Source organism: Neovison vison, chromosome 14, assembly GCF_020171115.1.
Source record: "Neovison vison isolate M4711 chromosome 14, ASM_NN_V1, whole genome shotgun sequence".
Classification (NCBI taxonomy): domain Eukaryota; kingdom Metazoa; phylum Chordata; class Mammalia; order Carnivora; family Mustelidae; genus Neogale; species Neogale vison.
Genome location: NC_058104.1, coordinates 34,970,330 through 35,216,046, shown reverse-complemented (window position 1 = coordinate 35,216,046; position 245,717 = coordinate 34,970,330). Strand labels below are relative to the sequence as shown.

General features: G+C 43.9%; 4 protein-coding genes and 1 long non-coding RNA gene across 7 annotated transcripts; 2 read left to right on the top strand and 3 right to left on the bottom strand.

Moving 5' to 3' along the window:
• Window positions 1-13,122: 13,122 nt before the first annotated feature.
• Window positions 13,123-39,847, bottom strand: CDR2 (cerebellar degeneration related protein 2). 2 transcript variants are annotated; one of them, XM_044232737.1, is made up of 5 exons: window positions 39,516-39,847; window positions 30,749-30,861; window positions 16,878-17,026; window positions 16,459-16,620; window positions 13,123-15,009 (listed from the first exon to the last, which is right to left on the bottom strand). In XM_044232737.1, the coding sequence occupies exons 1-5, from the start codon at window positions 39,592-39,594 to the stop codon at window positions 14,145-14,147; spliced, it is 1,368 nt and encodes a 455-aa protein (XP_044088672.1). In that variant the 5' UTR covers window positions 39,595-39,847; the 3' UTR covers window positions 13,123-14,144. The 2 variants fall into 2 exon arrangements, with proteins under 2 accessions (XP_044088672.1, XP_044088671.1); XM_044232736.1 differs by lacking the exons at window positions 30,749-30,861; window positions 39,516-39,847 and adding an exon at window positions 23,306-23,380.
• Window positions 39,848-98,641: 58,794 nt separating this feature from the next.
• Window positions 98,642-101,580, bottom strand: LOC122895763. The gene is made up of 3 exons (XR_006382269.1): window positions 101,432-101,580; window positions 100,628-100,748; window positions 98,642-99,987 (listed from the first exon to the last, which is right to left on the bottom strand). It is a non-coding gene; the product is annotated as an uncharacterized LOC122895763 (long non-coding RNA).
• A 197-nt stretch (window positions 101,581-101,777) lies between these two features.
• Window positions 101,778-149,552, top strand: METTL9 (methyltransferase like 9). 2 transcript variants are annotated; one of them, XM_044233977.1, is made up of 5 exons: window positions 101,778-102,085; window positions 114,677-114,867; window positions 119,610-119,819; window positions 126,683-126,867; window positions 148,850-149,552. In XM_044233977.1, the coding sequence occupies exons 1-5, from the start codon at window positions 101,918-101,920 to the stop codon at window positions 149,050-149,052; spliced, it is 957 nt and encodes a 318-aa protein (XP_044089912.1). In that variant the 5' UTR covers window positions 101,778-101,917; the 3' UTR covers window positions 149,053-149,552. The 2 variants fall into 2 exon arrangements, with proteins under 2 accessions (XP_044089912.1, XP_044089911.1); XM_044233976.1 differs by having other exon boundaries at window positions 101,781-102,085; window positions 148,847-149,552.
• IGSF6 (immunoglobulin superfamily member 6) lies at window positions 136,378-146,650 on the bottom strand. The gene is made up of 6 exons (XM_044233975.1): window positions 146,573-146,650; window positions 142,410-142,769; window positions 139,654-139,766; window positions 138,931-138,978; window positions 138,483-138,563; window positions 136,378-136,466 (listed from the first exon to the last, which is right to left on the bottom strand). The coding sequence occupies exons 1-6, from the start codon at window positions 146,637-146,639 to the stop codon at window positions 136,410-136,412; spliced, it is 726 nt and encodes a 241-aa protein (XP_044089910.1). The 5' UTR covers window positions 146,640-146,650; the 3' UTR covers window positions 136,378-136,409.
• Window positions 149,553-163,306: 13,754 nt separating the features above from the next.
• Window positions 163,307-232,129, top strand: OTOA (otoancorin). The gene is made up of 29 exons (XM_044232906.1): window positions 163,307-163,320; window positions 164,909-165,003; window positions 165,359-165,387; window positions 165,480-165,510; window positions 165,628-165,655; window positions 168,110-168,197; window positions 171,666-171,797; window positions 174,955-175,190; window positions 178,446-178,567; window positions 182,467-182,567; window positions 185,420-185,559; window positions 187,724-187,847; window positions 190,711-190,926; window positions 192,926-193,093; window positions 194,297-194,437; window positions 197,332-197,390; window positions 197,580-197,697; window positions 201,310-201,383; window positions 204,298-204,433; window positions 205,228-205,418; window positions 206,591-206,684; window positions 210,666-210,795; window positions 213,736-213,923; window positions 215,962-216,117; window positions 223,535-223,677; window positions 223,901-224,037; window positions 224,583-224,680; window positions 228,354-228,549; window positions 232,062-232,129. Exons 2-29 carry the CDS (start codon window positions 164,913-164,915, stop codon window positions 232,127-232,129), a joined length of 3,435 nt encoding a protein of 1,144 aa, XP_044088841.1. The 5' UTR covers window positions 163,307-163,320; window positions 164,909-164,912.
• Window positions 232,130-245,717: the final 13,588 nt, after the last annotated feature.

Sequence of the window (245,717 nt, the reverse complement as noted above, 5' to 3'; positions counted from 1 at the left end):
AGGGGGGAGCAGAGGAAGCTGGGGTGGGCAAGATATGAAATTCTGCTACCTAAATGGTAGGGCATGGCTTTGGGCACTAGAGCCACTATCTGACATTTAGGTGATGGTCTGTGTATGCCCCTGTAGTCTAACAGGATGGTGGTAAATTATGTTCTTGGTACTAATTGTTAACAAACATAATCCTGGAAAGAGTAAAAAACTTTGCAAAGTTGACAGAATATGTCCAGCTCTTGCACTTCTAATGGTGTACAACAGAGATGGAAAGTAACCAAGCGATGGGGCTCGTGGGGAGTCCTAGCCTGAAACACGCTGGTAAGGATGGAGGAGTTAAACACTGAATTCAAGGGGCGCCTGGGTGACTCAGTGGGTTAAAACCTCTGCCTTCAGCTCAGGTCATGATCCCAGGGTGCTGGGATTGAACCCCGCATCGGGCTCTCTGCTCAGCAGGGAGCCTGCTTCCTCCTCTCTCTCTGCCTGCCTCTCTGCCTACTTGTGATCTCTGTCTGTCAAATAAATAAATAAAATCTTAAAAAGAAAAAAAATCCTATCTTTAAAATAAATAAACACTGAATTCAAATAGGAAAGTAAATAAACATAAGGAATATGGAAATATTTTTTTAAAAGATGTAAAAATCAATGTAAGGTATACCAACCGATGAAAGAAAATGGCATAAGCCTTAAAACTGGTTGGAAAGAAAATTACAACAGACCACTTATTAGGAAGAGGAAAAGATCCAGGTATTTTCATGGTTGAACTATGATCACATCTTTGTGACAAACCCAAGGGTTTGTCAGCATATGATGAGCCTCAAATACTCCTGAAGTAGTAATTTAAAACCTAAGTAGTAAATTGCAGTAGCGTGTTAAAAAAATAAGCAACTTTGTCTTGCAAAGGGTGAGGATCCTGGGAAGGATTACTGCCACAGAAATGCGAGGGTCGTATGAGGACATGTACAATAAAGCTCATGCCATGAAGAAACCAAAGGAGAAAAAAAAAAATCGTCTCAGGGACTGAGATCTACAGCTCATTCCAGATATAAGTTCTTAAAATAGGAGTAGATGGATTCTCATTAACCTAATTAAAAAGTTAACCCGCTGCATCAAACACCCCACATACTCCTTAGGATGGAGATCCAGGGTTACTCACCATAGTTAAGATCCTGGGTATACAACCTAGAGAAATTAGATGAAGGACTGCATTAAAATTAAAAATTTAGACAAATGAGTTTTATCTAACAAAGACAAAAAGGAGTCAAAACGTCTTTTCGGGGTACCTGGCTGGTGTGGTAGAGCATGCGATTCAGTCTTGGGGTTGTGAATTCAAGCCCTATGTTGGGTGTGGAGGTTAAACTTTTGAATCGACTAAAAGCTGCTCTGAAAAACATTCAACAAAGTAACTGGAATCAATAGCTTTCCTATATGCAACTAAGTAAGAAAATAAAACAGAAGTAGGGTGGCCTGGCTGGCTCAGTCGGAGGAACATTCGACTCCTTGATCCTGGGGTCTTGAGCTCAAGCCCCACAGTGGGTACAGAGATTACTTACGTAAAAATAAAACAGTACAGGGGCACCTGGGTGGCTCCGTTGGTTAGGCGTCTACCTTCTGCTTAGGTCATGACCTAGGGTCCTGGGGTGAGTCCAAGTTGGGCTCCTTGCTCAGTGCAGAGTGCCTCTCCCTCTCCCCCCGCCTTTCCCGCTGCTTATGTGTGTGCGCTCTCAAATAATAATGAAACACATACATACACAGATACATACCTTTGTTTTAACAGAAAAGATAATATTCAGGAGGTGTGTGAACCTTCTAAAATCTGTAGCACCTAACTGATAAAAATTTGGGAAACAGACACAAAGACCCCTGGAACAACCAGAAAGCATACACCCAATGTTTTTGGATTGAAGTCTCTGTGTTCTAGTCTGTACTTAATTTAACCAATTTTTAAACTTGATCCCAATAACCATTTCCCGGCAAGAACCAGATAAGCTAACTTTAAACGGGGAAAAACGGGGGAAAAGGGAAATTCTGAAGGAGCAGAGAGGCAATACTCTCTTAACAGGAAAATACCAAGCTATAAAAGCGATTAAAAACTGCCATAGAGGGCATGAAAGCAAATCCTAGAACAGAAGCAGGTTCAAATTCATATTCACGTAGACCTTTAGTACCGATTCAAGTGATTTAAACTGATGGGGAATAGGTGAAGTTTAGGAAGATTCTGGAAAGACGGTAGTGTGAGAAGCACCAGCCATCTCTCCTGAGTCACCGATTGCACAGGCAGAATTTGTCTGATGCAATGATTTTAGCACAGAGCCTAAATAAAGGCTTGTAACTTCCAGGGAGAACCAGGACTGTCAGTTGCCGACAGTTTGGGTCAACTTTGGCTCCTAGTACAGTAGCAACCACCCCGCCGCTAGCCATACTCACGGAGCAGCTGGCAACAGCTCACAGGAACCTGCGTGGGCAGAAAGCGCTTTCGAGTGTCAGCAGTCTGCCCTGACGGCTGCTTCCGGCCAGAGGTGCAGAGGTGGCCGCCGCTGTCACTCCGCCCCCGTTGTTGCAAGTCTGCAGCGGAGGCTGAAGTGACTGCCGGGGGTCTAAAGGACTGGCGTGCTCCCTACCCCACCCTCTTCATTTTTCACTTTTCCCCTTTGCGGAGACATTAAAAACTAGGATATTTAAAAAATGATCACATACACAGAGAAAACTAGAAAGTGACTATGCATGCCCAGGGAAAGGCTCAGAAAAGGCCTGAGAAGACCTCAGGCTGATCCTCGGCACAGACACGGCCTACAACAATCTGAAGAAACAAAACAATAACCAAGAAAACCAGCAGAACCTGGGAGAGGGTGAGAATCTGAATCTTGGGAGTTACCACATTATCAGATTCAAATGTCTGGTGTTCGAAAAATCATGAGGCATACAAAACCAGGAAAATAGAAGGCACTCAGAGGAAAAAATAAATCGACAGAAACTGTCCCTGAAAGACCCAATGGCAGATATAGTAGACAAAGACTTTAAGACAAATGTGTTTTAAAGACCTCAAAAGAACAAGACGACAGTCAAGAAAATGTATGAACGAGGGGCGCCTGGGTGGCTCAGTGGGTTAAGCCGCTTCTTCGGCTCGGGTCATGATCTCAGGATCCTGGGATCGAGTCCCGCATCGGGCTCTCTGCTCAGCAGGGAGCCTGTTCCCTCTCTCTCTCTCTCTCTCTCTCTCTGCCTGCCTCTCTGTCTACTTGTGATTTCTCTCTGTCAAGTAAATAAATCTTTAAAAAGAAAATGTGTGAACGAAATGGAAATGATGGAACTAAAGAGAAAAAATAATTCTGGGGCTGAAAAACAATGGAAATGAAAAATTCACTACAGGGATTCAAAGGCAGATTTGAGCAGGTAGAAGAATCAGCAAACTTCTGTGATGGAATTTATTGCATCTGAGAAATAAAAACAACTGTGAAGGAAAGTGAGCAGAACCTAAGGGACCTGTGTGACACCACCAAAAAGACCAATATATATATTGTGGGAGTCCCAGAAGGATAGAGAAAGGAGCAGAGAATGTATGAAGAAATAATGGCTGAGAACTTCTCAAACTTGATGAAAATGCATGAAGATAAACATTCAAGCAGCTCTGTAAACTCCAGGTAACAAACTCAGACCCACTGAGACACATTGTAATCAAACTTGGCAAAAGCCAGAGAGAATTCTGAAAAGCCACAGAAAAGCAAATCCTCACACACACGGGATTCTCAATAAGATAATCAAAAGATACCTCGTTAGAAACTTTGGGGCCCAGAACACAGTGGGTCAATAGATACAAAGTGCTTCACAAACAGTAAAACAAAAACTGTCAACCAAGAACCCCATGTCTGGTAAAACTGTCCCTCCAAAGTGAGGGAGAAGTTAAGACGTTCCCAGGTAACCAAAGTTGAGGGAGTTCATGACCACTAGATGTATCCTGCAAGGTGAAACGAAAGGGCACCTGACACCCTAATGAGAAAGATTTCAATAAAGGTGAATAAATGTCTAGACAGTTACAAAAGCCAATCTAACCATAACACTGGTTTGTAATAGTACTTTTTGTTTTCTACAGGACTTAAGAGACTAATGCAGGGATGCCTGGGTGGCTCGGTGGGTTAAAGCCTCTGCCTTCGGCTCGGGTCATGGTCCCGGCGTCCTGAGATCGAGCCTCACATAGCTCTCTGCTCAGCGGGGAGCCTGCTTCCCCCTCTCTCTGCCTGACTCTCTGCCTACTTGTGATCTCTCTGTCAAATAAATAAAATCTTAAAAAAAAAAGACTAATGCATTTGGGGCATCTGGGCTGGCTCCGTCGATAGAGCATGTGACTCTTGACTTTGGGGTTGTGAGTTCACACCCCACACTGGGCATAGAGCTTACTTTAAAAAAGAAAAGAAACTAATACATTTAAAGAAAAAAAAATCAGTGTGAAAGTAGTATTACTGCAACCTTGTTTTTTTAAAGATTTTTTTGGAAAGATTTTATTTATTTGACAGAGGAAGACAGTGAGAAAGGGAGCACAAGCAGGGGGAGTGGGAGAGGGAGAAGCAGGCTTCCTGCTGAGCAGGGAGCCCGATGCGGGGCTCAATCCAAGAACCCTGGGATCATGACCTGAGCAGACACTTAACAATTGAACCACCCAGGCGTCCCTGTTTTCTTAAGATTTATTCATTTTAGAGAGTAAGCAAGTGAGCGAGAGCACGGGTGAGGGAGGGGCAGGAGGAGAGGGTGAGGGACAGAGAGAATCTCAGGAGACTCTGTGCTGAGTGCAGAGCCCAGTGTTGGGCCCAATCTCATGACCCTGAGGTCACTACCTGACCCCAAACCAAGAGTCGGACGCTCAAGCGACTGAGCCACCCAGGTCCCCCTGTAACTTTGATTTGTAAATCCAAATCTGGTCCTCTACGTAATTTTGAGACTGACACGCTGCCTACTGCGCTATGGAGGCACCTTCTGGTCTTCTATGTAATTTAAAAGACTAATACGTTAAAAAATATATTAATTTATGTTTTGGGGTATACAGCACCTATAAGGGATGGGGTTGGAGGTGTAAAGAAACAGAGTTTTGTTTTGTTGTTTTTTGTTGTGGAAGAAAAGCTGGTATAAATTCAAATTCTGTTTTAACTTTAGGTTGTTAAATGTATTCCCCATGCCAATCAGGAATAAAGTAGCTGTAGAATATACACAAAAGGAAATAAGGATTTTTTTTTTTTTTTTTTTTTTTGACAGCCAGAGATCACAAGTAGGCAGAGAGGCAGGCAGAGAGAGAGAGGAAGAGAAGCAGGCTTCCCGCTGAGCAGAGAGCCTGATGCGGAGCTCAATCCCAGGACTTGGGATCATGACCTGAGCCGAAGGCAGAGGCTTAACCCACTGAGCCACCCAGGGGCCCAGGAAATAAGGAATTTAAACATCTCATTACACACACACACACACACACACACACAAAAATCATCAACTAAACCCAAAAGACTATAGGAGTGCAGGAAATGAAGGACAAAAATGTTGTAAGGCATATAGAAAACAAATAGCACAAGGAGAGAATTTCCTCATCAAAATTACTTTAAATGTAAATGGTTAAACCTCTCCAATCAGAAGACAGATATGGGCAGAATAGATAAAAACACATCCTTCAACATGTATGGACCTAGAGGGCATTATGCTAAGTGAAATAAGCTAAAGAAAGACAAATATCATTATTTCACTCATATATAGAGTTTAAGAAACAAATGAATAAAGAAATCAGTCTAAAATACAGCAAACAAATTGGTGATTGCCAGAGGGGAAGGAAGTGGGAATGGGTGAAAAAGATAAAGGGAATCAAGAGTACACTTACCTTGGGGCGCCTGGGTGGCTCAGTGGGTTAAGCCGCTGCCTTCGGCTCAGGTCATGATCTCAGGGTCCTGGGATCGAGTCCCGCATCAGGCTCTCTGCTCAGCAGGGAGCCTGCTTCCTCCTCTCTCTCTGCCTGCCTCTCTGCCTACTTGTAATCTCTCTCTGTCAAATAAATAAATAAAATCTTTAAAAAAAAAAAAAAAAAAAAAGAGTACACTTACCTTGAGCACTAAGTAATGCACAGAACTGCTGAATCATATTGTACATCTGATACTAATAACACTATGCTATGCTTCAATTCACACACACTCACGATCCAACTAGATGCTGTCTTCAAGAGACTCACTTGAGATCCAATGACACAGGGCACCTGGGTAGCTCAGTGGTTTTAAGCGTCTGCCTTCAGCTCAGGTCATGATTGCAGGGTATTGGGATCGAGCCCCGCATCGGGCTCTCTGCTCATCTCTCTCTCTCTTTCTCTGCTACTCCCCCTGCTTGTGCTCTCAAATAAGCAAATAAACAAATATATCTATATCTATTTATATCTATAGGAAGAGAGAGAGAGAGAGAGATCCAACACCACAAACAGGTTGAAATTGAAATGATGGAAAAAAGATATTCTAGGGAAATTAGGAGACTTTAATACCCCATTCACAATAATGGAGAGAAAAACTGGACAAAAGATAACTAAGGAAACAGGATTTAACACAATAAGGCAACATATAAGGCACACTCTACGCAACAGAATACACATTCTTCTCAAGTGCACATAGGACGTTTTTAAGGAGAAACCATAATCCACAAATTAACTTTCATCAGATATTAAAAGATATCATACAAACTACCTTCCTTGATCACAAGATGAATTTAAAAATCAGTAATAAAAAGTTGGAAAAGCTATCAAATTATGAACATACTTTTATTTAAGATTTTTATTTATTTATTTGAGAGAGGGAGACGTAGAAGCAGACTCCCCACTCAGCAGGGAGCCTGCTGTGGGGCTCGATCCCAGGCCCCAAGATCCTGACCTGAGCCGAAGGCAGACGCTTAACCCACTGAGCCACCCAGGCGCCCCAAGAACAACATACTTTTAAACTACCAATAGATCAGAGAAATCAAAAGGAAATTAGAAAATAATTAAGAGATGAATAAACATGAAAATACAACATCCCGTAACTTACAGAACACAGCAAAATTAGTGTTAAGGGGAAATTTTGTGTTATAAATGTTTACCTTAAAAAATAAGAAAGAAGGGCATCTGGCTGGCGCAGTTGGGGGAATGTGTGACTCTTGATCTTGGGGTTGTGGGTTTGAGCCCCATGTTGGGTATAGTGATTACTCCAAGAAAATCTTAAAAAAAAAAAAAAAGATATTAAATCTACAACTCAATTTACACTAAAGAAGTTTAAAAAAAAAGTATTAAATCCAAAGTGAGGGGAATAACAATGATTATGATAGATATCAATGAATTACAGAATATAAAAACAATAGGGCGCTGGGGTGGCTCAGTTGTTTAAGTGTCTGCCATTGGCTCAGGTCACAATCCCAGCCTCCTGGGATCGAGCCCCACATCAGGGTCTCTGCTCAGCAGGGAGCCTGCTTCTCCCTCTCCCACTGCCTTGCTGCTCTGCCTGCCTGTGTGCTGTCTCCTGCATGCTCTATTAAATAAATTTTCTAAAAAAAATCTTTTCTCCGAAAAGATTAAACACAATTGAAAAACCTTTAGCTAGATAGACTAAAAAGACTCAAATTACTAAAATCAGAAATGAAAGTGGAGATTTATAGAAATATAAAGGACTGTAAGTACAGTAGGCACTGATATACAGAATTGTCAAATTAATATGTTGTACACCTGAAACTAACATTTTATGTCAGTTACACTTTAATTAAATTTATGTCAATTATATCAATTACACTCCAATTTAAAAAAACAACTGTAGGGGCGCCTGGGTGGCTCAGTGAGTTAAAGCCTCTGCCTTCGGCTCAGGTCATGATCCCAGAGTCCTTGGATCGAGCCCCGCATTGGGCTCTCTCCTCCACAGGGAGCCTGCTTCCTCCTCTCCCTCTGCCTGCCTCTCTGCCTACTTGTGATCTCTGTCTGTCAAATAAATAAAATCTCTAAAAACAAAACAAAACAAAACAAAACAAAAAAACCCCCCAACTGTATTGGGTCACCGGGCTGGCTGAGTCAGTAGAACAATCAACTCTCTGTCTCAGAGTTGTGAGTCTGAACCCTTCACTGGGTGTAGAGATTAATTTAAAAAAATAAAAAATTTCTCAAAAATTAAACAAAATAAAAAACCACTATAGACATTGCTACGAGAGCATGTGTGAGAGAGTGAACTGTGAATAATTGTATGCCAACAAGTTAGATAACCTAGGAGAAGGGACAAATTCCTAGAAACAAAAAACCTACCAAGACTAAATCACAAAGACAAAATCTGAATAGACCTATATGTAATAATGAGCTGATCAGTTTTGAAGAAAAATAAATAAATAAATAAAAGCTCCTCTGGACCAAATGGCTTCGCTGTGGATTTGACCAATCCTTCTCAACCTTTAATAAAAACAAAAACAGAAACAAAACACTGAGGGAGGAACACTTCTAATTCAGTCTATGAAGCCAGTATTACTCTGATATAAAGCCAAAGACACTACAAGGAAAATACTTATGAATAATATCCCTTATGAACACTGATGCAAAAAAATCCTCAACAAACTACCAGTAAATAGAATTCAACAGCACATTAAAAGGATTACACATCACGACAATGTGGAGTTTATTCCTGGAATGCAAAGATGGTACAACATATAAAAATTGATCAACAAGGATACCTGTGTGGGTCAGTTGGTTGGGTGTCTGCCTTTAGGGTCATGATCCCAGGGTCCTGGGACTGAGTCCCACGTTGAATTCCTTGCTCAGTAGGAAGCCTGCTTCTTCCTCTGCCTGCTCTGCCTGCCACTCCCCCTGCTTGTGTTCTCTCTTTCTGGCAAATAAGTAAAATAAAAAACAAATAAAAACAAAAAATTGATCAATACAATATGCCACATCAACAGAATGAAGGAAAAACTCCTACCTCATCATCTCAAATAATGCAGAGAAAGCAAATAGCAAAATACTACATCTTCTCATGGTTAAAGAAAAAAACAAGTCAATGAATTAGGAAGATAACTACTTCAACACAATAAAAGCCACATATGAAAGATCCACAGTGAATATCATACTCAATATTGAAAAAATGAAAGAATCTACTCACGGTTCAGGAACAAGGCAAAGATACCTGCTTTAATGATTTTTAACAGTACTGAAAGTTCTAGCCAAAGCAATTAGGCAAGAAAAACAAATAGAAGTCAGATTGGGAAAGAAGAAGTAAAATTTTCTACTTGCAGATGATATGATCTTTTATGTAGAAAACTTTAAAGACTCCACAAAAGAAAACCTGTGAGCACAAATGAATTCAGCAGTGTAGCTGCATACAAAGTCAACACACAAAAAAGAATTGCATTTCTATACATTAGCAATGAACAATCCAAAAGGAAATTAAAAAAAAAATCTCCATTTAAAATGACATCAGAAGAAATACTAAGTTTTTAAAAGTTTATTTATTAAGTAGGCTCTACACCCAACATGGGGCTTGAACTCACAACCCCAAGGTCAAGAGTCACACCCCTCCAAATGAGCCATCCAAGCATCCTGAAGTACCTTGTCATTAATTCAATCAAAGAGGTGAAAGATTCAAACAACAAAAATAAAACACTGCTTAAAAAAATTAAGACATAAATAAGTGGAAACACATCTCATTCTCATAGACTGGAGCAGTTAATATTGCTAAAATGTCAATATTATTCAGTGATCTACAGATGTGACACAATCTCTATCCAAATCACAATGACAGTTCTTGCAGAAACTATCTTAAAATTCATATGGAATCTCAAGGGACACTGAATAGCCAAAACAATCTTGAAAAAAAAAAAAGTATAAAACTGGAGGACTCACACTTCCTGATTTCAATACTTAAACTACAAAGCTACCATAATCAAATCAGTGCGGTACTGGCATAATGAGACACACATGGAGAGCAATGGAATACAGAGAGTCTAAAAACAAACTCTCACTCAGATGGTCAAATGATTTTTGACAAGGGTTCCAAGACCATTAATGGGGGAAGGACAATCTATTCAGCAAACGGTGCTGGGAAAACTGGATATCCACAGGCTAAAGAATGAAGCTAGACCCTTCAGTTAACACCATATTGCAAAAGCTTCATAATATTGGATTTGGCAATGATCTCTTGGTATGACATCAAAAGTACAGGTAACAAAAGAAAAAACAAATTAGACTTCATGAAAATTTAAAAACATTATGTATCAATCAACAGAGTAAAAAGGTGGGGTTCCTGGGGGCTCAGTCGGTTAGCTGTCTGCCTTTGGCTTGGGTCATGGTCCCAGGGTCCTGGGATCAACCCCTGCTTTGGACTCTCTGCTCAGTGGGGAGCCTTTTCCTTCTCCTACTCCCCCTGCTTGTGCTTGCGTTCGCTCTCCTTTCCTCTGTGACAAATAAGTAAAATCTTAAAAAAAAAAAAAGACAACAGTAAAAAGGCACCTCAGAATGGGGGAAAAATTTGCAAATCATTATCTGATAATGGATGAATATCTAGAATGAATATATATATTCATTATTCATTGATACATATATACACATTGATATATATATATCAAGATATCTACATCTATATCTATAGATATCTATATATATATATATATCAAGAGAAAAAAACAAATTCAAACATGGGCAAAGGATTTGAACCGGTATTTATCCAAAGAAGATACACAAATGGCCAAGCACATCAAAAGTTGTATCATTAATCAGAGCAGTACAAATCAAAACTGTAAGATACCACCTCACACCCATTAGGGTGGCTTCTATCAACAAACCAGAAAGCACATTTAGCAAGGCTGGGGAGAAATCGGAAACTTTGTGCCCTGTAATAGGAATGCAAAATGGTAACAGCCACTGTGGAAAATAGTATGATGAAGTTTCCTCAAAACATTAAAAACAGAGGGACGCCTGGGTGGCTCAGCTGCTTAAACATCTGCCTTCAGCTCAGTTTAGGATCCCAGGGTCCTCGGATGGAGTCCCGCGCCGAGCTCCTTGCTCACTGGGGAGTCTGCTTCTCCCTCTGCCTACCACTCTCCCTGCTTGGACGTGCACTCTCTCAAATAAATAAAATCTTAAAAAAATATATTAAAAACAGAATTACAATATGATCCAGCAATTCCACTTGAGTATATATCCAAAAGAATGGAAAGCAGGATTTCAAAGACGTATTTGTGCCTACATGTTCATAGCAGCATTAGTCACAACAGCTAAAACATGTAAACAACCCAAGTGTCCACTGATGGGTGGATTAAAAAAAAAATGTGGCACATACATAGAGAATAGTATTCAGCCCTAAAAAATAATTCAGTATGCTACAACATGAATGAAACTTGAGGTCACTATGCTCAGTGAAATAAGCCTATCACAAAAAGACAAATTCCATGATTCCACTTCTGTGAAGTACTTAGACAAAATCATAAAGACAGAGAAGTAAAATGGTAGTAGCCACAGATGGGAGGGGAGAATGGGAGAATGGGGAGTTAAAGGGGCCTAGTTTCATGTTTAAAAATGAAGAGAATTGGAGCACCTGGGTGGCTCAGTGGGTAAGCGTCTGCCTTCGGCTCGCGTCATGATCCTGGGGTCCTGGGATCGAGTTCCACATCGGGCTCCCTGCTCAGCAGAAAGCCTGTTTCTCCCTCTCTGACTCCCTCTGCTTGTGTTCCCTATCTGGCTGTCTCTCTCTCTCTCTGTCAAACAAATACATGAATGAATGAATGAAGAGAGTCATGAGGGTGAATGTAGTGATGGTCGCATAAGGAGGTGAATTTAATAACATTTTACTATTCACTCAAAAATGATTAAGATGGTGATTGTTTTATGTGTATTTTTACCACAATAAAAAGAAAAAAATGAAGTTCAGGTGGATCAAATACCTGTTAAGCACAAAAATGTATTAAAGGATTAATAGAACCACAAAAATTTTGCTTGGCAAAATGCCAGTAAGGCAAAATTAAGATAAATATTTGTAATTCCTAATTACAAAACGAATTCCCTCAATGCTAGAGCTCTTAAATAAGAAAAATAGGTAGAAGACCATACACCTGGCCCTTTTAACAGATTATAAGATATTCAACCTTAATAAATGAAATTTAAACAACAAGGAAACACCACTTTTCTTCCATTCATTTCACAAGGGTCAGAAAGTTTACTGGCACAGGTGGGAGCAACTGGGTGTCCTCAGGCTGGGAGCTGGGGGCTCAGTAACCTGGAAGATGGTCATAGCAAAATACAATCTTTTAACTTGACTTATATATGGATATATATACCGTTATGTATGTGTGTGATATGTCACACACACACATCAGCGCGCCAAACAGAGGGCAGTCTGTCGTGGGATTTCAGGAGGAGCTCAAACAGAACTGGATTATAGCACTGACACCAGCAGCCACTTTCTTTCCTCAGCGATATCCACTGATTAAAGGTACGTGTGGAGTTTCTATCCACAGATGTGATACCGCCGCACTATCATAAAGACTGTAGGAGGCCAATGATCCAGATACACACGGTTCAGTGAAAATGGTAGTTACAGTGACAGCAGCTGGTGCTGTATACGCTTTTAAGAATATGGGCTGATAGAAACACTCATGTACTAACGTATGTAGAGAATATTTTGGAAGAAAATACAAGAGACTAAAAAAAAAAAGAAAGAAAGAAAGAAATGAAAATAAAAATACAAGAAACTGGTAACTAGTTGATTAGTTGATCCTGGGGAGGAGCTGGCTGGTCAGGGACAAGAACATCACTTTCCTTAACAAACTATTCGTACGGTTTCTCAAAATGAAAACAAAACTTAGATTCAGGGCTCATTTTAATGTTTAAATATTGTGAAGTGTCTTTCCTACAATTGAATGGTAAAATGTTTTGAGCCAAATGCTATTAATTCAGAACCAGGTCTGACGTTTCTAAAACAGTGAACATTTATATAGAGAGTATATACATTTGAAAGTATTTTTCAATCATATAGTTATTCTAATGAACATATTAACATGAGAATCCCAAATGGGGGAAAAATGGAAATAAATTATGGTCAAATCTCAGAGCTATCTGTTGGAAGAAAAAATATAGAAAGTTGGTTAGAACAGTAAAAAGGCTTCAGCTTAAAATAAGTAAGTGACCCATTGTTCATTTTCATAGATAGTTTTATTTGGTTTTTAGAAAAATAATATACAATAACTGGAACTTCAGTTCTTTTAAATAGTTTTAAATTAAAAGTACACAAGTGAGAAGAGGAGTGGATTCCCACAGGACAATACTGTTTAGTAAAGTAGCAGACAGGAATTTCTGCAGCAAGTCAAAAACATTTCTAGGAACCACAGGAACTGAGCAAGGGCGGCTTATAGCCACAAGTCAGCTTCCCCACCTTGGACAACACAGGAGTGAGGGGTTTCCTCTTGCTTCCTTAGTTTGACTTTGAGAATGACTTACATAATTGCCTATGCTACCCACTACAGCTTTGAGTAAAAACATCTGAATGGAGGGAAGGAGGCCCTCTAGGGCCTGTGCGAACAAGCGCGCTTTGGTCAAACCAGAGCTTGCCCTTCAGTTTGGTTTGGTTTCAGTTGGATTTAGATGCGTTATGATTACTTGTCAGTCACAGCTCAACTGGTAGCAGACGTAACACAACTCAAGGCTTGGAGTATTTGTTAATGCCATTTATTTTGGATTAGGCCCCTGCTTTCTCCTGGACATTCTTCTTAATGAGTTCACAGTATCCAACAGTGTTTGTGAAAGCTACTTCGGTTTGGCAGCCATCTGACTTTGAGTTTTGAGAAGGAGGCAGTAGGAGTTGCCTTAGTTTTGTTTGGCCCCTATATACCCCACACCAGCTTCTATGCCGCAGTAACTCCAGGCCTGCTTCCCTTAGGAGCATGGCTCTCTGTCCACTGGTTCTGGGACTTTTCAAGGAATCACAGCCTCATCAGCGCGCCGGCCAGAGGCCAGTGTGTCGTGGGGTTTCCTGAGGAGCGTAAATGGAACCGGACTGTCGAGTGGACACTGGCAGCCGCCTTCTTCCCCCGCTGCTGTTCCAGCTGCTAAATAAGGAAAGCGGCGAGGCCAACGTCACAGCAGTATCCAACACTTGTCGGGTCGGGAGAGAGAGAGGTCAAAGGAAGGGGACAAATTAGTAGCAGAGCTGGAGGCTGAATTAGGAATGAGAGGAAAGAGTTCGGTATTTTGTTCTCTGTTCATCTATTTCCTGCTTAGTTTTCTTGATGCAACTAAAGATCTGCTTAAAGAGCGCTTTGTACTCCGGAGGGGCCGTGGTGGTGGGGGAACTGCCGCGCTCTGGGGTGGCAGAGGCCGGCTCCCAGCCGCTGGCGCCGGGCTCGGGCTGGGCGTTGGTCCCGGCCAGGTCTCTGGCCAGAGCCCTGGAGGTCTGCACCGCCTTGTGGGACAGGGAGTCCTCCTCCTGCTGGCACTTCTTCAGCAGCTCGTCGTACTTCACCTTCAGGGCGCTGTACTGAGTGTCCACCTCGTGCAGAAGGGAGATGCCCCTCTGCTTCACGGCCCTGGCCCTCCGGATGCAGGTCTCCTCATGGCCCCGCGCGATGTCCCCGCCCGCCAGGCTGCTGAGCACCGTCTCACTGCTGCTGCGCTTGAGGGGCCTTCTGGGCGCCTCCGGCCCAGGCAGGAGCATCTCCTCCAGCAGGCTCTGGCCGTGTTCTCTGAGAGGGATGAACAGAGAGTCTGGCACCAGCTTCTCGACTCCATTCACGAAAGGACGCTCCGACTGCAGCATCTGCCGCATCTCGGCCACCTCGGCCTCCAGCTCCAGGGCCCGCGCTCGGTAGGCGTCCGCGGCGCCCAGCTGCTGTTCCAGCTCGCTGTTCTCCTTGAGCACGAGCCCGTACTCCTCCTCCATGGCCGCCCGCTTCTGCCGCTCCACGCTCAGCTGGGCCTGCAGCATCGTCACGGTTTTCTTCAAATGCTCATTTTCTTCTTCGTCAGGGCTTTGCTGACTTTGCAAGGAAGTGATCTTCTCGGCAAACACGTGGTCATACACAAAGTGTCTGAGAGAAAAATGTTGAAAGAATGTATTACCAAAAAAAAGGTGTATATGTTACACAGGTCAACTGGGAATGAAAAGAGGGAGATTAGTTTTTTTTTCAACTCAGTATTTTTGAGGAACTGTGACAGTGATCAATTTTCTGCCTTTTCTGCACAAGAGCAATGGTTAAAATGTAACTGTGCAAGGCTAGCAAATAATTTCTTACACATGTAAGAAAACATAATTTTTGTGAATCTTTTTTTTAACCATTGAAAGTACTATAGAGGGACACCTGGGTGGCTCAGTGGGTTAAGCGTCTGCCTTCAGCTCAGGTCATGATCCCAGGGTCCTGGGATCGAGCCCCACATCGGGCTCTCTGCTCAGCAGGGAGCCTGCTTCTTTCCTGCCTGCTGCGCCCCCTGCTTGTGCTGACAAATAAGTAAAATCTTTAAAAAGAAACAAATAAATATTAGAAGTACTACAGAACACCTATTCTCAAAGACCAGAGGTATGACTGATACTTGTCAAGGAAACTAGAATGACCCAGTGGTTCTCAACCTTGCCCGCACATCGGAATCTCCAGAGCAGCTTTTCAGCGGCACCGAGAGATCCTGATTTAGGCCTGAGGGACTCATTGGTATTGCTGTTTGAAAAAGTCCAAAGTGACCTGATGAACAGTCAAGGTCGAGAGCCAGAAGCCAGTAGCTCTCCTGTGCAGAGTTGTTGGTAATTTTAACTGTGCTTATTTGTGTGATGGTCTGTGTCTGCGTCTCACAGAGACTGGAAGCATGAGGGCAGGGACTGTATTTTGCTCACTGCCCCTCCTGTCTGGCACAGCACGTGCCATATACCAGGTGTTCAAGGAGCAGTTCTTAAATATGCCGTCTCTTAACTCTACATTATAAAGGCATTTCTGTAGGCAAAAAGCTGGTCTCATTGAAATTTCCAATTTTTTCCACTCTATGAAACACAACTCCCAAACCTGTAGTCTCTCAGAAGCACTGCACCTTAGTTTAGCTAAGACTTAACAGGAAAAGCACTGAAATGAATACTCCCAAGACCGCCAAAAATAAGTTTTTGCAGAATTACTAATACCTAAGAACTCTACCAGCTGTAGGTCTAAGTGGCTTTGCTCAAAACACTTGTAGTCTAATTGCCAAGTGGCATTTTTTTTTTTTAAAGATCTTATTTATTTATTTGACAGACAGAGATCACAAGTAGGCAGAGAGGCAGGAAGAGAGAGGAAGGAAGGCAGGCTCCTTGCTGAGCAGAGAGCCCGATGTGGGGCTCGATCCCAGGGCCCTGGGACCATGTCCCGAGCCGAAGGCAGAGGCTTAACCCACTGAGTCACCCAGGCGCCCGTCAAGTGGCATTTCTTAAAAGGGTCCTTTCAATCTACTGAAGTCCAGCATGTGTCGCGGACACAAGATACTCCCCTGCTCATCGATGCCATAAAAGGGCAGGCTCTTACTGGCGGAGGTCGTACAGCTCTTTCAGACACGAGAAGCTGGGTGCCGATTTCTGGTCACATTTCCCCTGGCTCCTTCTCCCTTGGCCAGATGACTTCAACTCCTCCACTTGGCTCTGGAGGTGATCAATGTTGTTTTGTAGGCATTCGATTGTTTCGGTCAGACTGTGAGGAACAGACAGAAGCCATTTGCTGCTTGTCATGTTAAATTAAGGGCATTAGCAGTGAGGAGAGATTAGTTGCCAGCCATTCAAACTGGGCTTTCTTAATTGGAAAAGACTTCTATTTAATCTCTACTCTCCATAAAGAATTAAATTAAACCGTACCCCATATTGACCGAAACCCACTACAGCCACATTCTATTCTAGTTTATACTAAATGACTTCCCCCTCGGGCTCACTCAATGGGTCTAGAAAATTTACCTCAGAATCTTTTGCTGTGAGGCCTTGCTGTCAGCAACTAGCTTTTGATTTGTTTCTTCCAGTTCCCTTGCTGTGACATCTAATTGCTCATAAACCTTTGCATGCTGTTCATTCATCTGCCGTAGAAGCTCCACCTGCTTGGTCAGATACTGTAAGAGAAAAGGACTGCGACCAGGTTACACATTAAACAGACAAAATACCTACAGGGCTCTAATACGGACTCTTTGATTCTCTGACACCAACTGGGTATCCTACAATTACATTCTGATACTCCCGGCCTGCAGTCACCCCACTAGAAGGGCTCGTTAGAAGGGCTCGGTCCCATGTCACTGTCCCAGCACAGAAACCAGGTGCAAGACCCAGAAGCCACCTGTACTTCTGACCAATCAGCTGCAAAACTGAAGGTCCCCACACTCTCCCCTCAAGTTCAATAATTCACTGCATTAACTTACAGAACTCATGACATCACTTTATTTACACTGACTGCTTTATTAAAAAGGTTAACTACATGGAAGAGAAGCACAGGGCCAAGGACAGGCGTGGAGAGGCGCACCGAGCCTCCAGGTCCTCTCCAGACGCCCCACCCTTCCAGCACATCCATGGGCTCCTTGTTTCAGGGGCTACTGAAGCTTCACTGCATAGGCACGTGTGACTAAAGTCAATCTCCAGCCCTGGTCCCCCCACCCCAGAGGCTAGGGGTTGGACTGATGGTCTAATCCTCTAATAACATGGTTGTGTTCCTTCTGGCAACCAATTCCCATTCTATCACTTAGGGAATTCCAAGTTTTTTAGAAGCTCTGTGCCAGGAGCTAGAGATGAAGATCAAATACATGATTTTCATTATGCCACAATGCCACAGGTTTATCTTATGTAAAGAAAAACTTTAAATCCCAGTTAAAGTACTTGTCTAATAGGAAATAAGTACAGGCCATCCTTTACATGTTTACTTACCTTTTTTTTTTTTTTTAAAGATTTTATTTATTTATTTGACAGAGAGAGAGATCACAAGTAGGCAGAGAGTCAGGCAGAGAGAGAGAGAGAGAGAGAAACAGGCTCCCCGCTGAGCAAAGAGCCTGATGCGGGGCTTGATCCCAGGACACTGAGATCATGACCTGAGCCGAAGGCAGTGGCTCAATCCATTGAGCCACCCAGGCGCCCCACATGTTTATTTACCTTAATGCTTACCAACATCCTACGTATCATGAGGCTAGTCTACTCTTACAAAGCACAATACATGCATAAAACTAATATTCAACAAGAAAATCTAAAGAGACTGACAATCCCTCAAGAGAAAAAGCAATGGAACATGATTAATGTTTAAGCAAAAATATCATGTTTTACAGAATTAAGAAAGCCTAAAGTAGAGAATTTTAGGGGACTTTTTGTCTGCGGGAAAAAAAATCCAATTTTTTTTCTCCTAGGGAGCCATTCTGGAGCCAAAAATGGGGGAAAATAACATTAATTTAAGCAGAAAGAGATATTTAGCTTACTATGATTCAAAGATTCTTATTTTTAATACTGTGAGAGTGTTATCACTAGAATCCTCCTGATCCATGAGAAATATGCCAGATTATTTATTCTGATAATGCTAAGATTCCTTTCTAAATAGCCAAGGATAAAGGGAAATAATCACAGTCTTCATGCTTCAGTGTTAAATTACATTGGCTCCCTCTCCTACTCAACTCTACCAGAAGACAATGAAACACAGTATTTATTTCAAATGAAATATTCATAATATTTCTCTGGAGCGCGACTATAAAGAGGAAAAAAAACGTAGGTTCGAAGCGTCACCAATGATCAAATGGCAACAGAACAATGACATGGCTTTAAATTCATTCTTTCCATCCACCCATCCATCCATAAATCCATCCAGGCTTTATGCCCAGATTGGAGCCCAATGCGGGGTTTGAACTCACAACCCTAAGATCAAGACCTCAAAAGTCAGACATTAAACTGACTGACCCAACCAGGTGCCCGAAGACATGGCTTTTATTTATTTATTTATAAAGATTATTTATTTTATTTATTTGACGGAGAGAGAGAGACAGTGAGAGCAGGAACACGAGCAGGGGGAGTGGGAGAGGGAGAAGCAGGCTTCCCGCTGAGCAGGGAGCCTGATGTGGGGCTTGATCCCAGCATCCTGGGATCACGACCAGAGCCAAAGACAGATGCCTAACAACTGAGCCACCCAGATGCCCCAACATGACTTTTATTTTTTAAAGATTGATTTATTTGAGAGAGAGAGCACACGCACGTGAACATAGAGGAGGGCTAGAGGGAGAGAGGGTCTTAAGCAGACTCTGTGCTGAAGGTGGATCCCAATCTCATGACCCTTAAATCATGACCCGAGCCCAAACCAAGAGTCAGACACTTAACGGACTGGGCCACCCAGCTGCCCCAAGAAAAGTGTTTTTAAAGTCATGTCTTGGGTACCTGGGTGGCCCAGTCCATTAAGTGTCTGACCCTTGGTTTCAGCTCAGGTCATCACCTCAGGGTCATGAGACTGGGCCCTGCAGTGGGCTCCATGCTCAGCAGAGTCTGCTTGGGATTCTCTTTTCTCTGTCCTTCCCACTTGCTCTCTCTAATAAATCTTAAAAACAACAACAACAACATCTTTCTTGGAGCTTTTTATACAACTATACCATTGATTCTTGAACAATGTGGGGTTAAGGGCACCAACTCCCACAGAGTCAAAAATCCTTGTATAACTTTCAACTCCTCCAAGACTTTAATAGCCTCCTAATGACTGGAAATCGATAACATAAACAGTTGATTAACACATTTTATATGTTTATATGAACTAGATACCATATTCTTATAATAAAGTAAGCTAGAGAAAAGAAAATGTTAAGAAAATCATGAAGAGGGGCGCCTGGGTGGCTCAGTGGGTTAAGCCGCTGCCTTCGGCTCAGGTCATGATCTCAGGGTCCTGGGATCGAGTCCCACATCGGGCTCTCTGCTCAGCAGGGAGCCTGCTTCCCTCTCTCTCTCTCTCTGCCTGCCTCTCCATCTACTTGTGATTTCTCTCTGTCAAATAAATAAATAAAATTAAAAAAAAAAAAATCATGAAGAGGGACACCTGGGTGGCTTAGTTGGTTAAGGGTCTGCCTTTGGCTCCGGTCATTATCCCAGGCTCCTGGGATGGAGCTGCCCCCACCCCCCTTAAGGCTCCCTGCTCAGTGGGGAGTCTGCTTCTCCCTCTCCCACTGCCCGTCTCCCTGCTACTGCTCGCTTGCTCTCTCTTACATAATAAATCTTTAAAAAAAAATCACGAGGAAGACAAAATACATTTACACTACTGTTCTTCCCACCCCCCCCTTTTTAAATTAACATACTAGTATTATTTGTCCCAGGGGTGCAGGTCTGTGAATCATCAGTCTTACACAATTCACAGCACTCACCATAGCACATACCCTGCCCAGTGTCCATAACCCAGCCACCCTATACCTACCTCTCACGCCCCAGTAACCTCCCCCAAGTTTGTTTTGTGAGATTAAGAGGAATTTGAGAGGGGGGGGATCGTTGGGGGTTGGGAGGGAAAAAAATGAAATAAGATGGGATCGGGAGGGAGACAAACCATAAGAGACTCTTACATTACTGTTCTATATCAGAAAAAAAAAAAATCCTTGGGTAAGTGGACCCACACAGTTCAAACCTGTGTTGTCAAGGGTCAACTGTACAACTGTATTTGCAAAGCTAATAGACTTCCTTCAAAGAATGTGCTAAATGATTTTCAGTGGGCTCTTTAAAACACAATGTAGCAAAACCTTATAGGACCTTTTAAAATAATCTAGTTATCTAACTTGGTAGCAACGTGTTGAGAAAACACAACTCTTGTAACTTCAACTTTCTCATCTGAAACTCTTGGGGCCAAAAAGGTCTTTGGAAAATTCTTTAAATTTTAGAAAGACAACATGGCACATACACCATACACTTTAAAACATCCTCACAGTGAGGTAAGGGCAGCACCCTGTAATTGACATTAATATTTCTGCACTGAAAAGTATGAATAAGGATTATAAACAGGTTCAGGTTAGGGTTTGCTGCTAAATGAATCTGCTGCAAGCTTAAGAAAAAAGTAATCTTGTTTTACATGCCTTTTGTGTTCAGAATTGAAAATAAGGGGTTGTGGTTCAATGACTAACCTATCTTATAAGACTTAAAGTATTAAATAAGGGAAGTGAGCACACACCAACCACAGTTCCTGTAAAAGCTTGTGCGTGTGTGTTCTTCTCCCCAGTACCCACCAGCTTCTCCTAGGAGGAGGTCCTTAATCCTGTCCTCTGGTTAGCAATGTCATAGCAGATTCCTGTCACTAATGGGAAGGTGTTCAATCTCTTAGGAACAAAGGTTTAGAGTACAGGGATACATACAATAAGTTCAGAAATTTCACAAACTACTTTTATATCAAGTATAGGTCTCAAGTATTCTTTGGAACGGATTCACAACAATTGAAAAAAGGCTAACGCATAGACCAGACACTAATTATTAATTTACGACAGGAGCTGTCTCTGCCCAGTGATTAGAATATTCACATCCTCTTAGGACACATCCACCTCGTAGAATGCAGATGAGAGGTCAGTTCCCAGAGAAAACTTTTGGAGGGCAGAGGATCAGAGAAAAGAGCCCGGTGGGAGGCAGCAATAGCTAAGCGCATAGGCTCTGGGGTGAGAATTTGAAGTTCTGCTTCACCACTTCTAACCAGGTAACCTTTGGCAAGTAGCTTAATTTTTCTCACGCAAGATTTCCCCATCATCTACCGCACAAGGGTTGCTGTAAGGTTCAACTGTGTGAAGGGTTCAGCATGGCGCGGGCATGTGGTAAAACTGTTCAGTAAGACGCAGCTATTGTCATCTTACCTATAGTTACAGTTTGAAAACTTAGTGTGCTAAGATTCATTTGGGGGCTTTATTAAGCTCATAGGAATTTGGGCCCCTTTCTCCTAAAATTCTGAGTCAGTGGGACTGGAATAGAGCCAACACTCTGCATTTTCAGCAAAAACCCCAGGTGATGTCAGTACAAATGGTCCACGGATCACACTTATTAGAGAAATGCTGATCTTGGACCTGGAAAATCCTGGGTGTCTCCCCTTCCCCAAACCAATGCCTCTTTCTCTTGGGTCCAGGAGGCCATCAGCATTCATTTGGATCAATAATGATTCTTAAGCTTAATGTTTACTCTTTCCCTCCTTAGGGCTTAGTTTGGCTGTAGCTCTTCACTAAGATGAAGCGATGTTACAAATGCCCCGGCAGCTTTCTTCACAAGCTTCAACTTCGTACGTTCCTAGTTACACATCCCTGCAATAACACCTTGTGTGCGGCTTCCTCAGTCTACCTAAGTATGGACTCTTTACAGATGGCTAATTTTAATCTACTAAAAACTAAAGTTTTTAGAATTATTATGGATAATTCCTAACACCTAAATGGGGAAAAAAATGGTTTAACGGACCCTCACGTATCCATCATCCAGTCTCAACAATTATCAACCTTGTTGCATCTCTACTTTTCTTCTCCCCTCATATCCAGTCATTTTAAAGCAAAACCAAGACATCTTAAGTCAAATATACATATTCATTCATTTCTGAGAAAAGACTTTTCATTTTAACTATATTTTAATCATACCTAAAAGAACCCCAATAATGCCTTACTATCATCTACTTGTGTTTCAGAGTAAATTAATATTTTCCCAACTGTCTCTTAGGTGGCTCTTCCAGCTTCACAAGGCAGCTATTAATTCATCTTTATTTTACACTCGGTGTACCTTTATCTTTAAACTGTGGAGTTGCCTCACTCTAAGCAAGCCCCCCTTCCTTTCGGGGATGTGTTTTTCCCGGCTGGCTCCATCTAACCAGCAGTTCTCAACCTGCGGTCCACACAGAACTGAGAGCATCTATGAATTTGGATGAGGGAGAAGTTACATCTTCATTTTTCTCTGGTTTCTGACATTTAGCACTTCCTTTGATTTTGAATGGAGGCAACAAGCCATCAGTAGTATAATGGGGTACCTAGGACTTCATTGCCAACAGAAATCACAGGTTATTTTCATATAATTTGATAGTGGTGGCAGAAATCTTGATTTATTGGTTACATTCATGACTAATTGACATTAGTTTTTAGACTGACAATTACATCTGGGTATTTAATATATTAATAACAAAACACATTACCGTATCACACACTTATTTTTTCAATATTTTGATAGGCATTTCAATATAACAGATTCCCTTTTATTCTACGTATTTTAAGGCGATTATCACAGACCTCACTAGGCAACCAAAGGGATCTATGACACAAAAATGGTTAAGAACTGATTGTCCTTTAGGCCTCTGTTCAAGCGTAACCTCTTCAAAAGCCTTTCCAAACCACCCAAGCAGCACCTTATTCATTTCCTTCAAAACAGTTAGCACAATAAACCACCAAAATGCTTACCTGTCAGTGTCCAGTCTTTCTAATCCTCCTTGAAAAAGGAAGCCTCTTTTCTCTTTAGTCCATTTAGCACAATTCCTAACACATAGTAGGGATTCAAAATAACATTGGCTAAATGGCAGTTTCTTTAAGTAGGCTCCACCCCCAATGTGGGGCTTGAACGCATGACCCTGAGATTAACAGTCACATACTCGACCGACTGAGCCAGCCAAGCGCCCCAAAATGGCAATTTCTACACCTCTATTCACAACAGCTTATCATGCTCTCTACCACAACTAAGACGGCTGAAATATTCAGACTTAATTGAAAGATTCTAAGAAGGGCTTTGGTTATAACCCTCTTGGGACAATGTCCTAATAGTCACAAATTCCCTCCCCTCTTGCCCCAGTTATAGACTTCTCTGTATTTATTCCCATGGCACAGATACTTCCCAGTAATCTGAAAGACATTTATAACTCCTACCAGCTATTATGTGGACCCCAAACTGTTGCCCCCTTTTATTATTTATTTTTTTAAAAAGATTTTATGTATTTGATAGCGACAGAGAACAAGCAGGCGGAGTGGCAGTCAGAGAGAGAGTGAGAAGCAGGCCCCCCACTGAGCAGGGAGCCCAATGCGGGACTCCATCTCAGGACTCTCGGATCATGACATGAGCCAAAGACAGGCGCTTAACCAACTGAGCTATCCAGGCGACCCACTGTTCTCTTTTAAAGATATAATGTTCAAGTTAGAGTTGTAGCCAATATAAAGGAAAGAAGTAAATATTCAAATAAAGTACAAAGAGGCTAGAGCAGTCCCCCCTTATCCACTGAGGATACATTCCAAGACCCCTAGGAGGTGGCTAAAACTGTGGATAGCACTGAACCCTAAATATACAACTATGTTTTTTCCCCTATACATACATATACACCTATGATAAAGTTTAACTTATAAATTTGCCACAGCAAGAAAGTAATAAAATAGAACAATTATAGCAATATGCTGTAATACGAGTTATGTGAATGTGGTCTCTCTCAAAGGATCTCATTGTGCCGTATGGCACTTCTTGTGATGCTGTGAGATGATAAAATAGCATGTGACGAGATAAGGTGAGTGAGGCAGGCATTGTGACACAGCGTGAAGCCACCATGGATCTTCCGACCATGTGACGGAAGGAGAATCATCTGCTTCTGGATGGGGGCTGCCCACAAAACTGAAACTGCGGAAAGTGCAACCACAATCTGGGGAGGTGAGGAGGACTAATGTATTCAAAAAACAAAACAAAACTACAGTCAAGTACCCCTCGTTTGATATATAAACCTGTAATAAAAACACAATGAAACTATCTACAAAGAGCTTGTGATGTTTTGGTCTTAGAGGACCTGGCTTTAAGGACAGGCAGGTTGTTTTCACATGGTAGGAGTTTAATCTTATTAAATCAAAACGAATCAGAAAAGCCCTTTAGTCCTCCAAGAATCTGTAATAGGTTACCTAACACAGAAGTCTGACTAAGTTGGTCAGCAACTTAAAAGAAAAATTACTAGCTCTCTTAACAAGTGTTGATATAGGGCCAGAGAATCAGAACTCCGTGTCGGCAGACACTGCTTTAAAGCTTGTCTTCCAAAGTTTTAAATCAGTATTTACCACATTCTTCCTGAATCTAGAAGAAAATGGGTTCGCTGATTTTCTACCCTTCATTTAAAGGCACAGATAGGGACGCCTGGGTGGCTCAGTTGGTTAATCTACCGCCTTCCGCTCAGGTCATGATCCCAGGGTCCTGGGATCGAGTCCCACATGGGTCTCCTTGCTTGGCAGGGAGCCTGCTTCTCTCGCTGCTCTGCCTGCCTCTCTGCCTGCTTGTGTGTTCTCTCTCTCTGGCAAATAAATAAAATCTTAATAAATAAATAAATAAAGGCACAGATAAACTTCTAATGTTCTGGTTTTCTCCATTTAGAATCTTTGATACATGGCCTCAAATGAATCTGACAGGACTGCCAAGATCCCAAAATGCAAGTGCCAAAAACTGCTCAAGTACCAAAACATGTGTCATAGTAAATAGCAGAAAGGGAGACATTTGAACAAAACATGGGGAGGGGAATATGAGAGCAGCAAAAACACAGGCAAAAGTGTCAATGTTATAGGCAAGAGTATCAAAGTTTAAGTTCCATGAGTTACACACACGTGTCTTGGAATTTGCATGGAGTGCCACCTTGACTAGGAGTACAAGGTTCAGGTTATGCACAAAAGCTATAAATAGGTCACCTTAACAACTGAGACAAACCTTTAAAAAAGAGAGGCCAGCAAGATTATATTAGCAACTACTTGTACCTGCAGAACCCTGACCAGGAATGCAAGAAAAGAGAGACACAGCACAGCTAAAAACACATAAGGAATAGAATGGAAATTTGGCTTTTAGGCAGTATTGGGATTATCCTTATATTAGGGATTACCACCCAAATCCTCTAAATTTAGTATCAAAATGACCTTCTACAATACTCAAGAAATATTTCCTATTACCTTTGAAAAACCTCTTTTCCCTGGTTAAAATATTTCCCCTGTAGGAAATTTAAGGGGGAAAAAAGGGCATGAATATGAATATAATATAATTATAATATAATATAATATAATATAATATATATAATATAATCTCACTATTCAAAGCTTGGCTTGTTTTTTAAGATCGTTTTCCCAGTAACTGAAAAGATTTATTTTTTTCTGAATTAAGATTCTTTCATTACTAGAATTCTTATAACATGGATCAGCTGTGCACTTACATAACCCCATCCTCTCAGAACAACCCTGTGCCAAAGTAGCGCAAGCATTCTTACCACCATTACACAGCAGAGCAAACACGGTTTTAAGAGGTAATTTACATGCTAACATCTCCAGCTATTTGCCATAGAATCGAGGGCTTAAACTTGAATCCCCTAATGCTGAAGCCAAAGCTCCTTCCATCACTTTAAAAAATGTCCAAAGGTACAAACCCAGAGTTTAGGGATCATTCAAAGTGCTTTGCAAATTGCTCATCTGTTCCTCTCTTAAGATACAGACTTTAGGGGTTACCTGGCTGGCTACATGTGACTCTCACATCTCAGGGTCATGAGATCAAGTCCCATGTTGGGCAGAGTGCCTACTTAAGAAAAACACAACAAAACAAAAAACAACGGATACTGATTTCAACAAGTATTTACTGATGATCTACTATGTGTGAAAGACCATGGATAAACACAGCAACAGCCTTCAACACTGCAATGGGAAATGGGTGGAGGGGCTGGAACGGATCAATAAATATACAGTAGAATATTGATAAATGCAGTAAAGGAAGCACAAAATGCTTTAAAACTTCCAAGGAAGACATAAGCTCTCTTGAAACCAGGGAGGTCCTGAGGCCAGCAGTGAATAATGTCACACAGGCTATAGGCATCTCTGAAGCCAATCATTACTTTCAATAGTTTAAATTTTTTTACACTGAAAGCAATTACTAAGGGGCGCCTGAGTGGCTCAGTCTGTTAAGCGTCTGCCTTTGGCTTGGGTCATGATTTCAGGGTCCTGGGATTGAGGAGCCCCACAGCAGGCTCCCTGCTCAGTGGGGAGTCTGCTTCTTTTTCTCCCTTTGTCCCTCCCCTGGTTTGCGCTCGCTCTCTCTCAAATAAATAAAATCTTTAAAACAAAATGGAACTGGGGCTACTGTGTAGCTCAGTCAGTTAAGCATCTGCGTTCGGCTGGGGACATGGTTCCAGGGTCCTGGGATCAAGCCCCAAATCAGGCTCCCTGCTCAGCGGGGAGCCTGCTTCTCCCTCTCTCTGTGCATGTGCACTCTCTCTTTCCCTCTCAAATAAATCAAATCTTAAAAAAAAAACAACACTAAGAAAAAATACTGATCAATGTTTATGAGGATTATTTGAAACCCACTCAGTCTTTGAAAGCATATTTGTAGTTCTACTTACAAAATACCCTTGACAGTTTCCTGGTTGTCTATTTCTATAATGTCACAGTTTGGGGGATTTTATCCTAGTATTTTCACCAGTTCTGCACAATTCTTTATCCATTCTCAGTAGTTTGTTCCAGTAGCATTCTTCTGGATTGTCTCATTTCAAATTTTTCTGGGTGGCTGGATAAGGACTGACCTTCTGATTTTCAATTGTTATCTTTTCCTAACTTTAAAAAATGATCATGTATTACTTTTCTAGTAAGAAAAAGTCCCAATAAACAATCTGAAAAGTTAGTTTAAACTTGTACAAGTGGCAAAGTTCAAACAGGCTAAATCTAGATGTTAGAATACTGGTTAGTGGGAGTGACAGACAGACAGAGCTGATAAAGTTCTCATTTCTTATCTGGGCATCGGTTGCATCAGTACACTTTATGAAAACTCATTCAACTATAGATTTAGAATTTCTGTTTTTCTGTATGCATATTTCAATATAAACTTTACTTATAAAAGAAAAAAAAACTGACATAAGGTTTGAATTAAAGAAAGAGCCCTTATAAAGCTTAGAGGGTTCCTGAAGTTCGCAATGATAAGAAACACATAATGCAAGGGTCACCTTTTAGTAGGGAATTAGGCTCTGTGGGTACCTGCTTCCTTTTATAAGAGCATCAAGTTTTTCCTTGCTTTAGACTACTGGAAGTTTATGTTGTGACTTGTAAGTCTGCACAGGAAAAGCTGTGACCTGAGCAGGCGATAAGGCCAGTTTGATAGTGGTGGTGATGGGGTGTGGGGATCCCTCCAGCTGGTAAGCACGTTTAACCGGCACTGCCATTTCATCTCCCCATTTTGTCCCATCCCCACTGACTTTCATAAAGTAATTCATAAAAATAAAGAAGAAAGCCAACAGCAATGGCAGAGAAGAAATCTATGAAGGTGCTGTTCTCAATCAAAACACAGCTTTGGATTAAGAGTAAAATGTTGAGGGGCGCCTGGGTGGCTCAGTGGGTTAAAGCCTCTGCCTTCGGCTCAGGTCATGATCCCAGGGTCCTGGGATCGAGCCCCGCATTAGGTTCTCTGCTCAGCAGGAAGCCTGCTTCCTCATCTGCCTCTCTGCCTACTTGTGATCTCTGTCTATCAAATAAATAAATAAAATATTAAAAAACACACACACACACACACAGCTTTGGATTAAGAGTAAAATGTTGAGGGGTGCCTGGGTGGCTCAGTGGGTTAAGCTGCTGCCTTCGGCTCAGGTCATGATCGCAGGGTCCTGAGATCGAGCCCCGCATCGGGCTCTCTGCTCAGCAGGGAGCCTGCTTCCTCCTCTCTCTCTCTGCCTGCCTCTCTGCCTACTTGTGATCTCTGTCAAATAAATAAATAAAATCTTAGGGAAAAAAAAAAGAGTAAAATGTTGAATGCCACAATGATCTATGAACTAGAGGACGGCAGCTCTATTATGGAAACAAGAGATTCAAGAAAATGGTGCCAGAATATTCCAGGCTGAATTTATTTGAATGGCTTATACATATATTTAACTTAAATTTATATTTAATCATTAATATCTGAACCGGATACCACATTTCCATTATACTTTGCAACATCTTATAGAAGACAATAGATGGTATTGTTATTTGTATATTTATTTTTAAAAGATTTTATTTCTTTATTTGAGAGAGCGAGTGAGCGAGCAAGCACGAGAAGAGGGTCAGAGGGAGAGGGAGGAGTAGACTCTCTGCACCCCACCCCCCGCCCCGAATGGGGAGCCCATTGCGGGGCTCCATTCCAGGACTCCAGGATCATGACCTGAGCCGTAGGCAGATGCTTAACTGACTGAGCTACCCAGGCGCCCCTGGTACTTGTAGATTTAGAGAATATCAAAGATCTGTTGATTTTTTCCCAATGTCAACAATCTGTCTTAACTGTTTAATCATCCTCAATACCATGGGGTGGGGGAGTTAGGAAATAAGTAACTTAGATCATAAAGGAATTGTATTCGTGATTTCCTGTGGTAACAAATAGGCACCTTTGTTTTACATATGCAAATATTTGTGCTTTTTTCACTTATACTTGGGAGATACTCTAAAATAAGTATCAGTTATAGTGATTTAAGGTGCTTTGACAGAAAACACTAATACAGTGTATTAAGACTATGTTTCTACCCAAAAACAAATAGATGTATCTCACAGTATGCGACAGTCTTCATGTATATGCCCTAGGATTGCTCTACGAAATCTGTATGTCTATGACATTAAGCAGGGATGAATTCCTTAACAACATGACACTTGGTTAGTTTTAACAGCTTTAAAAATGCCTGGTTTTTCTGCATTTTTAGGTTTCTGACCAACTGTACATTCAATTATGGGTAGGTATGTTCTATGCTCTTTTGATATAGAATATGCTAAAAATCATAGCTGATAACTTTAATATCATTATAAGATACAACTTTCTAGAATTATGAGTCTATTTCCCACAGAGCCAGTCACATCACTGGCTATATTCATAGATCCTGATGGAGAGGATCTACTGTACACACATATCTTAAATATGGCTCTTATGTAAAATTAAGGATATTGAGATTATGAATTTGCCTTATTTTTTTAAATTTTTATTGTTTTTAAGGGTGGATGGGGAAGGACAGAGGGAGAGAGAATCTTACGTAGGCTCCATGCCCACCACAGAGCCCAATGTGGGGCTTGATCTCACAATCCTGATATCATAACCTGAGCCAAAATGAAGAGTCGGAAACTTAAGAATGAGCCACCCAGGTGCCCCACATCTTGCATTTTAATGCCTTAATCTAGTATCTTTCATTTTAGTTTGTTAAACTAGGGGTAAAAGTACTCTTTTAATTTAAAAAAATCTACCAAAAATGTAAATAAATTAAGATCATAGCAAGGACAAAGAGATATCCATTTTATGATTTTTTTTTTAAATAAATTCTACCATATTACAGGACTTGAACTTAAGACCCTAAGATCAAGAGTTGCATGCTCTACTCACCAAGCCTGCCAGGCATCCCTGATTAATTCTCTGAATGGCACAAGAAGTTTAAACACATTATGAAACCAGGTACTACAACTTAAAAAAATTTTTCCTTCTAAACCCAAATTTAGGATGGTGTTTGGCAGTGGTTGGAGAAGAAAGTGAAAATAAGGAGGGGCCTCAACAGTGCCGGTTGAGTGTTTCTTAAGCTGGGTGGTGGGTGCACAGGTGTTCACTGTATTATTTCCTTATCCCACTTGGCATATCTGAAATATTACATAATTCATTTAAATGAAAAAAATGAAGCATAATATTCACAACTTTATTGTTTTTACATACTGGTAAATACTGGACCATTTGCTTCTAGTATACTTCACCAAGGTGAAGAGAAAAATTTCTTTCATCAGGCATATATTGTGAAAGCATAAAGAAAATATAAATCAAATGCCCCACCCTCTCCAATGGTTTTTGGAAAGTGCTATCTTAGCAGAACATGATTGGTCAACAGCGGCAACATGCCACAACTCCCAGTGTAATGCTCTTAATGAGTAAATTACCTCAATTTCCTGTAACTGCTCCTGATTGGTTGTGTACATCTGCTGAAGAGAATCCTCCAACTCTGTGTTCCGATCCAGTAACGTCTTCCCCAGTTCAGCAGCAAGTTGGAGATCTAGCACAACAAGTGAATTTTAGGATAATGCAAATGATCTCGCTTCAACATTTTATATAACCCAGTCCTTAAAATAAGAATGAATCAAGACCTAACCCAACACAAAGTTTAAGTCAGATCCCAGCGGAAGGTGGAACAGCACAGAAAGAAAGTGGAGTTCTACTCAGAATTCTGTTGAACTGGGTCTCTCTACTAGGTAATGCGTGCTCTTATGGACCCTTACTTGTAAGACTGAAGAATAGTGATCTACTTTACAGAGAAGTATACATTAGTTCGGAAATGATCATTCATCATGGTAATGTCTAACATCATAATTATTTGCTCATGGATTGGACTTAATTCATACCCTCATTGTCTACTTTTTTCCTGGAGACCTTTGAGCCAAAATATAGGTAGATCTTTCAATAGTCTCTGAAGTTCCCATGAAATCTGGCTGCTATGAATTCAACTATCAAAGTAAAGTTTGTGTTATGGATCCTGGCCTCCTAAGGAGACTAAAAATTAAGGCAAAAAAAGGGAAAAATACACCAGTAATAAGAACACAGCCCCAGGTCTCTCATTTTTTTCCCCTACTTCTCTTCATGTCCTTCTCCAAAATGAGCAAACCAGATAAACAGCGCAGTGACAGTTTTTAAGGTAATTACATGTCAGTAGCTTATACTTTGATTTAGTACAAAACCATATTTCTATTTTGAACCTCATTTTTCAACTCTCTCTCATCTTAGGCATATATGTACACAAGACAGGATTTGTCTATACCCTGGAAATAAAAATTTAATGATACAAACAAGGACACTAGTATAATAATACAGGTAACTGAAACACTTGCTTGCGTAGCAAGTTGCATGGTAGGCCCTTTAACGGAGTGAGAAATGCACTGAACTGAGGAGCAAGGCCTGAGCTCGAGTTCTGACTACGGTTTACCAGGTGAACACTTTCAGTATGGTGACTTTAAAGGTCCCTACACTTAGTATTTTTGTCTAGAGAGAAGACAGCCCTGTCAGTGTAAGATTGTGAACATCAAATGAAATTATAAAGGAGGACTTCAGAAACTATGCTGCATGCAAAGTCCAAGTATTATTAGTATGCACTGACACACAAACTAATGTTTTTTTTTTTTTTAAGATTTTATTTATTTATTTGACAGAGAGAAATCACAAGTAGATGGAGAGGCAGGCAGAGAGAGAGAGAAGCAGGCTCCCTGCTGAGCAGACAGCCCGATGCGGGACTCGATCCCAGGACCCTGAGATCACGACCTGAGCTGAAGGCAGCGGCTTAACCCACTGAGCCACCCAGGCGCCCCAAACTAATGTTTTTATTGCTAGGCACTATGCTACTAAGCTTTAGCTGTAGAACCATGCATAAAATGGATGAAGTTCCTGTCATCTAGACACTTCCAGAGACTAATGGGAGAAACCAGAGAGCAAATAAAGAAATAAATTTGCCAATGGGATAGAACACTTTTCGTTCATAAGTGCATGCATACATTCATTATTAATACCAGACACTGTTCTAGGCACTAGGTATACAAGTGTCAACTTAGCTAAAAAATTCCCTGTCCTCATGAAGCTTCTATTCTATTGGGAGAAACAACATGATAGGATATCAGACAGACAGTGTAAGTGCTAACAGGGGGATATGAAGAATGTGGATGTGGAAGGCTGAACTTTAAGAACATGAGACAAGGGTGACATTTGAATCAAGTAAATGACCCCATAGATCAATCGAAAGAACCAGCATTCCAGGCAGAGATACAGCAAGTACAAAGGCTCTAGGAGGCGGCGTGGCTGGAGCTAATAAGGAGGCCGATGAGGTGGAAACAAAGTGCATATGGGGAGGGGGCAGAGATGGTGACAAGTCAGAGGGGCTCTAAGGTTCCCCAGCCAGCTTGTGTAAGGCCTACGAAGGTCAAGATTTTGGGTTTTACTCTGAGTGAAAGGGAACCCAGAGAAAGCTTTTTTTTTTAAAGATTTTTATTTATTTATTTGACAGAGATCACAAGTAGGCAGAGAAGCAGGCAAAGAGAGGGGCAGGGAAGCAGGCCTCCTGCTGAGCAGAGAGCCCGATGCGGGACTCGATCCCAGGACCCTGAAATCACAACCTGAGCTGAAGGCAGCGGCTTAACCCACTGAGCCACCCAGGCGCCCCAGAGAAAGCTTTTGACAGGATGAGTGGCCACTGTAAACACGCTGCAAGAGACAAAGACAGAAGCAGGGAGGAGGCTGCAGTCGTCTGGGTGAGATGCTGGTGGCGTGGACTACACTGGCAGAGATGGAGAGAAGAGGCAGGAATCCATATAGTGTTTAAAGCAGAGCTAAAAAGAATTATCGACCAATTAAATGTGATGTGTGAGAAAGAAAAATAGATTTGGTGATAATGAATAAAGGATCTATTTTAGAAAGGAAGGTCACAAGGAAAATCTGAGGGGACATTTTAGCTGAGGAATGAGGCTCTCGCCATATAAAAAAGCCAGCGGAGGCACTGAAACAGGGAAGAACTTAGCAGAGTCTATGACCTGACCAAAAGCCGGTGTGACAGAACCATGAAGGGGAGAGTGGGAAGAGAGGAAGCTGGAGGGTAGGCAGCAATCAGAACATGCAGGATTTTAGCCCATGGTAAAGAATGTTTAAATTTTATTCTAAGTATGATGGAAAGTCATTTTACTTCATGTCATAAAAAGTAATATGAAAAAATATTATGAAAAGAGGGAACCTCACTACATATGCTCTTTAAACTTAATTTTTATAGGTTGACAAATGAGGTTTTGTGTTTACTCATTACTACCGACATTAAAACATAACCTAGAGAAAGTAGTAAAAGAAAAGCCACAACTTTTATTACCCGGTCCTGTCCATTAGAGTGCATAATTAGTATTCTACTTGGTTAGTTTTCCCTCACTGGGAAAAAAATGAAGCATCAACACCTACCACATACTACTTCAGCTCATTTTAAAACAGCTTACACCCATTTATAATTAATCAGTCTGTATGCCGGTAGACAAGTGTTAAAATACATTCTCTCATGATTTAAATATTAACAACATCTATTAATGCGGGTAAGACCTCAGATAACAAGTCTATGAAATAACATCTTCTATTCACAAGGCATAGAACCTTTACAAACAGCTCAAAGCATTAAAAGACATTACTTTTTCTATCTTTTCAAGGCACTTAGCCTGGATTTTCAGTGAGGCAATTTGAAGCACAAAGATGCTAACTGACCTGACCAAATCAACATGATGAGTCACAGCGAAACAGAAACCTCTGTCAACAGGTTCTAACTTCACAGTCCTCATACTGGGAGTACACCACAGGGAGGTCCACACACCTCTTTGTTTTAGGTCGGGAATACATTTCTCCTTGAGGTACTTAACCTTTTCACTTGTTTTTGGAGATAGCAATGAGAAATCAGAGTTGAGCTACTTGGCTTTTATTGCCTGCTCTGCCAGGGAAAGCATACACAATCCCAGGCAAGCTAAATTCCCATTTTCATTAAATGCAAAAGGAACTATGCTGATGCTCCAGAAATAATTATTCTGTTCTCACAGGACATGTAATGTGTATACACAGCCCCACACAGAGCCACTGTGCTTATTTAAGACAAAGCATATAAACATTACCCAAACATTACTTCAGGCTCTCCTGGCCTGTTGTAAGATGGTAATTCCTCACTGGGAAGGACTAGAGACTCACCAAAGGTGTTCTTAACTAATGATCAAAACCTGAGCCAAACCCTCTTCCAGACTCAAGACTAACTTGAGACCGTCTTCTACTATTTTGATTCAGTTAAGAAACCATCTACTCTTTAATACACAGCCAGGAGTGGCTTTCCTGCTCTGGCTGCTGCAGAAAGAGATGCCAAGCACAGCACTGTGCCAGTAAACAGCAAGCAGAAAAGAATTTGAGACTTGTCCTTATCTCAATCCTTATTTCCAGTTAAACAAAGCCCCAACCTGGTTCAGTAACCTGAGGTCTCAATCTCCTAAATATTTCATAGGAGTTTAGGGTAGAATTCTGGCAAAACAAGTCTCAACTACAAGTAAGTGTCTGTGAAGTCACACTGCATAATAGGATATTACTTCATCTGTTAGTTTAAAGACAAGGGTCTTTTTTTGGTCTTAAAAAAAAAAAAAAACCTCATTTCCTGTTGTGTAGCATCTGGCTTCCATAACCAAAAGGAGCCAAAAGCTGGCAGTAAGCCCAAGAAGTGTTTCTAAATAATTAGTGGGGGGAATGGGAGAATGCTCAATGTCCTTTATATTTTTAATTAAGGCACAAAAGGAAAGGTAACAATATAGTTTTGAAGCCTTATGTACCCGATCATCTCTATTTCTCAACAAGAATTTTCATTAAGAGGCTGTCTTTTCTAAATCCTATTGAACTGAGCTAGGCAGCCACTAAAAATACCACACATTTACTGCTGGCTTGAGAATTACAATCTATCAATACCTTCCTAGGTTTAATATTTTCACTAATTAATCTTTGCAAGTAATAATCTACCTTAACAGTGTAAAATGTAAGCTCTAAGAAGGTACTCTACCCAGCCCTATGCCAAAGCAAAAGATTAGCTCTGGCAGCTGAGTGATTTTTTTTTTAAAGGATCTTTCTTCCGGAATTCTGAAACTTTTAAATTCCCCTGCTATTATATTTTTATTTTACTTCAGTTTTCACAAACTGTGAGGAAAACATATTCCCATGTTAGCTGTAGGCTGTAGCTGTAATTCAACAACATTAGGGCTGACAGCTTTTCCTATTACAAAATCAAATGCGTCATTTGGTGATGCTTCTGTGTAACTCCTGTTGCCAATGTTAACGTTACTATAATTGGGAAAGCAAAAACCTGAATATAAACATCAGAAAAATGATGGTGCCAGGGGCACCTGAGTGGCTCAGTGGGTTAAAGCCTCTGCCTTCGGCTCTGGTCATGATCCCAGGGTCCTGGCATCGAGCCCCACATCAGGCTCTCTGCTCAGCAGGGAGCCTGTTCCCTCCCCGCCCCGCCCCCGCCCCCCCCCCCCCCCGCCTGCTTGTCATCTCTGTCAAATAAATAAATAAAATCTTAAAAAAAAAATGATGGGGCGCCTGGTTGGCTCAGTGGGTTAAAACCTCTGCCTTCGGCTCAGGCCATGATCCCAGGGTCCTAGGATCGAGCCCCGCATCGGGCTCTCTGCTCAGCAGGGAGCCTGCTTTCTCCTCTCTCTCTCTGCCTGCCTCTCTGCCCACTTGTGATTTCTGTCTGTCAAATAAATATATTAAAATCTTAAAAAAAAAAATTTTAAAAAATGATGGTGCCAGTTTTAATGACCCTTCAACAATGATTCAGCAAATTAGTTGTACACATGGAAAGTGTACTCATCATGAAAAGGAGGAGAAATATGAGGGTTCCTTTAAACTAAGATCTAATTTGCTGATCACCTAGTAGGAACTTGAAACCTTATTCCAAGCTTGCACAGCTCACCAAATGACAATTATAATAGCAGCTGGACTAAAAGAAAACTCCGTCTCTGAAGTCTTTCCACCTTGTTCTCGGGGCACATTTCAAAGCAAGCACCATCATTACCTGCACAGAAGGCTCCTGCTGTCCCAGAAAGGATCTTACCCATAGAGATCATTGTCAGTATTCTTACTGTGCCAACTCAGCCCTCTGACAAAAGAGTCTCTTTATCAAAGTGTTCTGTAAAAGCAGAGGATTTTCTCCTTCTGCCTGCACAAGCTTTACATGTTTCTAACAAGGTATAGATGGTGGACCACATCCTTCCGAGGTTAGAATTTTTCCGCAATTTTAATTTAAAAAAGAATTCCCCAGCAAATTTGATGTGGTCGATTTACTTAAATTATGTTTCTATTGCTAAAGGAAACAAGTTTATAGTTTAATGACTTTGAAACATTTTTAGCAGCTCTCTCCAAACAAGGCTTGCTCAGTAAACTTCATAGTGAGGACGTTTGAAAAAAGAAAAAAAAGAAACAGATGTCTGCATTTGATAAAATCCCATTAGATGTGCTTATCAATCTGTTTAACAGGACAGACTTGTTTCCAAACTGTATGCAGCATCAAATACCTACTGAGGGCCTCCCATGTGCCAGGCACTATAGCTGGGCACATAGCAGAAGGCACTATCACTAGGCTCCACTAGTAAACAGATTCCTAGACTGTCAATTCCAGGAGTAGGACCCTATCTATTCTATCTTGTGGATAGGCACTGTGACCCCGGTGCCTAGATGAATTCCTGGCACAGACTCAATAATAAATTCTTCAGAAATTAACACACTTAAAAATTCGTTAGAAGTTTAGATGTTCTGTATATGTATACGTGTTAATTTTTTTTTTTAAAGATTTTATTTATTTATTTGACAGAGAGAGATTACAAGTAGGCAGAGAGGCAGGCAGAGAGAGAGAGAGAGGAGGAAGCAGGCTCCCTGCTGAGCAGAGAGCCCGATGCGGGACTCGATCCCAGGACCCTGAGATCATGACCTGAGCCGAAGGCAGCGGTTTAACCCACTGAGCCACCCAGGCGCCCCTACATGTTAATTTTTAAAAGTTGGGACAAAGATATCCTTTTTCACCGTACAGACTTCCTTCTTCTATAGGCCATATTCACAAGTTATGATTGTTGGAATTTCACATCTATTCCTACCCCACGCACTTGGGTTTTGACATACAGGGTTAGATGTAAAAATCTTTTGAAAAGCAGCAAACAAATCCCAAATGCAAACTGACATTAAGGAGGTTTGGACCTGCGCTCATTACGGTTTCATTAAACTTGAACATCTGATGGCTCTGCTTTGATCAGAGGTTAAAGAGTTCCACATGTCATGGCAACAGGTTGCATCTGTTTCCCATAGACTGAAATCTTACAACTGGTCGCTCCTAACAACTTCCCACAGGGTAGAAGTGCACTGTGGACTAAAGCACCCGATGGAAGGGAGCCATGAAAACAGTAATCCTGTTTTAATATTTGTTGACTCAGGTCAACAAATATTAAGACTGAGCCTCTATTATATGCTTAAGTTTGTTAGATTAAAAAAAGGGGGGGAGAAGCTTCACAGATCTATGCTTGTTAAAGAAAAATATTTAGCTTTGATTATACAAACTGCTTCATTTATTGTAGAGATATGCTGCAACTGTGCAGTGGTTGCCTCATTAATCCTGGAGAAAGTATCTAACTAGGCCATCAATCCTTATGGGGAATTTTGAAAACAGGTTTGTTAAAGCCGAAGACAAATCTGCCTTGTGGACACTGAGAACATATGATGGCAAATACTGCACTGCAGTCACTTAACAGCTTGGGCTATTTCAGTGAAACGGTGAACCACTTTGGTTCAAGTGACTGTCCACGACATATCAAAAATCACCTTTCCCCCAAAGAGCTTGCTTGTATTCAGAAAAGGCAAACAAAACGAGTCAATCAAGCCTGCATCTCCCCCGCCCCCCACTCCCTGTTCCCACCAAGTTCAACGATTACCATGAACCAACATCATGGTTATTTCATATTCAACTAAAGGAGATGTTAATTCTCAGTGCAAATTTAAAGCTGAAAAAGTTGATTTTCACAGAACTGCAGAGACCGAAGACGCCTGAAAAAAATTCCCAAGGAGTGTTCAGTAGAGTAGCTAAGAAAGTTTGCTCTCAAGTTTGGAGTGGAAATCCTAGCTGCCCCCCAAACAGTATCTAGTCTAGGTCCACAGCTCGATGGGAGGACTAAATGAGCACCAGTGTTAAGAACCCACAAAAATTTGCAAAATTTGCAAAAATTTGCATCCCCAAATGCAAATTACCTCGGGTTAATACACATCAACAAGGTCGGGGCACTGGCTCCAAACTGAAGGCTGCTCAGAGAGGGCTCTCTGAAGACAGCTTCGGCAAGAGATCCAAGGCAGGCCGGGATCTGAGTGCCTGTTTTTAACGAAAAAGCTAGGGCTCCAACTGCAAGAAGCCGCAGAGGCACAAGTGCCTCAAGTCACTCTCACTTGGCATCTATGCACAAGCCAAAAAAAAAAAAAAAAAAAAATGTTTTCGACTTTCTAACACCCAGCTGAAGCAGCTGTAAACCGGTGATAAAGGAGCGATAGGGTCTAGGCAGCGGCCACGACTCCTCGCTCTGAGCGCGTGGGTTCAAACATGCACTTGACTTGGGCGAAATCGTTGGGCCGTTTTAGCCTCGATTTCCTCATCTGGGAAATGGGGACAAAGGTTCCTCTCGGAGGAATGGATGGAGAGAGGGTGAGGGGGGCGGGCCCGGCGCGGTTCCTGCCACCTGGCGCGGCGACCCCTACCACCTGCCGCAGCTCCTACTCGGGGCGGGGCTCGGGGCGGGGGTCCCCGAGGAGGCGCGGAGGCCGCGGGGTGCAAGCCGGGAAGGGGCCGTCCGGCGCCTCCTAGGGACGCGGGGAGGATTCAACCGGCTACGCCGCGAAGCGCTCCCGACGGGCCCGGCCCCCACGCAGGGATGGGGAGGGTCACCGCGCAGGAGCGGCCTCCCCGCGGGCTGGGCGCGCGGCCCGTGCCCACGCCAGGTGAGCGCCGGCCCTTCCCGCACCTGGCGTCCACCCGGCGCCGGCAGGAGCAACTTTGTAACGGTTTCGCGCCCGGGGGCCTCCCGCCAGGCCGCCCGCCCGGGGTGGGGGTGGAGGTGGGGGGAGCGACCGCGCCCTCACCTTGCTGGAGGTCCTGGTGGTCGTACCACGGCTCGTCCTCCTTCATCTCAAACTCCTCCACCAGGTTTTCCGCCAACATCTCGGCCGGCTCCTCCGGGGGCAGCGGCCCCCGCCCCCGCCTTCCCGCCTCAGCCGCTGCCCCGGACGCTCCACCGGCTCCTCCGCCCTCAGCCAGAGCCGCCCTCGGGCGGGACGCGACGCCGCCCAGGCTCCGCCGCGCCTCCTGACCAGAACTGCTCCCCGCGGCCGCCGCCGCCGCGGGGCGGAGCGCACCGCACGCCGCGGACGGGCTTCCCGGCCCGCCTCGAGCAGCCCAACGGCCCGGACCGCCGGCGCCCCGGCGCGAGCGCCCCGGGCGGCCGGCACTCTGAGCCGGCTCCTCACGCCGCAGCCGGGCCCAACGTGGCACTTTGGCAGAACCCTCCCCGGCCGGGGCCGCGATTCAAACCCCCGGCGGCGCCTCGGCCAATCGCGAGCGGGCCGCCGGCCGAGCGGCAGCGACGTCGTCCAATCCTGTCTCACCGCAGGCCCGCGGATCGCCCGGCCTAGCGGGCAAGCAGCCAATGGTGACTCCGGAAGAAACAAAGAAGGCGGGGGAAAGGCGAAGGGGTGCGGCCGACAGCCCCGCCCTCCCCTCTGCGTTGGGTCACTTCTGGGCCGGCGTTCCGAGCCCTGGGTGTGGAGGTGGCGGCCTCCGTGGTGCCTTTGGTGGGGGGTCCGACCGGCCAATTAGCCGGTGGACAGGCTCCGTGGGCTTGAGGGGGCTGGAGTCCTGCCTCCGAGCCGTGCACGGTCGTCGGGGGGGCGCCCTTCGTGCAAGCGGAGGCGCGAAGCGTGCCGGGAGCGGAGGTCCGCCGCCTGGCTGGCCCCTTCTGGTCTTTGGACTCCCGGGTTTGCTCTGGAGAAACTGAGGGTCAGCCGGGAGTTTAGGCTTTTGGCTGTTTGCTCCTTCATGATCTGAGCGCTCACCTCCAGCCCACGGAGAGTTGTGCTCACTTCCCCTGAAACGGAGGGCCCCACTGAAGTATCTGGGGGCTGAAAAGGGTGCAGCTGGAGGTAGCTCCTTAGAAAAAGAAATTGCAAGCACTTTTGCACGTGATTTTTTTAAAAAGGTTCATTGACCGCCGGTGAAGTACCCAGGGTCACGACATGGCACCTGGAGGGAATTGAATGCAGCCCTATAGCACTTGATGGCCAGCAGGGCAGTGAACTTCGTTCCGCACAGAGTTAAAGTCCATACCGTTTGTGGGGTGCGGCTTTTACCACCACCGTGCAGACCCAACATAGAAACTGAAGTGGGGTGACTGGATGGTCCGTGTTCTCGACCTTGACGTAAGAGTAAAGATACTGCTGATGAAAGCAGTGCGCTCTCCTACAGCAGAGTGCCAACCAATAAATGTAGAGGGAGTAATGTTGGAAAGTAATAAAGAGGAATGGTAAACGCAAATCCTTTTCTGAATTCAAGTATACTAAAAGGCAAAATGTTACTGATTACTTTTTTTTTTAACTTTTTTATTGCTAGGTTAAAAAAAAAGAAGAAGAAGAAAAAAACTAGGTTACCTTTATAGCCTTGACTGCCCTAATTGTCAAAATTCAGATATAGTCCTGAGCCAAAAGAAAATAATTTAAAGCCAACTGTCTTAATCGAAAAGTAAGTCACTGCACACTGAGCTCTTTGGAAAGAGAGATGATTGGATTTAGGATTTGCTGACGGTGATTTGTGGAAGCTGAAGGGCTAAAATCAGGCATTTGACCTTCAAGGGACTCATCTCCCCTAGTCACTGATCCGCAAGATTGGAAATGCTAGCTCTTTTTTTCTCCATGGCAAATAACTCATTGAACTCCAAATCAAACTGGTCAGTGTATTGAAATGTTCTTTTGCATTCTCCTTCAAAAAAAAAAAAAGAGAGAGAGAGAGAGAAAGATATGGAGAGTTAATATTATTGATAGATTAAAATGGCGGAAAAACAGACTTTACATCTTTCGTACTAGTGGGTTCTTTCTACAGACACCTTTTGAAGAAACTTTTTCCCTGGAAAACGTGAACAACAATTGCATTGAAAAAGAGATGTTAGCATTCATTGCTCAAAACCATGATTTCGAGGGGTCCCCATCATTCTGTGACAGCCTATTTAGTCAAAACTTAGAAGCAATCATCAACAGCCTTTTCAGGGACATTGATATTACTTGGTGTAATGGTAGGTTAGTGAATAATAAGCCAAGTTGATTCTAAAAAGAAGGGTTTGGGTTTTCATTTAATAATTCATTGGTACATTGTACACCTGCCCAGCCTAACCATTATACCATTTTGCTATTTAAACTCTAATGTATAAAACCTTTTGTGGTAAAGAAGAACCAGTTTCTGGGGCACCTGGGTGGCTCAGTGGGTTAAAGCCTCTGCGTTCAACTCAGGTCATGATCTCAGGGTCCTGGGATCGAGCCCCATATCACACTCTCTGCTCAGCAGGGAGCCTGCTTCCCCCCCCTCTCTCTCTGCCTGCCTCTCTGCCTACTTGTGGTCTCTGTCTGTCAAATAAGTAAATAAAACCTTTAAAAAAATTCTTGTTTGTGTCTTGCTGCTGTAGTAAAATCAGGTAAGGAGAGTTTTTAGATAGTAGTGGTGGCTTTGAAAAAAATTTTAAGTAGTGATTTTCAGTTTGATATTTACTGAAGTAAGTATTTACTATGATGAAAATAATATACAGCAAAATATTGATAGTTCCTTTTGCAAATGGAAATAAGGGGGATTTTACCTCCTCCTCTCAGTATATACGAACAAAGAGAAGTTGAGGCTATAAAAGTTTCTCATAATGTTACTAAGACCTTATATTCACATGTTGCAGACAGGATGGGTGCTTAACTCAAATTCTTTTTAAAAAAAAAAAAAAACTTAACTTGGGGCACCTAGGTCACTCAGTTAGTGAAGCAGCTGCCTTTGGCTCAGGTCATGATCTCAAGGTCCTGAGATAGAGCCCTACATCGGGCTCCCGACTCAGGGGGACATCTCCTTCCCCCAACTCCCCTAACTCATGTTATCTCTCTCTCTAATTGTCTCTCTCAAATAAATAAAATCTTAAAAAAAAAACTTAATTCAGTCAATTTATGATCCTCTGCAAAATTCTGAGTTTGTAAATACCCACTTCCTGACTTAATGATAGATCAGCTCAGAATGTGTGGCATGCTTCTTTTTTTTTTCAGCATGCCTGAAATAAAACTAAGAAAAAGAAGAGTGCCTACGTTTGGGGGGACTAAATTTGTATCTTGGATTTTGGTTCAACGGACTCCCTTATTTTGGCATTCTTGGCAACCCAGTCTTCAATCTTCATTCTCACTTACACCAGAAGTAACTCCCTAGAAGGGGGTCTTCACTGGTATTTCCAGCTTTTTCAAATCTGAGAATTACCTTTACAGCCAAAAATGTTGGCTGACCTCCACAAAATGGTACTTGTAGTTTTCAAGTGTTTGGGTACTGCATAATGACAACAAAAAATTCATATAGTATCTTATCATTACAGCAGAATCTACAAACATTTTAAGAATAGTAGTGCACATACAAGCAAAATATTCTTTATTCAGTCTACAGGCAATGCTTGGTCTGCATACGGGTTTCATAACCCCTTTTCATTGTAGGGTCCTGCTTCCCATATATTTGGAATTATTTTTGGATCTACCCAATGCAAAGTGAAGCTCAGGGACTTAGATAATTTGAACCAGCAGTTCACTGCTTGCTTTTAGCTTGCCCTTCCCTTCCCTAAGAAACTGGGCAGTTTCTTAAAGACTGCAGTGTCCGCTGAATTCCCAAGGATTATTTAAGCAAGTGACTTCTCTTGAGTTATCTGGATATTTGTCTGTTTTGTGACACAGTAAGATTATGCCGACCCGGCCAAATATTCCAGGAAGTTAGGGGTAAAACAAAAAAAATCATGGTGTTATCTAAAACTATAGTCAGGGTTAAAAAAAAGAGATGAATCTTGTTTTGTTAACCTATTTTCCTATTTTCCAGTTGCATAAATCAAGTCATTGAAAGGCTGAGACAATAGGCCAGATTTACGAGGGACGTCTACAACAAGCAAAGACCAGAATGTGTTATTTCTTTTTTTTTTTTTAAGGTTTTATTTATTTATTTCGAGAGAGAGAGCAAGTGCACACCGGAGGGGGTGGGGAAGAGAGAAAGAAAATTAACCCAACTCAGGACTTGATTTCACAATTGGCACCCTCAGAATGTGCTACTAATGTGTTCTAATATCCATTTTAGATACATGCTTTGGGCCAAAGTTACATAGTCTGTGAGGAGAAGACCAACAGTAAATATTCCAGTGCAACTCTGTAACTACTGAAAGGTCTGCTTTATACTAAGATGAAAGATTCTATTCCTTCTGTCTGACTTTAGCTAAAGGATGTCATTTCATTGTTCCCTTTCTGTTGCACCCTCCCAAGCAGGGAGGATAATAATGCCATAGACACATCTACCTTGGCCCCTAGTTAAGCATATCCAAACTCATGGGTAAATCTCACTTTTATAACTTGGAGGAGTTATTAAAAATATGTTCAAGTAGGGGCTCCTGTCTGGCTCAGTTGGAGGAGTATGTGACTCTTGATCTTGGGGTCTTGGGTTTGAGCGCCGTGTTGAGTTTTAGGGATAACTAAAAATTTAAAAAAATATATATACATATGCAAGTGAGTTACACTTTATGCAAATTAGGGTATCTACCAACTTCTCAAAAAATGCTGAGCGAATGGTTAAGAAAGTAAAATGCTGAATCTGGTGACAGCTAGTGGTTTTAGATTTGTACTTAACTAAAATTAAATTAGTGTTCAGTGGAATTTTACCACCCATCATGGTATTGTATGCAAACAGTGAATTTTAACCCCATTTTCCTTTTTTTTTTTTTTTAAACAAAAGGAAGAAGAATTCCTTTGCATGAAAAATTATACTTTTAAGGATCAAACCCATTGCTTGGGCATATTCTATGCTAACATTAGGGACTGAAACGCTAAATTCTGTCTTCAGTTTCTACTATGTGAAGCTTTTTTTATATCTGTACAAGATTACAGAAGTGGCCTTTTACCAAGCCCAAGTGAGATGGAGCCTTCATTATCCTATCACCTAGGACAGAGTTTCTCCTTCCCCACGGGGGATTATTATGATTTTCCAAAGAGCTGATTCTTCACACAGCTGTCTTTTCAAGAAAAGGTTATCCATGTCCAAATCCTCTGTTCGAGGGCAAAGAAACTTTTAAAAAGATTGCCACTTAAAACGTAAAAGCTTTAGAGTTTAAAGGGAAAGCTTTGGTTATCTGGAAAATTCACTTACATGGAACAATTAGAATTATTATTAAGATATTCTATGTCTTGAGAAGGTCCGTGGTAAACACAAACTGGGTTGTAACTCATTACCAATTATATGGTCAGGGTGTATAGGGTTAATGGTGTTAAAACTCTTATATTTTATAATATTACTCATTTATGACCACCAATGCGAACTTGACTTACTTAGTATTGTTTGGCATTTTGCAATGGCAAACATTGATATTTTAACCTTCCTTAATGGAATTGTGTAGAACTATGCCATGGTATATATAAAAGCCATCATTCTCTGTAGGGTGTGGCCTTGTGTGCCTAACATAACGATTCTGAGGTCATCTGCCTTGGCTCAGATTGTGACTCTGTCACCAGCTAGCTAGGCAAATTGATCAACTTCTACGGTCCTCAGTTTCATTTGTAAAGCAGGGATAATTGTAGTACCCACTTCCTAGGATCATTTTAAGGATTTAATAAATTAATTGATGTAACTATTTGTACAATGCCTAAACACAAAGTGAATACGCCTTGGCTTTTGGAGTGGTATTAACCAATCTGATTAAGCATATTACAGGACGTACGCCCCCTACTGGTTCTGAAAGCAGTGAACTTTTGCCTCCCCCGTGCATCCCCCACCCCTTATAGTTTTGGTTATTTCACGTTAAAAGTTTGGGAGTCATTTTCATCAATAAAATCCACACTAGGGGCACCTGGTTGGCTCAGTGGGTTAAGTCCCTGCCTTCGGCTCAGGTCATGATCCCAGGGTCCTGGACTCGAGTCCCGCATCGGGCTCTCTGCTTGGCAGGGAGCCTGCTTCCTCCTCTCTCTCTGCCTACTTGTGATCTCTCTCTCTCTCAAATAAATAAATAAAAATCTTTTTTAAAAAAATTTAAAAAACACACTAAAATAATCCTGTGTTGTTGTTTGTTTGTTTGCTTTTTGTTCTCCTAGATGATTTTAATGATCTGGCATGCTCCTAATGACCTGACTGGGTATTTTCACAGCAACTCTCAGGCTGACTGCTGTTCCAGTCCACGCAGTTCTGTTCCATACAGTGCCCCTTTATATTCAATAGGCTTCCTGCTTCGTTGGTTCCCTTGGAAATACTATCAACAAGGTTGGCAGAGATTTTCACTAGACACAAAAGTTGCCTTCAGCTTATTAAAATTAGCCAAATGACATCACTGGTAGGATCCACCAGTGTTCTTTCCTGTGGCTCCCACTCTGATAATGTGGAAATTTTACTCAATTTTCCGGCTGTTGCTGTGATCATGGCTCTTCTTGCCGTGGCCAGCCTTTACACTGGCATGTGCCACGTGATCACCTGGAACCTACCAGAGAAGCCCCGAGGAAAACCTTTTCTCAGAGAGTGAGCAGGGTCTTCCCTGGACCTCCGTGGTCTCTATTGATGAGACAGATCTTGACTCAGCAAAAGTTTTGCCTTTTTCTGAAAATAAATTTCTTCCAAGTCTTCTGTTTAACCCTCTCCAATAACTTCATGATGATCTTTGCCGACAGTCTCATTCCTAAGGACATTCTTCCCTCTTTCATAAGCAGTCTCGTGTACAAGTCAGGCTTTATTTGCCCACAGGTATGTGATGATTCTCCCTGTAACTTCCCACAGGGATAAATGCTTAACTCTTACCTAGCTGAAGAAATTAAAAACCTTGTATGAGCAGTTTGTCAAAATGACACTGTAAGAGACCTGAAGACAATAGAGTCAATGATATTGCAATAATGTCAGGTGACAGACGGCAGCTAGATTTGCGGGTGAGTGTAGCATAATATAGAGACTTGTGAAATCACTAGGTGGTATACCTGACCCTAATACAACATATATGTCAACTGTATTTCAATTAGAAAAAAGAGAAGGAGGGGGGCCTGGGTGGCTCAGTGGGTTAAAGCCTCTGCTTTCGGCTCAGGTCCTGGAATCCCTGCTCAGCAGGGAGCCTGCTTCTCCATCTCTCTCTGCCTGCCTCTCTGCCTACTTGTGATCTCTGTCTGTCAAATAAATAAATAAAATCTTTAAATAAAAGAGAGAGAGAGAGGGACACCCAAAGATTCAGAGCCTCAGGTGTTATGTAAGATTCCGTAGAAACATAATGGAAACGAGAAATGAAAAGTAAAAAGAAAGGTGAACCTACAATATTTGAAACCTTTTAGCTTTTGAATTTTGTTCTCCTGAGCTTTCTCACTTAAACCGTAGCAGAGGTATGGCGGGAAATAAACAGCCAGTTTGCTTTACCCAGGCCTTTAACCTTCCTGTAACCATTATAAGGAAGAGGGTTACTTGATCAAGAATTCTTGAAACCAGCTTTCAAAACACTTGGCTGAAAGACTGAGTCCTGGAATTCCAGAACGTTATTAAAATTCCACGCTCATGACCATTACTGGAAAGGGCATGTCCTGCTTCAAAAAGTCTACCAGCCTGCTGTTTTTTTTTTTTTTTAAAGATTTTATTTATTTATTCGACAGACAGAGATCACAAGTAGGCAGAGAGGTAGGCAGAGAGAGAGGGGGGAGGAAGCAGGCTCCCTGCCAAGCAGAGAGCCTGATATGGGGCTCGATCCCAGGACCCTGGGATCATGACCTGAGCCAAAGGCAGAGGCTTTAACCCACTGAGCCACCCAGGCGCCCCTGTTTTGTTTTTTTTTTTAACTCCATTTGCAGAGCTGATGAATCATATTGCTTTCCTTCACCTAAATATGTCACCCCAAAATATGACTTAACCTAGCCTATGATACAGGTTTTTCCGATTTTCATAATTAAATAAGTAAAATTCATTATCCTCTTCAGAGAATAAGTCATTCTAGACAGAAGGGTTTTTACTTCGTTGACGTGTTTACATGGTTTCAAGAATATTTAAACCATGTGGGATAGAAATAGTTCTGAAATATTTTAAGTGTCGCCATACTTTCTTATGCAAAGGACACAGGATACCGTTTGCGTTTTCGGAGATTAGCTTGAGGCCTTTGTCACAGCTTGGTTACTGTATGTACCGTAATAATGGTAAGTCCCCTTGGGTGCTTACCGTGGGTCATGAACCATGCCTAGCCCATTGCTCATATTATCTCATGGAATCCTCACAACAACCACCTTCAACGCAAGGACTCTTCTTGTCCTTACAGATGAGAAAAGGGAGGTTCAGAGGTGTCTGCCTTTAGAGCTATACACTTTTAGATCCTGTCTCTAAAATGTACTGTGCTTACACGGTGTACTTTAGATTCTGTCTCTAAAATGTACTGTGGGGGCGCCTGGGTGGCTCAGTGGGTTAAGCCGCTGCCTTCGGCTCAGGTCATGATCTGAGGGTCCTGGGATCGAGTCCCGCATCGGGCTCTCTGCTCAGCGGGGAGCCTGCTTCCTCCTCTCTCTCTCTCTCTGCCTGCCTCTCTGCTCACTTGTGATCTCTCTCTGTCAAATAAATAAATAAAATCTTTAAAAAATAAAATAAAATAAAATGTACTGTGTTTACACGGTTTACTTAGCAGAGTAGACCAAATAGAGTATCATTTTTAGCTTATCAGAATAGTCCCAGATACTAGGTGTGCATAGTGAAATGATGCTATTCCTTCAGGACAGTCTGTCAAGCTGTTTGCTCCTATGTTCAGTGACCCAGAATGGGGAACTGTGTGTGCTCTTATCTGTGTTATCAGATTCTAAGACATATGTACATTTTAATATATGCATATCTATAATATTTATCTTCTTACTTTTAATCATGTACTTGTCTAGGGGCGCCTGGGTGGCTCAGTGGGTTAATGCCTCTGCCTTCGGCTCAGGTCATGATCTCAGGGTCCTAAGATCGAGCCCCACATCGGGCTCTCTGCTCAGCAGGGAGCCTGCTTCCCCCACCACCTCTCTCTGCCTGCCTCTCTGCCTCCTTGTGATTTGTCTGTCAAATAAATAAATAAAATCTTAAAAAAAAAAAAGTCCAACAGTAAAAAAAAAAAAAAAAAAAAAGGAAAAGAAATCATGTACTTGTCTAGAGTATCTCCTCTAAGTGAAAGAAAAAAGTTTGTTAAACTCTTATGTTAAAAATAAAAAGAGGGGCGCCTGGGTGGCTCAGTGGGTTAAGCCTCTGCCTTCAGCTCAGGTCATGATCTCAGGGTCCTGGGATCGAGCCCCTCATCAGGCATTCTGCTCTGCAGGGAGCCTGCTTCCCCTCTCTCTCTGCCTACTTGTGATCTCTGTCAAATAAATAAATAAAATCTTAAAAAAAAAAAAAAAGAGTAGGGGTTCCTGGTTGGCTCAGTTGGTAGAACATGTGACTCTTGATCTCAGTGTTATGAATTCAGGCCACATGTTGGGTGTGGAGCCTACTTAAAATTAAAAATAATAATAATAATAAATAATAAAGTAAATAGATTTTTTTTCACAGCTTCATTGAGACGTAATTCACGTATACTATACAATTCACCCGTTTAAAATGCGCAGTTTGGGGTGCCTGAGTGGCTCAGTTAAGAATCCAACTCTTGGTTTCGGCTCAGGTCATGATCTCAGGATCGTGAGAAGGAAACCCGCGCTGGGCTCCGTGCTCCTTGTAGAATCTATCTGGGATTCTCTCTTTCTTTTCTTTTTTTTTTTTTAAAGATTTTATTTATTTATTTGACAGACAGAGATCACAAGTAGACAGAGAGGCAGGCAGAGAGAGAGAGGGAAGCAGGCTCCCCACTGAGCAGAGAGCCCAATGCGGGACTCGATCCCAGGACCCTGAGATCATGACCTGAGCCCAAGGCAGCGGCTTAACCCACTGAGCCACCCAGGCGCCCCTGGGATTCTCTTTTCTCTTCTGCCCTTCCCCCTACCCATGTTTCCTCTCCCTGTGACTCTTCCACATCTCATTCCCCTCAGAGAGGCAGGATAGTAAATGCGTTAAGAACATGGAGTCTGGGGCGCCTGGGTGGCTCAGTGGGTTAGGCCGCAGCCTTCGGCTCAGGTCATGATCTCAGGGTCCTGGGATCGAGTCCCGCATCGGGCTCTCTGCTCAGCAGGGAGCCTGCTTCCTCCTCCTCTCTCTCTCTCTCTCTCTGCCTACTTGTGATCTCTCTGTCAAATAAATAAATAAAAATCTTTAAAAAAAAAAAAGAACATGGAGTCTGCCAGAGAGGAGTTCCGCGCCCCTCTTACCAGCTCTGTGACCGTGGGTAAGTTACTCAACCATTCTGTGCCTGTTTCCTCATCTGTAACATGAGAATAAAAATAGTGCCTAATGAATAGAATTATTATGAGGATTAAGTGACTCAAAATATACAAAGTACTTAAAATGGTTCCTGGCACAAACTAAACCCTCTAGAAATGTTAGTTGTGTTTTTTTTGTTTTGTTTTTATTAAGATTCGATTACGGCAAGTATTTTACTAGATTTCCACTGCAAGAACACACTGACTTTATCTGTTTTGTTTCAGGCTTCTTTGGCATAGGTTTGCCAACACTTATGCTGAGACACACTGTTCACAAACTCCTACTCAATAAACACGAATGGAGAGCCAAAACTCTCAGTTTGTAGAAGACTTTATTTTAGTAAGTGAAAAAGCAGTCTCTCCCAAATTTATCATTTATATCATTGGCTCATGTCTTTTTATATATTGGATATTATAGTAGTAGCTAGCAATTGCGTAGTTTATATGTTGAGGGTCTGCTAGAAGAGAAAGAGACAGACAGAGAGACGGTGAGAGGCAGAGACACACAGAGAGAGTGTTCGTTGGAGGTAATGTCCCTTAAAATAAAGGAACTTGTCTATGATCACACAGCTGGTAAGATGACAAAGTTGGATTCAAACCAAGGGACATCTGATTTCAAAATCTTGCCCTTTCCACTCTGCCACATATTTCTTATATTATTATAATTTCTTGTGTTTTGTGTATTCATGCATTAGAGACCAAGAACAAGAGGCTTCATTCCAATATGTGGAAATGTGTGATTTTACAATATTATTCTTATAGGGAAGACTATAATGGGACTTGCTGGGGAGTTCTATGTATTTTCTCTTACAGAACTCTAAGAAGTGACTTGGATCACATCAGTTACTGAGCCATTCATTGTCTTTAGTATCTAGAAAATGAGCTCTTGTTCCTTGAAAGTAGAGAAGTAAGCCAAATAGTTAGAAGGAAAAACACTTTTGTTTATTACAATACATTTCTATTCTACTTACATCATTCAAAATTCTCGTGTAATATATGTACATTTGGTTAATGAAAACTTTTCAAGGCTAAACAATGTACTTTTTAACTGAAAACAAAGAATAATTTCTGATCTTTGTTAATGTACATACATATATTTAGCACAAACTTTTCAATCTAGAACAATGAACTTTTTCAATGTTAGCTTGAAATGCAAAAAAAAAATGTTAAGTCTGAGCTCTCAACATGAGCCTATTAGAATTATGAAAATATGTAAGATTAGGCAAAAAACAAAACCCAAAGAAATGTGGATAGAATCAGAAACTATTGTTTATGGTACTCAAATTTAGGATTAAAAAGTACATTTCAGCTATATTACAATAAGAACAATAGTGAAATATATATTCATATATTCAATAAATATTTGTTTTATCTACTGTATGCTGAGTGAGTTCCAGGCTTTAACCCCAAATCTTCAAATCTGGATTTATATTAGATTTTAGTTGGACCTTTTGCATCACCATAAAGCAATGTTGATTGTTTCTCTCTCTCTCTCTTTTTTTTTTTTTTTAGATTTTTATTTATTTATCAGAGAGAGAGAGGGAGAGAGTGAGCACAGGCAGACAGAGTGGCAGGCAGAGGCAGAGGCAGAGGGAGAAGCAGGCTCCCCGCCGAGCAAGGAGCCCGATGTGGGACTCGATCCCAGGACACTGGGATCATGACCTGAGCCGAAGGCAGCTGCTTAACCAACTGAGCCACCCAGGCGTTCCCCCCCCCTCTCTTTTTTAACATTTATTTATTTATTTTAGAGAGAGTGTGCAAGTGGTGTGGGGGAGGGGCAAAGAGAGGGAGAGGGGATGTAGACTGCCCACTGAGTGCGGAGCCCATTGCGGGGCTCCATCTCAGAGATCACGACCCGAGCAGAAATCAAAAGACACTGAACAGACGAGCCACCCAGGTGTCCCATACTGATTGTTTCTAAGCAATGGATTCTTTCATATAGTTGGTTTTAGTAAAATATCTTCATATTAGTGTGAAAATGAAAATGTAGGAAACCTTCTTTGGGTTTGTTCATTTTATAGGAGATAATGGCTGTTCCTTTGTTATTATGGAATATTACTATCCTTAGTCAATTTTTATGGATATATATGAGTAATAGCATTTCTGGTCACAATAGACAATATTACTTGTGGGTTTCGACGGATACTACAATTCAGAAGCAAATTTATTTTTTTGCTGAGAACATTTACTTTGTCATCAGCAAGAGTACGCCTAATTCGTGGTGTTCCATCTTAACACTATGTCACCCTGGGTGCCTGGGTGGCTCAGTGGGTTAAAGCCTCTGCCTTTGGCTCAGGTCATGGTCCCTGAGTCTTGGGATCAAGCCCCGCATCGGGATCTCTGCTCGGCAGGGATCCTGCTTCCTCCTCCCTCTCTCTGCCTGCTTCTCTGCCTACTTGTGATCTCTGTCTGTCAAATAAATAAATAAAATCTTTAAAAAAAACCCAACTATGTCACCCCGTTTCCATTTCAGTGCCTTGTACTTATCAGTCAGTCCTGGGGGAAGAAGTTTGGTTATTATAAAACTATCTTAATTTCTTATTACCTAGAAGGAGCAGCCTCTGTTGTCCTGTTATTTCTCAGACAATAATATTATTACTTTTTGGCTCTTTATCTCACTGTCATCATGTAAGTAAGTGCCTGTGCCAATCCCCAAATTACACTAGGTCTTGCCATTCACCTTTTCAAGGAGGGAAATATTTTTGATCTGAATTGTGTTGAATATTCATTTCTAGGCAGTTAGTGTACCTTTCTTCCAAATGGTCTGAATGTTCACAGCTGCTTTTTTTTCTTTAAGATTTTATTTCTTTATTTGGCAGACAGAGATCACAAGGAGGCAGAGAGACAGGCAGAGAGAGAGGAAGGGAAGCAGACTTCCTGCTGAGCAGAGAGCCCTGATGCAGGGCTCGATCCCAGGACCCTGGAATCATGGCCCAAGCCAAAGGCAGAGGCTTTAATCCATTGAGCCACCCAGGCACCCCTGCCTTTTTTGTTTTAAAAGATTTTATTGGGGCGCCTGGGTGGCTCAGTGGGTTAGGCCACTCAGTCATTTAGGCTGCTGCTCTTGGCCCAGGTCATGATCCCAGGGTCCTGGGATTGAGCCCCGCAGTGGAGAGCCTGCTTCTTCCTCTCCCTCTATCTGCCACTCTGTCTACTTGCGCTCTCTCTCTCCCTGTCAAATAAATAAATAAAATCGTTTTTAAATTATTTATTTATTTATTTATTTGACAAAGAAAGAGCACAAGCAGGCAGAATAGCAGGCAGAGGGAGAAGGGAGAAGTAGGCTGCCTGCCGAGCAAGGAGCCTGACACAGGGCTCGATCCCAGGACTCTAAGACCATGGCCTGAGCCTGAGGCAGCCGCTTAACCAACTGAGCCACCCAGGAGCCCCAAATACATAAAATCTTAAAAAAAAAAAAAAAAAAGAGCAAAGAACTCTAAAAAAAGAAAAAAAAAGATTTTATTTAATTTTTAGGAAGAGAGAGAGTGCACAAGCAGGGGGAGCAACAGGCAGAGGGAGAAGCAAGCTCCCAGCTGAACGAGGAGCCTGATAATGGGACTCAATCACATGACCCTGGAGTCACGGCCCGAGCCTGAGCCATCCAGGTGTCCTTGCATTTTTTTTTTTTTTAGAGGTGGCAGGGCCAGAGGGAGAGAGAGAATCTTAAACTGGCTCCATGCCCAGACAGAGCCTGACACAGGGCTCAATCTCAGGACCCTGAGATCATGACCCGAGCTGAAACCAAGAGTCAGACGCTTAACCGTCTGAGCCACGGAGGCGCTCTTCACAGCGTCTTTTTTGAAGTTATTTCATACATTAGATTGTGTAGTAAAATTCCTCTTTTCAACCTATTAATGTGCATCATTTAGTAAATGCTGCTGCCAAATAAAGATCTTGCCCCCAAAACATGTTCTTTGCCTTTGTCCCTATCTTGGGAAATGGCTCTATACAGTCCGCGTAGGCATCCACGTCAGCGACTTTGTCTTTGTCTTCTCCTTTCTTCTTTGTCTCCTACAGTCAACATGCTATCAGTTTATTAGTAGTTTTATTTTCTCAGTATGTCCCGAATCTATCCCTTCTCTGCTTCCATTGCCATCCCTTTAGCTCGGGTCCTCATCACCTCTTTTTTTTTTTTTTTTTAAGATTTTATTTATTTATTTGACAGAGATCACAAGCATGCAGAGAGGCAGGCAGAGAGAGAGAGGAGAAAGCAGGCTCCCCGCTGAGCAGTGAGCCCGATGTGGAGCTCGATCCCAGGACCCTGAGATCATGACCCGAGCCAAAGGCAGAGATTTTAACCCACTGAGCCACCCAGGCGCCCCTAAAAACCATTTTTAAAAAGCAGACTTAATTTATAGAGAACAAGTGATGGTTGGGGGTAGATTGGGGAGGGGAGTTAAATGGGGATTGAGGAAGGTACTTGCTGTGATGAGCACCAGGGATTGTGTGGAAATGTTGAATCACTAAAGTATATACCCAAACTAATATTAATTACACTGTATGTTAACTCACTGGAATTTAAAAAACTAAAAAACAAAACACCCATTATTTAAAATCCCAAGCAACAATAGTTATTTCATATTTATTTATTTTTATTTTTAAAAAAGATTTTATTTATTTATTTGATACAGGGAGAGAGAGAGAAATCACAAGAGGAGGGAGCAGAAAAGGGAGAAGCTGACTCCCCACTGAGCAGGGAGCCCCATGTGGGACTCGATCCCAGAAGCCTGGGATCATGATGTGAGCCGAAGGCAGATGCTTAGCCAACTGAGGCACCCCAGTTATTTCATTTTTAAAAGAGAATTATAGGGGCGCCTGGGTGGCTCAGTTGGTTAAAGCCGTTGCCTTCGGCTTGGGTCGTGGTCCAGGGGTCCTGGGATCAAGCCCCGAGTCGGGCTCTCTGCTCAGCTGGGAGCCTGCTTCCCTCTCTCTCTCTGCCTGCCCCTCTGCCTGCTTGTGATCTCTGTCAAATAAATAAATAAAATCTTAAAAAAAAGAGAGAAGTATGTATTCATAGATAAGGATAGAAAGGTGTGCCTAATATCTTTACGTTTATAGTACAGTAGACCCTTGCACAACACAGGTTTGAACAGTATAGGTCCACTTATAGGAGGACTTTTTTGAATAAATATAGTATTTTCTCTTCCTTCTGATGACTTTATTTTAAAAAAAGATTTTATTTATTTATTTGAGAGAGAGACAGAGATAACGAAAGAGCACAAGTAGGGAGGAGAGGGAGAAGCAGGCTTCCCATGGAGCAGGGAGCCCGATGAGGGGCTCGATCCCAGGACTCTGGGATCATGACCTGAGCTGAAGGCAGATGCTTAACTGACTGAGCCACCCAGGCACCCCATGATGATTTTTTAAATTAACCCTTTCTTTTTTCTAGCTTATTTTATTATAAGAATATAGTATATAATACATATAATACACAGAATATGTGTTAACTGTTTTGTGATATTGGTAAAACTTCCAGTCAGCAGTAGGCTCTTAGTAATTAAGTTTTGGGGGAGGCAAAAGGCATATGTGAATTTTCCACTGCCTGGGGGGTCGGCACCCCAAACCCCCATATTGTTCAAGAGTCAGACTGAACTACATTATTTCATTTTTCTTTCTAACAAATTTTCAACTTTCATTTGATTTTTTTTTAAACAAAATCTTTGTCTCCTAGTTATATGCATATTTTATATGTATATTTTCGAATGGCTTCTAGGGTGATTGTGCAAGTTGTTTTTTTTTTTTTTTTTTTTGCTTCTTTAACCTGCCATTAGCTGACATGGTGGATGCAGATTTACTGAATTTCAATCGGCAGTAAGTACATTTATTCAAATATTAGCTATATCGGGACGCCTGGGTGGCGCAGTTGGTTGGACGACTGCCTTCGGCTCAGGGCGTGATCCTGGAGTCCCGGGATCGAGTCCCACATCGGGCTCCCAGCTCCATGGGGAGTCTGCTTCGCTCTCCGACCTTCTCCTCGCTCATGCTCTCTCTCACTGTCTCTCTCTCTCAAATAAATAAATAAAATCTTTAAAAAAAAATATTAGCTATATCACATACTAGAATATCACATGGAGAGAGGACCTATCAGAGTCTGCCTGTTATATTGGCATTACCCACCACGGATCTAAGAGACAATCATAAGAGGCATCATTGGGAATTAGAGAACAGAACATAATAGGATATTCACTATAGTTTTCCCTGGGCAAGTTTCCCCTGCTTTTGAAAAGACATCCTAATTTTTTATCCCTTAGGTTCACACAACCGATGCTACAAGAGGATCAGATCTCAGAAACCTAAGTGAAATCTCAGATGGCTTTATGTTCTACTTATTGCAATATCACTTAGTGCCCTGGATGTTAAGGCAAAGTGGCTTTTGCTCTGTGACATTGTAAGAATTAAGATTAAAAACAAAAAAAGGTCCACCTTATCTTTTTTTACTTGAGAAGTCGTAAGCTGTTGCTGGTGAGAGGTTTTGTTCTTTGGTTGGGTTTTAAGCTATAAAATTCACTTGGTTGGTAAATGTTTTCTGACATGTGCCCTATTTTACAGATGAGAGAGGAATGTGTTATTTTAACACAGGTACATCCTTTTTCAACTCTGTGGAAACATTCAGACTGCATGGCCTCTTTTTTTTTTTTTAATGAAATTTATATTGAGGAAAGCTTTGCCAACCCAGCATTATATAATTCCTTTCTGTTTCAGGGTTTTGTTACTAAGTTTTGTTTGGGCTGATAAACAAGATGGTGAGTTCCTTCCTTTCACCAGAGTCTAGAAAATTGACTTTTTAAAAATGAGTCATGTAGGGGCACCTGGGTGGCTCAGTGGGTTAAGCTTCTGCCTTCGGCTCAGGTCATGATCTCAGGGTCCTGGAATCAAGCCCCGCATTGGGCTCTCTGCTCAGCAGGGAGCCTGCTTCCCTCTCTCTCTCTCTGCCTGCCTCTCTGCCTGCTTGTGATCTCTGTCTGTCAAATAAAAAAAATAAAAATCTTTAAAAAATGGTTCCCTCCCTCTACTCCCCCCTACTTAAAAAAAATGAGTAATTGAATAAGAAACTTCAGCAGACATCTTACAACTCTCAAATTCTTTCAAAATATATTTACTTATTTATGTATTTATTTGCCAGAGAGAGAGAGCAGAAGCAGGGGGAACAGCAGAGGGAGAACCAGACTCTCCACTGAGCAGGAAGCTCAGCTTGGGGCTCCATCCCAGGACCCTGGGATCACGAGCTTAGCAGAAGGGCGACACTTAACCGACTGAGCCACCCAGGCGCCCCTCTCCAAATTCTTTTTGAATGAGACTGGAAACAAGTAAATCAAATGTCTCAAACAGTTGGGAAGAAAAGAACACCAACGTTTACCACACACCAATGTGTATAAGCATCATATGGCTTTTGCTCATTCAAGTCTCACCCCAGCCTTGTGTGGTAGATATTTAAATATGTACTGATTGCCTCCGAATGTGTCAGGCATTGTGGTAAACGCTGGAGATACAATATAGGAGGCCTGGTAACAGATCCCTCTAAAATACACGCTCCTCTCTTTTTTTAATTTTTAATTTTTTTAAGATTTTATTTATTTATTTGACAGACAGAGATCACAAGTAGATGGAGAGGCAGGCAGAGAGAGAGAGAGGAGGAAGCAGGCTCCCTGCTGAGCAGAGAGCCCGATGCGGGACTCGATCCCAGGACCCTGAGATCATGACCTGAGCCGAAGGCAGTGGCTTAACTACTGAGCCACCCAGGTGCCCCTAAATTTTTAATTTGTTAAAAAAGAACTTGTTTATTTATTTACTTATTTATTTTAGAGGAGGAGGACACAAGCAGGGGCAGGGTAGAAGCAGAGGGGAAAGACTCTCTAGTGGACTTCATGCTGAGTGCAGAGCCCAATGTGGGGCTTGATCTGACAACCCTGAGATCATGACCTGAGCCCAAACCGGGATTTGGACGCTCAACGAACTGAGCTACCGAGGTGCCCTTTTAACTTTTAAAGTAATCTCTGCACCCAGTGTGGGGCTCAAACTCACGACCCTGAGATCAAGACTTGCATGCTTCTCCAACTGAGCCAGCCAGGTGCTCCTAAAACACACTCTATGTACATGGCGTGTTGCAGGCTTTTGACAAGTGGCTAATCTGGAGGATACCTGGTGCTTTTCTGGTAGCATAAGTTGTATCCTTATTTTATGATCCTGGGGTCCTGGGATTGAGTCCCGCTTTGGGCTCCTTGATCGGCCTGCTTCTCCCTCTGCCTCTGCCTGCCACTTGCCCTGCTTGTGTGCTCTCTATGACAAATAAGTAAAGTCTTCATAAAAAAAAAAATAAGTTGGGGGCATCTGGGTGGCTCAGTGGGTTAAAACCTCTGCCTTCAGCTCACGTTGTGGTCTCGGGGTCCTGGGATGGAGCCCAGTGTCGGGCTCTCTGCTCAGCAGGGAGCCTGCTTCCTCCTCTCTCTCTCTCTGCCTGCCTCTCTGCCTACTTGGGACTTCTGTGTCAAATAAATAAATAAAATCTTAAAAAAGAATAAGTTGTATCCTTAATAAGAGTTAGTACTTTTTGTTTCAAATCTATTTTTTTTTAAAGATTTTATGTATTTATTTGACAGAGAGAAATCACAAGTAGATGGAGAGGCAGGCAGAGAGAGAGAGAGGGAAGCAGGCTCCCTGCTGAGCAGAGAGCCCGATGCGGGACTCGATCCCAGGACCCTGAGATCATGACCTGAGCCGAAGGCAGCGGCTTAACCCACTGAGCCACCCAGGCGCCCCTGTTTCAAATCTATTAATGTCAGCTGCAAATGTTATTACAATGACAGCATTTAATTGCTTAGGAACTATAAGGGTGAGATGAAAGTTATTTCTATGAAAACTAAGTTAAATGCTTTATAAAGTTTTGACAAAGGTAAGATGTAAAAAAAAAGAACAAAACTCTCAGATCTTATGTGATGAGAGCTATAAATGACTTGGGGGAAAGTCATAAAAACCTAAAGCTATTGTGTACTCAGATTGCCTTGTAAACAACTTTAGGTTCTCTCTACAACCGGCAGTAGAAACTGTAGATCATGTAATATGGATACTGTCCTTGGAAGAAAGATGGTACAGTACTTTCAACTGTGGGCCCACACTCAAAGAAAAAAAACCCAAAGAAAAGATCAATGAATGAGTACATTTCACATCTCTGCTTCTAAAAAGTATTGCTTTTCTCTAGCCAACTGTTGATTGTCCTGATCAAGTCAGATAAGGACTTAATACAATGGGGACACCTGGGTGGCTCAGTTGGTTAAGCAACTGCCTTCATTCAGCTCAGGACATGATCCCAGGGTCTTGGGATTGAGCCCAGAGTTGGGCTTCCGACTCTGCTGGGAGCCTGCTTCTCCCTCTGCCTCTGCCTGCCACTTCCCCTGCTTGTGTTCTCTTCCTCTCTCTCTCTATCAAATAAATGAATAAAACCTTAAAAAAAAAAAAAGAACTTAATACAATGAGCCAAAACAGATGTAGCCCTTACCCTGTGGCACTGACAGCCTAGTGGGGGAGAGAGACAGTAATTGTATTACAATATTATCATATGACCATAATTATTCTCATTTTGAAGAAACTAAGACTGATGAGAAGGTTAACCTTCCCAAGGTAATACAACCATCAGATTGAAGGACTGGGAGTGAAACCCAAGTTCTTCCTATCAGATCAGACTTTCTCCTATGCTCTTGCCTCATCTTTCTTCCCTTTCTTTTTCTTTCTCCTCCTCCCCCTTTTCTTGCCTTTTCTTCTCTTTCTCCTCCTTGGTTACAAGGTTTCCACCATTAGTGAGAATATGACAGGGTTTCAAGTTTATCCAGTCAATGCATTGGATTTATTGATTTTTTTTAATATGACATAACTTAATTATCAAAAATGATATGGCGGGCGCCTGGGTGGCTCAGTGGGTTAAGCCGCTGCCTTCGGCTCAGGTCATGATCTCAGGGTCCTGGGATCGAGTCCCGCATCAGGCTCTCTGCTCAGCAGGGAGCCTGCTTCTCTCTCTCTCTCTGCCTGCCTCTCCATCTACTTGTGATTTCTCTCTGACAAATAAATAAATAAAATCTTTAAAAAAAAATGATATGGCAAAGGGACACCTGGATGGCTCAATGGGTTAAGCCTCTGCCTTCAGCTCAGGTCATGATCTCTGGGTCCTGGGATGGAGCCCCAAGTCGGGCTCCCTGCTCAGTGGGGATCTCTGTCTTGTGATCTCTGTCTGTCAAACAAACCAACAAATAAATAAATAAAATAATTTAGAAAAAATGATATGGCAGGGATCTCTGTCTGTCAAATAAATAAATAAATAAACAAATAAAAAGCAGACGAAAAATTAAATAAAATACATAGTATGTTAGCTGGCAATAAGTTTTTCGGTGAAAAATAAGGGGAATAAGAAAGGTTGGGGAGGGCACCTGGGTGGCTCAGTGGATTAAGCCGCTGCCTTCGGCTCAGGTCATGATCTCAGGGTCCTGGGATCGAGTCCCGCATCGGGCTCTCTGCTCAGCAGGGAGCCTGCTTCCTCCTCTCTCTCTGCCTGCTTCTCTGCCTACTTGTGATCTCTCTCTGTCAAATAAATAAATAAAATCTTAAAAAAAAAAAAAAGAAAGAAAGGTTGGGGAAAGCTGCATTTTTGATTAGAGTGAAGGCAGGTCCCAGGAGGTGACATTATTTTTTTTTAAAGATTTTTATTTATTTGACAGAGAGAGACACAGTGAAAGCAGGAACACAAACAGGGGGAGGGGGAGAGGGAAAGCAAGCTTCCCGCCGAGCAGGGAGCCCAAAGTGGGGCTCGATCCCAGGAGCCTGGGATCATGACCTGAGCCAAAGGCAGACACTTAACTGACTGAGCCACATAGGGGCCCGAGGAGGTGACATTTGGGTAAATGCAGGGAGTTGGGAGGGCACCATGGAGGCGCTCTAGGGGAAGAGTACTCTTGGCAGAAAACACAGCAAGTGTAAAAGAACAGAGGAATAGCTGGCCTGGCTTTCTAGACCTCACAAGGAAGAAGTAAGCGCCAGGGAGGCCCGGTCTCGTAGGCCTTTGCAGCCCTGCTTTGTTACTTTGGTTCCACTGTGAGATAAATGGTGGTAGTGAGGCCGTGGAAGACGGATTCATTTTTTATTTATTTGCTTTATTATTCTTTTCTAAAGATTTTATGTATTTATTTATTTATTTGTTTGAGCAAGAGCGCATGCAAGCGCGGGGGGCAGGCAGGAGCAACGTGGGAGGGAAAGGGAGTGGGGAAGAATCTTGAGCAGACTCACACGGAGTGCGGAGCCTGACCTCATGACCCTGAGGTCACGACCTGAGCTGAAACCAGGAGTTGGTCTCTCAACCGACGGAGCCACGCAAGTGCCCCATTTGCTTTATTTTTTAGAGCCGTTTCAGAGTCACAAGAAAATTGAGCAGAAAGTACAGAGTTTCTGTATATTCCCGGTCCTCCACCAGATACAGCCAGCCCCATAGCAACATCCCCCCCTCCCAGAGTGGTGCCCTGGTTTCAGTCAATGAAGCTACACTGACATTCACCATCACCCAAAGTGCATGGTTTACGTTTGGGTTCACTCTTGGTGTTGTACATTCTGTGTTTTTTTTTTTTTTTTTAAGATTTTATTTATGTATTTGACAGAGAGAGTGAGCACAGGCAGATAGGGAGGCAGGCAGAGGCAGAGGGAGAAGCAGGCTCCCTGCTGAGCAGGGAGCCCGATGTGGGGCTCGATCCCAGGAGGCTGGGATCATGACCTGAGCCAAAGGCAGCAGCTTAACCAACTGAGCCACCCAGGCGTCCCATTCTGTGGGTTTTGACAAAGGTGTGATGATATGCACCCACTAATATGTAGAGATAGTTTTACTCCCCTAAAAATCCTCTGTGCTCCACACTTCATTCCACGCTCCCATCTAACCCCAGCAATGAACGATCTTTTTACTGTCTCCATGATTTGCCTTCCCCAGGATGTCAGATAGCTGGAATCATACAGTATGTAGCCTTTTCAGATAGGTTTCTTTCATTTAGCAATATGCGTTTGTGTTTCCTCCGTGTCTTTTCATGGCTCGGTAACTTATTTCTTTTTAGTAGTGATTAATATTCCATTGTCTAGTTATATAAAGTATTTATCTGTTCATCCCCCCGAAAGGCATATTGGTTGCTCCCAAGTTTGGGCAATTATGAATAAAGCTGTTTAAACATCCATGTGAAGGCTTTTGTGTAGATACATGTTTTCAGTTCCTTTGGGCAAATACCAAGGAGCACAACTGCTGAATTACATGGTAAGAGTTTAGTGTTCGGTGTTGTAAGAAGCTACCAAACTGTCTTCGAAAGTGGCTATACTGGGGCGCCTGAGTGGCTCAGAGGGTTAAAGCCTCTGCTTTCAGCTCAGGTCACGATCCCAGGGTCCTGGGATTGAGCCCCGCATCGGGCTCTCTGCTTGGCAGGGAGCCTGCTTCCCTTTCTCTCTCTGCCTACCTCTGCCTACTTGTGATCTCTCTCTGTCAAATGGGTAAAATCTTAAAAAAAAAAAAAGAAAATAAAAGAAAGTGGCTGTACCACTTTGAATTCCCATCAGCAAAGAAATCAAGAGTTCTTGTTGCTCTACATTCTCATCAGCATTTGGTGTTGTCAGTGTTTTGGACTTTGTCATTTTAATAGGTGTGTATCTCATTTTAATTTGCTGTTTCCCAATGCCTTATGACGTGGAATATCTTTCCATATATTTATTTGCCATTTGTATGTCTTTGGTGAGGTGTCTGTTCAGGTCTTTTGCCAAGTTTGTTTGTTTTTTTTTTTAAAGATTTTTATTTATTTATTTGACAGACAGAGATCACAAGTAGACAGAGAGGCAGGCAGAGAGAGAGGGGGAAGCAGGCTCCCTACCCAGCAGAGAGCCCGATGCAGGGCTCGATCCCAGAACCCTGAGATCATGATCTGAGCCGAAGGCAGAGGCTTTTACCCACTGAGGCACCCAGGCGCCCCTTTTGCCAAGTTTTTAGTCAAGTTGTTCATTTTCTTATTGTTGAATTTCAAGATTTCTTTGTATATTCTGGATAACAACCTTTTATCAGATGTGCCTTTTGCGGGTGCCTTGGTGGCTCAGTGGGTTAAGCCTCTGCCTTCTGCTCAGGTCATGATCTCAGGGTCCTGGGATCGAGCCCCGCATCGGGCTCTCTGCTCAGCAGGGAGCCTGCTTCCCCCTCTCTCTGCCTACTTGTGATCTCTCTCTCTCTCTCTGTCAAATAAATAAATAAGGTTTTTAAAAAAAGTATGCCTTTTGCAAATGTTTTCTTCCAGTCTGTGGCTGGTCTTATTCTCTTGACAGTGTCTCTGGTAGAGTAGAAGTTTCTTCTTTTTTTTTTTTTAAGATTTTTTATTTTATTTATTTGACAGAGAGAGATCACAAGTAGGCAGAGAGGCAGAGAGAGAGAGGGAAGCAGGCTCCCTGCTGAGCAGAGAGCCCAATGCGGGACTCGATCCCAGGACCCTGAGATCATGACCTGAGCCGAAGGCAGCGGTTTAACCCACTGAGCCACCCAGGCGCCCCTAGAGTAGAAGTTTCTAACTTTTTTTTTTTTTTTAAAGATTTTATTTATTTATTTGACAGACAGAGATCACAAGTAGGCAGAGAGGCAGGCAGAGAGAGAGGGGAGGAGGAAGCAGGCTCTCTGCCGAGCGAGAGCCTGATATAGGGCTCGATCCCAGGACACTGGGATCACGACCCGAGCTGAAAGCAGAGGCTTTAACCCACTGAGCCACCCGGGCGCCCCAGAAGTTTCTAACTTTAATGAAGTCCAGTTTATCAATTATTTCTTTTAAAAATCGTGCCTCTGCTGTTGAATCTGAAAAATCATTATACTTAGAGTCTTTAATTTTCAGGATGCTAATATAAATGGTGTTATGTTTTTAATTCCAAGTTCCACTTCTTTATCACTGATACATAGGAAAGCAATTGACTTTTGAATATTAGCTTTCTATCCTGCAACCTTGCTATAATTGCTTATTAGTTCCAGGCGGTTTTTGTTGTTGATTCTTCTGGATTTTCTACATCACCAAGGATTTATTTTTTAATGTTTTTCTTACATCCCTACCCCCTTTTTATTATGAACATTTTCATTTTCAAATATATGAAAAAGTTGAAAAAGGTGTATAAGGAAGATTTGTATATTTATCAGCTAGATTCAACTGTTTATATCTAACCATATTGGTTTTATTACATATTGATCAATGTATCTTTCTTTCTAATCATACATCAAACCATTTTGTTTTCCCTCACAACTTTTTATAAAACATTTCAAACACACACACAAAAAATGAAAGGAAAATATAGAAAATCCATACACCCACTCCTTAGATTCAATAGCTGTTAACATTTTGTCATATTGACTTTATCTTTAGTTATGTGTATGTGTGTGTTTTGTTCTCTTAACTATTTCAAGGTTAAGTTCCAGATATAATGGCACTTCATAGATCTTATTTTTATAAATATATATATTTGTAAATATATCTTATAAATATATGTAAATATTGTAAAGATATAAATATGTATCTTCATAAATATCTATATTATACATTTATAAATATATCTTATTTTTATAAATCTTACAGTTTAGTATACATCTCCTGAAAAGAAAAACATTCTGACTGGAGAGTTTTGAGCAGAGTAATGACCTGATTTGACCTACCCTGTTAACAGCATTCCTCTGGCTGCTGTGTTGAGAAAAGACTGGAAGGGGAAGAGGATTAATATATGGAAACCTCTAGTTGGTAACATATGGTATGTCATGCTGAGGGCAGCTGGAGGGAAGTGAGACTGGAAAGGTAATCAGGGCTTGTAAAGGACCTGAATGTTAGATTTAGTTCTTAATCCTAATACATCAAAGTTTCCCAAGTATGATGACTTTTTGACTTCTAGGATTACTTTCTAGGATTACTTTCTGTACTATTATTTGCTAAATATAAATATTTTTCTTTAATTACAAACTTAAAAAAAAATCTTATGTGTCATAAGCAAACTTATACACAAAATCATTCATTTGGTGGGTTTCATTCTTTCCTAACACAAAACACTTAACTGCTAAAATGAAAAGAACAATTGTGTGACATGTGAAAATCATCGTGTGTACTACCAGGAGCACAGATCCTGTTCTTTGGGAAAGACTGCTATAGATAAAGGAAATCATTGAAAGTTTTTAAGCTGGGGATGACAGGACCTAAATTTTGTTTTAGAACATTCTGGCAGTCACATTAATCAAGGATTAGATGAGCACAAAAATTAAAGCATGTTACTCATTGCCTATGATTTAACAAGTGCTTTGGTTACAAAGGTAAATGAAATAGGTTGCTGCAGGAGATAGACACAGGACAGGTAACCTCAGCATGGAGTGGTAGTTACAATGAAGTATATACAAGGTATAATGGTGGCTAAAAGGTGGGTATGATCTGTACTGACTCAGAAATCAATTTCAGGCTTTACAGAGGAAGATTCTTCCACTGAGTTTCAAGGGAGGTGTTAATACTGTGAACAGAGTTTGGAAGTAGCCAGGGAGGGGTAATGGTACATGCAAAGCATGGACATGTAAAATGACAGGGTATTCATTTACTGAACACTTACAGTTACTGAACACTTACTGGGTATCAGTTCTCTTCATAAGCCCTAAGGCACAAAGACAAAAGATGCAGCCCCCACTCTGAATAAGTCTGATGTCAATTGTGGTGAAAATCATAATGCTATGTGTTATTGAGCAGTGGAGGCATGGGATGCTGTGTGAGTACACCTAGCTAAGCATGAAGTTCAGACTGGGTAGCAAAGAAATGACCTCTCGGCTGAATTCTGAAAATGGAGTGGGAGTCTGTGCAAGTATAGAGAGGCATGAGATCACATGACATGCTTGGAGGACCTGCAAATGGTATAAGAAGGGCTTGAGCAGTGTGGATTTGATTCTAAAAGAAATGGAATATTATTATTATTAAACCAAGGAGTGGTAATATCAGATTTGCTTTTGAAAACAGCACCCTGCAGCGTGGAGAATGGTTTGAAGGAGGTTAGCCGAATTACAAAGAAAGAACAGTTTGAAGGCTGATGGACTACTTTTTTTTTAAATTTTTTATTTTTTTATAAACATATAATGTAGTTTTATCCCCAGGGGTACAGGTCTGTGAATCGCCAGGTTGACACACTTCACAGCACTCACCATAGCACACACCCTCCCCAATGTGATGGACTGCTTTTATATGAGAAATGCTGGTGTGGGTCTGAACTAAAGCAGTGTACCGTGGAAAGCAAGGAGGAGCTCGACAGGAGAGAGATGGAGGAGTTAGAATCAACACAACTTGGTGATAATTGGTTACAGAGGCATGACTCACAACTGGGCAACTGTGTGTTGAAGGGAAAGACTGCTATAGATAAAGGAAATCATTGAAAGTTTTTAAGCTGGGGATGACAGGACCTAAATTTTGTTTTAGAACATTCTGGCAGTCACATTAATCAAGGATTAGATGAGCACAAAAATTAAAGCATGGTTACTCATTGCCTATAATGTAACAAGTGCTTTGGATACAAAGGTAAATGAAACAGGTTGCTGCAGGAGATAGACACAAGGACAGGTAACCTCAGCATGGAGTGGTCAAATAAATAAATAAAAATCTTTAAAAAATTTGTTAAAAAAAAGAAATGAGCTGAGTATACACAGGAAGTGAGTGAGTGAGTGTGGACTGTTCTGGATGCCATTTCTTCTGTAGAATCTGAAGGACCTCTTTTCAGTCGGAGCTCCACATCTGCTAAGTGAATGTTTCCTTCCTGCAATAGGGAAGCTGCTTGACATCCAAGTCACATCACAAGTCTCAGGCAGTGTCGTGGAAGAAGACCATGATGACTGGAAGGGGAGAGGAACAGAATCTGGGGTAGAAAGGACTCAAAGCTCATTCACGGATAGATGCGAGAGAATGCAGGAAGAAGGGGGTGCATAACTCTGTGGCCCTCTAAATTTTCTTTGAGAATAGAGGCCCTAAAGTAATGTTTCTCAACCTCATTGAACATTAGAATCACTTGGAGCTTGAAAAAGTCCTGATGTCCAGGCCACACCCTAGGCCAGTTAAATCAGAATCTCTGGAGCGGAGATCCAGACATTGGTATTTTTTCCAACTTACTAAGCTTATTCGATTGTGGAGCCAATGTGGAGAACCTAGAGGTTTACTTCCTTGGAAACAGAGGCTCTAGAGATGAATTCCTGTTGACTTGGGCAAAGATACGTTGACAACCAGACACGTTGGCAAAGTAGTCTTCTGGTCCAGTAAGCGTTTTTAGAATTAAAAATTCATGTAGGACACTCAAGTATTATTTATCTTTGAGTGATAACATTTGGTACCTGGTGGCCTTACACTGCTATTGGTAATCTGAAAGTGCCTGACTGAAGTCCAGAGGCTAACTGCACACTTAACAGATATGGTAGGTGATCAGATTGTGCTTTGAGATTCATGGTATATGAATTTAGCAGATGTCTATTTGGAATAAATTTCATGCTTGGAAGGGAGTTTTCATTTTCTTTTTTTTTTTTTAAGATTTTATTTATTTATTTGACAGAGAGAGATCACAAGTAGGCAGAGAGGCAGACAGAGAGAGGAACAGGCGGAGAGAGAGAGACAGGCTCCCCGCTGAACAGAGAGCCCAATGCAGAGCTCGATTCCAGGACCCTGAGACCATGACCTGAGCCAAAGGCAGAGGCTTAACCCACTGAGCCACCCAGGCACCCCTTGTAAGGGAGTTTTCTAGTATCTGATTAATACTTTATTGTTACAAAATGCAGAACTGTACAGTTCAAGAGTGTTAGTCTTGCCCCTGCCATTTTTGAAAGATGGTCTGTGATTTCTTTTTTTTAAAAAATACTTTATTTATTTGACAGAGAGAGAGAGAGAGAGATCACAAATAGACAGAGAGACAAGCAGAGAGAGAGGGGAAGCAGTTTCCCTACTGAGCAGAGAGTTCGATGCAGGTCTCCATCCCAGGACCCTGGGATCATGACCTGAGCGGAAGGCAGAGGTTTAACCCACTGAGCCACCCGGTGCCCCTGGTCTGTGATTTTTGATACAGTTAGAGAAATGTTGGTTCTAAGGGGCGTATTATTTTACTAAGTTTAATAGATCTATTTTCTACTACTACTACTACTACTACTTCTTTTTGTAAAATAGAGCATTCTTTTTCTTTTAATTTTTATTAATTTATTTGGAAAAGAGGGGGAGAGCACCGAGGAAGAGTGAGAGGGAGAAGCAGGCTCCCCGCCAAGCAGGGAGCCTGACGTGGGGCTCAATCCCAGGACACTGGGATCATGACCTAAACTGAAGGCAGATTCTTGACTGAGCCACCCAGGCATCCTGATCTATTTTCTTCTTATTGACCAAAGGATATACTTACTCAGTAGCCTGTAAACGTAATGGTTAGTTTATTGTTTTTTTTTTTGGCTAGTTTATTGTTAATGGAGATTCACAAATGGGGTACTCGGGCAAGAAAATCAATGCGTAATCTCTTCTAATTATAGGGGATAAGGTACTTTATGACATAATATTGGATATTGATTATCTTATTTTATACGTGTAACTTCTATTAAAAGTGTAACAATGTTCACACTTTCCACACACACGCAAAATGACAATGAAATTCTAGTATATCATGGAAAAAAGGCTACTCCTCCTACTTGGCCAATAAAGCACGCTTGCATTCTTTTGTCAGCAAACACGTGTGGAATACCTAGTAGATGTGAGCACTGAGCTGGGAGCTGAGATACAAAGAGTAATTAGGCATGACGCCTTCCTGCCCTTCGAAACTTACGTGGCATTGGCGGTGCGGCAGACCGGAGACAGAAAGTCCAGTACAACGGGCTAAGTCCTCAGCTGAGATAAGCAGAGAGCAGGAGGAGGGCAAGCTGGGCACTCGGCTCCTTGTTCCAGGACGCGGGGCCCGGCACTGACTCCATGGGGTGGCACTGTCTCCTAGTCCTGGCCACGTTCTTGCTGCGTGATGAGACATTCTGGAATAGAAAGATGCATTTCCCCAGTCGTCAAAATCTGCCAGTTCATGCGTTGAATTAGAGTTGTCATCTGTGCAGACTCTGCAGGAAGCTCAGACAAAAATACATTACTTGAAAAATACTCTTGTAGGGGCCCCTGGGTGGCTCAGTGGGTTAAGCTGCTGCCTTCAGCTCGGGTCGTGGTCTCGGGGTCCTGGGATCGAGTCCCGCATCGGGCTCTCTGATCAGCAGGGAGCCTGCTTCCCCCTCTCTCTCTGCCTGCCTCTCTGCCTACTTGTGATCTCTGTCTGTTAAATAAATAAATAAAATCTTTAAAAAAAAATACTCTTCTAGATCAGTCTGCTACATATTCAAGTGTGTGTTTTCTAAGATTATTTATTTATTTATTTATTCGAGAGACAGAGGGAGAGGGAATGGGAGAGAGAGCATGAAAAGGCTAAGGGGCAGGCAGAGGGAGAAGCAGACACCCTGCTGAGCAAGGAGCCCGATGTGGGGCTCCATCCCAGGACCCTGGGACCATGACCTGAGCTGAAGGCAGAGGCTTAACAGACTGAGCCACCCAGGGGCCCCCCAAGTGTGTTTTTAAATGTTGTAAATGTAGCTTTCCCTTTGCTTCTCTTTTGTCTGAAAGCCTCATAATACTTTAAATGTTCTACTTGCAACAGAAGTTTAGAAAATGACTTTTCTCTTAATGATGAAGTAAACAATACTGTCTTAAACTCCAGCAAAGAAGCAGATCAAAAGTGAATTGCTTCAGGGTGTGTAACTGACAAATAACAAATAACCTCAAGGCTTTGTCTTTTAAGTAATGAAAATATTCTTGGTATTTAATTATATGTAGCTAATCATGGAAATCAATTTTAAAGCTGTTTTTTGAAAATAAGTGCTTTGTATAGTGATTTACTAGAGCAGCACAGCCTGGACATTCTCAGGCAACAACTCTCTCCTGCTTGTTTAATGATTTCTGTTTCATATTAGGACTAAATTGGTGGTTTTATTCAGTACCAAAGATTAGGTTACTTAGACGAGAAATGGGCGTGTCTTACATATCATACTTGGTGCTGGTGGATTTTGTTCTTTCAAGCTATCCATTCAATATCACACTGCTGATTTTGCTGTAGTTCTGAAATACTTACTGTAAATCCCTTGATTAATATTTTTACATACTCCTGACCTATGAAGCCACTGACGCACAGAGCCTTGAATAGGAAAAACAAAAATCCCCTTCTCTGAAGAGCTCATGCAGCTTACTATAGGGTCATTGGAAGAGCAAGAAATAGTCAGTAGATAGGACACTCATGTATCCAGAGCCTTAAAATTTTTTTTTCAGAGCCTTAAATTTTAAAATATGACTTCCCCCTCCCCCATCACTATTTGGGAAGATAGGATTAAAAACATACAAAATGTTACAGCTACAAGGAAGGTGTACATATAAGCATATACATTTGTTGGGGTTAATTTGTGTTTAAATAAATACTGGGATAATTTGTGTTTAACAGTGTTCTATACTGAGTCCATTTGCCAAGTATCTTGAACAGGAGCCCTCGTAACATTCCAAATTAAAAACATTTGGTCCAAAAGATTATGATTGAGGTTAAATCAGTTTACTAATGGTGTGTCAGAAATGGGGTTGTGATGTAAGCTTATGGAGAGGAAACCCTATCCTCAAGTTCATAGGACCACAATAATATATATCCTGGGTTTTATGTGCAATTACCAGTGATGATGATTTCTTCCCCGTTTTTCGCTTCTTTCTTCTGTATATAACAGTGATATTTTTCCATTGCAAAGGGACCGCTTAAGGACAAGATTATGTACAAAGGAGGAGATAACCTCAGAATTTGTTTTGTTTTGTTCATTTTTGGATTCTTTTTTTTTTTTGAGAAATATTATACTGCTGCTTTTTTCTAGTTCGTCTTTAGAAAACTAATGTGAAACATTAACAATATCCCCAGCTTCTCACAAAGAAAAGCAGGTGTATAGGGAGTTACAATCTTATATTTCCATTATCAGTAATGTGATGCTATCAAGCTGTTAGTGTTCTTAGTATTTATTATAGGTCATTGCCTTTCACTGAAACTTTCTGAATTCATTTTCACAGAAAGCGTATGACTATTCTTTACTTTTTTTTTTTTTTCTGGGGTTCCTGGGTGGTTCAGCATTTGACTCTTGATTTTGGCTCAGGTCATGATCTCAGGGTTCTGAGACTGAGCCCCACGATGTGGAAAGCAGTATTTGAGCTAAGTTCTGAAGAATAAGTAGGCACTAACTCTGCCTGGAATCACGTGCAAAATCTCCAGCCATCACGACCTCCTCCTCTAAGAGCCATAGGTGGGAACGTGTGTCCCTGGTGCTCTCAACTGAACTGCACTGGGCATGTGCCCAGACCTAGTCAAGAACTCCAGCCTCGGGACGCCTGGGTGGCTCAGTTGGTTGGGCGGCTGCCTTCGGCTCAGGTCATGATCCCAGCGTCCTGGGATCGAGTCCCACATTGGGCTCCTTGCTTGACGGGGAGCCTGTTTCTCCCTCTGCTGCCACTCTGCCTGCCTGTGCTCGCTCTCTCTCTCTCTCTCTCTGGTAAATGAATAAATAAAATCTTTAAAAAAAAAAAAAAAAAAAAGAACTCCAGCCTCAGGCTACCACTAAGTGAGTCAGGGATGGGCATGTGACTCACGGAAGGCTTTTCAGGGTCCTCCGGGGGACTTCTGCTGTGCTACTGGGAGAAATGTACATGTTTCCTTTAGGATCTTACGCTGCTGGGCCCAAGTAAGCCTGGAGTTACCTTGCTGCCATGTGGTGAAAGGCTGTATCTATGCAGAAGGAAAGTCAGGGACAGAGGAAACAGGTTCCTATCATAATCTGGGCACTTACCCAGATCTACCTCTGCCTGACCTTGCAGTTATAGGAGCTGGCAAGTTCCTTTTTTATTTCAGCTAGCCCGCACTGGGTTTCTTTGACAGCCAAAGTAGCTTGAATAATGTAATTTCCCATTGACACTTATGTCCAAATTACCATAAATTGGCAGCCTCTGACCGTTATAGGGAAAGGATTCAGTGGTTTCTAATTGGCCATTACTAACAAGGACATAGGAGGTTTGAAACAGCTGAGCACAGATTTTGAGAATGAGAAGACAAGGTCATGGTTGTACTTTTGAACGTGATATTGTAGGTGTGCACACGCCTGTCTCACGACCTTTGACTGTTCGCTGACTGGAGCCACAAGACAGACCGGGAGAGAGAACTGGATTGACAACGGGTACGAGATGCCAACAAGGTAATGGAAACCCAAGCTCCAGTTAGAAGCAGCCTAAATCACATATTTCCCAAACACAAGCAAGAAAGGAACTGGCCTAATCAAGACCTTTAAAGAGGAAAAGAACCGCAGACCCATGACCATGAGCTACTAGTCACAGAATTACTACAATATGTGCTGAGAAGCCCAGTGTTTTATGAAAAGACTGGTTTGTGCTTGGCTGACGCACTTCCGTACATTTTTTTTTCTTTTCTTTTTTTTTTTTTTTTCCCGTACATTTTTATCTGAGTGTTTGGATAGCAGTAGGAGCCCATTACCCTTCGGCATTGTCTACTTATAACAGATCCCGGTTTCAGAAATATCAAGAAATTGGATTCCAGCTGCCAATGGTTCTCTCCAGGAGACATTCGATCTCCAAGACAGAACTGTCTTTTTCTCTTTCTTCCATGGTGAGGGGGGCATTCGGAACCCCTGTGGTGATCTGCAGAGGCAAAGCCTCCTCTGAGCACGCTAACAATACAGCAGAGAGAAAGCCTTAGGCTAGAAGCTCAAGGAAAGGCAGGGGGAGGAACATTTCAATAAGTAGGGCAATTTGATAACTACCTTCTTGTGGTTTAAGACCTAGTGCTCTCGGGCATATCTTTCTATTATTACTGAAACTGCAACCATTTTTTTTTTAAATTTTTAAAGCAGGGGTTTTTTTAAAGATTTTATTTATTTATTTGACAGAGAGAGATCACAAGTAGGCAGAGAGGCAGGCAGAGAGAGAGGAGGAAGCAGGCTCCCTGCTGAGCAGAGAGCCCGATGTGGGACTCGATCCCAGGACCCTGAGATCATGACCTGAGCCCAAGGCAGGGGCTTAACCCACTGAGCCACCCAGGCGCCCTGAAACTGCAACCATTTTAATGTTTCATGTGCTCCAAAGCAGAGGACATTTCCCCACTACTTTAACGAATTGTTTGATGCTCTTCAAAAAAATCTCCCTGGTCTTTCTGCTCCTTTCTTAAGATTCCCTCTTGCTCTTAAAAAGTAATTCTAATCTGGGGAAGATGCACAGGATTTAGAGAGTTTCTTTTCCTCCCTCAGTTGAGCTTTTATACTTTCCAACCTTCACATTTTTGAGTGAATCTCTGGTGAAAAAATAATTCCTAAACCCCGCTTAGAATTTTGCTCGCTCAATAAATATTTATGCACACTTACTGTTTTAGGTGCTTGCAATGTAGAGTAAATAAACCAACAACGATCCTTACCATCAACAATTGTAGTGGAAGCAGAAACAATAAACAGATATCTTTAATGTTATCCTATAGTAATAATAGCAATTGCATCTCTTGCTTATGGAAAAAAATTTTTTGCTCTGAATTTTCTCTCATAATGTTCTGTTTTCAAAAGAAAAAAATACCTCCTTACAGGTTCTGACATCTAAAATATTGCTGTTTGGGGTCTTTTTCTTCATTTTCTTGTCTTAGCTTATACTTGCTAAACCGTAATACTGTTTTGTGGGAGTACAGATGCTTCTGAATTAGGGTTGGGAAACTTAAGAGTCCACAACTCTGTTGCTACCTCAAGAACAGAAAGCGAATATTTCCTTTCTACGGTCAGCCTGATGAGACCCTTTTAAGAATAATGATGGTATCACATGGATTACAGGCTCACTATGTGCCTGTCCTGTTTGATGGTTTTCCGTCATTGCTACAAATTTTCATAATAACCCTGAAGAAGACACTAAGGCTTAACTAGGTTAATAGAGTTGCCCAAAGTTCCACAGCTGGTGAGTTTGGAGCTAAGTTTCTTATCTAGATCTGAACTAAAAGTGACATTATAATATGAATTTATGAGAAGGAAAAAGACACATTTTTAAAAGATTTGAGAGAGAGCTGCACAGGGGGAGGGGTGAAGGGAGAGGGAGAGAGAGAGAGAGAAGGGAGTGGAGTTGTGCAGTCAATTGGGGAGGGAAGAAAGGACAGGGTTTTTCTTTTTTCTTTTTTTTTTTTTTTAAAGATTTTATTTATTTATTTGACAGACAGAGATCACAAGTAGGCAGAGAAGCAGGCAGAGAGAGAGAGGAAGGGAAGAGGCCCCCTGCTGAGCAGAGAGCCCAATGTGGGACTCTATCCCAGGATCTTGAGATCATAACCTGAGCCGAAGGCAGCGGCTTAACCCACTGAGCCACCCAGGCACCTGAGAGGGTTTTTCTTAAAGGAAGGAAGGAATGCGGGGAAGACAAAACACTTTGTGCCCCCAGAAATGAGGTTTTCCATAGATAGTTTGGGTGGAGCAGAAGTGACACCACATTTCAGTGGCACCCTTGATGCCTCTGTTCCTTCCTGAGGCTACAGTTGGTATGTGTTGGATGGCCCAGCCTGTGACCCAAGGCTCTGTGTTAGTCTCAGAACCCAGAAAATAGCAGCACCAGAACAATGGGTCGGTAGGTCATAATCACTTCTTGGACTGACTAGGACTCAAGATGAAGGGGGTTCTTCTGGAGCACTGATTGGAAGGGGTGGCCATTCCTAACCAACGCAGTCCGGTCCAGAGCACCAAGGACATGCATTCCCAGCCATGGCTTTTAGAGGAGGAGGTAGTGATGGCTGGAGGTTTTGCACATGACTCTAGGCAGAAGCCCTCTAGTTAGTGCCTACTTATTCTTCAGAGGTCAGTTCCAATACTGTTTTCTCAATATGAGCTTTCTCTGGACTCCACTTGCCAAGAGTTTGCAGACCCTCTGGCTATGTGCTCCCATCTAATACCTTGTACTTTTCTTTTCTTTTTTTTTTTTTTTTTTAAGGTTTTATTTATTCATTTTTCTGAGAGAGGGAGCGACTGAGCACAAGCAGGGGTTGTTCCTGGCAGAGGGGGAAGCAGGCAGAGGGAGGCTGAGGCTCCCCGCCCAGCAAGGGGCTAGATGCAGGATTGGATCCCAGGCCCCTGGAATGACCCGAAAGCAGGGTGCTTAACCGACTGAGCCACCCAGGCGTCCCAAACCTTTGAGGCAAATATTACCATTGTTGCTACTTCAGAGAGGAGGAAGTAGGTTCCAAGAAGTCAAATGACCAGCGCAAGGCCCCACAGCTACTGCGTGGAAGGGCCAGTTCCCAAACCCAGAGCCAAAGATCCAAAGGGTTGACCAGCTTTGCTCCCCAGCCTCCCGACTGAGCACCTAAAACTCCAGGTGGCCAGAGCCCTCTCAGGGACAGGAGCTGCGCTTTACTTGGGAAGGACACAATGTATACTCCTGAGCAAAGTTCCTTCACCTCCGGGACTGGCATTTCCTCCTCCGCACAACGGGAAGGGCAACAGGACCTCCCTCACCAAGACCGGGTCCACATTTTTAAAGTTCATAAATGTATCCCGTGTGCAATCGGTGCGGAATTTACTTGACCTTGCACTTGCCCGTTTCTTGCTCACCACAGCTAAGAGGTAATAAACAGAAACTACGTAAAGAACTTGCCTTGTATAGAAAAGAGGGGAGAACGCAGCCCAGCACTGCCACCCACATAGAATCCCTCCACGACCCGGAGCTGGGACTATTACCGGTGCCATCGCTTTGGGGGCTTCTACAAACGTTGCCATCACTGCTGGGTTGTTTGATTGTTTTTGTTTTTGTTTTTTTTTTTACTACTATTAAGTGGGTCCGAAGCTCTTTTCTGGAAATTTCTGCACACACTCCCTCTCATGGACGCCCCCACCTCCAAGCGCCCTGAAAGCTGCGGCTGCCCCTGGCCCACCCCCGCCTTCTGTCTCCACTGCCACCCCCGCACCGCCGCCCCACGCACCCCTCGTGCCTCTTCTCCAGCGAGACCCGCGCCGCGCCCCCAGCCCACGCACCTCCCCCTGCGCTAGCCCCGCGGGGTCGTCCGCGCCGGGGCCCGCCGCGCGCGCGCCTCACCTGCGGTGTCTCCTCGGCCGCCACCTTGTACTTTTCTATCACAGCACTTAATGCACTTAATGCAGCGAACTTTTTTTTCTTAAGGTTTTATTTATTTGAGAAAGAGTGAGAGGAGGAGAGAAGGGAGAGCACAGAGGGAGGGAGAGAGAGAGAGAAGAATGCAGACTCCCCATTGAGCAGAGAGCCCAACGTGGGGCTTGATTCCAGGACCCCGAGATCATGACCTGAGCCGAAGGTAGACCCTTAATCAAATGAACTACCCAAGTGCCCCTAGAGCAATGATTTTATATTGCCATAAGTAAATCACTCTTATCTGGGATTACCTGGTGAATACCCAGCTCTTGCACTAGAAGGTGAGCTCCTTGAGGGTGGTGAATACCAGTACTTAGCCCAGTGTCACCACATTAATAATCACACAGTGACTGGTTTTTTTTTTTTTTTTGATGAATGAATGATATCTAGTTTCTCGTAATAGCAGCTGATTTTAGTATGAAAATGTAACAAACTGCCTCTTGTTCTTCCTAAACTATCATCTAGTTTGGTCTTTTCACTTATTTCCTCAATTGATTGAATGAATGAGGTGATATTTTAGGTAACCCAGGTGACCAAAAAGCAGCAGCAGAATGGATAGTCAGCCCCGAAATAATCAGGAGCCCTCTTTTCCTGTATATGATTTAAATGAAAAAAATATATATATATCAGGTACATAATCAAGAACCACAGGGATCTTGGAGTTTAGTGGAAGTTCCTAGCAGAAAACCTGGACATGCTACTTCTGAATAGCATTGTTAACTGTAGTTTCCTCTTATCATCTCTAATTGTGTTGAATAATAATAATACATTTAATAATAAAAATGAATACCAGGTTCCCACAATTTTGTTTAAAACATCTCAGAAAGGGGCGCCTCAGTGGTTAAGTGCCCGACTCCTGGTCTTGGCTCAGGTCATGATCTCACGGGTCGTGAGATCAAGCATGCCCTGCATGGAGCTCTGCACTCAGCGGGGAATCTGCTTGAAGATTCTCTCCCTCTTCCCCTCCCCCTACGCGTACATGTTCACGCATGCGCACTCTCTAAAATAAATCTTTAAAACATGCTGGATGGTAATTTCAAGACTGAAGTATATACCTACGCATTGTGCCTCACTTCCGCCCTCCAGCTTCCCCTGTTCTCTGTGTGTGGTCCTTCAGGCATTATGATCACAGGTTTATATGCCAGCCTCCTCTGGTATCGGCAACTGGAAGGTAGGGATTATTCAATTACTTGGAAAAATCCAGATTATTTGATAACATTTCTGTTACTTTTTAAAAAGCGTCACTGTTCTGAAAACTTTTTGTTATATAGCTTTGAATTAATAAGAAACCACTAGAGGGCGCCTAGGTGGCTCAGTGGGTTAAGCCTCTGTCTTCGGCTGGGGTCATGATCTCAGGGTCCAGGAATCGAGTCCCGCATCGGGCTCTTTGCTTGGCGGGGAGCCTGCTTCCCTCCTCTCTCTCTGCCTGCCTCTCTCCCTACTTGTGATCTCTCCCTGTCAAATAAATAAATAAAATCTTAAAAAAAAAAAAAAAAAGAAAAGAAAAGAAACCACTAGAGAAACTGATTATGTTTTAAAGATGGTTTTCTTTTCCTAGTACATTTTTAGATCTTCATGATGCTATGTTTAATTTGATTTTCCTGGTCCCCCTGAGCATTGCAGTAATTCAGATTCTGGTTTGGAGCCCATTCTCAATCAGAAACAAGACAGACTACACAGGGCTCTTTAAGGCCAATGCTTGCTATCATGGGATTCAAATAAAACTTTCTGTTCTAATAGAGTTTGCATTATACCATAAGGCAAAACTGTTCTTCATAACCTCTAATTTGTTTAGAAAACAAAACAGATAAAACAAACAAATAAAACCCATCATGTTTCAGGGCTTTTCGACTATAATAATAGTCGAAAGAAAGTTAAATATGAATTAAGGCCTCGCTCTATTGGCTATTTGCAAGTGGTCTTGTGGCCCTGGCCACAACCTGTTACTCTTCACCCTAGAATCACTCTGAGTTGGGGCGCCTGGGTGGCTCAGTGGGTTAAGCCGCTGCCTTCAGCTCAGGTCATGATCTCAGGGTCCTGGGATCGAGTCCCGCATCGCGCTCTCTGCTCAGCAGGGAGCCTGCTTCCTCCTCTCTCTCTCTGCCTGCTTCTCTGCCTACTTGAGATCTCTCTCTGTCAAATAAATAAATAAAATATTTTTAAAAAAAAGACTATGAATGAGCTTGATTACTATTCAGTTAAACAAAGAACTCACGTATGTCACAGACCAGGGTGCAGTTACAACCTCAATGTTGTTTTATATTCTCATTTATGTTGACTAGTAAGACAAAACTGGAACACGAAGGACATCCTTCTGAACTTGACTCGATCATTAATAATGTGAGCAAACTTCTCTGATTAATTGAATGATAAGTTTTGAATACTATAAAGACTATGTCCTCAATTTCCCATTCTTTTCACAGCATAACAGCTATACACATGACAGTTTTTAGTTTTGTCTGCATCACTAACATTATCTTTACTACTTTCTTAAGTCTAGACCAGAGGCTGGCAAACTACAGCCTGTGGGCCAAATCTAACCTATGGCTTTTTTCTGTGCATTTTTAGTCTAGTCTGAGATCTAAGAATAATTTTTGCATTTTTAGAGGCTTGTTAAACAAATAATTATTGTGACAGGAACTGTGTGTAACTCACAAGCTAAAATATATGCCTTTTTAAAAAAAGATTTTATTTATTTATTTGAGAGAGTGAGAGAGAGAGAGCATGAGCAGGAGGAGGGGCAAAGGGGGAGGAAGAAACAGACTCCCCACCGAGCAGAGAGCCCAACACAGGACTCGATCCCAGGACCCTGAGATCATGACCTGAGCCAAAGACAGATGCTTTATTGACTGAGCCACTCAGGCGCACCTATATGGCTCTTTATAGACAAAGTTCGCCAACCCCTGGTCTAGATAATTTACAAAACAAAACAATAATATATACTGATTTCCATGATATTAGTACATCCACTATCGCTAATTTCAGTCTATAAATGTGGTATTACTGAAAAAAGAATTAGGGGAAAGGATGCTTAGTAACATCTTTTTTATAAGACTAAAAAAGATTTTAAAAGATTAAAAAACAAAACAAAATCAGAGAGGGAGACAATGAGAGACTCTGGATTCTAGGAAGCAAAGTGAGATTACAGAAGGGAGGGGGTGGGGAGAATAGGGTAGCCGGATGATGGGTATTAAGGAGGGCGTGTGTTGTGATGAGCACTGGGTCTCATACGCAACTGATGAATCACTGAACACTACATCAAAAACTAATGATGTACTATATGATGGCTAACTGAATATAATAAAAAAAAATTTAAGTATAAAAACCAGCTTAAAAAAAATAACCATATGGGGCGCCTGGGTGGCTCAGTGGGTTAAGCCGCTGCCTTCGGCTCAGGTCATGATCTCAGGGTCCTGGGATCAAGTCCCTCATCGGGCTCTCTGCTCAGCAGGGAGCCTGCTTCCTCCTCTCTCTCTTTCTGCCTGCCTCTCTGCCTACTTGTGATCTCTCTCTGTCAAATAAATAAATAAAATCTTTTTTTAAAAAAAAACACAATACCAGGTGTACATGTTGTATCACCATACAGATATAGCAGACATTAATAATATTAAAGCATAAATAATAGTAAGATATAGTAATGAGAAAGTGATGTTTTGAGTACTTATACTTTTTTTTGAGTACGTATCCTTTTTAATTCATTTGCTTAATCATATACTTACATATACTAATTTTTAAATAATTGCTATGCTTAAAAACCAGCTCGAGGAATTCCTGAAAAGTTGACAAGGCTCTCATCAGCCAGGATGAGAAGGCTCCAGCATACCACTGGGTGCACATCGTAGGAGTATCCACTGGTTTTGCCACTACTTGATCTGTGGGTAGATGTTCAGTAAAAAGTGGGAGGAGCACAGGTAGAGTAGACCTGATTCATATCCTGAGTTCTCTGATCCAAGCCAGCATGCTTCAGTAAGAGAATACAAAATGGTATATTTCCCGAGTTTGTTTTCATTTTGCTTTCCCTGAAATCAGCAAAGTTCTTTTTAGGGCCTGAAGATAGGGAAAACTAGGGATGGGGAAAGTGACTGTATTATCTTCCAGGGAGGTCTACTAATCATAAATCCACATTGATTTCTGAAATGGGAGCTAAAGATGGTGAAGAAGTTTGGACCTCACATGACCCATGAGGAAAGAATCAGTGAACTTCAAGATATGTCAATAGAAATTACTGAAGCTCAAACACAGAGAGAGTGAGAAAAAAAGAATAGAGCACCCAAGAGACTTGGGACAATATGAAGTAGACAAACATACTTTTTTTTTTTTTTTTTACAAACATACTTTTAATGGGATTCCTCCCACTGCAAAAGAAAGTGGAACAGGTTAGAAGAAATATTTGAAGAGGCAATAGCCAAGAATTTTCAAAAAATAATGAAAGACATCAGACCCAGGAGCTCAAGATCCAAGTAGCTCAGAGAACCTGGAAAAAAAAAAACAAAACAGGATAAATATTAAAAACCCCACCAAACATACAAAACAATAAACACCTAGACACATCATATTCAAACTGATGAAAACCAGAGATAAAGGGGCGCCTGGGTGGCTCAGTGGGTTAAAGCCTCTGCCTTTGGCTCAGGTCATGATCCCAGGGTCCTGGGATCGAGCCCCGCATCAGGCTCTCTGCTCAGCAGGGAGACTGCTTCCTCCTCCTCTCTCTCTGTCTGTGTGTGCCTCTCTGCCTACTTGTGATCTCTGTCTGTCAAATAAATAAATAAAATCTTTAAAAAAAAAAAAAACCCAGAGATAAAAATAAAACACTGATAGTAGCCAGAGAAATAAGATGCATTACACGGAGAGGAATAAAAATCAGATTAGCAGCACACTTTGCACCAGAAACAATGCAAGACAGAAGGCAATGTAATGACATCTTCAAAATGTTGAAAGAAAAAAAAACTCATCAACTTAAAATTTTATAAATAATGCAAATATCTTTAAAAATTAGGGTGATATCAAGACTTTCAGAAAAACAAAAGGCTGAATGAATTACCAGCAGATTTGCATTACATGAAGTGTCCAAGGAGGTTACCAGATAGAAACTTGGGTCTACACCAAGGAATAAATATCTCTAGAAATGGTTAAAATGAAGGTAAACGACTTCTTTTTTCTTGTTTTTAATAACTTTAACAGGTGATTGAGGATCACTTGTACCTTGCCAGTGAAAATGTAAAATGGTACCACCACTATGGAATACATTTTGACAACTTCTTATAAAACTAAACATGCATGGGGCACCTGGGTGGCTCAGTAGGTTGAGCCTCTGCCTTTGGCTCAGGTCATGATCTCAGGGTCCTAGGATTGAGCCCTGCATCGGGTTCTCTGCTCAGCGGGGAGCCTGCTTCCCCTCTCTCTCTGCCTGCCTCTCTGCCTACTTGTGATCTGTCTGTCAAATAAATAAATAAAATCTTTAAGGGAAAAAACCCCCAATAAACATGCAGTTACCATGCGACACAGTGATTGTATTTTGGGGTATTTATCCCAGAGAAGCGAAAACTTGTATTTACACAATAACCCATAAATGAGTATTCGTAACAACTTGATTCATAATAGCCAAAAACTACAACAGCTCACATGTCCTTCAGCAAATTAGTGGTTAAACAAACTATGATATATATAAAGCATGGAATACTATTCAGCAATAAAAATGAACAAATTATTGAAATACACATCAACATGGATGGTTCTCCAGGGAATTATACTGAATGAAAAATCCAATCACAGGTTATATACCATATGATTCCTTTTATATAACATTTGTTGAAATGAAAAAATTTTAGAAATGGAGGACAGTTAAGTGGTGGCCAGGGGTTTAAGATGGGAGTGGAAAGGGATAGAGATGAGTGTGGCTATAACAGGGGAACACAAGCAATCCTTGCGGGGGTGGAATTGTTCTGTATCTTGACAGTGGTAGTGGATACTGAACCCACACGTGATAAAACTGTCTGGAACTAACACACACATGAAAGTAAAACTCTGGGGCGCCTGGGTGGCTCAGTGGGTTAAGCCGCTGCCTTCGGCTCAAGTCACGATCTCGGGGTGCCGGGATCGAGTCCCGCATCGGGCTCTCTGCTCAGCAAGGAGCCTGCTTCCTCCTCTCTCTCTCTGCCTGCCTCTCTGCCTACTTGTGATCTCTCTCTGTCACATAAATAAATAAAATCTTAAAAAAAAGAAAAAGTAAAACTCTAGAAATCTGAATACTAGTGAATTGTTAACAGTGTCCAAATCCTGGCTGTGATAATGTGCCATAGCTTTTTAAGACGTTACCGTTAGGGTAAACTGGGTAAAGATTACGTGGAACAACTCCGTACTCTTTCTTACCACAGAATGTGAATCCACAATTATCTCCACAAAATTTTCAATAAAAGATGACTGACTATCTAAAGCAAAAACAGGAGCAGTGTAGGGGCCTCTGGGTGGCTCTGTGGGTTGAGAGACTGACTCTTGGTTTTGGTTCAGATCATGATGTTGGGGTCTTGAGGTTGAGCCCCACATCAATTCCATGCTCAGCACAGAATCTGCTTGAAATTCTCTCTTTCCCTCTGTTCCTCCCCTTGCTTGCACTCTCTCTCTCTCTAAAAGAAATAAATAAATCTTAAAAAAAAATAGGCAGCAGTGTATTTTGGAATTACAGTATGGGCAAAAATAAAATATAGGCTAACAATAGCCTAAAAGATGAGAGGGAAGAATATGTCATATATTGCTAAAAGGTTTTTATACTATATAGAAAGTATATCATTATTTTAAAGGAGGATGTGATTAATCAAAGATGTATATTGTAAACTTCAGGGCAACCATTAAATATGTGTTTTTTTTTTAATTAGGCATGAATGGGGCACCTGGGTGGCTTAGTCATTAAGTGTCTGCCTTCGGCTCAGGTCATGATCCCAGGGTCCTGAGATCAAGCCCCGAATCAGGCTCCCTGCGCAGTGGGAAACCTGCTTCTCCCCCTGCTTGTGTTCCCTCTCTCACTGTGTCTCTCTCTGTCAAATAAATAAATAAAATCTTTAAAAAAATAAAAATGAGACATGAATAATAAGCCTATAGTAAAGATAATATACTAAAAATTATTCAAACTAAAAGCAGGCAGAAAAAGAGGAAAGAGGGCCAAGAATAGAACAGAGAGAAAACAACTAGCTAGGTGTTAGATTTAATCAATATTACATTAAATACAATGGTTTAAACAGGGGTGCCTGGTGGTTCAGTGGGTTAAAGCCTCTGCCTTTGGCTCAGGTCATGATCTCAGGGTCCTGGGATCGAGCCCTGCATCAGGGCTCTCTGCTCAGCAGGGAGCCTGCTTCCCGGGCCCCCCACCCCCCGCCTACTTGTGATCTCTGTCAGATTAAAATTAAAAAAAAAAAAAAACTTCAAATGGTCTAAACACACCAATTAAAAGACAGAAATTTTAATTGAATTAAAAACAAGATCTACATACATGATACATTTTTAAAAATCCACTTTTTTCTTTTTTTTTTTTGAGAGAAAGAGAGAGAGCAAGTGACTGAGAGCAAGCTGGGGGAGGGGCAGAGAGAGAGAGAAAATGTTAAGCAGGCTCCATGCTCAGCACAGAGCCCAATGCAGGGCTCAAACTCACAACCCTGGGATCATAACCTGAGCCGAAATTAAGAACTGGACATTTAACCAATGAGCCACCCAGGGCCCAGCCCCCCCAAAATCTACTTTTTTGCTCTTAAAGATTTTATTTATTTATTTGACAGAGAGAGAGATCACAAGTAGGCAGGGAGGCAGGCAGAGAGAGATGGGGAAGCCGACTCCCCGCTGAGCAGAGAGCCCTATGTGGGGTTTGATCCCAAGATCCTAAGATCATGACCTGAGCTGAAGCAGAGGCTTAACCCACTGAACCACCCAGGCACCCCAAAAATCTACTTTAAATATGAAGACATAGATATTTTAAAGATAAAGGACCGAAAAGTGTAACACGTAAACCGTAATCTAAGAAAAGTTGGAGTGGCCATGTTAATATTTAAGTCAACTTCAGAAGAAGGAATATTACCAGGGATAAAGGGACAGCTCACATAATAAATGGGTCAATTTACCAACAAAATGTAATAATCCTACATGTGTATGTACACAACCACGGAACTTCAAAACGCATGAAGCAACAAACTAATAGAAGTGAATGGAGACATAGACAAATCCACAATGTTATAATTTTTAAATAATTTTTTTTAAAGGAAACTCTTTCCCCAGTGTGAGGCTCAAATTCATGACTCCAAGATCAAGAGTCACATGCTTTACCAACTGAGCCATGAGGTACCCTGAAAGATCCACAATTTTAGGTGGAAACCTCACTTCTTAGTAATCAATAGGGCAAGTAGAAAGAAAATCAATAAGGATATGGAAGAAGTGAACAATACCATCAAGAAACTTGACCTAGTTGCCATTTATAGAACAGTTTGCCCAGCAACAGCAGAATGTACATTCTTTTCAAGTACAAATGAAACATTTACCAAGATAGACCATCTTATGGGCAGTAAAAGAAACAACACATGTGAAAGAATAGAAATCATATAAAGTATGTAAAGAATGTCTTCTGATTAGAATGGTACTAAATTAGAAACCAGTAACAAACATACCTGGGAAATATTCCAAAATCTGGAAGTTAAAAAAGCACTTTTTCTCTTTTTTTTGGAGAGAGTGTGCGCATGAGCCACGGGTGGGGGTCGAGGGGCAGGGAGGTCAGAAGGAGAAAGAGAGAGAGAGAATCCCAAGTAGGCTCCCAGCACAGAGCCAGACACAGGGCTGATCCCAGGACTCTAAGATCATGACCCCAAATCAAGCCAAAATAAAAGTCAGATGCTCAAGTGACTGAGCCACCCAGGTGCCCCTAAAAACACGCTTTTAAGTAACTCACAGGTTAAAGAGAAAGTCACCGAGGAAACTACAACATATTTTGAACGGAACAAAAATGAAAACTATAATAGATCAAAATTTGTGGAATTCATCAAGAGCAGAGCCTAGAAGGTAGTCTGTGGGGTTCAATGCTTATATTAGGAAAAAAAAAAAGAAAAGAAGGGTTTCAAATCAATAACCTATGTTTCCACCTTAAGAAACTAGAAAAAGGGGGCGCCTGGGTGGCTCAATGAATTAAGATTAAGCGTCTGCCTTCTGCTCGGGTCATGATCGCAGGGTCCTGGGACTGAGCCCCTCATTGGGCTCTCTGCTCAGTGGGGAGTCTGCTTCTCCCTCTTCTTCTGCCCCTACCCCCCGCCCACCTCCCGCTCATGCACCCTCTCTTTCGCTCTCTCAAATAAATAAAAAAATTTTTTAAAAAGGAAACTAGGAAAAGGGGAGCAAATTAAACCCAAATCAAGCAGGAGGAGGAGATAAGATTAGAAACAGATAAAATTGGAAACAGATGCCTGTGTGAACAGCTATCACCAAAAAAAATTAGAGATAAGAAATGTTAGCAAAGATGTGGAGAAAAGGGAACCCTGCGCACTGTCGGTGGCAATGTAAATTTGGTGTAGCCACTGTAGAGAACAGTATGGAAGTTTCTCAAAAAGTTGAAAATTGAACTACCATATGATTCAGCAATTCCACTTCTGGGAACTATCTGAAGGAAAAGAAAACCCCTGTTGGGATATCTGTACTCCCATGTTTACTGCAGCATTATTTACATAACCAACAGAAGGAAACAACCTAAGAGTCCAAAGACAGATGAATGGGTAAAGCAGTGAAATGGAAATTTGCCATAAAGAGAAGGAAATCTTACTATTTGTGACAATACAGAGAGCCCTTGAGGGCATTGTGCTAAGAGAACTAAGACAGGGAAAGAGAAACACGATATGATCTCACTTATAAGTAGATTCTAAGAAACAAACAAAAAGCCAACAACCAAGAAACCCCCAAACCAAAACAAAACTCACAGAAAAAAAAATCAGATTTGTGGTTACCAGAGGCAGGGGAGGAAGAGAAGGAAGGTGGTCAAAAAGCACAACTTTGGGGCACCTGGGTGGCTCAGTGGGTTAAGCCACTGCCTTCGGCTCAGGTCATGATCTCAGGGTCCTGGGATCGAGCCCCGCATTGGGCTCTCTGCTCAGCAGGGAGCCTGCTTCCCTCTCTCTCTCTCTGCCTGCCTCTCTGTCTACTTGTGATTTCTCTCTGTTAAATAAATAAAATATTTAAAAAAAAAAAAGCACAACTTTCCATTTATCGGTAAGTCCCAAGGATGTAATGTACAACGTGATGACTATAGTTAACACTGCCAGATGGTATATTTGAAAGTTGTTAAGCGAGTAAATCCTAAGAGTTCCCATACAAGGAAAAAATCCATTTTATTTCTTTTTCCCTTTTTGTATCTATAGGAGGTGACAGCTGTTAACTAAACTGATTGTGGTCATCATTAGACAATATATGTAAGCCAAGTCATTATATTATACACCTTAAACTTACACAGTGCCGGGGCGCCTGGGGGGCTCAGGTGTTAAGCATCTGCCTTCAGCTCGGGTCATGATCCCGGGATCCTGGAGCGGATCCCAGCACTGGGCCCCCTGCTCAGTGGGGGGTCTCCTTCTCCCTCTCCCTCCCCCAGCTTGTGCACTCTCTCTTTCACTCACTCAAATAAATAAAATCTTTCGAAGAAGAATGGTGGCTGTAGTTAGTAATCCTATGTCATGGGGTGCTTGGCTGTCTCAGTCTGTTGAACAACTGACTTTGGCTCTGGTTGTGATCTGGGGGTTCTGGGGTCAAACCCTGCAACCAGCCCCAACCCACACTGTGCTCAGCAGGGAGTCTGGTTCTCCTTCTCCCTCTGCCCCTCCCCCTGCTCATGCTCTCTCTCTCTCTCAAATAAATAAATAAAATCTTAAAAAAACATTATGTTAGGGGTGCCTGGGTGGCTCAGTGGGTTAAAGCTTCTGCCTTCAGCTTGGGTCATGATCTCAGGGTCCTGGTATCGAGCCCCGCATCGGGCTCCCTGCTCACTGGGGAGCCTGCTTCCCTTCCTCTTTGCCTGCCTCTCTGCCTACTTATGATCTCTGTCAAATAAATAAATAAAATCTTAGAAAAAACCCAAACACCATGTTATATACTTGAAATTCGCTAATAGCTCCCAAGTGTTCTCACTGAATGTGCATGTGCTTGCACATGCCCACATGCACAGATACACACACACACACATACACACCCCTAAGTATGTGAGGTAATGGATGTGTTAATTAACTTATTATAATTATTTAATAATCTATATGTATGTTAAATAATCTCATTGTGCACTTTAAAAAAATCATGTTGTACAATCTACATATATACAATTTAAAAAGAAAGATCTTATTTATTTATCCATTTGAGAGAGAGAGAGCACTAGTAGAGGAAGGAGGACAGAGACAGGGACAAGCAGACTCCACACTGAGCATAAGGCCTGACGTGGGGTCTGATCCCACAACCATGAGATCACCACCCCAGCCGAACCAAGTGAACCACCCAGGCACCCCCATAATACAATTTCTATTTATCAATCATACCTCAGTAAGTCTGGGAAAAAAAATGGAAAACTCCTGATTTTTGAAGTATATTGTTAAGAAAATGAAAAGGAAAGCCACAGGCTGGGAGAAAATATTTGTAAAATCCCTATTTGATAAAAGACTTGCATGTAGAGTATTTTCAAAAATCCTTACATCCAGGGGTGTCTGGGACGCTCAGTGGATTGAGCACTGGACTCTTGGTTTCAGCTTAGGTCATGATCTCAGGGTCGTAAGATTAAGTCCCGAGTAGGGACACTGATAACGGAGTTCACCCGAGTTTCTCTCTCCTCCCTCTGCCCCACTGCCCTGTGCATGCATGCACTCTCTCTCATATAAATGAATCTTAGGGGCGCCTGGGTGGCTCAGTGGGTTAAGCCACTGCCTTCGGCTCAGGTCATGATCTCAGGGTCCTGGGATCGAGTCCTGCATCGAGCTCTCTGCTCAGCAGGGAGCCTGCTTCCTTCTCTCTCTCTCTGCCTGCCTCTCCATCTACTTGTGATTTCTCTCTGTCAAATAAATATATAAAATCTTTTAAAAAAATAAAAAAAAATAAATGAATCTTAGAAAACAAACAAAAAACCTGGGCACCTGGGTGGCTCAGTGGGTTAAAGCCTCTGCCTTCGGCTCAGATCATGATCCCAGGGTCCTGGGATCAAGTCTCAGATCAGGCTCTCTGGTCAGCAGGGAGCCTGCTTCCTCCTCTCTCTCTATTCCTGCCTCTCTGCCTACTTGTGATCTCTGTCTGTCAAATAAATAAATAAAATCTTAAAAAAAAACCAACCTCTCACAACCAAATAAAAGATAAGAAAGAACCCAATAAAAAATGGGCAACTATCTGAATAGACATTCTACCAAAGAAAATACACAGATGGAAATAAGTATGTGAAAAGATCTTTAACATTATTGGTTTTACTGGGAAAAGGCAAATTAAAACCACAGCGAAATACCACTGTATAACTACTGGAATGGCTAAAAAAAAACCTGACAATACCACGTGGTGACAAGGTTGTGGAGCACCCAGAACTCAGACAGCCCTGGGAGAATTAAAATGGCACAGCTGCTTTGGAAAACAATTTGACAGCTTATTAGAAAGTTAAATGGACATAGAATCTGACATAGAATCCAAAAATGCCATTGCTAGTTATTTGCTCAAGAGAACAAAAAACTACATTTACATAAAACATGCACACAGGGACACCTGGGTGGCTCAGTTGGTTGGGTACCTGCCTTCTGCTCAGGTCATGGTCCCGGGGTCCTGGGATCGAGTCCCCCACTGGGCTCCTTGCTCAGCAGGGAGCCTACATCTCCCTTTCCCTCTGCCTCTCCCCCTGCTCATGCTCTCTCTCTCTGACAAATAAACAAACAAAATATTTTTTTAAAAATGTACACAATTGTTTAGGCAGATTTACTCACAATCACACTTCTAAAAAAACCTGGAAATAACTCAAATATCCAACTGGTTAATAGGTAAACAAAATTGCGGTACATCTACATCATGAAATGATATATGTCAGTAAGAAGACAGATTTATTGATACATCAGTGTGAGTGAATGCCAAGCACATAATGCTGAACGAAAGAAGCCAGACTCAAAAGATTATCTACTATATGATTCCATTTAAAGAATATTCTGGGGGCGCCTGGGTGGCTCAGTGGGTTAAGCCGCTGCCTTCGGCTCAGGTCATGATCTCAGGGTCCTGGAATCGAGTCCCGCATCGGGCTCTCTGCTCAGCAGGGAGCCTGCTTCCTCCTCTCTCTCTGCCTGCCTCTCTGCCTACTTGTGATCTCTCTCTCTCTGTCAAATAAATAAATAAGGGCGCCTGGGTGGCTCAGTGGGTTAAAGCCTCTGCCTTCGGCTCAGGTCATGATCCCAGGATCCTGGGATCGAGCCCCGCGTCGGGCTCTCTGCTCCGCAGGGAACCTGCTTTCTCTTCTCCCTCTGCCTGCCTCTCTGCCTACTTGTGATTTCTCTCTGTCAAATAAATAAAATCTTTAAAAATAAATAAATAAATAAATAAATAAATAAATAAATAAAATCTTAAAAAAAAAAAAAAGAATATTCTGGAAAGGGTAAAACCATCAGGGCAGCAGACACATCAGTTATTGCCAGGATCTAAGGTGGGGAGAGAAATTGACAACAAGGGATGCTGCAAAGTTTTTTAGGGAATGGAAATATTCTATATTTGGATCAACAAATGCACAGTTGTATGCATTTATCAAAACTCAGGAATTATACACTACAGAGGATGAATTACCTGATTTAAAAAACATTTACCCATCACAGAAATTGTTTTCACTTTATTTTTGGGATATTGTCCTGAAGTGAATATACAAATGCCATTTGACTTGCTATTTAGAAATGTCATGTTCGGGGGCGCCTGTGTGGCTCAGTCGGCTAAGCCACTGCCTTCGGCTCAGGTCATGATCCTGGAGTTCCGGAATCGAGTCCCACGTCGGGCTCCCAGCTCCATGGGGAGTCTGCTTCTCCCTCTGACCTTCTCCCCTCTCATGCTCTCTCTCACACCCTCTCTCACTCTCAAATAAATAAATAAAATGTTAAAAAAAAAAAAAAGAAAAAATAAGAAATGTCAAGTTCGAGGCACCTGGGTGGCTCGGTCGGTTAAGCGTCCAACTCTTTTTTTTTTTTTTTTAACATTTTATTTATTTATTTGACAGAGAGAAATCACAAGTAGGCAGAGAGGCAGGCAGAGAGAGAGGAGGAAGCAGGCTCCCTGCCGAGCAGAGAGCCCGATGCGGGACTCGATCCCAGGACCCTGAGATCATGACCTGAGCCGAAGGCAGCGGCTTAACCCACTGAGCCACCCAGGCGCCCAAGCGTCCAACTCTTGATTTCAGCTCAGGTCATGGGATTGAGCCCTATGTCTGTCCCCTAGCTGGGCATGCAGACTGCTTGGGATTCTCTCCCTCCCCCTCCCTGTCTGTCCCTACCCCTTCTGCCTTCCTCCCCATACCTTCCCCACAATGCTCTCTCTTTCTCAAATAAATAAATACATCTTTTAAAAACAGGAAATGTCATTTTCTTCTTTTAGGTTATTTCAACACTTAAAAAATCATTACCTAGGGATGCCTGGGTTGGCTCAGTGGGTTAAGTGGCTGCCTTCGGCTCAGGTCATGATTCCAGGGTCCTGGAATCGAGTCCTGCATTCGGCTCCTTGCTCGGCAGGGAGCCTGCGTCTCTCTCCGCCTCTGCCTACTTGTATGTGCTCTCTCTCTCAGATAAATAAATAAAATTTTAAAAAAATCATTACCTCATTTAAAAAGTGCGTGACTATCAAATATTCTTTTTAGTAATTTTTTAAAATTAAACTACATATTGCTTCTGCTAAGAACCTCTTCCCTGACTTATCCCTGTGAGGCATGTTTCAGTCTCCCTGTTTACAGCCAGATTCTGAATCAGACACTTGAGCTGCCCAGGAGCCTGCACTGTAACTAGCACCACCGGGGACACTGAAGCGCATGGGCTGAGCACGGCGAATGAACACTAGGAGGCAGTAGAGCATTGAGTGAAGAATGTGGGCTCCACAACCAGGCCGCCTACTTGAAAATCCTGCCTCAACCACTCACTGGCTGTGCGATGGAAGCTTTATGGGCCTTGCCTGTTTGGCAGGGGGTGGGGGTGTGTGTGTAGTAACAATAGTATCAACCTCGTTAGATTGGAGCAAAGATTAAAAGAGATGCCATATGTAAGACACAGCGGGATATGTGGTATCGAGTGTCTGCTGTGGTCGTTTTCTAGTGATCTGTTCATGAAGAGCAAGGCTGTGGCCCAGATCTAGAATTTCATGGGGGTAAAAATGCACCCATTTTCATTTCTAGAGTGCTTTTCTACCCAAATGCCTTCCCGGGAACTGGGCAAGCCTCACACTTAAGGGGAAGGGTGATGGATATGGGGCCTAAGAAACGCAAGGTCTTTGGTTTCCGGTCGTAAGAAGCTGACAATTTGTCAAGCATACAGTTGTCTCTGCTTACAAACTTCGTCATAGGTATGCACCTGGCACAGTAAATTATTTCCTATTTTGTGGTGTGCTAGGGAACTCTGAACTGGTGAGATTTTTTCTTAAAGAGTGTGGGAAGGGGTGCCTGGGTGGCTCAGTGGGTTAGGCCTCTGCCTTCTGTTCAGGTCATGATCTCAGGGTCCTGGGATCGATGATCTCAGGGTCCTGGAATCGAATCCCGGGTCGGGCTCTCTGCTCAGCGGGGAGCCTGCTTCCTCTTCTCTCTGTCTGCCTCTCTGCCTGCTTGTGATCTCTGTCAAATAAATAAATAAAATCTTTAAAAAAAAAAAAGAGTGTGGGAAAACAGTTAAATTGCTTCTCTTTTGTACTATGTAAGTACAGATATGTTTGTTCTAGCATTGGGGGGAAAATCCACAGAATTCCAAATTCACAAAAGAAAGTAAACAGTCAAGGAACAGATCCAGTAACTGGAAGTCTAATCCAGGTGCACATGTACAGGTGGTCTTTATTAAGTATCATTTTTACAGACAAAATAATTAAGGTGATGTAATTTTCGAAGGTCACATGGAAAATGTCAGGGATGGGGCGCCTGGGTGGCTCAGTGGGTTAAGCCGCTGCCTTCGGCTCAGGTCATGATCTCAGGGTCCTGGGATCGAGTCCCGCATCGGGCTCTCTGCTCAGCAGGGAGCCTGCTTCCTCCTCTCTCTCTGCCTGCCTCTCTGCCTGCTTGTAATCTCTCTCTGTCAAATAAATAAATAAAATCTTTAAAAAAAAAAAAAAAAGAAAATGTCAGGGATGTAACCAGAATCTGAGTTTCCTGCCTCCTGGTATGAATGCTCACCCTGGTTTTGAGGATAAAGCGGAGAGCTGGATGAAATGACATGGGGTTCAGGGACTGGGAACGCATGGTGGGGGGAAAAAAAGACCCTGAAAGAGAACCACAGTCCTGTCTGAGCACTCTGGGAACATTCGCATTCCTACCCATGGCACTTTTCAGACAAATGGGGTCTGATATTTGTTGGGTGAAGGAAAGCTCGCTAGCCAACTTCAGTCCCCATAAGGAGCTTGAGGTGGGAAAATCACCATTGCCTAAGGTTTTGCTGGTGCCAAAACCTGATATGTGGGTATGCTGAGAAGGAATCATTTCCCACAGAGACATTAGCATAGGCCAAACTCCCAGCCCAGTGCAAGAAAACCACAAAAAAAAAAAAAAAAAAAAAAGCCACCCAAACCTACTTACTAATTTATACTGAGAAATTTGTCAATGAGACAGATCCTTGCATTCCCCATCGGCACATCCCCACCATGCGGTGAGCATGTAATGAGGGACGTGGCCATTTAGAATGATGTTAATGGATGATGTCATGAAACCTGGATAAAACGGATGCACCCATCTCCATCCACACAGAGAGAGACATCTGCCACACTGAGCCAAGTGGAGGGCACTGCTTCCTGGGCCAATGATGGAGATCCATGATGAAATCAGCCTGCCTTTCTATTTTCTAAGGCGGACGCTCCTCTCCACCTCCACCCACAATGAACTGTTTTTTCTATAGATATGTTATGACCTTCCTTAGTCAATCTGCAGTCAAGTCTTGCCTTGGGGACCTGCTTTTCTAAAAGGTGACTTTGCATCTCTTTGCTCTAATCCATTAGACATATGCTTTCACAAAGTGTGATTCTTACCGATTTTATTTCCCTATTTCCAGAATTTTTTTCAGGGCAGTTTTGATGAGCAACTGCCTGTACTGCCTCTCATGCCAAAGACCTGACTTAGGGGCACCTGGGTGGCTCAATCAATTAAGCATCTGCTTTCCGCTCAGGTCATGATGCCGGGGCCCTGGGATTGAACACCATGTAGGACTCTCTGCTTGGTGGGGAGTCTGCTTCTCCCTCTCCCTCTGCCTGCAGTTTCCCCTGCTTGTGCCCTCTCACTATCTCTCCCTCTGTCAAATAAATAAATAAATAAATAAATAAAACCTTAAAAAAAAAATACCCGATTTGGCTCAGTGGGTTAAGCCACTGCCCTCTGCTCAGGTCATGATCCCAGGGTCTTGGGATCAAGTCCCGAGTCAGACTGCTTGCTCGGCGGGGAGCCGTTATTCTCCCCACTTGTGCGGGAGCTCTCTCTCTCACACAATAAATAAATAAATAAATAAATAAAATCTTTTAAAAAAATACCCGATTTAATTTTTAAAAAAGATTTTCTTTATTTTTTTGACAGAGAGAAATACCACAAGTAGGTAGAGAGGCAGGCAGAAAGGAGGAGAAGCAGGCTCCCTGCTCAGCAGAGAGCCTGATGCGGGGCTCGATCCCAGGACCCTGGGATCAGGACCTGAGCCGAAGGAAGAGGCTTAAATCACTGAGCCACCCAGGTGGCCCTGATTTTTTTTTTTAAAAACAGATGTCAAAAATATAACATACTCCTGACACTTGTGTCCAGATATAAATTCTAAATGGGGTAAAAGAATTAACAAATATTAAATGTTCTTAGATATGGTATGATCTACCATGTATCAAATGAAAATATGCCCATGTCTAGAACAATGGAGAAATTCTAGTCCATGTATCAAACAGAGTGTTGGAGAATCTAAAAATTAATCAATTGTACTATCAAATAACTACAGGAATAACTTAAATTTTTTTCCTTGAAGACTTTTTCCAGGGCACCTGGGTGGCTCAGCCAGTTAAGCATCTGCCTTCAGCTCGGGTCATGATCCCTGGGTCCTGGGATTGAGTCCTGCATTGGGCTCCTTGCTCAGCAGGGAGCATGCTTCTCCCTCTGCCCCTCCCCACTGCTTGTTATCACTCTTTCTCATGCTCTCTCTCTCTCAAATCAATAAATAGAACCTTTAAAAAAAACTCATTTCATTGAATAATCATGATGAGCATTGTAGATGTGGTAAAAATTATCTGTAAATATGTCTCTTTATTAAAATTTTAAGAAAATTTTCCTTTTTTTAAGATTTTATTTATTTATTTGACAGAGATCACAAGTAAGCAGAGAGGCAGGCAGAGAGAGAGAGGAGGAAGCAGGCTCCCCACTGAGCAGAGAGCCCGATGTGGGGCTCGATCTCAGGACCCTGGGATCATGACCTGAACCGAAGGCAGAGGCCCCAACCCACTGAGCCATCCAGGCACCCCAAGAAAATTTTCCTTTAAAATTTTCTTAAAATTTAAAATTTTCTTAAAAATTTCTTTAAATTTTCTTAAAATTTCTTAACATTTTCTTAAAGGAAAACTTTCCTCAGGGAATTTGTTTAAACTTAGAAGATATTTAAAAAACATCAAATTTGGGCACCTAGGTGGCTCAGTTGGTTAAGCAACTGTCTTCAGCTCAGGTCAGAGTCCCGGAGTCCCAGAATCAAGACACACATCGGGCCCCCGGCTCCATGGGAAGTCTGCTTCTCCCTCTAACTTTCTCGCCTCTCATGTTCTCTTTCACTGTCTCTCTCTCAAATAAATAAATAAATAAAATCTTTAAAAAAAAAAAGGCAGCAAATTTGGCTCTAGTATCATTTATAGCTTTGGTTATAAGTTGGGCTTCTGGAGGCAGAGCAACCTGTTCTATACTCACAGATAACAAACTATACTTTTGTGAGGTCCCTGGGCAAAGCTGGCTTCTCCTGCTCTTACCTCCCAGAGCTGGTGTGGGAGGCTGAAGGAAGCAGATGGAATCTGAGAGCTGTTGGTGGAAGGAAAAACTGCTGGCTTCTAATGCCTGCCCCTGTCGTATCTAAAACTTCTTTTGAAAGACTTGAGCATACAAATCTATTGAACTTGAGGTAAACTTTCTATTGTAAAATAGCCTAATAGCTGTTTTCAGGATTGACTGTCAGTGTTAGGAAACTGTATGGAACAAAGGATGCTTGCTAAGGGGAATCCATGAACCAGAGTAAAACAGCTGTGGGGGTCTCACCATGCTGAGGTTTTGATTATTATTATTTTTTTTAAGATTTTATTTATTTATTTGACAGAGAGAGATCACAAGTAGGCAGAGAGAGAGAGGAGGAAGCAGGCTCCCTGCTGAGCAGAGAGCCCGATGCGGGACTCAATCCCAGGACCCCAAGATCATGACCTGAGCCGAAGGCAGCAGCTTAACCCACTGAGCCACCCAGGCGCCCAGGTTTTGATTATTTAATAGGCCAAATGCCTTTCCTCTGGGTTTAATGGTTTGTGCACACAATACGTTTAAGAAAGATCCTAGGCTGAGTTGTAAAGCAAACTAACATTGGTTGTGGCTATTTGAAAAAATATATATCAATCACTGTTTTCACCAGAGCAAGGAGATAGTTCTGTCTGATTTTCAGGTTGCTTGATTGCTCAAGTATCCTGTTTCATAAATGTATTCTTCCTCATCCTCAGACCAGTATGTGGTTGTGCAAAAATAAAATGGTCGTCTTCTTTCGTGCCAGCAGAGATGTGGTTCTGGGCTATGTTATATGAACTCTTTAAGATCACTTATGTTTACATATGTACATACATATTTTGTCTACTGTGACATATTTAGATTTTAAGTTTTAAAGCTTTCTCATTGTACCGTGCAATTTTTTTCATGTATTTCATATGAACCATAAGTTTGAATGTTTTATAGTTATAAAACAAAAAGGCTTTATAGTTTCAAAATGAGCATATAAAAACACAGCGGCATGAAGTGACACGGAGCATGGGGTGGAGAGGAAGTGGCCATTCATAAGACTAAACCCACATACATGCAGGAGACAGCAATTAAGAGGCCAAGGATAGGGATGTTTTGAAAATATACTTAAAATAAGATCAAAGATCTTTGGACCTTTGAAAATGTCCCAGAAAGTGAGTGAAAAACAACAGCCTTCTCTCTTTTTTCAGAGCTCTGACTCAGACCTCCCACTAGAAGGACATTGCGAAGTTGAAATGTGTGTGCTCTTTTTTTTTTTTTTAAAAGATTTTATTTATTTATTTGACAGAGAGAGATCACAGCAGGCAGAGAGGCAGGCAGAGAGAGAGAGGAGGAAGCAGGCTCCCTGCTGAGCAGAGCCTGATGTGGGCCTCGATCCCAGGACCCTGAGATCATGACCTGAGCCGAAGGCAGCGGCTTAACCCACTGAGCCACCCAGGCGCCCTGTGTGTGCTCTTTTTTTAAGATTTTATTTATTTATTTGACAGACAGAGATCACAAGTAGGCAGAGAGAGAGGAGGAAGCAGGCTCTTCGAGGAGCAGAGACCCCAATGCGGGGCTCCATCCCAGGACCCTGAGATCATGACCTGAGACGAAGGCAGAGGCTTTAACCCACTGTGCCACCCAGGCGCCCCTGAAATGTGTTATTTTAAAATGCAACATATATCCCTTTAAGTGAGCTAAACTACTATGTGCAATTTTTCGAAGGATCCTTAAAGCAGTCATGTATATGTACAACATAATTACATAGATGGCCCACCGTGAGTTTTCACGTCCTAGGAGGTTCCAAGGGTCTCCCTATCTCTTTCCTCACAATTACTGACAGCACCAATAATCCAGAGGAACTTGGGCAATTTGGAAACTCTCAAATTTAAGATGTCAAAACGAGGGCTGCAATGTCACACTTCCTCTGGGCAGCTCTCCCTGAATACTCTATTCCCTGTACCCTAGTCAAGTTAGATTCCTGTTACAAGTTCTAGCAATATCCAATTCTTTTCTTGCACACAGCAGTTTGTAATTATATATTCATTTTTTGATTCCTTGGACAGTCTAACTCCCCACTGCACAGACAGCAAGCTGTATGAGGCACTGTGTTTGTTTTTTAATTCCACTTAATCCAGTGACTGGTGTATGACATGTATTCAATAAGTTATTTATTGACTATATGGAAGTGGTATTTGTGGTATTTGTCTTTCTGATGTTATTCCTGACGAGACAGGTATAAGATTGCCATGGTGTATAGCTGGAGGGGCAGGGGAAGGAAGCCGTGGGGGTCAGAAGGTTCTGCACAGGTGAAATGCCACGGCTGGCATGGCGTTCTATGTATCAGAGCGGGAAAGGCTTTCCTACCAAGAAGACAGGCATCCCTGACAAGTCATCTACATTAGGCTTGCTGTCTGATTCTGTGATTTTAGGTTTGAATGTTTTCTAGTTCCGTGTTTTATCCCCACCCCCCTTCTTACCCTTCCTCCCTTGGTTTGAAGTCTCAGGAAGGAACCTGGGAGTAGACACATTATGAGGAGGAGCTCTCATCAAGGCCTCTAAGGGAATGTTTTATGGCGAGAGGCTTTGCAGAGACCACAGTCACTTTAGGACTGAATATAATGTTGGCTGAGACTTTCAGATCATCTGATTCTCAGAGGTATTATGAAGTAGGCAGCTCAGAATCATGGCCCTTAGTTTATAAATGAGGAAAGTAGGTGGGGATCAGAAGAGGTTGGATTATACAAGTTATAGTGAAAACCAGAGCAAATTAACATTTTTTTGGAGAGTTTATTACTATGTTGAGGCACTACACACACACACACACACTTAGAATATATACTTTAATTTTTTAAGAATATATACTTTAATCATTACCACATCCCCACAAGATAGGTAACCATTACTATTATTCCCATTTTACAGATGAGGAGACTGAGACTTGGGAGAAGTCAAATTATTTGCCTCAAATTTTATTTTTAAGAAGCAGAGAACCACGCTTCAAACTCAGGTAGTCTGTCACACCACTATGTTAATGAGTAGCACTGGGAGATCTCCAAGAGTACATTGTGTTATTTGAACTTGCTTCTATAGGTGTGACTCCTGGCTTAATTCTGCTGCTTTATGTTGCCAATTTTTTTTTTTTTAAGATTTTATTTATTCATTTGACAGAGAGAGAGAGGTCACAAGTAGGCAGAGAGGCAGGCAGAGAGACAGGGGGAAGCAGAGAGCCCGATGTGGGACTCAATCCCAGGACCCTGATATCATGACCTGAGCCAAGGGCAGAGGCTTAACCCACTGAGCCACCCAGGCGCCCCTATGTTGCCAATTTTTAAAAACTGTTTGCACTTTCACCTGAGCTTAGAATTTATCACTTAGATACCACAATGATCATTGCCTATGACTGAAATTAGGTCAACCAGGTTCAGATAATATCCCCTATATCTAGTAATTAAAAAAAAAACTGCTGAATACATTTACTAATTTTATATTTTAGAGGTGCTCGTTGCTTAATTACCACAGGGCACATCTACTGAATATATTTGGGAATACTTGCACACTTCTCTGACACTCTACAAAACATTAAGTATTAAAAAAAAAAGAAGTCTATGAAAACGTGATTTATGAGTTCTCTATAGACTGTTACCTCTTTAAGGAGAGGACAGTAACCCACAGCGACTGACACATTTTGTGCCTCTACAGATCCAAGTCCCTCTTTCTATGGGCTCCCTTTACATTCTCTTTTGTCACTGGAAAGAGGACATAATGTTGTCATCTGTAGCTCCTAAGAACAAATGACACCAAAAGGGACCCTTGCTTGGAGTTCTACAGAGGGAAGTGTACCCAGGCAAGATTTGGGGCTCATGCACAGAGCTATGACCCACAAGGGCAGTGAGCAGAGATCATCACAGAGGGTGTCATTTGTGTATCTTTGGAATATCACTGACTGGATATGAAAGCCACATTAGAAAGGATATTGGCTGGTTTGGGGCTTCTTGTGTTATCTGGGCCTCTTCCCCTCTCCATGATGGACAACTGATGTTTTTAATTGAGGTTTTAATATACAGCAGTGACATTCTAGTAGATGAAGGAAGGGGGTAGTCCCCGAGGGCAATCTGAACTTCTGCTTAGTATATTTACTCTTGCTGTTTTCCTTCCTCCTCATTTGTAATTCAGGAGGCTCTCTGAGAAGACAGAGGCAGCGAGGCTTGAGGCTTCTTAGATGGATCGAAGGATCACGAGCGGGGATACCAAGTTCTATGAAAAGGTCTGCTCTTGAATTTGCTCTACCTTTAGGCCAATCATTTGATCGTGTTGTGCGCTTTGGTTTCTTCCTCTGCTTGCTAAGTGTAAATAACATGTATTGGACTATTTTGTGATTATCATAGAGACTTTTAAATGTGTGGGTGATTTATTATTCCAGGCCAGCTGCTCAGGTATAAAATGAAAATCTGCTCCTTTGAGATGCTAGGTTCCATGGGCCATCAACTGACCTCCAAATCCTTGAGGTCAGCAGCTGTCCGGTTGCTTCTTGGTTCGTCTGACACAGTTTGCAGTCTCTGGGCTGTGGCTCCTCAGGTTTACTCTACAGTTGGGGCGCATACCTTTCTGTCTCCTTTGTTTTCAGAAAGGAAAGACGTCACTTTACATACCCTTGCTGCTTTTGCTGTCATCCCCAACCCACCCCCTCTAAAAATAGGAAGGCTTGCTTTCTGCACAGACAGAGCTGCTTTATCGGACACTGATTTCGAGAGAGAGGACGGAGAGTTGACCTGGTAAACAAACTGAATTCTTTGGATTGCCTAATAGAGTTCCGTTTCCATGACTTAGGCCAGGACCACTAGAGGTCTGTACTAGATTTAGGGGTTCTCCCTCTTTGCAGTTTTGGCAGGAAGCAGTCAGGGAATCGAGTGAAAAGAGAGAACACAAAGTATCCTCCCCGATTCCCCGCCCCCTGTTTTTGTTAGTTCGTTTATCTGGCCGACCTCACGGTGGGAAATAAGACGTCCCTGTCAACCAAAAAATGCTGACCTGAGATTCTCAGAAGCTACTAAAAATGTCTGTGTAGGGGCTAAAGGTCGATTTGGGTCCTCATTAGGGGATCCCCACACCGCTGCTTCCCAAATGACCATCTCTCAAGTGAAATCCTGGAGTAACCGGAGAGGCTTGTTTCTTGGGAACCCCCCCCCCCCAAAAAAAAGTTATTTACATTCTTTCTAGGGCAGTGGAAATTAAAAAGCAGTTTCTAAACAAACCTGGAACCTGTGAAATACGTTGCTCCTCAGCTGGAGCTTTGGTTGTAGCCGCGGGAAGAACTTCAGACCCAGGAACCCGGAGCAGCCCTTCGGTTCGGAAACATCGCTAAGTCGGCTCATGCTGGAAAGGATCCAAGAAACCTCGGAGTCAACTCCTGCTCGCAGAGCTGAGTTTTCGCTTTAAGAGTGTTGGGTCCAACTTCTGCCTGTTAGTTCAAGGAAATCAGCAGCAAGGGACCTCTACTGTGGGGGTGTGTGTGTGGTGTGTGTGTGTGTGTGTCTTCATTCCTGGGCAGGGTCGTCAGCGCATCAAAATATTACTTGCAGGTGCCCCAGCTGCAATAATATTTTGCAGTAATTGAATAGTAATATTAGACTATATTTTAATATTAAAACATTTAATATTTGCAGTAGCTTCTGACAAAGGCAGAGAGCTTTCATGGACGCCTCTGAGAAACTAGGTAGCCTCGAGGGACAGGACCGGGAGGAGGGGAGAGGTCGGGGAGAGCCTCTGCCTCGGAGATTCCTGACTGCTTTGTGGCTCCCGCCGAGCAGGAGGGTGGCCCTAGGGGTCTGGCTCGCGGGCTCTCCAGGTAAATAGGAAACCACGCAGCCGAGCCAGGGACCGGGAAGAACGGGCACCGTCCGTCGCAAGCAAGGGGTGGGTCTGGACCGTCCCGACCGACGAACGGCGGGAGACACCCTCTCTTGACCCCGCCGCGGCCGGGGGTCGGGGGTGGGGGGAGGCGACGCCCAGAGGCAAAGACGACAGCGAGGAAGGACCAGAAGCCCGAGAGGCACCACCTTGGAGGGACGGGAGGTTTCACGAGCTACCTTCGGAAGGATCTCCCTCTATGCTGAGAAAAATTAAAAAAAAAAATCATCTCCGCCATACCGTGGAGCCGCCGCCGAGACAAGGCGGGGCGGCGCGCGCCGCGGAAGGCGCGCTCTTTTTGTCCCGCCTCCCGGCCGGCGGCGGCGCACGCAGCCGGGGAACGCGCCCGGGCCCTTCCCTAAGTGCTCCGGGTGGAAACTGGCGCCGGCCGCGGCGGCGGCGTTCCGCAGGCGGAAAGGAAGGGGGAGGCGGGAAGGCTGTGCGCCGCCCGCTCCTCCCCACCCCGCCCCCCCCCCACCTCCGCCTCGGCCCTGAAGGGGGCTGGATGGGCGAGTTGGGCGCGATGGCTCGAGCCCGGGCGGTGGCGGCGGCGGCCGGAGGCGGCGGCGCCTCCTCCTCCTCCTCCTCCTCGCCCCGGCGCCGGCGGTGATCCGAACGAGCGGCCGCGGCCCCCGATGAGACTGTTCGTGGGCTGGCTGTGCCTGAGCCTGGCGTCCGTGTGGCTGGCGCGGAGGATGTGGACGCTGCGGAGCCCGCTCACCCGCTCCCTGTACGTGAACATGACGAGCGGCCCCGGCGGGCCGGCGGCGGCGGCCGCGGGCGGCAGGAAGGACAACCACCAGGTAACGCGGCCGGCGGGGGTCGGGCCGCGGCTCCGGGGGCGGCAGCGGGGGGGGGGGGCGTGGCGGCCCGGCCTTCCCGCGCTCGGCCCGGGCTATTGTGCGGGGGCGCCGCGGCGACGGAGGCCCCCCCCACGCCCCGGGCGGTCGTCCCCGCCGCCTCGGCCCTTCAGAAAGTTTTCCCGACGCCTCCGCGGCCGGGCGCTCGGCCCGGGGCCCCGCGGTGCCTTTTGTTCCCGGGCGCGGGCGGAGAAGCGGCCTCCCGGAGCCGCCCCGGGCCCGAGGGTGGGCGCCCCGGAGCCCCGCATTGTTCCCGCGTCCCCGGGCGGTGATCGCAGGCGCCCGGCCGCAGGCGCAGGAACTTCGGGGGGTGGGCGCGTGGCCGCGGGCATCCATCCGGCCCCCGGGGGCCTGCGGGGTAAACGAGCAGACCGAACCCCCGGGACCCTGGACCGCCTTCCTAACCCCGGGGAATCCAAGCCAAAAGCCGGTCCCTCTTCTTCTTCTTTTTTTTTTTTTTTTTGTCTGCTCGAATCTCTCCGCCTACAAAGGGCCATAAAGAAATTTTAACCGTGCATCGTGAGAGCCTTTTAACTCTCCGGCCTTCTTCGGGTGACCTTTTCCCTCGGCAGTTTTAAAAAAAAAAAAAAAAAAGGATTTGACAGGTCCTCACACTCCCACCATCCTCCCGAACCCTCCCCCCCCACCCCCTCCGACCTAAGACAGATCTCCTTTAAACTTCGCTGTGGGTTATCTGGCTGGAAAGATGAGGTAAGAAGGAAGATGATGCAAGCTTTTCCTGGAAGGGTTTTTAAAAAAAAAAACAAAAAGCAAAAAACAAAGAACAACAACAACAAAAAAAACCCCAGAATTAGGCAGGAGTGAATTGCTTTCAGAGTTGTGGATCGTGACCTGTGCGATGTGACCGGTGAGGTCGTCTTTTCATGAGGTTGAGTTTGGGGGGCCACTTAACAGAAGTATGTGCAGTTCAACTGTAGAATTAAGAGGGATAATTTCATTTTTGACCATAATGTAGTTTGCGGTTAACCTTGCATTTATGGAAAAGAGGCTTTCGAACTCCGGCTTATAATTGCGAGCATTTATCGTGCATTTTGCCCTTCCAGAGAGCAGGAAGCGATGGTACCCCATTTTGTGTCTCATCGGGTTTTCATAGATTTCTCATTTTCCTATGTTGGGTTTCTTGTTATGCCAGACGTTCAGAGAGTTTACACTGCGGTGGAGTCTTTGTATTTTAATGGAAGTAAATAATTATCTAAGGACATAAAGCAATTCATTAAGACAAGTAGTGTTTAGTTTTTATCTAGTAATTACTGATCTTGGCCCCCCCTTTCCATTTTTAAAGGAAGTCATGCATTTCCATGAAATTTTTTTGTGTGATCCCACGGCTGTTAGAGTTTGTTAGGTAATCATGCCTATGATATTTTTAGGAGTGCCCTTAAAGTCAGGAGGTGATCTTAAGTTGTAAAACCACATTCTTTGCTGTGGATTAATTAGCACTGATCATTCTCAGAGAAACAGCTCTGAAGTACTGCAGTGATAATGTACAGTTACCAGAATGTCACATAGCCATATGGAATATGAAATAAGGTTCTGGGTAGGATGAAAAGGAGGCAGATATCCATTGCTGTGGAATTATGGTTGAGTCTCTTAGCTGAGGTGCTTATGACTCTTGTCGTGATTACGTCTATTGTAACACATTTGATAAGTTGTCCGTGCTTATGGAAGAATTGGTTATATTTTAAAAATTGGAAAACTGTTTAAGTAATTTGATTTTTCTGGAATCTAGGTAGAATATAGATGTAGACATGGCCTCAAGTATCTCCTAACAGGAGATACTTTCTAATTGTGGACCTTTTTAAAACTGAATCAGTTATGTTCTGATGAAAACTGATACTGGTTTCAGACACATCATTTACTTTGTTACACTTCTGAGATACTGAAGTATGTGTGTACACTGTGTGTTTTAACCAGTTGGACTAACAGTTTGGCAGGTGCGTTCTCCAGGGTGAAGACTGATCTGGTACTTCCTGAGTATTTTGGGGGAGATTGGCTCTTCTCCTTAGAGTGATCAATCAGAGGTTATTTTGAGATGATGCATTGACATTTTGAAAATATTGTCCATTAATAAAGATTAAAGTGAACAAAAGAAATGTGTGTGTAAAAACCACAGTGAGATAAAGTGAAAGAGGGGATTTTCCCCTCTGCAGAGTGCCTGCGTTGGTTGTTATCTGCTTTATATTCCAGGATCCTAGGTTTGCTTTATAAACCTTCTGACTTGTGAAGAAACTTAACTCTAACATTCCTTCCCCCTTCAAATTTATAGTTTCATCCAAGGTTTTCTGGTGTTCATTTGGGTGTGTGGGTTCCATAACCAGCCACATCTGGTTCTTTTGGATTTGCATGAAAGTGAGGTTATGGATTTAATTGAACCGTACTTAGCACAAGTTTTCTTTATGGTTATTTTATTAAGAAATTATGGTGGAGGATTCTCTGGTTAAAGGAGAGGTCTTGGGAAATGTATTAAAATTTGCTATTGAGTTACTATCTCCTGAGATGAGATGCAAGGCTCCTTTGAGCTAGAGTCGCTCTAAAACTGTAGGGGCAGCACATCTTAATAACTTGGTTTGATGTGCCAGCTCCAGACTGGGATTATTTTTCACTTCGGGCAAGGGAGAAGCAAGGAAGGGCTTCTCCCAGAACAGGCATGTGGCTTGCAGGCCAGCTTGGGCTCACTGACATTTTTGTTATAGCCCATAAAGTCAGAATACTTCTACATTTTTAAGTAGTCGTAAAAAATATGTAATATTTTGTCGTATGTGAAAATTCCTTACATGAGATCCAAATTCCAGTGTCCACAAATAAAGTTTTGTTGGCACAGAGCCACAACATTGGTTTACTTGTCTTTAAGTGCTTCTGCACTACAGTGGTCAAGTCGCATAGTTGGTTCTTTATGACCTACAAGTCTAGAATATTTACTCTGTGGCCCCTTACAGAAAAGGAATTTTCCCCAGAGAACTTTCCAGCTTCCTTCATCAACAGCACACTTCTTAATCACAGGTTGCACAGGGGATAGTTTGACTCATTGGGAAGAAATAGAGCCAGCCAGGGAGAAACTAGATATGTCACTTTTCGGTATTGGCAGGCTTGGAACTTAAAAAGAAGATAGCAACAACAAAAACTTTTGATCTAGTGTTTTTGATGCATTGTACCTAGTACTTAAAGTTAAGGCAACTCTTATGGAGCTATTGAAACTTGAAAGGACTCTAAGGCCCCACTAACTAGACTCTTGATAATAACAGTCATTCAGTAGTTTCTGAGTTGATGGAGTGAAAAAAGAATTGTTACGGGACTCCCTGGAACCAGGCCAGGACAGCTTCTTCAGGTGATGCACTGTATGGGCTTTTAAGAGCACAGGTAACATTGGTTATCTGGAATTAGTAAGGTGTAACTTAAAATTACAAGTTTGTTTGTATCTGCCTTATTTTTCACCTTTTTATATAAATTCAGAACTGTGTTATGTTACAAGTAGTGATAGATTTAAGATAATCAAAACAATTGGTTTTTGTTTTTTTTTTTCCAAATGAAAAAATACTTGGTGATCCCAGCCATAGGTCAGAGGTTGTGCTAGCGGACAGATTCGGCCTCCTGTCCCCTTCACTCCTCATTTACTTGTGGAGGCTGACCAAAGTCAGGCGTGACTTAACAATGCTCAGGGGCAGTCGCCAGCTGGCCAGATGGACACTGATGGATTTGTGTCCTCTTCTGAACTGCCTTCCAGAACCTGGAGGCCTTTGTAGCCGAATACCAAAGAGATTTTGTAAAGAGTTTCTTTCCTTATAATCTGTGTTGAAACCCTATATAAGTGTTTGCCTCAATTTCATGGACCACTGGGATCCCTCTCTTCTGCTGGATATACCAGAGGCCTTTATGTTCCCCTTTGAAGGTGCTTGAGGGCACCCTGGTAATTGCCAGTAAAAGACTGCTGTTTAGACCTTCTGAAGCTTTGTTAAAAATTTTAGGATTATAAAATTTTAACAGTGAGTGAGTACTTGAAATGAAAATTGCCAATAATTTATTTATTAAATCAGAGCTGAAACAACTTAATCTAATCCATATGAATTGTTTCCCTTTGTGGACCTGAGGGTGCCCTGTCATTCTGCACATTGAAATCTCACATAGAGAGGTTGTTGGTTTAGGTTTGTGTCATTTGTGGAAAAGTAATGAATGGTTTGAAGATTTACTCTTATGCTGTGCTTAATTGCAAGAAAGTGTCAATGATTGAGTGTGTCTGGACAGATAGGACCCCTTGTAGAACTTGGAATGTGATTTTTGAATCCTTGCTGTCAGGTCAAGGTCGTCAGGCTTAGTCTGACCACCCCCTGTTAGAGAAAAGATTCTGTGTTCATGGATCCCATCAGTGGAGCCTTACCAGTTGTTTTTAGTGGTACTAAATGCCTCAGGTCTTTGGTTACTCATTCCTTTTGAGAATGGCTGGGTGCCCAGACCTACAGTGTGGTTTTTAGGCATTCCCTTGAACTTCAGCTCTCTGATTGGCTTTTGTGGGCCTTGGACAGGAAGGAGAAGGAAATCAAGTTATTTTGCTTCTATTGTGTGCCAGACACTTTAGTGTATCATCCTCTCTCATCCTTATACCAACTCCCAGAGGTAGGTGCTACCCCCCACCTTTTTTTTTTTTTTTGCTACACCCCCTTTTTTGAGATAGATTGAGCCTAAGAGAGATGAGACTTGCTTAGGAGACGTTGAAATGTGGCAGATTTGGATTTTGACCCCAGCTGTCTCTGTTTTCAAGGCCCGGGCTTTCCCCACCTTGTCATGAGGTCTCTCCTAGGAAACGTTGCATTGTCTGAGGGTCTGTGAAAGTAGGCTTCCTCCTTAATAGGAAATGTCCTCCACTGTAGTGGACTTCTGTGTAGACGTTGAAGCTATGTACCCATACAAAAACACCAGTTGGAGTTTCATAGCTTGTGAGTTAGACGGATGGGACAACTGTTCCAAGTTTCGGCCTTCATCCAGTTTGTGCATGCTTTGGTCAAGTTTAATGTTGAAAAAAAAAATCTTACCTATGGTGTCTTTTTTTCTGACACCAGCTAATTCGCTGACACTGGCTGAGCATCCTACAATTCATTTCTGTACTGACACAACACAGAATTAACATCCATCCTGAGGTTTAAGGGCAAGACCACCCTCCCTACAAGACTGCCCTCCCTTCAGGGTCCAATTTGCCAGCTGCATCTACCCATGCTTCTGCCCAACTTGGTTACAAATTCTGGGGTTCCCACAACTCTCCCTCAGGTTGGATAATTTGCTAGGATGACTCAGAACTTAGGAAAATACTTTTTTACTGGTTTATTATAAATTACAGGCTGCAATTCAGGAAGAGCCAAATAGATGGGATGCATAGGGCAAAAGTATTGCGGGACAGCGGGGATGGGGTGGCAGAGAGCTTCCGGGCCCTCTCCAGGGCGACCTTCCCAGCACATCAATGTGTTCAGCAGCCTGGAAGCTCCCAGAACACTGTTATTTAGGGGTTTTATGAAGGTTTCATTACCTAAACGTGATTGATTAACTCATTGGCCATTGGTGATTGAACTCAGTATCTAGCTCTTCCCTTCCCTACAGGTTGGAGGTAGCCTTGGAAATTCCTGTGGAAACCCGCCCCCCCATCATATTAGAATACAAAAGATACTCTTACTGCTCAGGAGATTCCCAAAGGGTTTTAGGAGCTCTTTGCCTGGATCTAGGGGTTAAAAACCAAATATATATATTTTTTATTATACCATATTACCTAAAATCAGGACCTTGGCGCTTTTTTTTTTTTGATAAAGATTTATTTATTTGACAGACAGAGATCACAAGTAGACAGAGAGGCAGGCAGAGAGAGAAGAGGAAGCAGGTTCCTCGTTGAGCAGAGAGCCCGATGTGGGGCTTGATCCCAGGACCCTGAGATCACGACCCGAGCCGAAGAAGGCAGAGGCTTTAATCCACTGAGCCACCCAGGTGCCCAAGGACCTTGGCTTTTAAAAATAATTTTCTAATTCCATTTCTTCTGTGCTCAAGTCCTTTGTATTTTGGAAACAAAGACTTTTTTTTTTTTTTTTTAAAGATTTTCATTTATTTATTCAACAGAAAGAGACAGTGAGAGAGGGAATACAAGCAGGGGTATCAGGAGGGGTATCAGGAGAGGAAGAAGTAGGCTTCCTACAGGGAGCCCAATTCGGGCTTGATCCCAGGGTCCTGGGATCATGATCTGAGCCAAAGGCAGATGCTTTATGACTGAACCACCCAGGTGCCCCAGGAAAGACTATTACATAGCACATGTGTGGTTGTTGAGGAGCTAAAAAATAAATTCAGAAAAACTTCTAATTGTATCCCTTGGTCTTATGAGTAAATATAATCTTACAGGAAAATTATATTTATACTTTGAAGGAATGATTCATCCACCATGGTTATATAAAGATTAAGAGATGTTCATGGGCTTAATCTGTAAGACCCGACCTAATACCTCATTATTTTGATTGGCACATACTGTCACATACATATGTTAAGAACTCATGTCTACGTGATTTGGCTGTGTATGTGTCTAATTTTTAGTGTGTCTTGCTACAAGTAGTATAGTCTTGCTACAAGTAGGGAGAACATTGCAATTTCCTGTGATTTCTGGAAGATGTCCTTGTTAGTTGTCACATCCTACTTTGTCCTTGACATCAGCAGAGGATTGTACAGCGTAATGTAGTGTGATTAGAATTTGTTATTTAAAAGATTTCCTTCCTTACTTGGATGGATGAAAATTCATGTAAGCTTTAAAGGAAGATGCTAAGATGACGTTTCTCCAGACACCAGTCTCCAGCTGTGGAGGCCAGCCTGCTGCAAGTAGGGTGGGCACACAGTCCTTCCAGTGTGAACATTTAACAAGCATGATGCTTTGTTCTTGCCTGTGCACCTTGGTCTCTGTAGTCTTTGAGGAGCACACATTCAAAGGACTCACCTGCTTGAAAATGCATGGGAGCCTACAGACAGGCCACCCATGCTGTGAGCTCATTACAGCTTTTCATTTAAGCTGGATTGTCTGGAGAGAGGAGCTCCGGGGGACCGCCATATGGTTGCAGGGGGTTCCTGCACTGATTTTCTATCAGCATCTCATCTTAGAGCAAGGGGACTGCATATTTAAGGCCTGAAGGTCCTGCCTAAGATCATAATCCCGTCATGCTTCCCTTGGTTCCCTTGGTTTCTGATTTTTCTCTCTCCTCTGGAATATAAGTTCCTGGAGGCCTTTGGTCATCTTTAATTTTCCCTAGACCACTGTTAAGCTGTGATCATTAGGAAACAGTAATGAAATTTTTGGGGTTGGCCCGTGTAGTTACTCTCAAGCAGTACTGATTTTGCCTCCCAGGGGATGGACGTTTGGCAATGTCTGGGACGTTTTTGGGTTGCCACAGCTCGGTGGAGTGCTCCTGGCATCTGATGGGTAGAGGCTAGGGGTACTGCTGCATGTACATCCTATAATGCATGGGACAGATCCTTTGAGAAAGGATTATCTGGCCCCAAATGTCAGTAATGTGGAGGCTGAGAAACCCTGTCATTTAGTTGCTATCTAGATCAGGTTATCTTTTCTCTTAACATACCCAGTCCAGGTTAGTTGGACAGAGTGGTCCTGCTTTCTTTTCTGCAAATGTATCTCAGACATGCTGGGTAGACTAAAGAGAAGCTTCTTTGAAAGAAACTCTTATGAAACAATACACGCCTAGAATAGGAACCCGAATCAACTTTAAGTGCCGAGAAACCCCAGGCTTCCGATTATCCAGAAGTTGTGAGATGGTAAGTGAAATGTGAAGCACTTGGCTGGGTGCCTGGAACAAGGTAGGTGTTCAGTCAGTGTTGTCCTTCGCTGCTTGCTTGTGATGATGCAATTTTGTGGTGAGTGGGTGGGTTTAACCACTGTTTGCAGAAGTGGGTTTAAGCAAGGCCTTTCACAGGCACCTGGCTGGCTCAGTCAGTGGAGCATATGACTCTTGATCTCGGGATCATGAGTTCAAGCCCCACACTGGGTGCAGAGATTACTTAAATAAATTAAGTAAGATAATAAAATAACCTTAAAAAAGAAAAGCAGGACCTTTAAAAAAACTTGGAATTTTAGAAATTGACAGAAACCTAGTGATTGCTATCTCTGTGGCTGTTGTATATCTCCTCTAAGATTTTGCTGGAAACTGTACATTCTATCTGGTAGGCTGCCTGTGATTTTTTTTTTTTTTTAAGACTTATTTATTTTGAGAGAGCAAGTGGAGGGTGGAGGGAGAGGGAGAGAAAGAGAAGCGGACTCCCTCCTGAGCATAGAGCCCAACCAGCTCTCCATCTCAGGACCCCGAGATCATGACCTGAGCCAAAATCAAGAGTCAGATACTTAACCACCTGAGCCACTCGGGTGCCCCTGGGCTGCCTGTGATTGATTCAACGAACATTTTTGTTCATTGTATCTGTGCCAGGCACTGAAGTCAGTCATTGTTCTTACCTTTATGAAACTTTGTCTTCCTGGGAAGGGAGACAGTGAACATACAGTTATTCAATTCAGTGGTCATCACTGTCACTGAGGAGATAAATAGGATATAGGAGAAGGTATTTGAATTGGGGTGGGGAACCCTATCTGGTCTACAAGTTCAAGGCAAACATACTTGAATAAATATTTAGGCTTAGGTCAAATTAATCAGGTGAAGAGATAGTGGGGGGTGATGGGAGATGCAGAGGACAGAGCAAACACCATGTGAGACAGCCATGAGAAAGGAGTCTTTCTTTTTTTTTTTAAAGATTTTATTTATTTATTTGACAGAGAGAGATCATAGTAGGCAGAGAGGCAGGCAGAGAGAGGGGAAGGGAAGCAGGGCCCTGCCGAGCAGAGAGCCTGATGCGGGACTCGATCCCAGGACCCTGAGATCATGACCTGAGCTGAAGGCAGCGGCTTAACCCACTGAGCCACCCAGGCGCCCGAAAGGAGCCTTTCAGAAAAAGAGGGGTACAGTGTTGTGACATAGTGAATGGTCAGGGGTTATGGGTGGCAGACAGTGTTAAGAGATAAGGCTGTGGACACAGAACGGACAAATTGCATAGGGCTTGGGAAGCCCATAGTGAGCATTTTGGGTATTAACTTCAGACTTGCATGAAGCAGGGTTGTGATGTGGTCAGATTTGCGTCTTTTTTTTTTTTTTTTTTTAACTCGACAGAGAGAGAATGATCACAAGTAGGCAGAGAGGCAGGCAGAGAGAGGGGAGGAAGCAGGCTCCCCGCTGTGCAGAGAGCCCGATGCGGGGCTCATGTGGGGCTCGATCCCAGGACCCTGAGCTCACGACTTGAGCTGAAGGCAGAGGCTTTACCCACTGAGCCACCCAGGCGCCCCAGATACACATCTTAAAATTTGCATTTTTAGTTTTTAAGATTTTATTTATTTATTTGACAGACAGAGATCCCACAGAGATCCCAAGTAGGCAGAGGGAGAGGAAGAAGCAGGCTCCCTGCTGAGCAGAGAGACCCATGTGGGGTTCGATCCCAGCCGAAGGCAGAGGCTTTAACCCACTGAGACACCCAGGTGCCCCAAAATTTGCATTTTTAAAGAGGTTTGCCAGATCACTTAAATTTTCAAACCACTTTTAATTTCTGGAAGGTAAAAATGCCATCTACATTTAAATATGTGTGTATATGTTAAAAAGAAGCCTTTATTGAGATATAATTCACATACCTAAAACTCATCCTTCTGAAGTGCGCAGTTCGGTTGTGTTTATAGCCCAGGGTCTTCACAGAGTTGTGCAGCCGTCACCAGGCTGATTTCAGGGCATTTTCATTTCTCCGGAGAGAAACCCCATATGCACAAGTAGACACTCGCTCTTTCCAACTGCGGTCTGTTTCCTGTCTCTGGATCTACCTATTGGACACTTCATGAAAGTGAAACTGTATCATCTTTTTGCTTTTTTCAGAGTTCTTCCATGTTGTCACGTGAATCAGTACTTCACTGCTTTTTATGGTTGAATAATCTGTATTCTGTTGCATGGGTCAGTCATCTCTCGTTTATCCATCAGTTGATGGGCACTTGAGTTGTTTCCACTTTTTGGTGATTACAGATAATGTTACTTTTGGAGTTGACATTTATATCCTGCAGGTAGTCAGGAGGAGCATGGATTTCAACCTTTATCTTTAAAGAGGAGGGCTTTACTCCCTTTTATTCTGTAGCACATTCTGTTCACTAAGCAGTTTCTTTTCTTTTCTTTTTTTGAGATTTTGTTTATTTGAGAGAGAGCGAGCGAGATAGCAAGAGAGAGCAGGAGCAGGGAGAGGGAGAAGCAGGCTCTCCAAGGAACAGGGAGCCTGATGTGGGGCTCAGTCCCAGGACCCTGGGATCATGACCTGAGCTGAAAGCAGATGCTTAACTGACTGAGCCACCCAGGCGCCCCCGCAGTTTCTTTTCTGAAACACTTGTGTGGCTATAAAGGTTCAATCACATGTGTTAATGTCAGTGAATTGAGAGAAATGCTGTTAAGAACTTGAATTTAAAAAAAAAAAAAAAAAAAAAGAACTTGAGTTTTTCCTCTTGGCACTTGAAAGCAATATTTGCAGTTAGTGATGCCCAGTCTTGCTTAGTTCTGAAGTCAGAGTCCCTTGTTCCGGTTGTCCGTTTACAAGTGGATGCTGAGCAATTCTAAGCTCCTCCGTTTCACTCGAATGATTTCTTGTCCATGTGAATAGAATGTGCCTGATTGCCTACTACCAAGGTGATGGCTTTCATCTTGATTAGTCATTTCAGAGAATAAAAAATAAATAAAAGGCAGACTGGCCTCAACATTACAGAGTTCAGAATGTGCACCAGAAGGTCGTGAGTGTAATAAAAAATGGTTTATGACCTGCACTGGGGTATAACTTCAGACACAATGAATATTAAGAGTTAGTTAATGATTAAGCAAGACCATTTTCAGACCAAGGAAAAAAGTGTAGGCAGTGAGTATAAGAAGCTTCACAGCTTATCACACAGAGTAGAAAAAGATGAAAATTGCTTTCAAGTCCAACCAGTTTTGGTAAGAGTATTTAAATGGTGAATTAACACAAATCAGTCAATAGGTGGGAGATTTGGTATCTTGTTTGGATATAGGGTTTGTAAAAAAGATGAGTTAATCTTTGCAAACTTAATGTGTGCCTTTTTGCTTATTTGTGTTAGTTTCTAACCGGGTCCTTTCAATGTTAGTGTCAGGAATGTTACTGAAGATTTCATTCAACATTTAGCAAGCTTTGGAGGATTGTAAAAGTGGTCCACCAGTTAGGGAATGTGTCCTGATAAATGGTCATATTTTTGAGGGGGAAGCAAATTACTTTTGGCCAATAGACATTTTATTGGGAAAAATTGATTGTTTGTTAGCAGATAATGGATTAATAATAACTGGTCAACCTTACAGTTTCATCATAGTAATTAATGGCCTACTCTTAATTTTCAGGCCATGTTAGAGGAATCTCATTGCTGTTATTATAGGATTCTTCTGTGTGTCTGGTACTATATTGAGGATTTGCTTGCATTATCTTGTTTAATCCTCTCAGTACCCTACTAGGATAGATGGATAGCAGTGACATCTCTAGTCCACAGATGTATGAACGGAGACTCCGAGATTAAGTGACTTGTCTGAGTTTACACAGGAATGGCAGAGCCAGGACTTGACCGTGGAGCTGATCCTCCAGCTGGCCCGCTGTTACTCCTCCCTTCCCTGGTACACTGACTCTAAATGAAAATGGAAGACACTTACTGTGGAGGATTACATTTCATCCATGGTGGAGGTTCTTGTTTTGTCCTCAAAATTGTGTCGTGGCGAGAGCCTGTTCATAGATACCTGATTCTCCTGCGTGTTACCACTTTTGTCTTCTCATTGATTACATTGTGACCTTAAGTAACTTCTTAATCTTTCTCAAGCACATATTGCCCATCTGTGAGAGTGTTATAAGACCTGGTAAAGGACACCTCCCTATTTCTAAAGGCCTCTCTATAGCCTACAAGGAGAAAGGCAGGTTAATGTGGACACTGGAGTATTAACTTCTGTTGCTTCTTTTGCCATTGATTTCTTTGGTGATTTTGAATCAAATCACCAAAGATTTGGGACTGTTTCCTTATCTAAAACCAAAGTAATTAATGCCAGTTTTTGCCTTCTGATGTTACTTTTCAGTGAAGGAGAGGCCAGCAGAGCTATCCTAGATCTCAGGGTGCGGGGACTATAGTGACCGAAACATTGGGCCAGATGGGACTCAGAACACCTCGGCCACCTACTAAGCCACTAGAGCTGCATGACTCAGAGCCCTCTTCAACCTTCCCCCATCCTCTTATGAGAATTAAATGAGAAATTATTTATGTAGAAGTATTTTATACTTTATAGGTTGTCTATATTTAAGAGATGATGATTATTCTTGAAGTGCCAAGCGCCATGAGATTATAATATTGGAAATACTAGATTTGGTTTAGTCTTCCGGCTTTTGTTTTTGGAGTTCTTAGATGACACTTTAGTTGTGTGTTTTCACCTTTTCTTCTTTCTTTTTTAGTGGTATGTGTGCAACAGAGAGAAATTATGTGAATCACTCCAGGCTGTCTTTGTTCAGAGCTACCTTGACCAAGGAACACAGATCTTCTTAAACAACAGCATTGAGAAATCGGGCTGGCTATTTATCCAATTATATCACTCTTTCGTGTCATCCGTTTTTAGCCTGTTTATGTCTAGAACATCTATCAATGGGTAAGTGAATCTTACGTACTTTTTCCTTATCTTTAGGTTTATAAAAAGAAAGTGGAAGAGAAAAGTGATTTGGTGGAAGGTGTTGAGTGCCTCCGCCGCAGTATTTCTACTAGTCAGAATCCCTGGCAGTGGGCCAGTGTCTTCAGCCTTGTGCAGTTAGCTTTTTAAATTCACCACAACTTGATAAAGAACCTCGTTAGTCTGTATTTCTACGGTGGGAGTTCTCCTTGGAGCAGTGCTTCTCAGCTTTGATGGGTATGGGAACCAACGTGGAGATCTGGTTAAAATACAGATTGTGAGTCAATAGGTCTGGGGCCCGAGATTCTCCGTTTTTAACAAACTCCTAAGTGATACCCATAATGCTTCTAGTTCCTTATGAGTAATGAGTAGCAGGAACTAAGTCCTTAACATAAACCGAAGAGTAAAATCTTTGCCTTAAGCACGCCTCCCAGGAGCAAGTTTTTTGGGGGGGATTTAATTAATCACCACAGCAATGTGTGCTGGCTTATTTCGAGTGAAGGGTGCAAAATCTGTTCTTACATAGTATCTAGGCTCACCAGAATCTTTCAGACTTAGTATGGAAGTACCTGTCTCCAGCATCGTTCTCTCATATAAATCCATGGAAGAAACTTTAGGAATATTTTTTATATTTTCTCCGTCGAAGTTTCAAATATCCTCAAGGCCCAAGAAACTAGAATGCTAAGGAGAAAACGAGTAGGGCTCAGTGTTTACGAAGCCTTGTTGGACAGCTTAAAGCCACTGGTTGTGCCCACTCTTTTTTCCCCTCGAGGTTTGGAGCCGGCTTCTCCTGAACGTCTGGATCCACAGTCCATCATCTGGTCCTTAAATATGTTTTTAGGCACCACGAGCCATTTCTCAAGATTTCTTACTTGATTTTCTTCATTGTTTATATGAAATTGCCTTAAGTTTGCTTCAGCAAACAGTTGTTACTTTTGTATTTGGTAGTTGAGTTTATACAACTTGGTCTGACATTTTGTTTCTAAAATTGGCTGCACTGAATTTCTGTTCTATACTGTATTATTTTCTTTGGAAAGCAGACAAGTCATTGTAGCAGTAACTCTTAGCCTTGATGCGGTTCTTTACCTCTTTAAAAATGTTAAAGTATAGGAATCCTCTCTTCAAATAATATTTACATTCAACATTTCACATATAATTTTGGGAGATTTCAAACTCTGAACTCCCTCTCACCTTCACTTCTACTCCTACGCCCAACTTCTGCCACACTGGATCCTGTTTAAAATTCCCAGATACTGGGGCGCCTGGGTGGCTCAGTGGGTTAGGCCACTGCCTTCGGCTCAGGTCATGATCCCAGGATCCTGGGATCGAGTCCTGCATCGGGCTCTCTGCTCAGCGGGGAGCCTGCTTCCTCCTCTCTCTCTCTCTGCCTACTTGTGATCTCTGTCAAATAAATAAATAAAATCTTAAAAAAAAAAAAATTCCCAGATACGGAATTTCACAGTTTGGTCAAAGAGAGCCTGTGCATTGAATCAGTCCCTTTGGGTTCCCTTATCTATGGCTCTCACTTCCCACTCTCCCAAAACATGTCTTGTTGTGGGTCCTATCTCACCTGAAGGCTTAATTTTGAACCTGTTGGTGTTTTCCATCCATGATAGATTGTTACCACAAATGGCTGTCTCTTTCTGAAATAATTACAGGCACACCTCATTTTATTGCCCTTCTCTTAATTCCACTCACAGAGACTGCATTTTTTTTTTAATTTAATTGGGATAACTGTGCATCGTGCAAGTCTATCAATGCCATTTTCCCGGTAGCATTTGCTCACGTTGCATCTGTGTGTCATAATTTGGTGATTTTCACAATATTCAGACTTTTTCATTACTATATTATGATCATGTCTGATCAGTGATTGTGGCTTGGTGAAAACTCAGCTGATGGCTAGCATTTTTTTTTTTAACTAATGTATTTTTTAACTAAGGTACGTACATTATTTTTTTTAGACATAATGCTGTTGTGTCCTTTATAGACCCCATAAATTAAAGTTACGTTAAAGGTGCACTGGGAAACAAACAATTCGTTTAGCTCACTTTATTGTGATATTTGCTTTATTGAAGTGGTCTGGAACTGGACTTGCAGTATTTCTGAGGCATGCTGTACTGTGTGTACCTTCTTGAATTAAAAAGATATTTATCAGACTTTGTATCAGCAAGGGAAAGGCCAAGTCAGGAGAGACTTGATAGCTGTTTTCAGAGTTTATATTATAAGGAAAATATTTGTAAGGAGCCACACCTCCTCTATAGATTCCGTATCTGGAGAGAACTTAGATTGTGGCCAGAGAACCTACGACGGTTATTAAACACTAGTCCCTTCCCGCCAATGGGCGTCGCTAACTTTGGAAATTAAAGACAAATTAGGGAGCCATACCTCTTCATGATATGTGTTTGCTGGAAACTTTGTATTGAGCTAGGTCAGTGTTTTGGTGTTCTAGGTGGGATACTTTCTTACTGTGTGGGACTGACCCACATGTATCAGGAAGTATAGCTTTTCTTGCTTTCCTCACTAACTGTGGCAGCAGTCCTAAGCCCTTGGGACTACCCCAGACTTTCCCACCTAATCCCACTGCCCCCTAGAAGGCAGAGTTGGTCCTGATTGAGAAACACTGGGCTTGAATTTTGATTTGACAGTTTTAACCTTTCTGTGGAGCCACTGTTACTTGTGATCTTTGGAAATAGGATGGTGCTTCTCTCTCTGGTGTCTTTATTATTATTATTATTATTATTTTTTTAAAGATTTTTTCTTTATTTCTCTGACATTTCTGGTGTCTTTAACTGTAGGTAAGTCAGATGACCTCCTGAGCGCTGACCTCAGATGAGCTGCCGCTCTAAGAATTCTAGGATGATGACCTTAAGATTCCTTACTTCCCAAGAAGTTGGCTAGGGAACCCTGTTTTTCTTATAAGTAGGAAAGTTTAAGCCAAATGACTGGTTTTGCAACTTACTTTTGATCCTGTGGCAAGTCAGCACCGACTCTGGGAATATGCTGCCCGCACCCTCTTCCTGCTCTGACTCTGGTAGCTTCTGTGTGAAATTTTGTAAAGTTCTTCCCGTAAATTCAGTCCCTTTTCACGGATTTTTTTTTTTTTTTAAAGATTTTATTTATTTATTTGACAGACAGAGATCACAAGTAGATGGAGAGGCAGGCAGAGAGAGAGAGAGGGAAGCAGGCTCCCCGCTGAGCAGAGAGCCCGTTGCGGGACTCGATCCCAGGACCCTGAGATCATGACCTGAGCCGAAGGCAGCGGCTTAACCCACTGAGCCACCCAGGCGCCCCCCTTTTCACGGATTTGCTTTCTACAGCCTAGTGTTCTGCTAGAAGATAAACAACTGTCTTGGAGGAAATTGCTTTTCTTTGTGAAGGATAGCATGGTTTTTAGCAGCTCTGATGACCATGTTCTCCATGCCCCCTAGTTTTTAGCATTTCTGTGGGGCAGACGATTTACCGGAAACACATTATTAGATCTGGTTAAACTTTTCTACAGCCTTAATGGGAAAAGGGGAGAGAGGGAATTTGTTATTTGAACTCTGCAATTTTACTTCTTTCCTTAAACTGGTCTTACCAGGAGTACCAGATTGCAGGCATGTGACATTGTACCTTACGGTTATTTCCAGAAAGTAGCAGTACAGTACAGGTTTCCCTGCCGTTTCCTAGACCAGTGGTTTTCAAACTGTGCTCCAGGGTCTGAAGAGGAAGTGCCTCAAGAACTCCTTCAGCTTGCAGGGAAAGGCCCAGAAGTGACAGCGTCTCCAAGGCCCTTAACCTCTTTTCTACAGCAGCGCTCCCTTTACCATTCTTTGTAGTCTCTGAGCCCCATTTCAAGAAAGGGTTCTGCTGCTTAAAGGGAGTTGGAGAATCCCTGCCCTGGAAAGACTAGGATTTGAGGGCTAAGATACCAGAGCTAGGTGGGGAGTGCCTTCTGCTTCCCACCATGGTGCTTCCTGGAGACCTGGTTTGAGCTTCAGCTGCTGTTCCCGAGAGTTCTCTCTGGTCTCCATTTAATACCTCTCCAGGTCTTTTTTTAAAGGCATCACTGTAGTTTTGAATGTTTTTAGGATTTTTAGAAATAGCAGGACCCAGACAATTGTTGTAATCCGTAAATTGATGGAAGTATGAATCTACTCTTTAAATGCAAATTAACTGATACCACAGGGACCACTCTTTTCTGCTTTTCTCTAGTGTCCCTTAAAAATCTATGACAGTGAAACTATTTTTTTCTCACCTATTGTTTAGTTTCATAACAGCTTTTTTTTTTTCCTATTTGATTTTTCTTGGTCTTACTGGCTAGTGCTGCGGTCTGATTCTTTTGGCCTATAACAGAAAACATTACTGAGTCCATCTCTCCTTCCTAGTTTAACATGAATTCTTTACATTCACCTTTTAATTTCTTACTCATTTTTCTTCCCTTCCCTTTCTCATTCATCCTGTTTCCTTTCCACCTTTTACTCCTCTGCCTTCCCCATTCTTTACGGGGTGGTATTTATCTCAGAGCCAAATGATACCTAAAGATATTTTCTTATTTTCCTAACTTTGGTTTAGACTCTATAAGTTATATAAAAGGTAATGCATAATTTAACCATATAATCACATAAAATAAACATTTTGTAGTTTTAGGAGACCCTTGGGACTGAATTACTGTGGTTGCTCTGAATGTATGTGGGGGTGCTTAATTTGCCTGGACTCTTCCATTTTTGTCCCTTTTTTTCCAGGTTGCTAGGAAGAGGCTCAATGTTTGTGTTTTCACCAGATCAGTTTCAGAGACTGCTAAAAATTAATCCAGACTGGAAAACCCACAGACTTCTTGATTTAGGTGCTGGAGATGGAGAAGTCACAAAAATCATGAGCCCTCATTTTGAAGAAATTTATGCCACTGAACTGTCTGAAACTATGATATGGCAGCTTCAGAAGAAGAAATACAGGTATAATTTTTAGACTTGGTTTGGGGTATATTTCTTGGTTTTAAGATGTATTTCTTCTTATTTAGTATATGTACTGCCAAATTGAGCAGATGAGGAGAATATTATATAAAGGATATGAACTAGAAACAATTTTCCATGATGAAAAATTTTTTAAAACTTTCCATATTACGATAAAGTAGAAACCGAGAGAACATTCATTTTCTTTTGTCATTATCATTTTGGGCTAGAGGAGATGGCACTATAGACGGAGAAGGGCAGGGGAGGGACAGCTTCTTGGTAAAGGGAGATCGGATATAGAGACTTTTCCTTGATTGGACTCTGACATTCTGAAAGCTTGGATTTTGTTTTTGTTTTTATTTTTCAGTGAAAAATAAATTTTTTTATGATGGTAAACTACATAACATAGAATTTACCATTTTAACCATTCTGAAGAGTACAGTTAGTGGTATTCGATACATTTATGTTGTGTAACCGGCACCACCATCCGTCTCTAGAACCTTTTTGTTCTTCCCACTGAAACTCTCTACCCATCAAACTCTCATTCCCCAGATCACCAGCCTGCCCTTCCCTGGCCCCTGGCAATTACCATTCTATATTGTGTCTCTACAAATCTGACTATTCTGGGAACCAGAAATAGGAATTATACATTACTTATCCTCTTGTGACTGGCTTATTTCACTAACCATAATGTCTTCAGGGCTCATCCATGTTGTGGCACATATCAGAGTCCCCTTCCTTTTTAAGTATGGTTGATACTTCATTGAGTGGATATTCCACATTTTGCTTATCCATTCATCTGTCAGTGGACACATGGGCAGCCTCCATCTTTTAGCTATCATGAATAAATGCTTCTACGAACACGAGTGTAAAAAAACTGTTCGAGTTTTTGCTTTCACTTTTGGTTGTATACTCCGAAGTGTAATTGCTGGGTTATACGGAAAGACTATGTTTAATTTTTTAGGAATTTTCATACCATTTTCCAGAGCAGCTGCACCATTTTACATCCCACCAGCAATGCACAAGGTTTCCCGTTTCTCTGTATCCTCACCGATACTTGTTATTTATATATTTATTTTTGATAATAGCCATCCTAATGGGCAAGAAGTATCAAATCTTGGTTTTAAGGCCATCTCCTTCTTGAAAGACTTAGGAAGAAGGTGTTCTTTATTTAGTATGGATTCTTTTTTTTTTTTTTTTAATTTTTTTTAAAGATTTTATTTATTCATTTGACAGACAGAGATCACAAGTAGGCAGAGAGGCAGGCAGAGAGAGAGGAGGAAGCAGGCTCCCTGCTGAGCAGAGAGCCTGATGCGGGACTTGATCCCGGGACCCTGAGATCATGACCTGAGCCGAAGGCAGCGGCTTAACCCACTGAGCCACCCAGGCGCCCCTATTTAGTATGGATTCTACTGAATGGGAGAATAAGGTACTGGGTACAGAATGCAGGAGTTGAGATTAGAGCCTGCTTCCTCTGATATTTTGGAAGCCAGGCTGAGCCTTACGAAAAATGGAGAAAAGAATTATGCACTCACTTTCCTATCCACCTGTTTCTGCTCATATACAGTAACCCTAAAGTCAGAGCATTGGTGTAGCTCTTGGAGCTGGACTGGATTGAACATTGGCAAAATATGGAAATGTTTAGCTTGGAGAAGAGAAGACCAAGTAGGAAGGGGGTAGAAGGGAAGGTTATGATCAACAAATGTAATGGGGTTTTATCTGGAAAGAGGAGTAAATGTTCTCTTTGGTATAATCATACACAGCTATCTCTCAGCTGAGGTAGAGTTTAGATATTGACCTTCCTAATGGCTCGAGCATCCAAATCCTTGCCACTCTCCATGTTTAAATAGCTGTTAGGGATGCTATTAAAGGAGACTTTTATCTGCGTGTGGTTGAACTCCTTGATTTGTAAGATCCCCGTTAGCTCTAGCAGTCCGTCTCAGGTTAGATCCTGGAGGACCTGTGTGGTAATAACTGAAGTATTTCTTCAGTTATTAGAAATTAATGCAGCATTTCCAAACTTGGAATGTTTTGGCCTTTGTTTTAACAATGACTTAAATGTTGCCAAATTCCTAATCTGGTGCTTTCCTTCCACTTAAAAAGTTTTGGAAGTGCGTGAGGGGAGGAAGGTGTTTGAAACATCTTCATTCCCTCCTACCCACTCGGGCCCCTTTCGTTCCTTGGTTGCCATTGAAGCCCTTCTTGAGACTAAACGCCTGAATGGAATTATCAGTGAAACTTAGATGTTTGAATTAATAATTCATTGTATCTGGAGTTTACGTGGTATGTAGCCTAGTAGTAAACTTTTTCCCATACGAAAAAATGCTTAAGGGCGCCTGGGTGGCTCAGTGGGTTAAGCCGCTGCCTTCGGCTCAGGTCATGATCCCGGGGTCCTGGGATCGAGTCCCACATCGGGCTCTCTGCTCAGCAGGGAGCCTGCTTCCCTCTCTCTCTGCCTGCCTCTCTGTCTACTTGTGATCTCTGTCTGTCAAATAAACAAATAAAATCTTTAAAAACAAATGCTTAAATTTTTTCCCTAATGTATAGCACATATGCCAAAATCTGTTTGCAGTTTGACTTAAATAGGAAATTCATGCTGGTTGCTATTCCCTCCACGTATTATTAGTATTAAATATAAACATATTCACAGAAGTGGTGTTTTTTGGCACAGTCTGAGATTTTAATGAGGAAGTAGTATCTTACTGAGGTTAGGGTTCATCCAGCCATGATGGCAGAGCAGACTTGTAGCTTAATACCTTGTTTTTTTTTTACTTGAAAGCTAGCTATTTTCTGTTTCTCTTCAATATCTGAGTTCATGAAAAACTGGCTTTTTAATAAAGGTTTTGACTGTCATTTTTGAAATGATACACAGAAAATAGCTGTGTTTTTCCTCTTTGTTGCCAAGATATCACTATTCAGGCCAGAGAACCTGATTGTAGAACTTAAGGGTGTGGATTTGATTTTTAAAACAAAACAATGATTTTTCTTTATAGTGTTTGTGTTTTGCTTTTTGTTTAGGATTTATCAAAATACTGATTGCTTTCTTCTGTAAAATATATTTTAAATCCTCCTGGAAGATAAACTATTATTTTAACTTGTTTTCTTGAAAATAGTAATTCCAGGGTTAGAAATAACCTGTTTTGGAAAAGCCACAGACTTAGGAAAGGATTATACAGTTAATTTTTTATTGTGTGCACTATTGAACAGTTCCACAATTGAAGTGACAGTACATAAAAAAAAAAAAAAAAAAGAATCTCTGGTAGGGAAAAATTTTGGCAGCATATGTTTTCCTTTCGTGGTCTGCTTCACCAAAAGTTAGTGCCAAAATCAGTTTAGGTAACCTGAAGGGAGTTTGTAAGATGATGGAGGAAATACGGGTGTGGCAAGATGCAGAGCTGTGAGGATATGGGTTTAGGGTTAAATTCACATAGATTCTTCAAACATGGGTAATCAAAAAGGAATTGTCTGTACATTTTTAATACCAGAGAACAGATCTTTACTGTAAATTTGAAAGATGCCCAACTTTAATCCATTATCTGGAGGTTTGGGATTTTTCTTGCAAAGAAAATATTGTAGTTAAGAATTCTGTTTCTCGGGGCGCCTGGGTGGCTCAGTGGGTTAAGCCACTGCCTTCGGCTCAGGTCATGATCTCAGGGTCATGGGATCGAGCCCCGCATCGGACTCTCTGCTCAGCAGGGAGCCTGCTTCCTCCTCTCTCTCTGCCTGCCTCTGCCTACTTGTGATCTCTCTCTGTCAAATAAATAAATTAAATCTTAAAAAAAAAAAAATGAATTCTGTTTCTCGGGCACCTGGGTGGCTCAGTTGGTTGGGCGAGTGCCTTCGGCTCAGGTCGTGATCCCAGGGGGTCCCAGGATCAAGCCCCTCATCAGGCTCTCTGCTCAGTGGGGAGCCTGCTTCTCCCTCTCCCTCTGCCCCTCCCCCTGCTTATATCCTCTCTTTCATTCGCTCTCTGTCAAATAAATAAATCTTAAAAAAAAAAAAAAAGAATTCTATTTCTCATGTTAACATCCTCTTTATTTTCTCTTGTTAATGAAGAGATGTTGGAGACTGTGGTGGAGACTGCCCTTCACTGTCGGCCCACCACCCTGGCAGCATTCATTCACAGACCGAGTGTCAGGCTCTGTCTTGCCTTAGCTGGGGACAGCAGGTTCACTGACCTGAATAGCGCACTAGGAGCGTTTCCAAGGTGCCATTTTTACCCTGCCAGGGACTTGCAGTGTGAGTGGGACAAGTCACTTCTTCCCCTGCTCTCATAAGGACATCTTAACCACGTGTCTCATTGCTGGGCTAACATGTAGTTTGAGCGGAGCCAGTACATTTGTCTTCCTTGGTGGAACTGAGCTTATAGATGAAAAATCGCCAAACAGAAGTAAAGAAGTTGTGCTTCTAAATGTGTAGCCATAACTGTCCCTGTGTTAAAGCCATGATTTTCTGTTAGGAGCTTGTCTTTCTTTCAAAGTCTGCAGGTAAAGGACACCTGGGTGGCTCAGCCATTGAGTGTTTGCCTTCGGCTCAGGTCACGATCTCAGAGTCCTGGGATTGAGCCCCGCATATGGGGCTCCCTGATCAGCGGGAAGCCTGCTTCTCCCTCTCCCACTCCCACTCCCCCTGCTTGTGTTCCCTCTTTTGCTGTGTCATTCTGTCAAATAAATTTTTTTTTAAAAGTTAAATTAAGGGGCACCTGGGTGGCTCAGTGGGTTAAAGCCTCTGCCTTCGGCTCAGGTCATGATCCCAGCGTCCTGGGATCGAGCCCCACATCAGGCTCTCTGCTTGGCGGGGAGCCTGCTTCCCCCTCTCTCTCTGCCTGCCTCTGCCTACTTGTGATCTGTCAAATAAATAAACGAAATCTTAAAAATAAATAAATAAAATCATCATTGCAGTTACAAGTTCAGTACAACAACGTGAGTTTGGAACCCTAATGCCCTTCTTAATTCAAGCAGCAAAAGAGTCTTGACTAGTCCCTTGAAGTTGGTTAGAGTGTTGTTTTGGAGGAGGCTTTAGTTATTTAAAAAAATAAAAAAAATCTAAACCGAAAAGAAGATGCAGCTGAGTGGTTTGTGCTTCTTTTATTCTGCTATTTGAAAATGCTCTCAAATACCACTATTTTAATGAGTTTCCTAAAACAGCCCTCATTATACTTTTAGAATTTTCTAAGATAACTCTACTGTACCCACTCAGCATTATCAGAGACTTATTTACCCAAGATCCTTTCTCCTGTTTCCTTTTTTCCCCTGCCGCTGTCATAACATGCCTCACCTGCCACATTCTGATCTTCATAACCAAGCAGCAGTAATTTACAGAATTGCCTTAATGGTGTGGTTAACAAAGACTCTTGATAAGAGAATTCCTTCTCTCAGTGGATGAAACATTGTAAAGGACTTAGAAATGTTCTGAGAGCGAGGGAGAGGGAGGGAGAGAGTGAGAGACTGAGGGCCGAGAGTGGTAAGTTAACTGCACTCTTCCCTTGCAGTTTTATTGTTTTTTTTAAATTTTATTAAAGATTTTATTTATTTATTTATTTGACAGGCAGAGATCACAAGTAGGCGGAGAGGCAGGCAGAGAGGAAGGGGGAAGCAGGCTCCCCGCCGAGCAGAGAGCCTGATATGGGGCTCGATCCCAGGACCCTGGGGTCATGACCTGAGCTGAAGGCAGAGGCTTTAACCCACTGAGCCACCCAGGTGCCCCATCCTTGCATAGGATGTCCTGTGCTTTGTCGTTTTCTATATAGTTACTCAGATATGAAGATTCTAGGTTATGAAATGGCACCTGTCTCCTGGGAACAGAGATATGTTCAAAGGCCATGGGTTGTAAATGGAAATTATCTTATATCACCCCCAGCCATTCTTAAAAATAGGAGGGACCCCAGGAATAGAAAACAGGAAGATAGGTTGTATTTTATTATTAAATTCCAATGGATGTAGAAAGTAGGATTTTTTGTTCATTTGATGTTCAAGAATTTAATGGCGTATTTCAAAAGATTTATTTATCCATTTTGGAAAGAGAGTGAGGGTGAGGGAGGGGAGGCAGAGGGAGAGAATCCTTCAAGCTGATCCCCCTACCCTGTCGCTGAGCACAGAGCCTGATGTGGGGCTCGAGCCTGTGACCCGTGAGATCATGACCTGAGCCAAAACCAAGAGTTTGAAGCTCAACTGACTGAGCCACCCAGGCACCCTACTAGCCTTGATTCCTAAGCTTAGAAGTACTAACTTACAGTTCTCCGGAGCTCAGCCACTAGTTGAGCTACTAAAAGAAAAGGTGACTTCCTGTGTTTTGCTTAAAGTTCGAAAGAGGGGCGCCTCTTCCTGACACCCAGTCCAGTTAAGCAGCTGCCTTCGGCTCAGGTCATGATCCTAGGGTCCTGGGATAGAGCCCCGAGTCAGGCTCCCTGCTCAGTGAGGAGCCTGCTGCTGCTTCTCCCTCTGCCTGCTTGTGCTCTCTCTGTCTCTTTGTCAAATAAATAAATAAAACCTTAAAAAAATAATCTTCAAAAGAGGTAGTTTTAAATGAATAAAATGTTTTTAGGTTAAGAAAAAAGAATTGGATGGCCTAGTTATAACCATTTTTTATCACTTTATATCTTCATACATATTAAACATGATTAGTTCTTACAAAGGAAGTATACGTTTCTAGATTTGGAAATAGGTGAAATGCTAAATTTAAAGAAATATGGTTGCTGTTTTTCTTGGCCTGGCCATTTTATTACTGCAAGTATAAATTATAAAGGAAAGATCTTGCATTTACTTTGATTTAGAAGATAATGATAGAGCGTGTACTGGCATTTCAGTTATTCTTAAAGATGTCTTTCAGGGGGTTTATATCAATCAAGTTCTTTCTGATGTTTTCAGAGTGCTTGGTATAAACGAATGGCAGAATACAGGGTTCCAGTATGATGTCATCAGCTGCTTGAATTTGCTGGACCGCTGTGATCAGCCCCTGACTTTGTTAAAAGATATCAGAAGTGTCTTGGAGCCAACTAGAGGCAGGGTCATCCTCGCCCTGGTTTTACCCTTTCATCCCTATGTGGAAAACGGTAAGTGTGGTCAGGTCGCCTCTTACCCAGCATTGATGTTTATTGGTGTTTGGGATTCTGTTTTCTTAGAATAGCCTGGAAGTTAAAGGACTATGGTTAACTCATGTAAAATATCACCTTGGCTAATGCTCATCTTACTGCAGATTTTACAGGACTCTGGTACTCCGTTTGCAGTGGTAATAGTGAATACTCAGCTGGGTCTTCCTTGAAATTGAAAACCTGAAATGTGTTGATATTTTCTGCTCCTAAATAGAGCCTAAACCATTTGTTTAAGCTGATAAGCCTAGTCAAGAAATAAATGATGCCTTTTAGTTTACCTGTGTATATTGCCGAATGTCCTGGTTGATTTGCACTTTACATCTCTTATTCCAGATTCTCAAAATGATAAATGCTGTTATCTTTTTACCCTTCTAAAGATCATTTGTGTTCCAGCATGTCTCATTTCTTTGTGTGACATTTGGTTTGTTGATTGCATAGTCTTGCTCTTCAACAATACCGAATGAAGAATATATTAAAAGAAATGCTTTGATTTCATAGAACTTCCTGTTTACAGTGACCTGGTTGTAGTCACATTAACTCATGGTTTTAGCTGGCAAGGTTTGCATTTCAGCTCATGTTGAAAGTTACGACTTAAGCCTCTCCTTTGCATTTTCACAAGTTCACGTGCACATAAAAAATTATTTATTGTATAAGTAATACATGTTAATATTTAAAAATCTTTAGTTTTCCCATTTTACTGTCCAGTTCAGCCTTACATTCAAAAACTCCTAGAGCATGCAGACATTTTTAGGGAACCCATTACTATTTTGCAAGCATTGTAGTTAATAAATATGTGTGAAAATCTGTCTTAGGGAATAATGCTCATGTTTGCTTATCACCATGGAAACCCAGTGTAAATCATTGCCACTCACTTGCTCCTTCATATCTTTTTGTCCTTAATTTTTCTCCCCTCAGGTTATAGTCCCTTCAGATTAAATGCTTGCTTTAATATTTACCAAATGATTTTAGATTTATGTTGATGATGGGGGAAATGGAAAATTCTTTTTTTTTTTTTTTTTTTTTTAAAGATTTTATTTATTTATCAGAGAGAGAGAGGGAGAGAGAGTGAGCACAGGCAGACAGAATGGCAGGCAGAGGCAGAGGGAGAAGCAGGCTCCCTGCTGAGCAAGGAGCCCGATGTGGGACTCGATCCCAGGACGCTGGGATCATGACCTGAGCTGAAGGCAGCTGCTTAACCAACTGAGCCACCCAGGCGTCCCTGGAAAATTCTTTAGACATAGGAGCGTGGGAAGAGCTCAGGTAGACCTGAGTGTCCCTCCCCCATCTAACTTCTTCATTTTTACACTCCTGGTGTAGAATCCCTTGTCGTGGTAAAGAAGACATTGCTTTAAGTTTTGTGTGTGTGTGTGTGTGTGTGTGTGTGTGTGTGTGTGTGTGTACTACAGTGAAAACCCTAGTAAATGTCCTTGATAATTCAGCAACCTGACCTTTTTTCAGTGCGGTTCCCTGTGTAATTAAGTCCCCACTCCATCTCTGCATTGCAATCACTAGTCATCAGGTTGTAAGGTCCCAGTTTCCTGTGTCCTGTTGGGCAACCACATGATAGAATGTTAGTGCTATTTCCTGGCATAGCAGGAGGTGGAAGAGCCGGGGAAGAAACATCAATCTAACCATGAATTTTATTTCCTTGTGTTGCTCACACTAAAAATTGAGAGGAAATTCAGCTGGACAAGGCCTGAAAACAAGCTCCTTGATTGTGGGCACATAGCACAGAGTTGCCTGTGGAGTCCAAGGAGTCTGACATGTGACACATAGCAAACCTGAGACAAGAAGCTTTGTTGCTGTGGATGACCTTTAGTGACCTATAAATTTTGCAGATTGCTCTACAGCATTCTATTATTGCTTCCTTTTTCTAAGTCACTAATTAGATCCTGATGATTTCCATGTGACACGGTGTGAGGACTGTGAACTGCAAAGTGACCTTGCCATGTGAGTTCATGAATACTGGGCTGTTTTAAGAATATCAGAGTGTGCTTGGCATACTTGGCTCAATCTATTTTTTAACAAAAACCCAATTGTAGATGCAATGATTTTTTGTGATTTTTTTTTGAATTGTCTTTAAGTCAAACCACAGCAATTTTGTTACTTAGGTTAATTTGGAAAAGAAATGTAAAATGTGCCTTTCTAATTCCAATTTCAGTTTATTTGGTTTGCTGACCCAGTTTTGGTTAGGGGTTGTTAAATGTTTAATTTTTTTAAAACTGTAATTTTTATAAAAAATGCAATTCATGGTTAAAAGAGTTCAAGCAGTTAGCAAGAGGGTAACATGAAAGTTTCCTCATTCATCCCAGTTCCATAGTCTTGTTCGGGCCTCTTGAATATTCTTAAGATAGTCTCTGTAACTATAACTCTGTGTGCCCGTGAAAAAATTGATTATTTAAATCCCATTGTAAATCCTTTGGTTGCCTTTTTCCACTTCAGTGTACCTAGAAAACTACTTCTTACCAGCACATATGTACCTACATCGTCATCTGGATATAAGCAGTGGTATGCTGGAGCTGGTTTTACTGGCTCTTGAGAGCTGATTATTATTATTATTTTTTTTAAATTAAATTTATTATTTTTTTTAATAAACATATAATGTATTTTTATCCCCAGGGGTACAGGTCTGTGAATTGCCAGGTTTACACACTTCACAGCACTCACCATAGCACATACCCTCCCCAATGTCCATATCCTCACCCCCCTCTCCCATCCCCCCTCCCCCCAGCAACCCTCACTCTGTTTTTTGAGATTGAGTCTTTTATGGTTTGTCTCCCTCCCAATCCCACCTTCTTTCATTTTTTCTTTTCCTACCCCCCAACCCCCCCACATTGTATCTCCACTTCTTCATGTCGGGGAGATCATATGGTACTTGTCTTTGAGAGCTGGTTATTATATTGTTGTGAAGTTAGTGAAATAGTCAGTGAACAGGACTGTTATTGAAACTAACCATTGTATGGTCAATGGTGGGAGCACTTAAATCTTGAAAATTGGCAAACACCATAGCCTTTCTCCTCTCCAGGGTGGTTGGTAAACATTTACCAGCACACCACTGGATATATAACTTTACTTGAGGAAGCCACTGTTTATGTACTTTTAGGTACCAGCAGTTTGCTTTATAAATAATAGTGGAAGGAACACACTCTTAGCAGGTCTTTGTACATGTGTAAGTATGGATCAGGCTGCTTTCTGCTTTAAGAAACAGAAGGAGCAGGGTGCCTGGGTGGTCAGCCAATACTTTGTTTCGGCTCCTGATCTCAGAGTCTTGATATTAAGCCCCGTGTTGGGCTCCACGCCCAGCATCGAGTCTCTTGACTCTCTCTCCTTCTGTCTTTGCCCCCTCCCAACTCTCCTCACTCTGTCTCTCTCTCTTTAAAAATGAAGAGTTTATTTTAGGAAAGCAATTCTATGGTTGGATTAATTCTGTTATACAGCTCTTCTGTTCAAGTTCAAAACCTACTTTCCTTTCTTCATATTCAGTGTATTGGCATTCCTTTTAGAATTACAAAATGGCTAATGTAGTGCCAAGTGTCATGTGTAGGCACACCAAAATCTTGGAGAGAGGGGCACCTGGGTGGCTTAGGCAATTAACCTCCTGACTCTTGATTTCCACTCAGGTCATGATCTCAAGGTTGGAGCCATGTTGGGCTCTACACTGCGTGTGGAGCCTGCTTAAGATTCTCCCTCTGTCCTTTCCCATTGTACTCCCCCCACCAGAAAAAAAATCTTGAAGAGAGAGGACCATTTGCACCCATACATATATATATATTTTTTTAATAAGTGAGGGAAACCTTCCCCAGAAATCTCCCCATCACTTTAGGGCCCATTGTCAAGGGCAGGGGCATGTGTTCCTGCCCAGCAGCAACTGGTGAGGGGTCTGTGACACACTCTCTGGGTCTGGAAGAGAGTCCTCTGCCCTGAGCACATTTACACTGTTGGACTGAGCTTACAATGAAGGTGGAAGGGAATTGGTACTCTTATGCCACAGAATATCTTCATTCATTTAAAAGTATTTACTGAGTGCCTAGATGCTGGGGATACAGCAAGTGGAAAACACAGTTACCCTTGCCCTCATGGAGCTTCGTTCTAGTGAGGAAGAAAGGAAACAAATGGCATGCTGTTGGTGATGAATGTTACAGAGAAAATAAACTGTAAAAGCAAGAAAGGGACATCTGGAATTGGGGATGGGTTTGGGTGCTTTAATTTTATTTTTATTATTTATTTATTTTTAAAAGATTTTATTTGTTTATTTGAGACAGAGCGAGTGAGAGAACACAAGCTGGAGGGAGCGGTCGAGAGAGAGTGAGACCCAAACCTCCGCACTGAGCAGGGAGCCTGACGATGTGGGGCTCACTCCCAGGACGCTGGGGTCATGACCTGAGTGAGCCACAGGCACCCCCTGGTTTTTAACTTTTAAATTTTATCCCCAGCTTTTGGGAAATTGACAAATAAGAATTATATGTATTTAAGGTATGCAGCCTGATGATTAATATGCATACATGGTGCGAATTACTGCTGCGGTCTAATGCATTCATCACCTCGCGTAGTTACCCTTTTTTCGTGTGTGGTAACACTTAAGAGCTTTTTGGTTTTTTATTTCTTAGCAAACTTCAGACGTGCAGTATAGGGTTTCTTGCTATAGTCTTCATGCTGTACGTTAGATCCCCAGAACTGACTGTCACTGAAGTTTGTGCCCTTTGACCAGTGTCTCCTTATTTTCCCCACCCTCCAGCCCCAGGCCACCGCTGTTCTACCGTCTGGTTCTACGAGTTTGACGTGTTTAGATTCCACCTGTAAGTGGGATCAGCAGTATTTATCTTTCTGTGTCTGGCTTGTTTGACTTACCATACTGTCCTCCAGTTTCATCTGTGTTGTAGCAAATGGCTCTTTCATCATAGTTTAGAATGAATGGTAGGTGTACAGACCCAAGCAGTTCATTTTTTGTGTCTGTACTAATTTTGTAATCTTTCACATTTTTCAATTATTTTAGTGTCTCCAGTAGTTTCTGTATTGATTCTCTTGCGTTTCCCTGATACATCTACACGTGGTTTTGCTACTTACTTTCCATGTTTAGACTTTTTTGTCCAAATGAAATGGTAGTTAATTCCAGAAAATGTTTTTTAAAATGGTAGACATTTTTATCTTATTTTTTACTTTAATGAGAATATTTCTACTTTATTATATGATGCTGTCTTTTGGCTTGAGATTGCTGTTGTTTGGCTTGAAATCATCTTCTAAATCTTGTTTCATTAAGAGCTTAAAAAGTCAGGAATCGCTATTGAATTTTGTTACCTGTATATTCAACATCAACGGAGATAGTCATTCCGTTTCTTCTCCTTTGACTTGTTAAATTATTAGTATGTGTATACTGTATATCCACCCTTGCATTTCCGGGCTTAGATGGGATAGTCTTTTTGTAATGCATTGCCAGATTGTATTTATAAAAATTCTAAATGAATATGTTAGCAAAATATTGATGACTAATGATTGATTTATATCTCATCTTTTATTTTTTGGAGGGTGTTATCTTTGTCATGTTTTGGTATCAGTATTCTGCTGGCTTTGTAAAAAAATAATTTGGATGTTTTTCCTCCATGCTCTGGAACACTTTAAATTGCATGTGGTTCTCTGTTCTTGGAAAGTTTGGTAGAATTCTCCTGTGAAACCAGCGAGGCCAGTGCCTGTTGAGAAGTAGCCTTTGGAACTTTCTTACTTTCTTACAGGGCCATTGTTCCAGTTAAATTAGGCATATTTAGTCTTAAAACTCCCATTGTAAGTCTAAAGAGAAATAAGCAAGACTGGTAAGACTGCTGCATGGAAAGAGCTTGGGTTCTGAGGCCTGTTTGAAACATGGGCCTCTTGTTAAGGTTGTGTTTCATCTCTACGAGTGGGGCTAATCCTTACCTCAAGGTTCGTCCTGAGTATTAAAGAGTCTAATGTATAGGAGAGTGTCTCAGTGTTGATAATTTAATACGTGTTAGGTTTAGGTCATCCCATTCTGTCCTTTTACTTTGATTTTGTTTGTGGCTTTATTAATCCTATGTTCATAGTACTTCAGTATTGAAATATTTGAAATATGTGTCCTTCAGGTCTGAGACATCACTCTTCTCACAGTAACTGTCACAATTTGATGACTTCATTAGGCATCGCAACTTTGTCTCAAAGTGTGCACTGCCCATTGGTTAGTGTGACTTGATCCCACAGAATCTTCACTCTTTGCCTATGATCTAAGGGTCCCTGATTGACTCAGGTCTGATGTAGCAGAGAAGAGGAAATTACTTACTCTGGAAATCCTGCTAACCTCGGGGCGCCTGGGTGGCTCAGTGGGTTAAAGCCTCTGCCTTCGGCTCAGGTCATATCCCAGGGTCCTGGGATCGAGCCCTCCATTGGGCTCTCTGCTCGGCAGGGAGCCGGCTTCCCCCTCTCTGTCTGCCTGCCTCTCTGCCTACTTGTGATCTCTGTCTGTCAAATAAATAAATAAAATCTTTAAAAAAAAAAAAAAAGTCCTGCTCACCTCTTTCAGTTTGTGGTTTAAGTGCCCTTGTCTAGAGGGTAGGGTGTGGAATAGACCCCAGAGCCACATCTTTCTGGTTTTCCCTCCTGTTGGGAATTGTTTCAGTATTATTCTCTTCTCATTGTCATGGGAAACTCAAATCTAAACAGAAAGCTATAGTTTAATTTTTTCCAATGAAAATTCTAGATGCTCAGCTAGAACGACAGTTACTGCCAAGGATTCAACCAACACTGCTTACAGTGAGGGTCGAGGGTTGATGGCTAGGGAGTGGAGTGTGCTTCATATCTCAGTTGACATGCTGAAAAAATATTTTTTTGTAGAAACAGTGTTCATGTGTATTCATATAAAGGTATTGGAGGGGCGCCTGGGTGTCTCAGTGGGTTAAGCCGCTGCCTTCGGCTCAGGTCATGATCTCAGGGTCCTGGGATCGAGTCCCGCATCGGGCTCTCTGCTCAGCAGGGAGCCTGCTTCCCTCTCTCTCTCTCTCTCTCTCTGCCAGCCTCTCTGCTTACCTGTGATCTGTCTGTCAAATAAATAAATAAAATATTTTAAAAAAAAAAAGGTATTGGAGAGCCTAGTTTTTACCGGGCAGTGCTAGTTTTTACCGTGGGATACAAAGATAATGAAAAACTTGCTTTTAGTCTTTAGATACTTGCAGAATCATACAGAAGACAGATATAAGCAGACAATGGCAGGATAGTCTGAAAAGAATTACGACAAGTACTATGGGTATAGAGAAGGGAAGACCCATTAACTTCTAGGGGAGGTCATAGAAGTTTTCATTAAGAGGTAGCATTTGAGCTGTGTTTGTATCTGAGAAGCATTTTCCCCGGCAGAGGGCACAACATATGCAAGAGCATGAGAGTGTGAACAAGGTGGGATTAGGGAAGGACAAGGTCATTGTGACCCCAAGAGCAGCATGAAAGAAGGACCTCTTACTGGGTAATAGTCTAGCACCCAATAGACGTTGTTTTCTAGATGGATAAATAAAAGAAGGAATATTAATATATACATCAGTAACTGATCTGTGTGATCTCAGGGAAAATAACTGCTTTCCCAAAGGAAAGTATATCCCAATTTCAGTTTAATCAGTAATCTTGGAAACACCGTCCTTGTTGCGTTGGGTAAGGCTTATTCTAAATCAAATACTAATTTATCTCAGGGATTTTATCGGCTAGTTAAGTTACACAAAGAACAGTGTATTTTCAGCCCTGGGAGTACCAAAGTGTAATGACTCCCAGAAATGAAAAGTAAATGATCTAATCTAACACTTTCCATTCACCTGGGTAGTTAGTGCTTACTTTTTTTTTTTTTTTTGCCATCTCGTATAGAAATTCATTTATTTCATCCAAGCCAGGAGTCTCAGAACAGAGCTATATACCCAGGAGAACACAAGACCGTTTACTTTGAATTATAGGAAGAAAACATTAACATTTCTCTTTCTATGACTTTTTGAACCAATTGTTTAATTTCTACTTTTGTGTGTCAGTTACACATATATGCATATTTGCACATGTATACACATACATATATACACATACACTATACCCAGCACACACGAATGCACAACATAGGCACTCATACAAATAGATACAAGCACACAAATAAAAGGAGTTGACATGCTGCCCCCCTTCCCATTTTTTCCGAGCACATGTAATAACACATGTTATTACTGCCGTCACTGCCAGACATTTTCACAGGGATCTTAAAATATTTTAAAATTCTGCTTGGGTTTTAAACATAGAATTTACCTCATTTATTTATTTATTTTAAAAAAGATTTTATTTACTTATTTGACAGAGAGAGACACAATGAGAAAGGCAACAGAAGCAGGCTTCCCTGCCAAGCTGGGAGCCGGATACGGGGCTCAATCTCAGGACTCTGGGATCATGACCCTGAGCTGAAGGCAGGTTAATGACAGAGCCACCCAGGCACAGTCCCCCCCCCCACCGAATTCACCTCATTTAATAGGAGGTATCTTAATTTAATAAAAAAAACATTTTAATGAAATAAAAATAGGTTGTAGTTAATTTTTAATAATGAATGCACACTTGTGGGTACTTTAAATACATTTTTACAATGAGGTAGCTTTCAAAGAACAATCCATAGTATGTTTTCTCAGTGAGATGGTAATGATTCCGTAAACATCCTTGCTGGCCCCACCTCTTACCTGACATTCCCCTCCAAAATCCGTTAAAAATCAATATTGTAAAGACACAGGCAAGCACGGTGCCTTGCCCACTGCTTCCCTGGTGCTGTTGTTTAGCACAACACTGACATCTAGAGTTGGCTGGGGCTTCTGTGTTCTGAGGTTCTGAGGTTGTTTAACCTCCTGTGTCAGATCCTCTCTATTTTACCTGTCATATTCTTACTCTGTTTTCTCACTCTTTGTTGGTAGCATGATGTAAGTCCTTTTGCATACGCAGGCAGGAAAATGTGCACTGTACTGTTGCCCAGTGGCAATACCAGAAGAACAGTATTCACTCCAAGGTACTTTGCAAGATGGTTTTTCGTCTTCCCTTTTTTTTTTTAAAAAACTCAAATTTTGGCACTTCCCTTTCTTCTTCCCTGCCTCCCGTCTTGGTCTCCTTGGCCCATCACTTCTCAACCATAAAGGCAATTCTTCCACCCAAGACAGAAGCACGGGATGTGACGTCTAATTTTCAGGGTAGCAGTCCTCATGTACCTCACGTGTCAAATGACACATATATAGGAATATGTTAGGAAAATTGAAGTTTTTTAAATGTTAGACTACTCAGAATTCTGGCAAGTTAGGAAAGTATTTTTCAGTTGTATTTTGTAGGGTTTTAGTATCTTGGTAATTACCGTTAGTGATAATTTCCTTTTACATCCTTCCTTGTAGAGAATTGTTTTTTCCATTTACCTTTGATCGTTTTTTTAAAGCCCGGATGGGTGTACGTCCATTAAAAGTGCCATAACTTCTGGGTTTGGATTTTCAGTGACTTACTTGAAAATTAAAACATTTCTATGGTCTTTCATAGTTGGAAAACACTCTTCTGTTTTCGTAAGTGTTGCCTTTCTCCTGCAATAGTAAATGACAAGCCATATTTAAGGTTATAAAACCAGTGATGCCCCATGGCAAGCAACATATTAATTAACATTCCCTCTTGCATTATGTGTCCTAAGCAGCCTCCAGTAATCTTAATGGTGCAGTTACTGTTCTTTCTGCATTTAGAGTAAGATGTGGGCACTGCAAATTACTTTTCTCTTCTTTTTTTTTTTTTTTTTTAAAGATTTTATTTATTTATTTGTCAGAGAGAGAGGGAGAGCGAGCACAGGCAGAGGGAGAAGCAGGCTCCCTGCCGAGCAAGGAGCCCGATGTGGGACTCCATCCCAGGACGCTGGGATCATGACCTGAGCCGAAGGCAGCTGCTTAACCAACTGAGCCACCCAGGCGTCCCACTTTTCTCTTCTTTTCTTAGAACATTTTTCTATTACTATATTTTAATAAGTATATTAAGATTCCATTCATTGCATTTTTGTTGTCTATATTGTTGTTGAAACAAAGGATTATTTGGCCTGCAGTGTTTTCAGTCTGGGATTTGCTCTCTCTATCCTCACAGTGCACAATAACATGGGCCTCTGTGCTCTGTTGAAAATTCGTTTTCTTGTTGAGATGCTGTTGGGAGAGTCCTGGGTTACATAATAGTACTTACTTCTAGACTTGTCTTCAAGACACTTATCTTTGTATGTTTGCAGAAAAAGATGGTCTAGCCTCAGTAAGGAAAGAGTAAACAGGCATCTTTAATTATGCAGAGTGGTATCTTAGGTGATTAGACCTTTTCTTTGTGTATGTATATACACACTGAACTATGAAATGACTCCTGAAACCACACTCTTTCCTGGATGAAAATCCTTTTTAAAAGTTAGATTAGGGGCGCCTGGGTGGCTCAGTGGGTTAAGCCGCTGCCTTCAGCTCAGGTCATGATCTCAGGGTCCTGGGATCGAGTCCCGCATCGGGCTCTCTGCTCAGCAGGGAACCTGCTTCCTCCTCTCTCTCTGCCTGCCTCTCTGCCTGCTTGTGATCTCTCTCTCTCAAATAAATAAATAAAATCTTTAAAAAAAAAAAGTTAGATTAAAAAAGAAGAACACCTCATATCAGACACTTGTTACATTTGCTCTCTTGCAGCTATTTAAGAAAAATCCTTGGGACGCCTGGGTGGTTCAGTTGGTTAAGCAGCTGCCTTCGGCTCGGGACATGATCCCAGCGTCCTGGGATCGAGTCCCACATCGGGCTCCTTGCTCGGCAGGGAGCCTGCTTCTCCCTCTGCCTCTGCCTGCCATTCTGTCTGCCTGTGCTTGCTCTCTCTCCCTCTCTCTCTGACAAATAAATAAATAAAAAATCTTTAAAAAAAAATAAAGAAAAAGAAAAATCCTTAGTTGTGTATAAGTTCATTATATTGTATACATTTTAATTTAAATCTGAGCAGCCTGATTGTGCATGACGGGAACTTTAGTATCTGTTCCACTAGCACTAAAACAGCATCTTGTTTGGAAAACCCGTTATATAGGACTTGAAAGAGACACTGTCAGGTATGTTACAGATAATGTGAATGCATTCTTCCTGCCACTCTAACCCCAAAGACTGAGAAGGACTTGATTTTTATTTTAATTAGTTACTCTTTTCTACTGTGAATTTAATTCTGTCGTATTAGCAATAAGTGATGTGTTCTGTATAATGTGACCCGCAGTTGTCCGCAGCATTTCCTTACTGCCCACTACTGCATGCAAGGTACTGTGCAAGGATCTTTTAATCCACAAAAGCATCCTTGTCTGAGTTGAAAATGTTGCCTCTATGCAATGTGTTTCTGAAAGATTCCATGTCGCTAAGATGCCAGCTTGGTCTCTATTTAATATTGTTTCAGATGTCCTTTGTTATGTATTGAAACAGGTTCTATATAAAAATGCCTTCTGTGTGAAAGTCTCTTTCAGATTCCTCTAGAGGAAAACATGGTGATTGATGGCTCGCTGGCGGCTTAGCTTTTCCAGTCAACATGCTCTGTGTCTGCATTACATCGCCTTGATATTTTACACTTACAGGTTGATGTCTTGTTTCCACGTGTCTCTTACTATATAGTTCTTGAGCAATTTCCTGAAAAATACGCCGGGCGCTCTTCTTCTGTAAACAGAAATGAGAACAAAACGCCTGTCTCTCTTAGGACTAGAAGAGTGATTATTGCACACACATCTGAGCCTTGTCTTTCTTTACTGCCACCAGTCAGAGTGATGGCCTGCCCCCACCCCCAGCACATCTACACTCCCCATTATCTCTTGTAGTCTGAGTATGTTCGGTAGGGTTAGTGGCTGAGAATGATCACATTTAAATCATAGTTTACCACTTGAGATTATCCTTGAGTTTCTCAGTAATAAGAAATGGTATCTATGGTTGAAAGTTACCATGATGTTCTCTGTAATTTTTTCATTATTTCAGGTTTGAAATCATTACAACTAGCCACCGTTTAAAAGATACAAGTGTTGGGCTGTACCTTTTGTGAATCTTCGGTTTCTTTGTTTCTTAAAGAGTTAGATTTTGACTGTCAAGAAAAAAGGAAAGTCTTATTATAAGACATTTTATGTACTCAAAACCGTTGTGGCAAATATCTTCTACCATATTAAGATTAAACTAATTCAACATTTAAATGATATACAGTAAGAGTTAATGTCTATGTAATTTCTGAGATGCTTTTATTATGTTAATAAAATAACAATTCATATTGATGTTGATTCTAGGCTGTGTCATGATCCTAATATAGCATATGTGTACCCCCTCTTATAGCCTATGAACAGCCAGAAGATACTCCTTCCCAAAAACTTTAGGCCTTTTACAGATATTTTAAGACAGCTTCTCATCTCTTTGTTAACCCCTTTTTGCTCTTAAAGGCTGTTCATAGGCCTTTTATAGTTAACAGTAATGCTTCCCAGTGGAAAGATCGCATATAAGATAGTTATAGAGAAGGATTTCTTATTCTCATATGACTGGTTTTAAAGAGAAAGCATTGCAAGTTTTGTACTCTGGTTAGTAAAAATGTCAGTGATGAGAAGTTACACTTCCATAGACCGTTCCTGCAGGTGGTGTTTCCTGCAGATGTACAGGAGGTTGTTCATTAGGTGAGCTATTTCTGAGGCACACATGTGGAGAGATGGAAGTTATTTCCTTAGGATAATATTCCAGGCTATAGGGACATCTAGTGCGAGGAAATTGGACTTACTTTGGAGAGGATCACGAAGATCACGAGAGCACCAGTAATGTACACGGAGAGCAGCGACAGAATGGCTGTCAGGAGGCTGTGCAGGCTGTGCAGTCTGTGTAGTTCCTTCATTTCTTTGTTAATTACAAGAACGGAAAGAGCCATAGTCATTATTGAAACATATTATTGCAAATACATGCGTGAAATGCAACTGGAACTCTGAGTATGAGAGGTGATATGCTAGCTGCTCTGCTTGGCTAGCCATTTATTTATTGATTTATTTATTTTAAAAAAGATTTTAAAAAAGATTTTATTTATTTATTTGACAGACAGAGATCACAAGTAGGCAGAGAGGCAGGCAGAGAGAGAGAGGAGGAAGCAGGCTCCCTGCTGAGCAGAGAGCCCGATGCGGGGCTCGATCCCAGGACCCCGGGATCATGACCTGAGCCGAAGGCTTAGGCCTAACCCACTGAGCCACCCAGGCGCCCCTTGGCTAGTCATTTAAAAATTTATTCAGGGTCTCCTGATTCAGAAGACCCTCAAGGATGTGGTAGAACTGAAACCAGATCATCGTTTCTCTAAATATACTAAATATACTAAAATTGTTACTTCTTTTTAAAACTAAAAAAAAAAAATATTCAATTCAATTAATTACTTGCCATAATACTAAGAATCATTTTTTATAAAACATTATTTGAAGTTAGATAAACATTTTAGGACAGTTTGTGCAAGGGCATTTAAAATTCCTTTTTTAGAAATAGTGTACAAGGATCACCAACAGTCTGTTCATGGAGTTAGGGTATTTTTGCCATGTGTTTGTGAATGCTGGCATTTATAACCTTGAACTGTTTCGTGTACATAGCTCAATAGAGCATTCCGTACAAGGAGCTGAGAAGCCCCTATGCTGAGAATCTCAGGGCCTACTACACCCTTAAACGACAGGCACTGTTAAACGTGCGCCTTCTTTTCTAATAAAGTTTTGGAAGTAGAATTATTGAATCTATATTCACATTCTGAGTTTCTCCCTCCTTGCAGCAAGTGTCCCGTGCTCTGGGTAGGGATAGAGCAACATGTGTTGTCTTCAGTTACCTGATTATTTGAAGCACAAAATACAATTAGAAGTGTAATTATTATCTGAACAATCTGTACTATCCAGCGAAATAGCCCATAGATGTTCATCCTGTGAACTCAGTTTGTACAGCATACATTTTTGTAACAGATTAACCACCTCTGTAAATTTTTTTTAAAAAGTTTCAAGTGCTAGGGGCACCTGGGTGGCTCAGTGAGTTAAGCCTCTGCCTTCTGCTCAGGTCATGATCTCAGGGTCCTGGGATCGAGCCCTCATCGGGCTTTCTGCTCAGTGAGGAGCCTGCTTCCCCCTCTCTGCCTGCCTCTCTGCCTACTTGTAATCTCTGTCTGTCAAATAAATAAATCTTTAAAAAAAGTTTCAAGTGCTAAATTTGGAGCCCTGTCGAAGAGGCAGGAAATCGCTCTTAGTTATACTTCCATTTCTGTTCTTAGAGAAGAATCTGTCTTCACATGAACTTGCAGTTTTGAGACCTTTCATCTCTTTACAAACTATTTTTAGTTTTGGCTGATGTTTTTTGTAGACTAATAGAAGTTTCCAAAGTTGTTGTATATTTGTTCTAATATCTGTAGCTGACATTTATTTAAGCATACTTGCTATAAGCCAGGCATCATCAAAAGTGTCTTATGTGTATTAACTCACTTATAATTTATCTTACAGGTGAGGGTAAACTAAGGCTAAATAACAAAGGGGTACCAAAAACCCAAGCAGGAATTAAAATACAGGATGATCTCAGGTCCCTAAAGTCCTATTTTAAAATGGTAGGGCTGTTTGATTTTGAGTTAGTGTTTTAATGATTTCAGTGTTCAGCATACCAGAGTCCTTTTTAACAGAAGAGATCTAAAAAAGTCAAATATTATTTCCTTTCTCTTCCTTTCCCCAGAATCATGTGAAGCTTTTTCTTGAAATCTCTTTTCTTTTCTTTTTTTAAAAGATTTTTAAAATTTATTTGACAGACAGAGATCACAAGTAGGCAGAGAGGCAGGCCAAGCAGAGAGCCCAATGAGGGTCTCGATCCCAGATCCCATGACCCCGAGATCATGACCTGAGCCGAAGGCAGAGGCTTAACCCACTGAGCCACCCAGGCGCCCCCCCCCCCGAAATTCCTTAATTTCTTGATTTGTAGGATGTAGCTGGGTTCAATATCCTCACTTGAATGAGGAAATTGTCATAGGTTATAGCAAATCTCAAGAAGCCAGTGTCATACATCCCTCTATGTTCTGGCCATGCAGAATGGGTGGGGTCAGAGGTCCCCCAGTGGCTTCTCGCCAAATTTGTATTTATTCTCCATACTGCCTTTTTTTTTCTTCCTGGTTCCAGTTTATTGGTCACTTATGCTTTATTCTAGATGGTGCAATGCCAGCCCAGTTCCTGAACAAGCTGCTCACTAATCATCCCAAGTTTCCCTTTGGACTTGACACATTACCAGTCACTGTCATTCACAAAAGGAGGACCTGTTGGCCAGCCTGCACTAGTAGAGTCTGGACACAGTGAGAGAGAGCCCTGACTTTGTGTCTGTGGAGGCTGGGAGATGGGATTGGAATAGTGCTCCGGTCCCGACGCCCTGTCCGCTTGTGTCAGACCACGCCCTTCACTGGCGAGGGTACTGAGTTAGTGCATCTGTTTCTTCGTCCCTGCATTTAAGTGATGTAATCATTTAAAGGGCTGGGCAAAGCCTCAGCTGACAGACCTCTTACCACCAGTGTGGTCCCTTCTCCGGTCCGCTTAGCTCCTGGTTGCGTGGATCTGGGGAAGGCGATTCCACAGATGTAGACGGCGCTGTCGTTCAGAGCCACCCTGTTTATAGTGAGGGAGACTTCCCCCTCTGTCAGGGCTTCCTTCACTGTGAATTTGCCTGCATCGCCAGTGCATCCGTCCGAGCATAGGTTCTCAGGCTGGTCCGCACCATAGCGAAACCACAGGCTTTTTGGTTGCCCTGAAATGCACCCGTTGTAGGAGAAGGAACACTGAATGGTCACGGCCCCTTGAGTGTGGGCCACTTCGAGGTAAGGCGGTTGCTGGACAAGGACCGTACAGTCATCCGCAGCACCTGTGGGAGGAAGCACACGAGCCACGTTTAGTGGGCTTCTTGCTTCCCTTTGCCTGTGCTTCTATTTCAAGGACATTTTGGGGCTAGGGAATTCAGATTCCTTTCTTTTTCTTACACCTTCCTCAGCACAGACGAGACTACACTGGTAAGACAGCAGTGCCCCTCACTTGTCCTAACTCTTCACACTCGCTGACCTTACCCTGCTCTTGGCTGTGCTGATTCCTTGAGGTGGCAGCAGATCTGGAGTCAGGAATTTGGGGTCCCCGCGTTTACTCTTGGTGTCCTTACAAGCTTTCCTTTGCTCTCTGAGCGTGCTTCCTCAGCTATAGCCCTGGCCTCCAGGAGCGCTGTGGTCAGTGCGGTAAGGGGTATCGAAGCGCCTCATGCAAGTGTCCCTCTGACGGAGCTCATGAGGTGAGGGATTTTTTTTTTTTCTTTTTTTGCCTTGTTGGGGGGTTGGGATTGCTAGGAATTCACGGCAGGTCACAATTACCCCTTTGTAAGCCTGGTTGTCCCTATGGGAGACATAAAAGACTAGGTCCACACCTGGGGAAACACAGCCCTGGCTTAGCCTCCAGCATATTTGGTTACCAAGCGGAGGCCTAATGAGTTAGCCGTGCCGCCGTAAGCAGATCTGATTTCTTCCCGCACCAGCATCCTGCTTTGTAGTCCCTTGTAGCTTCTGTCTTGTTGGATGAACAGTGTTGTGATAAAGAGCACAGACTCGAGTTCGGGTCCCAGCCCCGTGGTCGGTAGCGAAGTGGTAAAGAGCACAGACTCGAGTTCGGGTCCCAGCCCCGTGGTCGGTAGCGAAGTGGGGATCGTATATGCAGCATGGAGTTAGAGGGAGGTTTCGGCGAGGCCGCTGATGCCTGAGGAATACTTACTCGGCTAAACCTTAGTAAGAACTTAATAAAAGGTAGCTATTTCTGCTGCTGCCCCTGCCTCCACTTCTCCTGTCCCATGGTGTCACGTGCCCGTTTTAGGGATAATTGTGGGCGTCTCAGCGGGTGTTAGCAGGCCCGGGACTAGACACCCCGTCCGGTGCTCTCTCTGTTGTGTGCTTTGTCCAGGTTATGCTGGCTGGGTCCCTACCTTGGCCTTCTAACCTCAGGCCCCTGAAGTGGAAAGCACTGTAGTGTTTCCGAGTGGGAAACTCTGCCCTGAACCCTTTTTGGGGGTTTATGTAAAATCATATTGGTTGAGACAAATTGGAATTTATGCAAGTTTTTAGTTTGACTTCTGCCTGGTTTTGTGTTCCAAATGGTCTTATTTGTCTGAGTTTGTCCTTTGCTCCTGTAAGTAAAACTTAAAAGTAATCCAAGTGGTCTGATGCTTGAATTTCAAAAAGGATTTTTGTTTTGTTTTGTTTTTTGATTTAATAATTTTTTTCAGTCTTCATTCAGAACAGAAGAGAAATTAAAAATAGAATGATGGCATTTATGATGCAAATATATTCTTGCCACGTTTTAATTTTAGTATATGTACAGTCTGAGATGAGCTGGAAGTGTTTTAGTGACCTGATAAATATAGACCAGAAGACAGGGTAAGGTCACCTGGAGAAGGACCAGCAGGCTCCTTACTCACCTGCCGCTGAGGGATTGGACTCACTCCTAAGTCCGGTAATGACAGCCGTACGCCTCCTACTCAGAGGCCGCCCCCTTAGCAGCACGAACACTTTGCACGTTATAATGATCAGTATGTAACGGGGGTTTCAGGTGGAGGTGAGCCTGCCAAGATCCAACAGTTGGCCAGCGGCATCTCAGTCGGAGTCCTCCTTCACACAGAGTCTTAAAGGGAACTGACTTTTAAAAAATTTGGAGAACTAATGTCCCGGGGAAGAAGAAATATTTGCAACTTTGGAGTTTCATGTCTCCACTCATTTCTGACTTCTGCACTGTTCGCATTGAGTGTGGGAGAAGAGCCGGGGACAGTTTCCTTTGAGAGCAGTGACCGGTGAGGAAATGGCCGCCCCTCCCCCACACCAGTGACACAGCGTCTTCGCCAAAGAGAGAAGTTTGGATAATGGGCCACACCAAGCCTAGTCCTGCCAGAATTTCTGTTTAAGGATTCTTATATCCTAGAGGATTCTTTTTATTATTTTCCCCCCCGATGCAGGACCCTCTGAAAAGTTTGAAAGTGTATCTTCTTGGGAATAAAGAAGATCGCTTTGGCCACCCGGTGGCTCAGTCGTTAACCGTCTGACCCTTGGTTCTCTCTCCCCTCCCGAGTCTCTATACTGCCCCCTTTGAAAAAAATCACTTTATTGGGATCCAAGCTGGAAAATAAGTAGAAAACTGATTTTTGACACTTCACATGGAGAATTTCAAGCATGCACAGAAGCAGCAGGCTCACACAGTGAACTGTCTCCGGCTTGTCCCAGTCTTGTCTTGCTTCAACCCCCCACACATCGCCCCTTCACCCCCCACAACCTGCTCCTTCACTCCCACTTGATTTTGGGGTAAATCTCAGATATTCTCTCTTCACATCTGTCAGAGTATATCTTTAAAAGGTAAGGATTCTACTTTAAAATAATACTAAAGAAAATAGTTTATGAAAGTCATTTATATGGATTAGGAAAAAAAATTAGAGTATTACTGAAATCACCCATAGTCTTTATGCCCCAAATAACCGTTGTTAACATTTTTTATATATTTCTTTACAGATGAGAAAAAAATTGTTTTTTAAAGATTTCTTGCTTATTTGACAGAGAGAGAGAGCACAAGTAAGAGCAGCAGGCAGAGAGAGGGGGAAGCAAGCTCCCCGCTGAGCAGAGAGCCCGACACGGGGCTCAATCCCAGGACCCTGAGATCACGACCTGAGTCAAAGGCAGAGGCTTAACCCACTGAGCCACCCTGGTGCCCTGAGATAAAAATAATTTGAAGAGCTTTTGCTACCTTTCCTGTTCTGTGGTGTGGACTTTGTGAGCAACTCTGAGATTATTAGCTTTATTACAACTGTGATGAGATAGATTAAAACCGCTTTCTCCTTAATAGAGGAAAAAGTCAATAGAGGCAGAATTTTAAAAATATATCTAGGGGCACCAAGTCATGATCCTAGAGTCCTGGGATTGAGTCCCACATCGGGCGCCCTTCTCGGCAGAGAGTCTGCTTCTCCCTCTGACCTCTCCCCTCTCATTCTCTCTCTCGAATAAATAAAATCTTTAAAAATACATATATATCTAGTATGGGATGGTTATGCTCTGTGGAAGGAGTCATGGCAGCTTTTTTTTTTTAAATCTGGCTTATTCCTTTTTTTTTTTTTTTTTAAGATTTTATTTATTTATTTGACACACAGAGATCACACGTAGGCAGAGAGGCAGGCAGAGAGAGGAGGAAGCAGGCTCCCTGCTGAGCAGAGAGCCTGATGGCAGGGCTCGATCCCAGGACCTTGAGATTATGACCTGAGTCAAAGGCAGAGGCTTTAACCCACTGAGCCACCCAGGCGCCCCAGGACACCTTATTCTTTGAAAATGTTCAGTAATTATTGTGTATGCCCGTCATGTGCAACGCACGATTGCCTGTGTGGACACGACATTGTTGATGACTAGCACATGCAATTTTAAGAACCTTTTCACCCCTTTGTTTGGTGAGGTGCTCTTCTCTAAATCAGCAAGGGAAATTGTCAAGGTTAATCTGAAACTTCTCAGCTGTTCTGTTACTACCTATTTGTCTTGGGGTTAAAGACCACTTCCATAGCATTAGACATTTAAAAATTAATCTGCAGGGGCTTTAAATAGAAATGCATTAGGTAAGGAATAGGGATTGGTTAGATAAAATGGAGGAGGAAAGAAAGAAACTTACCGACATAAAAGAGAATCAGGCCGATTTCCAGGCTGAGAATGATCCTGCCTCCCGTCACGGTCTCCATCTCTTGGGTGTGTGCACGCGATGGTGGGCACTGGGCATTTGAAGAGAGTTGGCTCTTTTTTTTCCCTGCGTCTTTAGAAAAGAAGAACTGAATAGAGGAACTGTTATTAAGGAACCATAACCTGAAACTTTTTGAAATTGTGTAAAAGATTGTTTGTAACTCAGTTTCACCACTTAGAGTTGAGATTTTAGTCTAGAGCACATTCCTGAATGTTCATATGGTAAATTTTCTCTTGGACTTGTAGATTTTTTTTTTCAGATTTTATTTATTTATTTGACAGAGAGAGATCACAAGTAGGCAGAGAGGCAGGCAGAGAGAGAGAGAGAGGAGGAAGCAGGCTCCCTGCTGAGCAGAGAGTCCAATGCGGGCTCAATTCCAAGACCCTGAGATCATGACCTGAGCCGAAGGCAGAGGCTTGAACCCACTGAGCCACCCAGGCGCCCCAACTTGTAGATGTTTTGAGGGAGATTTTCACTTCCACTTTCCATTCCCAGGAAAGAGTATTGTTTGACAGGCAATTGGTACTTTAAATTCCCAGGGTAGTTTGGTTGATGATCCTGGGGACCTACTATGTGCTCAGTGCTGGGCCAGTAACACTGGAAAGTTGGAAGAAGTAGAAGGAAGTGTCTTTGTATACGGAGAAGAGAAAAATTAGTGAACAGTACACTGTGGTACAGTGAAGAAACATGTTGGTGATATTAACTAGTTGTACGTCAGCTTTGTGTAACCCCTTGTTAATGTGTTGTTGAAACCAAGTGTGGACCCTCTGTTGAGGTTCCTTCCCCTCTCCTGCCCCACAGAGGCCTCATCAGTTGGGTTTTTCCCTGGAAGCAGCAGAAATGGACTCAGGCCGACTTCAGTTAGAGGGGGTTGATTGAAAGGATTCAGGGGTAGCTCACACATTCACAGGAGGACTGGAGAATCCTGTGGGGTCTACAGCAAAGACAGACGCCTCAGATTATGCTGCAAAACTGATCTGAAGGGTGTACCGCTGTTGCCCAGCACAAGGGACCGTGGCACAGGTCACATTCTGTTGTTCACACCCCCTGATGCCGCCCCAGCTGCAGTCGCATGGACACTGCTCTGCCCCCCGGGGAAGGAGCCCATGTCCCACTTCTCTGGGTCACTTGCTCTTCATTCCATGTCTCAGGCGAGTGTGTCTGAGCTTGGGTCATGGGCCAGAGCCTGCCTTCGCTGCAGGAACAGCGGGGAAAGCTCCTTCCCTGGGCTTTGTCTCCCACAAGACTCCAGGAAGAGGGTTCAGGTGCTGGGCCACCAAGAAGAGTGAAAAGTCTTTCCATTGTAGTGAATGTGTTCTTGGGACCTATTGATCATGTATTTTCTCACAGAAAGCTACCCTCTGTCTGAAGTTAGTAATACTTTTAATATGTGTGCATTTTTTTAAACATCATAGGACCTAAAACCACTCCAGAATTGACATATACCATTATCTTTGTGTCCATATGTCTGTAGCCAATGCTTGGTGTGAACTTGAAGGCCTGGAGACCTTATCCAGGCACCCCTACCCCTGCTCCACAGGCATCTGACACTCATGGGCTTGGAAATGATGGATACAGACTTTAGCCACTAGTCCAAGAAATGCTAGGTTGATCCAGTCATTCTCGACCTCTGCCTCTCTCTGGTCTTGGAGCTTAACTTGTATAAAATTGTTATGAAAAGTTAGGGAGTAGATCCCATCACCTTCCCTTGAAAAATACACCGATGATCTGTCTTTATAAATAAAACTTCTATTAGTCTGTTTTCAGCCTGTCTCAATAATACATTTACTATATTATGGGTATATTTCTTGCATTTATCCCTAAACCTTCTTTCACATTTTGTGGGTAACTCTCTGCTTCCGTATTTGTGTGTTGTATGCGGAGTTCTCCAGAATCATAAACACTTACAACCCAATTGGTCTCCTGGAGTCAGAGTCTCTGTCAGAGAATATAAAAGTGTGGGCTTTGGATCCACATAAACCCAGGGTTACATTTCTGCTCTTCACTTGCAAGCTTGGGCAAGTTCCTCAGCCTTCTGGGTTCATACTTCATCTCTGCCCTCCTCCTTAGAAGGTATCAGGGAGATGAGTCATCGAAGCACCCAGTGCTTGGCACGTACCAGGTCCCTGGCAAATGTTCTTCCTCCCTTCTCTCTTTGAATACCTTAATCTGTTCAAGAATTTAACTTAATGTTTCTATTTGTTTTAGTAGGTGGCAAGTGGGAGAAACCATCAGAAACTTTAGAAATCAAGGGACAGAACTGGGAAGAACAAGTGAATAGTCTGCCGGAAGTTTTCAGAAAAGCTGGTTTTGTTATCGAAGCTTTCACCAGATTACCATACCTGTGTGAAGGCGACATGTACAATGACTACTACGTTCTGGACGATGCTGTCTTTGTTCTCAAACCCGTATAGACACGTGGAGGCCCGAGTCTTCAGAGCCCACCCCAAGAATGTACACTCCAGGAGAGAGTCTGCGTTTGCGATTACGTGAAGGGGGGACCTTTGGGGACCGCCATTCTAAATATCATGTAGGAATTTAAAAAGCCAAAATACTAATTATTTCTTTGTAGTGTGTAAAAGGAATGTTTCTAAAAAAACAAAACCCAACTCTTTGAGGATTTTTATCAACTCTTTACTCAGTATACAGGTCACACTCCCAAGTATGGAAGATATTTTTTATACTTAATTACAGTAGGGACTCATTCCCAGTCAAAGCAATAGTCACGACGTCACATGGAACCAATAAATATGGGTTGTTTTTAATAAAGTGAAGACTGGCAATAAAGCTGTCCGTTCAGTTGCAAATATTTGGTTATGAAAGGTATAGCCACTGATATTCTTTCATGTTTAGAAATTCTTTCTGTTACTCAAAAAATGTTTTTAATCATGCTAATAAACTTTTTTGGAGATGACTCTGGCATCATGTTTGAGTTTATATAAGGCTCCCCTAGGATCTTTTATTGCTTTGGCTTCAGGGGTGCCCAAATAGGAGCATTATGTGAAAAGTGCAGTTAGGACTGTGTGATAAAGGCTTCCCACCGGGTGGGAGCCAGGGGAATATTGCAAACTGTGGCGAGCACTGAACTAGGCAGTCTAGGCGAACCCTTAGGAAGAACAGCCTCATTCAGATCTAGTACTTCAGGGACCACTCCCCGGTCCCCATTTCACGTTGGCTTTGGGAAATTCAAAACACTGGCTTCCGACTTTGTGATCGCTTCCACCCTACGCTCAGAATCCTGCTTTTCTGGACAATCTCAGGTTCTCAGAATTGAAACATTCTTCTGTGGCTTCTGACAAAATGCAGCCTAAAAATGTTTTAATTCCACTTCTTACTCTACACGTGTATACCTCTTTCCCAGAACCTGGTTCTTCCTGAAACTCTTTACTGAGTTTATTCGCCAAGAATAGGGACTGATGAAGACCATGTCAGACTCCTCTATTCTATAATCTGTGAGTGCCTCCAACCATATACCCACAAATGTTGCAATAGAGGAACTCATTAGCAAGATCAATAACCATTGTGCATATTCCAAAGAGAGCAGAGCACTTAACCCAGAATCTAAAATCTCAGTAATAACAGAGACGACGGATTCGAGATTGTGGTTATTAACAATATGTTATTCTCATGACTTTCTTTTTTTCAGCCAGGTGTTTCATTAAATATTCTCATTTATATGCTCATAGAAGTCATCAAGTCAACACATTTACTGCAACACCTGGGTATAAAGGAGAATGAAAGCCTCAAGAAGAATCACTTTATTATTCATTAAGAACAGCTTTCCCACATCCTCACACCGATATCTCCCACTGTTACTGTGTTGTCATAAGAAGAGTTGGGTTATGTGATTTATGCAAAATTGTTATTGGTGCATTCTAGTGCTTTTTTCCCCCAGGAATTCAAGTAGCACCCTCGATTATGAAAATAGAGGAAATGAGTAAACATAATGTAGTTCTTACACAGTTGAGTTTTGTTTCTTTATAAACTGTCATAATCTTGCTGTTTTGACTGTCGAACAAGAGTGCAAGAGTGATGGATGTTCAAAGAGGCAGGTTGCCGCAGGTTGATTTTGAAATCAAGAATTAATTTTATGGTCTATTAAAAAAAAAAAACCAAAACTCTCTTCTTTATGCCCCTCAAAAGCAGAGAAAGCACATACATTTATGTATTTCAGAGATACAAATACTTTCTCAGAATCAGGTTCTCAGAAAACCAATATATTAACAGTTCTGTTGTAGGATGAAAATTTAAACCAGCAAATCCTAGCACATTTGATAACCTGGTCTTGGAAGTCTTGGTGGTGTGTCACCTCTCCACTAGGTGGCAGTGTTGCTTACTGAGTGTCAATGGCTTTTATTCCCGCCCCCACATGGAATCCTGTTTTTCCCCAAAGTATAATAAAGCTGCCTTCTTGTCTGCACCATTCCTCGTGTAAGTGCTTCATATCAAATTTAAGGTTATGCTAGAGAAATTAAAAAAGAGCTCTATTTGTGGTCAAAGCAAGTTATTAACCTATTGACCCCGAAGGTCATGGGGAAAGGAAAGGCAAACTGCACCTGCGATTGACTGTTCTTTGCACCTGTAGTGTGAGTCCCTTGAGTCTTGAGGCCACTGGTTACAGAGGAGGGAAGGAAAGAGGTACAATGCCCTCAGTCACTTCTCACTTGTGCAGAACGGTTAAAAGCAATAGTGTATTTTGCCTTTCTGTATGTCTTAAACCAGTTTTTATGCAGTTGACCCTTAACAGAAAGAAGCTGGGCTGGGCAATAAACTGAAACGTACTTGTTTCAAGTCATCTTTCTGATTAAAGCTTTGTTTTCACTTAGATCTGAGTACAGTGTTTAAATAGGCTCGTTACTGAAGATGTTTTCATCAATTGCTTCCCACTACTTGGTTACCGACTGAAGTGTTTCGTGATTCTTTTTTCTAACAACTACAGCACATACTCAACTTCACATATGAACTTCCAGTGGCTGAAGTGATCCCTCATATTGGTGCAGATGGCTGTGTACCCCCAAATTTCCTTCTAGCCGGTGCAGGGAAGACCCTGTGCCGAGTAGGGACTGTGTGGTCTGATTTGCACGGCCCAGGCACCCACTGAGCACATACTTGGCTTAGAATTGACCTGAAACGGGATGCTCGCGAACTTCAGCCCCTTTAGAAGATCCAACGGCAGGAGTTGGCAGAAGGAAGTTCACATTTGTACCCACACTAAGAAACATTTGTTTGTAATCTAAGTGAAAATACGCACCCAGAATCATTAAGGAAATATTGCTGCGATATAAAATTCAGCAGCCTGCCTTTTTGCAGTTAGTGGATGATGAGGCAATAATGAGGCAACAGTGAACAGCACAATAAAAATTAAAATTTCATATCTACTGTAGCTATGTATAGGCATTCGCGTTTTGCTGCTTCCTTTATCAATTCTAATATATTTGTGTTGTCTTTGTCGTCTATGTAGGAATTCATTCAAACTTTTAAGTTGTCACTTGCTTTTTAAAATTTTTTTTTTTAAGATTTTATTTATTTATTTGTCATAGAGAGAGAAGCGAGAGCAAGCATAGGCAGACAGAGTGGCAGGCAGAGGCAGAGGGAGAAGCAGGCTCCCTGCCAAGCAAGGAGCCCGATGTGGGACTTGATCCCAGGACGCTGGGATCATGACCTGAGCCGAAGGCAGCCGCTCAACCAACTGAGCCACCCAGGCGTCCCTTAAAATTTATTTTTAAACGAATTTTTATTTATTATTTTCGTATGCTGTTAGATTTAGAGAAATCTTGCAGCGTTAGTACAGAGTTCCTGTACACCTTTTACCTCCTTTCCAAATGTTGACACTTTATGTAGCCGTGGTGTGTTCATCAACACTAAGAAATTAGCATTGATGGGGCGCCTGGGTGGCTCAGTGGGTTAAGCCGCTGCCTTCAGCTCAGATCATGATCTCAGGGTCCTGGGATCGAGTCCCACATCGGGCTCTCTGCTCAGCGGGGAGCCGGCTTCCCTCTCTCTCTCTCTGCCTGCCTCTCCATCTACTTGTGATTTCTCTCTGTCAAATAAATAAATAAAATCTTAAAAAAAAAAAGAAATTAGCATTGATATATTAAGTAAACGACAGTACTGGGATTTTGTCCATTTTCCCATTAATGAGCTTTTTCTGTTTTAGGAGCCAATCAGGATACCATATCTCATTTAGATGCTTACTTTAAAAATTATTAGGGGCAACTGGATGACTCAATTGGTTGGGCATCTGCCTTTGGCTCCGGTCATGATCCCACGGTTTGGGGATGAAGTCACTTATCAGGCTCTCTGCTCAGCGGGGCGTCTGTTTCTCCCTCTGCCCTTCACCCCCCTTGTGCTTTCGCTCGCTCACTCTCTCTTGCCCTCAAATAAACAAATAAAAATGATTAGTGTTCATTGACATGACACCATTATATGTCTTCCAAATTTTTTAAGTTGTAGTAAAACATGCATAACAAAATTTACCCCCTGTTCAGTGGTATTTAGTACATTCATACTGGGCGGCCATCATCACCTAGCTTTAGAACTCTTCATCTTGGGGCGCCTGGGTGGCTCACTGGGTTAAGCCTCTGCCTTCAGCTCAGGTCATGATCTCAGGGTCCTAGGATCGAGCCCCACATCAGGGTCTCTGCTCAGCAGGGAGCCTGCTTCCTCCTCTCTCTCTGCCTGCCTCTCTGCCTACTTGTGATCTCTGTCTATCCAGTATATAAAAAATAAATAAATAATAAAATTAGAACTCTTCATCTTGTAAAACTGAAACTCTGTGTCCATTAAGTACTTCCCATTCCCCCTTCCTCTAGCCCCTGAAAGCCACCATTCTGCTTTCTATGAATTTGCCTACTTGAGGTTCTTCATATATGTGGAATCGTACAGTATCTGTCCTTTAGTGACAGAATTATTTCACTCAGCGTAATATTCTAAGGTTCATCCACATGGTAGCCTGTGTCAAAATTTCTTCCGGGGGCGCCTGGGTGGCTCAGTGGGTTGAGCTGCTGCCTTCGGCTCAGGTCATGATCCCAAAGTCCTGGGATCGAGTCCCACATCGGGCTCTCTGCTTGGCGGGGAGCCTGCTTCCTCCTCTCTCTCTCTGCCTGCCTCTCTGCCTACATGTAATCTCTCTCTGTCAAATAAAGAAATAAAATCTTTAAAAAAAAAAAAAGAAATAAAATCTTAAAAAAAAAAAATTTCTTCCGTATTTAAAGCAAAAGAGATTCCCCTGTGTATATACGTCTACACCACAGGTTGCTAATCTGTTCATCTATTAATGGATACCTGTGTTACATCTGCCTTTTTGTCATTGTGAATAAGGCTGCTGGGAACATGGCTGCACAAATACATAAGGCACTGCTTTCACTTCTTTTAAAAATTTTTTGAAATTGAAGTATAGTTAGCGTACAGTGTTGTATTAGTTTCAGGTGTATGATATAGTGATTCAGCGGTTCCCTCTCAGTGCTTGTCAAGAGAAGCGTTTTCACTTCTTTATTTTTTATTTTATTTTATTTTAGATTATTTATTTATTTGACAGAGATCACAAGTAGGCAGAGAGGCAGACAGAGAGAGAGAGGAGGAAGCAGGCTCCCTGCTGAGCAGAGAGCCCGATGCGGGACTCGATCCCAGGACCCTGAGATCATGACCGGAGCCGAAGGCAGCAGCTTAACCCACTGAGCCACCCAGGTGCCCCTCACTTCTTTATTTTTTTAGACACAGAGAGAGATCACAAGTAGGCAGAAAGGTAGGCAGAGGGGAAGGGGGGGCGGGAAGCAGGACCCCTGCTGAGCAGAGAGCCTGATGCGGGGCTCGATCCCAGGACCCTGAGATCATGACCTGAGCAGAACGCAGAGGCTTTAACCCACTGAGCCACCCAGGCGCCCCAGCGCCCCACATTTTCACTTCTTTGAAGTATATGCTCAGAAGTGGGGTTGCTGGATCATATGGGAATTCCGTGTTTCATTTTTTTAGGAATTGCCATACTGTCTTCCACTGTACCATTTACATTCCTAACATGGCACAGGGGTTGCAACTTCTCCACATTCTTGCAAATGCTTGTTCGTTCCTGTGTTTCCTCATAGTAGCCACCCTAATGGATGTGAGGGGCTATCTCATTGTGGGTTTAATTTGGATTCCCTAACGATTTGTTGTTATAGCACAACTTGCGTGGCACTGGGTTTCACTTACTAGTAATTTGTGCTTTGTGGCTTGCTATTTATATTGCTGTTACTGAACTGGAATCCGTGCTCACGGATACCAAAGTATTTCTTTTTAGCTATGACATTTTATACTATTGGAGAATTAGAAGAGTCCTGTTACATAACTAGAACTTAAGATTTCCCTCTGGATTTTAGAGTCAGTATGCTGTCGTCCCATGAACTAAAATACACTTTTTGTTACAAAACTGCTTAAAAATCATTTTGAGTACTTGTAAAAAATGAAAAGATTCTCCCCCCGCCCCAAATAAATGACCGTGGAAAACTGGAATGCCTTATATACCTGCACTTCTTAAGTTCTGGAAAATAATGAAGAGCAGGTACAATGCCCAAATGTTATTTTCTTATATCCTGTTTAGGAGTCAACACAGAATATTTATTTTGTTTTGTTTTCAGAATATGGCCTTTAAATGCCCTTGAACCCTCAACATTTTTCAAATGGTAGAGTTGAGTTGGTTGAGAATACACTGTCAGTCCTTTTTTTTTTTTTTAATTTTATTTAATTTAATTTTATTTTATTTTATTTATTTGACAGAGAAAGATCACAAGTAGGCAGAGAGGCAGGCAGAGAGAGAGAGGAGGAAGCAGGATCCCTGCTGAGCAGAGAGCCCGATGCGGGACTCGATCCCAGGACCCTGAGATCATGACCTGAGCCGAAGGCAGCGGCTTAACCCACTGAGCCACCCAGGCGCCCCAGTCCTTTTTATACTCAAGAGAACAAAACAGGTTTTCCTACACTTGATTTTGCCACTTTTTTTAATTTGAAAAAATAAATTTTTATTATTTTTTTAAATGTAAGTTTTATACCCAGCCTGGGTCTTAACTCAAAACTCCAATGTCAAGAGTCACTTTACCAACTTTGCTTTACCAACGAAGCCAGCCATGCACCCCTGCCACCTTGTTTTTATTTGTAAAGTGGCTGTGATTGATCATAAAGCCTGCTGGCTTTTGCATTATAAGTAGCATGTTTGTTGTAGACAAAGTAGAAACCACAGACAGGTGAAAAGAAGAAAGTGTAAATAAACTTCACCTAGCTTCAACCCTGAAAGAACCAGTATGAACATTTTAGTATACTTCCTTTCAGACTTCATCTACACACGTATGTACACACACATATTTATAAACTTTTGACATTAAAAAATGTGAAAGTGAAAAGATGCTTTTATCCTTCCCGAATGGATCCTGTGAAACTCCTGGACACCTGTTTTCTAAATCAAACGTTGACAAAGGATGGAAGACATTTCCCATCGTTTAAGGCTTGTGAGTAAGCTACTTCTTTAAAGGATTAAACCAAGAGCTGGGGATAAAAGAATTTTTTTCTGAAAACACTGAACACTGGTATTATATAAATATTGGCCAGATGAGCAACAGAACAGTACAGGTGGTCATTTCTGAAGAGAATTTCTAGTTCTGCCACTGACAAAATAATGCCAGCATCAGGCATTTTAGCTATTTTAAAAAGTTTGGATATTGAGATGTGTTTCATTAAATATAAAGGGCTGCAAGGAAATTTCTAGAGTTCACAGTTCTATTTTCACTAGAAAAGAGGTAAAAGTAATGCATTATTCCACCATGCAAACCTTAGCACAGCAACCCACTCCCTTCCAAGTTTAATAAAAGTGTATTACTTAATATTTGGCTTTTTTGGGTTCTAAAATCATTTCCATGTGTTACTATTACATGGCCTTTGTTAATGCCCGTTTTAATGACTATGTATTTCATAGAGTTGCTGTATCACAGTTGATGTAACTATTGCCTCATTGGTGTACACTTACATTGGGTCTTTTTCTACCACCATTTGCTGTGTGTGTATATATGTAATGCTGGGGCAGTGAATATTTTGGGGCACGAGCCTTTTTTACTTGGGAAGAATTTTTTTTTCCTTCAGATGAATCAGGTCACATGTAAGGACCAACCGGTCTGAACATATTTACAGCTCTTATTATTAAAAAACCAAAAAACCAAAAAAACTTTTCATTATGGAAAAATCCCAAGCACATAAAAAGGAAGAAAGGTAATAATTACCCCTTCTTCACTGGTTTCAACAATTATCAACACATGGCCCGGTTCTGTTTCTCCCAGGCTCCTGCTACTCTGTGGTTCCCTTTACTTCCAAGCAAATCCCAGACATCACGTTTCCGTTTTGCAGACACACATCTACACAAGATCAGGACTTTTAAGAGAACCACATTACAACGCTCACACCTAAAAAAAAGTAACCTTGTGCCTGTCCAGTGACCACACTGCCCCAACTGTCTTTATAATTTTTTAACAGTCTGTTTGCATCCGGATCCGAATCAAGTCCCTACGTTGCAACTGGGGGGGGGGGCGGCTCTGTCTGCAATCTCAGAGAGGGCGGCGTGCATTCTGTCCGTCCGTCTCTGGCACTGCCAGGGTCGGCAGAGCAAGCCCCCAGGCGGGGACTGTGACCCGGAGGCTCTCTCTGCGGGGTTTCCACTGGAAGCCAGCGGGGACGAGGTCACGCCACGCAAAGCTGGCGCCGCCCCCACCGCTCCCGCCGCTCCGGGCGCGCCCTGCGGCCCCGCCCCGCGGCCCCCCGCGCGCGGGACTCAGAGCGGCCGAGCCGACACCACAGGTGAGGCGCGAGCGCGGCGGGCCCCGGCGCGGACGACCCCGCGGGGCGAGCGCAGGGGGAGGTGCGCGGGCTGGGGGCGCGGCGCGGGTCTCCCCAGAGAAGAGGCACGAGGGGTGCGTGGGGCGGCGGTGCGGGGGTGGCAGTGGAGACAGAAGGCGGGGGTGGGCCAGGGGCAGCCGCAGCTTTCAGGGCGCTTGGAGGTGGGGGCGTCCATGAGAGGGAGTGTGTGCAGAAATTTCCAGAAAAGGGCTTCGGACCCACTTAATAGTAGTAGTAAAAAAAAAAAACAAAAAAAAAACACAGCAGTGATGGCAACGTTTGTAGGGGCCCCCAAAGCGATGGCACCGGTAATAGTCCCAGCTCCGGGTCGTGGAGGGATTCTATGTGGGTGGCAGTGCTGGGCTGCGTTCTCCCCTCTTTTCTATACAAGGCACAAGGCAAGTTCTTTACGTAGTTTCTGTTTATTACCTCTTAGCTGTGGTGAGCAAGAAACGGGCAAGTGCAAGGTCAAGTAAATTCCGCACCGATTGCACACGGGATACATTTATGAACTTTAAAAATGTGGACCCGGTCTTGGTGAGGGAGGTCCTGTTGCCCTTCCCGTTTGTGCGGAGGAGGAAATGCCAGTCCCGGAGGTGAAGGAACTTTGCTCAGGAGTATACATTGTGTCCTTCCCAAGTAAAGCGCAGCTCCTGTCCCTGAGAGGGCTCCGGCCACCTGGAGTTTTAGGTGCTCAGTCGGGAGGCTGGGGAGCAAAGCTGGTCAACCCTTTGGATCTTTGGCTCTGGGTTTGGGAACTGGCCCTTCCACGCAGTAGCTGTGGGGCCTTGCGCTGGTCATTTGACTTCTTGGAACCTACTTCCTCCTCTCTGAAGTAGCAACAATGGTAATATTTGCCTCAAAGGTTTGGGACGCCTGGGTGGCTCAGTCGGTTAAGCACCTGCTTTCGGGTCATTCCAGGGGCCTGGGATCCAATCCTGCATCTAGCCCCTTGCTGGGCGGGGAGCCTCAGCCTCCCTCTGCCTGCTTCCCCCTCTGCCAGGAACAACCCCCTGCTTGTGCTCAGTCGCTCCCTCTCTCGGAAAAATGAATAAATAAAACCTTAAAAAAAAAAAAAAAGATTCTGCAAGAATTCAGGGAAACAGTGTACCTAGAGGGGGATGTGCTGCATTCTCTCTCATTCGGTGGTTGCTGGCATTAGGACGACTGTGGAGTCAGGCAGCCCTGCACTGGGACCTCCTTTCTGTCATTTGCTTGCTGTGTGACCTCATGTGCCCACAGAACTCATCTGTGAAACCCAGTCAAGTAAAGCGCGGGGCCGATGGAGAGAGGAAGTGAGGGGAAGGTGCTCCGTGAGACCTTTCTTCCTCTTCTTTTGCCACAGAATCCCACGCCTTCCATTCTGCTCCCCTGAGACCAGAAGAGTCTTCCAGTTAACGGGGAAGCTGGGGCGGGAGCTCAGGCCTCCATTTCTCTAGCCCAGAAAGTAATCACTCCTTTGACTTCTGTACTCACTGTGAGCCTGGCCATTCCAACTACCAAATCCACTTCAGTCAGCCTCGTACTCTACAAATCAGACCAGGTAGCCCACTTTGCATGGATAGTAATGAAAATTGTAATTTTGGGGGGGTGTGTGTGTGGAAAAATCTCCCAAGTTGGTATCTGGATGGCCCATAACTATGGATCTGTGATGCACAGACCTTAAATGGGGCTGCTTTACAGACAGTAAAACTCCATGTAATTGTGAATTGTTGGTGAGTGTCGGGGATGGGGTGTGCCAGCGCTGGGAGAACCTCACCACCGTCCCCCCGCAAGCATTTCAGCAGGTTTCATAGAGGATGAAATGTCTCTCATCTGTAGGGTGACCAACTTATCCCGGTTTGCCTGCGACTTTTCCTGTTGTAAAAGTGAACTGCGTGTCCCAGGAAAACCCCTCAGCCCCAGGAAACCAGGATGGCTGGTCTCCCTCCTCATTCCAATGCTTGCTCCCCGGTGCTCAGGAAACCGCGGTCATTTCTGGTTTGTGGTTATTGTTGCTGTTTGCGTTTTAGGTTGCACCAAAGCAGCCCCCCAGCCTGCCTGGTTTCCGCCCGTCTGCACTGGGGAGACTTTGGGGGGGGGAAAGGGGGGGGATCCATGGAGAAACCCGAATCATTATTGCCCTGCACAGTCCATTCAATCCTTTTGGCCTATCTCCTGAAAGAGAGTGACCCAAAGGGCTTTTAATTAAAACCAAATCCCATGCTGGTGATGCTCTGGGGTTTCCTTGGAACGAAGACATTATGTGCAGCAGAAAGCGGGGCATCTATTTCAGTAATCATATACCTCTCCGTGGAGTTAATAGGGAGATGCTGGCAATAAAGCACAAGAAGCCTCATTGTCTGGGAAACTGGAGAATTGTGAATGAGGCCAATGACCAGGGCAGCTGAGCAAAGGAAAGGGAGAAAAAGGGCCACAGTTTCTCCTAAAGCCCCAAAGACCCCAAAGCAGTAAGAGTTTTTATGAGAGTTGAATGTACCAGCTCGGGGGGTGGGATTGGTGGGGCAGAACACAGCTTCAAAGGCTTTGGGATCCCCTTCCCTTAAAACCTGTTGGAATGTGTGCCTTTGGCTGTTTGCAGGTTTCAAAAGTTTCAGTTTGTTTTTGCCCTGGGCAGTAAAATGAGCGTAATTGTTTGCAAAGCTGGTTGTGGAAGTCCCCTTGGAGGTTCAAGAATCCATTTCCTTAACAAGCTAGATAATACTAGGGAGATCTGTAAGAAAGAATGCCTGAGCGCGTATAAAATATTCTCGGGAAACCGCGGGTGGGCTTGATGGGGGTTCCCTTCAAGCTCCTGTTAATACCCCAAGAGGGTGGCATCCGTTCTTTGGGGTATGGGCTACCTGTCAGCTGAAAGCTCCCAGTTTTCATCTGATTTGACCCCATAAACAGATTTTGAGGGGGTCCCTTCTCCTTCCACTTGACCTGAAGAACCCACCCCACCTGTTGTCCCCGTAGTTCCTCCCCTCCTGGCAGCTCCCATCCCCAAACCCCTCATCTATCCACCCCCTCTCACTAAAAACACGCAATCTCTTCTGTTGCTTTTTCTTTTAAAAATAATTTATGTGGAGAATTTCTTTTTTATTTTTATTTTTTTTTTCAAAGATTTTATTTATTTATTTGACGGACAGAGATCCCAAGTAGGCAGAGGCAGGCAGAGAGAGAGGAGGAAGCAGGCTCCCTGCTGAGCAGAGAGCCCGATGCGGGGCTTGATCCCAGGACCTTGGGATCATGAGCTGAGCCGAAGGCAGAGGCTTTAACCCGCTGAGCCACCCAGGCGCCCCTCTGTGGAGAATTTCAAGCACATATAAAAGCAGACTTAAGACTAATGAACCTCGGGGCGCCTGGGTGGCTCAGTGGGTTAAGCCGCTGCCTTCGGCTCAGGTCATGGTCTCGGGGTCCTGGGATCGAGTCCCGCGTCGGGCTCTCTGCTCAGCAGGGAGCCTGCTTCCCTCTCTCTCTCTCTGCCTGCCTCTCCGACTACTTGTGGTTTCTCTCTGTCAAATAAATAAATAAAATCTTTTAAAAAAAAAAAAAGACTAATGAACCTCATGTGCTCCTCCCTCAGTTTCCACAGGCCGACCCATCACCACCTCCCACCTCCTTCCTCCCCTATTATTTTTGAAGCCATCTCTCAAACACCACATTTCTTGAGTATATAGGGACGGGTGCAGCTTGGCGAGCGGAGAGTATTTTCAGCGACCACCACACCGGTCTCTGTCGCACTGACTCAGCCGGGCGCTGCGGCGTGGAAGTGGCCACAGACGACACTGTGCGAACTGGCCTGGCCAGAGCCCCTAAAAATTTGCTTTTGGACACTGACATTTAAATTTCATACATGGAATTTCCAAGTGTCAAGAAATAGTGTGTGTTTTTTTTTTTAAACTATTTAATGGAAAAACAACAACAACAAACAGCTTTGGGCCCCATAAAACCAGGTAGCTTGTTTGAATTTGGGTTGTGGTTTGGTGACCTTGTAGGCGGGGTGGGGGTGGGGGCATTTGAGAGACCACGTGACTGTTGGGTATTCAGAGTCTCCTCAGCCCCTCCCCCGTTCTTGGAACGTGCCACGTGCCCACCATTCCGGCGCTAAGAGCCGTTCCAAGGAAGCAACCTCCGGCAGCTAGCAGGTAGTGCGCCTCCAGATGTCCACACAGTGGGTTTCCACACAGTAGGTCTCCAGGTGACCCACAACTTCGGTGTGAGGTGGCTGTGTTGCCAGGTGAACGGGGGAGACCCTGCACCCTGGGGACTCGACCCACCGAGACCGGAAAGAGTCACCGAAGTTTCTTGGTCTTGTCACAAGAATGAACTCGAGGACAGACACGCAGCACCGTGGATGACTAACGCGCCAGGAAAGTTTATTGAAGTGCAAAACACACTCTGGAGATAGAGCCGGGAGCTCGAGAGAGAGCGAGAGAGCGCGCGCAAGAGCGAGCGCGCGCACTCGAGAGAGCTACGTGATGTGAGCGTGGGGTTTCTGTCTTTTATTGACAGCAGTTAACTTGGGGGTGAAATATTCATTACTTGGGACTTCTGTGATTTTTCTTCCTAATTTGGCCAGGGGGTTCCTGCCATGGCAGCCGCCATCTTGGCCGTGTCTGGTTGATCTGGCTTCAGCCGCCATCTTGGCCGTGTCTGGTGTGATCTGGCTTCAGCCGCCATCTTGGCCGTGTCTGGTGTGATCTGGCTTCAGCCGCCATCTTGGCCGTGTCTGGTGTGATCTGGCTTCAGCCGCCATCTTGGCCGTGTCTGGTGTGATCTGGCTTCAGCCGCCATCTTGGCCGTGTCTGGTGTGATCTGGCTTCCGCTGGCGTGCCGCCAGGACAGGCCTCTGACCTTCCTGATACCTGGCCCTGACTTCCTGGCTGCTGGCCTCCAGGCATCCTGTCAGAACCCAACCGATGGTCTAACAGCTACAGATCTGAGGTTCCCACAACCTCTTCCTCAGGTTTGGTCCCTTTGCGTGAGCAGCTCACAGAACTCAGGGAAACGCTGTTACTAGCTTATGAGAAGATACGGTGGAGGATATGGATGAATACATAATTACATGAAGAGTCGAGAGATAGGATGTGGTCTGGGAGGGTCCCCCGTGCAAGAGCTTCTGTCCCTGTGGTGTTGGGGCGTGTCACCTTCCTGATGTGATGTGTTCACCCACCTGAAAGCTCCCAAGCCCTGTACTATTGGGATTTTATGGAAGCTTCCTCACATGGGCATGATCAATTATAAACGCCATTCTCAGCCCCTCTTTCTTCTCTGGAGGGTGGGGGTGGGGCTAGAGAATCATGGCTTGGTTTTTCTGGTGACCAGGAACCAACCAGGAGCCCACCCAAAGTCACCTCAGGGGAACAAAAGTTTGCCCTAGTACTTTTACCACGTAGGCATTTACCACAGTTTTGGGAGCTCCATGCCAGGAACCCAGAGCAGAGACCAATATATATTTTTATGCCAACGGTTTCCCTTCTCTTAGAATCTCAGTCTTTTTTTTTTTTTTTTTTTTAAAGATTTTATTTATTTATTTGAGAGAGAGAGAGTGTGAGAGAGAGCATGAGCAAGGAGAAGGTCAGAGAGCAAAGCAGACTCCCCATGGAGCTGGGAGCCCGATGCGGGACTCGATCCCGGGACTCCAGGATCATGACCTGAGCCGAAAGCAGTCGTCCAACCAACTGAGCCACCCAGGCGTCCCTAGAATCTCAGTCTTGTGCTACTTCTTGTCCAACGTCGGAAAGCCTTTGCTTCATTATTTTGGTCGATTTTCTAATTATTTAAGGCAGGAGGGTGTATCTCCTTCCATCAGATCTGGGTGCAGAAGTCCAACTTGTTACTCATTGGTGAGTGATGTTCCATTGTATCATATTTTTTTTGAACCTTTCACCTGTGCCCGGACATTTGAGTTGTTTCCAATTTTTAGCTATTATGAATGAAACATTTTCAAGTGTTTATGTGGACATAAGTTTTAATTTCTCTTGGATAAATACCCAGGGGTGGAATTCATGGATCGTGGAGTGTTGCATATTGAACTGTATAAGACACCACCAGACAGTTTTCCAGAGAGATTCTTGCCACTCCCCATCATTATCGACACTTGGTATTGTCAGTCTTCTCAACTTTTAGCCCATCTAGTATATGTAGTGGTGTTTTTTTTTTTAAAAAAGCTTTTATTTATTTATTTATTTGACACACAGAGAGAGAGAGAGAAAGAGAGAGAGAGAAAGAGCATGGAGCAGGCAGAGGGGCAGAGGGAGAAGAAGGACGCTCCTAGCTCAGCAGGGAGCCTGACGTGGGGCTCGATCCCAGGACCCTGGGATCATGACCTGAGCTGAAGGCAGACGCTTAACTGACTGAGCCACCTAGAAACCCCTCTTTTTTTAATTTTAAGATTTTATTTTTAAGTAATATCTACACCCAAATGTGGGGCTCAAACCTATGGCCTCGAGATCAGGAGTCAAATGCTCTACCAAACGAGCCAGCCAGGCGCCCCTCTGTAGTGGGTATCTAACTGTGCATTTAATTTGCATTTTCCTGATAATTAATGATGCTGACAATCTTTTATGAGTTTACTGGCCATTTCTTTTGTTTAAAATGAAACTTAAGTTTGTATCTTTTTTTTTCCCCCCTGCGTCTGGCTTATCTTGCACTTACTGAGTTGTAAGAGTTCTTTTTATAGTCTAGATATAAACCCCTCGTCAGAATAGAGCCCGTGCTTCTAATCATTCCTCTCTGCTGGATTGAGGGGAGTGGGAGGGGATGTAAGAACATAAACAGGCCATTGTTGTCATCAAGAAGAGAGTTGATTTTGTCTTTGACTAACAGAAGGGTTTAGATGGAGCAAAGTACATGGAATTTAAAATGTATTTTTTTTTTTTAAAGATTTTATTTATTTATTTGACAGAGAGAGATCACAAGTAGGCAGAGAGGCAGGCAGAGAGAGAGAGAGAGAGAGAGGAAAGCAGGCTCTCCGCTCAGCGGAGAGCCCGATGTGGGACTCGATCCCAGGACCCTGGGATCATGACCTGAGCTGAAGGCAGCGGCTTAACCCACTGAGCCACCCAGGCGCCCCTAAAATGTATTTTTTAAAAAGAGCCCAAGGGGTTCTGGGCCTATTAGTTTTTCCCTTTTGTCTTCTGAATGTTCTTTCTCTCTCTTTTTAAAAAATATTTATTTATTTATTTTAGAGAGAGAGAGAGAAGACAGGAGGAGGGACAGAGAGGGAGGGAGAGAGCTCTCCCAGCAGACCCTCCCGTTGACGATGGAGCCCGATGTGGGGCTCCATTCCAGCACCCTGAGATCATGACCTGAGTCGAAATCAAGAGTTGGATGCTTAACGGAGCCACCCACGTGCACCAAGTCTTCTGAATGTTCTTAAATATATTTTAAAAATACAAACCTGAATCACTTCTGTGCTTGAATTAACTACAGGAGGATGTCCCAGGAACCTCGGATGTACTTTCTTTTCCTGTTCCTTTTTCTGAGCCATGGAGTGGCAAGTCATAGAGTTCCAGATTCCAGGCAGGGTAAGTCCTGAGGGGGGAAGAATCTGCCGTAGTTTCCACACATCTTAGGGTATGTAGTGGGATGGATTGGTTTAGGTACAGGGTGCTGGAGAGTGTTTGGGATGTATGCGTATGTGTGAGTCCGTGTGTGCATGCACACGTATGTGTAGGATTTTCAGGATTATTCTAAAAGGATTTTTCAAACTAGGGTTTTCGCACACTGGACATACATGGGCACAGGTATAATTGAAATTCACTAAAATTTTCCTCTATAAGTGACTTTTTTGTGGGGAAGCTTCTCTTTCCCTAACCCATATGTGTATTTCTGAAGATCACAAAATTAATTCTAGTTATACCTTCACTGGCTTCCTTACAGATTTGGATCCATTGTTGCAAAAAATGGCGGTGAGTATCCCATTTTTTTTTAATCAAAATCTCCTCTGCTGGAACAGCCAATTTTTGGATGTTTTACTCGACATTATTTCTTTGTCTTTTAGGAAGAAATAATAAATGGAAGCTATCTGAATGGTAATGTCCCCACTCTGTCCCCCACTTTGATGCGTCTAAGAATTTCAAACAGAACGTACCTGTGATCTCTCTGGAATGATTCTTTTAAAGTTGTCTTTTCATTTTATTCCCATGTAGCGTTACTGGATCTCATACAATTTCAAAGGTAACCCACTCTAGAGGGGAGGGGAAGGGATGGAATGGATGTTTAATAAAAATTCCTAAATGGAAATCTCTTAATTATAAAAAGTAATACATACATATGTACTCATTACAAAAAGATATCAACCAGGGCACAGGTGTTTTAAAGTGGTTACATTGTTTCACAATCTTTTATTCCACTCTGCTGGCACAAGTGCTACCATTTACTGAGTACTGACTGTGTAGCAGTCCCATTCTTAGTGCTTTGTGCCTAGAAACATGTCTTATCCTTACAAGCTCCCCCAGGGAAGGTCCTGTTGTGATCCCAATTGGACAGAAGAGTGAAACTGAGGCACAGGGAGGGTGAATCAAGGTCATGCAGCTGGGAAGTGTGGTGGAGCTGAGGCGTGTATCCAGTGTCCTGTCGTGTTATATATTGCATATGGGCTGGTGTTAGATACCAGGGATGGAGGGCAGGCCACTAGAGAATGCTGTGGAAAGACAAATATTAACAGATAATTCTAATATGATGAATACTATGAGGGAGAAAAATACGGGGGGTCTGAGCGCCCATGACAAGGGCACTCAATTACATTAATGTGAAAGAGAATCTCCATAAACATTCTTCTTCTGAATGTAACTTTAACTCTGGTTAATAGTTTTGGATATATTCTTTCAGGCTAAATTGATCTGTCTATCTGTTTATCTGTCCATCATCTTTGTGTTCATTCATTCATCCATCCATTTATTTAGTAACAAAAATGGGATTGTAAAAGGCCTTCCAGTTGTCTAAGGCAGGAGGATTTATCTGCGCCCAATTACTCCATCATAGCTGGAAGCTGAAGTCCCACTCATTCCTTTTGTATTCATGTTTTATTGATACATATATTTTTTTAAGATTTTATTTATTTATTTGGACAGACAGAGATCACAGGTAGGCAGAGAGGCAGCCAGAGAGAGGGAAGCAGGCTCCCTGCTGAGAGCCTGATGCGGGGCTCGATCCCAGGACTCTGGGATCATGACCTGAACCAAAGGCAGAGGCTTTAACCCACTGAGTCACCCAAGCACCCCTATTGATATATATATATATATATTTTTTAATCATGTAGTTCCCCCATTTTTTTAAAAATTTTTAATATATTTTTTAAAGATTTTTATTTATTTATTTGACAGACAGAGATCACAAGTAGGCAGAGAGACAGACAAAGAGAGGGAAGCAGACTCCCTGCTGAGCAGAGAGCCCGATGCGGGACTCGATCCCAGGACCCTGAGATCATGACCTGAGCCGAAGGCAGTGGCTTAACCCACTGAGCCACCCAGGCGCCCCTATTGATATATTTTTGATTGATATCCATTCCATTGAATGGATGTACCATATTTGGTTTTTTTGTTTGTTTGTTTGTTTTAAATTTTTTATTTTTTAAATTTCTTTTCAGTGTACCAGAAATCATTGTTTATGCACCACACCCAGTGCTCCATGCAATCCGTGCCCTCCATAATACCCACCACCCGGCTCACCCAACCTCCCACCCCCCGCCCGTTCAAAACCCTCGGATTGTTTTTCAGAGTCCGTAGTCTCTCATGGTTTGTCTCCCCGTCCAGTTTCCCCCAACTCCCATGGTTGTACCATGTTTGTTTAACCTTTTACTTGTTGTTGGACATTTGGGTCATTTCCATTTTTTGGTTGTTCTGAGTGAAATTGTGTGTTTTCTATGTGGCTGGGTACTGCTCTAAGCACTTTATGTGTGTGAACAAACAATCTTCACAATTTTAGCTATAGTATGTAGAAAGGGAAACTGAGGCACAGGAAAATTCAGTAAATTGCCTAAGGCCACACAATTAAGTGGCAGAGCCAGGATTCAAATCTGCTTTTGAGCTCACACTCTTAACTATGCTATTCTAGCCTCTTGTGGTATACACTGTATCTGCTTTTTTTTTTTTTTAAAGATTTTATTTATTTGACAGAGAGAGATCCCAAGCAGGCAGAGAGGCAGGCAGAGAGAGAGGAGGAAGCAGGCTCCCCGCTGAGCAGAGAGCCCGATGCGGGCCTCGATCCCAGCACCCTGAGATCATGACCTGAGCCGAAGGCAGCGGCCTAACCCACTGAGCCACCCAGGCGCCCACACTGTATCTGCTTTTTAAATTTAATATGGTAATGGTATCTTTCCAAGTCAGTCTGTTTGGATTGTACTTAATCCAAGTGGATTTTTATGGGAATTAGAATATTGCACATAGCTCGTAAACTGATAATTGTCTTGGAGAGAATGGGATCCACGAAGATTCTTAGATTTGGAAAATCCCCCACCACTGTGCCAGGTTAACAAAATGTCCTACCGCCTCCAAACACAAATTTTCTTGCATCCCCGGCCCATTCCCCACATGCTGTCTGAATTCTGGTCTTCTGGCCACTTGGCAAGTAGGGGAACTACTCATCATAGGGGAACCTGTCATCGTGACCTTCTCCTGTCTTCAACTGAAGCTCGCATGGGTGGACAGCAGACCTGTCCCACAGAGTCCTGGCCTATCTGAATTCACGGAATGTTGCCTTCACCATCCCCAGCCTGCAGGTGTGTACCTGAGACTCATCCCTATCATATAATCCCCTCTTAGGACCCAGGGATTGTAAACTCAGGGGCCAGGTAGGAGCAGGATGGGGAAGTGGACTAGGTAGGAGCTAGTTCTCACTTCCACGAAGAAACGTGTTCTGTCCAGTTGTTTTGAAACATGATACAAGGTTTTTTGTGTTTTCCTCCTTTCTACCTTTGATGGAGACTTGGTGTATTAGGGAGGAGGCTGAGCTGCTATAACAAAGAGACCCCAAATTCCAACAGCGCGAACAATGTAGTTTATTTCTATCTCATGTTCTAGTTCAGAGTTCAGTGGGAGGTCCAGAGAAGAGAGGGAGCTCTCTCGCTCTCTCTCTCTTTTTTAAAATCTTTTTTTAAAGATTTTATGTATTTATTTGACAGAGAGAAATCACAAGTAGATGGAGAGGCAGGCAGAGAGAGAGAGGGAAGAAGGCTCCCTGCTGAGCAGAGAGCCCGATGCGGGACTCGATCCCAGGACCCTGAGATCATGACCTGAGCCGAAGGCAGCGGCTTAACCCACTGAGCCACCCCGGCACCCCTCTTTTTTAAATTTTTAAAAAAGATCTTATTTATTTATTTGACAGGGATCACAAGTAGGCAGAGAGGCAGGCAGAGAGAGAGGAAGGGAAGCAGGGTCCCCGCTGAGCAGAGAGCCCAATGCGGGGCTCTATCCTACAACCCTGGACTCATGATCTGAGTGGAAGGCAGAAGCCTTAACCCCCTGAGCCACCCAGGAGGGAGCTCTCTTTTTAAAAGACTGTCCAGGGGCCCAGCTTCCTTCGATCTGGTTGCTTTGTCATCCTCAGGGACTCGTTGCCCATGTGATTGAGAGAGCACATCCATTCTCCGGCCCAGGAGAAGGGGTGGTGGGAAAGAAGAAGTGAAGGGTGAGCACCTTCTCTTTAAGGATGTAACCTGCAAGTTGCACCCTTCCTCCTGCTCACATTCCACATTCACATGTCACGGCACAGAAGAAAGAAGTCTTTCTGAGAAGCTCCTTACTCGGCTAAAACTTGGGGGATTCTGTTGCTAAACGGAATTACAGGAGGCTGGCTGTTTGGGTGTAATGATCAGTCTCTTAATTATGGGTCCAAGAAATATTTTTCTTCCTTTTTAATTCTACTGTAAGAAAAATGGTAGCAGAGGCATGGTAATAGATGGCAAGGATATTTGTGGAGCAGTAGGGAATGCTGGAGACTGTGGCAGACTGGACAGCACGTGCCTCTTCAGCCCGATCATCAGCCCAGGGTGACACGTCGTGTCTTTATACTGTGTCTTTATATTGTTATAATGCGAAAAGCACAGAAAATTGAGGGAATATTCTTTCAGTATTTAAAAACTATCTGATTCAGGGGCACCTGGGTGGCTCAGTGGGTTAAGCCTCTGCCTTCAGCTCAGGTCATGGTCTCAGGGTCCTGGGATTGAGCCCGCATCGGGCTCTCTGCTCAGCAGGGTCTGCTTCTGGGCTACCCCCTGCCCCACCCCGCTGCTCTGCCTACTTGTGATCTCTCTTTAAAAAAAAAAAAAAAAAATCTGATTCAGCAAAGAAGTCATTGTCATTGACGAATGAAGTTCTGACATCAGAATAAATGAAGCCCTGATGTCTTTATTGTCTCAGTTTTTTACTCTATAATGCAAATGAAATTATCAACCAGCATTCTCATGAGAGCTCCATTCAGAGAGCTGGTTGCTAACCCTTTCCTAGGACACTCACTAGCTGGAGGTGGCTGTTGGCCTTATGGCACTGACTTTCTTTTGTTCATAAGTCTGTGGCCACCTAAAGGCAAGGAATGCCTGCCCTTTCTCTCTCCAGCAGTAAGTTTTCTCATTGAAATGTATATATTTTAGCTTGAATAGTAGCTATATTCTCTCTCTTCCTGTGGATAAATTTGTTTATTCATTCAGTATCTACTTATCTAACCTCTAATCTCTGTGAGGCATTGTTCTAGACACTGGAGACTCAGAGGAGAAGACGGAGGTCTCATTACTAGGGAGAATCACTAAGCAAATCATTATGTAACTCATTCAAGATAGGGAATGAGGGGTGGCACTTACCGACCACTTACTGTGTGCTGGGCACAACTGAAAACACTTTACACACACTCATTTCACACTCACAACAATCCTACATGGTAGTAAGTCTCTACTGTGTCTGATTTTCAGTTGAGAAAACAGAGGCTCTCAGAGTAGTTTTGCCTATTTAGCAAATAGAAGTACAGTATTCTCGGGGTGCTGGGCTGACTAGTTGGTGGAATGTGTGACTCTGGATCTTGGGGTTGCCTTTGAGATGGGATCTTGGGATCTTGCATTTGAGTTCTTTTTTTTTTTTTAAAGATTTTATTTATTTATTTGAGAGAGAGAGAGACAGTGAGAGAGAGCATGAGCGAGGAGAAGGTCAGAGAGCGAAGCAGACTCCCCATGGAGCTGGGAGCCTGATGTGGGACTCGATCCCGGGACTCCAGGATCACGCCCTGAGCCGAAGGCAGTCGTCCAACCAACTGAGCCACCCAGGCGTCCCTTGCATTTGAGTTCTACATTGAGTGTAGAGGTTGCTTAAAAAAAATACAGTGTTCCCGTTTAAATTTGATTTGTAGATGAACAATAAATGATTTTTTTAGTGTATGTTCCATGCAATATTTGGGACATACTTAAATGCTGAAAAATTATTCACCATTTAACTGCAATTCCAGTTTAACTGGGCATCCCGTGTTTTATCTACCAATCCTAGTTAAGTAACTTGTCCCAGGCCACACAGCTAGTTGACGGCAATGTGGGGACATTCCTGGGTGTTGTCCGGTTCTAGAGCCCACTTTTTGCCCATGCTACCACAGTATGCTGCCTTTCTGGAGCACCTTTATTTAACAGAGATTTAGAAAATAATTCCCCAGACAGCAGAGGTAATCTCTTTTAGGAGAGGCTGCTGTCCTCTCCTCCTCACTCCTGAGGGGAGGCCAAGAGGAAGTTGGTTCGTGCTGCCTGAATTTTGCTTTTATGCTGGTAGCTTGGGGCGTGGGAGAGGGTTTGAGCAGTGCCAGCCTGGGGGTGGTAAACTCCCTGGACAGAGGCCAACTGTTCTGGACTTGAAACCCCAGTCGCCTATAGGAACCAAATGGGCTGGCTGGGTGGGCGGTGAACGGGAGTGTAATTACAGGGAACAGCTGCCCCTCAGCCCACTATTATCACCAGGAAGGGGATATGCCTAGTGTTGCCAAATCTTTGTGTTTTCCAAGAGACCTTGGGAGTCTGAATTTTTGTGGGGAATCCCCTGACTTTGAAATGTTGGCAGCCGATGAAAAATTTTGGAGCCAGCCAAACCAAACACATCCGCTAGCTGCCGGCGGGTGGGCTCTGCAGGGAAGTAGGTGGCCTGGCTGGGCTGCTGGCCATGGTGCTGACCACGTGCTCCTGGCCTGTCCTCACTGACTCTCCTCAACACCCCATAACCAGGCAGCGATGGAAAACCACCTGGAGCAGCGCCTGTACCAGCCCCAGAAGCTGCTAGAAGACCTGAGGGAAACAGACGCTCAGCGCTTCTGCACCGCCATGAAATGCCTCTTAGAAGACAAGAAGGACCTCTTGGTGAGGCGTTCTTGGCACCCGGGGAGGAGGGGAAATCCTGGGCCAGTTGGTATTTGTTGAGTTGAATCCAACAGAGCCTGACTCAGGCCTTCGTTATGTTTTCCTCCCAGCTTCTCCCTTCACAACCCCCCCCCCCCAACAGGAGCCTGGTTTTCTCGCTTACTTTGACCAAAGTGCAAGTGAAGAGCCTTATGGGAACTAGGAGATGAGAGGGTACCGAGGAGCTTCTAATGGTTTGGCCCAGTAAACATCCATGGATTATTACAGTGCATCAGGGGGCACTGGGTTCAAGGATGAAAGTCCACCCCGGCCCTCAAGGAGTTTACAGTCTGGGGGTAGGGAAAAACAACAACAACAACAAAATCCAAAACAGAAGTAGACAAATTTGCCCAAAACAAAGTTGAAGATCAAAGAGCATCACAAAGCAAGGTCTGTGAGACCCAGAAAATCCTTGAGACCCAGAACAGTGAGGTTTAAAGACCCCTTAATGTAGGGAACAGTGTTTCCTAGAAGGAGTTGAACCATGTAAACAATTTAATAGTCACAGACTTAGTTTAATGTCTGTTATTCAAATAGAATGGATATATCCAACCTGTGAATTTGGTAGAGATGTGATGTTTCCCTTTGAAATGAACTAAAGTTAAAAGTTGGTTTAAATAAAAACATATGAGGGGCGCCTGGGTGGTTCAGTGGGTTAAAACTTCTGCCTTCTCCTCAGGTCGAGATCCCGGTGTCCTAGGATTGAGCCCCGCATGGGGGCCTCTGCTCAGGCAGGAGCCTGCTTGCCCCTCTCTCTCTGTCTGCCTCTCTGCCTCCTTGGAATCTCTATCTGTCAGATAAATAAATAAATTTAAAAAAAATAAAAACTTATGAAGTAAATAACAGTAAAGATAGTGCAAAGATATGGCAAAAATGAGGATGCTGGTCTGTGAAAATGATATTGGTTAATGTTTATTGAGGGTTTGCTATGTGTCAGGTGTTATTCTGAGGGAACGGTCAGCAAGCCATTTCTGTAAAGGACCTGATACTAAATATTTTAGGTTTTGCAGGCCATGTGTTCTCTGTCACAACTACTCTGCTCAACTCTGCTCTTGTAGCAGGAAAGCAAACAGAGGTGGCAGGTAAATGAAGGGATATGGATATGTTTGAATAAAACTTTATTCACAAAAACGGGCACTGGGTCAGATCTGGCCTGTGAATCATAGTTTGCCAACACTGTGTTAAGGGTTTAACATGCATGGACTGATTGAGTCCTTTCCAGGACTTCTGAGATAAGGACAATAATAATATTACCATTTCAATGTTCAGATAAGGACACGGGCTTGGAGAGGTTGAATGAATAACCTTGCATCACGCCGCACCTCGAGAGTGGCAGGGCTGAGTTTGGAACCTGGGCTCCTGACTCTGGCTGTGGGTCCTTCTGGCATCTCGTGAAGCCCATTGGCCTCTTTTCAGAATAAGTTGTGAAAAATCTATAAAATAAAACAGAGGATTATAAAAGAAGCCAATTCTATTGAAAGACATTTATCAAAATATATAAAACAAATGCATTGGGAGTGTAGTAATTGATGTGCTTCACACATCCAATCACAAGATTTAGCTCTGAGTCAAATAACTTTTGTAATTTTGAGGAGGTATGGATTATAAGGGAGATTTCAAGATATCTGTGACAACTGTGATGTGTTATGAAAGTGTCTGATTTCTCCTAATGACAACTCCAAGGTCCTACTGGTGGTGCCTTGGTGGCTTATTATCTACTATTCATTCCTGAAGGAAATGCTGGAATTGAGTTCTGTGGCAGTAGAATGAAAGTAGCAGTTTCCTCCAGTGTTCACAGATGCCCTAAATTCTATCCACAGACCTCTGCTGCAGAACTCTTAGCTGCATTTTTTTTTAAAGAATTTATTTATTTGAGAGAGAGAATGTGTGAGCACGAGAGAGGAGAGAGGTCAGCAGGACAAGCAGGCTCCCCACCGAGCAGGGAGCCCGATGCGGGACTCAATCCTGGGACTTCAGGATCATGCCCTGAGCCAAAGGCAGTTGGCCCAGCCAACTGAGCCACCCAGGCACCCTCCTAACTGCATTCTTAACCACGACCCTGTTTAGCTCTGAGAGTAAATGACTGAAGTTAGGAAATGCTCGGGCGTGGTTAGAAGTGTGGGCTTGGATGCAGATGCACCTGTTTCAGATCCCAGCTCTGTGGAAGTCTGGGCAGGTGGCTTATTCTATCTTGTGTTTTCATCACCTGTGATCGTGAGGCAATAACAGCCTAGTATAACCTTTGTTGAGTGTGTGGTCCTTGCTAGTCATTGGTGGTTACTATGTGTACAGGCTGTGCTGGGTGAAAGACTGAGGTGCCAATCAAATTATGACTAAGCTGTGTCAGCATTCCTGGTAGTTCTGTGGTTCAAAAGAGTCATTTGTTTGTTCGTTGTTTATTCATTCCTTCCTTCATTCATCCTAACAGGCTTTCTCCATATTTTCTGGATTCCAGGCATTCCACTAAGGTATATGGCTTGGGCATCAAAGACTTTTCTGGCTCGACCCCTGCTGCACACCACAGTCACTTGCCCGGGGTCCACCGAAGGACTCTGTGTGGTGGTGCTGGGACCACTCCCCAGTGATTCTGGTGGGCAGTCAGGGTTGAGAACCATTGGCGAAAGAGAACCATTTGAAGAATGGTTCAATGGTTGAGAACCATTGAAGAAAGACAGGCCCATAAGCATCTCTAATACATCGTGGAGTTTGGCTAAAGTGCTCTTGGGAGCACTTAGTGGAGGGAGAATTTGATCTGACCAAGGTAGGAGGGCCTTTGAGAAGACTTCACCAAGAAGCCAGTGACAGTTGAGCTTATCCATGAGGGATGAGCTGAATTTCACTAGAGGAAGGAGGTGGGGAGGGAATTCCAGCTCAAGCATGCACCTGAGGTGCGAGTCATGTGGTAAACTTGAAGACTGAGAATTTGCCTAGTGTGGGAGAGGCTGGTGAAGGCCTCAGCTTGGTTCTGTAATAAATGGAAAGTTCTAGAAGGTTTGACAGAGCAGCATGGTGTTAAACAGTGGTCTTGGATGTCCCCACTGCTAAGTGTGGTTCCTCCCAGGGTTTCCAAATCTAGAGGCCTCTCACAAGAAAACCCTACCTTCTTTCTTTACTTTAGGAGCTGGAAGACATTGTTCTTGACTTGGGAGAGATCCAGAAACAAGCGTTGCAGAGCCCTGGTGTGAACCGCAGCCTGTTTCTCATCACACTTGAGAGGTGTTTCCAGGTGCTGAACTCCCTGGAGTGTGTGGAGATCCTGGGCAGGGTGCTGAGGGGCTCCTCAGGCAGCCTTCTGCAGCCAGAAATCGCAGAGAAGCTCCCCCGGGACCTGCGTGAGGACGCTTTCAAGAACCTGTGAGCGTTTCCCCCAGCCCATGAGCCCCACTCCCCATTTCTTAGAGGCAGTACATGGCAGAGGGGAAGAAGCAAGGGGAGCAGGTTAACCTGTGAGACCTGAAGCAGAGCTTAACATCTGTGGAGTTTAGAAATGGTTTGAGTAAAACAGCGCTGGCCAAATGGCAGTCATTCTGGTGCCATCCTCACAATCTTTGCCGTATCTATACACCGCTGGTACTATTCTTTACTTGTTTTTTTTTTCTTTCTTTATAGTGACTCATTTTTTTTTAAGATTTTATTTATTTATTTGACAGGGATCACAAGTAGATAGAGAGGCAGGCAGAGAGAGAGAGAGAGAGAGAGAAGCAGGCTTCCTGCTGAGCAGAGAGCCCGATGCGGGACTTGATCCCAGGACCCCGAGATCATGACCTGTGCCGAAGGCAGCGGCTTAACCCACTGAGCCACCCAGGCGCCCTATAGTGACTCATTTTTGTTTATTTATTTTTAAAAGGTTTTGTTTATTTATTCATTTATATGACAGAGAGAGCGAGAGAGAGAGAGAGCAAGAAAGCACAAGGATGGGGAACAGGAGAGGGAGAAACGGGCTCCCCACTGAACAGGGAGCCTGATGCAGTGCTCAGTCCCAGAACCCTGGGATGATGACCCCAGCTGAAAGCAGATGCTTAACTGACTGAGTCACCCAGGAGCCCCATGGCTCACTCTTTTTAATTAACATTGATTTAAAAAGTAACTTTCAAATCATTACTGTAAGGACAAATCGTATTTGGACCAAGTAGGACTGCTGAATATGGCAACAATAAGGCCGTATGGTGACTTGGGCCATGAGGAGAGGTGTGGTGGGAAGCGTCCCAGGCCATAGTAGTTAAAGGCGACCAAGACACTTCATACCCAGTGGCGTGTCTATAATCAAAATGTCAGATAAATATTTGCAAATGCCCTATCTGATGAAGGGTTAGTTCCAAAATATACGAAGAACTTTTAAAACTCAACACCCCCAAACCAAATAATCCAATTAAAAAATTGGACAGAGGACAGGAATAGATATTTTTTCTAAAGAAGACATACAGATAATAGACACATGGAAAGATGCTCCACATCACTCAGCATCAGGGAAATGTGAATCAACACCACAGTGAGATACCACCTCACACCAGTCAGAATGGCTAAAACTAACAAGTCAGGAAATGACAGATGCTGGTGAGGATGCGGAGAAAGGGGAACCCTCCTACACTCTGGGTGGGAATGCAAGCTGGTGCAACCACTCTGGAAAACAGCATGGAGGTGCCTCAAAAAGTTAAAAATAGAGCTACCCTGGGACCCAGGATTGCACTGCTAAGTATTTACCCAAAGGATACAAAAATGCTAATTTGAGGAGAAGCATGCACCCGAATGTTGATAGCAGCTGTGTGTACAATAGCCAAATTGTAGAAACTACCGATGTGCCCATCGAGGGATGAGTGGATAAAGAAGGTGAGATCATATACACATCACGGATATTACTCAGCCATAAAAGGAATGAAATCTTGCCATTTGCAATGACATGGCTGGGACTGGAGAGTATGACACTAAGTGAAATAAATCAGGCAGAGAAAGACAAATACCATATGATTTCACTAGTATGTGGAATTTAAGAAACAAAACAAATGAGAAAAGGGTAAAAAAGAGAGAGGCAGGGACGCCTGCATGGCTCAGTTGGTTAAGCGGCTGCCTTCGGCTCAGGTCATGGTCCCAGTGTCCTGGGATTGAGTTCCGCATTGGGCTCCTTGCTCAGCAGGGAGCCTGCTTCACCTTCTGCCTCTGCCTGCCACTCTCTCTGCCTGTGCTTGCTGTCTCTCTCTGACTAATAAATAAATAAAAAATCTTAAAAAAAAAAAAAGAGAGAGAGAGAGGCAAACCAAGAAACAGAGTCTTTTTTTTTTTTTTTTGAAACAGACTCTCTGCAGAGAACAAACTGATGGTTACCAGAGGGGAGGTGGACGGGGTATGAGTTAAATAGGTGGTGGGGATTAAGGCGTGCCCTTGTGATGAGCACCGGGTGGTATATGGAATTGTTGAATCACGATATTGTACACTTGAAGCTAATATTACACTGTACATTAGCTAACTGAAATTTAAAACTTAAACTTAAAAAAAACCCAAACCCAGAACGTCAGGTACTAACCAGGGTTGGTGAGGTTATGGAGAAATCAGCACCCTCACGTGGTGAGAATGTGAAATTGTGCAGCCTTTTTGGACAATAATCAGGCAGTTCCTCCAAAGGCCAAGTGCAGAGCTGTCATTCTAACCCAGCAATTCTGCTCCTGGGTGTCTACCCAAGAGAAATGAAATTGTGTGTCTGCACAAAAACTGGCACATGAATGTTCATAGCAGCATTATTCATAATAAACCAAAGGTGGAAACCACCCAGAGGTCCATCAGCTGGGGGATAGATAAACAAAATGTGGTGGGTACAGGCCATGCAATAGTATTTGGCTCTGAAAAGGCTGCAAATGAGGTACTGATGCCTTGTCCAGAGTGCGTGATCATTGGGAGCAGCAAGCCAAGTGAGAGAAGCCAGTCACAAAGATGACATATCGCATTCCTCCTTCTATCTGCAATGTCCAGAAGAGGCAAATCTATGGAGACAGAAAGTAAATCAATAGTTTCTAGAGGTTGGGGTGACTAGTAGGTGGGGGGTGGTAGGTAAAGTGTATGGTGTTTCTTTTTGAGATGCTCCAAGTGTTCAAAAATTGAATGTGGTGATGGCTGTACAACTCCGGGAACACCACTGAACGGTACATTTTCAATGGGTGAATTGTATGTTGTGGGAATTATATCTCCATAAAGCTGTTACAAAAAAAAAAGAAGAAGAGGGACACGTGGCTCAGCTGGTTAAGCGTCTGCCTGCGGCTCAGGTCATGTTCCCAGGGTGTTGGGATCGAGCCCCGAATTGGGCTCCCTGCTCAGAGGGAAGCCTGCTTCTCCCTCTCCCTCTGCCCCTCCCCCCCCAATCGTGCTTTCTCTCTCAAATAAAATCGTAAAAAACAAAACAAAACAAAAAAATAAGTGACCAAGAAGAGAGGAAGTGGAGGACACTCTTTGGAAGGTGTTTAGAGGTAAAGGACAAAGGAGAAATGGGACGATAGGTGCGTGTAACCAGGAAGGGGAAAGGCTTTTCAACACAAGACAGCTTTGGGTCCATTGGCTGTTTTGACCCTGTCTCTAGTCCTCCAGCTGTTTGTTCCTGAAGTGACACCTGTGTTCGTCATTTAGATCTGCGGTGTTCAAAGATCTCTACGACCAAACCTCGGCTCATTCCCAGAGAGCTCTCTACTCCTGGATGACTGGGATTTTGCAGATGTCCTCCAACGCTAGTGGTGAGCCTGGCCTTCAAGGTAGGGTCTCTTTTCAGGGGGCGTCTGTCCTTAAAGGTGGTGCTTCCTCTCCGAAGACAGGAATTTGATTTCATTGCCATTTCTGATTTTTGCCTGTCCTTCTCACCTTCGAAAAAGGGTTTGATGTAGCTTATGGAATAAAACACCCCAGGGATGCCTGGATAACTCAGTTGTTCAGTGTCTGCCTTTGGCTCAGGTCATGATCCCAGGGTCCTGGGATATAGTCCTACATTGGGCTCCCTACTCAGTGGGAAGTCTCCCTCTCCCTCTGCCCTGGCTCGTGCTCTCTCTCACTCTAGTTCTCTCTCTCTCTCTCAAATAAATAAATATAATGTGTTTTTTTAAAAGATGTTATTTATTGGGGCGCCTGGGTGGCTCAGTGGGTTAAAGCCTCTGCCTTCGGCTCAGGTCATGATCCCAGAGTCCTGGGATCGAGCCCCACATCGGGCTCTCTGCTCAGCGGGGAGCCTGCTTCCTCCTCTCTCTCTCTCTGCCTGCCTTTCTGCCTACTTGTGATCTCTCTCTGTCAAATAAATAAATAAAATCTTAAAAAAAAAAAGATGTTATTTATTTATTTTAGAGAGGGTACCAGTGGGGGGTGGAGAGCGGCAAAGGGAGAGGGAGAAGCAGGCTCCCCACTGAGCAGGGAGCCCGATGCAGGACTTGATCCCAGGATCCTGAGATCATAACCTGAGCCAAAGGGCAGATGCTTAACCGACTGAGCCACCCACGTGCCTCAAATAAATAAAATCTTTAAAAAAAAAAAAAGCCCCAAACAAACCACAAACCCCATTCCATCCATACACTTTCCACACGTTCACGTCTCCACACGTTCACGTCTCCAAAATAAGAAGCCGGTGCATCTTACAGTCCTGGCTTATAAGTGGAACGTCAGTCACGACAGCATCTCAGATTCAAAGAGGACCTTTCAGAGTGAGGTTTTAAGTTAAAAAATCTGTATCCTAAATCTGGTTTAAAGAGGGACGTGGTAAATTTTTAAAAGGAAATCTAGGCAATAAAGCACAGAAATCTAGTGCGAAGTTTCCTGGCAGCCAAGGCAGAAATAGGTCAAGACTCATTTATTTTACAGATGTGTATTAGAGGAGTCAAATTCGTGGAGCCAGAAAGGAGGGAGGCTGGTTGCCAGGGGTTGGGAGGCGGGAGGACCCCGGGGGGCTGTTGTTTCTTGGAGACCGTTTCGGTTTTGCGAGATGAACATGCTATGGAGGTGGATGGTGTTGATGGTTGCACGGCGAGGTGAATGTACTTAATACCACGGAACCATCCACTTACAAATGGTTAAGTTAGTAAACTTTATGTTAGGTTTACTACAACAGCAAAAAAAAGAAAGAAAGAATGTGTAGAGGAGTAACGCAGACAGTGTCGCAGATGGCTTCAATTTGTTGCGTTTTTTTTTTTTTAAAGATTTTATTTATTTATTTGATAGACAGAGATCACAAGTAGGCAGAGAGGCAGGCAAAGAGAGAGGAGGAAGCAGGCTCCCCGCCGAGCAGAGAGCCCGATGCGGGGCTCGATCCCAGGACCCTGAGATCATGACCTGAGCCGAAGGCAGCGGTTCAACCCACTGAGCCACCCAGGCGCCCCAATTTGTTGCGTTTTTAATGTGAGTCGTGTCAACAGAATAAACTTTTTATTTATTTTTGTTAAAGGTTTTATTTATTTATTTGAGAGAGAGAGCATGGAAGGAAAGTGAGAGGGAGCAGCAGCAGACTCCCTACAGAGCAGAGAGCCCAGACGTGGGGCTTGATCCCAAGACCCTGGGATCATGTCCTGAGCCGAAGGCAGAGGCTTAACCCACTGCACCACTCAGGCGCCCTAAGAATAAACTTTTTAAACACTTACCAAATCCTACCGTGTGTCAGCTACTGGAGAGACAGAGGAAAGGAAGACAAAGTCTCTGTGTGAGAGAGCTCTTATTGTATTGGAGGAGGGTAGGTGGAGAGAAGTTTTAAACCAGCAAATTAGAGAGAGAGAGAGAGAGAGAGAGCGCGCGCGTGCACACAGTCAGGGACCAGTAGGTGCTATGAAGAAAATAAAATAAAATGGATAAATGCCGTGGAAAGGCTTGGCGCTTTTGACCAGAACAGGGCTTGACCTTCGTTTTTTTTTTTTTTTTAAAGATTTTGTTTATTTATTTGACAAGTAGGCAGAGAGGCAGGCAGAGAGAGAGGGGGAGAAGCAGGCTCCCCACCGAGCAGAGAGCCTGATATTGGGCTCCATCCCAGGACCCTGGGATCATGACCTGAGCTGAAGGCAGAGGCTTTAACCCGCTGAGCCACCCAGACACCCTGGCCCTTGTTTTCTATAAAGGGTCAGCGTGGATGTCTCAGGCTTTGTGGGCCTATAGTGTGGCTCAACGAGGCAATGCTGTTATCCTGGTGCTAAAGAAGATAATGCCCGCAGGTGAGCAGGCGTGGCTGTGTCCCACGGGGCCTTACTTACTGGCCCTGACACTGGCATTTCATAATTGTCACATGCCACAATCGTCCTCTTTTGATGTGACTTCCAACCATGTAGAAGTGTAAAAACCAAGTTCACAGCTTCTACAAAAGTTTGAATTGAGACCAAAATGGGAAATGGAATGGGTCCTGTGAGGCTCTGCAGGAAAGATGTTGCAGGCCGGGGGAACAGCAAGCACAAAGGCCCCGGGGGTGGGAATGGGCTTAGTGTTTCGGAGAAACTAAAGGAAGCCTGTGAGATTGGAGTGTAGTGAGGGCCAATCAGCCCTTTTCCTGGAATTAAGCTTTGAGATTTGTGTATAAGGAGCATTCAACAACAGAATAATCAGTGCCTTCAGTGTGTAGCACACTTCGCTCTGCCTGACGCATGTTCACGGCCTCCAGAAATCTGCATCTCCCAGTGCGTAACCCCGAGAAGAGCTGCTCGGCCTCTAGACGTCCTGCACCCTCATCGCCAGAATTTAATGAGGGACAGACTTTCCTTCTAAAATTCCTCTATGCTATGTTTCGTTATTCTACTAAAGTGAATTAAAATGAATTCTACTTGGACTTAAAGCTTTTTATTTTTCATGAAGTTCCTCGAGGTAATTGGGAATACTTTGGGTGCTAAAAATATCCCAGCCTTCCGGATCCTTGGTCTGCCGAAATACGGTTTAATGCTCTATAATTAATTGAACTCTAACAACTCAGCTTGGCTCCTGATGAATTGAGTGGTTCTCCCCCAGCCCCCACCTGCCCAGTTCTCTAGCCCTCGGGGACCAGCCCTTCTAATAACCAAGTCACATGTCATCTAGGGGGTCCTAGGGTATTCACCTGTGCTCACCCCAATGGTTCTGAGTCTTGGGCTAGGAGGCATCTTGTTGTTCTTTTTTTAAATTAAATTAAATTAAATTTTTAAAAAAGATTTTAGTTATTCATTTGACAGACAGAGATCACAAGTAGGCAGAGAAGCAGGCAGAGAGAAGAGAAAGCGGATGCGGGGCTCAATCCCAGGACCCCGGGATCATGACCCGAGCCGAAGGCAGAGGCTTTAACCCACTGAGCCACCCAGGCGCCCCGCATCTTGTTGTGCTTGTGACCCAGCCCACACAGCAGCTGACTTCACCATCTCATCTGGGCATGAGAGTCATTGCCCCTGGCTTTTTGCAACAGCTCTTGGTGATGGAGTCACTGTGCCCTGTAAACACTCCCCTGTTCCTTCCTTTTCCCCAAAATGCCACCCACACAATGCCAATGTGTAGTGTAAAGTCTTACAGGTAGGAGGCTGTCTGTGAATGGTTGTTGAATGAATGAATGTACACAAGGAGGAGGTCCTGACATCAAAGATATTTTTGACTATGACATACCAGGCAGAGGCCATTATTTATTTATTTATTTAATTTATTTATACATTTCTCCATTTATTTATATTTTTTGCAGATGACTCTGTTTCATGGGTCAGTGCAGAAAACTTATGGATTTTGGGCAGATATATGGTTCACCTATCGTTTGAAGAAATTGCAAAAATCAGTCCTGTAGAAGTAAGTGGGAAACGTACATTTCCCCGTCCCCATCTCCACGCCATCCCGGGAAGGGTGTGCTCTAAACCTCTCGTGTTCAGCCAGCCAGTCAGGGTGCTCTGGAAAATCAGATACCCACCTCAGCCAGTATATCTAGAATCTTTGAAGAAAACTCTTGGGATGAGGTCTCAAGCAGCCCATCATCAGATTGTGTTTAGTGTAGACGAGCTAAGAAAAGAGCAAGAACTGTAGACAACCGGGGCACCTGGGTGGCTCAGTGGGTTAAGCCGCTGCCTTCGGCTCGGGTCATGATCTCAGGGTCCTGGGATTGAGTCCTGTGTCGGGCTCTCTGCTCAGCAGGGAGCCTGCTTCCTCCTCTTTCTCTCTCTCTCTGCCTGCCTCTCTGCCTACTTATGATCTCTCTCTGTCAAATAAATAAATAAAATCTTTAAAAAAAAAAAAGAATTGTAGACAACCAAGATAGTTCTGATGTGAACAAACATGGTATAAAGAAAATGTTGGCTGTGAACCAAGAATCATTTTAGGGTATTTTTGTATTCAAGAAAGGCCAAGGACTACTAGAGACTTCTATTTATAACTACGTCTATATAGCCATTTCAGCATGAGCACTGGCTGGGTTTTAACAATAGAGTCTACAGTTGAGAAATGTACACGTTCTAAGGTTCCTTTCACTCACTGGTCAGCCTGTCTCTGTCCTGATGTTGACCCAGTGATACCAGAGTTGCTTGAACCTCATGATACCGGGATGCAGCCTCCAAAGATGCTTCCAACAGGGAGGCATTCATAAAGACTTTGGGGCTTGCGTTCAGTTTTTATCATGTGTGCCTTGACTTTTTTCTGGCCAGTGAGAGAAGTGTTTGTATCACAAGACTGGCTTGCTCAAGGGCAAGTTGATCCAACAATGTCTTCTTATTGTGAAACCGGATGCAGAACCAGGTTCTTCTTTTTCTTTTTTTGAAGATTTTATTTATTTATTTATTGCAGACAGAGAGAGAGAGAGAGAGAGCACGCAGGCACAAGTGGAGGGGGAGGGGCAGAGAGAGAAGCAGGCTCGCATCTGAGCAGGGACCCCAATGCGGGACTCGATCCTAGGACCCTGGGATCATGACCCGAGACAAAGGCAGACACTTAACCAACTGAGCTGCGCAGGCCCCCCCCAGGTTCTTTTTAAGAAAAATTTTTAGAATTTTTTTTTTTTTTAAAGATTTTATTTATTTATTTGACAGAGAGAAATCACAAGTAGATGGAGAGGCAGGCAGAGAGAGAGAGAGAGAAGCAGGCTCCCTGCTGAGCAGAGAGCCCGATGCGGGACTCGATCCCAGGACCCTGAGATCATGACCTGAGCCGAAGATAGCGGCTTAACCCACTGAGCCACCCAGGTGCCCTAGAATTTTTAATTGAAGTACATTTGACTTATCTATGTTCCTCTTTTTTACCTAGGAGGCTGAGACTATTTCAAACATCTTTCAATTTTATAATCCTCAGTTATAAAGTGGATTAAACCTCAGTTTCACTCTCCCAATATTGAGTGAACTTCTGGAAGTTAGATGGAGATTAAATTGTTAGGAAGCTGGACACCTGGGGAGGAGTTTCTAAGGTCAAGAGGTCACTTGCAGCTTTTCTTCATCTTCTAAAAGTGTAGAAAAGGGAAGTAAAGCCACAGGATACCAACACTAAGAGGGAATTTTATGTGGACAGAGTAGAATCCACAAGAGAGAGACAACTTCATGAGCACAGTATAACAGTGCATAGAAGGATAGGAGACTTCGGCTTGACATCCTGGGACACTAGGCCGAAAATGAACAAGAGGAGAAAGAACCTGAATGGTATATTTAATACAGTTGAATCTATATATCTCTCTTTTTCTATATTTGTATCTTACCAAGGGAGCACACACTCTTTTTCATCACCCAAGGCCCATTTGTAAACTCATTCATCTATTAAAAAAAACCCTGATGCCCCAAAGTGCAACATTTGGGGACCGCCGTCTCTGACCTCTACATAACAAATCTACAAAGAAATGTGCAAACATTAGCTTTCAAAGAATTCAGTGGCTCAGATACTAAAATAGAACATTTTCCTTAGTGTTGGGTTAAGGAGGAAGCCAAAACAGTTATTATAGAGTGTTGAGAAATCAGTGACAACTGGGTATTTACCCTAAAGATACAAACATAGTGATCCGAATGGGCATATGCACCTGAATGTTTATAGCAGCGGTGTCCATAATAGCCAAATTATGGAAAAAACCTAGATGTCCATCAACAGATGAATGGATAAGGAAGATGTGATATATATATACACACACAATGGAATACTATGCAGCCATCAAAAGAAATGAAGTCCTGCCATTAGTGATGACATGGATGGAACTAGAGGGTATTATGCTTATCGAAATAGGTCAATCGGAGAAAGACAACTATCATATGATCTCCCTGATATGAGGAAGTGGAGATGCAACGTGGGGGGTTTGGGGGTAGGAAAAGAATAAATGAAACAAGATGGGATCAGGAGGGAGACAACCCATAAGAGACTCTTAATCTCACAAAACAAACTGAGGGTTGCCAGAGGGAGGGGATAGGGAGAGGGGGGTGGGGTTATGGACACTGGGGAGGGTATGTGCTATGAAGTGTGAAAACCTGGCAATTCATAGACCTGTACCCCTGGGGCTAATAATACATTATATATTCATTAAAAAATTAAAAGTGAATTTAAAAAAAAAACAAATCAGTGACAAGGGGACCTGGGCATCTCTGAGTCTCTGAGATGGGGCACAGTGTGGACCACTGGCGGGGGGGGCGCTGCTTGGGGCCAAGTCAGCCCTCCTCACCAGGCTTCCTGTCCTTGTCCACCAGATTGGGCTGTTCATCAGCTATGACAATGCCACCAAGCAACTGGACACGGTTTATGACATCACACCCGAACTGGCCCAGGCGTTTCTGGAGAGGATCAGCTCCTCCAGCTTTGACATGAGGAACACCTCCACCATCCACAGGCAAGGGGCAAAGGCTCTGGGTCCTCTGAGTTGTTTCCCCAAATGTGATGGAAGCCCCAGCTTCCTCTGAGCATCAGAGGGCCCTGGGAGGGAAGGGAGGCTGCTGGCCCGTCTCTTTAAATACCCCCATGTCTCTGTGCACGTGAGGCGAGGTATTTCCCCCAAAAAACACCCTTGGGAGGGGTGGAACAAACTCTTTCTGAACCTCTCCTGTGCCAGGCATTTGAGGCAACCAGCTCTGAGCATGGAAAGAGAAGAACTTAAATACTCGGTGCTCAGTCCATTCCAGGGTCCATGTGTAGCTTCCATTAGGGTGGGTCGAGGTTTTGGGTGCCCATATTTGTGAACCTCTTGCTATCCAGATTCTCAGGTGGAGGATCACAGATGACATCAGCTCTGGAATTTAGTGTGTGTAACATGATCCTCCAGGAATGACTTCCTGCAGGGCAGGGCGGGCAGCTGTGGGCTTGATAACCCCAGAAAGGGTTTGGATGTTAGTGGGGAGGGATTGTCTCACCATCTCTCTGTCTCTCAAGGCCACGTGTCACCCTGTTACCTTAAATTTCATCGAAGAGTCACTTGTAGAGAATGTTCTTATATGAAACTATCGAACTTTCTTCCCCCCACCCCTAGTAATCTTTACCCATAAGCATGGGTCCCCTTTTTCTATGGTCATACAAAAATAGCTTGGTGGTTAGGAAGACAGGACCTGGGGCCAGACTTCCCGGGTATAATCCCGGCTCTGCCACTTATAAGTTGTGTGATTTTTGGCTGCGTCAGTTCACCTCTCTGTGCCTCCGTTTCCCCATCTGTAAAATGGGAGATAATAATCTGCCTGCCTCACTCAGGTCCTTGTAAGGATTGTGCACGCCTGCCACATAGTAAGTGCGCAAGAAATACTAGTTATTCTTAACATGGTTATAAATATTCAGTCTTCACGTCCTCTGAGTCTTTTCTCATCTGACACATTTTCAGATCCTTCTGCTGACCTGATTGCTCTCCTGTGGACATGTCTGAGCATGTCAGTGTCTTTCTGAGAGGGTTGATCCAGGTGGAGCATGGTCAACCAGGTGGTCCACTCGGGCTAAATTGGATAGATTTCATACGGACTCTAAGAGCATCCGTTAATGAAGGAGCGTCTGGTGTCTACCAGCAAGTGTACTCATTTAACTCTCACGGTACTCCTGATTCCTCCGTTCATCATATTTATTGTGATGTGCTATGATGAACAGAGTCAACCTCCCTTTTATTAACGGCCCAGAGAGACAGGTTCACCCTGTACAGTAGTACATAATGTGGACTGATCAAGTATGCATGGAGCAGCCTTGCAGAGAAATTAAATAGTTTATTGGATGAAACATCCCAGGCAGCTGGGCTTTAATCTTGTTGGCTTAAGCTATGCTCTTATCCATTAAGTACAGTGCTCCCAGCTAGGCCAGGATCCCACCTCTGCCCTTACACTACCCCGTTTCCTGTCTTTTTCTTTCCTTTTGAGGTCATCATCGTCTAGGGGTGTAAGTTGTAAACGTTGCTGGAAATAATCTGCCTCAGAGATTGCTCTGAGGTGAGCAAACCCTATATCTCCATGTGAAAAATGGGGATTTTCCTGTGGCTGACTCAGCCTCCCATTTCCTTATGTCCCTGAGTACCCTGGGAAGAGAGACGGTGTAGCTGGATGGGTCTAGATTTAAGTCCTGGCTCCACTCCTTGTCTTTTTTTTTTTTTTTTTTTTTAAAGATTTTATTTATTTATTTGACAGAGAGAGATCACAAGTAGGCAGAGAGGCAGGCAGAGAGAGAGAGGAGGAAGCAGGCTCCCCGCTGAGCAGAGAGCCCGATGCGGGACTCGATCCCAGGACCCTGAGATCATGACCTGAGCCGAAGGTAGCGGCTTAACCCACTGAGCCACCCAGGCGCCTTCCACTCCTTGTCTTGGGCAACTAACTTAACTGCTCTGACTCTATTTGCCCTTCTGTGAAATGGGGCTAATCAGATCATCTACCTCGTAGGGCTGCTGTGATGGGGTGATCCGGGCACAGGGCTCAGCATAATCCTGGCACACAGTAGCTGCTCTGACCATGACTCTTGGTTCTGCGTGGGACAGGGCTGTGGTTGTGGCCCGCAGCTCTGAGCCCTGCCGCCAGCTCCCTTATCTTCCCACACAGGCTGGGGCTGCTTGTCTGTTTCTACGATGACCTGGATTTGCTGGACGCCGCCGTGGCCCAAGTCCTCCTGCACCAGATGATCAAGTGTAGCCGCCTGAGGGGTTTCCAGGCTGGGGTTCAGAAGGTGCAATGGGGGCACAGGGCCCTGGGGAAATGGCTGGAGAAATGGGGAGCAGAGTCTTGCCTGGCCTTTGAGGAAAAAACACATCAGCTGACTCAGGATCCCGGTCCAGCCACAGCAGATGGCATCCCGAGTCCTGGGATGAGCTTAAAATGGGAATAAATGACATAAAGCAGTAGAAGGGAAAACCTGGGACAGATCAAAATTCAGAGTGGCCGCCTTGAACTCAGCTGTACGTATGGATTGCTTGGGATCGTCAGTGTGGATTCTCATTCAGTGGGTCTGAGCAGAGCCCTGAGTGGAGATTGTACTTCTTTCTTTTAGTAAAGATTTTATTTGTTTATTTGAGGCGGGGGGCACAAATGGGCAGGGGGGCTGAGGGAGAGGGAGAAGCAGGCTCCCCGCCAAGCAGGGAGCTGGATGCAGGGTTCAATCCCAGGACTCTGGGATCAGGACCTGAGCTGCAGGCAGACGCTTAACCAACTGAGCCACCCGGCATCCCCAGGCACTGCACTTCTAGCAAGCTTCCAAGCCTTGCTGAAGCAGCTGCTCCTGTGACTGTGCCTGGAACTGAAGGAGATAAGGCAGGGCTCTCAGACCTGGGTCTGCCCTGGTAGCAACCCACCAGCTCCGTCCTCGGGGGCTCTGTAGGTATTGGTCTGTGCTGTGGCCTGGGGAGGGTATGTTTCAAAATGTCCTCACATGATTCCAGTGCAGCCAAGGTTGAGAGCGCTGATTACTGGGTATTTACGGAGTTCTTAGACTGAAGTTCCGGCACAGACATTCTCGCTTTCCCTCTCCCTCCATCCCTCTCTCCTTTCTTCCCTTCAAGTGTCAATTCTGCCTGGCTTCTATTATGTTTTTTAGCCCCCCCCCTTTTTTTTAATTAAAAAGATGATATGAGGGCGCCTGGGTGGCTCAGTGGGTTAAGCCGCTGCCTTTGGCTCAGGTCATGATCTCAGGGTCCTGGGATCGAGCCCCGCATTGGGCTCTCTGCTCAGCGGGGAGCCTGTTTCCTCCTCTCTCTCTGCCTGCCTCTCTGCCTGCTTGTGATCTCTCTCTGTCAAATAAATAAATAAAATCTTTAAAGAAAAAAAGATGATATGAAAACAATATTAAAAGTTTGGGGCACCTGGCTGGCTCAGAGAGTAGAACATGCAACCCTTAATCTCAGGGCCATGAGTTCAAGTCCCAGGGCGGGAAAGTAGCCTACTTAAAATTAAAAAAAAAAAAAAAAAGAAAGAAAGAAAGAAAGAAAATTTTGATAATGCCAAGTAATTCCATAGTAGTTTTTCACACGCAACTATAAAATCCCCAGTTTCATCTGACATTGAAAATAGTCATTATGATCCTGACCAGTGCATGTTTTTATTTTCAAGGGAAAGGATCCCTCCCAAGCCAACTCAAATCAAACATCAAAAAATGAATGTGATTTTAAAGCTACAGGCCTAAGGGGTGACCACCCTGACCAAGAAAGTCCAACACAATTAAGATATAAGATTAGCCTTTGGGATCACCTAGCTCAGTACTCCCAGACCAGAGGGTGCATGAGAGTCACCTGGAGGGTTTGTTAAAATGCTGGTTGCCGGGCCTCCTGCTCAGGATCTCTGGTTCAGAAGGACCTGGGTAGAGCCTGAGAATCTGCATTTCTAACAAGGTTCCGGGTCATGGTGCTGGTCTAGGACCACAGTGCTTTGACAAGCCCTGCTCAAGTGCATGCCTTGGTTGGTCTTACAGATATGGGAGCTGAGCCGCTGGGAAGGAGAGCCGCTGAATTCGGACAACCAGGGTCTATGAACGCTTTCTTTCACTTCACTCTGCTGCCTCCCAGTGGCCATTTCAGTATGGCCTGGTACACTCGGTGCACACTTCTGATAGGAATATAGCCTTCCTGCAACTTCAGGTGTTAAAACATGCACCGATCGCATTTTCAAGCAGTGACTTTATCACCTTCTTTACTGTGGTTAGGAAACACACTTAACTAGAGAGGCATAGGATAATGAAATCATTATTAAGGCAATCCCAGAAGAGTGAAAATCTGTGTAAGACCTAAGTAAAAAATAGAGAAAATTGTGTTTCTCTTCATATTACAACCATGTGAAAGCGACAGGCTGTAGTTTACTTTTTTTTTTTTTTTAAAGATAAGTATTTATTTGAGAGAGAAAGAGAATGAGCATGAGTGAGGGGTCGGGGTTGGGGGGAGAGGCCGAGGGAGAAGCAGATTCCCCGCTGAGCAGGGTGCCTGAAATGGGGCTCCATCCCAGGACCTTGAGATCATGACCTGAACCAAAAGCAAGAGTCAACTTCTTAACAAACTGAGCCACCCAGGCACCCCTAATCATGGTTATTTTTATGAAGTAGGAGTATCAGGAGCTTTTTACTTTCTTGTTACTGTTGAAAATTATTTTTACACAATTATATTATATATATAATATATACATTATCTGTATTGTCTGTATATATATATAATATATATTTTATGTATATATATTATATAATTATATAATGTTGGATGTTTCATGAAAGAAAACCAGCCATGTAAATGGATGCAGAGTTCAGGGTCACAGAAGGACAATAGATGCTATGAGAGGGTGGTAGACTTACACAGACAAAGTGGACAAAATTTCCTTCTGCCATGTTTCAAGGTTGATTTAATAGCAAATTAATATTTAAATGAACTACAAAGTGAATTTGCAGCATATTAAGGTCAAGGCCAGAGGAGGTGGTGCTTTCACTGGGGCGACTCACTGGCCAGAGCTCAACTGGGCAGGGCGGGGCAGGGTGTTGTCACTACCCCAGGGCGTAGGCAGAGGGCGCCACTGTCCTGCTTGTTATCCACCCTCATGCCGGCTTGCTCCCCTTCTAGCTCAAAGCCGACCTCCTGGACATCGCCACGGAGAACCAGACCCTCAATGAGACTCTGGGCTCTTTGTCGGATGCGGTTGTGGGCTTGACCCCCAGTCAGCTGGAATCCCTCTCCCCCGAGGCTGTGCACGGCGCCATCTCTACCCTCAACCAGGTCTCAGGCTGGGCCAAGAGCCAGGCCATCATCTTGTCTGCCAAATACTTGGCCCATGAGAAGGTCAGTTGGAGCTTTGAACTCTTTTTTTTTAATGCTCTGAGGCCCAAGGGCCAGTGACACACAGCAAGGTCAGCCCGTCAGTACAAAGATGGCGCCAAAGAGGACCCCCTCTGCCGTTTACTGGCTGCGGGACCCTGGACAGTAGGCTTACCTTATTTTTGCCTCAGTTTCCCTATTTGTAGGATGGGGATAGTGATAGCACCTCTCCTTAGGATGGCTGCAAGGTTTCTGTGGGTCGGCCCACAGAAAGAGGTTGGAAGAGGTTGGAGCATGTGACCTGGAGTGTGAGCTCAGTGAGTGGTAGCTCCTGTGTTTTCTCGCAAAGCTTGGGACCCATCCCGGGATTTCCTTGCTTGTTGTCGAGGCTGCGAACGTATCCCTCATCCTGAGACGAAAGATATGCTATTTTATTCATCTCGGGTGGCAAGGAAGGAGGTCTTGTTTGGAGGTGGCCGGAGCCTTAGTCCATGTCCTGATGTTCCTGGGGAGGGAAATGAGTCCTTTTTGCTGGGGAAATCATCTCTCTGCCTTGGGCTCAATAGAAGGGGCTCCAGAGCCCTGAGTCCCTAAACATTTTGGATGTCCTGCTCTTTCTGTCCATAGCCATGTCCTGGGGTGCAGGCTAGTTCATGAGGACTGGACTGGAGACCAATTCCAAAATGACAATAATAACAGATACTCATTAAGTGCTGCTTGTGTCCCAGGTTCGGGTCTAAGTGAGTTAATTGTTCAATGTTCTCAACAACCGTTTGAGGTTAGTAGTGTGTTATAACCTTCATTTTCTATGTCATTCACAAGAGGCACAGATTGTATAAGGGAATTGCCAGGGTCCCATAAAAGGGACAGAGCTGGGATTGAACCCAGGATGTCTGGCTTCAGAGTCTGCAGAGTCAGAGTCTGCTTGCTTAAGTCCCATGCTAACTGCCTTTCTGACTCAAGGCCACAGCTAGCCCTTTCCTCTTGTCCTTTGTAGGGGACAATTTAGTTCGAAGGCTTTGCAGCCCTTCTCTGTTTTGACTGGGGCCCCGTGAGTTTACTTGCACAGTTCAACGGGCACTTGATTTCAGGGATCTGAGGGAGCCTGTCTTGCTCCTCCCAGCCCTGGACAAAATAGCTGGTCTCTTTCCTAGTGTCCAAATTTTCCTGCAGAGAGGTGAGGCTGTCGTCATGAAGAAGCCAAGAGCTCGAACGCTCGTGCCTTCCTTGGGTACGGTAGAGACTGTCCATTCTACAGAGCCCAGCACCAAACCATTCCACTGGCTTTTTGCAGAGCTAAGGAATGAATAGCCCTGATTATATGGAAAACCATCTAGCATCTTTACTCTAAAGGAAGGAGACAAAGCAAGTAGAGTTTCTTAAGGGGCAGACACCCACAATCCTATTTGTCGTAACATATCAGACCCATATCCTGAAGCATTTTTTCCAACTCAAAGCTTCTACATGGAGATAGATGAGCGCGGGGCTTTGCTATGTCATGGTACATCCTGAGAAAAGTGAGCTGCCTGGGGGTCGTGGATGAGGGGGTGAGGCTGGGTAAACTGAGAGCCCCACGACCTACCTCAGGGGGCAGCTGCCGGTCAGTTCTTGCCAACTGTTGCCAACGTGGGCCTGGTATTGCCTGGTGTTCAGATTTTTTAAAAACCTCGGTTTTGTTGGAAATTTCCCCAATTTTTAAATGTAGTCAGCTCGTCAAAGTTCAACACACAAAAGCCCATTGCCTGGCCATGTACCCATTGCCTGGTACATGGTCACGACTTTCTGATATTTGCACTGAGGCCTCGGACAGCATAGTACGCCCCAGGCAGGGCACTTGCCTCATGTGTCGTGTCTTGATAGTGACTCTCTTTCCTGAGGGAAGGAAGGAAGGTCTGGGAGGGCAGCCTGTGTCTTGCTCCCGTTGTGCCCCTGGCGCCCATCCAGATACCCGGTGCGCTGTGGAGAGTCTCCCAGGTGAGAAACCAGAGCAGAACCTCATTGTCCTTGCGGCCGGTCTTCCCAGGTGCCGTCTTTCTACAACGTCAGCCAGATGGGAGTGCTGCTGCCTGGGCTGGGCACCCACACCTTCCACGCCATGGATCGCAGGGACCTCTTACAGGTCCTGAGAAGCACTGTCTCCTTGCACGTTTCCGACTTGTCGCCTGCCCAGAAGCAAGGTGTCCTCAGCAAGGTGAGGGAAGACATGTAGTTCTCAGCCATGGGGTTCGCATGTGGTTTTGGGGTTTTGGGCTGTAACTTTGGGCCATTGACTCAGGACTGGGGTTAGCCCAGCCTTTGGTGAGGGTGCCTCGTGAACCTTTCCCTCATAGGGCCACCTTCCTTCCTTTCCAGGAAGAGACCCTTGGCTCCTGCTATATCTTTCCTTCCTTCCTTCCTCCCTCCCTCCCTTTCTTCTTTCCTCCCTAGATTTATGTATTTATTTTTGAGAGAGAACATGAGTGGGAGGGGCAGAGGGAAAGGGAGAGAGAATTTCAGACTCTGAGCTGAGCCTGATGCAGGCCTTGAGATCATGACCCTGAACCAAGAGTCGGACCCCTACCCAACTGCACCACCCAGGCACCCCAAGGGTCACGCTGTATTTTTTCCCAGACCCCAGTGCTTTCCCTAGCCAGTTGACTCTGGAAGACTTCTTTTCTTCTCTCTCTCTCTTTTTTTAGATTTTATTTATTTATTTGTCAGAGGGAAAGAGGAAGGGAGAACGCAAGCAGGGAAAGCCGTCAGCAGAGGGAGAAGCAGACTCCTGGCTAAGCAAGGAGCCTGATCCCAGGACCCTGGGATCATGACCTGAGCTGAAGGCAGATGCTTAATGGACTGAGCCACCCAGGCGTCCCTGGAAGACTTTTCTTAAATTTGGTTTCTTGATATAATAATGTTTTGAAAGTTTGTTTTTCAAATCTCAAAATGAACCCTGAGGTTAGCAGAGTGCTTCTGAAAGCCCCTTCCTGATCTGAAGTCACATCTGTGTTCTCCTTTCTCACTTGGCGGTGGGTGTTTGGGCATCCTGTTCTCTTGGACCTGCTGCGTCCAGTTGCAAAATCTGTTAAGAAACCAAACCCAAGAAGTTTGGCTTGAAATATCAACAGCTTGCAGATAGCAATAGCACGGCTGGTTAAGACAAAGAATGTGGGTTCTGGAATGAGACAGACTTGTGCTTGAATCTTACTTATCAGCTTACAACCAGGTGCTTATTAAGCCTCAGTTTTCTCACCTGCAAAATGGGGTAAGGATAGTCCCCCACCTCCTAGGGTTGCTGAGTGGAGATGGTGCGTTTCATGGGGTCTGAGACCACTGACACAGGGCCTGCCGCCCCCCCCCCCCGAGCTCAGCACACTTTCTAGGAGGTGATTATTATGCTCATCCTCACTCTTGGCAGATGATCGAAACAGGAGATGCTGCCTCGAACATTGTGGAAATACAAGGGGCTTTCTTTAAGGAAGTATCTCTTTTCGATTTACGGAGGGAAGCCGGATTTAACACCACAGTCCTAAAGGAAAAGGAGCTTCGAAGGAGCCAGGTATGACCACTGAGGATTCTGATACCAATTTGGATGGGTGAATGTTGGGGGGAGTGGGTTCCCCACACCAACAAGGAATTCTCCGACATCAGTTGGGTGTCCTGTGATTTAACTCAGTTCTGACTCTGTCTGCCTGGTGATGGCATCGGATCCCACAGGGTAAGGGTTCAGCCCTACCATCCTACACCCCCTACCCCTCAACGTCCGATCCCAGGCACAAGTCCTTGTCATCATCCCCTGTGCTTCTGACCTACCAGCTGTAGATGGAAGGTTCCAGTGACTACTCTGCTCTCACTTTGGTTTGATTAACTTGATGGAGCGGCTCACAGAACTCAGAGAAACATTTTCCTTACTAGATCAGCATTTTGTTGTAAAAGGATGTAACTCGAAACAGCCAGAGGGAAGAGATACACTGGGCAAGGTGTGGGTAATGGGCCCAGAGCTTCTACAGCCTCTCCAGATGGGCACCCCTCCCAGCACCGACCCCCTCTTCACCAGCTTGAAGCTCTCAGAACTGGGTGCTTTGGTTTTTTTTTTTTTTTTTTTTTTTTTTTTAAGATTTTATTTATTTATTTGACAGACAGAGATTACAAGTAGGCAGAGAGGCAGGCAGAGAGAGAGGGGAGGGGTAAGCAGACTCCCTGCTGAGCAGAGAGCCTGATGCAGGGCTCTGTCCCAGGACCCTGAGATCATGACCTGAGCTGAAGGCAGAGGCTTTAACCCACTGAGCCACCCAGGCGCCCCTGCTTTGGGGTTTTTATGGATGCTTCATCACTCACGCATGCTTGAGGAAGTCCTTGGTGGTTGGTGACTGATTCAGCCTCCCCTCCCCTCCCTGAAAGTTCCAACCCTCCAGTCCTGTGTTTGGTTCTGCCGGCCACATCTGTCCACCATCAGGTGATTTCAAAAAGTCATCATTAACATGAGAAAAGAGGCCTTGCTTGCTCTCCTCACTTAGGAAATTCCCAGGGTTTTAGGGGCTGGTGCCAGGAAAGGGGATAAGACCAAATACAGATTTCTTCTTAGAAATCACAATGTCACAACCACAGTGCCCAGATGGCTCCTGGATTTCTGACTCCCTGCCTTGTGGGAAAGCTCTGTTTTAAAGTTAATTTGGTAAAAAGAAATTTATTTCTGTGTGATTACACTCAGGGGACAGAACAATGTAGTGCTGAAGTCAGACGAGACCTGAGCCTGAATCTGGGTACTGCCATTTATTAACTCTGGGGGGGCTACTTCTTGCTCACCCTTGGTTTTCTCAGTGTGAAATGGGCATAGTTTCTTTCTCTCTCTTTCTTTCTTTTTTTTTTTTTTTAAAGGTTTTATTTATTTACCTGACAGTGATAGAGGGAACACAAGCAGGGGGAGTGGGAGAGGGAGAAGCAGGCTTCCTGCTGAGCAAGGAGCCCGATGCGGGGCTTGATCCCAGGACCCCGGGATCATGACCTGAGCCGAAGGCAGATGCCTAATGACTGAGCCACCTAGGCACCCTTTTCTTTCTTTCTTTCTTTTTTTTTTTTTTTAAAGATTTTATTTATTTATTTGACAGAGAGAAATCACAAGTAGGCAGAGAGGCAGGCAGAGAGAGAGAGAGGGAAGCAGGCTCCCTGCTGAGCAGAGAGCCCGATGTGGGACTCGATCCCAGGACTCTGAGATCATGACCTGAGCCGAAGGCAGCGGCTTAACCCACTGAGCCACCCAGGCGCCCCTTTTTTTTTTTTTTTTAAGATTTTATTTATTTGTCAGAGAGAGAGAGGGAGAGAGAGCGAGCACAGGCAGACAGAATGGCAGGCAGAGGCAGAGGGAGAAGCAGGCTCCCTGCTGAGCAAGGAGCCCGATGTGGGACTCGATCCCAGGACGCTGGGATCATGACCTGAGCCAAAGGCAGCTGCTTAACCAACTGAGCCACCCAGGCGTCCCTCTTTTTTTTTTTTTTTTTAATAATTTATTTATTTTAGAGAGAGAGCGAGAGCCTGTAGGCACCTGCTGGGAGATGGGGTCCGGTGGGGATGGGGTCCGGTGGGGATGGGCAGAGGGAGAGGGAGAGAGAGAATCTTAGTGATGGCAAGACTGCGGTGGGAGAGGTCCCACAACCCAATCCTGCTCCTGAGGAAGTGTCTGGGGCCACACACAGAGCTTCGGGAATTTACCTCCCTAGCTGTTGCTTTCTCCTGGGCCTGGCTGCCACGCCACAGATGACTCTGTCTCATGCTGGCTCATAATTTATTCTGTTTGGGGAATTATGCTCAAAGTTTCAGAGTCTATAAAATAGATGGATGTCATACTTGATCGCATCTGCAAGTTAGGTGTTCTGTAAAATTACGTTTCTTAAAACAAATGGCTCCCCTGCCTACCAGGTGTTGTTCTTTAGAGTGCCCGTCTCCCTCTGGAGGGAAGGGAACGTGTGCCGCAAGCAGGAGTTACTTCTTCCACGGTACTTTCTAGCCCCTCCTGGTCCAGTCAGCCCTCCCTCCTGCTTTTGCTTCCCGGGCCCTGGCAGGGCGGCGTGGACCCAGGAGCTGTCCAGCAGCTTCACAGCAGTGTGTCCACAGTGGATCAGCACCCTCGCAGAGCCTGGGAAATAAACCTGCAGGCCAGCAGCCCGAGGGCTGTGCTCCTCCTCCGTGTTCTAGAGATGGGGTCCTCCAGGTGGGGGGAGCGAGAGCACGCGTCCTGCGGTCGCCGGTTCAGATCTCAGCTCTACCACCGAGCAACTGTACTGGCCTGGGTAAATAACATCGCCTGTTCAGCTTCCATTTCCCCGTCATAAAATGGGATCATTGTGTGCCTTCCCCACAAGGCCTCACGGTGCTGAGCACGCACTGCGTTCACGGTGCGTGAGTGAGTGAGGGAGGGAGGGCTCCTAACACGCGGCAACCGTTCTCTTCCCTCAGGCCTTGTTCCTGTATGAGCTTCTGTCGAAGTCAACCAGAAGGCCCGAGGAGCTCCTGAGGTAGGCTCCTGAGGTACTCAGCCTGGGGGCTGATGAGCCCTTTGGAGGCTTATTTCCCGGGAAGGAGAGTTGGACCGCCCAGTCCGGAGCCTCTGCCCCAGCAGACCTGCCTTCTCTTGCCCCTTCTTCCCTCTCACCTCCCCTCTCCCCACGCCCTTCTTTTCCTTGCTTCCTTGCTCTGTTTTCTAGCACAGGGCAGCTGATCAAAGGCGTGACGTGCTCCCACATAGATGCCATGAGTGCGGACTCCTTTCTGGCCCATTTCCACTATTTTGAGAACAACCTCTCCCTGCTCTCGCCGTATCAGGTACCATTACAGCACATTTCGAACTTCTGAGTCTCCGTCCCTGCCCCAGTCGTAGGCCAGACTGACTTGTGGGGGGGGTGTGCTTAAGCTATTTGTGCCAGGATTATTCCCATGCAAGTGCTGATGTGGGGCCAAATATGGAACCGGGTTTTCTCCAGTTTTCTTTTCTTTTCTTTCTTTCTTTTTTTTTTTTAAGATTTTATTTATTTATTTGGCAGACAGAGATCACAGTCAGGCAAGGGGCTGGCAGAGAGAGAGGAGGAAGCAGGCTTCCTACTGAGCAGAGCCCGATGCGGGGCTCAATCCCAGGCCCCTGGGATCATGACCTGAGCCGAAGGCAGAGGCTTTAACCCACTGAGCCACCCAGGCGCCCCTCCAGTTTTCTTTTTTAAAAACTCCAGATACCCCTGTCTCTACAGCCAGAGTTTCACCAGGTTAGTTATTCTAAATTCAGATCTGGACCTAAAAATACAGTGGTTGGGTATACCATTTGGCATGTTCATATTTAGGTCCCTAGACTGAAGGTCATTCCCTCCTCCCTGTCCTTCCCAGAGGTAGCCTGGAATGGAAACAGTACTTTAATAAGAGTATCTTCTTCTTCATTTAATCCTTTGTTTTCCAAACGGATAGGGAGACTCTTTATCCCTTTGGGGAGACCAGAGGCAGAAACGGACTTTTCCCCGGATCTAAGCAAGTAAAACCAGGCTTTGGGAACAGAGTTTGGACTTGGGGGGTCTAAGCTTTTGACGGGACAGGGTCCTGAGAGGGTGAGCAGGCAGAAACACAAGGCATCTGCCCGACTCTGGCCTGGCCTGATGTAGATAGGAATGCAAAGTTTCCAAATAATGAATTCTCTCCCCGAGAGCCAGGAAATGAGCGTAAAGCTTGGTGTGTAATCCAAGGTGGTTAGAGGAATAGGGAAAATTTTCACAAAGCCTTGTCATTCCCTTGCATTCAGTCAGCGGTTCTCGGATTTGAGTGTCCGCGCTGCCTGTGATGCTGGAGTTGTTTGATGGGTATTAAGTTTCCGTTTTGCTCGATGAATAAATTCTAGAAATCTGCCGTGCCACACAGTGCCGACCACGAACAATGTGGTATGGTGGACTTCAGAATTTGCTAGGAGGGTAGATCCCATGTTAAGTGAAAAACAAAAACAAAAAGGAATAAAGGAAACTCTGGGAGATGTTGGATGTGTCTATTACCTTGACTATGCGAGGGTGTCCCGGGCATTTGCACATGTCCAGATTCATCACAGTGTATGCATCAGAGGTGCACATCTTTGCATATCGATATACCTCAAGAAAGCTATTAAAAAACCCCACAGATTAAAAAAAAAAACCCAACACAGATTGTGGAAACTCACTTGCAATTTCAGGGGTGAAGCCTGATAATTGACATTTCTAACAGCTTTCTGGTGAGAGCTGTCGAACTGTATGAAAAGTCTTGCCCAGGCAGGGAGGAAAGCAGATTATTTCGGTGACCTAGACCCTGGCATGGCAGTCTCCTTTATGCTCATCAAACTGACCCAGTGGCTGAAGGTCAGACCCACTTTGAGGAAGACGACCGCCATGTTCAAGGAGGAAGAATTGTTCCAGCAAAGCCCCTTTCCTAGAGTCTTTCAATTCTCAGGACCTTCAAATACCAGTTAATTAGAAATTTGCCTTTGTTGTTTACACTTTTATTGAAAACACATAATTATTATTGACGAATAAAACAATATTTAGAGAGTAAAATATCCCCCAGTTTCCCCTGGAGCAGTGATTCTTGGAGGACTGTTTGGCCATATCTGGAGACAATTTTTGGTTGTCGTGCCTAGGGGAGAAGCGTGTAGTGAGTAGAAACGAGGGATGCTGCTCACTTCCTACAATGCAGAGAAAAGCCCCACAGCAAAGGGTTGTCTGAACCCAACATCTTAAAGGTGCTAAGATTTGAGAATCCGTCTTTTTTTTTTTTTAATTTTATTTATTTGAGAGAGAGAAAGACAGAGGGAATGCTCTAGCAGTGGGGAGGCACAGAGGGACAAGAAAACCCCCCATTGAGCAGGGAGCCTGATAAGGGGCTCGATCTCTGGACCCAGAGATCATGACTAGAGCCAAAAGCAGCTGTTTAACCAACTGGGCCAACGAGTACCCTGAGAGTCCCTCTTAAGGTAACCATGGGGAGAAGTTTGCTAGCGACTTTGAGAGGCTTTTTGCATATATAAAACGTATTTACATGTAATTTAAAAAACACAAATAACTTCATACTATATACATTGTTCTGTTTAACTTTCTATCACAGGCATGTGTGTGTGTTTGTGTGTGTGTATCCAAAATAGGTCATGGGGCGCCTGGGTGGCTCAGTGGGTTAAGCCTCTGCCTTCGGCTCAGGTCATGATCCCAGGGTCCTGGGATCGAGCCCTGCATTGGGCTCTCTGCTCGGCAGGGAGCCTGCTTCTCCTCTCTCTCTCTGCCTACTTGTGGTCAAATAAATAAAAACTAAAATAAAATAAAATAGGTCATGGCCATCATTCCATGTTGACAGATATAAATCTACCCTTTTTTTTTTTTTAAGATTATTTATTTATTTATTTGACAGAGAGAGAGATCACAAGTAGGCAGAGAGGCAGGCAGAGAGAGGAAGGGAAGCAGGCTCCCCACTGAGCAGAGAGCCTGATTCGGACTTTGATCCCAGGATCCTGGGATCATGACCTGAGCTGAAGGCAGAGGCTTTAACCCACTGAGTCACCCAGGCGCCCATAAATCTACCTTTTTTTTTTTTTTTTTAAAGATTTTATTTATTTATTTGAGAGAGAGAGACAGTGAGAGAGAGCATGAGTGAGGAGAAGGTCAGAGAGCAAAGCCGACTCCCCATGGAGCTGGGAGCCGGATGTGGGACTCGATCCCGGGACTCCAGGATCACGCCCTGAGCCGAAGGCAGTCGTCCAACCAACTGAGTCACCCAGGCGCCCATAAATCTACCTTTTGAAAGAAAACAGTTACATAGCACTCAGTTGCATGGGTATACCATAACTGACCTCCCCAATCTCAAACGAAGGGACAGTGAACTTACATCTCTGCAAAAGATAAACATAGGTATATTAAAAATTTTAAGAGTTTTTCTGAGCAAAAATCAAGTGGTTTGGAGTGCTCTGGCAGAGGGAAAACAATATTATGTAGGGAAAGTGCAGATGCAGAGAAAGAAATTATTTGGCGATAGCTTGAAGCCTCATTGGTTCTTGATGATTGGTTGTTGTCGGTATTTTGATATCATAACCTTGAGGTGCTTATGGACTTGGGTTTTGGTGCGCTCACATAGGGCACCATGTCATTAGGGCCACTTTGGTCTGATGGCCTCCTTGTTTAATTAATTTAACATTGCATTTCTTGCAGTAATAAACAAAACAAGGTGAGTATTCTCAGACTTAAATTTTTGTGCTCACCTTGTGATCATTTCAGTGTCCTCATCCCTAAGCTGGGCACAGTAGTGGTACCTCTACCATAGGGTGTTCTATTAAATAATAAGTAAACATATATAGGGCACTTAGAACAGTGCCTGGTTCAGGGAAAGCACAGTCTGTGTTTGCTCTTATGATCATTGGACTAAATTCCTAGAACTGCTTTAATCTTTCAGGTTAATTGTTTGGCGTGGAAATACTGGGAGGTCTCCAGGTCCTCTATGCCACCTTTCCTCCTGGCTGTGCTCCCGTAAGTGAACATTGGCTCCCCTCTCTGGCCCAACAATGACATCGGGGAGAGTCATCCAAGCCTTCTCACCCCTGGGGTTTTTGTGAGGAGCCAGAGACAGAGTGCCTTCCAGAATTAAGCCCTTGTGAACCAGGATTTAAATTCTGAGCCCCATGTAGATATTTTAGACAGAATCTCTTGCTTTTTACCCCTCCTGTTATTTAAAAACCAAAGCCAAAGCCATCCAAGCCTGAGTGAGTGCTGGTGAAGCAGGTCCCATCTGGGCTGACCTCACAGCTGTGCCCAGGCTCAGGGTGATCAGGGCTGATGTGAGTCGTGTGGATTTCTCCTGGCATATGTGGGCTTAGGCGTGGGAGGGGGAACCCTGCTTTTCAAGCACAGTCTGGATACTCTCTTTGTCTTTATTTCCCTCTTCCTTCTCTTGCTGTTGTTTTCATTTATTAAAAAAATATTCACCAAATGTGTATTCTATACTAGTTCTTTTTTTTTTTTTTTTAAAGATTTTATTTATTTATTTGACAGAGAGAGAGAGATCACAAGCAGGCGGAGAGTCAGGCAGAGAGAGAGAGAGAGAAGCAGGCTCCCGCCAAGCAAAGAGCCCGATGCGGGGCTCGATCCCAGGACACTGAGATCACGACCTGAGCCGAAGGCAGTGGCTTAATCCACTGAGCCACCCAGCCGCCCCTACTCTATACTAGTTCTTAAAGATAATTTATTTTTCCCCTCTAAGAGTTTATAGTCTCTGGGAGGGGGAATATACAAATACAAAACCAATTACAATGTCATGTTGGTATTTGGTTGAAGGTGATAGAGCCTTAACTCAAACTGGCTTAGGCAAGAAAAGGCAATTTTGGTTCAGGTAACTGGAAAGTCCTGGGATAGAGTTCAGGCATGCAGGCATAGCTTGATCCAGGGGCTCAGTGGTCAGCCATGTGTCTTTTTGGCCCCGCTTTCCTTTGTAGGCTTCTGTGCCAGGCAACTTCTTTCTCTATGGTGGTCTCTGGCAGATTCAAGGTCCTATCTTCCTGGTTAAAAGACTTTTTCTTTCCATCCTTCTCAGTGTGTTGTGGGTTTGACTGGGGTCATGGAGTATGGATAACTCTGACTGGCTTAGTTTGGTATTTTACCCCTGGAGCCAAGAATGAAGTGGGGGTCCACCCCAAACCACAAGACTTCATGTGAAGATGGTGATTCTCCCAAGAAAGCCAGGTGCTCTTACCATGGGAAAGAGTGATGGGTACAGGGCACAGAAGGGGGACTATCTCTTTCAGACTGGAGAGTCAGAGGAGGCGAAACTGGAGCTCAGAGAATGAGCAGGGGTTTCAGAATTCAAGATGGACACCTCAGGCAGGGGCACAAGGGATGTTTGGTCCAGCAGTGAGAGGGCAAGGGAAGCGAAGCACTCTGGGGAGCGCATGGTGTATGTCTTCAGAGTAGCTGGGAAACAGAATGCCAGAGCGGGACAGTCAAATCAGGGAAGGGTTGTGTGACACCATAATGTGTTTCACGTGTATTCTGGGCACAGATCCTGAGATTTATGTTTCAGAGAGATTATTATCTCTGTCCCATAGCAGGCAGAATACAGGGCTCCTGGCCAGAAGGAGGGAGACATGGAAGCTTATTGCTAGAGCCTGGACCTTGGCATGGTGGTCTCCTTCCACTGATCCATGTCTCAGCGGAAAGACCTGTGTCTTAGAACAGGCTCCCAATCATTCTCCATTGCAGAGCCCTTTTGTTTTCTTCCTTACACTTATCACTGGCTGAAATGGCCTGTTTTATTCACTGGTTTCTGTTGTCTTTACCCTACTAGAATGAAGCATCCTGAGAACAGGGACCCACCCATCATGCACTGTTTGTGGTTGTAGCTGGGGCCCAGTACCATGCCTGGAATACAGTAGATATTTGCTGAATGAATGAAGAGATAAATAAGATAGCAGTACTATGAATGGAGGGGCAAGAGTAGATTTAATATTAAGCTGGTAGCAATGACAGATTTGGGGAGAGAGGAAAAGAGACACTTGGGATGGCGTAGAGGAGGAAAAACATGCAGAATTTGGTTTTGGAACAGTCTAGTGGTCGTGATGAGTAGGCCATGTGGGTCTAGAGCAGTCTTTCTCAATCTTTGTTTCATTATTGCCTCCCTAAAGGGAACAATTTAATTTCTCCTGAATAAGAGAATTTACCAGGAATAAGATTTTGTTGAATAGGGTTGAGCTTTAGAGAGTCACAAATCATTGTAATAACTAAGATTTTTTTTTATTTGTTCCCTCTCTCTATCTGAACCAGTTTTTTTCCCCTCAGGGGGCCATATTGGCTCTCTTAAGAATACGTGGTCAAAAGTTTTGGGGTAGGTGGTTCTGGACTGGAGATGCCAGAATCAGGTATCATTTCGCTTACTTTTTCCTGCTCTCTCCTTGTCTTTCTTTCTCCCTTTCTATTTTATTCTCTGTCTTCTTTATCTCTTACTTCTTTTTCTTTTTCTTTCTCTTCATCTCCCCTCAGCCAGTCTGTCAGTCAACATATGTTTATGGAGACCCCATTCTCTGATCAGTGTTACTGGGGGGTAGAAGAGAGGCATGATGGGAAGTCTGTTTCTTGCCCATAGAGGAGGGGCATGATGGGGGCATCTGTTTCCTCCCCCACAGAGGAGGAACATGATGGGAAGTCCATTTCCCCACCCATTGAAGATTGGCAGGGTGGGCAGTCTGTTTTCCTGCCCACAGAAGGAGGTAGTGATGGATAGGAGGCTTGCTCCCTCCTAGGAGGAGCCATAGCATCACTGGGGAGAACAAACATTTAAAGAACAGCCCTTATCCCAAGAGGGATAAGCTCTTGGGCATGTGAAGGCTGATTTCAGGGGCAAATGCAGAGCAGCCACTGTTTTCCTCCTCTCGTTCTTCCCGTCTCTTTCCAGGGCTCACTACCTGGCTTCTGTCCCAGCTTCCCAGTGTGTGCCCTTTCTCATCAGCCTGGGGAAGAGTCAGCTGGACTCCTTGGTTTTAGATTCCCACAAAAAGAATTCAGTCCTTGGGAAGGTACAGCAGTGCTTGGTAAGGAAACTCTTCCTGGGTGACACTCCTGGTGTCCCTTCCTCCCTGAGGGTCTGTGATCATCCCAGGGAGCCCTCAGGGGATCTGGCTGGGATCTCAAGCTTGGGGTGATGGCTTCTGGCAAGTCATTCCCTTCCCTGAGCCTCAGTCTTCTCATCCCTAAAATGGGTGCAAGAGTTATTGCACAGAGTTATTGAGGGCATGAAATAGGTAATATATTGTTCAATGCCAAGGCCCAAAGAACACACTGAGTGTGAAATCCTACCTAGGCTTGCCACTGGCTAGCAGTTACTTTATCTTTAAAGAGTGGGTGGTATTTGTACTTATCTCTTACAATTACTTTGAAGATGAAGATTAAGACCTGTAAGCTGTTAGGACACGGCCTGGCATGTATTAAACACTCAAATGTTATCTACTTTTGTCATTTGGAGAAAGCGTTATAGAGGGTTTTGAGTCCCATACAGATTTTGAGGTGCTGTTTTTATTCTTGCTGTAGTATCATGAGCATGGTTATTGAACTCAGAGCAATGGCACCAATGATGACATCAGTCCTCATTTATGGAGGGTTTACCACGTGGCACACTCTACCCATACTAGCTCCCTGGTGGGACCTCCTAGCCTTCTGAGGCCTGCCTCCCTGGGGTAAAATCAGACCCTGTGCTGTCTTTTCTAGTCCATGGTAGGGGGGTGATTTAGGTCCTGGAAACACAAGGTTGGGGACCGGGATGTGTTGTGGAGGGACCACGATCTTGAGTTTGCTGGATATTCCCATCAGCTCCTCTTGTCGGTTTCAGAACAACTCCATTGCCGACGAGTATGCGGTAGACATCATGGGGAAACTGCTCTGCCACTTGCCAGCTGCTGTCCTCCACCACGGGGTCTCCGCCCGAGCCTGGGCCACAGCCCTGCACGCGCTCAGAGACTGCCCAGAGCTCAGCCCCGAGCAGAAGGCTGCAGTGAGGCTCAGGCTCCTGGAACAGAGCGGGTGAGGAGGGGCTGGAGCCTGGCCTCCAGGGGTTGGGGGGGCCAGAGGGCTGGCCAAGGGGCGTTTAACCCTGCTGCTCCTGCCTTCCAAACAGAGCGAGTCTCTAGCTAAGGACAAGGTTAGCCGCTTACATTTATTCTAGAAATATGACCTTTCTTTTTTGGGGCCTCAGATGCCCTATAAGAGAACTACTGTGAGAACAACAGTAGTTTCTCTGCAGACCTCATGTGGTTGTCACCAATACATCTTGGTATATATAAGGGCAGGAATTTTGAAAAGATGGCACTTTACAAATGCAAGGAGCTGGCATCTTTATTCTTATGAAATAATAACAACAATAACACTAATAATACAGTAATCAAAGTAACTGTCAGCTCTGGGTCCGTGGGAGCTCTGGGCAGGGTAGGGGAGGGGCAAGGAATGGGGGGGGCAGGCACAGAACTGTTCTTTCTCATGTAGAGTCTTTTGAAGTTGGGGCAGGTATTTGAGTGGGATCTAGCCATCAGTCAGTGGTTCAACAACAAACGTTTCTGGAGTAATTACTGTGTCCTGGCACAGGAGACATGGACTCAGGAAGCCGACTCCTTGGGTTAAAATTTTGTGTGCATCCTCTATTGTCTCCGTGACCTGGGAAAAGCTCCTTAATCTTTGTGCCCTTTAATTTCTACATCTGTGGAATGGGGACAGTAATGGACGAGGAAGGACAGGCTGTGATGTAAGTGACAGAAATTCAACAATTCAAGCTAAAAAAGAAGTGGCAATTTACTGAGATCAGAAACAGAACGTCATGGAAGACTCCAGGGTATACTTCAGGCCTGACCAGATCCCGAGGCTCAAGTGATGTTGTCGGGAGTATGTTCCTTCCAGCTCTGTGCTCCTTGGTGGGGCCTCTGTTCTCTCCACGTGGTAATGGGAATGGCTTCCAATATTCCCTTTCCTGCTGGAGACACCAGGAGAAAGAGGGCTTCTCTAGTGGTTCCAACAAAATTCCCAAGGATGACTTGGCATCCTTGTGCTAGCCCTGTGCTAGCCTGGGTCTCCTGCCCGTTCTCTAGGTCGGGGAAGTGGGACTGGTCCAGGTATGAAGTTGGTTTGTTCCTGCAAGAAAAGGATGCTGCGAGACAGGGACAAGAACACAGTGTTTCAGTTGACTGCTTATCCTCTCCTCCTAGACTCCCCCAGAACTGGACGGCTGAGACGGCAAAGGACTTGGGACCCTTTCTAATGCTTTTTTCAGAAGACGAATTAAGCTCAGTTGCCACAAAGGTACCTCTTGTGTTCCATCCTTGGAAGGTGGAAGGGATTTGAAGGGACAGAGAAAGTGTGGTCAGTTGTAACTGACCACTGGGTTTACTGCCTATTTGCTTTCTGGAACCTTCCCCCCCTGCCTCAGATGGCTCAGGTGTTTCCAGCTCTGCTCCAGGATGCCCAGGGTTTGGGAAAAGGGAGTAAGACAGCAAAACCAACTCTGGGCTTTTCACATGGCCTTCGGGGCAGCTGTGCCCAGACTAGATGCTGTAGGTCAGCGACAACCCTGCTGTCCACAAGCTTCCCACATGCAGGCCATGTTTGCGCGCCTACACACAGCACTGCCATAAACACATGCACACGTATGTCCAGCGTGTGCAGTCACATTTCATCCAAAACCAAATCCTTATGGAGCATTGCCTTTGGGCACACACTTTGTTTGGAGCAACTCTCCAAAGGTTAGACAGTGTAGGGCTCAGGCTACCTGGAGCTGCTGCTTCTCACCAGGAAGGTCTGAGACTCCCGAAGAGGGAGCTCCAAAGTGCAAGTACAGTTTTCTTTAAGGTCTCCGCCGGGAGACACCATACTATCATTTTCCATTGGCCAAAGCAAGTCACATGACCAAGCTCAGCCTTGGGGGTGCGGAAGTAGTCTCCTTCCTGCGGAAGTGGAGGGCGGGGGGAGTAAGTGGTTGCTGGATGACATTCAGGTGGACCGCAAGGCGCATGCCCACACTCTCATCCCTGTACGTGTGTACGCAAGGTGGACGTTGTCCTACGTGCTCAGCGGAACCAGAATGCACCGCGTGTCACCCACGTTCACCCGCGGTGTGCATTCCAGCGTCCAGGCATGGGCACGTCGTCTTCTGGGGTGTCCGGACGTGCATCACAAGCAGCTGATGCTTATATATCATATACTTATCTAATCTTCTTTTTTTTTTTTTTTAAGATTTTATTTATTTGACAGACAAAGATCACAAGTAGGCAGAGAGGCAGGCAGAGAGAGAGGAGGAGCAGAGAGCCTCATGGCACTCTGAGCAGAGAGCCCCATGTGGGACTCGATCCCAGGACCCTGGGATCATGACCTGAGCCGAAGGCAGAGGCTTTAACCCGCTGAGCCACCCAGGCGCCCCCTTATCTAATCTTCTGAAGATCAGTTTTTGAAATCGAAAAAGTTTAATCTCCGTTTTTATAGTTAAATCTCAGAAACACAGTGCAGGGTTAAAAAAGGTAAGTTGCAAAAGCCTGCGTATGGTAGGATATGAAATATATAAATCTTAGATTTTTTTTTCACCATGAAAATGCTATAATGGGGGGCGCCTGGGGGGCTCAATAGGATAAAGCCTCTGCCTTTGGCTCAGGTCATGATCCCAGAATCCTGAGATCGAGCCCCGCATCGGGCTCTTTGCTCAGCGGCAAGCCTGCTTCCCTCCCTCTCTCTGCCTCTCTGCCTACTTGTGATCTCTCTGTCAAATAAATAAATAAAATCTTAAAAAAAAGAAAATGCTATAATGGTAGTGGTTTTTTTTTTTTTCACCATGAAAATAGTCTTATTAACTTTAAGTGCACGCAAAAACAGTTCTACAGGTTTAGAAATGCATGAGCATGGTTAATGTTAAATTCAGAGTGCTCGTTACTTCGGGGTAAGTAAGACCAAAGAGGGAGGGAGGGACCTATCAATGATATTTGTGATGTTTTGTTTCTTAAGTTAGGTTGTGGGTACATGGGTGTTGTGTCGTATTAGTCTCTCTACTTTTTTTCAACGACTGACATCTTTAATAAGACAAGTAATAGATGCTCTTGGTTATGAAATTTCAACTATACCAGAAGTTAAAGGATGACAGACTGTGCTCCCCTTTACCTCCCACTTCAAAGTCCCCAGCCTGTCTCCCCAGAGGTGATCGGTCTTCACAGATTCTGCTCCATCCTTTCAGATCAATTCTCTTCCTGCTTATATATGTTCTTTCCTTAAAAAAACACAGAATGGGGGGCGCCTGGGTGGCTCGGTGGGTTAAAGCCTCTGCCTTCAGCTCGGGTCATGATCTCAGGGTCCTGAGATCGAGCCCCGCATCAGGCTCCCTGCTCAGTGGGGAGCCTGCTCCCCCCTCAGCCTGCTTCTCCACCTACTTGTGATCTCTGTCTGTCAAATAAATAAATAAATAAATAAAATTATTTAAAAATACCGAATGGAAAATACCATTCACTCTGCTGTGCATTTTCATTTTTTTAAAAAAGATTTTATTTATTTGACAGAGATCACAAGTAGGCAGAGAGAGAGGAGGAAATAGGCTCCCTGCTAAGCAGAGACCCTGATGCGGGGCTCGATTCCAGGACCCTGGGATCATGACCTGACCCAAAGGCAGAGGCTTTAACCCACTGAGCCACCCAGGCAGCCCTGCATTTTGTTTTTATTTAAGAGTTAACAATGTCTTCTTGTGAGTTGCTTGTGACCTTAGCTGCTCATGACAATCACTGGAGAGATTCTAAAAGGACACTGACGTGGTCCCCAGCCCAGGCCAGTGGTCTTAGAATCTCCGGGGTGGGGCCTGGGTGTCTGAAGATTTCCCAGGTGATTGTCACCTGCAGCGCGGTTGGGGAACTACTGGGGTTTAGAGTGGGATGCTGATTCTGAAGGTTAGAATTGAAAAAGGAGCTAGGGGCTTTTCTCTTTGGACAGAGTGGGACCCAGTGACCCATCCTGTGTGAGAGAGTTTGGAAAATGCTCTGCACCCATGGTGGGTCTGCCAGTAAGATCCTGGGTCTTGACACATCACACCGGTTCTAGATGGGAAATGGCACCTTCTCCAGGGCAACTGGAGGATCCCTCGTTTCTAGTCTCCACTCAGAATTAGAGATCATTCTCTCTTTCTCTTAAAAGAAAAAAAAAAAAGATTTATTTAATTATTTGAGAGAGAGAGAGAGAAAGAGCATGAGGAGGGATGGGGCTGAAGGAGCAGGGGTAGCGGAGGGGGAGAGAGAGAGAGAATATTAATCTCAAGCAGACTGCCCACTGAGCACAGGGCCTGACCCCACAACCACAAGATCATGGCCTGAGCCAAAATCAAGAGTTGGACGGTCCACCCACCAAGCCACCCGGGAGCCCCCTGTCTTTCTTCTTTTTTAGGATACGTGTAAAGTTTAGTGAAAAAAAAATTTTTTTTAAGATTTTTATTTATGGGGCACCTGGGTGGCTCCGTGGGTTAAAGCCTCTGCCTTCAGCTCAGGTCATGATCCCAGGGTCCTGGGATTGAGCCCCGCATCGGGCTCTCTGCTCTGCAGAGAGTCTGCTTCCTCCCTCTCTCGTCTCTCTCTGCCTTTCTCTCTGTCAAATAAATAAGTAAAATCTTTAAAAAAAGTTATTAAAAAGGAAAGATTTTATTTATTTATTTGACAGAGATCACAAGTAGGCAGAGAGGCAGGCAGAGAGAGGAAGGCTCCCCGCTGAGCAGAGAGCCCAATTCGGGGCTCCATCCCAGGGCCCTGAGATCATGACCTGAGCCAAAGGCAGAGACTTTAACCCACTGAGCCACCCAGGGACCCCAAGTTTAGTGAAAATTTAAAAACAATGCCAGACCAAAACAGGGTAGGCTCCCCTGCATTTCTGATAGATCTTACCAGGTTGCTCCGGTAATTCTGCACCATTTAACCATCTCACAGAAGAGCAAGCATATGCATTTACTGCATTTTGTTCAGCATTAAACCTTATCGCTTCATCTTATTTTTAAGCATTATCACTTTATTTTTGGTAATCGGATGGGTGAAAAACAATAAGTACTTGAGTTATCGAACGTTTATTGGATTGCTAATGGGGTTAAGAATTATTTTGGATGATTCTTTGTGGAGACTGAATTAGTTGGGCTCGGGGATAAATTTAAAGAAGAAGCTTCTATAGAAGAAACACAACCCCTGAGGGACCAAGTAGTATCACAGTGTAAATCTGTGTTTAATGTACTTTAATTATTATGTGTTCCTCCTCCTTCCTCTTCTTTCCTGCACGCAGTTTCCTGATATCCTTCAGCAGACAGCGTCCGAGACAGCCGGGACCTTGCCCCCGCAAGGATTCCTCCGGGCTGTCTTTGAATCTGTCCGGAATAGCAGGGAGAAGAGCCCCAGCTCGGCCCCCAGCCCCGGTGAGTGTTTCCGGGGTGTCTCCGCCGGAGCCGGGGCGGTGGTCTTTGGCCGAGTCCCTGATATCCAGAGGGCTCCTTTGTCCAGGGGACTGGATGCAAAGCGGGCAGAGCCGCGGCATGGCAGAAAGCCACAAGCCAGAGAGTGACCCCGTAGTAAAGCAATTTGGAAACCGTCTTGTCTTGGGCTCCTTACCCAGGCCAGACAGTTAAATGGGGATCACATGGCAACAAACATTTCAAAAGAATTGACTTAAAGGGTATAGATGGCTGAGTGACAGTGTTTTGCAGGGCTGGGGCCAGGCTGTGAGGCCTGGATCTGTTGCTTACTGGCTGTGGGACTTTGGGTAAACCCTTTAACCTCTCTGGGCCTCGGTGTTCATCCTCCCCGTAAGACGGGGAGAATGAGAGTCCTTACCTCCTTAGGTTGTCATGAGGGTTAGTGGACTGGAACCTGTCAGGCTGTTCACAACAGTGCCCGGGCAATGTAGGAAATGCTCCAGAGGTGTTCGCTGTTTTTATGACTTTCATGCACCCACCGAGCACAGACCTGTGCCAAGCAGGCAGAGACGAGGTTAATCAGACCCAATAATAATTATAAGACTAATAGCTGGTAGTCAGTGCTTGCTTTCTGTCCTGCCAAAATAATTATGGAGTACTGAGTGTGTGGACAAAACAAAAATCCCTGTGCTCGCAGAGGACCGGGGGCTGGGCCATGGGGGCGGGCACCCGGCAGTAAATCACACACACACAGTAAAAGATGTAGTTTTTTTGTGGGATGATAAATGCCAAGAAGGAAAATAAAGCCAGGCAAGGAGAGGGTCAGTGAGTGGGGATGGGGGAGGGGAATTATAATTTGCAAAAAGAACTGTGGAGGTGGGTTTCGCTGAGAAGGGGACATTTCAGGAAAGCCCCAGGGAGCGTGGGGGCGGACTGTGTGGACACGTGGTGTCGGTGTCTTCCCGGCAAATGGAAGTGTAACGGGTACAGAAAGGAATGGGACGTGAGAGACCAGTGTGGCTGGACTGCACGAGAGACAGGGCCATGTAGGGCTTTATAAAGGAAGCCCGAAGGACTTTCTTTGTCTTTGTCTTTTGGTTGGGGTTTCACGGAAGCACCAAGCAAAGAAGGGTCACAGTCTGATTCATGTTGATCTTGGGTGGTCCTCTCTCCGTGTACTTCTGTCCTGGGCTTGCTCGCATTTTCTTGACAAGGGAAACTGAGGTGTAGAGAGAGAGAAAGAGGCTTGGCCAAAGTCATGGAGCGAGCAATGCAGCTCTGGGATTGGTACCCAGAGCTGGCGATGATCGCCACTAGCTCCTCCTGCCCTCACAGCCCAGCGGTGCACTCGTCACGTGGCAGGCGTCCTGCTCTGTGCGTGTGGGTGTGCAGAAGGGAGACCCACCACACTCTGGGGAGGACACTCTGCCATGACTGCATCCCTGGAGTTTTCTTTCATGGTTCTGGGTACTCGTTATTGCTGTGCTTGTAGTAATTAATGGCATAGCAGAATGGTTGGTTGGTTTCATTTTAGTTAATGTGTGTGTGTGTGTGTGTGTGTGTGTGTATTCATTTAACAAATACTTGCTAAACACCTACTATGTGCCAGGCAGGGACCACAGCAGGAAAAGGCCAAGTTCCTGCCGCACGGTATAACCATTTGGTTCCTCTCTAATTCTGATTCACTGGATCCTGTTTTCATTGGAAAGTCGGGGTGGAGTAGGGTTGTGTCTTTTGTGGTAAAAATGCTTGAGGACCACATGTGGCGACCTGGGTTTGGTCTGCTTTCACCTCCTGGAGTCCAGTGAGTAGCCGCTGAGAGGCAGTGAGGAGGGAGTGGCCACAGGGCTGGGGCGTGGTCTGGCTGGGGGGTGCTGGTCATTTTGTGCACCTCAGGGGTGGACCGCCGCTAAGACAGGAGAGCCAGGATTGCTCTTTGGATGAGGAGCTTTGAGTTTTCTCCCAGTGGAGCAACAAGGGAGAAATATCTCATTGGTGTGTTGATGATGTTAACTGGTTTAACCACGTTGAGATTCAACTCGGTCAAAGACTGAAATGGATGGGTTTCTCCTGCTGCCAGGCCCATTTCTCCTCTTTCCCAGAAAGTGGGAAGGGCATAGCCCCCACGATGCCAAATCATTCTTCCTTCCCACACTTGAAGATTTTATTTATTTACTTGAGAGAGAGCACGCCCGAGCATGCACGCGCGCACACACACACACACGTGGGATAGAGAAACAGAGGGAGAGGGAGAAGCAGACTCCCTGCTGAGCATGGAGCCCGACGGATGTGGGACTCGATCCCAGGACCCCGGGATCGTGACTCGAGCCAAAGGCAGACGTTTAACAGACTGACCCACTCAGGCATCCCACCGTTACCACGTTCTTTTTTTCCTTGTAATTCTGGAAGCCTTAACTTTGGGTTGCAAATAAATGCCTGAGGTGGCAGCTGCTGGTAACATAACTAACGAAGATAGCTAACAAGTATTGAGTGCTTACTGTATACCTGGCATTATTCTAAGTGCTTCATATATAATAATAATACATTTAATCCTTCCAAAAATTTGATGAGATAATTCTATCCTCATTTTATTGACGAGGGAACTGAGGCAGAGAAGGGTTAAAGAGCTTTGGATTTGAATCTGAAACCAGAACTGTTCACTGCCAGCTCCCACTGTTCTCCAGGCAATTTGGAGCTCCACTGTAGTGCTGCAGAGCTCCTACTATGTGCATGTGGCCGTGCAAAAGTTTGGCATTTCCGTGATTTTGTAATTAGCAAGAAGCGCCGGAAGTGGGATTCAAGCTGTCCCCCGCGTCCCTGCTCTCAATATCTATGCTATGCTGCCCCTCCTGAGTAAATCTCCCCAGACAAGGAGATTACTCATTTCAGTAAAGACTAACATTCCCTGAAGCTCTCTTCCCTCTGTTCCTCCCCATTCTTGAGGTTGCCGTGGAGTCATGGCTCCTTCTTCTGGTGACATCCTAAAGTTGGCGGAAGCCAATGCCTGCTGGGCCCCCGCCGACCTGCTCTGCATGGAGGAATCCACGTTCATCCGGAACGTGGAGCTTCTGGGGGCCGTCAGGGGTTTCAGGCTGCCTCAGCTGATGACCCTGAAGGAGAAGGCTGTACAGGTAAAGCCCACCTCAGGGAGGGAGCATTCAAGAGAGGGAAAACCCCAGCAGGACGGTCTCAGCCCTTCTGTGCGCGGAGCCCACCCCGGGGAGTTTTCCCAGGCGCGGCTGTCCCTCGCAGTTTCTCCCCATCAACTGGGTGTCATAGGTGTGCGCTCCACATCTGAGAATTTTCTCGTTCCTCCCTCTCGGACTGTGGCAGAGAACAGAGATGTGTCTTGGCATCTCATGGACACTCAGTAGAAGTTCTGTGGATGTTCTGGTGCCTCTGACTGAGACGGTTTCCAGGAATGGTGTCTTTTCTTTCTCCACTCGGAGAACGGCAATTGCCGCTTACAGCAGGTTTTCTCAGAATCCTTTGGAAACGTGTGGAAAACAGCAGAAAGGAGTAAAAAGGGGACTACAAGCCTTTTTTCCATCTTTATAAATTTCCCTTTGAGTGGCTTGTTTCAGCCATTTGAATAGTTGTAGAGTATCTGGTTATCCTTGTGGGATTAAGACAGTAAGTTCCTTTTATAACTCATTTTTATATAAAGGACCCAAGTTTATTGTAGAAAAGTTGGAAAACAATAAAGATAATCTGTCATAATCTTCTACCCAGAGGTAAGCACTGTTAAGATTTTTATATATTCACCTGAATTTCCCCAGACTTCTGGGTATATGTATCAGATGTATTTATGTATTTCATGTATACTCACACATACATGTTAGAAAAATATAGTGTCATGCCCACCCCTATTCAGTAACTTGATGTCTATACCCAACAGTATAAACACATATTTTTCCATATCAGAAATATAAATTTATATCAGCATTTTAAACAGTCATGTATTTCATTTTATGATTGGTACTTTTTTTCTGGTCCTTGTTTATTGTGCAATTATTATTGAGCAAATTGGTAGACTGTTAGGTTGCTTATATGTTTTTAATGCCTCAGAGTACCTATTTGTCCATATTTTGGGGGGCATTTATCTCATTATTTACTTAGTCTAGATTCCCTGAGGTGGAATTCTGGGGTCAAGTCATACAAATATCTTTTTTTTTTAAAAAAAGATTATTTATTTATTTGACAGACAGAGATCACAAGTAGTCAGAGAGGCAGGCAGAGAGAGAGAGGAGGAAGCAGGCTCTCCGCAGAGCAGAGAGCCTGATGTAGGGCTCGATCCCAGGGTTCTGGGATCATGACCCGAGACGAAGACAGAGGCTTTAACTCACTGAGCCACCCAGGCACCCCAAGGCATACAAATATCTTAAAAACTATTGATACACATAACCAAATTCCCCTCCAAAAGGTATGTATCAATTTATATTCTCAACGTCAGTAAATGAAGATATCCTTTACCCCATATCTTTTCAACACCATAAATGATCATTCTTTTTATTCCTTGTCAATATGATCAGCTCACATGGTATTCTTGGATTGTTGATAATGTACAGTTTAAAAAAAATTGACCGAGACTGAACTTTTTTCCATGTCTGTTTCTTCCTTTGTGAATTTCTTATTCATATCTTCTTTTTTTTTCAAAAACCAGTAAAACTTTGTTTCTGTTCTTTAGCCATGAACAGAAAACTAGAGAAAGCAAAAATGTTTTGTATTTACAAAGATAAATGGTCTCTTTAACCAGAAAAAATCAAAACCTCAGACTACAAAAAGGAGGATAAAAACATCTTCCCCCATGGCCCTTGATGTCATTGTCCTTGTCATCTTAGGTGAAACCTTAGTCCACTGGCCAGGGATCCTTTGTGGGGCCAAATCAAGATGAGGGCCAAGAAATCAGACCAATAAAGTCCCATGATATAAAGTTGTTCTGTTTGTGTGTTTTGTATGTATGTATATATATGTTCATGTTTATGTATGTATGTGTATATATGTACATACATATATGTATGTATATATTAAAGCTAATGCGGTTGTCTTTTTCTTATTGATTTTTAAGAGAACTTTGTATATTAAAGAGCTTTACCCTACATCTGTTTAAAATACTATTAGTAATGGTCAGTCTAATCTGGATTTTTTGGATTTTTTTTTCATTTGAAGGTTTGGGACATGCCTTCTTACTGGAAAGAATACCATATCGCCTCGCTGGGGCGCATTGCTCTGGCTCTTAATGAGAGTGAGCTGGAGCAGCTGGATCTCAGCTCCATCGACACTGTGGCTTCCCTAAGCTGGCAGACAGAATGGACGCCAGGACAGGTGGGTAGATGCTGGTTGATCTTTTAAATATTCCATTTCTTTCTTAATTTTGCATGTATTTTCCTTTATGTCCTTATACATACAGTATTTATGATAGCTGCTTTAAAATCTTTGCTGCTAATTCTGTCATCAGTTATTTTTGAGTATGTTTCTGTGGACTAAGTTTTATCTTAGTCATGGTTATGTATTTTTATTTTATATGCAAGGCTGGTAATTTTGACTGGTTAATGGACATTGCAAATTTTACATTTTTAAATGTTTGATTTAAACTGATTTAAAATGTTTGATTTAAATGTTTGTACTACTTTGATGGATATTGGTTTTATTCTGGCACTCATTCATTCATTCATTCATTTATATGTTTTTAAACATTTTTTAAAAATTTAAATTCAATTGATTAGGGATGCCTGGGTGGCTCAGTTGGTTAAATGTCTGCCTTCAGCTCAGGTCATGATCCCAGGGTCCTGGGATCCGGTCCCACATTGGTCTCCATGCTCCGTGGGGAACCTGCTTCTCCCTTTGCCTCTGCTCTCCCCCTCCCTCTCTCCAAAGAATAAATAAATCTTTAAAAATAAATAAATAAATTCAAATAATTAACATATAATGTATTACTGGTTTCAGAGGTAGAGGTCAGTGATTCATCAGTCTTAATTTTTTTTTTAAAGATTTTATTTATTTGACAGAGATCACAAGTAGGCAGAGAGAGAGAGGAAGTGAAGCAGGCTCCTGCCAAGCAGAGAGCCCAATGCGGGGCTCGATCCCAGGACCCTGGGATCATGACCTAAGTCAAAGGCAGAGGCCTTAACCCACTGAGCCACCCAGGCGCCCCAGTCTTAATTTTTTTAAAGAAGATTTTATTTACTAATTTGACAGAGAGACAGAGAGCACAAGTAGGCAGAGCAGCAGGCAGAGGGAGAGGGAGAAGTAGGCTCTCTGCCAAGCAGGGAGCCTGATGCAGGGCTCGATCCCAGGACTCTGGAATCATGACCTGAGCTGAAGGCAACTGTTTAACTGACTGAACTGCCCAGGCACCACAGTGATTGATCAGCCTTATATAATAACCAGAGCTTATTACATTGTATCCCTCCTTAATGTCCATCACCCAATTACCCCAACCCTCTACCTGTTACCTCCAGCAACCCTGATTGTGTTCCCTGTGATTAAGAATCTCTTGTGGTTTTTCTCCCTCTCTGATTTCATCTTGTTTTATTATTTCCTTCCTTCTGCCATGATCCTCTGTTTTGTTTTTTAGATTCTGCATATCAGTGGATTATATGATTATATGATAATTGTCTTTCTCTGACTTATTTTGCTTAGCATAATACCTTCTAGTTCTATCCATGTCATTGTGAAAGGCAAGATTTCATTTTTTGATGGCTGTGTAATATCTCATTGTATATATACCACATCTTCTTTATCCATTCATCTGCTGATGAACACCTGCGCTCTTTCCACAGTTTGGCTAATGGTGGACATTGTTACTATAAACATTCAGGTGCACGTGTCCCTTTGGATTATGAGTTGCATACATTTAAATTACTTTCAAATTAGTTTGATCCTTTTGAGGCTTCCTTTTTAAAATTTTATTTATTTATTAACATTTAAAAATATTTATTTGAGAGCATAGTGAGAGAGAGAGAATGAGCAGGGGTGGAGGGGCAGAAGGAGGGGAAGCAATTTCCCTGCTGAGCAGGGAGCTGGACATGGGGCTAGATCCCAGGAGCTTGGGATCATGACCTGAGCCAAAGGCAGATGCTTAACTGACTGAGCCACCCAGGTGGCCCAAGGTTTCCCTTTGAGCATTACTAGGGTGAGTCCAGAGTGACCCTTATTCTGTAGTTAACTTATCTCCATTATTCAGACATGATCCTTGCTCTGCCTAATGCTCTGTGTACTTCAGGACCCCTCTGTTCTGGCTGGTGGGCATATGTTCTCTCTCCAACTCCATATGGGCTCTGAGAATTGTTCAGCCTATCGCTTTCTGAAGCTCCTTCCTGATACTTAATGTGGATTTCACTCTTGGTCTGTGTAGAGAGGTCAGTGCTCAGCCAGACAGGGAAAGACCTCTCTCTCTCTCCTGCCAAGTTTCTCTTCTGTTGTTCTCTCTCTCTCTGAAGTTTCTTACTCTCCAGTACTTTTCCCCACAGATTACAGGTGCCCTGGCCTCTCTGACCTTGGTTCTCTATGTTCTCAGCTCAGCTGGACCCCTGGGTTTGTTTGGGTGCCGTTTCCTGCTCCCTGGCCTGAAAAGTGCTTCTGGGCAGGAAGCAAGGGCAATTTTCAGGCCCTCCTTATTTATGTTCCCACTTTCAGGATCGTAGGCCTGTGTTCTCCATTTTCCAGTGTCTGAATATCATGGTTTCATAGATCTTGTTCTGAATTCTCATTGCTTAGGAGATTGGTTTCTGTGTCAGTTAATACCTCCTGCGTTAAAGAAGTTCTTTCCAGAATTTAATTGTTTCTTTTGACTGGGAGGGATGTTAACCCGCCGTATTGCTAGAAAGGAGGGTCTTGGCTGCTCCACGGTGTCTTCCGGGTCAGGCAGCCCTCCCTCGGTGGCCATTTTCAACACTGGCTTTTCATATTATCTTATCAGCATCCTCATAAAAAAAAAAAAAGTGCCCCTCTTGCATGCATTTTTGAAAAAATCCCAGCGTTGACTCCATTTATGCCATTACCCACCCCAAGCAGTGACTGTGGTCAGGAGTAGACTACGTCGGCTGGCCGGGCGTGCGTGAGGGAGTGGGGGCCATCTCAGCATGACCCTATGAACTGACAGTGGGGAATTGGGAGGTGGGGAGGCTGCTTAAGGCCCCAAAAGACATCCGTGCCCCAATCCCTGCGGGCTTTGACGATGTTCCCTTATGTGGCAAAGGGATTTTGCAGATCTGATTGATGTAAGCCTCTTGAGATGGGACAGTTCTCTTGATGAGTCCAGCGTAATCACAGGGGTCCTCAGGAGAAGGAGACAGGTGGCCATGTGACAAGAGAAGCAGAAAGACACTGAAAAAGAGTCGAAGGCACTAGGCTGCTGATTCTGAAGATGGAAGATGTGGCTACAGGCAGCCTCTGGAAGCTAGAAAAAGCGAGGAGATAAATCCTCTCTAGAGCCTCCGGAAGGAGCGCACCCTGCCGATCCATTTTAGGACTCAGGACCTTCTAAAACTGTAAGGGAATAAATCTGTGTTGTGTTAAGCCACAGAATTTACGGTGGTTTCACTTGTCACAGCAGCAAGGGGAAACAAATACAGGACGGTTCACCCAAGGAAGAGCGTGGTGTTCTCAAACAACGGCAGGACGGGTGCTGGGCAGGCAAAACCGATGCATGTCCCCTGGTCACACGAGATGTTCAGAGTCGGGATTGCCAGGTCCCCTAACTCTGAGTGGCACCATTCAAACACAGCACGATGTGAATTGTACCCACCGCCTGGCAGCTTGGAGAACCCTGGCTATGAGGATCGCCAGAGTCCATACACGTGAAACGTTTTGAACAGTGCCTGGCACATAAGTATTCAGTGAGAAGTAAGTGTTTTCATTGTGGTGGTTGCTGACGCCATCGTCCTCGTCACAGTCACCACCACACTTGCTCTCTCTGCGTCTTGCCTCGTTTGGGGTAGATGGTCTAAACCCAGCAATCCGAGGTTCATGCCCTCCTGACATTCGATAATGACGGATCTTGACTGTTTGAGAAGTGCCCTGTCACCCTTCGGATATGAAAATCCTTCTAGTCACAGTCTGGGAGAAAACGGAAAAAATATATCCAGCATAGGAACCAGAGCTTTCTCTCTCCCTTTGCACCAATTTTAATTCCCACGGATGCCAGTGAGCTTTATCAATATGTTTGAAGAGGATATGAAAACCCAACATTTGCATATATCATTTGCAGTCACTTCCTCAACTTTCGCTCCCAATCAAACCCTTAAACGCCCGTTTCTAGATTAATAGTCAGACCTGGTGGAAATACATTAACAGAGTTCAGTTTAAAAACCAATATAAGGGGAGAAAAAACTATTAGAGAAGCCAGAGGGATGAACAGAGAGATTGAAATCTTACAGCTATTCATTTTCCAGAGGGTTAATATTGCCTAAAAGTGTTAGTATTAATTGTCTCGGAATCATTACGCATACACTGGTCCAGTCATTCGAGTAAATATATTTTGGCTTATCACCTTGCAGGCTGAGCTTGCATTTTCCAGGTTTCAGTGGCAAGGACAATTTAATACCACATCTTCAAAGTAATTTTATTTGAATTGTATTTTCGCACTTTCATTTTAAAATGGGCATGCCTGATGGTCGGGGAGCACGGATTGTTATGAACCAACTAGTGAAACCTGATTGTGAAGCCTTAATAGGAAAAGTTCAAAAGCGACCTCCAATCTCTCTCTCTCTTCTCTTCATACCCAAACGTCTTCGCTGTCTAAGTGCACAGGCTCTGGAGTCGGAACGCCTGGGTTTTCATCCTAGCACAGTCATTTGCCAGCTGAGTAGCAGAGGCTTACTTTACCTCTCTGGGCCTCAGCTTCCTCATCCGTGAGAATGAGAATGATATAATGCTTCACAGGGTTGGGACACCCAGGTGGCTCAGTCGGGTAAGCGTTTGTCTTCGGCTCAGGTCCTGGGATCTAGCCCCACATTGCCTCATTGGGCTCCTTGCTCAGCGGGGAGCCTGCTTCTCCCTCTGCTGCTGCTCCCATCCTTGTGCTCCCTCTCTTTCTCCCTGACCAAAAAAAAAAACAAAGTTAAAAAAAGTATTTCACAGGGTAGTTGTGAGGGCTAGATGAGTGCTGGTCCGTGCAAAAAGTCAGTAAATATCAGGTATTATTACTTTGGATGTACACTCCCATTCGGACACATTGAACTCTGAGTGTAGTATTACTGAAACTCCCCTGTGGAGCCTGCGAGTTTTGTAATCACTGAGAGCAATTTGGTAAAGACACTGATCAGTCTGATTTGCAGAAACAGGAAATCTCCCTGAAGCCAATCCATCCTGGGAAAGCAGCAATCTGATGCTATTTCAAAAGAGCATATATATTGCCTACAACTTCTTCAGATCACTGACTCAGATAGATATTCACTCATTCATTTAAAAAGTCCTTATCGGGGGGCGCCTGGGTGGTTCAGTGGGTTAAGCCTCTGCCTTCGGCTCAGGTCGTGATCTCAGGGTCCTCGGATCGAGCCCCTCATTGGGCTCTCTGCTCAGCGGGGAGCCTGCTCCCTCTTTATCTCTGCCTGCCTCTCTGTCTACTTGTGATCTCTCTCTCTCTCTCTGTCAAGATAAATAAATAAATATATATTTTTAAAGTCCTAATTGGACTGAACTGTGTACCAGGCTTCGTGCCAAGTGGTAGGGATACCATGGTGAATTAGCTGGGTATGTTGTGGGTCTCTGGGGATTCTACTTGGTGATACAAGACCAAAAAACGGAGAACAGTGAAAAATGTTTTAAAACTGTGATAATTGATAACAGAAAATGGACAAAGTGTTCATAGAACTAAGGAGGGAGGCTGTTTGAAGTCCGGGAATCAGGCAGTCTTCTCTGGAAGGATAGCATTTCGACAGACCTGGGGGATGGGAAGGCAACGGATGAAAAGCGGAAAATCAGTGCAACATTTCACAATCTTTGCCAACACTTTCTCAACACTGTAATGGTTCTAACCGTGTGGTGGGACGAACCGATGGTAAGAGGAGATGGGAAGGCCCACGTATCCTTGTGACCCTCCTTCCAATTCAGATGTTTGTCTTTGGATGACTCCTTCCCATCTTTGGGAAGCATTTGGGGAACACAGATTGTTGGACTTGCCACTATGAGCACTGAGGGATCCAGACTTTATTCCACAGCTCACCTCTGAAGAATTGACTTGAATCCTTCCTCAGGTCCAACATCGGTAGGTCAAATGAATCAGGGTTCATTGTGTTACAAGTGGCAGAAAAGCCAACTCAAAGTGGCTGGACCAGGCAAAGAAATTTATTGGCTCCTGTAACTGCAAAGTTCACGTGTGGAGTTCAGGTATGGCTGGATCCAGAGTCTTAGTCACTGTGGTCAAGGATCTGTCTCTCGCCAATTTTTTAATCCTGCTTTCCTTTGTGTTGGCTTCAGTCAGAGGCAGGCTCTTTCCATATGGTGAATTCTAGCAGATCTAGGTGTTTATGCTTCCAAGGTCCAGTTCCACAGTAAAGAATGTTGTCCTTCCAGAGAATGAAGACTGTCTTATTCCCCTATACCAATGAGGATATCCCTAATCATTCCATCCAAAGTCCTGGTTGGTTTGGACTGGATCCCAGGCCCAATCTAGAGCAAATCATGGCAGCCAGGCCAAGAGATGACTTCAGACTAGTCAGGACTGGGCCAAACATAGCATCATTCCTGGAACTCAGAAGGCAGTTAGCTCCACCTGGACCACATGAAGTAAGAGTGTGGGAAGGAAAACTCTCCAGGGAAAGTCATGAGCAATGAATGGCTACTGTGCAAGAATTTCAGGGACCCTACACAACAACCCCCTTAAATCTCGCTGATTAAATCCTTTGGTGGTTTTCAATACCAAAGGATTTGTGATACTATTCTCTGAAATTGAAGAGAGAAGGATAAATCTATCAATGTAGAACTTTACAGAAAGGAAAATTCACTGGGGCTGAGCTCATCAGGGAAGACCAGGAAGAAGGTGACATTTGACTTGGAACCCCCCCCCCCCAGCCAAATAAAAAGATGGTTTGATTTTGACAGTTGGGAAGTCAGGAAACACATTTCAGATGGAGGGATTGATTTGAGCAAAGGCAAAAGAGCGAGCTATTAAAAGGTTTTGTCAGAAAGTTCTGAAAACTTACAGTGGCTCAGTCAGTTAAGCTTCTGCCTTCGGCTCAGGTTATGATCCTAGGGTCCTAGGATCAAGTCCTGCATTGGGCTTCCTACTCAGGGGGAGAGACTACTTCTCCTGCTCCCTCTGCTGTCTCCCTCTGTCCTCCTTGTGCTCTCTGGCACTCTCTCTCTCTCTCTCTGTCTCGCTGTCAAATAAATAAATAAATAGATAAAATAAAAAGTTCTGAAGACATGCTGAAACAATTTGGATCCTGATGCGGGAGAACTTAAATGAGCAAACTATCTGAAGGTCATGAGTGACTGAAGAAAATATGCTAGCAGCCATAGACATGGGATATGGTTCCTTTAGTGCTGGTGGAGGGTACGAGAGTTTCACTGCCGAAACACTCCTCTGTGCCTGAGGAGACATACTCACGAGAAGCAGCACCTTAGGGACATGAACACGGAGGCAGGGGCTAGGATAGTTTGGAATGGGGGGATGCGTCCAGAGTAGAAAATGGGGGATTGGTTGGTAGACTCTGGCTATAGCTCAATTATCCCCTCAAGCCTTAGGGTTTTCCTCATCCCCGGATAGTTCCTCTGTTACTCTTCCTTATTTTTCTAGGCTAGATCCATCCTGCAAGGATTCCTGGAGGATTCAGGCTATAGTATCCAGGATCTGAAGAGCTTCCATCTACTAGGACTTGGTACAACCCTGTGTGCTATGAACACCACCGAAATCTCACTCACAAAGATCTCAGAATTCAGGTAACCAACTCAGTAGTGGTCAAAATGGTAAATGGTTGATTGACCAGTCCATTCATTTAGCAAGATGTCTTTTCCTTCCTGATGTTTTGCCACCTTTCTGGGTTAAAATGAAGAGTAGAATCAGCTGGATCCATTCTGGATGCTGAGCCGACCTACCTTCTGCACAACCCGTCGTGTCTGGAGAGCCTCCCAGGCTCACTCTGTACCCTTCCCTCTTAACCAGGGCGGTGGTGGCCAGAATCGGGACCCTGCTCTGCAGCACCCACGTCTTGGCCGCGTTTAAGAGGAAGGCAGAAGTTGTATTTGGGGATCCCACCGAGTGGTCCAGCTCTGTCCTGCAGGAGCTCGGGACTGTGGCAGGTGAGAGCATACCTCCTCTCCCTTTCCAACCTGAAAGCTGGGGACAAAAGCAAACAAAACAAAACAAAACAAAAAATAATAACAACAATAAAAGAATCCTTGGCTGTATGTAGTGAACATCTCTAAAGTTACAGTAGAGTCTAGATTTGTGACTTGAGGCTGCAGATGGGAGGTCCACAAATCTCTTTCAACAAGCTCTCTTGGTGGTTCTTGGGCACACTCAAGTGGTTTAGGATGTGATTTAATTGACTTCTAAATAGTTTTATACACAATCTGAAATTGCATAAAGTGAAGGTCCTTCTGGGCGTACTTTTCCTTGTAGGAGACCAATCAGGGCTAATGCGACCCACTTTTTTTTTTTTTTTTTTTTTTTTAATCAGGAGTTGATTAAGGAAGTTGATTCTCTGGTGTGATTTTCAAGGCTTTTTGTAAGGAATAACGCTTGCCTAGAACACACAGATCTGTACATTATCCAGCACCATTAATAAAACAAGTGGAGTTCCGATGGCTTGATCTAAACCCTCGTGATTCCTTTTTCTCCCCAGCTGGATTAACTAAGGAAGAGCTCCAAATGCTGGACAAGGATTTGATGCCATATTTCCAGCCATCAGCAATCAAATGCCTTCCTGATGAGATATTCAAAGTAGGTACTTGGTTCTTCAAGGAGAATAGGAGCTTGACCCCATTTCAGATCACATCGGGGAACAGATGGCAGGCCTTGGATTCTAGGGGTTTGCAAACAGATTTCTGCTGATAGGGCCAGAAGAGAGCTGTATGCCAACAATGAATGGGTCACAAGATAATTTTTGGTTTAAACACGTTTTTTTTTTCCCTTAAATTTTTATGTTTTAATTTGTATTTATTTTTATGGTTGTCCTCTCTTCATAGTAAGGTATTGATTTTCTATTTATGATGGTATGACAGTCTCATATTTCTTTGTCTAAAACCCTTGGGGACAAATACATTCCAGAATTCAGAATTTTCCAGATTTTAAAAAGATCACTCTGTAAATCTCCTGTATGTAATTTAACACCCCCAGCAGTGTCTGGGGAAGCACATTATACATTAATATTTCTATGAAGAAGTCAATGATGCCACACTAATTGAACTAAATAGAGAGTACAAATGGCCTTATATCATTTCAAGGTTTTGCAGGCAAATAAGTTTGTCTTCAACTTTGGGAAAAACATTCAATTTTGAGCTTTTTTTTTTTTGGACTTCAGAATGGCCGATCAGGGATTATGGACCTGTATAAAATTTCCTTTTTAAATAAATTGAAGTAGGGGCGCCTGGGTGGCTCAGTAGGTTGAAGCCTCTGCCTTTGGCTCAGGTCATGATCCCAGGGTCCTGGGATCGAGCCCCGCATCAGGCTCTCTGCTCGGCAGGGAGCCTGCTTCCTCCTCTCTCTCTGCCTACCTCTCTGCCTACTTGTGAACTCTGTCTGTCAAATAAATAAATAAAATCTTTAAAAAAATTGAAGTAAAAATATTCTAGTTGATTTAAAGAAAAGCATTGAGAAAACCTCAACAGGACAGGTGAGAAGCGACTATGGAAGAAATTGAGGAGGCATTAGATCCACTGAGGTTAGGAAAGCAGGGTTGTCTTTGGGGCTTCCTGTCTCTGGGGCCCCATACAAGCTTCGGGGAGTGTTTGGTGGGGACAGCCTGCTCTGATGAGGAGTGGCCCTGGTGTTCTCGCTTGCTGGGCAGCTTGGAAATAAATTCTATCCACCACAACTGTGGAAGACACACAGATGAGGTCGGACAGACTCCTATGATGCCACATCCCTGGTTCATTTCAAGACCAATAGCCGACCTTGCACGACTTCACAACACAGGACAGTTTCCAGCACAGAGCAGGTGAAATAGCTGTTTGGGGGAGAAATAAACAGTAGTCCTGAAGGCTGCAGGACCTCCCCACTGGGGGTTTCTGCAAGAACAGCAGAAGCTTGGTTCTGGATGCTGGCATGTTGCCAAGCACTTTCCCCCTGTGTTGTTTGGAGCACTCTGTGGTGGTTTCCTTGTTTGGGGATTTGTCTTTCTCAGAAACTCCTAGGTGTACCTGGGGACGCACTGGTGAAGGTGTATAACCTCGTGCCTTTAGTTGAGGAGTAACATGAGACAGCAGAACCTGAGGTGAATAAGCTGAGCCCTGTCTAACTGTGGAAGCTGCTGCTTATCTCCAGCACACCCAGGCAAGGTGGCAATGTGAGCCCAATATTGCTGGATCTTCCTTTTATTTTTTTACTATTATTTGATGTAAGATTACAGAGCTCTCCATTTTCCTATGAAGCCTGCTGATAATTAAATGTTGGTGACCACTTCAAATTTTTTAAAAATTTATTTTAATTTTATTAATAAAAGATTTTTATTTATTTATTTTTTCGACAGACAGAGATCACAAGTAGGCAGAGAGGCAGGCAGAGGGAGAGAGAGAGGGGGAAGCAGGCTCCCCATCAAGCAGAGAGCCCTATGTGGAGCCCAGGACCCTGAGATCATGACCTGAGCTGCAGGCAGAGGCTTAACCCACTGAGCCGCCCAGGCGCCCGTGAATTTATTTTTTTTTATTATTTTTTAAATTATTTTTATTTTTAAAGCACAGTCCAATAGGCTTAGAGTTTCCATCTAGTTGCAAGGCAGTTGCATTGGAAAAACAGGCAATTTGTAGAATACAGACTCTTACATTAATGGAAGATGGAAGTTGTAAGCCAGAAGTGTACTTGTGTTTGTGTGTGTGTGTGTGTGTGTGTGTGAAGAGGTGATGCTGACCTTGTATGACAGGTTAGCTAGGTCGGAGGGAGGAATAGTGTTCCATGCAGGAGAAAGGGCACAGCAAAGATGCTGCCTCCTGGGGTCTATGGACATGGATGCTCATTCTCCTGCAGTGAAGAGTGTCCGGGGGAGGCAGCTGGACAGGTGGGCTTGGCCCAAAGTATGAGGGCCCATTGCCATATTTAGGAGCTGGAACTGTGTCCTGGAAGTGGGGGGCAGGGAAGAATTCTAGGCAGAGGAATGACACAGTTCCAGCGAGGCATCTCCATAGACAGGGAAGAAGAAGAGAGTAAAGGAGGAAAGAGGAGTGGGTGAAGGGGCATAACCCACTTCCCAGAATCTTTGGGGCCCTTAGAAAATAAGCAGCATGACATTAGATGCCTCTCTACAAATTCGGGATCCTGCCATCTCATCTGCCATCCTATCTCATTCCAGACCCACTGGAACTAGCCACCAAGTCCTCTGAGCTAGAAGCAGCTTCAGTAAATGTCTTGTTCAGGAGCCTCAATGACGCAGTGAACTCTAACTAACTCTACTTTTAGTGACCATGACAGATGTCACTAATAGATTATCACACCTTTCCTCCATTGAGCCCTGGCAGGACCCTCCCCCCGCCATTCCCCATGTTCTCCAGGCAGTCACACCAGAGGACCAGTATCCACACAGGAGAGGAATTCTCTGCGCCATCCCGCGTCTAGTCCAAAAGCCCAGAGAGGCTGTGAAATCTTCTTGAGGTCACACAGCTAGTATATGGCAGAACTGGGACACAGATTTAAACCTTTGGCCTTTAGGCTTGTATCTTCTCCTCTATGTCAATATTTCTCGGGTGGGGACTTGAAGCATCGAGGAAGTACCTTGCACTGAATTAAACAACATTAAGTCACACAGTGAGAAAATCATGACTTTCTTTTCAACTCTCCTTTAGTGCTGATTACTTCAAGGAGGAAGGTCACAGGCTGGAGCTAAAATGTCTTTAACCCTTATAACACTTCAAATCTCCTTCTCTTCTTGATTATTAAAAAAATTTTTTTTTAAAAAGATCTTATTTATTTATTTATTTGACAGAGGTCACAAGCAGGCAAGAGAGGCCACAGAGAGAGAAGCAGGCTCCCTGCTGAGCAGAGAGCCCAATGTGGGGCTTGATCCCAAGACCCTGGGACCATGACCTGAGCGGAAAGCAGAGGCTTTAACCCACTGAGCAACCCAGGCGCCCTACCTTTTTGATTATTTTTAAAGAGACCTTGGGCTCAGACATCGTTGGCCAACACAGCTAGCTCGAATCCAGTAATGTTCATTTCTTTTAGCTTATTGTTAATGGTTACTGATGGCAAGTCACTCCGGTCTTCCATTTTGGGAAATTTCCACCTTTTAAGAAGGAAATGTGTTATAGTAGTGGAAAGAACTATGTGATTTTAAGGGAAAATCTCAAGAGCACAAATGGTACACGGGTATGGCAAAGTTGTGCGGGCCCTGGACGGATGACCAAGGTTTGGGAAGGCCGCGGAGGGGCACTTCTGAGGGCGCTGGCCCCTTTCTCCGCTGCAGGAGCTGTCCGTGGAGCAGATCGCCGCGCTGGGCCCTGAGAACGCCGCGGCGGTGACCCCAGCCCAGCGCCGGCGGCTCAGCATGCTGCAGCTGCAGAGCCTCCAGCGAGCGCTAGATGGCGCCAACACTCGCGCCTGGCTGGACACGCCCCCGAGCGCCAGTCCCACCCGGACCCCCTCCTCCAGGTCTCCTCCCGGTGAGCGGAAACCCCTCTGCTGGTGCCCCTACCCCTACACCGCTTCCTTGTCCCTTAGTACCCCCCTGCCCGGCGTGGGGCCGGAGGTTCCTAAGATTCAGAGTGGGGACTCTCACAGTCTTCGGAGAGTGCCTTCAGAGGAAAATCCAAAGTCCCCACCAAGTGCGTGTACACGACTCTCAGGTCCCCCCCCCCCGGGGGAACGTGTGAAACAGCCGGTTTCGGGGACCCCACCCCAAACTGGCTGAATCAGGATCTCTCAGGACTAAGTGCATTTCAGCAGTTCCCCTGCATCCTACCTCCTTCTCACTGACCAGTACTAATTAATAAATTCAACCAGAATATACTGGGCACCTCCTGTGTGTCAGGTCTGCAGCCGGAGCTGGGAACACAGAGATGAGCAAGACAGGTGAGGCTGTCTTGTAAATGAACGAGGGGATTTCACATCTGGGAAGACCGGGAAGGAAGGAGGCAGAGGAAGGTGGTGGTGACTAGGGCTGGGCTAGGATAAGGGGGTTGGTCCTCTCTTCCTCCCCACTCTGTCACTTTTTTGTGACCCCTTCTATCTTTAGTGAGCACCATTTTTGGATGAGGCACATTGTTGGATTCTGGGGAGACAGCAGTGACCAAGCCACGTGTGTCCTCAGTGCTCACGGAGTCCTCCATCGAGCAAGCGGGGGTGGGAAGGCGTTCGTAGAATGGCGATCGTGAGGCACTATGACAGGTTCTGTGACAGGGAACACAGGGGTGAGACAGCTGACATAGGCTTGGGAGGGGATTAGGCAGTGGGCATGGAAACTTCCCCAAAGATGTAATGTCTGAGTTGCAGCCCACGCTGAGGAGAATATATCCCAGGTAGAAGAGCATCTCGAGCAAATAGCCAGTGAGCAAAAAGAACTCGGTCCTCCAAACCTCCACTCTACCTTTTTCTGGCGTGAATATCTCCCTCCGTCTGCCCCAGCCTTCCCTTGGTGATGGAGACCTGGGGGATTCCCAATTTCTGCAGCCACAAATGGCCTGAGGTGGCATTTTAAGCAGGAGCCATGACCTTCGATTTACTACGATTTTTTTTAAGGTTTATTTATTTGAGTGTAGCAGGGGAGAGGGACCAAGGAAGAGGGAGAGAGAATCCCAAGCAGACTCCCCACTGTGCGTGGAGCCCAACACAGGGCTCGATCCCATGCCCTGAGGTCATGACCTGGGCTGAAATCAGGCACATCTGATTTACTGTTACTTTAAAAACTTTTCATTGAAGTGGGATACCTAGGTGGCTCAGTTGGTTAAGCATCTGCCTTCAGGGGCACCTGGGTGGGTCATTTGGTTAAGCTGCTGCCTTCAGCTCAGGCTGTGATCCCAGCGTCCTGGGATCAAGTCCTGCATCAGGTTCCTTGTTCAGCAGGGAGCCTGCTTCCTCCTCTGCCTGCTGCTCTCTCTGCTTGAGCCCTTGCTCTCTCTCTCTCTTTCTGACAAATAATAATAAATAATAAATAAAATCTTAAAAAATCTAAAACTTCACTGAAGTTATATGCCTACATTTTTAAATTATTTTATTTTTTTTAGAGAGAGAGAGAGCAGAGCGTAGGTACAGTGTAGAAGGGATGGGCTGAGGGGAAGAGGGAGAATCTTAAGCAGGCTCCACACCCAGGGCAGAGCCTGATGCGGAGTTCGATCTCACCACTCTATGAGCATGACCTGAGCTGAAATCAGGGGTTGGACACCGAACCAGTGGAGCCGCCCAGGTGCCACCATTTAAAAATTGGTTTTTTTTTTTTTTAAAGATTTTTATTTATTTATTTATTTGACAGGCAGAGATCACAAGTAGGCAGAGAGGCAGGCAGAGAGAGAGGAAGAAGCAGGCTCCCTGCTGAGCAGAGAGCCCGATGCGGGGCTCGATCCCAGGACCCTGGAATCATGACCTGAGCCGAAGGCAGCGGCTTTAACCCACTGAGCCACCCAGGCGCCCCTTAAAAATTGTTTTTGACTATTGTGTTTTATGTGTATTATATAACACAAGAGATAATGCACAGGATTCAAAAGGTATAAGGGCTGAAAAGGAATGGAGTGAAAGGTCTCCCTCTGTTCCCTGTCCCCTTGTCACCTGTCAGCTTGTCACCTCCCTTCTCCAGAGGCAAGTCGTGTTACTAGCTTCTTGTGTATTTGTCCAGAGATAGTCTATGCACATCCATAGATTATCTCTGCACTTTTTTAAATGGTTGTTTTCCCCTTTGTTCTGTACCTTGCACATCTCACCTAACAGTGTATGTGGGAGGAAATTCTGTTTCTGCACACAGGAGCCATGCATTTGTTGGTTTCCTGGCTAGACCATAAGTATTTCACCAGATGTCTAAAGACGGACATTTCCCCCTATTTTTTTTTTTAAGATTTTATTTATTCATTTGACAGAGAGAGAGATCACAAGTAGGCAGAGAGAGAAAGGGAGGGAAGCAAGCTCCCTGCTGAGCAGAGAGCCTGATGTGGGGCTCCATCCCAGGACATTGAGATCATGACCAGAGCCGAAGGCAGAGGCTTAACCCACTGAGCCACCCAGGTGCCCCCATTTTTCCCTATTTTAAAAATTTTTTTTCCATATTTTTCTTTTTCTCTTCTTCTTCTTCTTCTTCTTCTTCTTCTTTAGCTATTACAAACAAAGCTTCAGGGAATAAGCACTTATCATTTGCATCTGTTTGAGTATATCCGAGGGATAAAATCTTGAGAGTGGGACCGCTGGGTCAGAGGGTGCATGCGTCGGTAATTTTGATGAATACTGCCCAAGCCCCTGTGCAGACACAGGACCAGTTTTCCCTTGAACCAGCCCTGTCAGAAAGTGGTGTCCCCGCGGGACCCTAGATGCCCTTCTCTTTCCCTTCACTCTACAAGCACTTCCTGTGTGTGAGGCCCTTAATCTAGTTTCCTGAACTTGCTTCATTATCAGGATTACCTTGGAAGAATCCTTCAAATACAGATTCCTGGGGCCTCCCCCCAGGCTTGGTCAATCACAGTCTCCAGGGGATGATCCTGGAATTTGCATTTTTTCCCCTAAGATTTTATTTATTTATTTGAGGGAGGGAGAGAGAGAGAGTGAGAGCCAGGCGGGGGGTGGGTGGGTGCACAGGGAGAAGCAGACTCCCCACCGAGCAGAGAGCCCAAAGTGGGCTCCATGCTAGGACCCTGAGATCATGACCGGAACCACCTGGGCACCCCCTGGAATCTGCATTTTTAACAGGCTCCCCAGGTGACTCTTAGGATTAAGGCAGCTCTGCTATAACTGATTCATACAATGTCATTTAATTTCTACTACCCTGCTGCTGTGTCGTTCCTGTGCCTGCACTCCCCCAACCTTGCCCCCAATCTCCCCCATCCCCCGCTTTGAGGTCCTTATTCCTGCATCAGAGAAGAGCCAACAGCATTCTGGGAGATCAAGTGAGTGGTCCAGAGGGAGACCCAGGGAGCTGGGCTTTCGGGGTTTGCCCTCTGCAGGCTGCTGAGACGTGTGCCCTCTTGTCTCCTTCTAGGAGGCCCTGTCACCTGGGGTCCTTGGCTGGGCTGTGTGCTGGCTCTCCTGCCCAAGACCGTGTGGTGAGCAGCATGTGCAGATGACCCTTCAGTGCCTGAGCAACTGGCCCCGCTGTGTGGAAACAGAGGCCCTCCAGACTGTGAGACCCCTACTGCCCCAACCCACAGCCTCCACTGGGGCAGGGAGACCCCAGGGCCTTGAAATTTAAAAGGCACTGGAAGGAAGAATAATGATTAAAAATGATGAGAAAAAGTTCTTACACTGGCCTGTGTTCTCATCATGGAGCTATTCTCTGCCCTGTTTCAAGCTCTCATGCTTTCCAGCTTGGAGAGAGAGAAACTGTGGGGAGGGAAGGGTTTTCTGTCACCAGCATGAGGACCTTATGTACAAGTCACTGCCTTCCCTCTAGAGAGAGAGATGCCAGGGGGTGGTGGATGCTGGCAAAGGCACCATTTTAGCTGGGGCCTGATCGGGATTCTTCTCTGGCTGATTGTCCCTCCCTCGGAGCTGTAGACTGCATTGGATTTCTCCTTCTTAGATATTTAGCAGAGCTGAAATAAATGAATCCCTCTACAGAAGCCAATATTCCTACCTGATTGCTGGGACTAATTGATGTTTTAGTGGCCCTTGCATTGCTTGGAAATTAAAACATTTAACACGGCCCAATGTTAAATCAATTTTTAAATACATTTTCCTGATGCCTTCCATTTCCTCGGGAGTCAGCTGAATGAATGGCCGTGGACTTATCAGTTAAGCTTTCAAAAAATTCCTTTTTGGACGAAAGTGGTGGCTCTTCTGGGTTTAAGTTGCTCTGGGCTTTGGGGATGGGTTGAAATAAAAGAAAATACACAGTGTAAGTCAGTCACCCATGTGATGATTGCCCGGCAGAGCAAAGTCAGCCCCCTGGGCCAATCCTTTTGGCGGCTGGGAGGGATGGAGTTCCTTCTGGAAATCTGCAGGATGCCCTTGGCCTTCGGCTCGGGAGAGGGGGATGGCAGTGTACTTTGCCGTCTCCCAGGTGTTATACTGCCTCAAAAACAACAATCAGAGCTGCTTCTCATGAATTCCCTTTGGTTGCAAGTTAGGCGTCCTTGGCACTTGGGTTCTGCCACCAACGGGCTCTGCGTTCTCTTCCTGATCACGCGTTCACAGTAGACGTCTCATCTAGGTAAGACAAAAAGCCTGCCCGAGTTTCCAAACATCTCTGGCGTTCCATAAGAGGTGGGTGGGTTTTAAAAAGCAGCATGGGTAGGTGTTGTAGGGACTGGCGTATTTTCAGATGTCACATGCAGTGATTCTAGAAGAATCATCGGAAGACTGGCATATGGAAGGCGTGGCCCCGCAGGTGCTACATAGGGTCTGATTGGTTCTTCGTTTGTCCTGGCGGGGAAATGGCAGCTCGCGTTGTTTCTTAGTCACAGATCATTGACCTTGTTACCGACAGCAAGAGCCCCCCAGTTTAGCTGGGCCAGACTGGCTGATCAGGGACGGGGGTTGCACGAGAATGGGTCTGTGCAGGTTCCGATCGGGTTCAAGCAGCCTCAGATCCTGCTCAGTATTCCCACTTTTTCCTGTGGCCTTGGATTTTCCTGGGGAACATCAATAAACACAGCTTCCCCTTGAGTCCGTCTTCACGCTGCCCAAGCCATGGAACTTTTGTGCCTCACCTTCCCTTCCCTTCTTCTTTTTTGTTTAAGATTGATTGATTTATTTCAGAGAAAAGGAGAGAGAGCACGAGTGTGCACGTGAGCAGGGGGAGGGGCAGAGGGAGAGAGAGAGAGAGAGAGAGAGTCCTCAAGCAGACAGACTCCCTGCTGAGCAGGGAGCCAGGCTCGGGGCTCTATCCCAGGACCCTGAGATCATGCCTGGGCTGAAATCGGGAGTCAGCTGTGTAACTGATTCAACCACCCAGGTGCCCCACCTCACCTTCCCCTCTGATCATTTGGTTTTGATTGAATTCCTGGATCCTGGTCCAAACTTAGATCATAGTCATGTCTCCCAGAAGGCCAGGTCTGCATCAGGCACTGCTCTAAGGTTAGTGTTGGCTCACTTTGTTGTCATCACGAATCTGCCAGGAGGATGCAGTTACAATGCCCATTTTCCAGATGAGGGGACTAAGCCTTAGAGGTTAAGGAACACTAGTCGAAGGCCTCTTGGATAGTGAGGATTTGTATCTTGACTTTTTACCTCGCACTATGCTACTTTCTGGATGAGTATCTTTTAGCTTCTCCAATAAGTCAGATCAGAGAGCGATTCTGTAAATCCCTTCACCTCCTCCTCTGGCGGGAGGCCAGCTTGCCTCACAGCACATATAATTGGTGGTTGCCTCAGGCAGGAAGACAAATCCAGCTTATGCCCTGCAGGACCCCTCGAGGTCTCAGGTTGAGATGCTCAGTCCTTTGCATGCAGAGAAGCAGCGGGTCACTCTGGCAGGTGCTGCTCCCGTTTACCTTTCAATGTCAACCCGCTGTTGGATCCCCAGCCTCCATCTTCTACAGCCTCCCCCGCCCCCAACGCCGCTGGCGGGAGGCAGGGATCATGGTCTCATGGTCACTCCCTCCTAGGCAGGGCACCATGTGCTGGCCGTGGTCCTGACTGGTCAGGACCTGCACCCCACCAGGTGTCTAATATTTGAATATCATGTCAGCATGATCCTTTCGTGGAACCCCCACCCTCCGGCCTGCTCCAGACGCTGAGCCTGGCTTGATGCAGGCTGGAAGGGTTTCTGTAACTTCAGTATGCCATCCAGTGGGACCTAGAATTATATTATTCTCTTGAGTCCTGGTGACCATGGAGTTATCACAGCTGCTGGGGATGGGCTGCATGGCCAAGGAGAGGTAGCTATGTCTTGGAGGGTGTGTGTGTGTGTGTGTGTGTGTGTGTACTTGGCTTTACTAAGGAAATGCTGTCATGATGGAGAGTGACAACATGGCAAAGAACTTAATATTAAGTATTCGATATTCTTTGTCCTTAAAAGTTTACTGCCCATTCTTACCTTTAAAAACATCTATATTGGGATGCCTGGGTGGCTCAGTCGGTTAAGCTACTGCCTTTGGTTCAGGTCATGATCCCAGGGTCCTAGGATCGAGTCTTGCATCAGGCTCCTTGCTCAGTGGGGCGCCTGCTTCTCTTTCTGCCTCTGCCTGTGTTTGCTCTCTCTCTCTCTCTCTCTCTGTGTGTGACAAATAAATAAATAAAGTCTTTTAAAAAAATCTATATTGCTTCCCTGGAAAACATATATGTATAAAATTTTTTTTAAAGAGTAAAAATAAGGGGCGCCTGGGTGGCTCAGTGGGTTAAGCCGCTGCCTTCGGCTCAGGTCATGATCTCAGGGTCCTGGGATCGAGTCCCGCATCGGGCTCTCTGCTCAGCAGGGAGCCTGCTTCCTCCTCTCTCTGTCTCTGCCTGCCTCTCTGCCTACTTGTGATCTTTCTCTGTCAAATAAATAAATAAAATCTTTAAAAAAAAAGAGTAAAAATAAAATGAATTAAGGAAATAAAATGAAAACCTCAGTGAGATACCATCTCATACCAGTCAGAATGGCTAAAATTAACAAGTCAGGAAAGGACAGGTGTTTGTGAGGATGTGGAGAAAGGGGAACCCTCCTACACTGTTGGTGGGAATGCAAGCTGGCATAGCCAGTCTGGAAAACAGCATGGAGGTTCCTCAAAAAGTTGAAAATAGAGCTACCCTATGACCCAGCAATTGCACTACTGGGTATTTACCCCAAAGATACAAACGTAGTGATCCGAAGGTCACGTCACCTGAATGTTTATAGCAGCAATGTCCACAATGGCCAAACTATGGAAAGAACCCAGATGTCCATCAACGGAAGAATGGATAAAGAAGATGTGAGATACACACACACACTGGAATTTACTATACTATATTTACTATACAGCCATCAAAAAACCAAAACCTTGCCATTTGTAAGGACTTGTGTGGAACTAGAGAACATTATGATAAGTGAAATAAGTCAGAGAAAGACAATTATCATATGATCTCCCTGATATGAGGAATTTGAGAAACAAGACAGAGGGTCATAGAGGAAGAGAGGGAAAAATGAAATGAAAAAACCAGAGAACGAGACAAACCATAAGAGACTCTTAATCTCAGGAAACAAACTGAGGGTTCCTGGGGGGTGGGCAGGGAGGGATGGGGTGGCTAGTGACGGACATTGATGAGTCACTATGGTGAGTGTTGTGAACTGTGTAAGACTGATGGTTCACAGACCTGTATTCCTGAAACAAAGAACACATTATATGTTTTTTTTAAAGTAAAATAAAAATAAAATTAAACATTGCAGAATTGCCAGCCACATAGTGAATAGATAGGACATCTCCAAAGTGTGTCTTGGAGCAAATACCTGCTCTATAAATCCATCTTCAGGCATCCAGTGACCCCCTAGGATTTTTAGTCACCCTAGGGGATTTCTTTTATACTTTTCTGCCTTCACTGCCTCAGTTACTGATTGTTTCTAAAAGGGATATGGGCTGATCTGACCTTTGGACAGATATCTGCAACTTGCCCACCTTCCTGGTCTTCCCCTCCATCCTGGCCTTTGATAAGTCAGAGAAGACATATGCTGATGGGAACTGGAGGGCATTCTTAGGAGAAGACTGTGGAATTGCCTTCAGTCTCTGAAGCCCTCTGGAACACTCTTCTGTGTGGTGGCCTGAAAGACTATCCCCAATTCTCTTGATTACTCCTTTGATGAGGCTTATACATCCGGGCCTTTGCCATGTGACTTTGTCACTCATCTCAACACTGCTTGCTTTGCCTTGGTTGTTGGGACATGAACAGAAGTGATAGATTTCACCAACAACCATCCTAAATGGGCTCACATGATTAAGCCTGACCTGTTAGTAGTTGCTTTTCTGTAGGAGGCAACATGTAGATAAGGAAACATGGAGCACACATGAACCCAACCTTGCATGCAGGGAAACAGAAGGTCATACTGGGAGGCACTGCTCTGGTCCACCTTTCAGTGTCAACAGTGCCACTGGATTTCCATACCCAGCAGATCCATAACCAACCTGAATACTCAGGAGCAAGATATAAATACTTGTTATGGGAAGCCATTGAGACTCTGGAGTTATTTGTTACCGCAGCCAAAGCTGACTCACACACCGTGCCTTTCACATGCCCTCCTCACCAGTGCTGGTTCCATACTGTGGATTGGAAGATGATACACTTTACCCCAGATCATACTGACTGAACATGAAAGAGCTGATTCCAGAAGAGTTCAGTTACCAAACTGTGCCGGACAGAATTCTAAGAAGGCCCCAAGCTCCTTGGTGTATGTACCTTATGTAATCTCATCTCCTTGAATATAGGCAGAACCTATGGATATGATACACTATCACTTCTGTGACTAATTTTTATTAATCTCTTGGCTTAATCAAAAGGAGATCATCTGGGTGGGCCTGACTTAACCAGCTGCACCATTAAACGGAACTAGGCCCTTCCTGAAGTCAGAGGTACTCAGCATGAGAGAACCTCTGGAGGGGACCATGTGGAGAGGTTCTAGTGTGGACCTTTGGAGCTTAGAGATCCCTGGCTGACCACCAGCAAAAGAATGGAGACCTCAGTCATATAATCATAAGAAACTCAAGTTTGAAAACAGCCAGCGATCTTGGAAGAGGACCCAAACCCCAGATGAAACCCCAGTCCCAGGATGCTTTCTGCCCAGTGAGACCCTAAGCAGAGAATCCAACTGAACCACACTCAGACTTTCCAACCTCCTGACCTCTGGAACTGTGAATACACGGAGTTAGGGGAAATGAGTGCAGGGTAGGCAAAAGTGAGATGTGTACAAGGATCTGAGAAGCAGGCAGCCATCTCCGACTGAGACAGTCCAGGTCTCGATTATAAGCTTGACCAGGAAGCCTGTCCGTGTGCACAAAACTCAGCTGGAAAGAAGTTTCTCTGGGTGGGCATCCTATTCCTTTTCAGTTTCTCTTTCGGAGATCTTTTACTTCTTGCGAAGAGGGAGTCATGGTATGTTTATTAATCTTAGCACTCATCAATTTAGAATAACTCACCATCAATTCTTCTTTCCCCACGAGACTGAATTTCCTTTGAGGAAACTTCCTCCTGGGGCCATCGCTCATGTGGATTTGGATAGATTAATCCCACCTTCAGTTCTAGGACTGGGCCCTGATTCTCTTAAACCAATCATCACATCCCATTCCTCAGGCCACAGGCATTGATTCAGGAATGGGCCAGGAAGAGCCAGGCCATGGATTTTTTTTTTAAGGTTTTATTTATTTGTTTGACAGACAGAGATCACAAGTAGGCAGAGAGGCAGGCAGAGAGAGAGAGAGGAGGAAGCAGGCTTGACGTGGGGCTCGATCCCAGGACCCTGGGATCACGACCCTAGCCAAAGGCAGAGGCTTTAACCCACTGAGCCACACAGGTGCCCCAGGCCATGGATTTTTATTTAAATGTTGGAGGGAAAGAGAGATCCAGACAGACACACTGACAGACACAAACAGGAAGGGATGGAGAAAGAGAGAGAAAGACTGAGACTCTCTTTCCTTCTGGACATGGACTGGCCAGCCATCTTGAAGTCGTGAGGAGGGAAGCCACGAAGGAATGGAATTAAGAAATGGGGTGAACAAACCCAGGTTCTGGTAGAAGCTTTTAGAGCCTGGATCAGCTTTTAGAGCCATACCTGCAGATCTGCCCCTGGTCCATTCATTTACATGAACAAATTGGGTTGGATTTTCTGATCCCTCCAGCTGGTTGGAACGGCTTCTCTTGTTTTTCTTTCTTAAGCTTTGGATGTTTGAAAGTTGTTGTGTTTTGTTTTTGTTTTTGTTTTGGTTTTTTTCGTAGGCACAGCTGACCACAAAGTGCTATTTTCTTTGTAACAAGGAGAGTATGGTCATCCTGGCTTCACGGGGCCCCAGCCAGCACCAAGCTTTACCCTGAATTCAGTTCAGATGCGCCGTAGGCTCTGATGGGTTGCAGGGACCCTGTTTTTGAAAACCGTCTTCACACAGATGATTAAATAGCAAAATAGTATTTAAAGTTTCTGCCTGGAGCCCCAGACTTGTTCCGGAGATGACTGTCATTGGAGGCGAGAGACTTGCTTCCCTGCGCCTCCAGGGGCATGGCTTGTTGGGAATTTGGCCTCGGGGAGACTGAGCCATAACAACTGACTCCAGGGACCCGAGTCTGAATGTGGATCTGCTTGTGCAGTTGGGCCTCTGCCTCCCGTTCCCCAAGGGGAGCCAGTATCAGCTCCTGCTTTTCTTCCTCCTGATTTAGCATTGTGGAGGGCAAGAATTCTGGGGTGCCGGGAGGGGCCTTTAGCCCTCTTATATAGTCTGGGTTTGCTCACACAGTAACTTGCTCTTTCCAAGTGTCATTATTTTTTTTTAAAGATTTTATTTATTTGAGAGAGAGACAGCACAAGAAGAGGGAGAGGCAGAGGGAGAGGGAGAAGCAGGCTCCCACTGAGCAAGGAGCCCAATGCTGGTCTTGATCCCAGGATCCCAGGATCATGACCTGAGCTGAAAGCAGACATCCAACCCACTGAGCTCCCCAGGCACCCCCTGTCCCCCCGCCAAGTTTCATTTTCTAAGTGGCATCCCACAGCACTTGTCTTATGACTTCTTGTGAAGGCCTCTGTGATCTTTGCACAGATGCCGGAGGCTTTTCTCTCTTGGTGTATAGTCCATGACCGTTCCCCTAATCAGACACCATACTGGTCTTGTCAATTATTTAGTTATCAAAATGAAAGAACAGAAGCTTGGAGATGATATGTAATGATGCTGAACCCCAGTACACATGCTCTGGCTCCCCACTTCTTCCCAGGGCCCGACACTCATGGGATCCTTGTGGTGGTGTGCTCACAGATCTTCCCTCCAGTGCCTGTCACTGCACTTTCCAGTAAGAATTTTGGGCCGTCATGGCTTCTTCTAGTGGCTCCAGTGTGTTCCTTGGTCCAGGCTCTGGGAAATCCTCTCTGGGTAGTTGCAGTAAGCATACTGCCAGGCGGACCTACCTTTTCTCTTCCAGAGAAAGCCCTGTACTTTAAGTGCTGTTTTGATTCTCCAGCTGCTTGGAATACCAGCTTCTGAGAGCCTCCAATGTCTGCTCATTCCCAGGAGACTTTTTTACGACTTCTGTACTTTTAAATTTTTTTTAAGATTTTATTTATTTATTTGAGAAAGAGAGAGTGAGAGAAAGCATGAGAGGGAGGAGGGTCAGAGGGAGAAGCAGACTCCCCATGGGGCTGGGAGCCTGATGTTGGACTCAATCCTGGGACTCCAGGATCATGTCCTGCGCCCAAGGTAGTCGCTTAACCAACTGAGCCACCCAGGCACTTGACTTCTGTACTTTTTAAAAGCTCAGGTCAAGCTGCCTGGCTTTTTTGCTAATGTGTTGGATCCTTTCTACTTAAACCTCTGGATCCACTATCCGTTCTTCTCAGTTGCATCTGCCTGAGGGCCCTGATTACAGGCCCTTGGAGGGTCCCAGCTTCCTTCCCACCATCCTGAGGATTAGCAGTGGCTGTGCTTCTCCTTCAGGGAAACAGCTCTTTCTTACAACTTCCGTTCCCTGGGGTCCAGAGACCCGTCTCTCCCCTTTCCCTTTTATATAGGGGTGGTAAGGGCTCCCACTGTTGACAATTCCAAGGTACTTTCCATCTCATGTTTTCTCTTAACCCTACCCATGCCTCTGTAATAATTTCTTCATTCAACTGCCCTCAATAACCCCATCCGAGTGTGCCATCCATTTCCTGCTGGGACCTGACTGGTCCATTAAAACATCCGGTATCAAAGAATGCATCCTCCAAACACCGCAAGGGGAATCCTAGAGAAAGTTCTCCAGCATCCCTTTGATTCGAGATGGCTGTCTCCTTCCAGCGGGGAAGGTCAGTGAGTGCTGCCCTGTTTTATCTGATCGAGTTTGTCATTGATGTCATGAAGAGGCATTACCTCTTACTTGGGTGACACCTTAATTGCAGAGAATTCTCTTTCTGACTTCTCCTTCCGAACTTGTTGACAAGCTCCCCTAGGTGCCCCACAGAATAGAGTCCTCTCTGTTGTCACAGATCAGCTTTCTCGGGGGGAATTGTGCTGTTTTTAGAGCTACAAAATATCTATTACTTAAGACTTTAAGCTTCTTCTTACATATATTGCTATTCAGTCACTGGAAGCCATTGAAAGATGCATGCAAACAAAATTTTAATCTAACCAAGAAAATACCCCTATGACATCATGCGAATCAAGTCCCTGTGCCATGTGTGAAGGAGTATATTGCATCGGAGAAAAGCTTTTTAAACCCTATGCTTTTTGACATTTCAACTAGTGTGTTCCACAAGAAGTCTGCCACAGAAATACCATTAGCAACACTGTCGGGAAAAAAAAATTGGGCTAACCAAGAACTGAAGAACACATATCCATTGAACTTGATGAAGTAATTTTAGAGGCTACGGCCGTGAAATCTTTACAGCGAGACTGTAGAGACACTGCAGAGTCCTCCTTTTGCAGATTTTGATTTGGTTGGTTCATGCAGGCAAACGCTGGGGGAGCTGAGACTTTGTCAAATGCCTAACACACACCCAGCAAGAAAGATAAATGTGTGTGTTTACCTCAAAGTGTTAGACATGTGATACAAGAAGTAGGCAAAAATGCAGTGAAGTAATTGTAGTGATTGTTTAAAAAAAAAAAAAAAGCAAAAAAAAGCAGGGAAAGCTTCAGAAACAGGTTATGTGAAAAAAATAAAAAAACAACCAGGGGACACCTGGGTGGCTCAGTGGGTTAAGCCTCTGCCTTCAGCTCAGGTCAGGATCCCAGAGTCCTGGGATCGAGCCCCGCATCGGCTCTCTGCTCAGCAGGGAGCCTGCTTCCCCCTCTCTCTCTCTGCCTGCCTCTCTGCCTACTTGTGATCTCTGTCTGTCAAATAAATAAAATAAAATAAAATAAAAACCAGAAGGGACCATTTGTGATTTGTCTACCCAAGGACGAGCCACCAACCCCTCTCACCGAGATCCCTGCAAGAACGTTCTCACTGTTTCTTGCTGTCTCAGATGCGCCGTTCTGTTCCATTTTTAATACCACAATGGGAACGAGCCTTTCAAAAGGTAAGTCCGAGCAGGTGGAAACAACCCAAATGTCCATGGACTGAAGAGTGGACAAACAAAGGGTCTATCTTTATGGGTCTGTCCATATGACAGAATGAAATAGGACATCTGCTATGACAAGGATGAACCTCGAAAACACAACGTTAAGTGGAAGAAGCCTGTCACAAAAGACAACCTAATATATATATCCATTTATATGAGATGTCTGGAATCTACAGAGACAGAAAGGAAAGTAGTGGTTGCTGGTATTGGGGGGAGGGCGGGATGGAGAGCAACTACTACTAAGAGGTGCAGAGTTTCTTTTTGGGGTGATGGAAATGTGGCAAACTTGATTGTGGTGATGGTTGCACAATTCTGAATATACTAGAAGAATTGACTTGGGTAATTTACATGAGTAAATTCTACGGTGTGCAAATTGAATCTCAATGACAGGTATTAAAAAAGAAGGCGCGCATGAAAATCATAAATTCTGTAGAGTTACTGGTTAGCCAGGCCCTCTCCAGTTTTGAGTAAGCCTACATTCAGCTGACTGATACTGAGTTCATCTGGGCACCTTTCCTACTTGGTTTGAAATAATCTCTTTTTTCTTTTTGGTTTATTGGTAACTATGAGCTGATTTATCTCTCAATAGTTCAAAGACCTTTCTGTTTTAGCTCTCAGAATAATGGTTTTTCCCCCCTTTCTTTTCAAAGATGTAATATTTCTGCTAACAACAGAAAGATAACAAAGATGAGAACCTTCAGGGCTCTTTGAAGACAAAATGGTATTCTGAATTGGACATTCATTAGAACAAGGGGATACATCTCTAAATCTGGGTTTCATGATTTTCGGTTTGGTTAATGGATTTCTTTGCTTAAACTTCAGGTGCGTGCATGATAATTTCGAAGAGTGGGGAGATGGACAAATGCTATTTGATTTATCCATCTTTTCAAAGGCGTTATGAAGCTCATCTCAGGTTTGGTTAAGCTTATTTTTCACACTCTTGGTTGAAGGTGGCTGTGATCGCTCCCCTCCCCCAACCTTGAGAAAAATGGGGTGATTTTTCACTTACAAATTCTTCAACCTCAGAGGTTTTCTAGAAGGGTTAGAAATGAAGATGGAGGCAGGGGACAAGCCCTAATTGCCACATGGAAGAGTCACTGGTTTAGAATTTTGGTCTTAACAGTGGATTATTTAACCTAACTCCTGGATGTGTTACAAAAATTAAGATAATGGTTGCAGAGGGCTTGGAAGTGTCTATTCAGCGTTAGCTACTGTTGTTCTCAGTGTGGCACATGAGCTTTTCGGGCCTATTTGGGGACAGGTGCCAAGGAGAGTATATGTGTGGTTGACATTTTGGCCCAGTCAACTTTTCAGGATGTCAACTGAGGAAAGTGGGGAGGGCCCTAGGGCTGGCTGGCTTGGTGGAAGGCCTTTGTACTGGCAACCTGGGAGCCCTCCCCCTGCCACAGTAGGGAATCACCTTGTCACAGGAGCTGGGGAACACCACTATCACTTAGGTCTCTGGGATAACTGGCTGGAAACTCAGACTCTGTCAATGGAGGTTTTTGTTTTTAAGATTCTATTCATTTAGTTGATGGAGAAAGAGAGAGAACACAAGCAGGGGGAGTGGCAGGCAGAGAGAGAGGGAGAAACAGTCTCCCCAGTGAGCAGGGAGCCCAATGTGGGACTTGATCCCATGACCCTAGGATCATGACCTGACCCGAAGGCTGATGCTCAACCAACTGAGCCACCCAGGCATCCCTCAATGGAGGTATTTTTATAGTGTTGTGTCTACCTGGCTTTTCACATGACTTACATTCTGCTTTTGCAGCTTTAATGACTCATGAAGCATTTTGTTCTTCCTTCAAGCATGTAGAAGTACAATCACAGAGCATTTCAAATCTGATTGCCATAATTAACTTTTTGAGTTGCATTTGATTTAAAAAATTATAACCTCTTAGTTCGCAATAGTGTAAGATGCACAAGATATTCTATATACCCATCACCCATCTTCCCCAGGGATATCTACATAACCCTCTTACATTGTTTAACCCAGGAAACTGATGTCGGCACGATACTATTCCAGTTGATTTATAAGCTTCATTCACTTATTAAATCCTTAATTGATTTAATTGGGGGCATTATCTAGAAGCACCTACGACAAAGTTTGGAAATCCTGGCCCAAGAAGTTATCATTTGTTTCTATGAAAACAACCAGAAATACTTTAGAAATTTCCATGATGACATCACTTTGTTGTGAGGGCACCAACGTGTTTCCTCATCATGGCTGTGCTTTCTTGAGAACCATCTGTATGGGCAATAAGCATGTCCACAATACCTTTTTGGAGGGCATTTTATTCTCTATCTGTTGGAGCAAAGGCACTAACACCCCTGTTGGAGCCCAGGAAGACCATGTCATGCTGATTCTGTTGCCATGCAAAATGATAAAAGTGTGGGGCCGTTAGTGGACCCTCATACCTAAAGGACCTGTGGATAGTGAAAGAAATTCCAACTCCTTGCTTAGCATTCCAGAAGAAATTGCTGTGGACATGAATATTGATGACAGTAATTTATGGACTGAGAAGGAGTGACCTTAGTTTTGCGCAAAAGGAAGAGAAAGGAATTTTAGATGGAGGTGCGTGGATGGATGAAGAGAGGACAAAATCTGGTCCGCTCAAAGAATAGCAATATCACCAAGGGCAGAGATGAAGATATGGGACACAAAGGGGGTAATCTATAAAAGGGCCATTTTGAGCATGGCCCGTTGGTACTTCCCATGCGTTGACCTTCAGCTGGCACAACAACCTGAAAAAGTAAGTAGCAGTGTTACTGTTTCCTACAGGAGGACATTGAGTCCTGGATATGACATTGGAGATGGTCAGAGAAGACTGGGTTTTGAATAGGGGGTATGGATAGGTGTTCTACATATATTCTTGCCACTGTCCCTCTCTCCCTCTGCTCTGAAAAGTCTCTCTCTTTCCAAGTGTTGTCTGTTTTACCTTCAAAACAGGCCTCTCATTCATCCACGTCTTTCCATCCCCTTGTCATCACTCCAGGCTACCATCATGTCTCCACTGTACCCTCTCCCTTCTTCTTTGCCTCCTCCTTTGCCTCCTGCCTTGTCCATTCTTTCAACAAAAGCCAGAGAAATCTCAAAGAAACACATGCTCACTAAAGCAAAGTTTTATTACATTAAAGTTTCATTACACCCTCCAAAGGCTTCCTTAAGGTTATCATTGTGGCCCACCTCCCCAGTGCAGTCTAGTCCCCATCACCCTCTTCAGGAGTATCTCTTTTACCCTCCTTAGTCATGGTGCCTCCGCCACGTTGACCTTCCTTCATTTCCTTGACTACATCCTCTTTCTCCTTCCCAGGGTTCACTTGTGTTGTTTCCTCTGCTCAAAACACTTTCCCTTCCACTTTGCACCTGTGAAATTACTTCTGTCATGAGCTGAATGTGTCCCTCCCCCAAACCCATATGTTAAAACCCTACCCTTCAAGGTGATGGTATTCGAGGTGGGCCCTTTGGGAGGTGGTGAGAATTTGATGAGGTCATGAGGAGAGAACATGCTT

What these genes read in the sequence shown, in the direction of transcription:
- CDR2 (XM_044232737.1), bottom strand. Translation starts at nt 39,594, where the DNA reads ATGTTGGCGGAAAACCTGGTGGAGGAGTTTGAGATGAAGGAGGACGAG. An exon ending in AGCAGTTACAGGAAATTGAG is followed by an intron (nt 17,027 to 30,748) that starts GTAATTTACTCA and finishes TTTCTCTTACAG; the next exon opens with TATCTGACCAAGCAGGTGGA. An exon ending in GAGCTGTACGACCTCCGCCA is followed by an intron (nt 15,010 to 16,458) that starts GTAAGAGCCTGC and finishes TTTTTCTCTCAG; the next exon opens with ACACTTTGTGTATGACCACG.
- METTL9 (XM_044233976.1), top strand. Translation starts at nt 101,918, where the DNA reads ATGAGACTGTTCGTGGGCTGGCTGTGCCTGAGCCTGGCGTCCGTGTGG. An exon ending in TCTAGAACATCTATCAATGG is followed by an intron (nt 114,868 to 119,609) that starts GTAAGTGAATCT and finishes CTTTTTTTCCAG; the next exon opens with GTTGCTAGGAAGAGGCTCAA. An exon ending in TCATCCCTATGTGGAAAACG is followed by an intron (nt 126,868 to 148,846) that starts GTAAGTGTGGTC and finishes TATTTGTTTTAG; the next exon opens with TAGGTGGCAAGTGGGAGAAA.
- IGSF6 (XM_044233975.1), bottom strand. Translation starts at nt 146,639, where the DNA reads ATGGAGACCGTGACGGGAGGCAGGATCATTCTCAGCCTGGAAATCGGC. An exon ending in GACCACACTGGTGGTAAGAG is followed by an intron (nt 139,767 to 142,409) that starts GTCTGTCAGCTG and finishes TAATTAACAAAG; the next exon opens with AAATGAAGGAACTACACAGA. An exon ending in TGGAAACAAGACATCAACCT is followed by an intron (nt 136,467 to 138,482) that starts GTAAGTGTAAAA and finishes TTACTATTGCAG; the next exon opens with GAGAAAGGCAACACTTACGA.
- OTOA (XM_044232906.1), top strand. Translation starts at nt 164,913, where the DNA reads ATGTCCCAGGAACCTCGGATGTACTTTCTTTTCCTGTTCCTTTTTCTG. An exon ending in AGTTCCAGATTCCAGGCAGG is followed by an intron (nt 165,004 to 165,358) that starts GTAAGTCCTGAG and finishes GCTTCCTTACAG; the next exon opens with ATTTGGATCCATTGTTGCAA. An exon ending in AACACCTCCACCATCCACAG is followed by an intron (nt 185,560 to 187,723) that starts GCAAGGGGCAAA and finishes CTTCCCACACAG; the next exon opens with GCTGGGGCTGCTTGTCTGTT.